Genomic DNA, 279,453 nt, shown 5'->3' with positions numbered 1-279,453 from the left:
GGATTTTTCAAGGTACATTTAATGTCGCTATGCTATGGACCACAGCTGATCTTACTAGATTTTTTGCCAATTCATGGTTGAACCGACTATCGGAGGCTCATCACTCCGAGCAGTCTTTGGAAGATCTTCAAGACAAGCTTGATATACTTGTGCACGGGCTCCCTTCCCGATTTACAGCCGTCATCTCCAAGCTTCGCGAAGAACTTCCCGCAATCTTTGCTCCCACGTATCCGTTGGCTCTAACTCATGCTGACCTGTGTGAGATGAATCTTATCGTCGATGCCAAAGTAGGTGGCATCAATGGGATTGTTGATTGGGCTGAAGCAAAAATTTTGCCATTTGGAATGTCGCTATGGGGATTTCAGAACATGCTTGGAATTATGAACTCAAGCGGTTGGCATTACCATGAAAATTCTTCCAAACTGGAAGGCATTTTCTGGGATACGTTCCATAGCCAGGTGGGAAAGATCTCCGATGTTGAGAAAAGGGCCATGAAAATCGCGGAACGGACTGGATTGGTTCTTCGTTATGGTTTCACCTGGGAAGATGGGAATGTGGAAAGGCCTACGAATGAGCAAGATTCTTCGATTAGATATTTGGACGCATTTTTAGATCGCTTGGGGGATTAGGCACGCAAAACCCCTCCCTAGAGTTCCAACCTATACCAGCATTCTTAGTATTGGAAATGAGGGCCAGTGAGTAACCCGAAAACGAATGTATTTAGTTAATAGGTTGACGTTTGCGTGAAAAAGGCAAATAAAACAAGGACGTGCTGCAGAAAGGACTAGAAAACAACAGCTCATTCTAGCTACTGAATGATTTCCTCCTTTTTGAGGAAGCCTTTCAGCTCCCCAATATGAGAAAGAGGAATTTCATCCACGAAGACTCTGTGAGTACCCTTCGTGGTCTGAGCATGCTTCTCACCATCCTCCAAGCCTTTACTCTCGCTCCCATTACCAACGTACCATCCAGTTGTTCTGTAGACCTTTCCATATTGGGCTTGGGCCTCATCGAGCATCACTGTTCCAGAATTGCCAAGTACAAGCTCTATCATTGGCGAAGACGGCCCATGGTGTAGTGCTTGCAGCCCGAAGGTGTCCGTCAGGTTGTGGTCAAGGAGGTACGTGAAGACGTCCTTGAAAAAAGAAGTGTTAATTTCGCTAAGATCTTCCGGCGGACCTTCCCGGTACTCATAAGCCACCAGTTCTCCGTCCCTGGACAGCTTGAAAATATGGCCGTGTATATTAGAGGCATCAACTTCTTCAATAGGGACGGGCTTAGTCCAGCATCCAGTGGGGTTCTCAAAATAATGTCCTAGCATTACTTGATCACTCGGAATCTGGAAATGCCCATGGATTAGATGGATGCCGATTCTGTCCTGGACATTGTGGCGAAGCAAAATCTCTCGAATTTCTTGCGAATGATTGTGAAGAAGCGGTGGTTGTGCTTCGTCGGATGGAAGCTGATTGTACCTGGAGTTATTCTTAGTAGGGCTAATTGTTAAACGGGTAGCAGAACATACAAGACGGATGACTGCTTCAGATCAGCCTCAGTCGGGGCGACGTGTAAGCCAGGCACAACAGCTTGTTTGATGACTGAGGCGGAGGCCATTTCGATGGATACGCTAGGATATGAGATTGAAGATACAAAACCAACTATTGAAGTCGTTGAGGTGGTAAGTCCTGAGAGATAAACGGCCTCTTATATTTTCTAAATGGGAATCCAGGCAAGCCGCAATATACCAGTCACGTAGCCATATCTTGTAGACAGGGTTCCCCGCTCGATCTATGCAACTCCGTCCAAAACCACGTCCAAAGGGGGTTCCGGTGATTTGTTCGTCAAGGTTCCAGCCTCTATGGCACTTGTGATTGACTGAAGGCAGGAATATCTGTGACAGGAATAAGAGGCTCCCGGCGTGTAGGTGACCACCATGCATTAGCGAATGAGCTGCTCACGGCCAGCGCTTTATTAGCGCCTCGCGCACAATCTAGACCAGCGGGCTACATCGATGGAGGGGTGGACCGGGTACTTGTACAATCCGTGGGATTGGTGGGCCAGGCAGCGTGAGGCTGCATGGTCTGTTTGTTCGGGCAGGATATTGACTGACTGCCCCACTTTTTCGGGCCTCAGCATGCCCAGGCTGATATGGTAAAGAGCAAGAACCAATAACGAGCGCAGCTATGCATGCAACACTGTCTCCTAAGCGTGGTGGGGGCCGCACCCACTGGCCAGTGTCCTACCATCCGCAGGGGGGCAGCCCACTCGGTTAGGGAGGGCTGGTATAAAGGCCAGCCTTTCGACTAATTTTCGACTAATTTTCGATTAATTTTCGTCTTTGAAAGCTTGAGTTTTCTACTTCGATTTGTGGTATTCAGGCCATTTCATCGACGTTATCTCGGTTCCTTTTCAATAAAATCTTCACTTCAATGTTCTGAAGCATGACTCTGTCGCTTACTAGTGCTTTCGAGCAGCTTGTCCAGACTTCAAGAGATGTTGAGCGTCGGAATGGTGTGAAAGAAAAAGAAAAGAAAAGAATATTGGCGGCAGCCACCTTACTAAGGAATGGGTGTCCACCTCAGGACTCCAGAGGAGCCGGTCGACAGTCGACTTACCTCGACTTCCTTCGCAAAGTTCTACAGCTGAACGGCCAGTCGATGGTCGTTCTTTGTGCTATTGGGTTGGGGCTGTCGGCAATTGCCATCGCAAAAGAGAGCATACGACTTAATCTTCCATATGAGATCCAAAATCACCCTGGCCTAGACAACCCGGTGCTCCGACGTCTTGCACGTCAGTATTTCAGTTTTGGTGTCTACTCAGACTCTTCCCGCCCTCCCTTACCAGCCGGTGGTGGAACGGTTGACCAAGTCTCGGTGTCTCATGATCTCTCCGAGCGTCACGAGCAGGTTCAAGGGAGCCACCAAATCGTTGAACGGAATCCCGGTACGACCACCAAATCCCATGGGTCTTGCAGTATGCTAACATTGTGAAGGGCCACCTCCAGTAGTCGTATCGTCAGATTTGTCTCCTTTTCAGCCCGAGAAGCATCAAGACACAGGTATGGCTTCAGCCCAAAAGTGCATGTTAACTGGCTAACTTGACCTGAAGTCCCTCTGACCGGAGATGTCTACGAGCTCAACTTGCAAGATATTCGAGATATCATAGAATCAGGTCAGATATCTGGCGCAATGTGGCTCACAGACACGTATGGAGTGAATACAACATCTTTTGTCACAATTCCAGTCAGCAACGAACTGACGGATCGATTGATCTTACACCGTCCCTTGGCAAAATGGGGCCAACCGCCAAATTAACCTCCATCCATCGCTGTTATATATCCAACTTCAACGACGCCCGATGCTCTAAAGCGCCAAGTATCTCGCCATGGTATGATGACCCGGAAGCCTTGCTCCTCTGTTCCAACTCCGTCGACATATTCCCCGCTTTCTCTCTCGAAAATCCGTATTGCGCCTCTGTTCTGAACAAGATCCACGACAATGGCAACCGTTCTCGGTGGAGGGGTAGTCTGAACACCTTTTGATGGTGTTGTCCAGTTTATTCGATCGCATAAGTCACATTGTACCTGGGATAATTAGTACGTTTCTTACAGGTGATCATTTGACAGATGATTCTCACTTCTTTCTTGCATTCTTCTAGAACGTCGCTGTCGGTTGAGCTTTCGGTGCGAACTTTTTTGGCTACCTTATCCATGGTATCTGTCTCTCTGCGCGCTGCTCTGGTAGAGCACGCAAACTTGCCTAGAAGAAGTAAAGGTTTCGAGGGTTAGATTCCATCATAAGTACACAAAGCGAGAAGGAAAACAGGCATTACTTACCTCGCCGGTTAATCTGATGAGAAATTAAGGATCATTACCGACGACTTTGCTTTCGAGGTATTTCCTTAAGTGACGAAAATTTTAAGTCGGGGATGATGACCACACTCATTTGGGCCTGTACCACCTTCGAGTCAGGCAGCAGTTGCTGTAAACCGCTGGCAGATGGGTGAATGGGCAGATGAGGGGCAGGAAGAAAGTCCACGCTTATATCATCACGTGATACCACATTTTGGCCCGAGGGATTTGGGCGCTGGTCTTCCCAATCAAGCAGACCTTAATAAGCAAAGATGTGAATGACCTTGACAGCCTAAAAATTTCGCACATACTCAAGGTCAATATAATAAAAACAATAACGGTAGAACACTTAGGCTAATTTCCCCATGCACCTGTATTACTCTATGACTCCACCCAAGTCCAAATGATATCAATAAAGGATACTTATCGGGGGAGGTCCGTTCCACTGTGTAAATTCACCGAAATTTCATCGAGATTTCATCGAAAAATTGATGAGAATTCGACATTGTTTCGCAATTCTTTTCTTGGTATACCACAATTTGCAAGTCAAAGTCAGAGAGGCTGGACTATCCCTAAATTGCCTGCGGACCTTAGATGGCTCAATACGTCTTAGACGGCAAAGATAGGCTTGCTCCTCAGAGCAAAAGTCAATCCTTCTGGACCGTGCATTCAAGATCATCTCATCTGTACATCTGTAGTGTACTTTTGTTTTGAGACTAGGGGGTCAAGGGTGGGCGACGAAGTTATAAATGGGAGCAACCTCTCTAGTTCTTGGAGTTCTTTAATCGTACTAACATCAGTATTTGACCTTGCTGATTCAGGTTTCTTCTCCATTGTACCCAGAATTCCATCGACTGGACCAAGCAACATGGCACCTACTCAGAGTAGCTCATATTCGCCTTCTGTCGAACACAGCATGGCATTGGAGACTTCCTCTGCTTGTTACCAAGGCCTGACGCCCCCGGACAGCCCGACGAAGGGGACAACTACCTCTCAAGCTATCGTGAAGGATCTCAAGCATCTGTTTGGTGTGTTTCTCGAGAAGACGCTGCTCGATCTTACCAACAAAGAACCTCCAAATACCCCTGTCTCCCAGGATCAGTCCCCATCAAGCCCTGACATGGTTCAGCTGAAGCAGATGCTGGTGAAATTCACCCTCGATGAATGTGCTTCAGCTGAACTGTCTATGGCAACCAAGCCTGCTCAGTCTTGTCCAGCGAGCAATAACCAGGAGAAGGGCGTTCAGGTAGCAGATGGAATTGATCTCGACAGTCCGATCTGTACTACCCCGGATGATTATAAATCGTTTGAAAAGTGGGCCTCGACACCCCAATTCAAGACTGTTGTGGAAACGTATGAGCCACCAACTCCCCTTCCCATTCCTTTTAGAAACTGGCTGACATGGGTGTAGTTGGGATAAAGAAGCATGCAAATACAAGATAGCAGAGCCGGTGGAGACACGCGGTGGTCTGGACGACTATGCTGAATATGCATTTATTGTCCGTGAACGTGTTGGTCCGTAACGTCGTCACGCAGGGGACCGAACCAATACTAATCGCATCATTAGATCGGAATTCCGAGGAGGTGACGCCCTACATAGACCTCAAATCGGATGGCCTACGTGACATCCTGCGTGTGGTGCTGCACGACATCAAAGCTATTAGCATAATGGAGGGCAAGCCATCGGTAACTGAGACTCAACAGAATCTGGAAGAGAACGCTGACGTGAATTTAGATCGAGCAAAACGTCCTTTTCCAATTCCTCCCAGAGCTCGACAGATGTGCGGAGAACATAGAAAACAGTTCGGACGATGACTCGGCACATGCGGAGCATCTCCGCCTGCTCATCGACCACCTCAAGCACGCATATACTTCTATCTCGCAGCGTCTCGAATCAATGTTGCAGCACGGTCATATTACATATGACCTTCTTTACGCGCTTTTCAAGCCTGGTTGCCATGTTTATACCACATGCCTTGGCACAAAAGAGCCGCGATGTGTCAGGTTCGACGCGGGGGAAGAGGTGACACAAAATGACGAGACGTGGTGGAATCTCGAGTGCCGATTCATTGATTATGACGGAGTCAAGTTCGGCGAGGCCGGAATATTTCTGCGTGTGGCAAAGTTCCGGGGGTCAAAGCCGATCGAGAGCCTTGAGGCGTTCCCTCTCCGCTACCATCCAAGGTACGAGCAAGTCCGGAAAGACTTGGTCGAAAGAGGCCAAAAGTTTCGGGATTTGACCGGCTCGCATATTCGGCACTGTAAAGGCAGTGCGTTCTTCATGAATAAGGGGAAGGCTATCAAAGTCAAGGTCAACAGTCGAGTGGCAGTGGATGCCGCATTTTTTCATGAAATGCAGCCAAACTACTCCCGACCGTCACTCCGTGACCTAGGGGTCAAGGACAAGGATGGAATTGCATTTATCGACATAGGTGCGATGCTTATGGAGGACCGCGAGAGAGAGAAGGAGAGGATGCAAGGAGACGGCGTGGACGCACAAAAACTGAGCGAGACCGATTTCTTGGTCGGCTGCCCAACAGTATGCTGTTTTAGTTTCAAGGAGAAAATGTTCTGTATGTGAGACGACTGAAAATTGCTTGGCGTCCGACTAATTTCATTCCAGTGGAGTGCGCAGTCAGTGCTCTTGGGGACGTGGATTGGTCACCCGAATCATTCGACTGCCTGCAGATCCCTTCAGAGACCAAGACAATGCTCCTATCATTGACGAAAACCCGCCTGGGTCTGATACCGACGGTACCGTTCGACGACGTAATTGATGGAAAAGGTCAAGGGCTCAACATCCTTCTAAAGTATGTCGGCAAAGTGTCTGTGTACTCTATCAAGACTTCCACCCTAACCCATGCTAGTGGTCCACCAGGAGTTGGAAAGACATTCACCGTTGAGGCAACCTCGGAATATTTCAAGCTCCCTCTCTATTCGGTAGGAACACTTCGTCGCGCTGATTGTGGCCTTACTAACCTTGCCAGATATCCGCAGGCGAACTTGTTGTTGACCACGGAGATTCTCATGCGCTTGAAGCACAGCTTGAAGTTATCTTCAAAATCGCGAAGCACTTCAATGCTATACTGCTCTTAGATGAAGCGGACGCGTTTATGGCAAGCCGCACAGCGCTCCATGACAACCACAATCGACTGGTAACTATATTCCTGCGCAAGCTAGAATATTATCAAGGAGTTCTCTTCTTGACTTCGAATCGGGGTATTCAATTTGACGATGCAATCCTGAGCCGGATCCATTTGATCATCGAGTATGAAGACCTGAGCAGGGAATTTCGCAGAGGTCTCTGGTCAACTTTTCTGGACAGGGCACGTACAATGCAAGGGCCTGCCCTTGTTGAGGAGCACGACCTCCGACGATTGGAGTCTTTAGCCCTGAATGGACGAGAGGTGGGTTCCAGAGCGCTGCTGTGTACTTCTCACTTGCTGACTGCCATAAAGATCAAAAACATCGCGGCAATCGCACATGCTCTTGCTGAGGCGGACACCAATCAAGTGAGCTATAAATACTTGGAGTTAGCGGCGGAATCAAATAAGAAGTTTTCGAAGGAGTTTGGCAGAGAGAAGCCGGTTGATGGAATGTATGTCTAGCAGCATGCCTGGGAAGGTCATGGGGGTGATATCGTTGCTCAAGAAGTGAGGCTCTTGTTGCACCATACCTAGTTGGTACACGGGCTTGGAGAGGTCTCAAAGTTTTGTGACGTAATGTTTTGCATTGTCTTCAAATGAACAGCCAGAACCTTAATGTACCGCTATATCGCAGTTTTCCACTCTTTTCAAGCCGCTCTTATATTCCTTTGCTCGGACGCAATGATTGCGTCGCGTATTGCCAGATGTGGGTTCAAGGGCCCGAGGGCGCTTCAACCATTTCACATCCTCCAAGTCAATGACGACCAGACGGCCACTCGGGTCATCCCACAGCATATTACGCCACTCACTGTCGCCGTGGATAACTCCGCGCGACCGAAGCACAGCCAGAGCTTTGTCGCGCTCTTGGTTGAAGAAGCTAGAATTCCCATCATTGATGATATGTTGAAGCCGCGTTCCAGACCAGCTCAAGATCATCATCCGGGCCATTAATTCGCCGTGGTACCAATATGCAACGCGAGGCTTAAAGTCCCCAAGACAGACAGGGATGTGTTGTCCCTGCAAGCTCCTGAGATGGTGATAATTATCCACTTCCGCTTGGAGGCGATGCTGCTTCTCCACAGTCGTAGCTTTAATGATCACAGTGTATCCGCGCGAAAGGAGGGTGGCTTTCACGAGGTAGCCTGTCCGACCACAGACGTGCAGCTGTTCGAATCCAAGATCTCGATCTCGGGCAAGTTGACGATGAAGCTGGCGAGTAAACTCCTGCGGTCCCATGGAGTGTCTCTGACCACCGTGGAGTTTCCAGTTAGGGCATTTTGTATCCAGAGGTTCTCGGTTGACCATACCACGGATGCAGGCGATGGTGCAGTATGGTCGTGTAGAATGCCTGTCTGTTCGAGAAGTCTGTTTGTTGTCCCGGTCGGCTCGTGTCCTTTCGCTTCCTGTAGTTGATTGGCAGTTCTTGCCTCGGCCGCGGCTCGATCGGCTGCGCGATGCTGCCGCGGTAGACGGCGAGTGCGATTCTTGATCACTGCCGCTGCCTTCAATCGACGAGTGCTTCGGTGTAGATGCGCCTGGTTGGCAACGAGCGCGAGCACGAGAGCGTGTATTGTGTTTTTTCCGATCTCGTTTCCGCTCTCGTTTCCAGTGCGAGGGCCGATAATTAGAGGCCCGCGGGTCTTTACGGAGAGTTTCAGGAATTTCCCTCAACACGTCGAGATATTCGACCTTCCAGGTCGTTAGCTTATCGTGTGCCGCATCGTGCCATTCTTGAGTCGGAGGTTCGACGGCCAGCGCTTGAAGGGTGAAAGCAAGCACCTGACTGATGGCTGTCCGGTGGAGGCGCAATTCATCGTCCGCTTGCACATCTTGATTCGGGATACACAAGAAATATTGAACAACGGTAGGATCATCCTTTGGAATATGGAGGAAAACGAAAGCCTCTCCGGTGCAGATGTAGCCATATCGAACTCCAATGTCGATCATGTACGAGAATATCTGAGTGACCACGGCGGCGACGAGGCGGGTGGCATAAAATTCAAATGTGTCACCTTCCTGGTTAATGACATCGCGAGCCAGATCAGTCTGGTGTAGACCCGCCACCAGTTCGGGGACTGTCACTTTGTGTGGCGCTTTGAACTCCACTGCATAAACTGGTATGTGTTGTTCGTCAGCCACAAGGTGTACGCAGAACTGGTCGGCGCCTCGGTTGCATCGCCGTGCAGTCCCATCCCTCTTCTGTCTCTGCGCCGCTCCTCTCCCCCTTCCATGCCTAGTGTCCCCCGGCCGCCGGGGTGTACGCGCGTCGTGAAGATTCATTCGCTCCAGGCTGTTCTCCAGCGAGGTTTCCGATGGGTTTGCGCAATCATAGAAGGCGACTCGGCCTTGGATTCCAAACTCCTGTCGAAGAGGTTCATCGTCTCGCAAAGCCTTCATGACTTTTTCGACAAAGTTATCCACCGTGTCTCGCTCAAAATTCCGAAGAGACGCTTCCGAATAGATCGGCTTGTTCTGGATATTCGTAACGACATAATCGATTTGGGCATCAGAAGGGAATAGTGGGCGCGAGGTAAAGGCAGCGGTGCGGTCGAATTTCTCCCAGACTTGTTCCTGTAGCGTGGGGAAGTCAAGCCAAGGGACGATATGCTTGGGGTAGAGTCGGTTCACTGGGTCGGCCGCGTCGCCCTGAGTCGTGAGGGTCGCATCTGCCTCAATTTGGATCGCTTGGGACAGAGAATTGTGGCAGCGATCGAGGAGGCGAAATAGTGAGTTGGGTTGCACTCGCCGTTCTGCCGCTTCTCGTGCTATTCTCTCTTCCTCCTCGCGGCGCTCTGCCTCTTCTCGCGCCTGTTTCTCTTCCTCTTCACGGCGCTCTGCCTCTTCTCGTGCTTGCCTCTCGATTTCTCGCGCCTGTCTCTCTTCCTCTTCACGGCGCTCTGCCTCTTCTCGCGCCTGTTTCTCTTCCTCTTCACGGCGCTCTGCCTCTTCTCGTGCTTGCCTCTCGATTTCTCGCGCCTGTCTCTCTTCCTCTTCACGGCGCTCTGCCTCTTCTCGCGCCTGTTTCTCTTCCTCTTCACGGCGCTCTGCCTCTTCTCGTGCTTGCCTCTCGATTTCTCGCGCCTGTCTCTCTTCCTCTTCACGGCGCTCTGCCTCTTCTCGCGCCTGTTTCTCTTCCTCTTCACGGCGCTCTGCCTCTTCTCGCGCCTGTCTCTCTTCTTCTTCACGGCGCTCTGCCTCGTCCTGGCGTCGCTCTGCCGCTTCTCGGAGCCTTTGTTGCTCTTCAACCTGACGTCGTAATTCGGCGATTGTTTCCTCCATCCCTGGTTGAAATAATTATTCAGTAGATAATCGAACGAAACAAATTGAAGTCAACAGGGTAGGGGACCCAGTTGGCGCGGGGAATGGGCTGTCGCGGCAGGATACGTGTCTGGTTGTTTACCAGCTTACCTTTTTGGCTAGAGTCAATTTATGCCTCAGGCATTAACGCACGTTGCACTTTCGGTTGGTTTCAGCCATTGTCTCCAAAACATGCGCCGACTCGATGGTATCTGGATTTGCCTCGTCAGAACATAGATAAATTCGGTCCTCCGTCCGATCCTCAAAGTACAGTCACCGTAGCGAGACGACTATTTCAATGGCATCACTCGCGAGGCCCACTTCCGTCCTCCAATAACATTTGCTTCGAAGGATAACTGCGTTGTATGATCTCGCTGTGAGGAATGAATGCACAGCGAATCCTAGTAGTCAGCAAAAGCTCTTTCTAAATAGTTAGAGAGAATATGCTTACCTCTCTCGTTGTCCGTCTGCTTTGCGAAACACGCTATTGTATGTTCTAGGTTTGGGGGTTAGACATCACGCAGTTATTATCCAACGGAATCGACAAGGAAAGACGTACCTGCACTATCCCTGCCAGGAACAGGCTTGCTTACTTTGTTGATGGTCCCTGATTAAGCTATCGGGTCATGAATACACCTCGGCCACTTCGGGGATGATTGGCTCTTGGATGTTGCGTAAGATGCTGAGTGGAGGCGAGGTCTTACAATTCAGAACCGCGAACTCCCAACCATGAACTTCAAACCGCGAACTTCAAACCGCGAACTTCAAACCGCGAACTTCAAACCGCGAACTTCAAACCGCGAACTTCAAACCGCGAACTTCAAACCGCGAACTTCAAACCGCGAACTTCAAACCGCGAACTTCAAACCGCGAACTCCAAGCCGCGGACCTCCACTCTTGCTTAACTCTCCAGGCTAGCTGGCGATCCAATATTGTACTGTACTTGGCAGCGGTATGGACGCTGTGTATGGCTGGCGACTCGCCCACGAACCCCACTTGCAGGCCATTTTTGGAATGAGTTGGCGGGTCTCCATCCAGGTCTCACGACCCATACCCAGTTCCTTCGTGCATCTTCTATGGATGCAATTTCCGGCTCGCCTGATCTCGAAAGCATCAACTAAACTATGTCGGGCGCTAACCCGGATGGGAAGGGAGAATCCTAACAATTTTAGCATCTCAAAGTATGACAATATCCCCTTCGTCAACAAAAAGACCCCAACCCCCCAGGCCACAGGACAGCACTCACCAAAATTGGATTTTCTCAGGACTCAAGGGGCTGCGCTGGGGGTAAAGTCGGCCCACTGAGATCAGTTGCCTCACACTGAGAATCGCATCCGTCTCGACTCGAATCGTTTGAGACAGAGATGTAGCAGCGATCGAAAAGGGGAATCAGAATGTGGGGCTGGGTTCGCCATTCTGTTTCTCCATGGCGGCGTTCTGCCGCTTCTGATAGCCTTCGTTGTTCTTCAAACCTCACCTCGTAATTCGGAGATTGTTTGCTCCATTCCTAGTCAAAAGAAGTAGTCAGTATATAGTTGAATGATGCAAATTGAAGTCAACATAGTAGGCCCGCTAGCAGACGAGGGGAATAAACCGTCACGGAGGGGATCCAGCTTACTCCTTGACTCCAGAGCGGATTGGTGCCTCCTGCATAGACAACCTTTGGCCACGATTGATTTTAATTACACTTCCAAGACACACACCGATTCGATGGTACTTAATGTGCCTCGTCAGTACATAGGTAAGTTCGGCCCACCTTCGAAATCCTCTGCAAGTGCTGTACAGTCACCATACTGAAATCAATATTTCAATTGCATCGCTCGCGAGGCCCGCATGCCGTGCTCCGCTAACAGCCGTCTACTTCGAAGGATAACTATGTTCGCTGTGACGAAGGTGCACAGTAAAGCTAGTAGTCAGCGAAGTTCTTTTAAATAGAGAGAATATGCTTACCTTTCTCGCTGCCCCTCTGTTTGACGAAACACTTCAGTATGCTCTAGGTTTTGCAGTTAGACATCATGTAATCATTCCAAGGGACTTCATAGGAAATAGAAAAGACGTACCTGACCTGCTTAAGTCCCTTGTAAGGAATAGATATGTGCACGAGGCAATCGCTTACACAGTGGTCATTAGCTAGAGAATGTTTGGTGGGCCGACTACGAGGTATTTATAGGTGTAAGCATTGCTTGGTCCCGGTGGTCTCTGACAGCGTCAGCAGTTTTGAGCAGGTTTGGGCGGGTTGATGGCAGATTATACTGGGTTGCCCGCAGAAATATATCAAAAATGCAGAGGAAATAATAACTCACATCAAAAAACGACCTTCATTACCATCACCTGAAGCTTGTGTAGGTCCCCCGGGTTATATCCACCGCATTAGATGCCTCGTATTTTAATATTCATGCCCTCACTCTTCATTCCCGATTCCCGCAAAAAGATACTTCATTCCGGATCAAGGGAACGCCAGCTAAATGTACTCGCATACCTTATTCTTGCCCACTCTTTAGGCGCATTTTATCAGTATTGCAGAAATATCAGCACGTGTGCGTAATATTCTGAACGGGGTATGTCTTATTTGGTAGATCAGCCCATCTCCTCATCTTCCCTAAAATCCGTTATCCTCAAAAGAATTTAGCTAACTAGATTCTCATCATGTGCCTCAAAATTTCCCAGATGCGTTGAATATCGTTTAACCGTTGACTACCGTTCACTAATGCTCAGTTAAAGGCCAGATGGGTACCCTAGCTACAATGGATTGAATGCCTCATCATTTGACTGCCGACTGAGGAAATGATGCGAACTCTTCCGGAAAACGCGGCAGACATAAACTGGCAAGATGACCAAAAGCAGACCCCTCTACTCCACTCTCTGCGGAGGGGGTACCGGTCCATGGTGCGCATTTTATTGCGACATTTCAATCCATCAGTGCAGTGTACCGATTTCGAGGATCGAAATGCTATCTGGTATGCTGTTGCCAATTGCGATGAAGATTTGGTCCGACTTCTCCTGGAACTCCAAAGCGACATTTGGATGATGGACTACCGACAGACCACACCTCTCAACCTGGCAATTTCTCAACGGAATTTGCCGATCGCCCAAATGCTGCTTCATCATGCAGAAGCTTATCCTTCGCAACCTCGACTGGTGGACGTGAATGCCAGAGACCACCCGCTTTGCTTAGCTGTCAACGCTGGTCTGAAAGAAATCGCTCAAGCTCTGATTATCTATGGTACAGATCTCCATGTCACGGACAGATACGGCCAGCCCTTGTTGCACCAAGCCGCCAGCAACGGGCATGATGGTGGCATCCGACTGTTACTGGGCCATGGAGTCGATATCAATAGTACCGACCCAGGGGGCCACACCGCACTGCATTTCGCTGCATTTTATGGGCACAAGTCAACCACAAAGCTACTTTCGAGCACGCCTGGAATTGACATTGCTGCTTGTGACGGCCAAGGAGCTACAGCTCTCTGTGCGGCCGCCCGTGGAAACCACCGATCCGTCGCATTGCAGATCTTGGCCGAGGAGCCAGCCAATGTCAAGGCACGCTGCCTTGGCCAAAAGACTGCTCTTCACTTTGCGGTTCAAAATAGAAACTTTCTCCTCGCTTGTCTGCTTGTGGACTTGGATTCACTGGACCCAAACATCTGCGATGACCAGGGGTGGACAGCCCTCAGCTACGCGGCGAGCCAGGGCGATCTGCGGATGTTGGAGCTCCTCCTTACTCGCACCGATCTGGATTTGAATGTATCACGAGCATCTCCCATTTATCTTGCTGCCGAAAGGGGACATCTGGAAGTGGTCCGCCGACTTGTCTCCCTTGAAGCAGTTGATATCAATCAGACTGTCTGGCACAAGTCTCCTCTATTTATTGCGATCGAAAACGGCTACCGTGGTGTTGCAAAGTTGCTTCTTGAACAAGGGTCTCGACTGGATGTTAATGCAAAGACCTCTCTTGGGGACACCGCGCTGCACATGGCTGTCTCTTATGGGAATCTGGATATTGTGGAGCTATTGCTCAAAGACGATCGACTAGATGTCACGGGTGTTAATCGATATAGAGAGTCAGCCCTAGAGCTAGCAGCCCGGAATGGGAAGGAGCACGTTGTCAGGCGTCTTTGCCGCGACCGCCGAGCAAGAAATGTTTGCCGCTTCCAGAGTGCCATGGAAGCTACATCGAATATCCGGATTCTTTATTTTCTTCAGGGGTAGTTGCTGAGACATGGCGTGGAGCACGGTGTCCGTCGGTCAGCTCGACTTGCCAGAGGATCATACCAGATCGCGGAGTCTAGCACTTCGCCATCGCTTCGCCGGTCAACATGCATGTCGCAATCGCGCCTTGACAGATCTTAGATGATAAGTTCCGGTCGGCGTGGAGTTTGGATAATTTGACGAAGTTTTGGAGAGAATGTTCCATAGCTCACTCGTGACCCTGCTGCAAATGGGTCGCATGGAAAGGGTAGAATGCGATCGCCCAGAAATTTCGAATGAGAATCCAGTCGAGAACACTGTTCGGGGATCAAGATCCTGCAATTAAGTATGCGAAGTGAGATCAAGCGGTGGTCTGGATGGATTGGATGTTAGAAAATTAGCATGATATCCGCCCTCCCGACTGCAGCGACTATTCCACCAGCATCAGCGCCATTCCAAACAAGCGGATCCCCGATGCAGATCGCAAATGGCCTCTCAATGCGGAGCGCGGTCGCCCCGGAGACGGAGACGGAGACGGAGGTTCCCGGAGTAGCTTGTGGGGCTCCATCTCCACTTGATTTCCGGCGCTGATCACCCACTTCGCGCGCAAGCTGGGGGTGTCTTCAATGTGCAACGTGCAAAAGGTAATTCAAATTGAGCTCGAGTGTATCTTAGAGACAATTCCATCGCATTTTAAAAGGTTGAGGGCTCACTAGTAAGCATCCAAATCTTCGATGCACCTCTAAAGAAATTGACAAACCCTCTATTTCCTCCAACAATTCCTCCTTCAATTTCCGCAGCTTGAGAAAATATCCTGCTTGAGAATTGGCGCAATTATACGTCTAAAGACACGTGAGCTAGTTAAAAAGTAATGAACATTTAAACACAATCCCAGCGTTTCACCTGTGCGACTTGAACGATAGAGGAGCTTCCTGAAATTGAGGATACGTAGAATGGTTCTGTACTGCGCAAATTCTTTCTGGGTATGCTATAGACAATAATTGTGGGCTACACACATTCTGAATTTAAAATTCTTCATGAAAACTTTTTATAAATGTGATTGCCCTCCGTCTGACCGGGTCGGAAGCAAAGTGTGGAGATACAGTACCAAGTCCACCAGCTGTAATGATAGAATCTAGAAATGATTAGAAACATGCACAAGAAGTTTGAAGGGAGGCCATAAGGAGCATTTACCGTTATCAATGATGCTTTTATCACCGTTGAACATTTTTGGTGTCCATAAAGTTGACTTCGTGGCTTTGGATAGAGGCCCCTTCACCATGCCCATAGATAAATCTTGTGATTCCCTGACCGCCCACCTCAGATATTAGATCCCCTCAAGGGCTCCTCCAACTTCCAGGAGCTCATTATCCTCAGAAACTGCTACGTTTTATTGACTTTCTGCCTCTGGCCCCTCTGTCTTTTGCTTTTCTCGAGCCCAGGACAGCTGAATATGGGGTTTCCCGAGAATGGTACGTACTCTACCCTATCTTCAAACGTAAGGTACTAAGCTCACTAGAGTGTAGACTATGTTGACATTCATGAATTTGGGTGCAACTCGTCCGACATACCATCCATGCCCCCCTGCCTCGCCTCCGACCGTGATGGATTTTTACTAGATCCAACTACCGAGGACCAGCCTGTTGGGTCTATCGCTCCGACACCACTTCCGATCGAGTGTATTCTCTTTCCTGACCCCCAGAATCTTCAAGCGGGCTTCGTGTGGCCGGGTCCAGATCCTCTATCGCACCACATTGAAACCGACGACATATTGCTCTATATGTCGGTATTTGTTCCGGTCAGGCTACTGCATTGGGTGGAGATTCATCTTACAGGGCTAGATCGGATCACGGGCGACACAATTGAGGAGCATTTGTTCCATCTGTCTCCGACCAAATCTGCCAGAGGTGATCTTTGCTGGGTGCGCAGACAGATGCTGAGCATCATCTCTGGGCCTAGGGATGACGAGCCGAGACTCTTCTTCCGATTATTTTTACGGCCGGGTACGGAACCACTTACGTATATACCGGACTCGGCCCTGTCTTCACAGGCCAATCTTCCCTACATGCCTGAATCCAGATCTCTTTGTACATAGCTTGATAGAGAATTACAGGTGACCTCTTTGTAGCTGGAAAGACGGGTCTTTCATTGCTACTTACCCAGATCTCTGCTGCCTTTATTTGCCCAGTGTTGGAGCAAAGTTCTTGTCAAAACAAGAAGTATAGACTAAGGATGTCACCCATGGTGCCTTTTTGGTCTAGCGGTATGATGGCCCATATTTCGTTCGACAGTTTTTCATAATACCAAACGTCTGCACAACAACATATGCGGAACAACGATAGACGAAATACAGGCTGCTTAAGATCATCTCGAGAGCATTCGAGCAAAGCAATCAGCATGCATTTTACTCCTTTCCCTTCATAAACACAAACTTGTGATAGGTAGGAGGATGGTTAGCGTTCTCATCATTTTCAAATTCACTCTGCCTGCAGTTCTTTGTTCGCTTGACTATGGTTATGATCTCAATGGAGAGAACCGATTTAGTACTTACTTCTATGCTATCGACAAGACAACCTGGAAAAAGTGAAGAACGCGGGCCGGAAATTAAAAACTGGTATAGTGTTCTCTAATAACCTGATAAACCAGGCATAAAGAAAAAGTGTCACGATTTTTACACAGGGCTGCACTGCTGGAATTCATCCTGCAAATGGGTGGCAGGTGAGGTATCCTGTGATGGATGCTCTACAGAGCGGACATCCCTCTGACTTGTCGAGATTTTCAACGCACGACCGGCAAAACATGTGCTCACATACAAGTGCCGCCCATTTCCCTGTCTGCTCGTATTTTTTGCCTAACTGCGAGAATTTGGCTTGTAGCTTTTGATGCTTGTCCCTCGCCACACAAAGTTCATCTTGGAGCTTTCGGTTTGTATCTCGCAATGTTGTAATTTCATGGTCAAGTGCGGTCAAGTGCGGTTCGGAGCTTCTTGAAAGCATGGTCCTAGTCTTGATCAGCCACGGAAGATGAAGTCTAATCACGCGATCAGGCCATACCAAGGTAGGTAGACACTTCGCTCGATTTCGTTCGTTTTCTTTTCCGTGATGTTGTTGTCTCACGTGTATCTGCGCTTAATTCAACGAGTACGCCGGCAACTTCCACATATCTCGAATCTGTCTGAGGGTGGCTCTGAGGTCGTGAATTACCTGGGTCGGTTCTTGGAAATCTTTCTTCATTCTCATCTGATATTCTAATTGTGTCGGGATGGCTTTCCCCTGCACCACTAGTCGTCATATTGAGAGTGAAATGGGTAGTGTGCGATCTCTGAATAGAATATGATGAATTAGAACTGGCCACCTCAGGGCAAAGGGTGGGCAGGCCATTAATGTATTTGTGAACGACGCTAACAAAGTCAGCCCACTAACATTCCCAGACGGTGCCACTACAGTGTTCTAGGCCGCTTGGAACAGCTGAAAGTCAGCCTCTAGCGGAGTGAACTAGACGACTGTATGCCAAGCAATTTTCCATGGAACGATCTAACAAGATTAGACTAAATTAGATGTTCCTAGAGCGGGAGAGGCTCCTAGAAACTTGTGTGACGAATCCTGGTGTTTCAGTTTCTGCTCCTAAGGCCCGTATGTTTGTTCCTAGGGCCGATCAGCCAGTTCCTGGAAGGGGCATCGAGTTTCTAGGGCCTATGCTGACCCTGGGAACCGATAACCTTGCACGTAAGATTGGGGAGATTAGATTTGTTTTGTGGCTCTCATGTATAGCGAGGACGGTGAGCGTCACCACAAAAAACCGTCCACTATGCACCATGACCAACGTGACGAATCTCAAAAAAGGTATCACGACCGCTTTGGTATTTTACGTGTCGCTTTACTTTGCGGCAGCTTAAAGAATGGAAGATAGAACGTATATGTGCAGTTTGGCTAGTGAGGTCCGATAAGAGGCATCTCAAGAGCGTCCCAGGGTGATACCCATGTTCAACATACTTCTCAGGCTATTCAACCCTAAACAGTCGACTGAAAAGAGCGATACCAAACTTTCTGGAGGCTACCTTGGTCTCGCAGCATCATCATCACCTTGCGAAACTAGAACCGATCTATCTCTCTTACACTGGGAATGCAATCACTTCCCTAAAAGACAGTCCATAGCGAGGATCGAAGCATGTGACGCTTCAACGCAACATAAATGATGATCATGATGATGACCAGACATCCGTAGGCAGCTGTTGGTATCATCAGCTAGGTTCTGTGTACACAGTTAAGTGGACAGCATGTATGCTCCAAAAGTAGAAAGTAAATTGATTGATGTAGATAGATGTGGTGTCTTCCGTCAGGTCAGGTTCCAAGATACCCTTTAATCCCACGCGTCGATACTGGGCAGTCATAACACCGGAACCGTAGCTCCGCGCAAGAATGCGTACACCAAGCAAGGGATGTTGTCTCTCGGCTGACACAAGGATATATCCTGACAGCAGCAAAACCAATACCTCCATAGTACATCTGTAATATCGAAAGCGGCTCACTTTATCGTTGAACCCTGCAAACAGGCCTTGATATCTATGAACACGGTTCGCAAAATACCCTCCGACAGAGAGGACTGCCAGGCTCAAAATGAAGTGAAAGCAGCCAAAAGAATAGTGGGCATTGCTATTCTCCTGTAAGAGTCGCGGGTGGATCAGGAGCACGCCCCCAAAAGTTGAGAATAAAGCCGAAGGGAGAGCCAAAATTACCATGCTCTTGAAGACATCGGTCATCACATTTTCAAACGTAATGGAAAGCATGGAGCCCTTGGTACGGTCTGATCTCGCGCGATCTCGCAGAACGACCGCAAGGTGAGCGAGCGCTGAACTGAGGCTAGCTATAGACAGTCAAGTGAGGGCGAGAAAGAAGATGAGGAGACGAATGCGAATCTGAGATGCAACTGCGACGAAAGACATGATGTAGCTGGATCTGCAACTCGCCGCTTTTGTGTATCTTGAAGAATCGAGCCTGTGTTGTCTGTGAACAAGGTCAGATTGAGCGAAGATTGAGAAAAAAAAAGTTGAACAGGCCATACATTTAGATACGTGCTACACGGATTATATACAGGCTCGCGGCGTCTGGTATAAATAGCATATTGAGGCTCTTTCTTTGCCAAGATACATGGCTCTCCTGGGCTATTTGGCAATCTCGGCTTTCATTTGCGTCGTTCCGCTGCTGCCACTAAATCCCCCCAGAAAGAAGTATCAGAAGTCTCAAAAATATTTAATTGCGTTCGGAGATTGACTTGGAAACTGGTACCATTGTTGGAGAGTTTGAGCGTCCAACACCACCCTCGGGTATCAGTCGATATGTCGCACTGCTTAATATCTTGGATGGTGGATGTGGGATAGAATGAATATTGTATCACCGGATCTTTTTCTCGAAGCACTAAGGCGTCTTTCGGGTTTGAAAGCTGGACAGTCGGCACAGAGCTGCGATCCAATAGATCTTGAACGTTCAGTGTAACGCCGGAGGTGAGATCCATTTCGGCACCAGGCATAACAGTGTGGTCTTGGAGACACTCTCGGAACAGTCTCCACGAGGGTGAAAATTGTCGACCCTTATTGCAAATATACAAGATGACACAGCTTTTCCCGGGAAGCGTGCGAAGATGCGACCCGACCAGTACCGGCTTTGCGTTCTGTTCGTCTACTATTTTTCTAAGCCACTGATCGCTTTTGAAAATGGAAAACCAAAGCCACATGCAGGGTTGATCCGAACCCCACGCTTCATGGCCTAGAGACGATAGGAGTTTTTGCTGAGCAAAAATTGAAGTATAGGAAGCGATATGGTCAATTAGCTCCCTGGGAAGCTTTTTGATCCATGAAATAGTGCTGATTCTCGCTTTTGCCTTTTTGGACGATCTGGGTTCATTGTCAAAGTGCAGTGACCTTTTCATAAGGTTGGTTGCTCTGGTTCGTTAAAGTTAAGTGGCGGAGCACCGTCAAAGTCGTAGCTTCTGGACAGAAGAAAGAAAGATTTCACACATCAAATGCATATAAATTCAGGTTAAGGGTGATGAGAGGAAGATATATATGGGATTCTCAGTACGTTTCTTACGTTTCCTGCCAGTGCCTGAAAGAAGTGGTACGACCAACAGCGTACGACTTGAAGTCGACCCTATTGCATCTTCAATGATCGGTGAGGCACTTTTTCTGAGTAAAGTCCAGCGTGTTCTCCCATTTTCTTTAGAACTACATTGAAAAATGAAGCCGTTACTGTAACAGTTCCACTGGTCCGTCTTTCTGTGATTCCCACAAGCAAAGCCATGGAGAAACGCTAGGAATACTAATGTACTGTATAAAATTGTGACTTTTGGATATGATCCAGCAATTTTCCATCCTGATATTTTCAAACGCTGGACCTCTGTCAACGATGGCGGTACAAATAAGGAGGTTCCTTCTCCTGGGACTGATCAGCCTCATCTATCAGCTCTTTCTGCGGGTGTGGTGGGACAATCACCACGAGTTGAGGTCAACATGCCTGCAGGAAAATAGCGAATAAGCTTAGAATAAATTTTGAGTGGACAACAGTAATGCACCGTTGGAACGCCTCCATCAACGATTCCCAGTGCACTGCTTTCAAAGAGCGCCGCGTACGTGATTCAACGTTGAAGGCCAAGTTCATAGCACCAACGATCACACAGCATTCACTGGCCGATCCCAATAATAATGCGGGACTCAATCTGCAAGCCCCAAGTAAGAAAATCTATACACCTGCTCACCACCTCGGATTGCTGTCTCAATCGCATGGCAATTGATCACCGTTGTGGCAATTAATCACCGTTGCTCAACTTCTCAACCACGGCAGCTATGGGTGTGAAGGGGCTTTACAGGCAATATTTAAATATTTTGGGCTTGTTCCGAGTCAGTACTCTCTTCATACATGACTCTCACAACTGGATTCTCACACCTGACATCAAGGAAAATGCACCATCCCGGCGCCGACTGTTGCGATGATAACAACCTCATGGCCCAAGCGAATCAGCAGCTGGCATGCGAGCTGCTCTAGAGTCAGGCAAGCACACTCACTGAATGCCTGGCCTCCTGACGTGTCGTCTCCCTCGGCAGCTCCTCCGGCTATGTGAAAGATTGGGCGGCAGCAGATGCTTTTCGACAGTTATACCAAAACTGGTGGGTACTGATCTCCTTTGCGGGACCGGCGCTGATTTACGCAGGGAAGACGCTATTGTGGAGAGGTTTCACCTTGACCGCCAGGTCTTCCAGCCATTTTTGAGGACCACCGTGATCATTTCTCGATCATTGTTCCCGACCGATCCATCCCCGACTGGGCAGCCGAAAGCGAGCGTTGACGCGCGCTGGGCCTCAATAAGTATGAGGAAAAGACAGGTCGAGTCACCATCGCAAATGCGTGCACGCAACTCCCCGTCGATGCCCTTGGCATGGGCTTCACCACCAAGGACGCTCACCACCATCTCGTGGGACATCACGGCGAGGGTCTCAAGCTGGCTGCGTTTGGTCCTCTCTCTCGACGGCTACCAAGTGAGCATTGCGGCGAGCGGGTGCAACTCCAGGTTTGAAATGCCCACAGGGTCCAGATCGATTTCTTGCGTTGTGACACTATCCCAGAAGTGTGACGTGGTCGCTTGGACCAATCCTTCCACCGATATGGGAAGGATGCGTTCCCACATTGAGAGAGATGTCACGGTGGTGATTAGCGCGCGACGGGCCAACTCAGGCTCGACCGGTCGCGTCCGACGCTCGGCTAGCAGGCCGTCTCTTAGAGCCGTCGACGACCATTCGAGTCTGGCAATACCTGCTGCGCGAATCAGCATATAAGCAGTTCTTTTACAGCGAGAATAGCAATGATCAGGTAGGTCTTCGGACGCAGACTCTTTGGCATTCTGATGACTGATGCAGACAGACTGTAAACACAATCCGGGACTGCCTCGGCAAGCGCCCGACGCGCCTGCCCGAGACGCTATAGAACTTGCTGCCTGCCCACTGGCTCAATCCGAACCGTCGAAAAAGAGCAGCAAGAGCCATTCAAGGTTGCGAAGCCCTATACCGTCCCGAACACGGCATTTGCGAGAATAGTCGATCAAGCTTTGCAGGCCTATTTTGCTCTGCTGAAATTCACCGATCACATTCCGGTGGTTTACGTCAAAGGCTTGACTAACAAGGCCGATGTATACTTTGGCAAAGGACAGGGTACGTTGAAGATTCATCACCGAAGGTTGAACTACGCTTCCACACACCACCAGTCGTTCTGTCGGTCCTAGTCTCCAAGCAGCCTCGCTGACACGATCGCCCCGTTCTTCTGTGGTCATGTAGTAGAAGAGCTCTTGGTTCGATCGATCGCCTCCATGTTCAAAGCACATCCGAAATCTCGGCCGGCAGAGATAAAGTTCATGCGTCAAATTGGACTGCGATTGCGATACCTGCCGCACAGCATCAAGTTGAAGCCATACCCCAGGGGTATGCTGGTCAGCTGGGAAGATAACGAGACGGAGGCATTTCGCACGCTCGGGCCTGGCGGCCCAGACTATCATGTTGTGCTTCATGAAGGCAATTGCGCAAGTGTCGAGATGGCGCTTCTCCACGACAACGCAGGTAAGTGGTCATCGGCCATCCACGGAAGTAAAGGCTAACTTGCCATCTAGCCCTCCCCAACGAAGTGGTGCCCTGTGGCTGCCGTCAGCAATTCGCTCGTCAGACACACCGAATGTGCCTCTTTACCGGTCTATCGCACACAACGACATATTTGCTATGATTACGCTGAACGAGGATCGGGCATTCTATGGAGATTCATCTAATCGAATCTCGCCGGGGTCGTACGAGAAATGTCAAAACTACTCTCTAGTAACTTTCGGACAATGTCTGCACTCTCTGCAGCATATCCGGCTTTGATGGGAAGGCCCAGTGCGGGACTAACTCATGCAACAAGAGCACAAACAGTAACTTCATTGTATTCAGATCAAGCATGATCTCTACTAACATACTACGTGTTCCGCAGGCGTCCGAAGTTGACTGATTCTTATTCTTCAAAAGCTATTGCACGCCGTCATACTGTCACACACCCAGATCTCACGATCTCGGCATCTATGATCACCAAGGTTCGATGAATTTCGAGGGTGCATGTTACTAGTCTTCTCGCACATATGCAGCGCAATTTGATTCGCGGCCGTGACCAGACTGGATTGTCATCTAACTGTCTGGGCATGTGCGGAAACATTGCGAATGAATATTGACCCCTGGCCTCGCATATTCTATCCATTTGCTCACCGCCGACGGGCTGAACCGGCCCGCCGAGGGTTTTCGATGGCATCCGTCTCTTCCGTCACTGGAGATGCACGTAGTCTCGCGTTTTCAACTGCTGTGTCGGGATTTGTCGGGATCGTCCTCGGCGAGCGGAGCAAGGCATCCAGAGCTTCGTCATTTCGGCTGCAGCGTATGAGCATTTGAAGTAACTGGGAAGGCTAATCGAGACTTACCAGGCACAGCAGGACACGTTAGATGCCACCTCGCGCTTCTCCAGCCACTCCTCCACACAGCCTAGATGAGCTAATCCCCGGCATTGTTTACAGCGGAGTATTACGCTCTCATCCGCCTGGTCTTCCTCATCAGCCAGACAAAATGGACAATGTATATGAGACACCTCTTCGCTACGAGTGAGACTGTGCAGTTCCAGGTTTTGCATCCCCGCCCCGATATTGAACCCGGACACAGTGGCTGGTTCAGCCGGCGAGATACTCCACGGAACACTGTCGGTGCGCAGCATCGATGCCGTGACGTATCGAACTGTCCTGTCCAGTGGCTCGGCAGCAACGGAGTCACGGACCGGTGGTATTCTCTCCTCGTTCTGACGTGTAACCCTGCGGGGAATCTCTGACTCGGAGGGACTCGTGAGCGTGGATCGCCGGCGCTGACTGGCTTCCATATCAAATGCTACAGAAGCAGCCTCGGAGATGTGATCGGCTCGTTCCAGGTTGCGAGCCGCAGCCTCATACCACTGCTGGCCAACTTGGCTTGCCTGTCGCTGTCGGTGCCATCTCGCACAGAGAAAGTTCCTCGCGATATCACATAATGTGGGTTGTAAAGTCGAGAAGTCGTGTGGTCGTGATGCGAGATTTGCCAGTTGCTGTTGGCCGGTCTTGATGTCTTGGATTTTGATGGAGTTCTTGCAGGGTGCACCCGTCTTGGTGGTCCCGCAGCAGATTCGAGCTTCCGCGTGCGCCCTGATACCCATCTCGTAAACAATGAAACGGTCCGACTCTTGGTAAGATGCCATGGCTTAGTGATATGCTAGGAATGAGAAACGATCAAAATGATTGAGATGATTGAGATGCCAACCAAGGGGCGAAGCTACTTTTTTATACAGTACCGTAACTCTGGCTTCGTCTGAAATAATACGAAGCCAGTTCATCGGCAACATCTCACATATGTAGCTGCCTACCGCGGTGAAGGAATGTGTCTTTTCTGTAGCTGAGGTCTCTTTGTTTTGGTGGTCATGAACTGAGTGAAGGCTACTGCCTCTCTAAGCAGCCCTGTGGTATTCCGAGCAGTCATGCATCCGCAACAAGTCACCAGTCATGCTTCTAGATCTCCTTAGGAAGCTCCTAGGGTCTTCAAAGCTCCCTGGAGCTCACAAGTATGATCTCCGCGACAGACGCACTGTCTCCAGGATCTTTTGATGCGTTTCTAGGAGCCATTTAGTGAGAATGGCACGACTTCTCAGTCGTGACCAACATATAAAGGTCAATTTCCCTCACCAGACTGACAATATTACAAATTCATCCAATCCACAAGCATCCAGTATTAGTGCCTCTCGCGCATTCCGTTTTACTCTAATCGGTTAACGGCCCCCACTTCCACGACCTACGAGTTCCGTTCTACTCTGTCCTCTCAAGAAACAAACAATGGGCCAATACTGGCTAGTGGTTTGCCCATCCAAACGGAAGAAGAGGAGGGAGCAGCGACTATCTCGGCCGTGGAAGCATCTGTCAATCCCAAAAATCGAATCCTGAGGAATTTGACTGCCAAGCAATATGTCTGGGAGGACAAGTTGCCATCTGGAATCACCATTGGCGATATAGTAGTGATGAGAATTTGTTGGTCGTCTGATGAAAGTTCAACCGGCATTGAGGGAGGAGAATATCTGGCCAAGGGAGACTGGGCTGGCCATAAGTTCGACATTGTTGACGCCGACATGCTGGAAAATACAAATGGAGAATGGGAAGATGTCACCGGGGACACCCGCGACGAGGTTCAGGATTTGTGGTCGAGCCATTTCGGAGAGAACTGGGAAACCGAATGGAGAGCACGATACGTCATGAGCAAGAAGCTATGAAATCACTCGATGTAAAGTATACCGGAGAGGTAATTCTAGACTATCAAAGAAAGCATGAATGAGAATACCTTTGGAGACGCCGTTGCTGTGATCCTTCTCTCGAATAACCGTGGCTTGTGCGATCAAATATCTGGGTGTTGGTATCACCAGCTAGGTACTGTGTTCACAGTTAAATGGACAGCATATATGCTCGAAAAGCAAAGTCAATTGATTCATGTAGATAGTTGTGTTCCAGGTCATGTCCTAATACCCCTGAATCCCATACGGCGGGAGCCGCAGCTTAGCAGGATTACGTACACCAAGCAAAGACAGGTAATAAAGACATGTTGTTTTGATTATTCTGACGGGAGGATATGTCCCGACAGCTATAATTTATTTCAAATATATTCCTAGTAGAAGAATAGTCGTCGCCATTACCGATTCACCGTAAAAGAAGACCCAAGGAGCTGAGGTTTTTCTGCACTATATCGTCGTGTATCGATTCCATGGTTGCTTTTAGTAACTTCATATCAGTAGCATTTGTGTAATGTGTTTAGTTTCGTCGACCTCGTGTGCTGTTGATATCTCGAAAGCGATCGGCAAAGTAGTCGACGGCAGGAGTCACCCTCGTACCGTGAAAATCTGGGAAATGCGTAGATATCGGGGAGTAAGCCAGCTTTCTCTTGAATATATCAATCTTATTCAAGAAAAGAATGGCAGACTTATGCTTGTACCATACGCCGTTGATCAACGAGTCGAAAAGCGCCATTGCTTTGTGTTTGGTTCTGGGTAAAAGTTGTCATTTGTGAGATATTATGCAACTATGATGTACATGGATGGATTGGCCTATCAGAGCAACGGAATCAGAAAGGAGAAATGATATGATGAGATTGATATTGACTGTGATTCTGAAGAAAGAAGAAAGGAAATCAAGGAATGAAAGATCTCGGGCTGTTGAAATACCCCTCAGATGACATGATAACATATCCGACTCGGATGTTGCAATTCTGAGTGGCGTGATAAGAACAAAAGTGCACTCAGATTCCATACAAAATTGTTGCAGAGCTGACATACACCATTGATATGACAAGACACAATTGTATAGATACCAAATCCTGCGTATTTGGTTGACATAATCATAGTAGTTCGGGTCTGGATTAGGAAGAGAGCTAAAAAGCAGCCTCCAGCAGCGATTGCATAAATTGATGGCACATTCATCCTCAGCGGGATCTTCACTTACTATGGACCTTGGAGGACTGCATACGGAGGGAGAGCGAAGCCTCTTGTAAATGAAAACCATTGGCCATGGCATCGTTATGTCCCTACTGGAGATACCTTGCAGCGAAGGCGGGTAGCATCAGGAAAACAGAGCAGCATATTGCAGAGACCCTCCACTAAGTGCTGTCACTTTCATAATTTCCGAGATAACTGTAGAGATCAAGTTTAATGATCTGCCTTTGAGAGTGCCCGGGGTAAGTGCGCCAGAAAATGAAGGCTATTCACGAGTTAAAAATTTCTTTTTCCTCGCTCCGAATCAACAGATTTGCGGACCCAAGAACCGAGTATGGACTGAAAAAGGCTAAAAAGTGAGGCTATTTTCTCTTTCCATCAAATATATTGTGAGCACAAGTTTCCTGGCGATTATTAGCGATTCTGAGCGACCGAGACTTTATTCAATATGATAAGCCCAAGTACATATACAGCCCGAACCGAAAAGGCGCTGTATGGACGCAATCTCTTAAATGTGGCAGGCTATGACAACTAGTCTGAAAAGAGTGACAAATTCCTAGGGTGGGGTCAGTAAAATCAGTGAACGTGCAAGGAGAGTCCGTATTATATGTGCTAAAATGGAGGCTGGGGTTCGACTTGGTATTCTAAAACGTAAGACTTGAGTAGCGAGATCTGCGCCCCTTACTTCATAATCTAATTTTAAGTACCCGACTAGCTTGACGCTTGGCAGAGTAAGTTACTGCTATGACTCTCCACCGAGCAAGTTGTCTGGCGAATATGCAGTTTCCCTCTAGACCTTTTGGTCTCGGCATATACGATACTGTGAATTTCACATCATCCAGCTTTGCAGGAGAGCTGCTGATAGTTTAGTACTTATAGCGGACAAAATGATAAGAGCACCAGAAGGTGAGATATTTCTCCTCCTATTGTACGTTATTTACTGTAACTTAATAGCACGGCTTTTTGATCGTGTATACCTACAGGGACGCACTCGGGTTCTAGGAAGCGCGACTTCACTCCGGGGGTAGGCTTGGAAGCATGCTAAATCATGATATCCTGTGACTCCTCGGCTAGGGTATAAATATTCAAGGTGCAGTCGAATACGTGATAGGCCCAACCTATTTGGCTCCTGGCTGGCATACACTCGGAAAGGAAATCTTCACAATGACTACCAACAGATACGCGTTATCCACAGCACTCGCCTCTGATCTCCTTTATGGGCGCTACCGTGAGTCTACTGTGCACTATTATAATATTCCAACTAGGTCTGAATAGCTTTGCTTGACGATCTGAGAGGGCACTAGGGAAGAATACGTTTCTATCATTTATTTTGCTAAATCAAGGAGCAGGTATCGCTGCTTGAACACGATCGACAAATTCTCATTTCTGAACTCGAAAGTCTGCGGAGTTATTCATGGACCTTGTACCATGCGTATAACAAAGCATGGCAGAGCTGGAGCATGCTAAAATGTAGCAGTGATCTGAACTCTGATGGCGAAGGAACTATTCTTTGCGCAGTAAATAACACTATTTGATGTCTATGAGGCACTGGCAACACGAATCCCTGATCTTCTCTCAAATTTCACCTTCCTCCGTAATTGATATAAGTTTTTTGGACTATGAGTTCTGGCAGCCTTGGCTCTTAGAAAAGACTGTGTCCGACTATTTTTACTGTACTCTGATTGATTCCTCCACCAATCATCATAATCAAATCCAAAACATCCTCTCAAGATCTCAAGAGTAAATAATAAAAAGCGCGGAGGCCAGCACGAGCAAACATGACTCGAGAGCATCAAGAATTTGAAGTTACTCTATGAATATTACCGATAGAATTGTGAGAAAAACAATTCATATGCTGAATCATCAGGGAAAAATACAATGCCTCGGAGTGCTGCATTAAATCATCAATGATTAAATGTTGAACTAGCTGGAATTGGAGAGTCATCTGTGTTTGTGCCCTCACAATTCACAATGATCATCGCATCGTCACAAGCAGAATTTCTGGCTGAAATGCTATAAATACCCGGTCGTTCGCAAGCATTCCTTTGTCATTACGGTTCAAAGAAAATCGAACGCTTTTCTTCTCCGCCGGCTACTCGTTGGTATGTATTGACCCGAATTGTCATGCAATTGTGATTAAACTAACCTGTTCTATCTCACTAGCCCGTCATTGCTCGATACCGAAGTCTTCAAACATCAAGTGAGTGTAGCTGGCCCGTTATTTGAAATCACGCCGACACGGAATACGCTCAAGATCAGTCCGCCTCCGCTACTCCTCTAGGAAACCATTCGACGGACCTTGAACGACCTCAAAAACGATAAAAGCTGCGAGCACGGTGAGTTACGAAGTGCCTCTATAAGCTACCTACCGACGATTAATAATAGATCGAAGTCGTCCCTTACGCAGCCGCTTTGACCTTGCCAGAATGCAGCGGACAGCAGCAGCTGACAACGTAAGTTTTATTATTGCGGCAGTTCTGAGAGTAGTTATCCCATGCTGACAGGTCTTTGTATAGGAAGGCAAATGTCTGATCACGAGCGGCTCGATCTCCTCTTAGTCACCCTGGTACGTTGCCTCTACCTATTTCCATGGCCGGGGCTACATTTTGGATCTCGGTGGGGAGGCTATTTACCCGAGTTTTTATCTTAGCGTGCTCTCTGTTCATCAGAAACGATCGCTGATACCTCTTTCTAATCATAAGACAGATGCCAACATGGCACTCGCCACGACCGAGCCGCCCCTTTCCATCGTCCTCAACACCAAAGATGCACGACAGGCCGGGCCACTGACTCTACTGTGTTTCTGCTTCGCTCATTCAAGACACATACTTAAAACGTCCATCTCGCTCGCATTGACGGAATAAATCTAGGAAGGCCCAGTACTCTTCGATTAGCCATATAGTAGAGTTCCAAAATGTTTTGTTCTCTTCTAGCTTCATCCTGTTCGACCAAAGGTTAACTGTCACTGCATTAGAAACCTTGCGTATTCCGACAGACACGATCTGGTCCTATGCTAGACCGACTGACCTATCGCAGCATCCGGCGGCAACAAAGAGAAGCTGAGCATCGAAGACCACCGACAAAGACCACGGTTTTTATAAAAGCAGAATCAGCCAGTGATGCATCAAATTACAGACCACAATCTGAGGGCCGGCGCTGTCAAGCCCTGATTGTAGCCGAGCAAGCAACAAGCCAGGCTGCAGTACTGGATCTACTGGGTCTCTCGCCGCAAGAGCAGTCGTTTCAGGTCAGTTCCTAGTTTGCCCTAGACTAAATACCATGAATCATTCCTCCAGTGGTACTTTGTCCTGACACGGTTGAATATTTGCCGGGCACACGAACAGCAAATACGAAATAGCTCTGCATTGGACGATATTGCCCACATCCATTCCCCGCGGTACGGAGTGATCCCGCGCCCTCATGCACGTGTGATCGAGCTGACGCCTGCTACCTCGTCTCTGGTTTGCCTATGCTGATGCCAGGCTACATGGCGGCAAGTCTGTACCACTTTCAGTTACGAGAAACCACACTGACATGGGGACGCAGTGAAACACAGCTCTGGTTCGACCGTGCTGACGAGTCCGATCGGGATGGTCTATTGTGGCTGGTGTTGGGGGGGCACATCTAGGCCGCGAGCACGGTGAGTGGCGAACACGCATTTTGCGCCAGCTGCTGACAATTAGTGCTAGATCAAGTATATCCAACGGCATACTGCTTTGGCCGTGTCCCAATGCGGACGGCGATTTAAAGCTGCCACCATGACCTATTTGATGAAGGAAGCTGGCAAGTACGTTCTCATCACTAAAATACTTTGGCAGCTTACTAACCATGTCTCTCTGAGCAGTCAATTTGCGAATTGAAGGAGTATGAAAGCTCCTTCGATCAAACTCGCAAGTGGAAGAAACCGAACATTGTATCTTGAGTGATGAAGCATAGCGTTTGTGCCGTCCTACTTTCAGATAGTCAGCCAAGCACTGGAAACTCCTGTCCCTTCCGCTGTCTCTAGGATGATCTATGATGACGAATATCAACCTGTGGCCTTTGTACTCCGTACCTATGACGAAGCTGGAGGTGTTTTGTGTTGTGGTGATACAAGGCAAGTGTACATCAGGAACAAAGCCGCAACATCGGAGATCATTCTTGCATTTCTATATGAAGAACCAAATTTCCAATCAATATGGGCTTCACGTTGTGTATATAAGCCTCTTGTATCTTATCAGAAGATACAGGAATAACCGAATCAACTTTCCACTGAACTACAACATGTTATGAGCCTCTGACAGGAAGCGAAAACTACGCTACCTGGAAACGCCTGATGACCTCCTACCTGAAAACTAGGCAGGTTTGGGACGTTGTGTCGGGCGACCTTCAGCGCCCCGACTGTCTGTTCAAGTATGCCAAGCCCATCTCGGCAGATATCAACCCCCTGGTGGAACCGCACCTGAATGAGGCGGTGAGGCAGCGAGCCATCGATGCACGCCTCGAAGTGGAGGTCCAAGCTTTCGAGCGCCACCATGAGTGGAAGCCGAAGCCTACCACATACTCCTCCGGTACCTGTCCCCCCACATCAGTGTGCACGTCGCGGGACTAGACTCATCCCGCGAGCTGTGGAATGAACCCAAGGAACGGTACCGGCGGACGGAACTCGCCACGTTTTGCGAGCTGTTTGCCCACCTTCGTGAAACGACGGGCGACCGGTGTACCAGTGCGCGCGAGTACTCGTCAGCGTGTCGGGATGGTCCGCGCAGGGGACCTGCTGTTGTGTTTATCTCTCTCGTGCCTCGGCCTACCTGTGCTGATCAGGCTGCCTTGAGCTTTTCCCACTTTAGTATGTATATTACTAGGCCAATGGGACAAGGCGCATTTGCAGTGATCCGCTTCGAGTCATTAAGAGTCGTCTTATGGAAGGGCACCTGGATCGATACAAACTCCGAGGACGCCTTGCCATGCCCGCTTTCTTCTGGATGTTCTGTTGTGAAGAGATAACTAAGCCATCGAGATTTTTGACGTATTAGCTAAGCAAGGTAATGACGTCACATTAGAGGGAATGATTTACTATGTACTCCTGCTTTGCCGATCAGGAATAATTGAAATGAGATGGCGAAAGTTACCAACCACCTCAGTGCTTCTTTTTTGTGCCCCTCATGTGCTTGACCGTACCAGCCGCCACACCATAAGACCTGCGATCGCTCCTTCAGGCAGCTATACTCATGACAACAGCAACAGCATCTGACAAATGTGGACCGTTCTGACGTTTTTGTTACAGTACTCAGCTCTTCCAAGAATCGTACGTAGTTGGCTCCCCTGTGCCGTGCTTAGCTTGCATGTATGACCCGGTAGTTCGGTAAGGCATTTTTCTTTTGACTGTACCTACCTCTTTGTGGTCTACCAAAGTATTTAATTCATTACTCCCCCAACTTGGACAATGATAACTTTATATTCTCTCCAACAATTTATTTCTTATATCTTCTGATAAATGTGAAGCATTATCAACCATCCTTACCACTTCACATTTCTTTCTAATTCTCCTTGTGGATGGGACCAATTTCTCGGTGTCTTAGAGGATCCATGGAATGCTCGAGAGTGACTTGAAGGGGTTGTCTCGGAACCCCGTAATTACATACAAATCACAAAGAAAGGCGGGGGACGAAGGAAACCAATAGGAGGCAGTGCACCATGTTCTGATAAACGTTGCTCGCCGCTGGATGGCGCTGGCCTTTGGATGGTGCTGGCTGGTAGCCAATCATACATAAGCCTGGGCAATGTTATTTGGGGGGCCTGACATGAGCCTTGCCAAGAGCGCAGTGTATGTCCTATCCAGGGACGCGCTGGGGCGGAAAAGGGAGGCGGAGACCTAATGTCAAGAAGGCTTGGTTTAAACCCCTCATCTCCAACAGCTGAACTCGCTATCCAACAGTCTGAGCTGACCTCCTCAAACATGAGCCGTAATATAATTCGGTAAAGCTCAAAGAACCTGCTGTGCCTTCTGACTGTGCACGGCAACTGCGCCACTTCTTTCTAAGAGGTATCCCTACAAACAATAAGTTGATGTTTGAAAACCAGCCTTCTGAAAGTTATTAAAAAATTACCACCATGAAAGGTATAAATATGGGCCAAGAGTCATGTCAAATGCTTTTTTAGTCAGAGACTGGAAATATTTTTACCTGCTAGCTAGTTAGCAGTAAATGATTCTTTATCAAGTCCTTGAAGACCTTATATAAGAATTACCTTGATAGGCAAACAAGCCTGTCCTGACCTCCCAACAAGAAATTCTAAACAATATCACCGACTAAATTCCAGGTCAGAAGCCTTCACCCCCAGCAACTTCCAGCTGCCTTATTCTAATCTTGAACAGCTATAGCAGCCAACATGCGACCCTTCGCCGCCGTCCTTGCTATCTCACTCCTCGCTGCCCCGGCCGCCGCAGATTGGGAGCTATACACTTCCACCTGCTACGGGTTCTCGGGTTCGTACATGATCAGTGGCGGCGCGTTTAACGGCGACCCTTGCTCAACAGATAAGGGTGCCCATTGGGATAACAATTACCGCGAGAGGCGGATGGACTCGTATAACCCGTGCAACCGAGAGGGCAAGAAACTGCGCTACGTTCGTGACGGGTCCGACTATAATGTGTACTGGGAGGACAGCCCGAACAACAAGATTGGACGGTGTTATGAGAAGATCGATCCCGACCGAACAGCGGTTTGCCATGACATCAGGTTGTCTTGCAGTTATTCCCTGATGTATGAGTGCAAGTCTCCTGTTTGCACTTCTGAAATGTAGCGTCGCACAACAGCCTTACTACTATTTTTCATTTGATATAAATAAATATACCTTCTGATCTTGGGATATCTGGGCCCTGAGTTGCCTGATCCCCTGCATATGCTTAGGTGGCCCCATTCGATTCAGCTGTAATGAATCTAGCAGGCAACCGGGAGACACAGGTTCGCCTGAGCTCAAGTCATGAAGGCGGATGCCGTTTTTATATAGGCTCGGACAACTACAGGAAGGAGAAATAAAGTTCATGCGTCAGATTGGACAGCGACTGCGATACCTGCCACACAGCATCAATTTGAAGCCATACCCCGGGGACATTCTGGTCAGTTGGGAAGACAATGAGACGGAATCCGTTCGCACGCTCGGCCCAAGTCGCCCGGACTACCATGTCGTGCTTCATGATGACAATTGTGCAAGCGCTGAGACGGTGCTTCTCCACGATAAAGCACGTAAGTGGTCATTAATCATCCAGGGAACAACAGCTGACCCTCTGGCACATCCCTCCCCAGCGAAGTGGTGCCCTGTGGCTGCCGCCAGTAGTTCGCTCGCCAGACACATCGAACGTGCCTCTTTATCGGTCTGTTGCTCACATCGACATGTTATGCCATGACTGCACTGTACGAAGATCGAGCTTTTTATGGAGTGCCGTCTGATGGAGTGGCTTCACTCCGCAACATATGCTTTGACAGGAAGGTGCAGTGCGGGTGACCCCCACATATGAAGAAGACAAGCGGTATGAGTATTATATTGAAGCCAACACTTTGTCACACATATGGCACCTTCGATCCTGCAAGTCCGTCTCTCAAAAGTGTCGTAGAGTTGACTTGTATTCGCTATATTTTTGCGACAGGCAATGAATGGAAAGTTGAGCGTTTCCATAATATTAAACATCACTGAGGCTTCTTTGTCTTTCTGATGTAATTTTTGGCTTTCTCAAGAACAATATCTTGCAGGAAAGGCTCTGGGGGGCTGCATCTGTTCTTGGCTGGCTCTGGTAACATGTTGGACCATCCATCGTCGAACCCGTCACTTCGTGCTGTCCGTTTATGTCACCCACGTAACAGCCCAAGAATGGGAAGCGATGCCTCAGTACAGGGACAGAACGATTCATGTCATACGAATCGTTTTTCCAGTGATACTGTATCAGTCGTCACGTGACATCTCAATCCCCCGCTTTGTGGTCTGTAAGAGTGCATGCCAGCCCCTCCTTTTGATATGCCATCAACGATTTTACCATAATTTCATCTTTGCGAGCGAGAAGATAGCCAACATGACTGAGCAAAAAGACAAAGCTTCCTCTGAATCAAAACGAATAGAGCAGAATCAGCTCATCAGTATGTCCATGTCTTCTGGCGAAGAAGCTCGAAGAGCTCGAGGGAAGAAAGACATTGAGCTGCCCTCTGAGCGGATCGCCAATAATCCAAACATCGATCAGGTTATATCTTCGGGATCAGAGGCACAGAGAAAAAGAAAATTGAACAAAAAAGATTAAGTGGTAGGTACTCGCCTGAAGGAACCTCAACGAGTCTCTAAATGGAGTACCAGGGTGGGTTAGAATTGTTCAACCCGAGACGCTTCTGCAGGAATCAATGACCAATCTCATCAAACCGAGTCCTCAACCGATCCTTATAGTCAGCATCTTCCTCCACCTTTGCTCGAATGAAATTCCCCGCGTCCACGGACCAATAAGGGCTCACCGTCCGATCGAAAATTCGCTGGGTGCAGTGCTCCTCACAGAAAATTCGCTGGATATGCTCGTTGAACACTCGCAGAAGGCCCTTGGGGCTATGGACAGCTTGGAAATACCAGAAGCTCCCTCTATCCCAGCATTTTCCCATGATCTCGGCTTGAGATGTAACAACTGTGCGGGCAGATTTTTCCTGCTGCTCAAAAGCCTCTATGAATTCAGAAATGACAGATTGGAAATTTTGGAGGTGTTCTCCATGTTCAATATCATCGATAGGTCGACCAGTCAACCAGTACGGCGGTGTCTGTAGCTCAATGGGAAAAGTGCATGCCCATTCCAAGTCTATCAAACACGTAATATGCCAATCTTCATCCACAAAGATATTACTTGGATGGAGATCAGTAAGTGTGAGTAGAAACGGACCGTCGCGATATTGACGAGAAGTGAATCGAGGCAAGAGACTTCGCATCATAGTCAAAGCAGCAAGCTGTTCCTGGCCGTCCTGAAGATCATGAATGGCATTTGGCTGGTAGTGGAGGCGGTTGTCGTGACATTGCAACAGATCCAAGATGTAAGGCTCCACACACTGATACGTAGAGTTCCTTGGTATAGTGGGAATGCCTTCATTTTCGAAAGTTTGGAGTCGCAGCGTAAGGGGTCGATTTTTCAAATGAATCAAGCCATCATCATCCAAAGTCAGAGATCCAATACGTGAAAATTCATTCTGGTTAAGAGTGAGCATGATCTTTGCAAGATCGCTGAAAAGAGCTTGTCTTCGAGTCTTGTCCGTCAGAAGGAATTTTGACAACGTGTTAGACAGCATGCTGCCACTCTCAACAAAGCTAATAATCATATATCCGATGCGAAAGGCACCGCTACCCTTGGTGCCGATAAATGGACATGTCTTGGGATACCCAAGCAGTGATAGCAGTGTTCGTTTCATACGGTGGAACCATCGAGTACAGACATCCATAGATTGCTCATGGATAAACTATAGTACATTCAGCACTTTCAATCCAATAAAAGGAGACAGGACATTAACTCACAGTTTGCCCATTGAGGAACGCGAACCCATGAAGGAAAGGTATCGGAATAGTTGGACAATTCTCGCGAATCCAAATATATGTAGCGACTTCGCAGCGCAGCTTCTCGTCTGAATTCCCAGGATGCGCCTCTTCTCCAACTTTGAAAGGCAGTGGGATTCGAAATAGGACACGTTTGCCAGATGGCCGATTCACGTAGACTGGAATGCACACGTTGTAACTCCCAAATAACCAATCAACCTGGTCGGCAATTTCACATAGATTCACGCCAAGATGGAATGAAACCAATGATTCGATGTCCGCTTTGTGGTCAAGTAAATATGAACAGAAGGCTTGCTGCTTCTGTGGGTAGTCCAGGCGGTGTAAGATATTATCGTCGTCGGTCAGGGCATCTTCTAACGAAATTTCGTTCCCCCTGAGCAAAGAAAGAGTAGCCATATAGACTGTCTGCGTGCATTTGTGCTGGCCGTCCCAGCAAGTGAGCTCAACTGAGGTACTATGCACCTCCGTCTGAAACAGATGTTCGGGAAATAAGGGATTGAGGTCACATGACCAGTTCTTGTAGTATGGAGGTGATGGAACAGCAGTGCTGGTGGATACCCGGAGAAAGGAAATACTTTACCTCCGCCAAGATTAGTCATTATTATGCCCACGGCAGTACTGCGTATTTGAGACCAGATATGTTTCCCCACTCAGACGCACTATCTCCAGATTTTTATTAAGAAGTGCACCAACCTGGATCTGGAATAGCCGCAAGCCATCCGGCTCTCCTGACTGGGTATCGATTTGACGCTAAACTACTTCGGGACCCCGGCACTATTTTCATAAATCATAAAGAACAATTTTCAGCGCCGTACCAATCATTTTCGCGATTTAGCCGACATGCAAAAACTGCGAAGTCCCCTGATAAATCATCACACCATTGGCACATACTTTAACCTACCCACCTTTTTGCCTCTTTTCACATCGCTCAAGGCACTCCATCACACATCAAAGCAAGATGGCCACTTTGACGCCTGTTCCTGTCACTTTTTCCAAAGACGAAGTACCAACTAAAAAGAACGTCAGGGACATTATAGGCACATTCCTGACGGAAGAATGGCGATCTGTGGATCCAGAAACCCTGACTATGTCATACCATGCGTCGTTTGTCAACGCCCACTGTCACGTGGAGCGACCGAAGCCCGCTACTGGCACCCCTACTGAGACCTTGAAGGTGTTCATTAAATTTCACAATGACACCGGGAGCTGCCTCGAAATCTTCAAGCCTTTGGCACCAACCAAGCATGAGGAAGCACTTCTCTGCTACGAATACGGTCGAACCGGGCTGGGAGCCAAAGTCTATGGATTCTTCAAGACACAAGATGGCACACTCGGGAGAGTCGAGGAGTTCTTGGATGCACGTAACATGGAACCGGAGGATGTTGAGAATTCGGTCATCCGAGCGGATGTTGCCAGAGGACTGGCGACGTTTCATGTCTTGAAGATGTCACTGGAGAAAAAGGCGGTGGATTTATATTATGAAGCCGTCATCAATGGACTCAGGGATTACCTCAAAATGGACAAGTTGAAGGCACTTGGAAAAGAAGCAGGTATCAGTATCGACAAACTGGTCGACTATGACTATGGGAGGAGACTGAGAAATGTGGTGGACAAGCTGGAAACCACAGGAGGAAAGACTGGATGGTGTATTCATGACATCCAATTCATGAACGTGATGGTGAAAAGTCATGTGAAGGAAGGGGAGAGCAAAGTCATCCTAATTGACTTTGAGTTCGTAATGCAGAACTACCGAGCATTTGACATTGGTGGGCACTTCATGCAAAAGATGTTCAAGTGGTTTGATGAGGAGAGCAGGATAGCAGGCTGCAGGAAATATACCGAGGACGAGAAGAGACATTTCTGTGACGAGTATGCCAGACAGTGGAACAAACTGACCCGGTGATTCAGATACCGGGGATCAGGTGTTTCTGGAATCTGAATACGGATACCTGTTGGCCATCACTTTTGACATCCATAACATGCTTTGCTTCATGGATGCACAAGGTGATAAGGATCCCTTGAACCTGCTCGGACTAAACAAGCTGTTCGATGGGTTTGTCGATCAGTATGCCAAGCTTAATTTAGAAGATTCATGATTAGGAAGAGTGCATATGCTCTCTTCTATTCCTTTTTTGCATGTGCTCTTCTTACACGTGGTCAAGTGGTAAGTATTTCACTCGCAATTCCAGTGTATTGAGACGTGAGTGATGTAGTCATTGTCGGTTTTTCGTCCTCTTCCCTCGAAGATTACTGAAGCAGTGGCATAGTATTTGGCGGGGTGGCGAGCACCACGGAAATGAAGGAGCTAAGTTGTGTCGCGTAGCGTAATGGCTGCAGGAATCCTCTAACAAAATTAGTACATACCTCTAAGCCACCAAGATCACAGCCTCACGCGCATTCTCCAGAGCTTTGGCGAATCAGACGCAAGAGATGGAATTACTGTAATTACGCTGACTCACGGAAAAATGTAAGGCTGCGGAGATATTCAAATACGGACTAGTGCGATTTTGGTGGGGCTTTGGGAAACAGAGAGAGATTGGAGGTAAAACTGATTTCGAATATCACTGTACCGATCGCCCCCAGTGAGCTCACACTGGGCAGCAGTCCTCGCCAGGCTGCTGGGACAATGGATTCATACCTTCTCGTGGTGTCCGGTGTTAATCCCCGTTGGGAGACCAAAGTGAATCCGCCGTGGTTGTGCGGTCCGACCCGGTGTGGGAGGCGCGGGGCACGATCGCACAACCACAACAAAATCAGGGGATAATGGGATACAAAAATCACCCGACTTCTTTTTACCCGACTCGCACTCGGGCCCAGAAGCTGGCCTTGCATTACCTGTGAAAGTGGTGTCGCCCTAAAAGGAAGACAGGACACCCCTGAGCATACGGTCTGGGATCGCATCGTGCGAGATGCGGCGAGGCGGTAGTGAACCGGTGACACAGGCAGTCAAGCTAACGTCGGACAGACCTCGTTCAAGGCCCAGAGACCTCGTTAAGGCTCGGACCTCGTTAAGACTCAGAGACGTCGTTCGCTGGAGACCTCGTTAAGGCCCAGCCACGGGCACCCTCCAGGCCGGCTGTTCTTTGAGACACGGGCACCACCGAGACACGGGCATCCTCTTTGGGAGACACATGGGCAATCTGGAAAATGTCGGTATTTAGCTGGTGGCAGCCGTCGGAACTCGTTAAGGCTTGGCCACGGCAACCCGTCGACCCTGTTCACATACCGGGGACCAAGCTTGGTTAGTGGAGAGCAACCAATATACACTGCCGGAGGGAGCGTATAGAGAACTTTCTGCAAGACACGGTCGGCCTGAGGGAGGGAGACCTCCTCAGGTAACGCGAAACGAGAGTGTAAGCTCTCGCGGGGCGTGGTGTGCAATGGCAGCCACTGCGACAGGGTCGGGGCCTGTCAAGAGACTGTCTGTATAGCCCGAGAGGACGGATGCGCGTGTCGGTGTACAAAAACCCGGGAGTCAACTACCTCACTCGCACTGGGGGCCTGAGACCGACCTTGGTCGGTTGAAGCGGTGTCGTCCTAGTTGGCCTGCCCGTGATGTATGCTTATGGAGCAAACTGAGAGACACCCAGGGTGAGAGGCGTGGTGAACCTCAAAGGACCAGAAGCCTCAATTATCGGGTGAAAAACTGGGGTAGTGGTCTATGCAAGTAGGCCTGTCGAAGCTACTTAATGTCTTTCGGCCCCTAACTAACATACACCAACCACCTTGTGCCAAAGATGGTAAACGCGCTTCAACTGCCGAGGATAGGATGTTGAACACTTGAAGAAGCGCCTTCAAGCCAGTCTACTAATAAAATTACTAACCCACAAGGATCCGTATGATATCGACAGCTGAGAGGACATATACTGAAAGGATCCATGTATGGGCTCGAAGGAGATACGGCATATGTACATTAGGACCTGTGTTGATAGATCAGTGATAGTTGCCCTTTCGGGTTAGCCGCCGGGCGTTAATAAATTGTGTGTGTACAAAAGGCTTAAAGAAAAGAAGTTTTCCCCCGCACGTTCGCCGTGTCAACGTGCCAAGGTCTCGTGGCAGACGCGGCAAATATCGGGTATTGATTGGCCCGTGACACAAGAGAGCAGTGACAAGTCCAAAAGCCCTAAATTCATCAATGCATTTCCTTCATTTTCTCGCAGAATTATTATAATTGCAGCTCTTGAGACTCAATGAGAGACCGATCGCTCAATGGAGCGGTGCCGCTAAGGGGATCTAGTATAGGGAGTACAAATAGTCAGGCCTACGTGCTAAAGATGGTCTTTATTACTCTGCTCTCTATCTCCAACCATGATAATACCAGCCAAAAAATAAACCAAATCCTCAGTCTGGATGATCTTCATAGTAGCTCTAGCTAAGCTCGAACGAAGCCCTTGAGCTTGGCAAAAATTCCTTCGCCCGGGTTTATATCTAGCGAATAAGGAGGTAGATACAGTAAACCAACTTGAATCCGATATTGATATATAATTACGCAGTCCGTTCGGAGTGGTGGAAGGATGCATTATCTATGACTAGGACGGACGTCGGCTGCGGCTATCCTTGGTCTATGTCAAGGTTGCCATGTATCCCATGGAATAATTTCCGCACCTGCTTTGCGGAGCTTCTCTTCAACCTCCCGCTCAATCTCCTCTGCCTTCCTACTTCCCATATCATAAGTCGAATGGGCTCCCTGCAGCAACACAACTTTGAAGCCAGCAGCTAATGCCCCCTCACAGGTTGATTGAACGCAACATTCACTCTGAATTCCAAAAGCCACAATCTCTTCAATCCCTTCGGCTTTTAGCTGATCTGCGAGTTGCTGGTTGGACTCGAACGTGTCCCCTATATAAGTACAGTAAGTGGCCCGGACACCATTTTCTATTGTAAAACAAGAGATCGTGATTGTATTGAAGCAATCGGTCAAGTTTTAACTCACTGGTAGTCTTCTCCACAATCCTCTCTGTTTCATTACGTGGTTTGAAAACTAACTCCCACGGCTTGCTGCCTCTAACCAAAGAGCCATTTTCAGGGGTTTCGTGGTGTTGGACGATGATTATGCTAAGATTGGCACCTAGGCCGCGACCAAGTTCATTGTCGATGGCTATTCGTGCCTTTGAAAGAACGGCGGCCCCAACATCTCGGATTCGAGCGGCGTGAGGAATTTCAGTTCGAGGATCCTGGGCTAGATCGGCTTGAATATCGATCACAAATAGGGCGGTGCGAGCCATGGTTGGGAAAGGGAGGATGGGAGGGCAGGATGATGAATAGGTCAGCGAAGCGAAGGATAGTCTTCATGTTGGTGGAAGAAAGTCAATGTCAGATTGCATAGGAAAAAGGCAGCAGGAGGAAAGTGAGTCATGGGTCAGTGTCAGAGCAGACAACGACAATATCCACCACCGGTGGCACTGACCACCATGTCGAGGATAGTGGAGCAGTTACTTACAGCTGCCTCCTATTGGCTTCCTTCGTCCCCCGCCTTTCTTTGTGCTTTGTATGTAAATTACGGGGTCCGAGACAACACTTTCGAGTCACTCTCGAGTATCCCATGGGTCCTCTAAGACACGGAGGAATTGGTCCCATCCACATATCAACTATGGACCAAATCTGCAGATGTGTATTTAACATACCCGCCTGCCACTCATTTTATCTACAATCAATCAATTCAATCTGTCAACCCTACTGATTGGTTCCCCTTCCACTAGAATCCCCACTCATTGCAATACTAGCCATTACTGATTTAGCTTGCTCGATCAATTGGTTTGCATTCTTCACTGTCATTGGATTTTGGGTTCTGCATTATCGGATCTGCCTTACCCTCACGTGTCCCAGGTCACGTGCCCTGAAGCGCGGAACGAGTGGAAGGTGTCGGAACAGCAGCATAGGTGGATACCCGGAAGAAAGGAGATACTATAGATCCGAGAGATTAGTCATTATTATGCCCACACAAATTGCCAGCAACGGGCAGCATAGCAATTCAGACTTGTTGATATCCGATTGGTGCACCAGCATGATCCACAAAGAAGGATTCCGATAGAGGGGAAACCTCCTGCACGTGACAGAACCTGATCCTGATTTTCGTAAATATTCGTGAGACTGCCAAAAGCCATACAAAAATTGTGGCGAAATTTGGACCAAAATCGCAATGGTTGGCTTGTCGTGCTTCAGTGGTATTGGACGAATGCTTTCAGTGCCATTGGACAAAGGCTTATTAGAGCGGATCCTAGTCTCCGTTCTTTGTCCGATCAGCACCTCTTTTAGTGTTTTGTACGGAGTTGGCTTTTCCGTTTTTGCTACTCATTCTGACTCCAGTAAGCGGAGGCCACTGCCCAGCGCAGCTCGTAAGAGATATGATATTATATAACCACACCCTCCGGATCTGATTGGGGAACACCCTGCCTAGGATAACGGCAAACCCCCGCATGGCTGTCCCCTATATAATACCTATGTTTTATCCGTATAAAAAATTTATTATTTGGGCGTGCTAGCCGTGACGAGCACTCTGTCCGTGTTATGATTGGTCAAGTGTCACCACAATGGCCCCTCGTTTTGGTTAATTTTATCACATCAGTCTGCACATTCGTCCTCCACTTTTGATATTCTCCTCGCACAACTGCTCTCTCGACGGCTGAAAGTCGAACCTCCCTCTCACTCGACACTAGGGACGATACTTCTTCTCACTAGAAAATATTGTCTGATGCGATACGGGGCCTTAACTTGATTCTCAAGAATATCTCCCGCACTCACTAGGAGATTTGCCTGCTTCATAAACGATGGCTAGTGAACACAAGGTCACACAAAGGTACGCCACGCAATTGAGCTCATCACCGCATTATCTCACTCCTGACCACACCATATTATCGTGGTCTATAATACAGCTCTTGCTTGTTGAGAGCCAAATAACGTCTTTCAAATGATCTTTGTGTTATCCACCCACCTCAACATTCGACGCTGACATCGAATATAGGAAGTTGACCCTAGTCGGGGATTCCTGTTGCGGCAAGACTTCTTTACTACGGGCTGCGCTATACGGTAATTCTCCGGAAAAGGTAAGCGTCCTTTGTCCCGCCTCGCAGTAATTGCTTTTCTTAAAATTCTAAGTATAATTGAATCGCAATTATCTAGGTTCAATGCACCTTTGATCTCAGGCACAATGTGCCTTTCGAACACTGTCCCGGTATTTACGAGTGCAATGTGTCAAATGAAAAAGGGCATAGTATTAAGATACGGCTCGCCTTGTGGGACACAGCAGGGGTATATGACTTTGGCCGGTAAGAGCCACTTAAATATCCCGGCGCACACGTTGTCCTCATCAGCTTCGCCATTGACTCTCCAGATTCTATGGATAATGTAGAGCAAAAGGTCATTTTGCCCTATGCTCTTGGATTTGTTCTCGCAATAGGAAGCGGTACTCCGATAACAAATTGTTTGCTGATCGCTATTTGAAATTGATAGTGGATATCTGAAGCCGCCCATTTCTGCCCTGGCATCCCGATCATCCTAGTCGGTTTGAAGAAAGACTTACGCGATGACACAGTCACTACTGAAGAACTTCGCAAAAATGGGCTGAAGCCTACACCTAAATCGTTTGGCGACGCTTTGGCGCATAAGATTGGCGCCTATAGATACCTTGAATGTTCTAGTCTGACTGGGGAGGGTGTCAAAGATGTCTTCGAGACCGGATCGGCGGCCTCACTTCTCGAACCTAAAGATAAAGCAGAGAGGTGCTGTGCTATCTTGTAGTGTAAGTTATAGTGATGCGAGTCTTTGATCGAATTCTGTCTTAACTGGACGAAAATTATACTTAGAAAACCTATGTAGAGAACCTGCGACGTATGTTTTGGATCCACGCAGTCGCTTGGCGGAAACCACCCCTAAGAGCATGATAGGTTTTTCTTGAGCAACGTTAGCCAATCTCTTTAGGTCAACTAAAAGCCACGGAGCGAATCTTATTATCTTAGTAGCTTTTCTTTACTGAACCACCTTCATACATATTCCACGTACAGAGTGTTCATCCTACATAAACGAATGTGATGGCTTCAATAAGGCGGATAGTAGTTATTCATTCTCAGTTCGAGGTCTCGCTTGATGTTTCCTTTCACCAGCCCTGTTCATACCAATTTCTGTTGATGGTTTCTTGGCTCCAGTACGAGAAGCACTTGCTTGTCTTTCCAAATTTGCGACTACGGTCGGGGCGTCTTGAAGATTCATTTGCTACAGTTTCCGATGGGTTTGCACCATCATAGAATGTGACTCAGCCTTGGATTCCAAATTCATGTCGAAGGGGTTCATCTGTTATGACCTTTTCGACAAAGTTAACCACCGTATCTCGCTCAAAATTCCGAAGAGACGCTACCGAATAGATCTGTCTGTTCTGGATATTCGTAAAGACATAATCGATTTGGTATCAGAAGAGAACAGTGGGCGCAAGGGAAAGGCAGCGGTACAGTCGAACTTCCACAGACTTGTTCCTGGAGTTAAGGGAAATCAAGCCACGGGATATGCTTGGGGTAGGGTCGGTTCATTGGGTCGGCCGCGTCGCCCTGAGTCGTGAGGGTCGCATCCGCCTCAACTTGGATCGCTTGGGACAGAGAATTGTGGCGGCAATGGAGGAGGCCAAACCGTATGTTGGGTTGCACTCGCCGTTCGGAGATACCCTTGTGGTCAAATTTGTTGCTTGTACCTTCTCAGATGAATTCAAAGCGAACTGAAGGTGTAGCCATTTCTTGAACTCAGTGGGTATATTTCGATATTGACCCACTTCAGCAGGCAATGAACACAGTGAGCCAATGGAATCCCTCCTTACTGGAAGCGGAGACTCCTATCGCTACGGCTTCTCCGCCGTGGACCCGCCTCTCCAGACTGGAAGCCCGTCTGGACGCAGTTCGACAGATCTTTTACATGACTGGCCTCGTGGCTCTCGATATGTGTCTAGTACGGATTTCGAGCCACACGGGCTAGGTGTCTGCATGGACAAGCACTACCGAATAGGAGGCCACTGCGGTCGTTGTGTCCCACTTCATCACGCAATGAACACCATTGGCCAATGGTATCAATTCTTCGCCTCACCCTTTGCTTCAGAATATCTGTCAGTGTGGTACTCAGCCGAATCCAAAGAGAAAGAGCTTACATCTGTAAACCTTGGTGAATTGTAATAAAAGCGACGCATAAACCGCCGGCACAAATATGCCAGTGAGCGCGTTAGCGATGTCGTGGCGTGTTCTCGAGCCTCTGATTTGCGGAATACATGTCTAGGGCGATCGAGATTAGTAATCGAGTAAACTGCCACCCCCCAAAGCGCCACCACAGAAACTAGATTTAGGAGTTTAAAGGGCTACCTATCTGTACAAAGGAAAACTGGGCGCCATGAACAGAACCACCAAACAAGAACCTTCGCCTCCACTCTCGAAACCCCAACTACAAACACAAACGCAAACCTCCTCCTACTTACCCGAACAATCTCTCGCCACCCGACTAATTCACGCCTGTAAAGCCGGCCAACTCTCTCTCGTCCACACACTCCTCACGAAAGAAGGTGTAAATCCCAACAACGACGACCAACATGAATACGAACGAGGCCACACCGCGCTCACCATATCCTGCGACCAAGGCCACACGTCCATCGTGAAACTCCTTCTCTCACACGGAGCGAATATCGAAACAAAAAACCTCGACCGACGCACTTTCAACCCGGGCGGTCGAACACCGCTCTTTTGGGCCGCGGGGAGTGGCCATACAGACGTCATCAAAGTTTTACTGTCAGCCGGCGCCGATCCTAATAGCACGGAGGAAAATGGACGGTTGACGCCATTGGCTGTGGCTGCGGTTCGTGGACACGAGGAGGCTGTGTCGGCATTGCTGGAAAGTGAAGGAGTTGATTTGGATAGGAGGGGAACACCAGATGGACGGACGGTGCTGTCGCATTCGGCGGAGGATGGACAGGAAGAGATCGTGAGGAGATTGATAGAGAGAGGGGCAGATCCGGATTCGAGGGATTTATTAGAGAGGACGCCATTATCATGGGCGGCGCAGAGGGGACAGAGGCAGATTGTGGAGATCTTGTTGGATTGTGAAGACGGTTGTAAAGTGGATATGAATTCGAAGGATGGGAAATATAGTATCTTTTCGGATTCTTCGCCGGGGGAGAGGACGCCGCTTTCGTATGCGGCCGCAATGGGGCATGAAGAGGTGGTGGTACTTTTGATTAAGAGAGGGGCCGATGTTGATTACTGTGACCGCGGCGGGTGGAGTGCGCTGGCTCGTGCGGTATTTCGCGGTCATGTTTCGACAGTTCGGGTTTTGTTGGAAGTGGGAGGGGCGAAACCAGAGATTGGGTATATGCTGGGATATTTGTCGATAATGGAATATGCCCGGGGCAATGAATCGCATCGGCCTGGGTTTGTGGAAATTAATCAGTTGTTGAGGAAATGGTCCTCGACGAAGCCGGATCGTAATAGAGGGAGTGTGGATTGGTTTTGGAACATGTGGAAATGATGTCTAAATGGTATTCCGAATGGTATATCTCGGTTACAATAGCGTCCGGCTAGAACTAGCTCGAGCAGGTTGGATATGGACAGAATAACTCTACGTCGTCTAGTTGGTTGGTGATGTCAGATGAAGACTGGAGGTTGCGAAAGAAACACCCATTACTAGTCAAGAATGTTAAATAGTATGAAAAGAGTATATAATTCTAAAATAGAGCCAGCTCAACCTCAGTCAGACAAGGATACTAGCGGAGGGGAATACTCAGGCAACCGGAATAATACTGTAACAACGCTAAATTCATCTAGCGTTTTCTAAGAACATGACCCCTACGACATTTTCCTCTGTGGGAGCGGGGACTGGCTAGTAGTTCTCGGTTGTGGCTGGCAAGCAGTTTGCGTGCCCCACATCGTCACACTCCGGTACCCTAAAGCAAATCATGATATCTCCTAGATTCTAACCGTGTCCAAGTCGTTGTCTCTTCTGTATTATATTACCAACTATGCTACTAAGGATGACGTTTCGCCGTGCCAGATAGTCACAAAAGCGGCGCTGTTGAAACAAATGATTGTCACACGCCTCGTCTATGGCAACCAAGGACACTCCAGCAACACCCGCAACAGCATACCACGGCCGTTTCGGTGGCGGCAATTGAAATGCAGCGTTGCAAGGTGCAGCGGTCACTTTCGACATTTCAATGGCCTACAGCGTCATCTGTCCGGCCACCTGGCTGAAAGGTCATATGCCTGCTGGGTTCCGGAGTGCCAGCGCCGCTTCACGCGTCGCGATAACCTCAAAGCCCATTATGCCCCGCATAGAAGATGGGGAGGCCGCAATCGCTACGTGGTTAGTCTTAATCGGACTAGCTCTGCCTACGATCCTTGTTTCCGTGGACGGCTGACGTCCAATTGCTAGCCGGTCACAAAGGAAAACGCAGGCTCGTCCGATATATGAACGGGAACTGGTTTAAAGGGCGAACGGCAAAGAGCACGAAATGTGCACTATCCTTTTGTGGTAGCGCGTTCGTCAACGATGGACCCAAGAACGATCGCAAAAGAGAGTTACGAAGGATGCGGGAAGGGTGTGGAGACAACGCGCTGCATCCGCCTCTCTAGTTAGGCGAACTGCAATGACACGGTGCGGGAGTTGATGGACTAAATTTTGAACATCGTTTAGAAATAACGATGCCCGAAAGATTCGAACGCATGACCTGGAAGGTGGAGTTACTAGTAGGCCAAAAAAGAAAACGAGCATATACGCCACAAGTTTCAATGGATCTCCTCTTTGTTTCTCGCAAGAGTAATGACTTCCCCAAGTTTTCTGAGCTCCAGATAGGTTTGTCCTCTTCCGATCCCAATTCGGACAAAAAGTTGCTCTGAAAAGCAGAGGTTATTCTAAAGGGCGGCTCTGCTGAATCGCTATGCATCTGCGACCATTTCCATGTGTTGGTTCTGATTTTTTAAGCCACAAATTGACAAGATATATTTTGCCCGTCGAGCGCCAAAATGTACCCGTCATCATATATATGAATTCACCTATTACCCAGCACACAACAAGAGACATACAAGTATGTACAGTAATTAACAAAAACGGAGCCAGGAGCTCTCAAGTTGCTACAGTATAAGAAAAAGTAGATGCCCCGGTCCCGGTAAAGTTTTTATTGCGGTTCCCCAGTGCCAGGAGGAAGCGCGACCGCAATTGACAAGGGTCCAAATTAGCAGATTCGCGATTCGTACCAAGTGACTCAGTTCCTTGCCAAGTAGTGAATTGCTTGGTGTGGTAGCGGAGGCAAACCTGACGCCAGCATCATGTACATCACATAGCAGTTATGGCACATAAATGTAATGGTGATGTTGTGAGTGCGGCCGTTGAGTCAACGACGCGGTGAGAACAGAAAGCCGCGTTGAAGAAACGTTTGCAACCATAATCCATGGTTGAATTGACAGTCACCATCGACCCAAAGCCACAAGTTGATCTTGAAAATCCAGTCTAATCTGCCTGCTGTTGAAAAGGGTAGAAAGCACACTTGTAAGGAGTGAGCAAGGCTACGCTACGAGATGCTGAACATACTTCAACGTTGACACGGAACTACCAAGAATGGGGCGAGCGACATCTATAAATACAATCACCAGCCTGCAGACATCCCTGAACGATAAGAAGGAGGCCTACTTATACAACACTTCGATAGCCCCAGCCATCGTTCCGTCTTTCTAATACGAAGCGCGCAGATTGCAGCCTGCCTGTATGAAAGTCAACACCCATAAGGCTCACTGGTCCTATTGTACGCTCTGATTGATCTAAGATGTGCTGACCAGCCGCAGTTCCTCCTTCCAAGGCCCTTCTGACGATTGCCAAACTTGCATGTAAGTACGCCTCGTCGCTCTGCTTGCTTGATGTGGGGCTGATTGATACCAAGGGTGATACAAGCATGGGCCTTATCTACACTCCGCACCGTGACGATACATCATACGCTCTAACCATGTATCTCGTTGAGCACTTCTAAAATACTGTACCTTGTCCATATATAACAACGCGTCCGAAAGGCACGGCTAATCCTGAAAAACATAGTCGCTCACGAACACGCCCCTGTATAGAGTTTGGAGTTGTAAGTACTGATTGGCTAGATACCTTGATGACTGTGTGACTAACATTTTCTCTGCACGTCAAGTTGTCGATTGGCACCGGTCTCCTTTCATCTCGCCCCCGCCTTGAACAGTTTCCAACGGTCCCATCCCCTTTATGGTAGGCCCGTCTTGTCTCTATGCGCAGTCTGCACACCGTGTATCTCCATCTACTCATTGTCTCCGCTCCAATAGTTCGACTCATTTCCTACTTAACTGGCCCTGCACCAAGTATGCCCACTTGTGACAGGAACTTGCTGCTTATTCGACTGGTTTGATACCTCATCAGAGCCGACGGCCGTGTTTCCTGGATTTTTACTCCAATGCTGGCTTAAGGCCAAAGAAGCCGACGCGACTTCCATTCGATGAGAATGTGACAGCAAGAGATGTGAGTGATTGAATGCGGGCTTAGTGTTCTTGCTGATAAAAATAGCCCAGGGGCCCTCCAATGAGTAGAGTCATAATCATTCAGTACCACAGTTCGTGGAGTACCACAGTGGAAAATAGAAATGTGATCATTCAAAGAGGAAGCATTTCGAAGCCCTGACGGACCGAGAGCTTGTCGGAGCATGCCTAGCAGCGGCAGCGCATGACGAACACCGGCCTAGGACTCAGCTAAGTTCGTGAGTGATGCATGCTTGATCGACATCACAGGCCAAACCCAAGCAAAATCCGCCATCGCGCAATCCACGACCGTGACCGACCGCATCGTGTTCGGGACATCAGCCATGGCAGAGGGGATTGGATTCCTGGCATCGCCACCGCCTTTGATGGCACGCGGCTGACGCGACACGACGCAACGCGCCCCTGTCCACCTACAATATTCAGCGGCCCTAATCTCAGCCTCATTGAACACCCCGGAACACACAGCAATGGCCTCATCCAGAAAAGGAGCCTACAGCGCCGCCGTCGATTTTGCAGCTGATGCACCGCGATAAGCAATCATCGCATGGCCTTTGGTCATCCATCTTTCACCCTGCTCGGTCACCTTGCTCGGTCACATTCCACGTATGTTCTTCGAAATCTCACTTTGATTATTGTCATAATACTGGCAAGGCTTGTTGACTCATGCGGTGCTCAGTTTAGGGGCTCTTTCAAGCGACCCCATATTAATGCCAGAGCGTGCCCTCATGCCAACACCAATGTTCCTGGATAGTGTGCGCGAGTTCTCACCAAGCCGACGACTTCGAAACAACTGCGGTTCCACTCTTACCCTCCGTCCCTTTCCATTTGCACACAAGCCTAACATTGCTCGGTCGCATGCCACGTGTGCTCTTCGAACTCTCACTTCTCGAATCATGAAGGATGAGGGTGGGCCATTGCTTATGGTAGAGGAGTAGTGTGCATTGCAAACGCGATTCGCAACTCCCCAAGGCACGCTGATGATGTGATCAATGTTGTTATACTGGCAAGGCTTGTTGAATCATGCGGTGTTTAGTTTAGGGACACTTTCAAGCTACACCATATCTATGCGAGAGCGTACCTCCATCCATACCTGCACGGCCCTGCCGACACAGCTCCTTGCAATTCCCCGGGCATCTGACTCGGTGCTTATAAGAGTGACCCGATCTGTCGCTTCGTCCGGCTCCACTAGAGGGAAAGGTGGGAGTTGTTTGCTCCTGCTCACAAGTTGTTGGCCGAACCTGGGCCGGTTCCCCGTGTTTCTTGTCAGTACATCAGACCATCATGAGCTATTTTTGTGGATTCTTGTGCCCCTCGTAGACCACTGACGTCGCTGTCAGTGAGACTAACGGGGGTATATAATGTTGGTAGAAGTCAGTAATCAAGTGTAACCCCCTAAGTTCGTGGGACAGACGCAAGTGGAAGCCCACAATACGAAGACAGAAATCGCATACATATTCGCACAGCATCAATTTGGCGGGGTGATTCGAGGCTGCAGCAATCCAGCCGGATCGGAATAAAGTCGAGAGATCCCTGTGTCAAGCGTGATATCCTCAATTCATAACCCCCGACTGACCTTTCAACATTATACAAATCATGCTTTGTTTAACAGTTGACCATCGTTGTCCTTCAAAGAAGGGAGACCGTTGTATACTCAGCAGTAATTGAAATATGTTGGGATACAGGACAAGAGCGCATCAGGAACAACGGGGAAGCATTAGAATTAATTCCTGCACTAATTAGACGAAGAAGACAGTTGATTGGACATTAGTTAGTACTTTCACTCCTATCCACAGTCGGTTCTTTCTTATCAAAAAGAATAATTCAACCCATATTCCTCTGAATTCCAAGAAAATCTATTATGCCACTAGAGTGAATCTGAGGTTTTACCAGAGCTTGCCGTCTATGTAGTGCCGTACAATCTTCCAATCACAATGGAAGTTAGAGACGCTCTGCACTACGAAGGAAAAGCAAATAAGGTCTTGCAGGTAACTCGGATAAGGTGTGGGGCGGCAGGGGTGATTTATGTGGTTGACTCACCGCCCGTGATTCACTACTTCAACGTTTCCCCACTCTCCTGGTTATCAACGTAGCTTCAACACCATCTTCACCATCTTCACCATCTTCACCATCTTCACCATCTTCACCATCTTCACCATCTTCACCATCTTCACCATCTTCACCATCTTCATCATCTTCACCATCTTCACCATCTTCACCATCTTCACCATCTTCACCATCTTCACCATCTTCACCATCTTCACCATCTTCATCATCTTCATCATCTTCACCATCTTCACCATCTTCACCATCTTCACCACCTTCACCACCTTCACCACCTTCACCATCTTCACCATCTTCACCATTTTCACCAACACGGTCAACAGCGTCGACAAGCATCTCAGTATCCGCAAATTACATGGAAACACTGACGTGAAATCGATATGAACTATCGACTGGTTGTAATACTGACGTGTCGCCTGTGATCCAATTGTCTCTATTCGCTAGACAACACTGTATGTATGCTCTCGCTTCCCGTGTGGCTTGAGGGTTTCCACGTAGTGCCATGCTTATATTGGAATTTAGTGACAGGGCTTACAAGATCAGTCTCTACATTAGGACAAGTCAGAATCGAAAATTGTTTTCATTGCAACGCTATCGACTTCGCGCATGGACCGGGCTACATAGTTCGGGCTACATAATGTACCCAAAAATGGGGCGTGCAGGTCTTGGCTCCTTCAAGCGCCGGAGCGAGACTTGAATACTGGTCCCTAGCACCACGGAGAGGTACCTGCATGTCGCTAGAGGATCATGGTGTAGACCTTGGGCCCTAGGTCCTCTCCGATCGAGCACACGTTTACCATCACAGGGCTCATTGGCTGTGAGGGAGGATGTTGGTAAAGCAGACCTCAAGCTGCGAGGATTTTGTCATCACAGATCTTAGACTGCGGAGTTCACTTGTTATCGCAGCGCCCCCCTGCGGAGTTCACTTCGGGACGCAGCGCCCCCCTGCGAAGAACAGTTCATGACGCAGAGCTTATCCTGCGAAGCACACTTGTTAACGCAGAGCTTATCCTGCGAAGCGCAGGCTATCCTGCAAAAGAGCGCAATTCTTACTTCACTGGGCTCATACCAGCGAAAGCCAAGACTTAAAGCCACGGTCTGCAGTCAGACAACAAGACCACGCTGTCTTGGAGGATGAGGATCCAAGTCCCGATTTTCTAGACCGGTCATGGAGCGTCTTTTTATGTTTTTTCGTCTCCGGCTGCTCATAGATGCCAGGTATGCAAAATTCTGAGAAGACGTGATATATTGTGCTGTAAACATAGCATTTCTGCTGCCGGTGCAGTTGACTCAACAGCCGTTGAAGGATGCTTTTAGAGTTTGCGGCCAGTCTCACGAAGCGCCCCACCCTGAACCGTGGCTTGCAAGGATCTAGACGGGCCTACGGCGGTGCATAGATGCCATTCGCCAATGCATAATTCGATCAGCAATCCGGGTATCTAATTGGTCAGGAATCATGCATATTTTGACCGCCTTTAGGGCCGTCCCCCTTAATGCCTTACCCCTCAGGCAGAATCTCTGTCATGTGATTCGTCTCTTTCCTTAATACTAGGCCTTCCCCCCAATTTCCGCCGAGGATTATTTCACCCCTTTCTACCTCCCCAAAGCAGGCTACCACACGATCTCTTGATCTTGCCTAACAACTAAGCCCTCAGAAGCTAGATAAATTGTTGGAAATGTGAATCTGATAGGTGCTTCTGATCGATTTTATGGCTGCAGCAAATAGGCAGGTTTCGGTGGTGGAGAAAGTCCTTCGTGGCCCGTGCATGATGCGACAGTGAGGTTGGACTTGGTCATAATCAAAATTCTGCCGGGTAAATTTGCTTATTAATTATGCATTGGCGAATGGCGTCTATACACCGCCGTACGGGCCGCCCCCTTGGATCCGTATCTTGAAAATTGTCTCTCACATTGAGGTTGTTTACGGTGAACTACCTTTAACAGAGCGTTGAACGACGAGGAGTGCATTTAAAAATGCCTAGCGAGAGGGAAACTCTCCACGTCGTTACATGGCCGGCCTGGACGGCCCCACGGGGACTTGCGGGCGAATTGGGGGGTTCGACGCTTCCCCCTCTTCACAAATGTTACGACTATACCAAGTCTTCCGTCCCTCACAACCAGATGCTGGGCAGAAAGTCGAAGACAGGCCATTTACGACAAAGAATTCTCTTAACGTTGACGATTGACGCACCACAACAGTTGACCATCACCATTCAACGGTGAGACACTTATTATTTATAAAAGTTCTCCGGGTATATGATCCATGGTACACCAGGCGATCTGCAAATATCGATCCGCAGAGTAGTACTGTCACAGGGCCAAAAACTTAGGGTCACGTGCGTTTCCCAATAGTATGGCAGCCCCAGTTTGTCAATTAGGTAGAGTGAATACAAATTTGATCCCAAGGGCCTTGTTAGACCAAATAACTGCTGTTCACTGATTTTTCTATTCAGTACCTCCCAGAATCGTCCCGACGCCCGCATCATCTTATTCAGGACACGTGTGCGTTCTCAATTCGATCCAGGAGTCCTCAATGGCCCAGATGCATTCAGTCTTCATTAGATGGCATTCGGTATGTTGTTAATAGTACAATGCCACAGTCAGCGCAGAATTGGACAATTGGACTCGGATACGTCATTTGTGTGTTTCTTCTAAATGTCCCCTACATTCCCCTGGATGCGCACGGTTTCTAGGTCTAATAAGCATTCGGCTTTACCTTTAACATTGCGCTTTCACCAAGGACGGGCTCTTATATCGCGAGACTGTATTAATTTCTTGGAAAATGAGTCGTAGACCTGCTTTAAAATATTATCACCTACTTGTGATGATTTGGCGGCGAAAACGCGAGAGTGTCCTACTTATAGCGAGCACGAGCGATGCAGGGCTCGGCTGTTCTCATCCAAAGTCATTTCCAAGGTATTGTCGTATATCGTGGAAAGGTTCTTTCGATGGATCATGACAAGACAGCTATTGCCAGAACTTACAAGGGAGCAACCACTCCAGTCTTATGAGTTGCGCACGTCATTAATTGGGGACTGCTATAGAAACACTAGCAATCCACTGACAATCATTTTTTCAACCTTAGTCTTTAGGCAATAAGTGAATGAATGAATGGGTTTACTGGAGAATATGCATTGCGGAGATATTCACTGTTATATTTTAGAAGAAAAAAGCGGTTCATTGCATCGAAAATCCTCGACAGGGCTTATATTTATCTAGCTGAGTCCGTCTTGGAAAGCGACTCGCTTTCCCCTGCTTCGCTCAGACAGGAGGGGTTGAAGAGAGATGACCATTTGTTTAAGATCCTCCATCTCGCCCTTCAAAATTTCGATTTCGCCAGCCAGCTCTCGCTTGAGCAGTCGCTTAGCAGCGTTGCTTTCCCACTCTCTGCCTCGTTCCATCTGCTTCGCTCTTTCGGATAAAGCTTTGAAGGGACCTTGCTTCACTTGCTCCGAAGGTCTGAGCAAGATTAATCAGCATTGAGGAACAGAAATATATGGACGTTCGCCTCATTTACTAACCGGTTGTTCGCATGTGTTGTAGATTGGTGCAGTCTGTCTGGTGAAGAATCGACCAATTCCGTTTCTCGATCGGATTGGTGTATAACTTTGCTGCCATTATGGCTTTCAGGCCCCATTTGTATTGACCCAGACGACTTAGATTCGCATCCAGCCGCATCTTTATGACGAGAGCGGTTTTTTGCTTTAGCTTCATCTTCGAGAGCTTTGGCTAGCTTGGCGGCATAATGGCCTGGTCGAAAGGTAGGGGTCTTGGTAATGCGATTTGCCATTCTGAATGAAACTGAGTAAATGAGATGGGAAAGAGTGATTGTTTATAAACTTTCCTAGGCGTTAAGCTGGCAATGGTTATTTGTAAAAGGAAAACGCTTGAATCAAGGCTAAGGATTTTGTGCAGTTGATTTGCGGAACATTTAAAGACCCATGGAACTATGTTTTTGGGCTATGCAGTCTTTCACGATGGATTGCTGAAAATACTCACCGCAGAAAATGGAAAATTCGATAAAGGGTGGGTGCATCTTGACGAAAAAGGCGAACCACGGGTGCAATCGAGGTGTGACCGGGGTCGGTTGATTCTCTTCAACACTATTTCAACATCCGTTTAAACAATTCAACGTTGGTTTAAATATTTCAACACCCAAGAAGAACCAGCGACTATCATAGGTCATCTGCGCAAGAGATGGGTTATGTAGAGACGTAGTCGAGTGACCTGAGAATAGCCCGATTCTCATTCTAGGAATATCACGACTTGGCCCCACGCTCTGATATAGCAACCGCCCATGAGGTGTGAAGTTATGAGAGACCCTGCAATTGGGAGCTGTGATAACAGAATCATCGCAGCTTGAGGTCTGCATTACTAACATCCTTCCTCGCGGACGATAACCCCTGGGTGGGTAACGTTGTGCTCGGTCGGGTAGGCCCTGAGGTTCGACGTCTTTACAACGATCCTATACGAATGAAATGGTGTCTGCCTCTCTGCCAAGGCCCGAATTCGCTGTGGATCACGCAAGGCGGGTACGCGGTGCAAGAACTCCGTCAAGTTCCAAGACATCAAAATCAGGAAGTAATTGGCAACATCGCCACACGGCCTGTCGATTTCCGGACGCTACGACCTACTTCATGTGATGTCATGAGGAACTTTCTGCTCCAGATAGCACCGACCGTGACCAGCTGCCCAGCTAGATCAGTAGTGGTATGAGGCTGCTGTTCGGAGCAGGGAACAAGACAGGCATACCCCGAGGTCGCTGGCGCGGCACCCCAATGTTCACGCGAACTAGAGCCAGCAATCGATATGTAGCTGTCCTTCTAGGCCGGTAGAGTCACCCCAAAAAGAGGACAGTTCAACACTTCTAGTTCATACCCGCTTCCTCTCGGGCCGTCGGATAGATTCGTCCGATAGGTCACGGCATCGAGGCTACGAATCAATAGCGCTCCATGGTGTAGCTTGCCAGCTCAAACAAATACCTGTCGGGATTCAATATTGGGATGGGGATGCAAAAGAACTGCAGTCTCCCAGCGATGAGACAGCGGCTGTCCCTTGTTCGTTTTGTTTAGGAGACATTGAAAAGCAGGTGGGTGAGAGTGGTCCTGCGACGTAAACAGTGCCGGGGGTTGGCTCATCTGAGCCGTGTGGAAGATGGCTGAAGCATGATGTCAGACATGTTCTCCTATGAGAGCTCACTCGATGTAGCCGAAGTGACGATGCTCCGGATGTCCTGCTCCGCTCAACGAGAACAAGAGCAAATGCTAACCCAGCACGTGAAGACGCGGAAACAGCTCCAGTGATGGAACGTACGGATACCACGGATAGCCCTCAGAATAAAGGTTTAGATCGTCGACTGGTGCAGTCAGTGTCATCGCACCACAGACGAGCACTCTCTAGCACAGGATGCAGTGTCCGTCGGTCGGCTCGCCGGTCGTAGCTTCTGAACCGAACGTGAACGCAAGGTTATCCCGATGTGGGAGGGTCAAGTGGATAGAGTATCGGAGGTAGACTGGACATTAGATGAAATGACCCGGGTCATCACAGGCCCCTAACACTTGTTAGCTGACCATTTCCTCATATCATTGCTCAAGTCACAGACCATATTTCAACCGAGACCGCTAACACATAACGCCCGCCCAATAATCCCTCACACATTGCTCATCGCAGAAGCCTGGGAAGAGCCGGGTTTTTGACATTGTTCACATCCAAGATAAGATAACTGCCAATCCGAAGCAACCTCCGCAGCCTTGGTATGGAGTGTTAGCATAGAATGTGCTTGGTTTCATATCAATGATCATACCACTTGTCTTCTGGTAAGATGGGTCATTCCGTCCTTCCTGTCAGATCACCATCCATTGCCGAGCGCAGAGCGAAGGCGCTCTCCGAATAGTCTACTGGGAGATGTTTTCCACCTTCTCATACGACCCCGGCAATAGTCGATTAGACGGCACTCCATAAAAAGCTCGATCTTCATTCAACGCAATCATGGCATAATATGTCGATGTGTGAGACAGACCGGTAAAGAGGCACATTCGGTGTGTCTGGCGAGCGAACTGCTGGCGGCAGCCACAGGGCACCACTTCGCTGGGGAGGGCTGTACCAGAGGGTCAGCTGTTGTTCCCTGGATGATTAATGACCACTTACCTGCTTTATCGTGGAGAAGCGCCGTCTCAGCGTTTGCACAATTGTCATCATGAAGCACAACATGGTAGTCCGGGCCGCTTGGGCCGAGCGTGCGAACGGATTCCGTCTCATTGTCTTCCCAACTGACCAGAATGCCCCTGGGGTATGGCTCCAACTTGATGCTGTGCAGCAGGTATCGCAGTCGCCGTCCAATCTGACGCATGAATTTTATCTCCGCTGGCCGAGACGTCGGGTGCGCTTTGAACATGGATGCAATTGATTCGAACCAGGAGCTCTTCCACCACATGGCAACAGAAAAAGGGGGCGTTTGTGTCGGCAAGGTTGCTCGGATACCAGGGCCGGCAGAATGACCGGTGGTGCGTACAAGCAAAGTCCAACCATCGGCAATGTATCTTAAGTGTACCCTGTCCCTTGTCAAAGTATGCGTCGACTTTGCCGGCTGAGCCTCGGACGTAGAATACCTGAATATGGTCGGTGAAACTCAGCAGAGCGAAGCAGGCTCGCAACGCGCAGTCGACTGTTCTTGCGAATGTTGTGTCTGGGACGACGCAGGGCTTTGCATCCTTAAACAGCTTTTGCTGTTCCTCTTCGACGGTTCGGATGGGGCAGTGGGCACGCAGCATGTGCCATAGCGTGTCCGGCAGACGTGCCGGGCGCTTGCCGAGGTTGTCCCGGATCATGTTCGTGGTCTGTCTGCATCAGCTATCAAAATGCGACACTGTCTATACCCAAGTACATACCTGATCATTGCAGCTCTCGTTGTAAAAGAATTCCTTATCTGCTGATTCGCGCAGCAGGTATTGCCAGATCTGACGCGCCGCCGATGGCTCTAAATGAGGGCCTATCATCTCGGCGTCGGCAGAACGGGCATGGTTTCGCAACAGATCGACAAGTAGAGGCAAGATGGTGTCTACCTGCTTGCATAGAGCTTCCTCCCATATCTGTTGTACTTGGCGAGCCGCATCCCGCCAGGATGCCAGTCTGCGACGGTCGCGGCAGGTGGATGAATAGGCAAAATTATACGCGAAGAGGAATGCCCCGCCCACAGTGGAATTAGCCAAGGTGATCCCATTGTGATAGAGCTGACCTCGCAGCTGGGGATCAAGGATCAAGTCACCATGTGGTGAGGAAATGATGCCGGAAGGGCAGGTGAGCCCGCGAATGTCCATCGTCGTCAAGCGGAGCCAATCCACAAACGCGTCTAGCGCGACTGGTCGGCCTGACTTGGCCCGCGTCGCGCCGATCACCACTGCCTCCGCACATGGTAACGTAGGCTTGCCATGTCTAGGGCAGGATCGGTCCACTCGATCGACTTGGTTTTCTGAGATGGCGTCACAGTACAGGAATCGAAGCGGCGTCTGTGTGCATGTCAAACCTCCAATTGCAACCACTCGCGGCGATACTCACATTGTAGCTATCTCGAGAGAGAACCAAGGCCGCCAGCTTGAGACCCTCGCCGTGACGTCCCACAAGATGATGTGCGCATCTTTGGTTGAGAACCCCATAGCTAATGCACTAATGGATAGTTGCATGCTGCATTTGCGATCGTGATGCGACCGGTCTTTTGTTCGTACTGAATGAAACCCAGTGCGCGTCGATTCTCACGCTCCGCTGGCTGGTCGGCAAGTGTTTGATCGGGAACAATGATTGAGAGATGGTCACTGTAGTCTTCCAACAATGGCTGGAAGCTCTGACGGTCAAGATTGAATCTTTCGATGATGGCGTCCTTCATGCGTGGATTAGCGTTTGTCCAGCGGAGGAGGCCGGCACGTACCAATTTTGATACAATTCCCGAAAAGCGTCTGCTGGCATCCAGTCTTTGACGTAGCTGGGGGAGATGCCGAGAGACACCACGCGTCGAGGCGCTCGGTATGTAGTGAGAGTGAGTTTCTGGCTCTGGAGCAGCTCGCGTTTAAGCGGCTCGTTCGCCTGAGCCATCAGGCCATCATCCTCGCTCGTGTCGGTGTCGTGATTGGTTGTCATTCTTGAATGTCGCGTAGGCGAATCCGAATGAGTTGGTTTTGGGAAAGAAGTAGAGAAGGGTGACAGTATTTATATTCTAGCTTCCGTACTGAACCATGAGACCTATTACATGTTAGCAACGGTCACCTTTCTATCATACTCTAACAGTCATATGATGAGGGCAAGTGCCTCACTTACTTGAGCCTTGCATGTAGGATTGACAAGCGAACGTTCCAGGCGCTCGGTGGTTTCTAGTTGATGCTCAACGTTAACGGCGGGGCTCACGTTTTGCTGGTGATGCGTAAGCGTTCGCCCACTGCTTTCCTGGTGTCCGCTTAACAATGAGTCAACATGCGTGCAAAACATCTGCTCAGTTTCTATCTTGGCACCACATTTACAGGCAACCGAAATGAGCATGCAAAACGTGGTCGCACAAACGATTGTTCTCTTTTATAAAGAAATTGCTATGATTTAGGCATAACTCACCAGATAGGAAACTTGTTGACTCCATACAGTATGACCTAGGCACCATTCACAAGGAGTAATAACTATTTGGACGGACTCATTCTTCTTACTGAGCATGACGCGCAAGACGGAGGGTTGCTAGTGATGTGTTTGCCTTTAGGCCGTTCCAGAAAGCGTATGGACCTCAGGGAGCCAAGCCGATTTGGCACCTTTAACAATTGCTAAAGTCGGCAGTGGTCCCAGGAGCTTCATGCTGCTCTGAGAAGCAGGGTATATTGTCGCAAATAGCAGGCTTATTGGCCCCAGGAACGCAGAAGAGAGGCCAGGGTTCATCACACGTCCTTCTAGGTGCCTGGTCTATTCTAGGAAAATCTGGTCAGCTCCCCTAGTTCTACAATATATGAGTTGCTCGATAGCAAATAGGATTGACGAATAATCTCCAACCTTTTCTAGATCTGGCTCAGGAACGGGAGCCGGAGATAGAGACCCATTACTACCGGCCTTTTCCCACCTGTGAGTTGGCTTTTCGTTAGCTAGAATTGACGTCACTATAATGCTGTATAGCAGGTCCCCCTTATGCGATAATCTTCCCTAACGAGAACCTTACTTCAGATTAGGCCTAAAACGACCAAAAACTTATCAGCAGTGACAATGAGCCGTTTCATTGGCCTACCAGAGAGGCTACCTGTAATTATCTGTCAAGTTTTGTACAAATTCAACTGGATTCAGGCCTGTTGCCAAGGGTTTGTGTGCAAAGGGAAGGCCGCATCTGGGAAATATGTGGGCAGCTCCGTGCGCGGTCGTAAGGACAATCGGAAGTGTCTCGGCTGATCATCCCTAGGGCTAGAGATGATATCCATAATTTGTCTGCGCACCCAGTAGAGATCACATCTGCCATACGCGGTCGAAGACAGGTGGAACAGATGCTCCTCAATTGTCTGGCCCGTGAGCTGATCTAGCTCCGTGAGGCGTATCTCCACCCAATGCAGTAGCCTAGCTGGAACAAATGCCGACATATAGAGCATTATATCTTCGCATTGAGTCGTAGGGGAAAGAAGATCTGGGCCCGGCCAGTTGAAGGCTGCTTGTGGATTCTCCGGGTCAGGAAAAAGAAGGCAGTTCACTGAAGGTGGTATCGAACCGCTAGAGTCAATACGTTGGCCTCCGATAGTTGAATCTAGCAGAGTACCATCACATTCAGTGGCTAGGAGGGGTGGCGTTGCTGGGATGTCGGACGAGGTGGACCAAAACTCGTGAAGGCTAATATAGTCTAGACTGTGATGAGCTTAGAACATCACGTTGTGGTGCAGTGCTTTGGGCATACCTTTATCGTCAATCTTCATGTTCTGCTGTCGTGGTCTTTTGACAACCAAGTGATTGTCTTCCCGGAGATTAACAAGGAGGCGACTGGAGACTGGGGAAGCCCTTTATATAATTGAGAGCCTAGATCAGACGGTCAGGGATGATAGATTATTACTTTCGACATAGTAAAAGTGCCCTTACCTAGAGCCAGGAAGCCAATCTTCTTTCCTCTTGATGTCATACCACCTAGATTGGTATACAATGTTTTGATATCTGGGTCATTTCCATTGACCAACGATTCCCTGTTAACTAGCACTGGTGAGCGTTGGGATTGAATCTAAACAAAGTATGTGGTAAAGTCGAAAGTTATAATGTCAGAATGCCCAGGTTTAGCAAAGCATGTTGAAACGTTTAACACGAACATCGACATCAACATCGACATCAACATCGACATCAACATCGACATCAACATCGACATCAACATCGACATCAACATCGACATCAACATCGACATCGACATCGACATCAACACATCAACATCAACACATTAGCACATCAACGGATCACCGTTGATCTTTTACGTATCTAATTCATACGAACATTGACTAGTAATCTCATTCTGATATTTCTATACGAGCATTTTGCACGGGATCATGATTGACCTACAGAAGATCCTCTGAAAAGCCTGTTCAAATTATCGAAACTCCATATTGACTGTAACATGTTATCTAAGATCTGTCAAGGCGCGATTGTGACATGCGTGTTGACCGGCGAAGCGATGGCGACGTGCTAGACTCCGCGAACTGGGACGATCCTCCGGCAAGTCGAGCTGACCGACGGACACCGTGTTCCACGCCATGTATCAACAACTGCCCCTGAAGAAAATAAAGAATCCGGATATTCGATGTAGCTTCCATGGCACCCCGGAAGTGGCAAACATTTCTTGCTCGGCGGTCGCGGCAAAGACGCCTGACAACGTGCTCCTTCCCATTACGGGTTGCTAGCTCCAGGGCTGACTCTCCATATCGATTAGCACCTGTGACATCTAGTCGATCGTCTTTGAGTAATAACTCCACAATATCCAGGTTCCCATAAGAGACAGCCATGTGTAGTGCGGTGTCCCCAAGAGAGGTCTTTGCATTAACATCGAGTCGAGACCCTTGTTCAAGAAGCAGCTTTGCAACATCACGGTAGCCGTTTTCGATTGCAATAAATAGAGGAGACTTGTGCCAGACAGTCTGATTGATATCAACCTCTTCAAGGGAGACAAGTCGGCGGACCAATTCCAGATGTCCTCTTTCAGCAGCAAGATAAATGGGAGATGCTCGTGAAACATTCAAATCCAGATCGGTGCGAGTAAGGAGGAGCTCCAACATCCGCAGATCGCCCTGGCCCGCCGCGTAGCTGAGGGCTGTCCACCCCTGGTCATCGCAGATGTTTGGGTCCAGTGAATCCAAGTCCACAAGCAGACAAGCGAGGAGAAAGTTTCTATTTTCAACCGCAAAGTGAAGAGCAGTCTTTTGGCCTAGGCAGCGTGCGTTGACATTGGCTGGTTCCTCGGCCAAGATGTGCAATGCGACGGATCGGTGGTTCCCACGAGCGGCCGCACAGAGAGCCGTAGCTCCTTCGCCGTCACAAGCATCAATGTCAATTCCAGGCGTGCTCAAAAGTAGCTTTGTAGTTGACTTGTGCCCATAAAATGCAGCGAAATGCAGTGCTGTGTGGGCCCCTGGGTCGGTACTATTAACATCGACTCCGTGGCTCAGCAACAGTCGGATGACGTCATCATGCCCGTTGCTGGCGGCTTGGTGCAACAAGGGCTGGCCGTATCCGTCCGTGACATGGAGATCTGCACCATAGATAATCAGGGTTTGAGCGATTTCTTTCAGACCAGCGTCGACGGCTAAGCAAAGCGGGTGATCTCCGGCATTCACGTCCACCAGTCGAGGTTGTGAAGGATAAGCTTCTGCATGATGAAGCAGCATTTGGGTGATGGGCAAATTCCGTTTGGAAATGGCCAGGTTGAGAGGGGTGGTCCGTCGGCAGTCCATCATCCATATGTCGCTTTGCAGTTCCAGGAGAAGTCGCACCAAATCCTCATCGCAATTGGCGACAGCATACCAGATGGCATTTCGGTCCTTCAAATCCGTACAATCCACTGATGGATGGAAATGTCGCAATAAAATGCGCGCCATGGACAGGCGTCCCCGCTGCAGAGCGTACAGTAGGGGGGTCTGCTGCTGGTCATCTTGCCAGTTGATGTCTGCCGCGCTTTCCAAAAGAGTTCGAATCATTTCCTCGCTTCCGACTTCCTCGCTTCCGACTTCCTCGCTTCCGACTTGAATAGCGTGAAAAATAGGTGTGCGCAATCTATAATCGGTCGTGTTGGCATTTCCTCGATATTCGTTTAGCACACGATTTGCCAGAATGATTTTGTTGTTTCGAGCGGCCCAGATCAAGGCGGAGCTTTCCTGAAGGCGAACGTTGAAGGCGTAGAGACACGGGAGGAATATGTCTCTTGAAAGTCTGTTCACACGAGCCATCACAAGCAGATCTCGCGATGAATGCAAGAAGCCTGCAAGGTAGAGAAGGATTTCTGGAGGGAGCTGCAGCAGCATCTTCGAACTCTTGCATTCGAGAATTTGCGTCACTTGTTTGAATATTAAAATCGTACCATGTACAAACGTCAAGATTCCAAATGGTACTCAAATAGACCGCAAAACGTATCGGTTGAAGGAATAGTCGCTTTATATCTCTTGCTCAGTCTGAGGCATCAGCCTAGCTTTCTGATTCAGGCTAGCATGTAATTCTTAGATCTCTAGAGGCAAATGGGAGGCTCCCAGGAGCTTATAATTCCCAGGTTCAAAAGAACCACTCACAGGAACGCCCGTCGTGATTCTAGGAAACAAGTGTTAGGGGATAGGTTGAGGTCCAAAAGCCGCGTCGGAGCTCCTGGGGCCACATAGGCTATAAAATCGGTTCAAATTAGCGTATCTCATATAAGTAGCACTGTCGCATCCTGCTTGTCCTTTGCAGGTATTTCAATCTGTGAACAGATGCTTACCCCAGGAAGTCACTCTAAGCAAGCAACAGAAACTGCTTATACGTAAACAGTTGAGAGTATCACTAATTAAATCGCCATCGTGGTTATACTAGATTCTCATTCAAAAAACCTCGGGCTCATTTGAATATGCAACAGCAGAATTGTGACTAGTAGACGGCTGGCGAGACTAGCCCATCGTATATTCGACAGATTCTATCGCAAGAATGGAGTCTCAATCGCGAGCGGTGACCCTCATAGCTATATTCCCTTCCCAGGCGCAACTGTTTTGTTTTAAGTTTTCCATTACAGTACAATAGTGCACTCATCATGTCCACCCATTTTGCAGAGATTCTGGGAGGAAATACCGGTGGAGATACAAAAATGCATGATATTCGAGATACCGCTGGATTGACTGAAGAATCATATGCTGTGCGGGAAGCGGAACCCCCTCTGGTTCCGAGGAGAGAGCAAAATGCGTAAAGTATTTCTGGTCAACCAGTCAGTCAAAAGACGTTGGCATCATCCGAATTTGTGTTCTCACCGGACACTGGTTTTCCTTCGATCCTGACCCTCAACATGCGTCATCCATCCTCGATGCCCGCAATTCGCAACCCACCACAGACAAACAACTCCTGCCGCCACCGCTAGTCGGTCTCTGGACAAGCCTCCACACCAATGGAGACTACTCGAGTTGCAGACATCACCCAGATTGGCCCACGCTATCATGCACCGGATAATCATTGCCCTAATAATCCAATATACTTTCTACATGGCATCCTATGGAAGAGAATGCCCATCCTCGAAGCTCAGCGGGTGATTGAAGGCTACAAAATCCTTTACGCAAACAAGGAATACGAATAGGGAACTCTACGAGCAAGCAGAACCATATAACACACAAAGCTCTTGAGAAGATTCTAAATCTGTATGGATTCTTTGGAGCAGGTCTTGGCTTCTTCGAGTAACTCCCTCGAATACTAGTCTCTGACACCGCGAAGAGGTGCCTGCATGTGGTCAGAGGATCAGGACGAGCACCGCGGCGCCGCGGGTCACCTAAACGAGCACAAAATTGATAACGCAGGGCTCAAGGCTGCATGGAAGCTCAAAATTATACAATCACAGGGCTCAAGGCTGTGAGGGAGAACTTGTTGACGCAGCGGTCTCCTGCGGAGTTCAATTCGTGACGCAGCGTCCCCCTGCGGAGTCTCTTGGTAACGCAGTTGACACTGCGGAGTCTCTTGGTATCGCAGTTGTCACTGCGGAGTCTCTTGGTATCGCAGTTGTCACTGCGGAGTCTCTTGGTATCGCAGTTGTCACTGCGGAGCCTCTTGGTATCGCAGTTGTCACTGCGGAGTCTCTTGGTAACGCAGTTGTCACTGCGGAGTCTCTTGGTATCGCAGTTGTCACTGCGGAGTCTCTTGGTATCGCAGTTGTCACTGCGGAGTCTCTTGGTATCGCAGTTGTCACTGCGGAGCCTCTTGGTATCGCAGTTGTCACTGCGGAGTCTCTTGGTATCGCAGTTGTCACTGCGGAGTCTCTTGATTTCGCAGATGTCCCTGCGGAGTTCACTTGATAATGCAGAGCCCGTCCTGCGAGAGAGCGCATTTCTTACTTCAATGGGCTCATGCCAGCGAAAGCCAAGACTAATTATAAGTCAAGTCTGCGGTCAGACAAGATGACCGTGATTGTCTCGGAGGATGAGGATGGAAGTCCTGAATTTCCCAGACCGGTTGTGGAGCGTCCTTTTATGCATTTTCGCCTACGGATGCTCGTAGCTGCCAGGTATGCAAAATCTATGGGAGAAGTGGTGGACTGCACTGTAAATCTGTAGGAAACACTTTGTTTTTGCCGCCCGTTGAGGTGATTCAACAGCGTTGAAGCATGCTTTTTAGAGTTTGCGGCCAATCTCGCCAAAGCCAAGCCCCCAATTCGAACTGTGGCGTGCATGAATCTAGACTGGGCTATCCTTGGAACCATCTCTTGGCGGTTGCATCTCATATTCAAGATGTTTACGGTGATTCACCTTCAACAGTCGTTGAAACGAACGTTGAAAAGTGCAAATAAATTTTGAGAAAATTTTGGCAATCAGAGTTTTTCCAGACCATTTGCATGGCGTGGATGATGTGTGGATTGGACGTTTCCCCCTTGGAATTATTGTCAGTTTATACCACTCTCTTCCGCACGTCTTGGCTGACTGTCCGGCTGGTCAAAAGATCAAACCTGTGAACAGTCTAATAAACCAGGTCTTTTGTCTATCCACCCGTGACGCCTGAGCCACAGTCGCAACAGCAAACATACCATGGCACTTTCGGCGGCGACAATTCAAATGCAGTGTTGCGGCGTGTAGAAGTTGCCTTCGATATTTCATAGGCCTTCAGCGTCATCTATCCAGCCATTTACTGAAAAGCCGCATGCCTGCTGGTTCCGGACTGCCGGCGCGGCTTCTCGCGTCGCGATAACCTGAGAGCCCATCACAAGGAGGCGGCAATCGCTACGTGGTTGCCCTTGATCGGATCTCTTGTGAATGCAGATCAGAACCAGGTCGCATTGACCAGAAGATTCCGGCATATGCTTGCTATTTGAATTCTTTTGAATATTTACTAGGGACGTCGTGTCGGGCGACCTCCGGCGTCCTGACTGCCAATTCAAAACATAATTCGAATTCAATAGAGATTTCAGTACAGATATCACGATCAAAGAATGTAACAATGACTATGCGAAGCGTATAACAACACTCGGGAGCCGATGCCCGCCGGCCATGCAACTTGGCGCTGGTAGGACGGCCGCTGATCGCACCTTAGCCCAAGACGAGACGAAGAATCTCCACAATGGCTAGTACTAGCGTGGTTGGTGATTGACGAACTGGGAGCGCCGATTGAAATATCGTCATAAGAGCCATTTCAAAACTAGCCTTTTCATAATGTGTCTCAGTATGCCCTTTTTCAGATGTGATCTATTGACGCCGGTTCCTTCTAACACCCCTTTTCTCTTTTATGGGGCTTTCAACATCACCCAGAACTTATTTGATATGGCGAGGGTGGAACTGTTTACCACCGGTTTGCCGACGACGCTCGCGCCTTCTCGACACCGATCTATCTTGCGTCAGTCACATGATCATCCTGGCTTGATGCTCCCAAAATAATGGAAAAGACTTCAATATTGTACTCACTTCATTCGTCTAGTCGGGCAGCTCCTTTCCTTCTGCTCCCGTCTGATCGATCTGCCATTTCTGTCAGGAATTGGACTCGCCGAGAACGTGGTGTTGCAACGTATAGCGCAAAAAGGCACTCACTGACTGCTGGCAGACTGAGTCTGATCATTCCGACTGAATTGAGTCGGTTCCGGCGACCGGCTTCTTTCAATGGGCTCAAACCGAACCCTCCGATTGCGTCTGCTCTCAGGCTTTGCAGCTGGAGACGATGCGCGATCATGTTCTGTGGGGGTGGATCCCAGCTTCGTACGAGATGAGCGCGTAGGTTTCGAGGAACCCGCAGAGTCTGAGGAGCCCGCAGAGTCTGAGGAGTAGTTCTCTCCCTTCAAACTGTCATACCATTTTTTGTAATCCCTGACAATTTTGCGGCAGCGATGTTCAGCGGCTTTCCTGTCATACTGCGCCATTGTCAACGAAGGAACTCTGACGTGGTCGAGGATGAGGGGCTGTCAAAAAAGAAGATTTTCTGAAATAGATTAAAGGGAAGGTCCCATCTCCCACTTGAAAACGTGCCGGCAGGAAATTTATCAGTGGCCACTCACTGGAGTAGTGCTACATTTATTCATTCCTTGCGAATGGCTGGAGGTGGAGATTTGAGTTGAAAGTGGGGCTCTGCCAGCTGGGGAGGCTTGCAAATATCAACGTTGAGCCATCCCCGGTGAATATCCAATCTTCACAGCCGATGAATTGTACTGTACCTACGAAAAATTTTCATGCCTTCTCGCCTTCGGCCGCTCGTAGCTGCCAGGTATGCAGATTTATGGGAGAGATGATGGACTATGCTGTAATTCCGCAGAAAATATTTCAGTTTTGCCGCCAGTTGAGGTGATTCAATATCTGTTGAAGTATGCGATCTAGAATTTACGGCCAATCTCGCCAGGCGCCCCACTTCGAACCGTGGCGTGCATGAATCTCGACTGGGCCATCCTTGGAACCATCTCTTGGCGGTTGCATCTCATTTTCAAGATGTTTACGGTGAATCACCTTCAACGGTCGTTGAAAAGCGCGTTCAACCGAGCGTTGAGCAACATCGGTTGCGTTTGAAAAATGTCTGGCAAGAGGAAGATCCTCCCGGTTACGTGGCCGGCATAGACGACTATACAGGTACTTGCGGTCCAATTGTGGGTTTGGCGTCCTCTCCTTTTCATGACTGTTATCAGTATATGGTACTTTTCTCAGTGCATCTTGGCTGACTGACTGGCTTGCTAAAAGATCAAATTTTCAAACAGTCTACCAGACTAGGTCTTCGTCCCTTACACTACGGAACGCTGGAACAGCCCAATGCCGAAGATATCGCGGCGACTCCGAAAACGAGAATTGTCTGGTGGAAAATGCGTCAAGAGGATGTCGCGGCCTGGCCAGGACATGACTGGCCATCAGACATCTCCGCTCGCCCGCGTGCGTTCACGACCGGAAACCACAAGGTGAGTACGAACATGGCTTCTTCAACCTAGACGCTCTCTAATACACTTCGTATAGAACGCTCAGATGTTTCGTCCGTTCCCTGCAAGAAAAACCCGTGTCCGGTGAGAAAACAAATTCGGATGATGCCAACGTCTTTTAACTAACTATTGATCAGAAGTACTCTACGCATTATATTCTCTCGTCGGGATACCAGAGGGCCGGGTTCCGTTTCCGCACAGCATAGGATTCCGCAGTCAATCCAGCGGTATCTCGAGTATCATACATTTTAGTATGTCGAGCGGTATTTCCTCTCGGAATCGGTACAAAATAGGTAGACATACCCTAAAGCTTTGGAATTACACAAGCTGTTTCAATTTCTCAATCGACACCGACGCGCACCGCAAGCGGAATCTTCAGGTCCGGCTGTCTGCGATATTCAAGGCTGGCGACGTTTGATCTCGGCTATTCGCCACGCGGCGTCGACAATCGCTTCTGCGGATGACTCGAGCAGCCATCGGTTTTGTTCAATGTATGAGTGGTTCCTCTCATATCAAAAGGTTCCGGCGTCTTAGGAATACCTACGAGTCGCGCTTCTAAGGCCATCTCGACGGTCTGTCATTCCACGGCGACAGGCAATGTTCCAATCGTGCCAGGTAGAAAATGGGCTCAGCCATTTACCGCACACCTCCATCACATTGCCAGAACCCCTCCAAGGAATTCTTCACCTTATAGAGAACGACTTCTCCCACGAGGTACGACAATTTTTAGAGAAAGAGTTTGAATGAGAAGCGGCAACAAATCATGGTATGGTCGAGCTCTGGGTCGTTGAGCTCTGCTATTCAGTCAGACCCGGGCAGTGGTTATTGCCGTCATATCATCATGGACAGGTAGACTGGCGTACTCGTTGCACTTGGAAACTCAAGTACGCATCCAAGAAGTATGAAGTAGCTTAAAGAAATACGAGTGCCATTTCTCTGAGTCCGATTGCCATTGCGTATGCTCACTACATTACTGTTAGAAAGATGCCGAATGCAATTTAATGGAGGATCAATGCTCTCTGTGCCATTGAAGGCTCTGCATCCAATCGAGGACCCCGTATTAGCCGATGCATCATACAGATTTTGGAATAATGCCCCTGAATAGCGGAATGATACTACAGCAGTTCTTTGGTGCTGTTAAGCCCTGAAATCAATCTGTTCGCCCCACGTAATTAATCTGGGGGATGCCATACTATTGGGAACTGCACGAGACCCAAGTTTCTTTCACTGCGGATTTGACTTTGCAGACAGTTTTGCGTACCATGGATCGTCATCTGAGAAAACTATTTCGAACACGAAGTGAGCAAGTAGGGCTCACCGTTGAACGTTGACGGTTAGCCGTTAGGATGTTTAAACGATGCCATGTCCATAAACTCATCACGGCATTTCTACACTACATGAGCTTGGCTTCTCTGGTGACAGTCTCAAGTTGGCATTCTTAGTGCCACTCAAATTAACGAATATTGAACGTAAACATGATTTTCAACGGGCCGCAGATTTGGACAGCTACACACAATTATGATAACGGTTACCACTGCTAGTAGAAGTCAACCGGTGCCAATAACAATATGAGGGACAGGACAAGTCGAGATGTCTATAAATACCCTTTACTCCCCCGGCCCTTTGCTCTAGTCGTTCAGACTTCACAGCGCCAGACACTATCAGCCGACAGGTGATGAGTTCTCCTTCCACTATTAATCACCCCTTGACTGTTCCATTACAGTATATTGATACAGACAGAGCACCTCGTTGGCTCATAAGAGTCAGTCAGTACTTTTGACACTCCCGCCCGAAGATACGCTCATTCTCCTCACTGACCGTCCAGTTGTTATCTCGCATTGTCTTGTTTGAGCCGAGAAAGCCAACGAGAAGAAACTCGGGCTCTTTGATAAATCCCGTTTATTGGAATGGTATGGCAGCCAAATCAGGTTGACCCCTTCGCTGTCAAGACCTGCCCTACACTGTCAACGGTGCAAAACGTGACCATGTTGCGGGTATGTGCCTCGTTCCCCTTGCCATGGCTCACGCTAACCCCGAAGACTCTTGTGCTGCCTAGAATTGGGTGCATATGGCCTAAATACACAAGTGCATTGCATGTGGAACTCCCAATTCCCGATTGCCACTAAAAAAAGTCAGTCAACCCCTCCTGTCCTCCAAGACACTGGTTAATGACTGGCAGCAAATCATGAGTTGTGGGTCAGAATTCGCAAGCGTTCGAGTGTACCACGATGAATGATCCTATCGCAAAGCTGAAGTTTACACGCCATTTTCCGGCCGGCGGCACCGGTAGTATTAGTAACCATCGCACTACCCATTCTGCTATTTGTGAACCCTGCGACCGGGAATGTGCTCCAAGAACGGGACCGGGATCGAGCTCGCCACGGTTTGTGAATTGTTTGAAGCCACAAAGCCCCGTGATCTGAAACCACGCTGCAGTCGGCTGACCGACCGAAATAGGGAAACAACCAAGAAATGCGGTCGTCGTCGAATCAGAGACGTGGCAGTTGATCTAATCTGTTATCTTCCGAGTTGCCCCAACAGCGTACGTACGGCGGACCAATGGCGGATCCCAATGTGAGTTCCTGAGCGCTCCCACACACTCCAACGCAACGACACACTTTCAATGAACTTCGAACCGTCAATCGTTTCTCGCACCATTCGCAAAAGGAGGATCCCGCGCCATGGAGACAATAGTGTGCAGATCACCACCAAGCAGCTGCGACGGCTCGTCGACGACACACTCGAAGCCCCGTCAGAGAACCCACGAACTCAGAACTGGGGTCAAACACGAATAGCACGCCTTCAAAACTGTCAATGACAAGTGGAAGAAGTGTGAGCGCATCGGAAGCAGATCGACGCGCTTCCCCTCCTTCTTCCTTGTCGCGATCGCTGGCCGCTGCGGGAGTTCGCTCTGCGAATCTCGGACTGCGGTGAGCCACCAGCGACTTGGTAAAGACCGCGACTGCGTTCGATTTCCTCCGTTTATCTTCAAAACAGTGAAGACGAGGATAAGAATGCCTTCGGCCGGTACCTCCATTTGTCCTTGGTCTAGCAAACAGTCGCATCCGAGCGGCCACATCGAATGCGGCTGCTACGCAGGATGTGCAATGGCTTCCACTGGCACCACCAAGACCAAGTATGGCATCTGGTTCGAATACTCGGGGTCGACTGAACTCGCGTCAACACGAGTAGTTACACGAATCGGGTAACAACACCAAGCGGCCAAAACAAAGTCGGAATCATTGTCTTTGATCGAGAAAGCGTTCAGGCGCAATCCATCGAGAAGATCCTTGATAAGAACGAGCTACTGGAACGAGACATGGAGGCCCTCATTATCGATCACCAGACTCAGAAGCTGGATGAGCCGGCTTATCCAAGGAACCATCGATCCCCGCGTACCGAAGGCATGTCCACCACAGTGCGTGATAGGTGTCATAACAGACTGTGCAAAGCGGCTCGGTCCGATTTCGAAGCCTAATCCATGCCAACAGAGGGATCTCGACCTTGTCCCACCGACAGATCCTATGGACCTGACGGCAGTCGAGATCTGTGCAGCCGACTTCCAGATCCTTCTGGTTGAGTCTACCTTCTGTCAGTGTCGCTTCACGCTTCGGACGGGCGTCAGCGGATTGGCGTGGCTACCCTTTGGGACACCATTCTCAGCCCCAATTGCTCGCCAGGATCATTTCTTACCACCCAGAACATGTCAGTCGTGAATCAACTCTTTCAATCCCCTAGCCAATGGCTGGCAGGGAGGAATGAATTGGAAGAACGGTACCAACACATGGAGCTGGCAACGTTCTGCGAGCTGTTCGCCTAGCTTCGCGTGACCGCGATTACATCCGCACGCCATCAAGGCAGAGCGGAGTGTTTCCGGCTCACCAAGACAAGATGAACAGCAGAGCCCGCTGACTTCCAAGAGACCGGGGATCGATATCGTGATGGCAAGGGGGACGCCCCTTTACTCCCACCCCAAACCAACACCACAAACGCCGTAGATGCCGGATTCCATCGCCACTAGCCACGCCTGTTAGGGCCGGAACTGCTTCAGCAGCCTGCAGTCCCACAACGGGATATAGGACCATGCGGGAGGTCCAGTGACAATATCGAAATGACGCAGCTTACACTCCAGTGGAAGTTCAACCGACCTACGGTCTGGAACAATGTATATTTCGCTCCACGCGCCGCGGGTAGTGTGTGAGAAAAATCTTTCGAACAACCAACAATGAGCAAATAGCTGCCGTTGATATTGCAGCTGCCACTCCCCAGCATCTAAAAGCACTACTCAACGTCCAATACCTGTGCGTATTGTTCGTGAGAGAGTACTCTCAGAAACAATGTGGTGCTCCGAGACAGCGACACACCATGTCAATTACCAATCAGCTTCAAGTTGGTGCTTCTGCTTGTCAATTGCGGCGAAAGCAAAAACCATTACGGTCTGGACGTCCGCCGCAACCGCCGGTGCTAGCCGCAATGCGTCGACCGATCGCCTTGGATGAGAAGCCAGCACAAATTTCGATGTCTGGTTCCTCGACAACCATTCCCGACTTAATGGGACGACCTCCGGTGCCACCGTCCTTCGCCGTGAGCAGCCATTTGCGATCCGCATTGGTAAGTCGCTCGATTGGAATGACGCTGATGCCGGTCTGATAGTCGCTGCAGTCACGCGGGCCGAAACCAACGCCCCACCCGGTGCGGAGTTGCAGCTCGCCTGAACGGAATGATTCTCTTTCATCGCGAGCTCTCACCGCATCCTGGCAGCTAATCATCTTAATGAACGCATGACGCTTCTTAATGTTGACAATACAGGTCTGAACGATGCCGAACTTGTTGAAAAGGGAACGGAGGTGAGCCTCAGAGGAGATACCACTGACGAAGAGGGTGCGGCTCAGAACCTTGATGTTACCCGGGCCGATGGAAGAGTCCCACTCAACGAGCTTAGGACCAGACGAGGGGAGATTATGGTCTTTCCGCAGCGGGGAATGAGACAAGCGTTTCCAGTGCGGAGGACTACGTATACGGTATTCGTTACTCCGACGACCTCTAGCATCGCGAGGATCACCCTGGCGCCCAGTGGAATAACTGTAATACTGGTAGTGCACCGGCCTATCGTGGCGGCGAGGCGGCGAGGCAGTTGACGTCGGTCCCAACCGGGCAGGTGAGAAGGACAGCCGTACCCAGCGGGAGGAGAGCGAGAGTGGTCACGATCTCTCCCGCGAGCACTGTCGACACGGTTCTGCACGTCCGGGTGGCCCCCGCCACCAGAGCCCTGGCAGGGTATCGCGCCAAATCCAGGAAGCTGAGCGGGGTTGGCAGCACCCATGGTATCGGCTATAGTGACGAGTTGCAGGGCCGCAACCCACTGGTCCTGCGAGATGCCCTGTTGCGACAGTAATTGCAGCGGGGGAATCTGCCGTGACATCGCCTTTCCATCCATCGCCGGAGCGGCGGCTGGCCACTGCGGAAGCATTGCTACCAATGGGCTCAGGGTCTGGCTATGGCCGCGGGGCTGCGGTATGGCAAGGTTCTCGCCAACAGCACCAAGAGTGGCAAATGGATTGACCATGGCGCCAGCACCAGCAGCAACACCTGTGTATGGGTTAGCCGTTGAGGGTGGCAGGGGAGATGAATCGACAGATGAGACAAGATGCAGAGCCGCGGCTGATGGGGTCAGGGTAGCGAGCGGGTTGGGAGAAGCAGACGTCACCGCGCTCTGTTTAGCCATATCGGCCAGCGGCTTGAGTTCGCCGATGGTATCTGTTGCCGCGGGCGAGCCATTGGCAGGCTTGAAGCTGCGCGGTGAGCCTTTGGACGTGGTGGACTGAACATCTATGAACCATGCCAGAAGCGATGGAATCAGAAGAGGATGAGGGTAAGATCCGACGGACGGTGGATACTACTATGTGGTGGAGCGTTCAGTTTCTCGCGGAATGAGTTAAACAGGAGGGCGGGAAGGAGCAGCAGCACTCCCAGATGTCGACAAGGTTCTTGATCTTTTCCTACAGAGTCCAGAAAGGCATACGTGAGTGATAAGACCTGCAAAGCAATGAAAACGCAAAAAACTGCCAGCACCATGTCCAAGGTTGAACGTGCGCGGGAGAATAAGGTCATTGGCGCGATTGGCACCCAGAGGCCCAGCCCCAGCCTGAACATTCACGCCTAGTGGATGCGTACCTTTTGATCTTGCGGGGCATTGTCGATGATGTCGGTCATCAACACGGGCAACAACTTGGTCAATCGATCGACACCACCAGCGTAGGTCCCATCCGGCGCGGCGCTTCGTGGAGACCGGCCAGCCTTTGCGAGTGGCGTCCACCCATGCCGGGCTATAGAGTCGACCACATAGAGATCGCCCAGCTTGTGGGTGGCGGGAACCTTCTTGAAGTGGGTGTAGACTTTTTGGATGAGAACGGGTTCATCCTGGGGTGCAGGGTTAGCATCTCATCAACTTCATCTCGGCCATCTTAACAGTCTCAACCATCCCAACAATTAAATATCTCAGGAGTAGGGAACGTGTCCTACTTGAACATTGGCGGTGCACAGTCTGGTGATACTGTGAACCTTGGAGCCTGTAATCCCGGGAGGCTTCAAAGCCAGCATGGACCGAAGGTAGCTATCCAGTTCCGCTACAGCCAACATGATGGGCTCGCGCGAGTCTCCGCGAGACAGTAACGTTTCAAACAGCGAGGATCCTGGGTACGTGTTCTTTGCCGGGCGGTGTTATGTGACTCTTAAGGCGGTCTGCAGCGACCAAAAACAGAAGACAGCCGGCGGCGGTTCTACTTGCGAAGCGAGCAGAAGAAAGAAAAGCTGTCCAGGGGAAAGAAAAACTGTAAGCCATTCGGGTGTTTATTTGTGACCATGTTCCATCGAGCACGAAATATCTTGTCGATCGTTGCAAGTCCTTCAAGTTACAGCACGTGTATTCACTGTCGAACCAGAGAATCTGCCGCCTTCAGCTGGAATAAAGCCCAAGCGAGGAGAGAAGGGACTGCCAGTGGTTGCTGAAACAAATACGCCGGTCGCGTGAATTACGAGGACAAGGAGTGTATGAGTGTAGAGGTACGACTTACCGTTTACAGTAGAGATCTCATGAGGTCCGTCCTGCCTGAGAGGGGCGAATCGCCGACGTATTTACGTTGTACGCAACCCGTGGACGGGGCGACAAGAGAAAAATAATGGAAATGAGAGGAGGGGGACGGCGGACTAGGGGGACTCCGCCATAACCCCAAATTCTACCATGTACTTATCACGTGACATATGAGCACAACGTCGCTCCTGCTGAAGACAAGTTGATTCTGAGCTTCAAAAAATGCACACCTGTTTTATTGCCGAGCAGAAAAGCGTAGAGAATTTTGGGTTCAGTGATATCGATTTCACCCGAAAAATGGTTCTGGGTGGCTGTGGGAAACTATGAAGAGGAAGCCATGATGGTGCAAAAGCTGGGTGTCCTGAGGGAAGCGAACACAGACTGTTTGCTGGTAATATATACAGCTAACATGGATGCTGGGCCAAGGCTCATGAACACCAAAAAAGATTCTCCGGCCTTTTTTAGCCGTTCCAAACCTGACATTGGTCCCAGGAACCCAATGCTGCTTCTAGGAGTATAGTGAGTTGTCGCGAGGAACAATCCTGCTGGGCTGTAGGAACGCACCGGAGACCAGGATTCGTCGCGCAGACTCCAGGGAGCCTCGCCTACCATGGGAACATCTAGTCTATTCCCTCCTGTTACCAAAATGAGGGTTGATCCGTGGCAAATACGTTTTATAAATAACCTCCGACCTTTCATAGATTTAGCTTAGGTATGGAAAGGCGACCTGAATATTTATCTACTCTTGAGGATTTTCTACCGAATAAGTTACAGCTGGTTACCTAGATTGCTCTAAATTGATACTGTATTGGCAGGTATTGTGAAATTTAATTCACCCAAGCTTCTTTGTTTTTTAGCTAGCACCGGTAAAATGTTGGAATTGAGGGCAATCCAAATATGTGGTATAGTCGGAAAACCCAAGGCCGGATGTTCACGTTGGCTAAAGCATGTGGAACCGTTCAACATCAACACATCAACACCATCAACACGTCAACACCATCAACACCATCAACACCATCAACACCATCAACACCATCAACACGTCAACACCATCAACACTTCAACGCCATCAGTACCAGTATCAACACATGACCAATCTTTCCCCCTATTCATAATTGCGTGTGAAATAAATTAGACTGCAGTAGTCGGGTTTCTCACCTACTACTGCAAACGGAGGCTGTTGACCGAATTCACTTGACACTTGACAAACCGGAAAAAAGTCATTCCTGCTGGCTACTTTATTATTCTGTTCACGTAGTCCGATGGATCAGAGCGGTAAATGGGATGATAATGGCCGTAAGCAATTAGAGAAGTAAAGCAGTGTACCCTGCATAGTTCAAATTAATATACAGCAACTTCAGACACTCGCCATTAAAACATATTGAGCATAGTAAAATTACGTGAATTGACACAATAGGTGCGATCTAAACGGATGGCGGAGCCCCAAGCATTTCATGGTTTGTTGTAATTGTCACGTTGTTGACCGGACATCGTGGACATCATGACTCCCTCCACTTACGCGTCTTAAACCATTTTGTTCCGGTAAAGTTTACAACCTTTGCATTTGTACCCAATTAAGTATCAACTAATCCTTATTCTGTTCCACTAAATTCCCTTAGAGCCTTTCTCGCCTTGTGACTTGTACAGCCCCTACGCTTTTTCTTCACATGCCTTCCTTACTTATTACGTATGATCACGTCTCTCCTCGTGACTACGAAATAATAATAGGATACTACAGCCCTTCACTCGTCCAAAACCTTGTACTAAATTAATGTCCCAGCTAGTGATGCTCTCGACGTATAACGTATATATTTCCTCTAAGAACATCTTGCATTAAACCTCCTCTATATCGTTTTACAAACCCTTACTATTCATTGACACCATCTCTATTCAATTGGCCGTCCCTATGCCATCTCAGGTTAACTCACCCGCTATTCTTCACTTGAGGGACTTCATAGATAGCGTGGGACCCGACCCATCTCGACCGGACTAGGGACTTGCTCTAAAAATTGAGGCTTCTTTACATCTTCCTTTTCAAACGAATCTCTACTCCGACGATGTTGAATTGAATGAGCTTCCGACTACCATCCATTTCTTTGCGTCGCCGGGTAATCCTCAATCCTACGAAGCCAACAAATTCATCTATGCTTGGGGGTCATTCTTGACCTGTGCCGACCCGGACGGATCTTTACATCTCATTTTACACGCCCATGAAGTCGACTGGTGAGATACGAATCTCAACGCCACCCTTGTCTCCTACCACTGAAGGTTTACTTAGTCATTCTGGAGACCAATTTGATTCTCATACGTACAATATGCACTGCCCAGAGGCCGCTCTTCCTATAGTTAGCCTACTCGGAATAGTCCGAAGTGAGGGAGGCCAGTTGAACAACGGGTCTACTCTGTTGCATTACGACCTCGAGACAAATGTCTATGACCTCTCTAACAAGGCGTCTGTGACATTTACTGTTTCCATCTACTTCAGGAACGGAAACCGTTGGACGAATTTTCCCGTTCTTGCTAGGCAGTCACGCATATTTATCGCGGGACGCATTTTCGGTATCACTACCAGCACGCCTCGGCTCGCTATTGGCGTGGATGACGTTTATTTTATTCCAACTATCGGCTCCACTTTGACAGCTCCAGTGACACCAACCTCGTCAGCAGGAAAGCAGAAACAAGCAGATAGATGGAACAGTCGTGCCAACCCAGTAACTCCAATAAAGAGACCTCGAATGTTGAACGCCAGCTCTGACTCCCAACCACAAGACGAGACCTGTCCCTCTACTGAGACGCACCTTCCAATAGAATCTGGAACCTGTGACGAAACTTTCCTTAACGATACAACTACCAACAAACTAACTCACCTGGATGACGGGTCGTCGGCTGACACAATCCTCCGCGGTCGTCCACCCAAGAGAAGTCGTAAATTTTCGAAGGTAGATTAACTTGTATAACGAGCTCATGTATCGCGTGAACTATCCCCTTAATATACATACGCCGCTCTTCTCAATTCATTTTGACTTTAAGGATATATTTTTGCACACATACTCCTCCAATCATCACAACCTACGCCACACTTTGCCACATCACTCAGTATGTATATGATTGGCTGGTCCCTATCAGATACTCGTGTGTACCTTTCCGGTACGTTATCAAAACTAATCGTTCAACTATCAACCTACGTTTCACCTTTCCTACTTGTTTCGTTTCAGGGCCACAGCGTGCGACAGCGCGCGTCACCAGTGTTACCATACAATCCTGGAACAAATCCTTGTTCACAGGATTAACCATATTAGGTTTAGCGTGTCCCGTGACTAGGATTTGAAAGAGTAATTCTATGTTTCTGGATACGGAAGGCAATAACGGTCTGCACTGTATATTAAAGACTACTGTATCTACATGATCCCCTTGCGAACGGACTGTATCCGGTTGACAGGGACTACGGGGACTGTACCTAACCGACTGTAGTTATCGAGTACTGATCGGCTCGGAGTGTGGCGTTGATATTGACTCTGAATTGCGATTGTGTACCGAGCGGAAGCTAACCGCGGATCGATGGCGGACCCACCCGCAAGGGCTGCCGAACTCCTTCCCACAAACGGACGAGGATCGGCGGCGACCCCTGCACTGGAGGACCAGGGATGGTCGACGGCACCCCGCACGAGGAGGCAGACTCGCCATGGAGATGATCATAGCAGTACCGTCAACCTTGGGGACAACAACGGACGTGTCACGACCAAGGAAATCCGACAACTCATCGAGAACCTGAAGCAAATCATACACCACCAAACCACCCTTATCGAATCAACCAAAGCGGAGCTGCAGGAGGTCAAGCACGATCAGAATGTCCTCCGAACCCAGAACGAGAAGCTCCATGAAGAAATTCGAGCCCTGCGAGCGCAAGTTGAAGCGCTACCATCAACACCCCCGGCCAGATCTTGGGCCACGGTAGCGGCCAGCGGCGGCGGCCAGCAGCATTCTCCAATGAACCACCTACGCACCAACAAAGATCAGAACTGCGTCCGAATCACCACTCAGCGCTCGTTCGTAGACCCGAGAGACAATGACAGCGACGAAAATGCCTTTGGCCGATACCTCCCAACGGAGGCTGCGAACGCCCACATCCGCACTGCGTTGTTGAGCGCGCCGTCAACACAGGACGCCCAGGTTGCCGGTGTTGGCACCACCAAAACAGGATATGTGATCCGATTCAAGAATGTGGAGTCGGCGGAAACGGCCCTCAACAACATCGAATGGCTGAACGAGCTCGGAAATAACACGAAACTCGTCAAGCCACGGTTCGGCGTCGTCGTGCACCGTACTCCGACAGAAGACTTTGATCTGGAGACCGCAAGCGCACAAGCGATCGAGAAAATCATGGAAGAAAACGAGCTGACCGAGCGGGGCTTCCAAATCGAAGAACTGGCATGGCTAAAAGCCAGAGATAAGCCACTAGGGAAATTTGCATCCCTAGGAACCTGGTTCGACTCGGCAGAGGGGGCAGAGCGGATCCTGGACCGCGGACTCCTAGTCGGCCAAAGATATATCGATAGCGTGGAACGACGTGAGATCAAGAAGAAGAGATGCTTCCGGTGCCAACGGTTTGGACACCTGGCGTGGTCGTGCAGGGAAACACCACGCTGCGGCCACTGCGCCGGCCACCACCTCCGTGAGCATTGCCCACCTGGCGTGCGGCCACGATGCCTCGACTGCAGTGGTGAACACCAGACCGGTGACCGTCAGTGTCCGACCCCCGCGACATCCAACCCCTCTCAATGTTAGGGACCAACCTACGCGTATTACAGTTGAACATCATGAAATCAGGGCCGCGGATGGAAGCGCTCATCAACGACCACCAGAGCCAGAACCTGGATATACTCTTGATCCAAGAACCATCCATCACCACCTATCAAACGCACGTCAACCATAGCGCCTGGCGGCTGTACCGACCGACTATCGAAACCGACGCAGTTCGGTATCGTAGTCTGATCTATGTTAACCGAAGCATCTCGACCTCCTCACATCGGCAGATCACCTGCGACCATGCAGACCTTACCGCAATCAAGATATGGACAGCAGACTCTCAAATAATCATCTTTTCAGTTTACATCCCACCCGTCCCGCTGTTCACGCCCAACGAGGCGTCAGCGGAACCAGCACTCACAGCAATCCAGAACACAATAACCACCGCTCTCCGAGACGATCCAAAGCCAGCAAGCGTGATCCTCTCGGGCGACTTTAACCGCCACCACCCGGCCTGGGGCGGCAACCACATCCAACCGCAGTTCATAGAGGACGCAAGCGAGCTAATCAACTTCTTCCAGGCCAATGGCCTACACGGCTGTCTCCCCCGAGGAACAGCAACATTCTGGTCTCTCAGCGACCCAGGGAAAAACTCCACCATTGACCAGACTGTAACGAACCGGCCAGATCTGCTCATCAAATGTCATCTGTACCACGATAACTATGGTTCGGACCACCGTGCCACATACTCGGAATGGAGCCTGAGAGCCCAGCGCAAACCCACCGCCAAAGCGAAGAAATCGTACGAACGAGCGGATTGGGGCAAGATTGGGACCGAAGTGCTCCTGCTGGTTGGCCCATGGAAAGAGATCAAAACGAGACCAGCGCTGGATGAGATGGTTGATAAGCTCACGGAAGCGACCGCAGCGGCAGTGGACAAACACACCCCTGACCTACGACCAACACCATATTCCAAAGGCTGGTTCACGCCAGATCTCAAAATCCAGCAGACTGAGGTTAATCGCTTACGCCGGAAGTGGCAAGAGAGTTGTGCGGAGCTCGGACGAGACCATACACGTTCGGTGACTCTCTTCCAAGAGATGCAACAAAAACGACGTGCATGGACTCGAACGATCGAGAAAGTTAAGGCGACGCATTGGAAGCAGTTCCTGGACAAAGCCGGTGAAGGGAAGCTCTGGAAAGCGGCTACATACATGAAACCGAGAGAGACCTGGGGCTGTGTCCCGGCCTTACATATCGACGCAAATGAGATCACGCAGAACGAAGACAAAGCGCAGGCCTTACTAGACGCTTTCTTCCCCGAGATGAACGAACCCCACGAGGATCCGCTAAGCCATCTACCTCTGGAACTACCGTGGCAACCTATCACCGAGTTGGAGATTCAACGGTCTCTTAAAACCGCAAAAGGCTCCACAGCCCCTGGCGAGGATGGCTTGCCGACGCTCGTGTGGAAACACCTTTGGAAGTCCCTGAAGGAGATCATCACCGGAATTTTCACTGCGTCAATCAACCTGGGATATCATCCAAAGCGTTGGAGGAGTGCGAAGATCGTGGTGCTACGGAAACCTGGAAAATCGGATTATTCGATTCCCGGAGCCTACCGCCCGATTTCACTCCTTAACACGTTGGGCAAGTTACTCGAAGCGGTTATGGCTCGACGACTATCGTACTTCGCCGAAAAGAACGGGTTGCTACCAGACACGCAATTCGGAGGACGACCGGGCAGGACAACCGAGCAGGCCCTGCTAGTCCTTGCTAGCGCAATCGACCGCGCGTGGCTTAAGTATAAGGTGGTGACCCTCATCGCGTTCGACCTGAAGGGTGCCTTCAACGGGGTCAATAAAGTGAGCCTAGACGCCCGCCTCCGGGCAAAGGGGATCCCAGCAATAGCACGCAGGTGGATCGCAAGCTTCATGAGCGATCGCCACGCGAGTATAGGATTCGACGACTTCCGCACAGAGGTGAACCCACTGGCGAATGCGGGATTAGCACAAGGCTCGCCTCTCTCCCCGATTCTATTCGCGTTTTTCAACTCCGACCTGGTCGACCAACCTGTCACCTTTCGCGGGGGCGCATCAGCCTTCATCGCCGACTACTTCCGATGGCGAGTAGGCCGTTCGGCCGAGGAAAACGTAGCCAAGATCCAATCGGAAGACATCCCACGTATCGAAGCATGGGCCCGACGAACGGGATCCTGCTTTGCAGCGGAGAAGACCGAACTTATCCACCTCACTAGGAAAAGAGGTGAACAGCACCAGGGGCAGGTAGTCATGGGTGGTATGATTATCGAAGCTTCGCCTAAAGCTAAGCTGCTAGGCGTGACCTTCGACCAGGAGCTTCGGTGGAAAGAGCACGTCCAGCAGGCTATAAAACGAGCAACCAAAGTGACTATCGCACTAAGCGGGTTACGGCACCTGCGGCCGGAGCAGATGCGGCAAATCTACCAGGCCTGCGTGACGCCGGTCGTAGACTACGCGTCGACAGTCTGGCACAACCCACTCCGGGATAAAACCCACCTCCGCCACCTAAACACGGTCCAAAGGACCGCATTGATTCGCATCTTGTCAGCGTTCAGGACGGTAGCCACCACAACCTTGGAGGTCGAGGCCTACGTCCTCCCCACCCACCTCCGTCTCCGCCAACGAGCTCAAAACACCATCGCAAGGCTCCACACCCTTCCTCGGAGCCACCCCATCTGGAGCGCGCTGTCACGAGCCCAGAAACGGCGGAACAACGTCCCATCGTATGCTCGCTTCCCGCTGGCGGAAGCGTTGAAGACGATGGACCTGGAAAGGTTGGACGAACTAGAGACGATTGACCCAAGACCACTGCCACCGTGGCGAGCCGAGTCCTTCACTGAGATTGAGGTCGAACCGGACCGGGAGACAGCGAGAGAACGTGCCGAAGCAGTACGGGCCACATCCGACTTAGTTATCTACTCGGACGCTTCTGGACGAGACGGTCACCTGGGGGCTGCCGTCGTAGCGCTCAACGACAACCTCGAGGTTATAGAATCGCAACAGGTCCAGGTGGGGCCAATGGACAGATGGTCCGTCCACGTAGCGGAATTAATAGGCATTTTTCAAGCAATCAGCATGGTGTTTAAGATCGCTCACGACCGTCCTAGGCCAAGCGGAGGAACGACCACAGCCACGATTCTCTGCGACAGCAAATCCGCCCTGCAAGCAACCCGAAACCCCGGGACCAAATCAGGACAACGAATCATTCACGCAATCCTCCAGGCAGCGACAGAGGTTCAAGCGGAAGGAATTGCGCTCCGCTTGCAATGGCTTCCGGGGCACTGTGAGAATGCGGGAAACGATGCAGCAGATCGACTAGCGAAGGATGCCGCGCACCCAGGAAAAGCACACCCCTTCCGCCCTCTGCTCACGAGGAAGAAAGCATTGATCCAAAGCAGGATTTCCGCGCAGTGGGCGCACGAATGGAAGTCTACCCCCAAAGGTAGCCATCTGCGAAAAATCGACAACGCACTACCGGCCATATACACGAGGAAATTGTATGGCAGTCTGCCTAGGAACCGGGCGTACCTGCTCACGCAGCTGCGTACTGGCCATAACTGGTTATCCACTTACGCTAAGGCGCACAAATTTCGCGACGATGATCACTGGGTTTGCGGCGCGCAAGAAACAGTCACTCATGTGCTGGTGGACTGTCCGATTTTGAGGGAACTGAGACGGGAGCTGAGGAAAGAAGTTGGGGACGCATTCAGTTGCATATCGAACCTGCTGGGAGGTTCAGCTGAAGGTAGGAAAGGTAAACCAGACACCGTCTCGCGGTCCAGGACGGTCAATGCCGTCTTGGACTTCGCAGAGGCGTCACAGCGATTTCGCAGTCGCGCGCCACGTGGGCAGCCTAACAACGGGAACGGCAATTAGGCCACGGCAGGCCTTGACGAGGCTCTAAGTTCGTTTTCAGGAAGTGGAACACTCTACATTTACGTACGCGGATGTGTATATAGTTGAGGTAGCCTGCATATCGCTTTTCAAGTTGGTTTACCCAACTAGGCCAAAATACGAATCCGTACCTAGCCTAGCGGGCTATGGTTTATAATCCAACTCTCCCCCGTAAACCATAAACGCTTGGCTTGGGGGTGGGGCATGGAGCTCTGTTGCCTGGCTGTGCGGCCAATCATAGGCCTTATTCTGGTGGCTCTGGTTGCTCGAACATGCTGACTGTGGGAATTGAACCAACGTGCACAAAGGTTACGCTAATTCGGGCTCATAACCAGTTGGTTTACCCAACTAGGCCAAAATACGAATCCGTACCTAGCCTAGCGGGCTATGGTTTATAATCCAACTTTTCATTGCGAGGGGTCAGGGTAAATGATATCAACCAACCAACCAGTCTGTATGTGTGGAGAAATGTCGACGATTCTCATTCTTCTTCTAGCCTTGTAATGAATCTCGGCTCTATCGCTTGACTGGAATAGTGTGCGATGGGAATCCCACTGGATCTTGTCCGATTACGAACCCTCTTGCACGTGCGATCCACCTTCCAGTTCAAGGCATGCAAGTTCCCCCCCCGCTTCGAGGGTTACGCCTCGCCCAGACCTCTACGGGACAGATAACTGCTCTGCAGTTCAAATACGGTGATAAGTGGGACCACACATGGAATGGAGAGCCCCAGCATGCCTGCGATGATGTACAAATTGATTGGAATTGGTCAGGACAGGATCTTGTGTTCCATTACGACGTGAGTCACCACGCCTCCTCCCGTCTTGATCCACACTAACTAGTATAGACACTTCGAAAAGAGATCAAAAAAATCGTCCCAAGGCTACGGTTGAATTGACGTCCCCAGTAAGCCAAACGTAACACACATGCTGTACAACGGCAAGCATTATTGACCGCGGATTTCGCATGTTGCTAAGTACCATGTCCCTCACAAGGGTGATGTCTGACTTTGAAGTCAAGCCAGGTGTCGTATTTTTGAAAATCCCCGGAACATCAATCACACTGAGATGATTTTCGTGAGGTCCATGAATCTCCAAACGAAGAAAATCAGAGGAAAACGTGGACTGTCTTCCACAGTGGTTGATAGGCCCATATAGGTGAACCTTGCGCAGCTTAGTTTTTGCATTCATTGCTAGGGCTAGACGAATAGACCAACGACAGTCATCATGTTCTCGAACTCCATCTCATTCTATCATCGTGGGTTGTTGAGATTATGGACTCTGTGACTTTCCGCATTTTAAGTTCGGATCTTTCCGAAATATGATCTGCGTTGCAAATCAGATGTATAAGTCAGCGTTTCGAGGGAATTTCAATTTTGTCAGGTAGTTCATTGTAAGCAAATAAGACAAATAATTTAGCGCGTCCCCGGCCAAAAATGGTGAAAAATGACGAAAATATTGAGTGTGTGGTATCATATCGGTGAACTCTTGACAAGCTATGGCCGCACAGCTGTCTCGAAATATCCTCCGAGCACCATTAACGCGGAATCGTAGCGCGACTAGCTAATCCAGGTTGGTTGATTATTCGGGAGGCGAATTCTGACATAGGGTCGAAAAGCGAAGATCGCATTCGTTTCAACTCGTCACCATTGCGTTTCGCAAAGTGGGACATATAACAAAAGCATTTAGGCCACCGTGCCTGATATCACTCCGTCATAGGTATGTGGAAATTTGAATCGGGTCACAAAGTTGATGAATTCGCGTCACCTTCAACCTCCTTCAAACCGGAGAATTCTGCCTTGGCTCTTCCTTTGCTGTCCCACATCCGGAGGATACTGACGCCATCTCGGTGGCGAAAGTCATATCCCAAGAAGCCTTGTAACGATCACTCTCCACTTCTTTGAATTTCCCAGCGAGAATATTGAGGCGGTACAAGAGGAGAGCAGAAGAGATGTGCTTTAAAAATCCATGCTGACGAATAGGTCTTTCAATGTCATCTATCGATAGGAATTTCGGCTGAGGGTCTTGAGATTGCTCGAATTCAAATCGCGAATCAACAGAATTCCATCGAAGATCGTCATCGTACCAGCGAGTTGTTTCCCTTACGTTTCGGAGTGCGTGTCTTGCTTTGGGCTCAGGAAGTGGTGTCTTGGATAAGCGCCATTTCTTCTTGATGAGTTCTTGCAGAGAATACGCCGCCTCTCTCTCAACGGCAGTTAGGCGGTTATTGGCTTCATAATGTTCGAAAACCATCTTGTCAATACGGGGGCATGAGGTATCGAAGTCCTTCCAGATGCGAGAAACTCCAGCCATTCTACTGAAGTATTCTTCTTGGTCGGAATCTCCGAGACACTTGAAATTTCCGTAAGAGAGCAGTGGATCTTCCATAGGCTCTGAATCAAGACGGTAAAATTGATGACTTCTCTTCGGGTTCGATCCTAAAACTCTCGCTATGTTAGTTTAACTACTATGAAAACGCACCGATTAATAGCGAAGTTAATTAACCTGATTCAACGCCGTTCGTCTCAATTTTCCTCTTTGCCAGCTGACCACACGTCATTTCTGGGTTTTGAAAAAGGTGGGTACAGTCGAAGCTCTGGCAGCCGGGATAATTCGCAAACGTTGAATCACGAGTAGATTCCTTAGGCATTAGGCTGTTTGGTATAATAGGGAGATTCTCCACATTTGCTCCGTTCCAGAACCCAGTTGAGCTCATCAGAATGGTGTCTGCATCCCAATCATTTTCATCCACCATGCTAGAATCGTGACCTTCGTTGCCTCTAATACTCGAAGTTCGAGGGTTATCTGAACCTAACGGCTGGGGATCAGCCATTATAAGCTGAAGTTTCAGAGAACTGTGTCGTGTTAGTGGCCAATACTTAGTAATACAAATCTGAAAGGGGATTGGGAAACTGACACCTGTTTGACTGAATCAAGTTTTATAGTACCTGGGAATTGATGCATATACACCGGAACATCAGGAAGGGACCCAGCTATTTATATCTTGGTTAATTACATTTGTCTTAGTGCAAAGCAGCTGACAGATTACAGCGATTTGAGAATGTACGCTCCCAGGAGCCCTAACCAGATTGGAATGATCTTGACTTCCTGGGAGCTATAACAGGTAACTTTGAAAGGTCTATATACACGATGAATATGGGACATATGGTGTAAAGGACAACATAGCTTACCCAGCTTACCCAGCTCTCTTGGGCACTAGAATGTCCATTTCTACGCTTGGGAACGACCAAGCCAGCACAATAATGAGGCTAACACAACTCCAGGGTAATCCGGTTTTGAGCAGTAAGGCTAACACATCTTATTTTTTTACTATGTCTGTTCAATTTTACACAGACAACCAGGCTTTTCTGAAGCAAAGAAACTATAAAATTGCCGTTTAAACGGCGATTAGAGGCCCTCTAATGGTTGTTAACAGCCACGACGAACATATGGTGTGGTCTGAGGGTAATTATGGGTGCAGAGGTTTATTCGGCACCTTTCGCTAGTCTCGATGGAAGAAATTGTCCAAGTACGTTTGATTATGCTTTTTGTTATGATCGCCAAGAATTTAGTATTGGCCAGGCTTCACTGTAAGTGCGTGAAATACATGGCATGGACGGGCGGTAACTAGCATGTGTAAACGTCTTTCCATCCGAAGAACTATCAGCGAGAGAAATATGATTTGATTAGCATTACACTCACTTTCACTATTAGATAAGTTCATTGTTTGAAGGGCATCGGTGTACGGAGCCTTGTTCAGATCTATGTTCATTGAGTCAAGGCAGCATTGGTCAGACTTAAGCTCCCAGGAGCCTATGATAAGATCTCGCCCAAACAGACAGAGTATTTGATTCAGCTATCTTGAATATGTAAAATAGTGACGCTCCTAGGAGCAAGTGTTTGGTCATGCGAATAGCAGGTCTTCCTCCCGTGTATTGCTACCTAATCTGGCGAGAATAGTCTGGCATCAAAGCCGCGAAAGGTGTTCATCTTAGTAGTAGGTGATCACAGAAGGGTATCTGAATTTTTAGAGAGAGATCTGAAAGTATCCAATCAAAATCAAAGAAAATGCGAAGTTCGTCTAGAAAATCCAATTTGCCTCTAGAGCTCCCCAGATGTGGCCAAGTATCGGGCACGGGAAAATGCTCTTAGGAGCATTAGATCTACAATAATCGTATTCTCCTTCAGGTATCACCACGCAGGATCACTGGTAAAGGCCAGTACCAGGGTGCTCCCGAGCCCCCTCGCAAAACCATGCGAGGAACGACAACGGCCGACGCGTTGGAGATACGCGGCTTACGAGACTTCAGAAAATTTGTTTCCTGAGCCATGTGAAGATCTACGGCCAGTAGCCCCGGTCAGAGTCTTCCGAATCGGCGCAATAAAACCGAATGATGTCTGTTTCAGACGGGGTTGCTACGGCTGGATGGCCACGCCAGGCTCAGATCCCGGATAGGCCGGGACAGAGTCAAAAGGGCGTTGCACAAGAACTTCAAGCGTACAGACCAAAAAAGTGAAAATTAATGAAAAGGTTTCCAAAAATTGATTCTCATACTTGAGTCAGTCGCAATAATGGGGGAACCCGTTCCATCCGGCCGAGCTTAAACCCAGTGGGGGAACTCCATACAACGGATAGAACTCTCATAATCCATCTCTGCGTCCGTCATCCAATTTGGCATCACTGCATAATCAGTCAATAGTAGTCTGCTAGAGACCCGCATATCGCCAGCCAATGTTATAGGCAAACTTACTTCCTACAACATAATCAGTACCTATGAAATCGACTGACCAGCATTTCAAGCAAGGGCATTAGGTCCACTTACACACTACACAACCAGCGGTTATCAAAGTGCCAAATCAGCCTCTCAAGCGAGAGTATTGCAACCACTTACAGTCTGCACCACAACCAGCAGTTAGCCATTTGCCTAGTCAGTCTGTCAAGCAAGGGCATTGGATCTACTTACACACTACACAACCAGCAGTTAGCAAGGTGCCAAATCAGCCTCTCAAGCGAGAGTATTGCAACCACTTACAGTCTGCACCACAACCAGCAGTTAGCAATTTGCCCAAATCAGCGTGTCAAGCAGGGGCAATTGCATCCACTTACACACTACACAAATATCAATTATCAACTCGCCCAATCAGCTATCAAGCAAGGGTATTGCATTCACTTGCCTTCTGCAACGCGACCAGCAGTTAGCAACTTGCTTTATCAGCCAGACAAGCAAAGTTATTTCATCCACTTACAGCCTCCAACGCGACCAGAAGTTAGCAATTGGACCAATCAGCCTGTCAAGCAAAGGTATTGCATCAACATACAGTCTGCACCACAATCAGCGGTTAGCAGTTTGCGTAATCACCCTATCAAGCAAGGTATTGGATCCACTTGCCTTCTGCAACGTGACCAGCAGTTAGCAATTGGACTAATCAGCCAGTCAAGCAAAGGTATTGCATCCACTCACAGGCTGCAACGTGACCAGCAGTTAACAATCAGACTAAACAGCCGGTCAAGCAAAGGTATTGCATCCACTCACAGGCTGCAACGTGACCAGCAGTTAACAATCAGACTAAACAGCCGGTCAAGCAAAGGTATTGCATCCACTTACTCCCTGCAACGCGACCAGTAGTTAGCAACTTGCCTAATCAGCCTGTCCAGTAAAAGCATTGCATCCACTTACAGCCTGCAACGCGACCAGCAGTTAGCAATTGGACTAATCAGCCTGTTAAGCAAAGGTGCTGCATCCACTTACCCACTGCACCGCAACCAGCAATCAGAAATTTGCTTAATAAGCCAGTCAAGCAAGGGTGTTTCATCCACTCACAGGCTGCAACGCCACCAGCATTCAGCAATTTGACTAATCAGCCTGTTACGCAAAGGTTTTGAATTCACTTACATACTATAACGCGACCAGCAGTTAGCAATTTGTCTAATCAGCTTGTCAAGCAATTGCATCCACTTACACACTACACAAATATCAGTTAGCAACTTGCCCAATCAGCTTATCAAGCAAGGGTATTGCATCACTTACAGCCTGCGTCGTGATTAGCAGTTAGCAGTTTGCCTAATCAGCTGAGGAGGTAAAGGTATTCTATCTACTTACAGGCTGCAACACGAGCAGCAGTTAGCGACTTGCCTAATAAGCCTCTCAAGCACAAAATATTGCATCCACTTACACTCTGCCACATGACCAGAAGTTAGCAGGTTGCCAAATCAGCCTCTCAAGCAATTGCAACCACTTACATCCTGCAACGCGATTGGCAGTCAATAACTTGCCTAATAAGCCTGTCAAACAAGGATATTGTATCCACTTACACACTACACAAATATCAATTAGCAACTCGCCTAATCAGCCTGTCCAGTAAAAGCATTGCATCCACTTACAGGCTTCAACGCGACTAGCAGTTAGCAATTTCCCTAATCACTCTGTCCAGCAAAGGTATTGAATCCACTTACAGGCTATAACGCGACCAGCGGTTAGCAACTTGGCTAATCTGCCTGTCACGCAAAGGTATTTTATCCACTTACAACCTGCAACGCGACCAGCATTTAGCAATTTTCTAATCACCCTGTCAAGCAATTGCATCCACTTACATCCTGCAACGCGATCATCAGTCAATAACTTGCCTAATCAGTCTGCCAGGCAAGGGTGTTATATCCACTTACACTCTGCGCCACGACCAGAAGTTAGAAATTCAATTCGCCTAATCAGCTTGTCAAGCAAAGGTATTTCTTCCACTTACCCACTGCAACACGACCAGCAGTTAGCAATTTGCCTAATCAGCTTGTCAAGGAAAGGTATTGCATCCACTTACCCACTGCACCGCGACCAGCAGTTAACAATTCAATTTGCCTAATCAGCCTGTCAAACAAAGGTCTCTCATCAACTTACCCACTGCAACGTGATCAGCAGTTAGCACTTTGCCTGATCAGGCTATCAAGCAAGGATATTTCATCCACTTACACGCTATACAAATATCAGCTAGCTAGCAACTTGCCTAATCAGCATATCAAACAAGGGTAGATCATCCACTTACAGCCTGCAACCCAACAAGCAGTTAGCAACTTGGCTGATCAGCCTGTCAAAGTAAGGATATTTATTCCACTTACTCCCTGCAAGGCGACCAACAGTTAACAACTTGCCTAATCAGCCTGTCACGCAAAGGTGCTGAATTCACTTACAGCCTGCAACGCGACAAGCAGTTAGTAATTTGCCTAATCAGCCAGTCAAGGAAAGGTATTGTATCCACTTACGGGCTGCAACCCAACCAGCGGTTAGCAACTTGGCTAATCTGCCTGGCACGCAAAGGTATTTTATCCACTTACAACCTGCAACGTGACCAGCATTTAGCAATTTGTCTAATCACCCTGTCAAGCAATTGCATCCACTTACATCCTGCAACGCGATCATCAGTCAATAACTTGCCGAATCAGCCTGCCGAGCAAGGGTGTTGTATCCACTTACAACCTGCGCCGCCACCAGCAGTTAGCAATTTGCTTAATCAACCTGTCAAGCAAAAATATTTCATCCACTTACAGGCTGCAACACGACCAGCAGTTAGCAATTTGCTTAATCAACCTGTCAAGCAAAAATATTTCATCCACTTACAGGCTGCAACACGACCAGCAGTTAGCAATTTGCTTAATCAACCTGTCAAGCAAAAATATTTCATCCACTTACAGGCTGCAAGCCAACCAGCATTCAGCATTTTGCGTAATCAGCCTGCCAAGCAAAGTATTGCATCCACTCACTTCCTGAAACGAAACCAGCAATTAGCAACTCGCCTAATCAGCCTGTCAAGCAAGGGTATTACATCCACTCACAGGCTGCAACGCGACCAGCGGTTAGCAGTTTGCGTAATCACCCTATCAAGCAAAGGTATTGGATCCACTTGCCTTCTGCACCACGACCAGCAGTTAGTAATTTGCCCAATAAGCCAGTCAAGCAAGGGTATTGCATCCACTTACAGGCTGCAACGTGACCAGCAGTTAACAATCAGACTAAACAGCCGGTCAAGCAAAGGTATTGCATCCACTTACTCCCTGCAACGCGACCAGTAGTTAGCAACTTGCCCAAGCAGCATATCAGCATTGGTATTTCATCCACTTACAGGCTGCAACGCGACCAGCAGTTAGCAATTGGACTAATCAGCCTGTCAAGCAAAGGTATTGCATCCACTTACTCCCTGCAACGCGACCAGCAGTTAGCAATTTGCCCAATAAGCCAGTCAAGCAAGGGTATTGCATCCACTTACAGGCTGCAACGCGATGAGTAGTTAGTAAGCTCACAGTATACAAGTGGAAACTCTTTTGTGCGCTCACGATTTTTATTTCCACAGGCAAGCTAAATTCGAAACGTCCCTGCCCTTGAGGACTTGAAGCTGCAAAGGCCAGAGAAGGCACTAGCATGCCAAAGAGCATCATGGATCTCATATTGATAAAAGTATGAATTGGCGATGTAGGTAGACTCGAAAGTTATTTGAAGTAATTGAATATTTTGTGGGATGCCTATTAAAATATTCTGCTTAATAGTACCCTGTACCGAATAATAAGTGCCACATCGTAATGGATCTGAAATAGGTCATTCGAAAACTATGATCAGCTGAATGAATTTCCAAGTTTTATTGAAACCTATTCGAACATTGTGGCTTCCGGTGGCGATTCCAATTTTCGCCTTAGATAAGCTAGATGGCGTCAATAATGCTGTAGAAATTGAGGCTGTGGCCACCACTTAAAGTTCGCTTGCTAGAATAATGGGGAAGGAGCAGGTCGGGGGATGGGCTAGGCCAGATAGGCGGAGAGTCTAATCATAATAATTCGTGACAGGCAACCCAAAACCCGGCCCGTTTATGGGTTGAGTAGAACTTGTTACGACGGCTACCCGCGATTCGTATAATACGTAATGGCAGTCATAAGACGCAATCACACATCGCATCAATGATAATAGGAGTGGAACGGAAGGGAGAATTTACGTTTCGGCACCATGCAGAAGCAACATTATCTAACCTACTTGAGCTCCAGTGGCGGCAGAAGTAAGGTTTAAAGTTTAGACCTTTAGACCCAAAAATACGCTTATCACAAATAGAGATTCTACTCTCTGTCGCCGTTCTGAACATTTGCAAAGTGCTTGGGACCAACTGATCGCCCATAATTCTCCTTGGCATAACTCAACCACGGCTATTTACATTCGTTTCCGCAAGCGGAATATCAAAACTCGAAGACATCCCATTGGTAATTTCAATTAGCCTACCAAGCTTAATTAGCATGCCCATTGCGGCATCGAGAACAGGAAAACTGAGTCTTAACCTTAAGCCAACAACACGTCTCCGAGAAAATTGTGGGTAGAATTTCATAAGTCAAGCGGGGAAAGAAGCGAGCGATAAAAGACCAATCAATTAGGGCAAATAGCGCCTTAGAACGGATGTTTGTCTAACAAGTCTATACCGTTTGATCATAATGTTGTGGTCAGGGCATCTAGGCCTTGTAATGGAACCGCGGTGCAGTTCTAATATTTTTGGAACCGAACCGCGGAGCGGTCGAACCGGAGGTTCCACAAACAGGACAAACCCTATTCTGTGATATGCGTATTTTGTGCATATTTGACTGTCTTTTTGGGTATTTCGCTTACAGAATAGTTCAAAGGTCAGATAAAAGCCTAGATGGAAGGTATATTGTATGTAAAAGTCTGGCGTTTCTTACACAAAATCCTCATCTCGCCTTGAACGCTTTGGAAGTCGTCCTGATGAACGCCTCTGAGTATTTCTCTCTCCCTGTATATGGGTACAGGTAAAGGAGCATCCACTCCATCTAGTTCAATCACATGCTCTTGGCCTTCTGTACTGTTTTCTTCCCCTGGTGTTTTACCAAGCACATGCTCACTGACCGGTTGGACGGTTTGAGATATGGCTGCTGAAGGCTCATCCTCGCTGTCACCGATGAGGTTAAATTCAATCTCTGCCTTCCGAGCATCATTTTCCTCCCTTTCTGCTTGCGTCTATTGGGTGGCGAGGTAATCATCCATCAGGGAAAGCTGTGCAGATTCCAACTCGGTTATGTATTGCCTAAAACAGTGTTTAATAAGAATGAAGATTTAAGCTGAGTCATCAATTTAGCAATCGCGGTTCCATGAGGTTCGAACCGTGACAGAACCGTGTAGAACTGCGGTTCGGTGCAGTTCCTTATATCTTAGAACCGCAGAACCGCACCATTTCGAGGGCTACAGGCATCACGGTCTAGAAAATGCCAAGAATAACATTGACAAAACAACCACATGTATGGACGGCTTCTAAACTAGCCTAGCTTTCGGCCTTTGAATCCATGGTGTGAAACGGTTATGACGTATTATCCCCCCAACCAAAAACAGCAGATAATAGATAACAATGATGTAATTGATAAAAATGAGTTCCATTTACGACCAATATATCCATCAGCCTACATCTCATCCAGCTCAGAATTCCCACGGTCATCCAGAAAATTGAGACCTTAGCATGGGGTCACTTCTTACTCTGCGCCGGTTCGGGTTACTCAATGACCTACAATGACCCAAGATGGTTCTTATTTCAAGGTTCAGTATCACGAAGTTTAGATCTATGGTTATTCCTTCAGTCCCGTGCTATCACTAGACCCTTCATGAGATGTGATCCTAGGCCTAGGCCTTCAGTGGCAAAAATTATGCTTTGAGGTAGAATATCTGTCCGAAAACGGAAATCTGGAAAAAGAGAAACGTCTCTTAAGGACGTTAATCTATAAAACCCATCTGAAGTCGTATCCGCACACTTGCAGTTTAGAGAACTTAAGCACACAAGATTTCAAATCTGATACGTACAGTATCTCAATCTATTTGTGTGCATTTACAATCTATTCAAATCGACGATGAGTGACGCGAAGTCTTTTCAAGTCGGTAAGAACGCTTCTAACTTCATTGGTTTTCAATACCATGGCTAAGCAGCTCAGCGGAAATATTCGCAATCTCGAAGGTTGGGGAGGGGGACTATATATTTGAAGATGTTCCGCAGGCAAGGGCAGATGCCCCAGCATTTCTGGGGAAGGAAAATATTGATTACGACAACGATGTTATAAAGGTAGGCCTTCGTCCTCCCCTAACTTCCATCTTCCCGGAAGACCGCGGAAACAAATAATGAAATTTTCCAACAGGTCAAAGGCTGGATTGATACAGAGACATTTGACTACTATTTCACCGTTTGGGTTGTTGGTAAAAATGCTGGAACCTGGCAGGGCAAACTTGACATAGCATTGAAATTTGGTTTCTCTGCTGGACAGTTGAAAGGATCCGTCACATTTTACGTAAAGGATGGACATCAATTGAGAGTTGCCGTTGATCTGAAAATCAAGTTTGACGGAAGCATCAAGAATGATTGGCTGATCATCAAGTGGTGAACTTTTCACAGTTGAGGCTTTTTGTGGATTAAAAAGTGTTTTTCTTGAAATTGGCTTGTGAATTCACGACTGGTATTGTTGGCTGCGGACGGGGACAACTGAATGTATTTGTCGCTGAGAGGTTTTGATTTTCCATGTTTCCAAAATAGCTCATCAATCATACTTTATCTCATCCATCATACTTTTGTATTTCTCGGCTTGCGTGGTGTTGCAAACTTTCCTTCAGATCGACTGACAGTTCAGGCAGAATTCTGAGGATATCTGAAGCGTACCTGCCATTTTCGAGCGTTGACTCATTGATTTAACGAAGAACCTTTTCCTGTCATTGTTTTAAGGCATTTTGCTGGTCATGGTCCATAACTACTGATGACCAACCTCACGAGAGAATGTGACCCTAATGACTTCCTAGAAATGCCTATCCTTTTCTAGGCAAGGAGCAAATGAGCTTTTTAGGGGTGGGGGTTCTGTAGTGGCTAGCACATGACTTTGGGTACTTCGAATCATGGCCTCGCTGTTCTATGGTGTCAAGATGAGAAACGCGAGCAATATAGTTTAAAATGTGGGCCGGAAAAAATGATAGGTGATCGTTGAGCCGCTGAACCATTTTCAATACGTCATAGAGTTCTTTGGGGTCCTTTGATCCACCGAAATTCCTTAACACCAAGTCCGGGATCACCGCGGCCCGAAGAACCTTGTTCAAAATGTAAACTTCGCGCCCCTCCAAGACGATGATTCGTTAAAAGATGTCGAAAGCCAGGCATACTGTATATGGTTCAATTTGCCTGGATCCCTGCCAGATTGTCATCAGTCAGATTCAAGCTCCAATAGCGAGAAATAAATGATATTGAGGACAACGTATCTAATAAGTGACTGATCATATTAGTGGAAACAAATGGGCCAAAAATCCAATTACACAATTTTATTTTATGGTGATTAAGGATAAGTCAAAGCCCTACCTTATCTAAAAACAATGTTTGGTGACAGTTTGAACATATTAGCTTTGAGAAAGACAATTAGGTTGAGGGCACTATTTTACTAAACAGGCAGTTGAGTGGTGGTAGGGAGAGTGGAGCGTAGATTCGACGCCGAGGTTTGAAGTAAACAGTTGTTTGTATTTACTCGTTTTGCACACCATCACAATGCTCTAAGATCTCAATATCCGTTTTACCAGACCCACCTTGGCCGGATGGGGCAAGCAGGACACTTCCTGCCGAGGTGGATAAGGTAAGCCGGATATGACCAGAAAAATCAGATTCAATGACTGAAAAATAATTGACGAGATTAACTCCCGCATCGAATCACCACTTTCCTCTCTCTTCCGTGCAATTTGGTTAACAAACAGATTTGATTACCACCCCCAAGCGTTTTCTGTGCGCAAATCTTACTTTTCCGCTTCCCAGCCATATTGAAATGTTTACTCTTGGCTGAAGCGCATTTTCCAAGTAGAGGCTAGAGCTGCCCACTCATTTTTAGCCATCGCTGCGCACGTAGAACTCGCCTTTTCACGATTGGATCTTTCATCTGACACTCAGCCCCATGCTTAACCAAGTATCTTTTAACCGAACCGTTGGATGCATCTAGCTGAAAAGCTATTTCTAGCGCGGTCACTGTACAGTGGTTGGTTGGTTGGTTGATATCATTTACCCTGACCCCTCGCAATGAAAGGTTGAAACCCTGGATTGACGTACAAGTGTGATGATCATTCTCAAACTATGTGAGTAGGTGCAGCTATTTGTAGCTGCCTTCTGCTTGGAGTAGTGGTGGCAGCCTACTAGGCTGCCACTACAGTATAACTATACATCACGTGACCTGGGATCCTACTTGAAAAGCGATATGCAGGCCACCTCGACTATACTGGTGACGCGCGCTGCGCACGCTGTGGCCCTGAAACGATGAAAAAGGGCAGGGACAAAGTAGGTGGAGGAAAAAATGTACGTTGTTTTGCTTAATTGACAGTTGATCATGCAGATGAGCAGTGACAAATGAGAAGGCAGCCAGTATTACTGATAGCCGAAACGCCTCAACCTAGAAAAAAGGAACCCAATAATCTGATAATCAACCATCACTCTTTGATTGTGTATGATGTTTTACGTTTTCTTCGAGAACGCCTCTCTGGGGGTGGTGTTGCAGCAGGTGGCGAGTGTTCGTTTTCGTCAGTGGTTTCTGGCCATGTAATTTGTGTGGATTCTTCATCCTCCTCATCTAGCGCAACCACTTCAGGTGAACGTAGTTGCGGATGGGTAGGGAGCGATTCAGTCCGCGAACTTGGCGCCGATTTGCTCGGGGTTTGAGGGCCAGCCCTTTGAGACCAACGGTCTACACGTTTCCGTTTACCAGTCGAAGAAGGGGTGGCGGGTAAAGGATGACTCGGTCTTGGGAGGAAATGTATATCGTCAGTGACGACCGCTAATTGGCGACGTTCTTTTGTGAGGCCGAAAATGCGACCTGTCAAGAAAACATAGGAATTGGGGTTCAGTGGTGGAAAGTTCGCCCATCGCTGAACATTTTTGAAGTACGCGGTGACTGGAAAGGTGTGGTAGGTTCGAGCAGAACTGTTGTACACAGTAGTTTGGAGACGTTAATGCAGAAGAGTTGGCCCGTCGTTTAGTTGACCACCGCGTTCAAGTACAATACCAAGGAATGTCACCGTAGGTTGAGCGGCTTCGGGACAGTGCATGAAATATATATCAGTGTTGTCTTCATCACCCGGATGACTAGATCATGTTAGCTTAGTTGTGTGGCAGTTAAGGCAAACTCACCGGTCTAAAGTGTGAGCGTGGATGATAACATGAAAATCATCGTCATCGGATGAGGTGGTTAGGAAAGATCCCGAGGAGTAGATGAAGGTGTTTGACTTATAAAGGTCGGACTGGTTACCCTCGTTAAAAAATCTAAGCAATGTAGGAATTTCGTCTTGTTCCACGTCGTCTGATTGAATGTCCTTTAAAGGTATGTTGAGTGATATACGGAGCTGCATCGAAAACCCTTTACCGGGACGCGTAGGGTCCGGCTCGACCTGCTCGACGAAGTCCCGAATATGAATAATAGCTGGACAAGTCGAATTTGAAGCCATATCGAAATCTAGCGTACATGAAATCTAGATAGAAAATGTGACTCAAACATCTAGAGAGGGTATAGAGGGCATGAAATGAGTAGAGGGTAAGAGGGGTTCTTGTGGGAATGCCCACGGTGTACCGTGGAGGAAGATCCCTGTTGTCGGTACGAATCTGCATATGATACGTCCCGTGTACATGTCACTACAAGTTCGAGGAAGAAAGCTAGTGGATGATTTTAGGTTTTGCTAATCGCCATCTACGTAGATAAGACGTGGTGATAAATGATTCGTGGAGGTGCTAGTTAACGAAGTCTGGGTTACGCGTTCTACCATTAGCAGTTTAGGGTATCCTCTATCCGCGCACATCGTAGACATGCACATGGACAAATACATGTTAGAAGTGATCGTCCCGGTCACATAGAGTGCCCGGCTTTTACGGTTACAACCGTCGGAAATGTTAGTGTGTAGCAGAACCTGAATTCCCGTGGTTGAGTGCTTCGTTGAGGGTTAAAAGGCTTCTTATATATATATTCTGGGCTAGGCGAGAAAGGAACAGAGATGTGCAGCCTGGATGGATATAGAGGGAATGACCTTTTGACGAGAATCACGATGTTGATAAGTGGCTAAATAATCTAGGAAATGAAGTAGCTAACGCTCCCATTCATCTAGTGTCATTCTTTGCAACTCGTGAAGTCTCTGCATTTCGGCGATTATCCGTGGATCGGGTTCAAATTGGAGGTCGTTTATTTCGATTTGCTGCAGAAGATGAAGCCCTTCGCGCGTTCGCAATCACGATAATTGTACGTAGTTCGAGCAGAACTTCTGGTGACGGTCTCGACCACGCATCGTCGGGTCATCCTTGAGGTCAAGGATCGCAGAGTCAAGAGTAGACCCCTGCACTTTATAATCGGTAATGCAGAACGCAGGGCACATAGGGACTTGGGCATTTTTGTTCTACATCGAGCACATGTACCGATACGCAAGCTTGGTCAAACCCCAATTTCCAATTTCCATGGATTTCAATATTTCAGAATAGATTACTCCGTACTCCTGGGAGCTTTCCGGATGATTCAAAAACTGTGGCAGGCGGCGTCTCCGCCTGGATGATCCTGGGAACGTCCGACTTTGCGCCATTTTGTTGACATGTGTAAATCTCCTTCACAAAATCGCGACTATCTAGATTCCTAGGAACTTCAAGCGTAAGTAGAACTTGTGATCATGTCCTAGAGTCAAGTGGTGTGAATTTCACAATTTCACTGAGGGTTCTATATTTAAGCCTCCTCTGCAAAGTAATCGCCCTCCGTCGGATTATATCACCAGGAAGGTGAACCACTTCTGTCACTGTTCAATATCCACTTTATCACGCGAATAGTCTGAAATGGTCTTGTGCGATTCTATGGCTGTCCCTGAGTCAGGGACGTTCGCCAATCCCATATTGATCGAAGATGAGTCCGCTCTGCCAGACTCGACTTCTAAATCCAACATGACCCAGGTTGAGGAGGATTGGCTTCGCGATGAGCCAGACCATCTCGATTCTGATGCCGACACTGAGATAATGACTACACCAGAATTTTATGGATCTTTGACTGGTGGAAATGTTGCCTACCCAGGGAAGCATGAAGCAGCCATCGATTCGTCCTCTTTACATGTGTCCAACAGATCGATAGACTCTGAGGATCCAAAAGGTCTTCAGTCAGTCGAACAGCTTCAGTCAGGCCACCAAACATTGAAAGTCACTCAGAATCTATGTGACGACCCCTTAGGTGCTGCAGGGAGTGAGGGCTTTGCGATCAAAGGTTCGCTTAGTTGATAACAATCACGTTCTTGCATCTCGCCAACGGTCTCATGGGATTTTTAATACTCGAATCTGTCGGGCCACAGCGCGAACAGGGGGCCAATTGGCGGCATGGCTCCACAGGGCGAATTCATATTGAACTTTATAAGGACTGGCCAATTTTAGCCTCGGATTATGAGGAACGACAAGAGTTCTTTGAGAGTGTTGTTCTGAACTTCCATTCGGACACGGTAGACCCAAAAGTCTTCCTCACCTGCTCCGCACTGTCTTCAGCCGAGCACAGTCCACATTCTCCCGCGCGAAGTAACAGTGAACGTGCACCTTCGGTGACTAGCGAAACTATTACCCTGGAAGTAACGGAAAAGGCTGGTTTCTCTGAGGAAAAACTGCCACTTATCTCCTCTGCGGGATTTCTGAAACGCAAACTTTTATACGACGATCAAACTGAACCGAGGCGGTCGGCGAGATTGGCCCAAAAAGATAAAATTCAGCAATGATAGTTATGTATTGTGGAGGACATCAAGCATCTGTTTGGTATGTTTCTCGAGAAGACGCTGCTCGATCTTACCAACAAAGAACCTCCAAACACTCCTGTCTCCCAGGACCAGTTCCCACCCGGCCCCAACATGGTTCGACTGAAGCAGTTGCTGGTCAAGCTCACCCGCCATGAATGTGCTTCAGCTGAACTGTCTGTGGCAGCCAAGCCTGCTCAGTCTTGTCCAGCAAGATAAACAGGAGGTCACTCAGGTGGCAGATGAACTTGATCTCGACAGTCCGATCTGTACTACCCCGGACGATTTCAAATCGTTTAAAGTGGGCCTCGACACCCCAATTCAAGGCGGTCGTGGAAACGTATAAGCCGCCAACTCCCTTTTCCATTCCTTTCAGAAACTGGCTGATATGGGTGTAGTTGGGACAAAGAAGCATGCAAATACAAGATAGCAGAGCCAGTGGAGACCAGCAGTGGTCTGGACGACTACGCGGAAAATGCATTCATTGTGGGTGAACGTGTCGGTACGTATGTCTTTGTGCAAGCGACCGAACCAATACTAATCACATGATTAGATCGGAATTTTGAGGTGACGCCTTACAAAGACATCAAATCGGAAGGCCTACGCGACATCCTGCATGAGGTGCTTCATGACATCAAAGCTATTAGCCTCATGGAGGACAAGCCATCGGTAATTGAGACTGAGTAGATCTCGAAGAGAACGCTGACGTGGATTTAGATCGAGCAAAACGTCCTCTTCCATTTCCTCCCAGAGCTTAATAGAAGTGCAGAAAACATAGACAATAGTTCGGACCAGGACTCGGCACATGGGGAACATCTGCGCCTGCTTATCGACCACCTCAAGCACGCATATGCTTCTATCTCGAAGCGTCTCGAACCAATGTTGCAGCACGGTCATGTTACATATGACCTTCTTTGGGCGCTTTTCAAGCCTGGTTGCCATGTTTATACCACATGCCTTGGCACAAAAGAGCCGCGATGTGTCAGATTTGACGCGGGGGAAGAGATCACACAAAACGACGAGACGAGGCGGAATCTCGAATGCCGATTCATTGATTATGACGGAGTCAAGGCCGGCGAGGCCGGAAATTTCATGCTCGTGGCAAAGTTCCAAGGGGTCAAAGCCGATCGAGAGCCTGGAGGCCTCCCCTCTCCAACATCACCCAAATCACGAGCAAGTCCGGAAGGACTTAGTCAAGCGAGGGCAAAAGTTTCGGGATTTGGCTGGTTCGCACACTCGGCACTGTAAAGGCAAAGGATTCTTCATGAACAAGGGAAAGGTTGTCGAAGTCAACGTGAACAGTCGAGTGGCAGTGGACGCCGCATTTTTCCATGAAAAGCAGCCGAACTACTCCCGACCGTCACTCCGCGACCTAGGGGTCAAAGACAAGAATGGAATTGCAGTTTTTGACATAGGTGCGATACTCATGGAGGACGCGAGCGAGAGAAGGAGAAGATGCAAGGAGACGGTGTGGACGCACAGAAACTGAGCGAGACCGATTTCTTGGTCGCCTGCCCAACAGTATGCTGTTTTAGTTTCAAGGAGAAAATGTTCTGTATGTGAGACGACCCACAATTGCTCGGAGTCTGGCTAATTTGATTCTAGTGGAGTGCGCAGTCAGTGCTCTGAGGGACGTGAATTGGTCACCCGAATCGTTCGACTGCCTGCAAATCCCTTCAGAGAACAAGACACTCCTCTTGTCAATGGTGAAGTCCCGCCTAGGTCTGATAACGACGGTACCATTCGACGACGTAATTGATGAAAAGGGCCAAGGACCCAACATCCTTTTGAGGTATGTCAGCAAGTGTCTATACCATCCCGTGACTTGGAGCCTAACTTGTGTTAGTGGCCCACCGGGTGTCGGAAAGACATTCACGGTTGAGGCAACCTCGGAGTATTTCAAACGCCCCCTCTAGTCACGCTGACTGTGCGGTCCTACTTACTTCCCCAGATATCCGCAGGCGAACTTCTTGTTGAGTTGTTGACCATGGAGATTCTCATGCACTTGACTCACAGCTTGAGGTCATCTTTAAGATCGCAAAGCACTTTAAGGCTATACTTCTTTTGGATGAAGCCGATGCGTTCATGGCAAGTCGCACAGCGCTCCATGATAACCACAATCGACTGGTAACCATATTCTTGCGAAAGCTGGAATAATATCAGGGAACACTGTTCTTGACTTCGAACCGGGGTATCCAATTTGATGATGCAATCTTGAACCGGATCCATTTAACCATGGAGTATGAAAATTTGGACGAAAGAATTTCGCAGAGATCTCTGGTCGACTTTTCTGTCCAAAGCATGTACAATGCAAGGACCTGCGCTAGTTGAGGAGCACGACCTTCGACGATTGGAGTTTCTAGCTCTGAATGGACAAGAGGTAGGTGACTGAGCGCTGCCCTGGACGGCTCCCTTGCGGACAAATCGTGAACTAGATCAAAAACATCGCAGCAATTGCACGCTCTCGCTGAGGCTGACCTCAACCAGGCGAACTATACAAATACTTGGAGTTAGCTGCGGAATCGAATAAGAAATTTTCGAAGGAGTTTGGTCGGCAAGGCATGGTTGACGGAATGTATCTCTAGCAGCGTACCCAGGAAAGTCATGTTGATAATTCAATTGCTCAATTCTGCGGAGCCCAGATCCAGACAAAGAAGTATCGAGGATTTGTGGCGTAATGTCTTGCATTGTCTTCAAATGAACAGCCAGAATCTTAAGGTACTGCCATATCGCAAAATTCCATCCTTTTCAAGCCCTGCTTATATTTCCTTGCACCGACGCAATGATTGCGCCATGTATTACCAGACGTGGGTTCAAGGGCCCGAGGGCGTTTCAACCATTTCATATCCTCCAAGTCAACGACAAACAAACGGCCGCCCAGGTCATCCCATAACATGTTACGCCACTCACTGTCGCCGTGGATGACTCCGCGCGACCGGAGCACAGCCAGTGCTTTCTCGCGCTCTTGGTGAAAGAAGCTGGAATTCCGATCATTGATGACATGCTGAAGCCGCGTCCCAGACCAGCTCAAGACCATCATCTGGGCCATCAATTCGCCGTGGTACCAATATGCAATGCGAGGCTTAAATTCCCCAAGGCAGACAGGGATGTGTTGTCCTTGCAAGCTCCCGAGACGGTGATAATTGTCCACTTCCGCTTGGAGGCGATGCTGCTTCTCCACAGTCGTAGCTTTTATGACCACAGTGTATCCGCGTGAAAGAAGGGTGGCTTTCATGAGGTAGCCTGTCCGACCACAGATGTGCAATTGTTCGAAGCCCAGGTCTCGATTTCGGACAAGTTGACGGTGAAGCTGGCGTGTGAACTCTTGCGGTCTCATAGAGTGTCTCTGACCACCGTGAAGTTTCCAGTTGGGGCATTTTTTATCTAGGGGTTCACGGTTGACCATGCCACGGATGCAGGCAATGGTGCAGTATGGTCGTGTAGAATGCCCGTCTTTCCGAGAAGTCTGTTTTTTATCCCGGCCCGCTCGTGTCCTTTCGCTTCCCTTAGTTGATTGACGGCTGTTACCTCGGCTGCGGCCTAGTCGGCTACGCGACGCTGCGGCAGCAGATGGCGATTGCGATTCTTGATCGCTGCCGCTGCCTTCGGGCGACGAGTACCTTGGTGAAGATGCGTCTGGCTGACAGCGGGCGCGAGAGCGTGTGTTGTGTACTTTCCGATCTCGTTTCCAATGCGATGGCCGATAATTAGAGGACCTCGGATCTTTACGGAGAGTTTCGGGTATTTCCTTCAACACGTCGAGATATTCGACTTCCCAGGTCGTTAGCTTGTCGTGTGCCACATCGTGCCACTCTTGAGGAGGAGCTTCTGCGGCTAGCGCTTGAAGGGTGAACGCAAGCACCTGCCCGATAGCAGTCCGGTGGAGGCGTAATTCATCGTCCGGCTGCACGTCTTGATTCGGGATACACAAGAAATATTGAACAATCGTGGGGTCGTCTTCCGGGATATGCAGGAAAACAAAGGCCTCCCCGGTGCAAATATAGCCGTATCGAACTCCGCTGTCGATCATGTATGAGAATATTTGTGTGACCACGGCGGCGACAAGACGGGTGGCATAAAATTCAAATGTGTCACCTTCTTGGTCGATGACATCGCGAGCCAGATCCATTTGGTGTAGACCCGCCACTAATTCGGGTTTTGTCACCTTGTGCGGCGCTTTGAACTCCACCGCATACACCGGTATTTGTCGTTCATCAGCGACGAGGTGCACGCAGAACTGGTCGGCACGCCGATTGCGTCTTCGTGCAGTGCCATCCCTCTTCTGTCTCTGCGTCGCTCCTCTCCCCTCTCCTCTGCCTCTTCCATGCGTATTATTCGCCGGTCGTTGGGGTGTCCGCGCGTCCTGAAGGTTCATTTGCTCCAGGCTGTTCTCCAGCGAGGTTTCCGATGGGTTTGCGCGATCGTAAAAGGTGACTCGGCCTTGGATTCTGAACTCATGTCGAAGGGTTTCGTCCTCTCGCAAAGCCTTGATGACCTTTTCGACAAAGTTATCCACCGTGTCTCGCTCAAAATTCCGAAGTGATGCTTCCGAATAGATCGGCCCGTTCTGGATATTCGTAACGACATAATCGATTTGGGTATCAGAAGGGAATAGTGGGCGGGAGATAAAGGCGGTGCGGTCGAATTTCCCCCAGACTTGTTCCTGTAGTTGGGGGAAGTCAAGCCAAGGGATGATGTGCTTCGGGTAGAGTCGGTTTACAGGGTCGGTCGCGTCGCCCTGGGTCGTGAGGGTCGCATCCGTCTCAACTCGGATTGCTTGGGACAGAGAGTTGTGGCAGCGATCAAGGAGGCGCAATAGTGTGTTGGGTTGCAGTTGCTCTTCTGCCTCTTCTCGCGCCTGTCTCTCTTCCTCTTCTCGGCGCTCTGCCTCTTCTCGCGCCTGTCTCTCTTCCTCTTCTCGGCGCTCTGCTTCTTCTCGCGCTTGTCTCTCTTCTTCTCGTGCTTGTCTCTCTTCTTCTCGCGCCAGCCTCTCTTCTGCAAGTTGACGTCGTAACTCGGCGATTGTTTCTTCCATCCCTTGTCGAAAGAAGTTTCATCAGATAATCGCATCAGATAATCGAATGACCCGAACTCGAAGTCGACGGAGCAAAGCGGCCGCCGTCAGATATGTGGAACGATTTGTTGCAGGAGAATGCGCACCTTGGGGTTTACCAGCTTACTCATCCTCCTGGGTCGAGTTGTTGTCGAACACAGATGGGGCATAATACCACTAGACCAAAAATGTGCCATAGTTAGGTGACATTCTTAGTCATACCGGCTGCTTCTTGTTGTGACAGTTGTTTGCTGCCTCAGGCACTAACGCGCTTTGACCTTTCGTGCTGATTTTCAGTCCCTAGTTGCAGACTGTCCTCCGTACGTCGATTCAATTGTGGTGCCTAGACTGGCCTCGTCAGTGAAGTGGAGTTCTTCTTTGGGCAATTCATTAAGTACAGCCACCGTGCAGAGGATCATTATCTCAATTGCTACAGTCGCAAGGCCCTGCTTTCCGTTAAACCAGTCAAAACCGCGCCGCGCATAAGATATGTTGCGTGATGCCGCTGTGAGTACAGTGTGTGTGTGTGTGTGTGTGTGATATCATTTACACTGACCCCTCGCCAAAGCGATATGCAGTATACGACAACTATATATCCGAGTATGTACACATAGAGTGATCCACTTTTTGACATGAACTTAGAGCCTCGTCACGGCCTATCGTGGCCCATTACCGCTCCCGTTGTTAGGCTGCCCTCGTGGCGCGGCTATAGTAGAATCGCGGATGAGACGGATAACAATTATCCGATTTTGGTTGCATCTCTCTTAAGAACCGCGAGAAAGCGGGCAAAGCAGAAGCTAAGAATTTGGATAGTGACTGTGTGGCTGATACGTTCTTGTTCCGAGTTCGGTGACGGCTCGTCTTCTTCCCAATTTGGAACGGGGACGGTTTATTGTGGAAACGGCGGTGAAGATCTTCAATTGTGAGTACGGGTTTAGCGGGAATGATAGGTTCTTGCGTTGGAGAAGTTGATTCTGATGGGGATGCGGGAGATTGTTGGAGGACGGAAGCATAGGTCGTTTGTTGGTTTCGGGGTGAGGAGGTGATGGTTGTTATTGGTTGAGGAGAATCGGGAGAATGGTTTGGTGGGGTTGTTGATTGCTCTTGATCGGTTGTGGCTGGGGGCGGCTTGGCGCACGAGTCGATGCTAGTGTTCGCGGGTTCCTCTCTGGCGGCAGGCGTTGTTCGTGTTGGACGGGTCGGTGTCTGTGTGCTGGCGTCGGTGGTTGTCTGCTTGAGAAGTTCGACATCTGAGGTAGGGCGGTGGTTTGGTGTTGATTGTATAGGCGGAGGGGGTGCGGTGGCCGGAGGAGGGAGTTTGTCGGTAGGTTCGAGGATTAGTTTCAGCTCGTTATATATGACCTCCCATACGCAGTCGTTAACATGTAGTCGCTGTCTTTCTTGGAGGGGTTCGTGCTGGAGGCTTCCCAGGCGTACGAATGCTTGACAAGCAAAGCAGCAGGCTATGTCGCTGAAAGGTGCGTTCGGTTCATAGTAGAAGCCGGCGCGGGCCAGTTCGAGCGGAGTGACGCCATTGAGCACTTGTCCTTGGAATGACCGAGCTCGCGCTTCGATGGTGGAAAAGGGGGTCGAGATGAAGTGTTTTTCCCGGGGGACACGGGGTGGGGTGGGTGTTTTGAGTGGAGCAGCGGGGTTTGAGGGATTCGAGGTGGAGGAAAGGTGGCGGCGAGTAGACTGAGGGGTTTTGATGTTTCTTCTGGAGTCCCCCATTTCGATCCCAGCCTTTCCTGTGAGTACAGTGGTTGGTTGGTTGGTTGATGTCATTTACGCTGACCCCTCGCTCGAGAGCGATATGCAGCATACGACTACTATATATATATATATATGTTTACGTACATGTAGAGTGTTCCACTTCCTGAAAAACGAACTTAGAGCCTCGTCAAGGCCTGCCGTGGCCTAACTGCCATTCCCATTGTTAGGCTGCCCTCGTGGCGCGCGACTCCAAAACCGATGTGACGCCTCGGCGAAGTCTAAAACGGCCTTGACCGTTTTTGCCCTTGAGACGGTGTCTGGTTTACCTCTCTTACCTTCGGCTGAGCCTCCCAGCAGGCTCGAGACGCTTCTGAACGCGTCCCCCACTTCCCTCCGTAACTCCATTCGAATATCCCTCAAAAGTGGACAATCCACTAGTACATGAGTGACAGTTTCTTGTGCTCCGCACACGCAGTAGTCGTCGTCACGGAAGCCAAATTTCTTGGCGTAGGTAGATAGCCAGTTGTGGCCAGTACGAAGCTGCGTTAACAGGTACGCCCGGTTTCTGGGTAGGTTCCCATATAGCGTCCTCGTGTAAGTCGCTGGTAGAGTGCCGTCAATCTTTCGTAGGTGACTGCCTTTGCTGGACGATCTCCATTCCTGCTCCCACTGGCTGAGAATATTGACGCGCAGGCGTGCATTCTCTCGAGAGAGTAGCGGGCGGAACGAGTGGGTTTTACCTGGGCACGCGGCGTTTTTGGCTAGTCGATCCGCAGCGTCGTTTCCAGGGTTGTTGCAGTGCCCTGGCACCCATTGGAGACGGAGCGCAACTCCCTCGGCTTGAACCTCTGTGGCAGCTTGTAGGATCGCATGCACGATCCGTTGGCCCGATTTGTTCCTTGGGGTTTGAGTTGCCTGCAGGGCTGACCTACTGTCGCACAGGATCGTTGCCGTTCTTTGTCTGCTGTCCAAGATTGACTGTTGATAGGCGATCTTGATCACCGTGCTGATCGCGTAGAAGATGCCGATGAGCTCCGCTACGTGAACCGACCATCGGTCCGTTGGTCCCACCTGGACCTGTTGTGATTCGACAACCTGCAGGTTGTCGTCGAGTGCCACTACGGCCGCCCCCAGATGACCCTCGCGTCCAGAGGCATCTGAGTAGACAACAATGTCCGACGCAGATCGTGCGGTATCGGCTCGCTCAACGGCCGTTTCTCGGTCCGACCCAACCTCAATCTCCGTAAAGGGTTCGTCTCGCCACGGAGCCAGTGGGCTTGGGTCAATCGTTTCCAGCTCAACCAATCTCTGCACGTCCATGGTCTTTAGGGCTTCCGCTAATGGGAACCGGGCGTAGTTTCCGATATTGTTCCTCCGTCTCTGGGCTCGGAGGAGCGCGTTCCAAATAGGATGCTTGCGAGGAAGAGTGTGGAGTCTCGCGATAGTGTGTTGTGCTCGGCGGCGGAGGCGGAGGTGTGTTGGGAGGACGTGCGCTTCTACTTCTAGGGTGGTGGTCGCTACCGTTCTAAACGCCGATAGGATTCGAACCAGAGGGGCTCTCTGCACTGTGCTTAGGTGGCGCAGGTGTGTTTTATCACGCAGCGGGTCATGCCAGACTGTTGACGCATAGTCTACTACTGGTGTGACGCATGCTTGATAAATATGTCGCATCTGTTCTGGGCGCAGATGTCGTAGTCCAGCTAGAGCGATAGCCACCTTGGTGGCACGTTTAATGGCTTGTTGTACGTGCTCTTTCCAGCGTAACTCATGGTCGAAAATCACGCCTAGTAACTTGGCTGTGGGGGATGGTTTGACTGTCTTCCCGTTTATGACTACTTGGCCTTGCAATTGCTCGCGTTTTTTCCTGGTGAAGTGGATAAGCTCGGTCTTTTCGGCCGCGAAGCAGGACCCTGTCCGTTGCGCCCATGCTTCGATGCGAGGGATGTCCTCGGACTGAATTTTGGCCACGTTCTCCTCTGCCGAGCGGCCTACTCGCCAGCGGAAGTAGTCATCTATAAAGGCTGATGCACCACCACGAAACGTGACCGGTTGATCGACGAGATCGGAGTTAAAGAATGTGAACAGAATTGGTGAGAGTGGCGAGCCTTGCGCGAGTCCCGCGTTGACAAGTAGCGTGATCTCGGTACGGAAGTCATCAAATCCTATGCTGGCATAGCGATCGCTCATAAAGCTCGTAATCCATTTCCTAGCAGCGGCTGGGATCCCCTTTGCTCGGAGGCGGGCGTCGAGGCCAAGAGACATGACTACACAGCCAAGATTGCCCGTGGCCAAGCCTTAACGAGTTCTTGGAACTGATGTAAAGCAGCTTCACCAGGCCCGCTTGTTCAGGCCACTGCCCTGGTTTTCGGCACGCGCATCTTTCGATGGACGCCCTCCAGATATTGAGGCCCCGCCAAAAACCACTCACCCCAGGTGTCTCCAGGTTTGCTCCTTAAGCATGCATCATCAGCATTTCAGCTAGAACGACATCACATCCATCGCCCAGCCGCAGGTTCTCAGTGCGAGTGAGATAGTAAGACAGGTCGGACCTGCACCACTAGGACGACACCACTTTGGCTGGTTAATTTCAGGTCCTCAGTGCGAGTGAGGTAGCTGTTTCTGTCTATTTGCACACCGACACGCGCGTCCGTCCTCTCGGGCCACATAGACAGTCTCGTCGGGTCCTCTCGACTCGTCCGTCACTGCCATTATGTGCCACGCCCCACAAGGAGAAGTCTCCCTGCTTCGCGTTACCAGCCGAGATCTCTCTCTGCCGGCCGACCGTGTCTCGCAAAGGCTGCTAGTAGTATCCCCATTGGCCTTGCAGGATACCCTCGCTGTCCTTCACTAACCAAGCTTGTGTCCCTGGCTTTGCAGCCCTCTCGAACACCCGTGGCTGTGCCTTAACGAGTCCGTCGAGGGTCGTCGCCAGACTGTGCATCCCGCTTGGATGAGGCCACAGGCTGTCCAGATCAGAGTTGCCCGTAGCTTCGCTTTAACGAGGTTCCGACCCAGGCCATTCCATGGAGCTCCCGAACGGTCTATTCAGTCTGCTGCGCCGCCAGTTGTATTCCCCCTCGCCGCTCAACGCCATATTGTGTGTTTCCATTTGTTCGTCTCGTCTTTCGTGTGCTGTCTTCGTTGTTTTCCTCGTTCAAGTTCGTAGGGCGTCTCGCGATCTCAGAGGGTGTTCAAGCTCAGAGGTGTCCTGTCTCCTGCCTAGGCGATACCACAACCACTGGAGAACAAGTCCAGCTTCGGTCTCGAGTACGAGTCGAGTAGGCAGTCGTCGGATGGTTTTCATAACCCGTTTTCCTCTGGTTTGTGTGGGGTGGATGGGGTGTCGTCAACCACGGAAAACTCTGCGGCCCGACCCCTATTCACCCCACGCGGATTCTTTTGGCTTCCCCTCCACGAAATGAGAGGGTACTGACACCGGACACCACGAGAAGGTAGAAATCCATCGTCCTAACTGCTTGACGAGAGCAATTACCTGGCGTGCTCGCCAGGGGCCCTGTGAGTACAGTGCCGACCGTTATTGCCTTCCATATCCAGGAACACAGGCATACTTTTTCAAACCCTAATCACATGACATGCTAACCCAATATGAATTTAGAGTAAATTACCAGTCTGGTACATACATGGTAATAATACGTAGTGTTATGTAATTGTGACGGTTAGTCGCAGGCCATTTCCAGCCGCCTTCCTGAATGTTCCACTCAGGGCAACTTAACCGGTAAAGAAGTCACGTGATAAAAAGCCATGAGGATGCCCCTCATTCAGCAGAGAGACCTGGAATCTTAGGAGCAATATTAGGCATGCTGTGTTACATTGACCATGTCATCGACTATTTTTTCTGGCACAAATGATGGGCTCCAAATTGGACACAACCAGGGTCCGATTGAAGCAAAGTTCTGCGGTAGGTAGATGGTTGAATATTCGATAAACTGAATATCTCAAGCTTACACTGCTCATAGCGTATAACGCTGAAGATATCGATCGGTTTTGTCTCCGCGAGCTACGCTGTCCCGACTCCTTGGTTGTTAAAAATCGGTTGAAAGAAACCAAGGACAAGTTACTCCCCAAATCGCTTGAATGGATTTTTCAAGATCCGCAGTATGCGAGTTGGCGAAGTAGCGACCGTGTCTGTCTGCTTTGGATCAAGGGCGGCGCTGGCAAAGGGAAGACAATGATGTCGATCGGTCTTATTGAGGAGCTCACACGAGCACGCCATGAGTCTACGGTGGTGTCTTATTTCTTCTGCCAAAATGCCGACAATGAACTTAACACCCTTCAAGCGATTATCAAGGGTTTGCTTCTGCAATTAGTAAACCAGCGGATCGAGCTTAAAGATTCTCTACGATGCCGCTGGGACACTGTGCACAATCGGTTTAATGAGGACGTTAACTCATGGCGTAATCTATGGAATATCCTGATGGAAATGCTGGATCGATGCCAGTGCTCGAAGGTATATATCATTGTGGATGCTCTCGATGAGTGTCAAGATAACGGTTTGGCCGACTTCTTTAAGTGTATCGTCCGAAATGGATTGGACCATCCCGCCAAAATCAAATGGCTCATAACAAGCCGACCATTGGATAGCGCAGAGCGGGCATTACTAGCTGGACTTGACCAGGTGCAAGTTAGCCTAGAGCTCAACTCGGAGTATATCTCGGAAACTGTTGAGGCTTATATCACTCACAAAGTGAATGAGCTCGGTAAATTCCAGAGATACGATGAAACTCTGAGGACAAAAGTGAAGATGGAGCTTACTGCGAAGGCTGAGGGGACCTTTCTGTGGGTAAGCCTAGTATGCAAGAAACTCGAGAGTGTCTACAGAGATGATGCTTTGGCCACAATTCGAAACTTACCGCCTGGCCTACATCCTTTCTATGATCGGATTTTGAATCAACTCAGCAAAGGCGAGGCAGATGATGTCCAGAAGTGTATGCGGCTGCTTAAGGTTATGATGCTAGCCTACCGACCTTTGAAAGTGGAGGAAATTCCTAGTCTGACTGGCCTGACTGACGAGAACGCTATTGAAACATTGGTCAATCGCTGTGCTTCATTGATCAGGATGCAGGCAAACAACATTGAATTTGTTCATCAGTCTGCTCGAGACTACTTGGCCGGGAAGAACGGACAATCTATCCTCGACTCCTGTGAACACTTCGGCCATGATAATATTCTACTATGCTGTCTATCTTATTTATCTAAATCGCTCAAGGTCAATCTCCTTGGATTATCGCAACCTGACTCAACTAGGGAATCCTTGAGAACGCCGAAACACAAGAGAGAAAATGACTTTCTGGCCGGTGTGGACTATGCAGCTACGTTCTGGGTGCGACATCTCCAGAACACTAAGCGAGCAAGGAGCGGAATTACTGAGAAGGGCGTGGTTGCCAATTTCCTCTACACAAAGCTGTTGGAATGGCTGGAATGCCTGAGTTTGTTAAATCAGCTACCACGGGCTATCGAAGGTCTCAAAACGCTGGCAAACATAGCAAAGGTTGGATCTCAATATTCCTACAATTGAAGTGTGGCTTTTCTGACAAAACTGCTAAAGAACCACGTTAAAGCATTGGCACTTGTGCAGGATGCCACACGATTTCTGTTGCGACATTACCACACTCTAGCAAATTGGCCGTTGCAAATCTACAGCTCTGCGATTATCTTTAGTCCTGAATCAAGTTTTGTGAAGAGGAGGAACAGAGACAAGATTCCAGCGTGGTTTCGAAAATTTCCTGTTACAGAGGACACTTGGACTTCTTTGCTACAGACACTAGCAGGGCACTCAGACTGGGTCACAACCATAGCCTTCTCGCCAAACGGCAAGCTGATCGCATCTGGCTCTAAGGACAAGAGCATCAGGCTTTGGGATGCAGTGACAGGTGAACTTCAGAAGACAATACTAGGCCATTCTGGCTCAGTCAATACTCTGACCTTCTCACCGGATGGCACGCAGATCGCATCTGGCTCCGATGATAATAACGTCAAGCTTTGGGATTCTGCGACGGGTGAGCTTTGGAAGACCCTCGTGGGCCATTCAGGCTTCATCAATATTGTGGCCTATTCACCTGATGGCACGCGGATCGCATCTGGCTCTGATGATAACAACGTCAAGATTTGGCATGCTGCAACAGGTGGCCTTCTCAAGACACTAGCAGGGCACTCAGACTGGGTCACAACCATAGCCTTCTCGCCAAACGGCAAGCTGATCGCATCTGGCTCTAAGGACAAGAGCATCAGGCTTTGGGATGCAGTGACAGGTGAACTTCAGAAGACAATACTAGGCCATTCTGGCTCAGTCAATACTCTGACCTTCTCACTGGATGGCACGCAGATCGCATCTGGCTCCGACGACAGAGATGTCAAGCTTTGGAGTACCGCAAGAGGCGTCCTTCAGAAGACCCTAGTGGGACACTCAAACTGGATAACGACAATGGAATTTTCACCGGATGGAAAGCTGGTCGCATCTGGATCCGCTGATCGAACTATCAAAGTATGGGATGCAGTAAGCGGCAAACCTAAGCAGACACTAGTAGGACACTCAGACTGGATAACGACAATAAAGTTTTCACCGGACGGAGAGCTGATCGCGTCTGGCTCCGATGATAATACAATTAAGCTTTGGGGTACCGCAACCGGTAGCCTTCGGAAGACACTGGCAGGCCACTTAGGACCAGTCAATAGTGTGGCCTTCTCACCAGATAGCAGGCAGATCGCATCTACCTCTGATGATAGCACCATCAAGCTTTGGGATACTATGATAGAAGAGGTTCAGAAGAAAGCGCCAGGTCACTCAGGCCGTGTCAATACTGTGGCAATCTCCCCGGATGGCAAGCTGATTGCATCTGGCTCTGATGACGATACTATTCAACTTTGGGATACTACAACAGGTGACCTCTGGAAAAAACTATCAGGCCACCAGGGTAAAGTTAATACCGTGGCATTTTCACCAGATAGCAAGCTGTTCGCATCTAGCTCTGCCGATAGAACTATCAAGCTTTGGGATACCGCAAGTGGTGAACATAAGAAGACGCTATCACGACTCTTAGACTGGGTAGCGACAATAGTCTTCTCACCGGACGGCAAGCAGATCGTAATTGGCTCCGATGATGGTACCGTTAGCTTTTGGGATGCTGCAACAGGTAACCCTTTGAATGTTACAACAGGACGATTTTTGAAGGGACTATCATTTCACTGGAGTCGAGTCAATAGCGTGGCCTTCTCACCGGACGGTAAGCTGCTCGCATCTGGCTCCAATGACCAGGACATCAAACTTTGGGATACTGCAACAGGTGCGCTTCAGAAGACATTAAGAGGCCATTCAGGCCGAGTCACTATTGTGGCCTTCTCATCCGACGGCAAGAAGGTCGCATCCGGGTCTAATGACAACACTATCAAGCTCTGGGACGTTGCAAACTCACTCGACGCCTCAAAATATTTTGGAAGCACTCTGAGTAGCTTGTGGAAGTTCCGATCATGGCAAGAAATCAGTACATCAGAGCAGGTATATACCTTGAAATTCTCAGCAGACGACCGATACCTTGCAACGAATATTGGTCCAATATGTCTAGAATGCGCCCCCACAGACAGAAAAGACGTGGGCTTGGATATTCTACAGAACCTCTACATCAAAGATCGGTGGATATGCTACGGGGATATGCCCTTCTTTCGGCTACCGTCAGATTTCCAGCCAGCATGTGATGACGTGCGAGGCAATCAAGTGACTATCGGCTTCCAAAACGGTCAAGTTTTAAGCTTCGACATCGACCGAAGTATCCTACATTCAATGCTAAGACAGCGTCGGGGTATGACAACCTGACAGGCTCTATCGGTGGAGATTCGGTGGGGATGGGAGTTGTGGCGAAATCTACGGTCAAGTGTTTTTCTCGGCTTGACTTGAGACATCACTAGTTCAGATTCAGTCAAGATGTGAATAGTCCTTTTCTATGAATACAGAATGATCAATTCCAGGACGACTGAGTCTTGTACAAGATTGTAGATCACACGAAACCTTTAAATACAAGTGCTAGCTCGAAGTCCAACGGCGCCTACATGGCGGCTTGGGTACTTCTGGGCTCTAGAGCGGCACACTTTGAACAACTCCCCGCGCTTACAATGGACGATCATTTTTTTCATTCACCGTCGAGGATTCGGCTTGTCGTTGTACACATGCGCTCTCAACGTTGGGTCCTTTTTAGGGCCTGTAGCATCTGGATTCGTGACGGAGAGCATGGGGTGGAGATGTAAGACATGCCACCGGATATCGGTCGGTGCTATTGTTGCTAACTCGCTCATCTAGGGGTGCATTGATGGTATTCTATCCTCATTGGACTTGCCGTTGTCCTCAACTTCCTGTTTCTAGAAGAGACAGGACTTCCTGGCCATATCCAAAACACCCATCCTAACGTTAAGAGTGAGGAGCACGCCTATAAACTACGAAAGACCTACCTCCAGCGCATGAAACTCTTTACTAGCCTCGACAGTCGCCTTTCCTTTCTCCAGCTCATATTATGCCCCTTCAAGATGCTTCGTGAACCGATCGTCTGGTGGCGTGGGATTACATATAGCTTCGGCGTTGCTTGGCTCACCATTATGGCCTATAAATCTACAACAGTTTTCGCGACCTACTGCTTCTCCTCTGCTGCCACCGGCCTTGCTAATATCGCCCCCCTAGTAGGGGCCTGCTTGTCGCTTTATGTTCATGGTTCAGGAACAGATCACTTCATGATATGGAAAGCGCGCCACAATAGCGGAGTCATGGAAGCTGAATCACGAATCTACTCTGTACTCATCGCAGGCCCCATTATATGTTGCGGGTTGATGCTATACGGCGTCGGTGCCGCGCACCATGTACACTGGATGGGACCTGTCGTTGGTATGGCGATGATCGAGGTGGGCTCCCTATTGCGGCGGAGGTCACGCTCCGTTATGCGAGTGAGAGTTATCCGTCGCTGGCCGGAGAGGCAACAACGGCGCTTGTCTGTATACGGAACGTAATTGGGGCCGGGATAACTTTTGGCATTGGGCCGTGGATCGATCGTTGTGGGCTGCAAAATACAATTGTGACAGTTGGTGTACTTGCGTTTATCGTGTTCTATTCAGGGATTTTCTTTATTTGGAAAGGAAAGGCCTGCCGGAGAATGGGAGCAAAGCGGTATTACCAGATGGTTGCGAAGAAGCAGTAATTGGACCTCGAGTAGCTGAAAACATCACGTTGCCTTAGTGGTACAGAATGCGTCGAAGATGGCTGAGATATGTAAGCGGAAATGACCAGTGCTTGTAAGTACTGTAGAATAAACCAAATTTACCCTCATAAATATTCGGGCCCCGTAGTTTTGGGGGAGGGGTTATTTTTGGAAATGTAACAGTACATGACTATACAGTTTCATACTTTCATCCATGCCCTGAAACGAGGAACGAGTGAAGGGGTTACTACCGTGCGCGAGCTGCCCGCAAAGTTTGGCTGCGTTTCGTACTGCAAAATCGGTCCAAATTGTCGCCGCTGATTCGTCGGTTTTCGCCGCCAAGACGTGTTCTGCTTTGTTATCTCCCTTCCCATTCTGCCGACTCAGTATTGATTCCCCATAGACAGTGTCCGACCTTACATACCTATATTACATTCTTTGTTATTTTCAATTTTTGAGATACCATCTTTCAATAACTAACACCTTCTTAACCTCTTCCAACAATTGAATGTTTACCCACATATCCCGAGGAAGCAGTTCAAACCCCAACAAACAACATACCCCTATATGAAGTAGACCTTTATGACAAACCATCCACTTCTCCGACTACCCTATCAATATCAACATTACACAATTATGTAGTGTTTCACTCTTATCAGAACCACAAACACGCAATCAGCATTTCCAATTCACCTCGAAGCCCCTGAACCAATTTATCCTTCACTATCAGACCAACGACACCCAACCCGCGATCACATTTACAACCCCGATCCATCACCGAAACCCATCGAGAGAGCTACAGAGTACCGTACATCAAAGATTTGACACAAACCCACGACCCTCACCATCACAACTTCACTCTAAACAATACTCTATATCGTCTTTAATTACATTCACGATGCTCTTCTAACATTTTGTTTAACAACAACATCCTCCGAACTCCTACTCTAGATTCACACAATCTGACCCATCAACATCCTTACACGCCCGAATCCTCAAATCCCTTAGAAATACAAACATACCAACGGACAAAATTATAATCCTACTTTACACAAACCAAAAGCTATAATCTTTTCTTCTTAATTACACATTAATTCCACCAACCATATACATCCTGCCCTTATCAGTCGATATTACATATTTTTTATCTTACCTTAATCACATTCATCAAGACACTAACATTTTTTCCAATAACATTCAACCTAGACATCAACAATTATCCTATCTATCACCAGGAAAAAAATCTCCCCCCGAAGACACCACATCAATTCTAAACCAAATTTAAAATATTTCATATACCAAAACATATTTAGAACCCTACCATTTAAGACGTATTTTCCAACACCAATTATTCCTTGTACAAAATTTCAATAACATATATACCTCACCATTCATTTCTTCTCAAACTCTCTGGGGAAGGTGTGCAAGAGCTAAAACCGCCAATTCCTCACCACTTTTGTCTGCATTCCAAACCCCCCACCTACCTTGCCCGCCCCCCCTGCATCCCCTCCCTACCCTCCCCGCGTACACCCATTCAGGCCCGGAGCGCCCCCCCGACCCCCCCCCCCCCCCGGCCCCCCCGGGCCCCCCCGCTCGAGTCTATCGCGGCTACGTTGTCTTATTGCTCGTCGACTTCTCTATCCATCTTAGCTCTTAGGGTTCTAGGGCTTCGTTCCGCACTTCTGTCTACATTTCCCTTCTATGACTGGCTCGTGCTCCTTTCTTGAGTTAAGTTTTCTCAAGGCTTTGATATTAACTTCCACACTTGGTGTTACTGATTCGCTGGCCTGGCCTTCACTGCTCCACGAGGCTCTACAGCTTCACTGACATGTGAAAGTACACAGAGTGCTGTCGGAACTTTTGGTTGCAGTTACTTAGCTTTATAGTTTGACTCGATTGTTTGGTCTATTCATGATTCAAATAGATCCAATCGGCTTCGGCTGCTCTCTTCCGTAACTTTATCTACGCTTTGACCGTGCAGCATAACTCTTTACACTCTAGTTTAGCTCTTTTGTGGGATTTCATTTCTATTTATCTTTTTGCTTAGAACCACTTTTGTCCTATGTTAAGTGTCACTTGACGTAATGACTCATCTATCACCGATTCTCGGTTTGCTACCTACTCTTGACAATCTCTACTTCTACTACATAAGGCTATATAAATCCCTACGTGTGTTACCGCTTCAGCATGTTAGCTCATCGGTCTTGTCATGATTGTGGTCGTCGGGTTCGTCTATCTATAACTATCGAACCACCGCGATGTCCTGCTTGTCGATTTGCCTCTTTGCCGCCTCTAGTCGAAACGCGTCTCTGCTTGGGTTGCCATGTTCCGATTCCTGCACTTTCGCACGATCTTCGCTGTGCGCCTTGCCAAACTCGACTATCTTCCCAGCATCTTCTTTGCGATGTTCTTCCTTGTTATGACTGTGGGACCCCTTTTCCTGCTCGGACTGGGGTGATGCGTTGTTTCGATTGCCGATCTAGAAGATCAACCGTTATACAAGCACCCGTCGATGATGGGCACTTACGTATAACTATGTTTGACCCATTCCTGAACTCGTTTCAGCGCCCTCGCGATGCTGCAAAGTCCGTACTAGAAAGGGGATCGATTTTTACGCCTTTAGCACCAGTTCCGCAGCCACTTCCGACTCCACTTCCGGCTCTTCTACCGTCATTCGATCCCCCAAACAGTAACCATCATTTAGCCGCTCCGCTATTACACGAGAGAGCCGGACTAAGACCGCAAATATTTATACTTCCTAGCGATCCTTTACGAGTACCCACCTTACCACAACCGCCACTCTCGCAATCGTCCCAACTTGCCGTTCAGAAAAGACGGAATCCGGCCGTATTGCGGCCTGTGGTCAAAAAGCAAAGAGCGCTAGACTCGCAGAGGTTACAGGACAATTTAGATCGAGCGTTCGCTCTTCTGCGCGACGAGCTAGAGGCCCGGGCCGTCGCTTCTGACGCATTTCCCCCGGAGATATCCACCTTACATATTCGAGAGTCCGTAGCTAGATATGAGGATGTTATTTCTGAAGCTGCCAAGAGATGTGTCTGTTCCTCATGCGGGAAACTTGTGCCCAGCTCTAATATCCATCGGTTAGATTACGAGGATCCTTTGCTCCTGCCATTACAGGGGGCTCTTGATACCTGTGGCCGACATAATAACCTTTGGGATCTCTGTTCGTTATGTCATACTTCACTGAATCGACAAATGATCCCGAAGTTCTCGGCCAAGAATATGGTGAATGTGACTCTATGCCACGATTATCCATCTGCCCTAGAAGGTCTCACACTGACGGAGGAATGCCTTATTGCAAAGTGCCATCCTCTTGGTGTTGTTCTGAAACTGCGACCGGGAGGCCACCTATCTCCCGTCAACTATCACGCTCTCCGGGGTCATTTCATTGTTATTCCACAAGATCCCGGGCCACTGCTGGACATCCTGCCGAGTCCGGAGTTAACGCTACATAGCCTGATCAAAGTGTTCTGGTTGGGTGCTCGACCCCCTAAAGATTCGGACCTTAGTGCATTTCTTCTCGTTCGGAAAGCGAAAGTTCTGGCCGCCTTGCAATGGCTTGTTCAACACAATCCGCTCTACCGTGACCTCACTATTAACCAGCCTATGATCGACGACTGGAGCGATGACTTCATTCCACCAGAGCTACGAGATAGCATCATCTCTCTCGACGAACCAGATCACCATGAGCGTGAAGGGTATACGGTAGAGCTGCAGATGGGAAACTACGAGAACGACCTTCAGGCTGCCCAAGATAGCGCGTCTGATGTGAACATCGGCGAGCCTTTTATCACTGGTTCTGTCTCCACTGACATTAATGGAGAACGTCAAGACCCTAACCTTCGTGTTCTGGCTGCGTTGTTCGGCACTATTACGAACAGACCGCCAGCTTTGAGTGAGGTCACATTGGCGGAAAAAGAGTTAGGAAAGATGCCTGCTATCTCTTACACAATCCATGGACAAGCCATACTAGTGGATCACTGGTCAGATCCCTATTATTTTACCGCCGCTTTCCCCACCTTATTCCCTACGGGGATCGGCGGCCATCTCGACGAGCGAGCTATCCCGTTATCCCTTGGAGCGTTTGCCGAGTGGGCTTTGAGCCACCATAGTAGAAGGTGCCTTCCCTCTATTAATGATGGTACGTCTTTACTAATCCACGTAGATTCGCTCGCCATAAAACCTTTATGTACTTGTTATATGATGTGATCCAACTCCGGAAGTCGTCCATAAGCAACGCGTTCCTCATCAAACGCCAGAATTGGCGCTCCGTAACTAAGGATATCGCATCTTTGACAGTGACCCAGCTCCAAAATGCTACAAAGGCAGTCGCAATGGGCCAGAAAATCGAAGATCTGATTATCCGACGACTGCTACGAAATATTGTGACGATCGGCATGCAGGTCCCAGGATCGTTTGCTCAGAAACTCAGATTGCGCTCTGAAATTCGAGGGCTAATTACCTGGTATGGTATGCCTGCCTTTTGGATCACTATCAACCCCTCCGACCTACGGAACCCCCTCGTCCTTATCCTGGCCGGTATAGAGTACTCTGGGGACAACCTCGCCCCGGCCAATGCCGTTATACGTGAAGCTGCTGCTACTTCTAACCCAGCAGCTGTTGCAGAATTCTTCCATCACGTCTGCAAAGCCGTCCTGGAAGGTCTTTTTGCTACCAATACCGCCCAGATAGGCATCCTTGGTGAACTCTCAAATCATTTTGCTGTTGTCGAGACAAACGGCCGAGGTATGCTACATGTCCACGGATTAGCGTGGGCGAGAGGTAACTTAGCTTTCACTACATTGCGTGATCGGCTTCTGCACGATACCAACTTTGCAACTCGTATGGTTCGCTACTTAGAGTCGATCATCATGCAAGGTATTGATGAGAGTATTCTACATGACCCTGAAGTGAATATTGCCAGCACGCCACCGTCGGCCAAAGATTTCGAATCCGATGACGACTTTCATCTTCAACTATCATATGACAGCAATTGTGTCGCTCGTAAAACGCAGGTCCATTCGAAACATCATCTCGCCACATGCTTCAAATACCGTCTAAGGGGGGCCGGAAAGAATACTTGTCGCTTTGGCATGCCTCGAGCTCTGGTTCCTGTCTCTAAGGTCGATGAGTGTGGACTGATTCACCTCGCTCGAAACCATGCCTGGATAAACCCGTGGAACCCGGCTATTGCTAGTTGTGTCCGTTCTAATCACGACATCTCTTGGATTCCAACAGTCTCAAAGTCTTTGTCGCTGATCTATTACATCACCAACTATGCCACGAAAGATGACGTCTCTCCATGGCAGATAGTGGCCAAGGCGGCCTTGTTGAAGCATTCCATTGAGAAGGCAAAGGTTGCTGAGCCACCGACAGCGACAGACCTCCGGCTTCGACAAAAGGGTGTCAATAATTTTGCACTCCGCTGCTTTAATGCGCTCTCTCATGACCGAGAAATCAGTGGTGTGCAGGTCGCAAGCGTCTTACTACAACTACCAACCTATTACACGATCAACTACAACTTCACCCGCATCAATCTCTGGTGGCTCAGGCGCTATATCCGGGCGATAATTCAGCCAGCTAGTGTTCAAAGCAGTGCCTCTCCGGACCCTATAGCAGAAGAACCTTGCGCGTACGAAACTGGCGACACCGCCCCCGTAAGCATCTTTGATAATTACAAATGGCGTGGACCGCACCTAGCTCCTCTGGCATTATTTGAATACTGCATGCTTGTCAAGACAAAGCATGTACGCGATACTATTACTGATGACGTGGACTTCGACCCAGACCACCCGAGATATGCCACGCATGTACAGCGCCTAGCGCGCACTCCAACCCAACTAGCCACCGTGACTTTCAGCGGACAACTCACCGAATTCCAGGTTGCAGAAGATGCGGTCCCGGGAGGTCATCCAAAAACAACCGCGATTATGAACGACGTCGCAGAGATATTATTAGGGCTCTTTGTTCCCTGGCATCAATTGATTGACCTCTTCCGGCGATATGCGACAACGACGGACGCTTATGTTCCAGTATGGGCGGCTGTTGAACCAACCCTCGCATTTCACAATAGAGCTTTTGCAATAAATATCGAATTACTGCGAAAGTCCAAGGAAGACTGCCAGGCTGATGCAAAAATGTGGAAGTCTGCAAACAGCGCCGCTGACTCATTTCATGATGCTAACGAGGATGAGCCCGCAAATTTTGATTCTGATAGCGAGGAGACCGGAGAATTCTTCTACCTCCAGGATGAGAGTTTTAATGCGGAGACATTAATCGCTGCCTACCACTCCATCAGCAAAGCGTGGTATCAGGAGACGTTAGTCACTGGCCGGCGGATCCCTCTCTTACTGCGCGCACTAGACCGAACACGAAACTTATCACTACAGAGCCTCCAGCCGCTCGATATTTTCAGTACTCCTGCATACGAATCTTCTGGGCTGAGGTTCCTCCCACTACATACTTTACAGACGTGGGAGTGTCAACTTAGAAGTTGCATCAATCCTAGTTCTGAAGAGAACACGGATGATGATGCTGGCACTTTTGGCTTTGCATTTGACGATTTTGACATCCACGTTGAAGATGGGATCCTGCATCCTATACTAGCTAATTCGGACACAATCCCTACGATGGATGATCTTGAATCCCGCAACGTCCAGAATCTTACTGGCGCCTCTCTTGCGTTCTTGATCAACCAAGACATTCCCCTAAATCGGAAACAACGAATGATAGTGGAGAAAGTGCTGTCTGAAGCTTTGACCTGGGCGGACTATCCTTATGATTCATCGCGGCGCAAGCAGACTCTCCTCTATGTCGGAGGAGAAGGAGGCACCGGCAAGAGCCAGATTATCAAGGCAGTTGTCGCTGGTATGAACCTTATCGGACGGAAAGACGAAGTGGTCCTCATGGCGCCGACGGGTGCGGCCGCAGATAACATCGGCGGCAATACGTACCATACATCCTTAGGGATATCTATCGATCGTTCACGTAAGACCGGGATGAATTCCAGGGTGAGACGGCTTTGGTCTCGCAAGACTATCATGATCGTGGACGAAGTCAGCATGATGGATCTACGCATGATTAGCGTGATTGATAATCAATGCAAGATCGCCAAAGCCCTCGACCGATCCTCTCCTGATCTTTTCGGTGGCCTTCCTGTCGTCATCTTTATCGGCGATTTCTTCCAGTTTCCGCCTGTTCTGGGCCCGGCACTGTGGAGGGAACCAAGAAGGGGCTTGGATGAGGATGAAAACGGTCGCCTACTCTGGCATCAATTCAAAGAGGTAATCATCCTGGATGAGCAAATGAGACAGGCAGAAGGAGACACTCCATTTCGCGATCTGCTATCACGAGCTAGGACAGGGACTTTAACTGAAGCCGATCGATCGTTTCTTAACAGCAAAACCATCACCTCCCTAGTCAGCCCTCAACTAGAAGATGCCACCACCGTAGTTAAGTTGAACTCTCTGCGACATCAGGTGAACCGCGTTAGATTAGAAGAATTCGCCCGGACCCGATGCCAGAGCATCTACATTTTCCCCGCGCTTCATACGCGGACCAAGTCCACTAGCCCAATGAACCTGCGACTGCGTGCAGACGACTTGCTGCAGCAGCCAGACCAAGGCACCAAAATCCCTTTCCCGGGACTCTTCTTATATACCCCAAATATGCCTGCCGTTATACTGACCAATATCTGCACCCCCCTTGGCCTGGTCAATGGCGCATCAGGAACTGCGATCGGTATCGTGGTCGATCCCATAGGTGGGTTTATCTTTCTATAAAGACAATGACTCACGTAACAAACTCATACTTTATAACCAGCCGAATTCTTTCAGGTCGACGACCTCTATATTATGTGCACTAAGCCACCATCTTGCGTTATATTTAAACCGAACAGATCAAAGGCTACCGGATTTCAAGACCTTGAACCTGCAGCCATGCCAATCTTCCCATTAGAACGATCTATTACCCTGAAAGGCTATTCGGTCCGAAGGAAACAGGTCCCTATGTGCCCAGCTTTCTGCCTCACCGACTATAAAGTACAAGGGTCGACGCTTTCAGCTGCCATTCTCGACCTCAAAGATGACCCCACTATCCGGGGCCAAGACCATCACCGGAAGTATTGCTCGATGTATGTGCAACTATCCCGGCTTCGATCCTCTAAAGGACTTCATCTCCTGCAAAAACTCGATATGCATGACCTCCGATTCGGACCCGACCCTCGACTGCTAATTGAAATGGAAAGACTTCATGAACACGAAAAAGAAACGATTGCCATGTGGCAGGAAGCTTCAAACTTGAGAATCAGCTCTGTATAGTAATAGAATAAGACAATCACATAACATTATTTATCACTTCTGACTGCTAAATCACGCCTAATATTATGACGAATGACGCCTCTATTAGATTTTAATACTCAAAGTAGAGTGTTTTGGATGCTACGCATAGGCTTGGATAAGGTTTTGACTACTTGACTCAAGTCGCGCTCCTATCGGATTCGGTTTGTTGACTTCCGTAACCTTAACTACGCAATGGCCTATCCCGCCGTAGCTGTCGCGAATGCCGCTACTCCCGACATCGTTGACTATTACCTCATGAAAGAAAGAACCTAGCATCGTCGACATCATGACTTCCTTCCACTTACGTATCTTAAACCTATTTTGTTCCGGTAAGTTTACTACTTATGCATTTCTACCTAAATAGGTCTAATCTAAAAGGATCGAAATTTTCTTTACATATGCTTTCCTTACCTATGACGTATGATTATATCGGTCCTCGGGATTAGGAAGTAATACTAAAATACTATAGTTTTTCGCATGTCCAGATATATTCCTCTCTCCAGGTATATATTAGACGTCCCTATTGTTCCTTGACCTTTAGTTTTCGTTGACACCGTCTTTATTCAATTTTGTTATCCACATGCCGTCTCAGGTAAACTCGCCGGCTATTCTTCACTTGAGGGATTTCATAGACACCGTGGGACCCGACCCATCTCGACCAGAACAGGGCCTTGCTCTACAAATTGGGTCTGCCTTACATCTTCCTTTTCAAACGAATCTCTACTCGGACGACGTAGAATTGAATGAGCTTCCGACTACTATACAATTCTTCGCCTCGCCGAGCAATCCACAATCCTACGAACCGAACAAGTTCATCTATGCTTGGGGCCCATTCTTCACTTCTGTCGACCCAGATGGGGTTCTACATTTAATTTTACACGCCCATGAAGTTGACTGGTAAGGTACAAATCACAAACCTACCTATATTTCCCTACCACTAAAGATTTTCTTAGTCATCCAGGCGACCATTCTAATTCGCATACGTACAATATGCACTGCCCAGAGGCCGCTCTCCCTTCAGTTGCCTTACTAGGAATAGTTCGAAGTGGAGGGGGACAGTTAAACAACGGGTCTACTCTGTTACATTACGACCTCGAGACTAATGTCTACGACGTCCCCAACAAGGCGTCAGTGACATTTACTGTTTCTATTTACTTCAGAAACGGAAACCGTTGGACAAAATTTCCCGCTCTTGCTAGGCAGTCTCGCATATTTATCACCGGGAGGATTTTCGGTGTCACTAATAACACGCCCCGGCTCGCAATTGGCGTGGATGATGTTTATTTTATTCCAAATCTCAGTTCCATTACAACCGCTCCAGTGACTCCTAGCTCATCGGCGGGGAAGCAAAAGCAAGCAGACAGATGGAACAGCCGTGCCAACCCAATAACTCCAGTAAAGAGACCTCTGATGCTGACCTCCAACTCTGATTCTCAACCACAAGACGACGATGTCCAAGCCTGTCCCTCTAGTGAGGCACATCTTCCAATAGCATCGGAACTTTGTGACGAACCCATCAGCAAGGAGACAACTACTGACAATCTGACTCGCTTGGAAGACGGTTCGTCGGCTGACACAATCATCAGGGGCCGTCGACCTAAGAAAAGTCGTAAATTCTCCAAAGGGGATTCACCTTTATAACTAATTCATATATCGCGTTAACCGTTAAGCTGTCTAAGGTGTTTTCCATTGTGGTCACTGCGCAATATCCTGTGTTATCCAAAAGTGCTTAGTTACTTATGTAAAAGTGCTTGCTTATCTCCTTTATATGTCTTCTCTGTTCAATACTTTTAACTTTCCGAATATATTTTCTCGCTTATGCTCGTCCAATCGTTATATCTTACCCCGCATTTTGTTACGAGACTGAGTGAGCATATAATTGGCTGATCCCAGCGGGCATGCATATAGACCCTTCCGGTATTTCCGGTACCTATCAAGACTAATCATTCGACTTTCATGTTATCAGTCAACTACACTTCTCTTTTCGATTGTAATCTTCTACTGGATAGGCATTTGCATACAAAAAGAACGACCAAAATGGCCATAAAACAACTAGTAAAACACCCTAATGCCGAAGAATTCCTTTCGCAACCACCCTGCTCTTAGGCCTCATCATCCCCGAGCTGTTGATGACGCTCCCGATAAGGCTGTAGAATCTCCGACAACCTCTCACGGATCTGCTGATCAGAGAAGGCGTGATTACCATACAGCAAATACCATATTTCCGGACGAAGAACCATTGGGATTGTCTGGCACCGTAGGTGATACTGGACGCATTCGCTGCACGGATAAGGGTGACCAGACGCGACGTCGCAGATATTGAAGGAGGCCTGATAAAGGAAGATATTCGGTTGCGCAATCTCCAGAAGGCACTGCCAGCACGGCAGGGGGTCGTTTGCATCGTCCCACGAGAAGATAAAGTCGTCCACCGTATATGTCAGAGACATCTGTGGCTCATCTTTAGCGTCTGATACTAAGCCTCGAGCCGTACCATACCTCGGCGACCGCTAAGTCTGAACGGGTGAGAGATCTGTAAACGATGATTAAATGGGAGGATCGCGCGCAGAAGTGGGTGAGATGTTGTCGTGAAAGAGGCCTTTAGCTCCGGTGAGAGAATTGTAGACGGGAAGGAGAGTAAAGGTGAAAACTATCTAGCTGCAAGGCTTTCTGATAACTCCATCCGGTATCTTCATTTTCCTAAATTGGCAGTCTGCCCTTATGCCTAATTTCCTGCCTACTCACAACTCTACTATTGTATCCCAAGGACATGGCATTCTCCGGCATTCACTTACTGCTTACGACAAGTCAAAAGTAGGAAGTCTTCGACAGCCCTGTTCTCAGTTTTTGACCTCTTAACAGTTTATCCTTGACTCGTCTCGTATATATATCTTCTACGTTCATCAGGCACACATCGGCTGCGCCTCACTCGGTAGAGTGGTGTGGCGTAATCGAGCATTCTCAAACCCAGGATTCTTTTAGATTTTCACGTCTCACATCGTTTCCTCGTCGATGGGAAAGCAGAAACAAGCAGATAGATGGAACAGTCCTGCCAACCCAACAACTCCAATAAAGAGACCTCGGACGCTGACCTCGAGCTCTGATTCTTAACCACAAGACGACGATATCCAGGCCTGTCTCTCTAGTGAGGCTCGCCTTCCAATAGAATCTGAACTCTGCGACGAATCCATCGGTAAGGATGTAACTGCTGATTAACTGACTCGCCTGGAAGACGGCTCGTCGGCTGATACAATCCTCCCGGGCCGTTGACCCAAGGGAACTCGTAAATTCTCTAAGGCGTATTCACCTTATAACAAGGTGTGACGAATGTGACGATTTGATGATCGAGGGCGGAAGAATCAGGCAAGAAATCAGGCAGCAGGACAAACTGCCGATGTTGGAAATGGTAGATTCCGGGAGCAATGGTATATTAAAAGCCTTCCAGTCAGACAGTTTCCCTCTCCTCCTTCTACACCTCTCCAGCCTTGACGTCTTCGTTGGAATACACAAGTTGATTTGATCTTCTTTCTGCCACATAACACCCAAGAAGATGGCTTCCCAAGCCCCGTCTACCCCTTCTGACTCCCACTCTGAGAGGCCCTCCACCACTGGCAATCTACAGGGGGGTCTTACTGTTGACACTCGCAGCGATGATGACATGTCGCACGCCGCCCCGCCCTCTCATATCCCGCCTACGGAGATGGTCACTTGCCTTGAATGTCTTACGTGGATTGCCGGTGGACGACGCCCAGCTGAGATTTGTAGCATTAGCTCCTGTGCTATGGAGCAGGATCTCAATATCCCGTACTTTCAGTGCACCCGCTGCGTCCGCAAGCATCATATTTGCCACCAGGTCCGCTCCGCTCGCCTCCGTGGCTTACTCCGGATGCTAGAGCTACTCTGGGCCCAGCGCTCTCACCTAATGCGCCGTGTTGACTATGCGAGACAGATATGGGAGATCTACCAGCAACTCGACCCAGCGGAGAAGAAGTTTTGGGATCTGCTCAACGAGGGCGACTCATCAGATGAGGAGCACCCTGAGTACTCGGAGGAGAATCCTAATGGGGAGTCCTAAGACCTCGGCCTGGCTACAAGGGAACACAAGCGATATCTCAGTGATGGATTTTCTCCGTTACTATTGACATTAACATGGTTCAATGATAATTTCTTGCGCTTCTGGAATTCTTTGATCTTTGAGTGACAACAGAGGAGTAATTGGCTGGTACAATCTTAAACGTAGAAGTCGTAAATTTTCGAGCTCATCTATCGTGTCAACTGTTAGACTATGTTTCCGTTGCTTCCATTGTGGCCACAGTCAAATATCCAGTAATATGCAGAACTGTTTAGCTTACTTATGTAAAAATGCTTGTTTATAGATACTCCCTTCCGTTTACTTCCTTTTTTTTGACTTATGGATATATTTTTACGTGCTTACTCGTCCAATCATTACATCTTACGTTTCCCTTCTACGACTAGCTCGTGCTGACTCGTCTTTGGTTGTATAACTCTGTTCTTGACTTAAGTTTCTTAACATGCGTATATACCTGCATTAGATTCTATCATCACCTTTTCTACAGTACTGCGTGATATTGTGATATCTATATGATCCCCCACTAGTGTATCTTTAGCACATACGACCATAGGGTGTGGAGAACAGGGCTTCCCGTCCGCTCAGCCGTACTTAAGCCACACGCCGGCCAGTTAGTAGTATGGTGGGTGACCACATGCGAATCCTGGCTGTTGTATGTTTTTCTTTAACTTTTTGGCCCTTTGGAAGGTAGAGCTAATATGGCTTCGTCTTCATGACGGATGTCGTTCGTGATCAATACTGCCACGATCTTCAACCTGTGGTTTACGTTTCTTCAGGCTTACCCTACGTAAAAATGCTTGTTTAACCAGTTAACTATCTCATTTTCCCCTCCGTTCAAATCGTTTTGACTTTTATGGGCACGCTCGTCCAATCATCATACACTAACTTTGCTACGTCACTCGGCATATATATAATTGGCTAGTCCTAGCGGACATACGTGTGTACCTTTCCGGTGCGTTATCAAGACTAATTGTTCGACTTCCACATTATCATTCAACTTACGACTCAAGTTTCGTACCTGTTTCGTTTCAGGGCCACGGCGTGCGACAGCGCGCGTCACCAGTTCGCACTGTAAAATCTGCCCAAATTCTCGCCGCTAATTGGTCAATTTTTGCCGCCAAGACCGTCTCGATCTGTCCTAGCTGTTAAAAGTTCTAGGGTTCTAGGGCTTCATTCTTCGCCTCTGTTTACGTTTCCCTTCTATGACTGGCTCGTCCTTGCTTGTAAAGCTCGGTTGTATAGTTCTCTCATTACAGTAAACTCCCGTTTTCGGCACGGGCCTCCGTGCATCAGAATTCCGATGTGCCTAATGAAAGTGTGCCACTAATATCGCGCTAACCCTAATCTAGTAAGAACTAGTCTGTTTTTGGTCTAAAGTAGTCATCCACCCTCCTCTGCTTCCTCCCATTGATCTCGAATCGAGAAAATAGATGAGCGATCCTCTCTATATCACGTAGATCTCTCTCAGTAATTCCCTCTTGGTGCTGGGCAAATTGAAGAGCTTTATGTATATATTCAGTAGCTTTAATACGCGAGAGGATATCCAGCGGTGGTCCGAATATATATTCGTCCTGGTCGTCCTCGCTATCCTAAACCCCATTATCCCTACCTGTATTTTCTTCTGAAAAATGAACGATAATATCAGATAAATCAGGCTCTTCTACGTCGATATTTTCTCCTAGAGGGTCTAGAAATTCATCTAATGCCATAACCTCTGTACCAGGAAGCCGGTCGGTCACCTATGCGTATAAATCACCCAGTTGAAGGTCCTCAGACGGAGACGTATTCATCTCATTAGTGCTAGGGCTAATAAGCGTGCTCTTAATAAAGCACTTCTGAATAGTCTTATCTAGAACGTCACGTCTCTAAGCCTGGGTGATCCAATGTAGTGTGTAATAGAGGCTCATTCTCTACGTAGGATCGACGCCGCGGTCTATCATATTAACCATCTATGTCAACCATTTCTTCCGATAATGGTGCTTAAGGTTTCTGATGATACCCTAGTCTAATGGCTGGTAAACCGAGGTCGCGTTTAGTGGCAAAAAAACGACTTTAATATTAGACGGCGGCGGCGTATGTTCAAGCGCAGAGAGATGCGCGCTAAAGTTATCGAGTAATAGCACGACTCGTCTTTGTGTGCCAATATGCCTATAAAACGAGCGGAACCATTCTTGTATAACATTACCGCGTATCCATGCGTTCTTGTTCTATCGCCAGATACATCCAAGTGCTGGGATATTAAGTTTTCGTAGAGCACGAGGCATCTTCGCAGTGCCTATTAACTATAGAGGCATTCGATCTGAACCAGTAGCATTGGTCGTTACTGCGAGAGTAATCCTAGTCTTGTCTTTTTTATAACTAGGACTACCCTTACTCGATAGACCCCTATTTGGCATTCGACGCCAGAATAGACCTGTTTCATCCATATTATAGACATCGTTTGGCTGATATTGGTCGCAGATAGCCCGAATAGCTTCCATATCGGAATATATCGAAGCCGGAACCGATGCAGATTCGCCATAGGAGGTATAATATCGGATCGAATGGCGCTGTTTGAACCGTGATAGCCACCCTTCAGAGAAAAGTGGCGGGTCGAGATCTTTATACTACGGTATTTTCTTCCAATATTCGACGGCTTTGCTCTGAATCAATGGGCCTGTTATAGGAAAGCCGGCATTCTCGTGACGCTACTACCAGATATATAGGGCCTCATCTAATAGAGGCCACCGAGATGCTAACGGGCGTTTGTTCTGACCAGCTAAACCAGTATCAAGGTACTTATATTTGGATGAAAGAATCTTGGAGACGGTCGCACGGTTGATATGACGATTGAATTGAGATGAAAACCACTCAGCGCATTCTCTCTGAGTAGGCTTAGGGCGTGTCTCCGATGCATAGATACGTAGTGCTTTTTTCTGAGCATCGGATATGCCTTTATTGGGTTGTTTTGGTATAGCCAGTTTAGCTGAAAGGGCGACCGAAGAAGGGGTGGAAGGGTTGGAAGGGGTAGAATCCTGCATTCTGATTGGTCGGTTGATATGACTAAGCAAAAATTGAAAAGAGTTTTGTGTGCCAGACAAAAAGGTGTGCCGGTTGGCCTCTTATATATGGGAAAACTCTAAGAAGTGGGTCCATCCAACAAATTTTGGTGCCTAATAAAAATGTGTGCCTAACCTGGGAGTGCCGAAAACGGGAGTTTACTGTAGTTTAACACGCTGCTATTCGCTTTCACTCTTTGCCTCCGTGATCTGCTCGCTGATGAAGTCCTCACTGGACTTAGCCTTCCCTTCTCCGCGCTTTTTATGACTTAGCTTTTACGCCTCTAGGACTTTGTCTGCTCTTACTCGCACGTTTACAATCAGTACTTGTGTCTTTCCTATTTTATAGCTGTATTTTTAACTATAGTCTACTATAGCCTATTCCTATGCCTGGCTTCATTGGCCTACGAGACACGCCCCCGAGCATTGTCAGAACATTGGTTGTAGTTACGTAGCTTTATAGTTTTATTCCACTGTTTACGTTGCCGTGATTCAAACCCTGCCAATCGGCTTCGGCTACTGTCTTCCGTAACCTTATTGTTATGATATATCCTGGCATGAGGTTATTCCCAAGTGTTGGTGCCTCAGGCTTCCCGGGGACGATAAGCCGGCAGGCTTTCTGTGGAGGTTCGCTGGGGCTTCGGCATCAGTACGTGTACGAACTCCTGCAGGGAACACCCTTGACAGAGGTTACACAAACCTCGTGTTTCACCCCGCTCCCATTTCCCTACCAAGGATACATCTCCTTCCTGTTTGAACGATGAGACTGTATATAAATTGACCCATGTTGAAGAGGTTTTACAATCCTCAAGAAACAGTCTTTGACCTTTCTACACTATTGACTTGGCTCCATTTCTCCTACCTGATTGACAGGCCTCTATCCTGACTTATAGAGTATATACTTACACTTATTGACGCTATGACCGTGTTGCCATAGCTCTCTGCCTTCCCGTTAGGCTTAGTATCGTCGACTATTACCTCATAGAGGAAAAATTACTTACGCTATCTATTTGTTGGATTTTATTCCTATGTATTCTTCTGCTAAGTACTTCTTTTGTTTTATGCAAAGCCGCCCCTTCACGTACTAACTATCTCTTAACGATTCTCAGTCTACTACCCGCGCTTAACCAGCTTCGTTTATTTTGGCCAGGCTATCTAACTACTCACGGTATGTTAGCTCGCCGATCTTGTCATGACTGTGGTCGCCAGGTTCGTTTATCTACAACTATCGAACCACCGCGATGCCCTGCCTGTCGATTAGCATCTTTGCCGCCTCTTGTCGAAACCCGTCCCTGCTTAGGCTGCAGCGTTCCGATTCCTGTAAATTCGCACGATCTTCACTGCGGCCATTGTCGAACCCGGCCATCTCCTCCACCTGTCCTCAATAATCGTCCTTGTTATGACTGTGGAACCCCATTTCCGGCTCGGACTCGCATAATTCGCTGTTTCTATTGTCGGTCTAGAAGATCAACAGCTATGCAGGCGCCAGTTGATTATGACCGCTTACGTACAACTACGTTTAACCCCTTCGTGAACACCTTTCAGTGTCCTCACAATACTGGAGAATCCGTAATTGAAAGTTGACTCTCCCACAATCATTCGATCTTCTAAATGCTGACCGTCGTGTAGCCACTGCTCCTCCTATGCCACTGCCAACCCTGCAACAGTCGCTCCTCTCCCAACCATCCCTACCTGCTATAAAGAAAAGACGGCATTCGACTTTATTGCGCCCGGTGGTCAAAAAGCAAAGAACGCTAGACGTAGGGACGTTCCGGCAGTTCAACAATTTCCGCCATCTGGGCAACCGAGGGCAATTCAGGGCCAATTTGGTTTTCGTATGTATGACTTGCACTGTCGCTGTGCACGCTAGATTCAGCACTCTTCGACACCATCGAATGCTGATCCTCCGTGGTGTTGCCGATGGATATCTCAGAGGCGCTGTGAGTTTCGTCGCTCTCAAATGAGGACAGACTCAGCGCACGTTGTAGTTGTTTCCGAAAGTCGGGCCGTCGAGAGGAATACATGGAAGACTTTCGAATGGCACCCATACTAGTGTCTAGTGTCGTGCAACGAAGGGCGAATTTTGTGGTCTTTTGGTTCACCGAGCAATGGCAATATATGTTTCCGAGTAGACGACGGCTACTTATATTATTTGTGTTCCTTTCACAATCTCCGCCAATTGAATTGGAGCCCACGCCCCCAGCTATGCATTTCCGTACTTTCTATTTCCGGCGCCGAATATAGAGATCAATTTCTGACGATCTGATTTTTTTCCCTTGAGTCAGCGTTGATGGTTCCATCAGCTCAAATGGCACCCCATGTTATTGAATGAGATCTACATTTTCGCACGAGGCACAGAACACGCGTGAATTGAAAAAAGGGTTGTACCTGTTCCAAACTCTGTCTTTCACCGTTGAGGCGTGGAATTATCAACATGATAAATGCAGCACTTTCAGTTCCATGGTTTGATCTTAAAAGTTTATTTAATGTCACATCCTTTATCTATGGGGCCGACGCTTGTGTGCCTCGACTTGGTTCGGTTCGGCCAACGTTGACAACCGTCGTTGTTGGTGGATAGGATATGTGTTGAGGCGGGTCTTGTTAGTTGATTCATTTAGTTTAATCAATTCAATCAACTATTCAGAGGAATTACTTGATGACCCGTGGTTCGTTGGGAAAGGATATGAACCTTCGATCACGTAAAACCAGAAGGATTAAAGCTCAACAAAGTCACCCTACTAGCCCTCTGTTTTCGCCGTGCGCAAAAAATATTCTTCCCATTGCGAGTGAGTTTATCACCATGCACTCGCGTAGTGCAACAGGATGGTCGGAATGGGAAGAAGATAACCTTCTTCCCTGGCTAGAAGAGAATAACGGACTGCCGTGGACCGACCGTGCCCAAGCTTATTCGAAGCAATTCGGGGTCAGCCGATCTGTTGAATCCTTACGAGGGAAGGAATATCATATCCTACGAAAACGTCGGCTTGGTCGTGCGAGGCGGACACGGCGGACGACGACCTCAAAGACTTGCAGGAAAAACCGACTTCTGAAAATCACCGACGACAACACACGAGGCAGTCTCTCAAGCAATGATTCTATCGATCGCGGCATGGTTGGACGATGGCTCCAGGGTATTCCAGAGGTTGCACAAAACTCCGCAAAGTCTCAAGCGCTGCCGTCGGCAAAATTATCAACATGTGGTATGAGAAGGCTATTGCTTTTGGTTCGATCAAACGCTTACCTGCTTTTGCAGCTTATGAATTATACTCACCGGACTACATCCAACAAGGGAGTCGATCAAGTTCCAAGCTTTGGAACTATGTACACTGGGTCTGTGAGAAAAGGCAGCATAGATGACGCGGTCGGCATGTTGGTCAGCGACTGAACTTTGCTTCACAATTCAAATAGAACTCTGTGTTGGAATTTCTCGCAATATTACAGGACTGAGCACTATACTGAAAGCACATCAAGTGATATTCACGGCTTGATCCAGACACTGAGTATGAGAGAGGCCATAAATTGCAGATGACACTTGGTCTTCCCATCTCAAACCAATATAACCAAATCAAATGTTTTTGTCCAATTTTGGCTTTAAAAATATGGGGTTGAAACAGTAAAAGACTAAACTAATTAATTAAAAGGGAAATTCTTTCGGTTTCTAAAGTGACGTAGTTTAATGGCACCTCGAAAGAGTCAAGAAAACTGACTGTTGTAGTCAAGTTAATGAACGCCTAATCGTGGATTAGGGGGAATGTTGACGTTGATGTTGACGTTGATGTTGATGTTGATGTTGATGTTGATGTTGATGTTGATGTTGATGTTGATGTTGATGTTGATGTTGATGTTGATGTTGATGTTGATGTTGATGTTGATGTTGATGTTGTTGTTGTTGACCTGCGTTGGCAGACGGAAAGACCTAAGTCATTCCACCGGTCTGGCTCACACCCTTTGAGCACATTTTGGTCTGCATTCAGAAAAAGCACTGCGTTGATCTCAATCATCTTGGTCTTCTCGTCGTATATCCAGCCTCGTGTCTCCCTCGGAATACAAATATTACTTTGACAGCAAACTCGTATGTATGGTCATGAATCACTCCAGTGGTTACACAGTGTTATGACCACTAAAGAAACTACACCAATCTATCTCTTGGAAATATCACAGTGGTACTTCATATGGTTTAGAGAAATACATTTCCCTAGACACGCCTACTGGCGGACTAGACCCAGATCGTCATCAGATTGCTGTAATGTCAAGTTTGAGTTGGGCACTGGGAAATAGGTATATGTCTCTGGGGACAATCTATTTTAACTACAGTCCCTTTACAGTATATAACGGATACTGATTAAATAATTTCAAGTGCCAGGACATTCAATACACAATACTCTAACATAGACTACGAGGATAAATAAGTATTCAGCAACTAGATTGATCACAGAGGTGATTTACATATAGCAAATCAATGATGCGGGATCAGCCTGAAACGAGCATAGCTTAGTCCCGAACAAGTGCGTGGTCGAGGTCGCTTTCCACATGGGCGGGGCCGACGGTCTCAGAAGGCCAACCTCGGTTCCCGACTCCCAAGACCGTAATACACAGGCGGCTATCTCATCGGCAGCGCAGTCAGCAGTCTACGTAGGTCTAAGTTACCGAAGATTAGCTTGTAAAAGCGACTACATAGATAGTTAAAGGAATTGACCTCAAGACGGAGGTACAATGAGCCCTTGCTACCACGCTCCATAGCTCTGTCCAGTATCATGGCTTCCTCTTCATAGCTTCCAAGGTAGACGGAAGAAAGTCACGTCATGTGGCATCATTCAAGGTCATAACGATGATTTTCTCGAGGTCAAAGCCAGAAGAGCCTGCTGAGGTCGGTAGAATTGGTCAAAAATGAACGACCCGGGGATGCCATTGAATTAGAAACCTTGGAAATCATACACCAATAGACACACGGACTGACACGAAAGTGTCGCAGGAACTGGCTGAAGGAGACACAACCTCCGCAATAGCAGCGAATTTTGCACATCCACGCCATGCTTCCCTGCGCCAACGACCACTCATTCAATTTGGAGCCCATCGGGCAAGGTGGATGAACGTGATGGATGTGTAACATAGTCTCTGACGCATCCAGCGCGATATGGCTATAAGCATTAGATGTCTCTCGAGTATGTCCAGTGTTCGCCTCTCTCACCACAGGCTTCTCCACCATCATTGCTTCCTCTTCATAGCTTCCCACACCTACCCAGAACCATTTTCTCGGATGGAATGGGCATCACTCAACACAGAATTTTCTGCGCTTTTCTGCTCAGCAATAAAATAGGCATGCATTCTTGAAGCTCAAGATCAATTTGTCTCAAGCAGGTTTGAGGCTAGTGCTGTATGGTCACGTGATAGAAGAGAAGCGAGATAGTCCCAATGAGGAAATAAGCTGCACCGGTGCTTCAAAATCAGTAATCACGTGGAAAGATGCTTCTCTCCGTATTTTGGCAGCTCTATTAAGATCCTGATTGGCTCGACAGCGCTAGAGACGGCGCTCTATTGGGAAAGGATAGCAAGGGAGTGGCAACTTTCAGAGCACTCTTCCCCGTGACTTCAGAGCTCGGGAAATGATTGAGCAGTGATGCAGGCCAATTACCTCGAAAGACGAAGCCTCATCGGAACTGGAGAGGCCGATTTCGCCGCCGATGGCTGATTGGTAGATGGCTCTGCAAAACAGTCGGCTCACGCTTTACTTGTGCGTCAAGTAAAGCGTGACGCAGCTTGCACTGCCTGGCTGTTCCACAGATTCCTGCCTTCGTGTCAACCATGATTGAGTTGAATTGCTCAACCGGTACGCCTTGAGGTGCCAGCGGTTCTAATTGCGTATGGGCCGCTTGCTGGACGAGTCTCTATGGCCCATTGAGTTCGGCGGGATCATCGGCTTTTTCGTTGGGAAGAGTAGTGTTGTTTTTCATCGGATTCTTCCTGGAACCCCGGATTCGTCTCGATTCGTTCGCAAAAGTTGCAGAAGTACAGCGATCCGCTAGCGTTTATATCCACGCATCACAAAGGCCGAGCGGATGACACGCTGAAATGCACATTCGCTAAGTTCTCAGAGCACAGGCCGATCGAGATCGGTGGGTATCGATCATCCGGCAGGTAGATATTGTTACTCGGAAAGAATTAGAAGGCTGGCCAATGTTGAGCGGTCTGTCATGAGCAGGAATGGAACAGGGTGTGGGTGCTGATTGCCCAGTCAAGCCGACCAGTTGGGTGGAAAGACAGCGCGGTCTCCGAGGACGTCAAAATGGGAATGGGCGGTAGGGAACGCGTCGCTAAGCAGTGCTTGGCACCTTAGTGGCCTCGGTAAAGATTCACCGCGAACGGTTGGGCGGTGAGGTCGTGCAAGACGCGTGCAAGTTTGCGCCGTGCTCTGCCAATCCCGCAGGATTGGTCTGTCGCCGCGCTTGAACTATAACCCTTCTTTCAGTACAGTATGCATTCTGTGAAAGAGAGCCTACTCACAAGTCTTCATGTTCAATATTGCCCACACTTTGATTTGCTCCAAAGATGCGCGGTGGACCGTTTGGACAACGCACAGCTGACTTGGGCATGGATCAGCCCGACTTCCTCCCACTTTCAACCCAACGCCTCGTCGTATTGGGCTGCCCTTCAACCAAGGTCATGTGTGACGATTGGTAGGCAAAAGCACGGAGCAGACGCACGAGATTCATTGCTTAACAGAGCTGGTGACTTCAAAGGTTGGGGTTTGGTGCTGTTCATATCAGTAAGTGAAGGGCTCGGACAGTATTAAAGGTGAAAAACTCATCATGAAAATCATGAGACTGCTAAATCAAAGGGGTGGCCATTTGGCAAAGTATGGCAAACGATCCGATGCTCAAGATGTGGGCTCAATGGCGCACGACAGTCACTTCAGTCCTCGTCTGTCCCTCGTTGATGACGAGGGGAGGGCTGCATTTGTGGATCCCCCAGCTATTGCATGCGATGCGACACGAGGGACGGTTTCGAATTACTACTCGATTTCTGCTGTAAAGGATGTATCTAGTCTTATAGACAACTTCTTATCGTCGCATGGTCAATTATCCATGCGACTGTGGCGGTTAAGAGCTGCCAAGCCACCGAAGGAGATTCCCCACGTATGCGTGAGGGTCAGCACGGCTTTTATCTTGTCCGCCAGCCTATCCGATCCTGAGAAGCCATTCAGGTTAATTTTGACGAGAACTTTCGGTTCAGGAGCCGGGGCGACAGTCGCTTCATCCACGTGGAACGGGACCACAGGAAGCTGGCGCTGTCGATATCGTTGGTTTCGCGTGAGGTGGATGAACCGATGTTTGGTGACTCGAAAGTCGTACCAGACTGCGACGCCCATCGAACGCTCGTGGACTGACCTGTTAAAAGACATTCATACTCGTCCAGTAATGGAATCCACTGGCCATGTTGTGTTGTCGTCGACCACAGCGATGTCTCCCTTTCAATGGCCACAGAGAAATCAGAATTCCATTCGGGAATGGGAGATGGCAGCAAACCTTTCAGGTAGTCCTGCATGCTCAATAGCCATCCCATCAGACTGGGAGATGTTCACGAGGGTCGACGCCCGTTGCAAGGAAGAAGAACTCTTGACTCCTCGGATGTGGACCTGCGGGATCGTCCGTGTATTTTTCCGCAGGTAATCGGTTTGATCCCACCGTCATAGGCATTTTTGACATCTTGCCATGATGTGATGCATGACTGCCTCCGACGAGGAGCTAGTGTTCATCGACTAGGATTGAAACTTTCTAAGCGACGACTGCTTCTAGTCAGAACGGGTTTAATCTCAGCAACCATGATTCCCGTTGACTTTGACACATACGAAAGACACCTAAGGCAAGAGAATCCTCGCTTCTTAATGAACGGGGCAATGGATGCGTATAATGCACGCTCAAGAATTTGCGTCGCATCCCGCAGATTTCTTGCAGAGTTGGTACGCCTTGTACCACTTGGCAGAAGGTAGTCAGCATGAATTCCGTGACATGAGAGGCTATCCACGGTCTTCCTATCCTGTCCGATGTCCCTTATCGCCCTTCGTAGGCTTCGACCAGGATCATGGAGATATTACGACGAAGGGACATACCTAGGTTCCATCAAATACTTTAATACGATCCAGTTGCAGCTCTAGCCGTGGCGGACTGCAGATGTAGCTATGCCGCGGGACACTCCCCCAGATTTCGAATCACTCGAGACGACGGCGACGTGTGCGTGAACCTAGCAAATTCCTCTCAAGATATTGCTGTACAAGTCGACGCATGCATCATTATCAGACGCTGATGATCCCTGAAGGTCTCGCTGGAGTCACTTTCTGCCGGACATAACTTAGCAAGTGGATCAGACAAGAGACTCATGGCTCATATAAAGAGCTGGGTCACACGTTCTGGACTGATCGGTGATTTGGCTTTCGTCTATGGCTGGCTGGTGGGTGCGGAATATTTGTGACACTAACTTGGAGCGGTTGAATTGGTCGTAATATTTGGTGTTTCAGCATAGTCTCCGGTTGATTGTGCCGCCACAAAACTAACCTGCACAGGAACCCTCACTTGTCTTTTTATCGTCAAAAGACTAGTGAAAATTGATATGGTTATCTCGACTCAACGAGACTGATGAACATGTGCGAATGTACGGACGGTTTGAGCCTAGTGTAGGCTGAGGGCCTGGCTAGCCGGCACGAACACGAGTCGAGTGGAGTGAACCGCCGAGGGCCTAACGAGAGCTAGATGGGTGTATACTGTTTGTATGAGTGACAGCAATGGCTTGGAGAATCAAAGGTGAAGAACTTACCATGGGCTGCAGAGCATCTAACGGCTTTTTAGTGCGAGGGAAACCATCCAATGCGACAAGGCAGAGGTTTGTTCCGACAAAAACCCCGGGGAGAAGGCCATATTTATAGGTTTTTGGCTTATCTTGTTGCCGCGTGCCTCATATTGCAATGCCGTGGACTTGTCTACATGTCGCCAATCTAAACAGCCTCATGCATATACAAAGTGATGCTTGTTGAACCTTTCTCTACTGCGGCGGTGGGGTGGCCAACAATGAAGGTGATTCAGTGAAAGGCTTTTCCGAGAGCCATGCCATGGCAACAGTTCTTTGTGCTACATCTGGTGAGGCAGCGGTGGTTTTTCCCAACACTCATTTTTGTTTGTTCAGGCTTCAACCTAGTATCAACAATCAACATTTATTAACGATGTGCGGTGGATCCCCGGCTCCCTGCGGCCTGCTAGATTATCCCCATCATTTCACTTTCAGTATTGGCTACGATCTGAAACCGAGCCTGGTGAACGTGTTGTGTTCTAGGTCTACGTCAGCGCGCCCTCATTTTTGAGTACGGTCGCGCGTGAACATAGTTACCATCCATGCAGACGCCTCCATTGAGTGTACCCATACTACCGTACATTGGCTGCGTAATTTTGAGAATTGAAAGCTACGTCCTAGATTTGCTCATTCGCCAGGAAGCTTCGTCTATCGAACACCAAGGGGATGTATGGTCAGAAACGAGACTCGCTGCGACGATGCCGTAGAGATATCATTTGATATATGTAGATGAGCCGGAGACCAAGACCTGCCCGGACAGTGCCCTATTGTACTCCCTTCCTCGTTACGCGCCAACAACGATGCCCACAAAGGCCTCTTCCTAGGTGCGATTGCCTCAAAATATCGACCGAGCTGCTGCTCGCTCCGGTATAGCCTCTCAGCGTTACCCACTGCGAATGTTTGATTGACCCCCCAAGCCTGGCGCCCAATCTCTGCATAGCCTACCGCTCGCTACAAAAATCTCTCCATAGAAGGCATAGGCTTAGAGATGAGGGCAGGCACTCATACTTGTGACTAACGCGGCTGTGCGGGATATGAAATGATGAAAAATCTCACAAAAACTAGGTTAACCTATTTACGGCACGGTCGGTTTTAGGATCATCTTAACTCATCCCGGAAGCTGTGGCGCTCCCAGAACGTTCAGTTAAGATCCCAGGACCAGACCTTTGGTTTTTGGAATCTTGGTGAGATGCCCTGGGGCAGGCACTTTGAATTTACGCGTAGGCTTCTGTCCGGAGCGGGTCACTAGACGAATGGTTCTGGGATCTCCATCGGCCGCGAATGACTGAATCGAATCTGGGAATGCAACCACTCGCCCCAAAAGCTACTTTGCTCTTAGGGCTCTCGAGCCTGATCCCAAAGCCTCTGTTCTTGGTCTCGGGGCCAGAAATGTGCTTTCAACGGTTCAAGTAGGATATCACTGGGATGGGTACTTTGGTTCCACGTGCTGGCTTCTGGTTCTCACTTCTGCGAGATATCTAACGAAAACCCTGTTAGGATCATACATGAAGCCGACAGGGCGGATAGTGACATAATACAGAGACCCACCTGCTGCTTATGGTGTAGGCCACTGAAAAGTCTTGCATCTCATATCTCTGTTCTTCCGTATAGTATCTAGGCGGGTGCCACCATTTTGCTCCAAATACGGGTTACCCTGGACGCGAGAAAGCCCTGCTACATTGATTCCTCGCTCTACGTATCGAGATCTAGGGACAACCCACTATAGGTTTCCTTCGTGTCTATTGCTGATTCCGCGACACTGTCAAACTCTATGTCTCCATGGAAAACTCTCATATATATGGATCTCGCTCGCGGAAGCCCGATCGGCTGCCCCTCGAGAACTAGATCATTTTGCCTCATGGGTATCGGCAATTATTGCTGATTCCCTCAAGTTCGAGAATATTGACTCCCCATAAATTAAAAACGGAATCAGCGCTTGTGGAGGCGTGTGAGTGGCTTCTTAACCACCCTAGCTACAGTAACAGTCATGGCTTCAGACAAGACAATCAACAGATAACCACAGGGCCGTACAAGCAACGGTTGAAACAAATTCGGACGGTGGAAAACGATAAGGGGTAGCGCTTTCGCATTCCCCGTTCCTGTTCTGATATTATAAATATGCTCCTATTGCCAATTACTGGATTTCTTAGTTGCCGATAATAACCTCTACTAATCCTAAGGAAGGGGACACCATCCTGAATCCTGAAAACTAGTCACCTAGAATTCACATTGGCTAGAATTCGCCATCTAAGATCTACTGACTCTTGACTCTAGCAAGCGCGCCGACCGTCGAAGTGACGGCCTAGTGCAAGATTCCAAGACCTGGTAACTTACTCGGGCAAGTCGAGCCGACCGACGCACACCAGGTTCCACTCCATGTCTCATCAACTGCCCCTGGAGGATATAAAGAATCCGAAGATTTGATGCGGCTTCCATGGCACTTCGCAAGTGGCAAACATCTCTTCCCCGGTGGTCGCGGCAAAGACGCCTGACAACGTGCTCCCTTCCGTTCCGGGCTGCCAGTCGCAGGGCTGACTCTCCATATCGATTAGTCCCCGCAACATCGAGTCGATCGTCTCGGAGCAACCGCTTCACAATATCCAGATTTCCATAAGAGGCAGCAATATGTAGTGCTGTGTCGCCAAGAGAGGTCTTTGCGTTAACGTCCAGTCGAGACCCTTGTTCAAGAAGCAGTTTTGCAACACCATGGTAGTCATTTTCGATCGCGATGAATAGTGGAGACTTGTGACAGTAGGTCTGATTGAGATCGACCTCTTCATGACAGACAAGTCGGCGGACAACTTCCAGATGTCCCCTGTCGGCGGCAAGATATATGGGAGGAGCGTGCGGTACATTCAAATCTAGATCGCTCCTAGTAAGGAGAAGCTCCAACATCCGCAGATCGCCCTGACCAGCCGCGTAGCTAACGGCCGTCCACCCCTGCTCATCGCAGATGTTTGGGTCTAGTGAGTCAAAGTCCACCAGCAGACAAGCGAGAAGGAGGTTTCTATTTACAACCGCAAAGTGAAGAGCAGTCTTTTGGCCCAGGCAGCGTGCATTGAGATTTGCTGGTTCCTCGGCCAAAATCTGCAATGCGACGGATCGGTGGTCTTCACGAGCAGCCACACAGAGAGGTGTAGCTCCTTCGTTATCAGAAGCAGCAATGTCAATTCCAGGCGTGCTCAAAAGAAGCTTTGTAGTTGATTTGTGCCCATAAAATGCAGCGAAATGCAGTGCTGTGTGGCCCCCTGGGTCCGTACTATTGACATCGACTCCATGGCCCAACAACAGTTTGATGACGTCATCATGCCCGTTGCTGGCGGCTTGGTGCAACAAGGGCTGGCCGTATCTGTCCGTGACATGGATATCTGCACCATATTTGATCAGAGTATGGGCAATTTCTTTCAGATCAGCCTGGACGGCCAAGCAAAGCGGGTGGTCTCCAGCATGGACGTCCACTAGTCGAGGCTGTGAAGGATGAGCTTGTGAATGATCAAGCAGCAACTGGATGATAGGCAAATTTCGATTGGAAATCGCCAGGCTGAGAGTGGTAGTCTGTCGGCAGTCCATCATCCATATATCGCTTCGCAGTTCTAAGAGAAAGAGTACCAATTCCTCATCGCAATTGGCGACAGCATACCAGATAGCATTTCGACCCTTGGTATCCATACAATTCACTGATGGATTGAAATGCTGCAATAAAACACGCGCCAGGGATAGGTGTCCCCGCTGCAGAGCATATAGCAGTGGGGTCTGCTTTTGGTCATCTTTCCAATTGATGTCTGCCGCACTTTCCAAAAGAGTTTGAATCATTTCCTCACTTCCAGATTGAATAGCGTGGAAAACAGGCGTGCGAGATCTATTATCTGTCGTGTTGGCATTTGCTCGATATTCCTTTAGCAAACGATTTGCCAGAGCGATTTTGTTATTTTGAGCGGCCCAGATCAACGCGGAGCTTTCTTGATGGCGAACATTGAAGGTGTAGAGACACGGCAGGAAAAAATCTTTTGAATTTCTGTTCACGCAGGCCATCGCAAACAGATCTCGTGATGAGTGAAAAAATTCCGACAGGTAGAGAAGAATTTCCGGAGGAAGCTGAATCAGCAACTCTGAACACTTACATCTGAGATTTTGCGACATGATTTGGATTAAAGATCGTACCAAGTTCGAACGTCAAGATGCCAAATGGTAGTCAAACTAGTCGCAAAACGTATCAGTGGAAGGAATGGTCGCTTTTAGATCCCTTGTTCGGACCCTGATGCATCATCCCAGCTTTCTGGTTTAGGCCGGCACGCCATTCTATAAATCTGCAGAGGCAAATTAGAGACTCCCAGGAGTCTATAAATTCCCGGGTCCAAGAAGAGCGTTCCCAGGAACCTCGGTCAAGATCCTGAAAGGAAATAATGGTTGGAGCGTAAGTTGGCCTCCAGAGCCACATAGACCGTCAAATCAGCGTGTCTCTAATAGATAGCATTCTCGTGCGCTGCTTGTCCTTTTAGATATTCAGTGAACGGATACTTGACTACTTTTATAAATCTATCTAAGCCAGTAACAAAGACCGCCCATAGCTATTGCGGCAGTTGCCATCTGGCACGGAGAAAGTGTCTTGCACTGTCAATTCGTCCCAATGTGGGTGAAAGAGCAACTTTGCAAGGTGGAAATTACGAACCATCCACTTGTAGAAACAGGATAGACGAGACCGCCGAGATGCCAACCTGGAGCCAAGTGTCGGTTTTCACCCTGTATCCGTCTCAAATGACTCGAACCAATCTCTAAGCCTCACCTTGAGTGAGTGGTGTTGACGCCTCGCGCCATGAAAGAATGCGAACCTTTGTCCAGCTGCGAAATGTCCCGACGGGTCTTGCCCACCAGAGAATATTTCATTGGTTCTACGGATTCATAAGGTACCTTTCTGTTGCCAAGCTTTTCACCAAAATTGGTATGCTCCCAGGCAATATGATTATGATAAGCTCAGAAATCCATTTTGGGCGGAAGGTAGACGAAAGGATGCAACATTACCTTTTTTACCCATCTCAAGCGTTTTGGACGTGATTTTGGCGTGATAATTGTCAACGGCGGACTCTCTAGCAGTGCCTCTCGGTCTGTATTTCGCCACGCTAACATTTTGTAATCCGTGTTCGAAAAGCTACCAAGAAAGCATTCAATGGTTGTTGTTTTTGCAACTTTCAGGCAATATTCAGGCTATGTATTGGAAGTGACGGGCCTCGAATGTGCAGGTACCTGGTGGGCGTTTCACCACATCGGGGATTTCATGTCACCGGAATGGGGGTTACTCCGAACGTAACCACCAAGAACGTCAGTTTTCGCTCCTCAGGCGCAAGGCTGACAGTATTTGCCACTTATCTACCAGGTCCGATGAATGCCCTATTTCTGAGACATAGTAGTTCCTAGGAGAACCATTACATAGCCACAGTCTTGACCTGAAATTGTCGTAAGGGCCCCCAGCACTGACATAGCTGGTCGGCTCACTACCTCATCCTTAGGGTCTCGGTGGCAATGCAGTTTGTGTGCATATACTATAAGATGTCCCTAGAGTATTACCTCCCCAATCACTTTCCATGCCACTCTTCGCCTGATCGGACTATCTTTTGGGGCAAGATCCTTGCATTCAGACGAAATTATCTGAAAGTACCCCATGTCAGAGCGAGTGGATATATGATTTACGTACAGTACATCTCTTGGAACTCTCCGTCACCAGAACTAGTTTATCTACGACCCATTTCAGCTCGCGGTCGAAATCCGTGCAATCGTCATGCGAGATCACGCGAGACCAAGCCACACCATATCCGATCACTCCATGCTAGCTATCATGTTCGATGATATGTTGACTAACGTACTTAAAAGCATGTTGGTTCTTGCTCTCCCTACGGCTTTGTTGTCTGCATTTGGGCTCATCCTCGCCGCCTACCTGCGACTTGTACGGGAGAGAAACGGGTTCCGGTATTCTTTCGTCTACATTCAGTTCGTTCGAAGCCTGGCAATTCTATTTTTGATGGGCTATATCGCAAGCAATATCTATGCACTCCGGATCTTGTTTGCAAGATTAGATGATATACCGAGCGGTTTTGTGTACTACAGCATGATATATTTCGGAGGTCTCGGTCTGGTTATCTACGGGTCCATGGCGGTCATTTACTATGCGGCACAGCGGCATTGATTTAGGATTGGGAGGTTCTCCTGATGAGCATGCAGATATGTGCGCGCGTGGAACAGAAATTTCCACTAAAATGCCCTCTCGCAGTTATTGAAGGCAGTAAATGAACGGCGAGCAAGCGTGGACCGGATTTTCTTTGTTTTTTCCTGGTGTGCGTCCTTCCAGAACTCACGATAGCTATGCTTAAGAATGACAACCTTGTGAGAAACAAAGTAAAAAGAGCTTCAAGAGTAGTTGTCTATGTCCCACATTATTTCGGCAAGAGATTCCCTCATGGCCAAATCTGGAGTCCTTTTTTCCAGGTGCTCACTCTATGGTATACATATATCAAGCGTCGTGACAAAATTTATCCGATAATAGGCTGTATTCACATTCCCTCAGAGAAACGAATGCCGTTTCGCTTGGCCTGACTAGAAAGATAAAGACAATTTTGTGATGTATTTCCGTAAGTCCTTTGTAAACAAATACTGGGAACAGATAGAAAATTTGTCAGTAAAAGGTTACAGCAGTAGCTTAGTAGGGACTTGAGTGCCATTGCCGAAGTTCAGCTTCCGACAGCTAGCTACACTCCTGCCAGATGGGGCTTTCTCTAGTTAAATGCCGATGGGAGTTCCGGGAAGATTTGAGTTATCGGAGGAGTACATCTTGTGTGCCTGGAAGATTAAGCCGTTTGAATAACTTCTGTACTAACCAAGACCCATTGAAAACAGCACAAAGACAATGAAATTACCGAGCCAGCAATCAAATCGGTGAGCAGATTCTCCTGGCCTTCTTGATACACGTGTCATCATACTTCAATAGTTGCACTAAACTGCAATCTTCGCAAAGCATTCAGTCAAACAATTAGAGAAACCTGAGGCCGGGCAATTGGGGACACAGGAGATACAGGACATAGCAAGAAATCCACAGGTCACATGTGTTCACGGTCACCGGGTAGACTCAGTTTCGACAGACAAAATTGCAAGTCAAGCAGCAAAGTGGCCTTGATAGATGAAGGCTTTCAAAACTCACAGCCCCCCGCAGAATTAATAAAGCTCGAGTTCGAAAGGGTCGTGGTCGATACTGTTGTCGCAAATGAGGCCTGGGAGGACATAGCGTCAGATGAAGTCGGCTGAGGATTTTCGCTTGGTATCACAGTCCTTGAAGTGCTTTCCGCAGTGCATAAGCTACCCTTTTGTAGAGCTTTATCGATCTTGCAGTTCACTGCGTCTCCTTGATCATTATGGAAGTACAGTAGACCACTCCGATACACCTCCACCCAGGCGAAATGCTCGTTAGAGATACATAAATTGACTTTGACTGTATCGGAGTCGGATTTGGTGTGGTTGCGCGCTGTAATCAGATCTGGAAGTTGTTAGTACTAGCTTTTTATCATGAATGGTTGCCTTACTGGAGCAAGAAGTGCCCTTCAGAGGGGCGAATGGCTCTGAAATCCCAGTGCAGTCGAAATTTCCCGTAGAGTACACGAAGCATTGCCCCTAATGGTCCATTATCTGAAGTGTCCCGGCAAGAACCACCGAGACGGAGGTAAAAAGTGCTAGTAAGAGTTGCATGTCTGATTCACCCCGGGCGATACAATACCTGTCTGGTAGGAGAAGGTGTTCCATCTTGCGAGAGTCACTGGGTGTCTTATACTTGCATTTATAGTTTCACTTAGGTTTTTGGAATCTACCAAAACTTGGCATATCATTCTTTGGCCATCAAGTTTTTGGTGATTCACAGACACTTGAAATATATTTGAGGAACAAATGCGATACAGGCCGATGAATTGCCTCATTCCTGGTCTACTATGCATTCAGTTTCTCGCCGCCTTCGCTGTAAACAATCGCTTGTTTCGGTGATTTCCAAATCGATGTTCCTGGGCTGTGCGCGCGAGGCCTCCCCCACGAAGAAGATAGCCTTAAAATCAATGCGGCTTTCCATCTCACCGTCCATCCCCTTCGTTTCCACTCAAATCCCAGTATAAAGGAAAATAGAATGGCTTCTTAGAATCAAGATCGATCGCATTCAAGGACCTAGTTGAAGATTGTGATGATTCTGATGCTTGCTCCACTACAATAACCGCTGTCCACACATAGATCTATCCCTGAGACTATGTCGAGGAGTCAGCAGTCGCCCTTTTCGTGTCATTGATGTCAAATTCACGGCCATATATCTCGGCAATAATAACGGCCATAAGCTTTGTTCCGCTGACGTCAATAAAAAGCATAAGTTGCCGCTTCAACGTAGAGCAAAAGTTGTATATTGCAGCTAGTGATGGTTCTCTGAACATTTGATTGTGCATATCACGGATGGACCAGGACCTCCTATTATGCCCTGTTAGCGTTGAATACCATCAGCAGGCAAAAAGGGCTCAGCAAGCCAGTAACATTGGGTGTTGAAGTAGGTTTAAGTAATAACTAGTCTCTTCTGTTTCTAAGACACGTATCGACATCGCCAGAATCTACCTAGTTCTCTGATCTACTTGAACAATTTCTCATTTTAACAATCATAACCTCCCCATATTGATCATTTGCCAATGCAAGCAGTGGTAGGGAATTGATAGTCTATTTCAGTACATATTAATGTCCTGCCCAAGTTTGAATCTTTCCCAACTTATCCGTCCAGGTTCAATCTCATTCATGGCTCAAGTATAGGCTCCGCAAACACTAGCTCTTCTTTTGCTGATCTGTTCAAGACTGAATTCGCCTTTTGTTATTTGTCGATGTAATGCCTTGACTTCAATCATCGCTTGAGATAGAATGTACTTTCGGTATTACAAATTCTGGGGCGATGTGATCAAATGGCGTGATTTCAGAAATGCTCGATCTACGAAATGCTTCTCGAAAATTTCGGAAGAATGACCACGAGCCACTTATATCCCAAAGACGTTCAGCACTCTGACAGTCTGTATTCTCTTAAACCTGGTCCACTGCTGCTAGACTGGATAAAAATAGGTACCATGTTTATTGTATTGTAGAGGCTCGGCGGAATTTGTTTGATACAGCTTAGAAGAGGCTGCCATCCTGAATTAGAGGGATAATGTTGCATGATGTAAGGAAGTGCGGGCAGTCACCTAGTTGGTTTGTATATTAAGTTAGACAACTTTTGATCTCATTTCTGTATATTTGTTTGTCTTGAATATCGCAGTAATAAGGTTGAGTGATGTCATGATTTCGTCTCTATCCCCAGGGTGTTTAGATACCTAACTTACGTGCTTAATAGATGGGTCAAAGAGGAGAGCGAACACCGACGAATCAACGGTGTACGTTGCCGAGCTCAACGGTATTGAAATGGCGGTGGCCAAGTTCGTCAACCAACATCAGAATCACACTAGGCCCACAAGGCTCATCATTTTCTCCGACTGCCAGGCCGCCATCCAGGCGGTGCAAAACCCAAAGCGATCGTCGGGCCAGTTCGTGCTTTCCAACATTTATAACCACGTTCGGGCCCTCCGATCGCAAACGCCCACGTTCGATCAGATTCCCATCGAGATCCGCTGGATCCCCGCACACGTGGGCGTTCCTGGCAATGAGACTGCCGACGTTGAAGCAAAGTTGGCGGCAACGGGAGGTGTGGGGAACGGAGCGGAACAACCCCACCCCGAGGGGTCCGCGGGTCGAGTCCTTCTAGCAGCGACCGCGAAGCGTCGAGTGCGGCGACGCATCAAAGAGAGATGGGCACAAGAGTGGGCAAAGGAGCGAACTGGCAAACCGAACCAGCGGTTAGTTAAAGCTCCAGACAAGAAGGTGCTTCGGCTGTTCGAATCCCTTTCGAAGCCATACACCTCAGTGCTGATTCAGATGCGATCGATGCGCATCGCACTGAATCACTTTCTGTTCAAAATCAAGGCGGTCGAATCAGATGAGTGTTACTGCAGTGAAGGGTCTCAAACACCGAGACACATCTTAATGCAGTGCCCGTTGTACGCTGATTTGAGGAAGACCTTCCTTGACAAGATCCGGATGACCGATCTTGGGGATTCGACGGATTACGATGCGATTATATCGCACTCGCAGGCCACCCGCTACGTGGCCGAATTCATGTTACAAACAGGCCTCCTGGGACAGTCCCGGCACGTCGAAATCGAGCCGGAGCCCCCGCAGGGCGAAGGAAACGATCCACCAGGATAGACTGGCAGGCACAGGGGGTGAAGACGCTGGGTAGGAGGAACGCCAAACCCACGGCTTACCGAGAGGTCGTGGACGAATACATCCAACATCAACAACGAACGCCACCAATCGAGAACGAAGCAGGAGAGATACCGGGGATGGAGGTGCAGAGGAAGCGGCAGGCCAATGTGAGGGCAAGATGAGAGATATATCGTGGGATTGAGGGCATTGCGGGCGTTTTGATACTGTTTTTGGGCTGATTTTCTATGGCATGACGCCGTTTTCCTTTGTATTTACTGCTTCATGCGCGAGGGCTGGCGTTCGGATCACTCTTGCTTCCGCCGGAGGGAGCGCCTGCATAGCCATTACGCCACTAGTTAGGCTGCAACAGGTTAATAGAGTGTTGATTGATTGATTGATTGATTGAAAGAGGAGAGCGAATCTCAAATTAGTTCTGAATAAAGTGCATGTGTCATCTGTATTTTCCTCGATTTATCAAAAAGGTCTCGGGGGCCGTCATAAAAGGAGACAGAAGCTGGGAACACACGGAGCCGTAGATTTTCCTTCATTCGCTTCTCGGAGGACATTTGACTACCTTTAGAAACTGTTTTGGAAGGCCCTGGAGCAACAAAGCTCCTCGGGTCGACATATATGTTTCTGTACCTCATATAAGTGCTATGCAACCTGACTTATATCCCCTAAATGCAATCAAAGGGAAACTAGGCGTTCAAGAGACGTTTCGGTTGACCCAGAGACCAGCCGTTATCCTCCAAGAGCCGCGTGAGGTTTAGGAGCGGTACGTTCCTACGTTTCTTAACTACAGTAGATGGGGCTGTGAAATGAATGAGTAAATCGCCACATGAAACTGCCGCAAAGCTTTTCCAACCATACTAGAAAAATTCTAAGCCCGGTGGCACTTTCTTCTATACTGGGATGGCCTATGGCGGTTTCCAGGATAGTATTGCTCGCTCCAGGAGCAATACTGTTCCCAGAAGCGTATGTCACATTCCTAGGAAGCTAGAAACCCGCTATAGGAATATTCTTGCCTATTCTGGGATGGAAAGCTTTCAGGAAATCGGATAAATATTCTTAGTAAACCCGGCTTTGAGCCTAGAGGAGCATTGACAGGTTATGTACATGGAAGTCATCGAATAAGAACAGCTCTAGCAATATGGAATACGGTCTTTGGCGGGCGCATTTGATCGCGTGCATGTACGAGAATAGGAATCACGGACATGGATGGCGTAGTCAAAAACAATAGTGAATCGGAGCGAGATATTTCTTTTCCTCGTTCAGAAAGGTACCGATCCGCACTGGATGAATGAAAACGAACAAACGTTAGCACATCTTATCATGCATCACCGGGGAGCAGATACCACGATCCTTGAATTTTTGTTCGCCGTGGATATAGATCCAGCTGCCAGAGATCGTGATGGGAGAACATTAATGCATCACGGAGCTCTTCATGGTGCTTTTACTGAGGATCTGATGAATTTTCTCAATTGCCAAGGTGTCCTAGACCATTATCTCACGGCCACTGACTTCAACTGCAAGACTCCTCTCGACTATGCGAAGGAGATGGTTGATCGAGAGACACACGAAGATGTGTATGATGACCCAAGATGGAAAAACTCGTTGAAGATCCTGAACGCAACATTGCCATCGTGGTATGGATTCGTTTCGGAATTTGTGCAAAAAAGCTAATATAAAGCAGTACTAATTGAGGTGCGAAGTGATCAACGTTCTGTGTATTTAACATGATTTCTCGCTTGTCTCGCCATCGTATGTGTTGAAGTAGATGGCTTTAGCTCATTTTTGCTTCCTTTAAATGCAGGGCTCATAGCAAATGGGCCCCACTTTTGCACGTTTCCCGCGATGATTAGTAGAATAGTGGACCAGGTGCGACCAATTATGAGAAACTTCACGTAGGCAAGATGGATACATTTATCGACTTCTGGAACCTGATGGCCTATGATTACGCCGGTAGTTGGGGCACCCTTGCCGGGCACAACGCCAATGTCTATGCTTCGAAAGCGAGCCCATCCAGCACTCTATTCAATACTGACCAAGCAGTAGACTACTACACATCTAACTAAGTGGCTGCTGACAAGATCGTCCTGGGCATGCCTCTTTACGGCCGCTCTTTCATGGGAACAGCGGGACCGGGCACGTCTTTCACCGGAGTAGGGGGAGGTAGCTGGGAAAACGGTGTTTGGGACTACAAGGCACTACCCCTGACTGGAGGCACCGTCCGCTACTTATCCCAACCGCTGGCTAGCTATAGCTACAATGAGGCGCAGCGAATGATGGTCAGCTTTGATGATCCCCAAGCCGCACATGATAAAGCCCAGTATGTCAAGTCCAAAGGGCTTGTGGGGGGGCGGGAAATGTGGTGGGAGAGCAGTGGCGACAAGAAGGGCTCCGACAGCCTGATCACGACGGTATGTGCGCGAATCTACCCAGCAACATTGCTGCATTGGGGGTCGAATTAACAGGAGGCTGTATAGGTTGTTGACACATTCGGGACCCTGATGCAAGCTGCAAATCAGCTTAATTACCCAAGTAACATAGTAGATAGCCGCTCATGATTTGTACTAATAGGGGTAGGGCAATGATAATTCCGTAACAGCTGACTTTCTGCATGATGCAAAGCGCTTTGTTCTGAAAAATCGCCAGATAGCCGATGAAGCACCACTTCAGATTTTGCGCAGGATTGCTATTTGCACCTCGAACGGCAATAATTCGTACAGACTTCAAGACAGACCTTCCTAATTGGATATGCCAGTTATCACGAGTTAACGAAACGTGGAGTGCAGAATTACAAGCTCTTGAGGGCCATTCGGGCTGAGTTGAGTCGGTGGCCTTCTCGCCCGACGGCCGGCTGCTGGCGTCCGGCTCTGAGGATACGACCGTGCGGCTCTGGGACACAGCGACGGGCGGCCTGCAGCAGACTCTCGAGGGCCATTCGGGCTGGGTTGAGTCTGTGGCCTTCTCGCCCGACGGCCGGCTGCTGGCGTCCGGCTCTGAGGATACGACCGTGCGGCTCTGGGACACGGCGACGGGCGACCTGCAGCAGACTCTAGATACAGAGGATACTGTCTTCAAACTCTAATTTTCTCGAAATGGGTCATATGTAATCACCGACTTAGGTATCCTTGATATTCGATCCGCGCACGTAAAGCGTGCTTCTAACGCAATCTATAAGGATCCTGCGATCTTCATTGAGCGACGACAGTGGATAAACATGAACGGCAAAAATATGCTACGGCTTCCTCCTGAGTTTCGGCCTAGCTGTTCCGCGATTAACGGGGATTCACTTGCCTTGGGACACGCATCAGGGCGGGTTTCTTTCATACGAATTCGACTATAGCAGTCGTCAATGATTTCGATTTTCAACCCTTCCTCTAATTTCTACTCTCTTTGTAAAAGAAGGCTTGGGAGAGAAACACAATTCATGTCGCCCTCAGTTCGAGTAAAATGTGCCACCAAGTTTCACGAGACTCTTTCAAACACTGAAGTAAACTGCTCTATGCCGACCAGTGATAATACCAATGCCTTTACTAGATCATAAGACAGATAACTACATAGACTTTAAAGCCTGTGTTTCAGCGACAGTTATAGGTTACAAATCAGATATAACCAGAGCTCAATTCACAAACCCATACAGCGCCCTCGAAAATATTTTTCTATGCTATTTTAAATTTTTCCCCTTGAAGTTTAGAGTCTCGCAGTTTTCTTCGGACTTCCTTGAAACCTTCCGCTGCCGGGTTACACGAATTGCACAATAATTTTGGCATTGCCAACTATTACAGTCCAGAATCAGGTTTCACAAAATAAAAGATAACTTTCAGAGCTGCAGGAATCATGAGCGTGGATTCAATGATAGGCCACTGAGGAGGCTAGTGTTATGCTCGGCAAAGTTTCCTGCCAACTTAACAACACCGTGGATGTGCGGGTCGTCACAGGACCCACATCCCGCATGTAAAGATGCCTGACCAGCATCATGAATAGCTCCCTTTCCCTCCCATAGCAGACATTGTTGGTTACTCAGCACTCATACGCAGTATTCATTCGTATTTATCGGCGTCCTAACAGCTATGATCTACGCTTGAGCCAAGCTGTGTGGATTTTGAGACTTGGATTCATCCAAGCGAAATTCAAGCCGGCAGGAGCGAGACCTTCCTGTGCATGGTAACGTCCATTCGCGAGAAATGCCGCAAAGTGAATCGCGAGTGTTCAGCCAGCCACATGGAACAGTCGATAATATTCCAACCTCTTCATCGATATTGACTAAACACGAGTGTTCCTTGTGACTGAATGCCTGACTTCATTACTGGGGACCAATCTGCCGCCGGATGGTGCCACCTTTTGCGGGTGATGGGAAAATCTTTTCTCTTCTACAGAAGCCTTCGGTACAAATGAATAAGCAAACTTGAAGAGAGCTAAGGTAGTCTCAGTTCGCTGATGTGCATTGCCGATCAGTAAGAATTGTTGGCACGAGTGGTAATACGTATCTAGTACTATGTAGCGTTTGGAGTGCACGGTGCAAGCGAACAATATGCATCCAAAGTAGACACAGATGGTGACAGCTAATCACTTTATTCAGCTGAGTTGGGTTCTAAACCTGTCTTCGGGGTTAAATAGGATGATCATTTGGAGCCCGAGTAGCCGAATTCGTAGGACAGTACAGTAGTCCTTTCTGCGATTCAATGCCAACTCATACTAGGTGCGGGAGAAGCAGAGTCATCGACGGGGTGGAGTGAGGCAAATTAATTACATGTAAATACATAGCCACGAACTTAGCGACAGTCAATCTGTGATATGATCGAGTGCAATATAAAATCACTAGTACAGCAGAAGAGACCTTGGAGTACTTAAGGACATTTTCGCCATACAGGCCTAACAATTGAATATTGTTGATTGACCTTTACGGTACAGTTAGAGAGCTTCTATATTTTCAAGTAATATTCCAGCTCAATACATATATGTATTCACCGTTTTTATCAATTGCATAAAATGCCTTGGAATTAGGGATAATAATAAAAGATGGTGGGGTGGGCCCTGCGCCTAACATTGAAGGTGCATGCACAATGATATAAGAGAAGTGGGGGGTGTGTTAATTCACATTATATTAAATAATTTAGGTCGGGTAATTGATAGGACCCCCCGTGAAACTTGCACCGGGACCTGTGATCTATAGTAATCGACAGTTTTTGGTTGATAAAATTTGTTATGTATGTAGATTCGGGGGATGTGAGGATATTAGCAAATACACGGGCGTACTCTAATGGTGGAGAAAGTGTTGCTAGGTGCGAGCTGGGCGATGCTACATGTATGTCCTCTACACGGTGTGGTTGATCGGTAAAAGTTTTTGGGGTTACACAAGGTATGTGGGGTGACCATTTACCTATGAGAGCCTTAACTAAATTCGAGATGCAGATCTATGATTAGTAAATTAGAATGTATGTATTTTGCTATAAAAAGTCTGATATCACCTGGGCAAAGAAGTATCCTTCCTATATTCACTACCGATCAGATCGAATGACCAGATCGTAACAATGTCCTTCCAAGACCCATCCCGCGTCGATGACGGGTTCTGCCCCCCGGTTTTTTCAAACCGCCATCCTCTAAGTCTCCAAGTTATGCCGGTACGAGAAATGTATATATTGGAACCATGTTCGTGGGAGGTAAGTTTGGTGACGACATCGCAAAATACTTGGGACTTAGAGATGCTGTTGGCAAACTGGTAAAGGAAATCGGCGATCCCGGTTACCCTTTTCCGGATCCACTACACCACTGGTGTATAATTGTCATCGACTACGTGTATGAGCTAGTAGGAAAGCCAACCTTTGGCTGGCCCCCGTTTGTTACCATCAACTACGAGCGGACACGCGGCATTTCAGGGAGTTGGACCATGCACCGAATTGGAGTAACATCTAAAAGTGATGACCAGATTCACGAGGCTGGTGAGACCTTTCTCTAATATTTTAACCTCTAATCCAATATTGTTTTCTAGCGCAAAAATAATTTAACCTTAAGTCTAATGTATCCCTATAGCGCAAGAAACCATATTGAAGATGCCGCAAGCGTACCACGTGCTTGACAATAATTGCCAGCACTTTGTGGTAAACCTCGCCGATGCGATCTTGCGAGATCCTCGCCACAAATACTTGTCCGTTAAAGGCCAATTCATTTCTGCACATGAAATTGGAGTTCAGCCTGAGAGGAGCGAGCCAACACAAGATGAACAAAACTTCAAGGGCAAGGATGACTTTCGGGAAGACGAAGACATCGAGGAAGGAAACCCCGTCCCAATCACCGATCGAGATGCCGAGGGTGATGTTATTGAGAACGAGAAGGAACGCAGAAAGATGATGTTGAAGTCCATAGCTGACTTCATGGCTGATAACACTCCACCTATTCAGGAACGCGAGGTAATTTATCAGTAGCGTGCCGAGGTTAGACACTAGATCTTTTCGGGCTTTGCTCAATACTACTATAATGTAGTTATACATTCGTTCTACTTACAGTATGGATGGATGGATGGATGATCTCATTTACCCTGACCCCTCGCAATGAAAAGCGATATGCAGGCTACAACAACTATATATCCGCGTACTTACATGTAGAATATTCCACTTCCTGAAAACGAACTTAGAGCCTCGTCAAGGCCTGCCCTGGCCTAATTGCCGTTCCCAATGTTAGGCTGCCCTCGTGGCGCGCGACTCCAGAACCGTTGTGACGCCTCAGCGAAGTCTAGAACAGCCTGAACTGTCCTAGCCCGTGCGACGGTGTCTGGTTTACCTTTCTTACCGTCGGTTGAGCCTCCCAGCAGGCTCGAGACACTGCCAAATGCGTCTCCTACTTCACTCCGTAGTTTCCTGCGAATACCCCTTAATTCCGGACAGTCCACCAGCACGTGGCTGACCGTTTCCTGTGCGCCGCACACGCACTTATCATTGTCACGAAAGCCGAAGGTCTTGGCGTAGGTAGATAACCAATTGTGGCTTGTGCGTAGCTGTGTTAACAGGTACGCACGGTTCCTGGGCAGACTCCCGTAAAGCCTTCTCGTGTAGTTTGCTGGCAGGGTGCTGTCAATCTTCCGTAGGTGGCCGCCTTTGTTGGATGATCTCCATTCCTGCTCCCACTGATCTAGTATATTACCGCGGAGGCGCGCACTTTCCCTCGAGAGTAGCGGACGAAAGGGGTGGGTTTTGCCTGGGTACGCGGCGTCCTTGACCAGTCGGTCTGCAGCATCATTTCCTGGGTTATCGCAATGTCCTGGCACCCATTGAAGACGGAGCACGATGCCTGCTGCCTGGGCTTCTGTGGCGGCTTGAAGGATCGCGTGAACGATCCGCTGTCCAGATTTGTTCCTTGGGTTCTGAGTTGCGTGCAAGGCTGATCGACTGTCGCACAGGATTGTTGCTTGTTTTTGTCTGTTGGTTAAACCCTGATGGGCGAGCATGAAAACCATGCTAATCGCGTAGAAGATGCCAATGAGCTCCACAACGTGGACCGACCACCGGTCCATTGCTCCCACTTGGAATTGTTTAGATTCGACGACCTGTCGGTTGTCGTCAAGTGCTACGACCGCAGCACCAAGGCGGCTCTCGCGTCCGGAGGCATCTGAATAGACAACAATGTCTGACATGGACCGTGCAGCTTCGGATATCCGCGAAGGGTTCGGCTCGCCACGGTGGCAGCGGGCTTGGGTCGATCGTTTCTAGTTCGTCCAGTCTTTCCAGGTTCATGGTCTTCAACGCTTCCGCCAGTGAGAAGCGAGAGGATGTTCCGATATTGTTCCTTCGTCTCTGAGCTCGTGATAGTGCGTTCCAAATGGGGTGACTGCGTGGTAGAGTGTGGAGCTTTGCGATGGTCCTCTGGGCTCGGTGGCGGAGGCGGAGGCCAAGAGACATGACTACACAGCCAAGATTGCCCGTGGCAAAGTCTTAACGAGTTCTTGGAACTGATGTAAAGCAGCTTCACCAGGCCCGCTTGTTCAGGCCACTGCCCTGGTTTTCGGCACGCGCATCTTTCAATGGACGCCCTCCAGATATTAAGGCCCCGCCAAAAACCTCTCACCCCAGGTGTCTCCAGGTTTGCTCCTTAAGCATGCATCATCAGCATTTCAGCTAGAACGACATCACATCCATCGCCCAGCCGCAGGTTCTCAGTGCGAGTGAGATAGTATGACAGGTCGGACCTGCCCCACTAGGACGACACCACTTTGGCTGGTTAATTTCAGGTCCTCAGTGCGAGTGAGGTAGCTGTTCCTGTCTATTTGCACACCGACACGCGCGTCCGTCCTCTCGGGCCACATAGACAGTCTCGTCGGGTCCTCTCGACCCGTCCGTCACTGCCATTATGTGCCACGCCCCACAAGGAGAAGTCTCCCTGCTTCGCGTTACCAGCCGAGATCTCTCTCTGCTGGCCGACCGTGTCTCGCAAAGGCTGCTAAAAGTATCCCCGTTGGCCTAGCAGGATACCTCGGCCGTCCTTCACTAACCAAGCTTGTGTCCCTGGCTTTGCAGCCCTCTCGAACACCCGTGGCTGTGCCTTAACGAGTTCGTGGAGGGTCGTCGCCAGACTGTGTATGCCGCTTGGAAGATGCCATAGGATGTCCAGATCCGAGTTGCCCGTAGCTTCGCTTTAACGAGGTTCCGACCCAGGCCATTCCTTAGAGCTCCCAAACGATCTATTCAGTCTGCTGCGCCGCCAGTTGTATTCCCCCTCGCCGCTTAACGCCATATTGTGTGTTTCTATTTGTTCGTCTCGTCTTTCGTGTGCTGTCTTCGTTGATTTTCTTGTTCAAGTTCGTGGGCGTCTCGCGATCTCAGAGGGTGTTCAAGCTCAGAGGTGTCCTATCTCCTGCCTAGGCGATACCACAACCACTGGAGAACAAGTCCAGCTTCGGTCTCGAGTACGAGTCGAGTAGGCAGTCGTCGGATGGTTTTCATAACCCGTTTTCCTCTGGTTTGTGTGGGGTGGATGGGTGTCGTCAACCACGGAAAACTCTGCGGCCCGACCCCTATTCACCCCACGCGGATTCTTTTGGCTTCCCCTCCACGAAATGAGAGGGTACTGACACCGGACACCACGAGAAGGTAGAAATCCATCGTCCTAACTGCTTGACGAGAGCAGTTACCCAGCGTGCTCGCCAGGGGCAATTTATCTACAGTAGATTTCGAAAACAGTTTACCCCCACCGGACACACGTTTACTCTCCCAGAGACCCACTTTGGCGCCTAGTCCGGCTCGCCCGGGTTCTAGATTCTCCCGTAGCCAATGATATGGCGTCATATCTCGGGAAAGAGGCTTCATCTAGCCAGAATTAGCTTAGCGCAATCTTAGTGAGGCGCTGGGAAAGAAAGCGTGTGTGTCCCCGGGGTAATCTGTTTTCGAAATCCTCTGTAGAACTAGTTGAGTTGGATAGAAGAATGATACTTATCCAAATGACATACTTCTCAACAGGTGACATTCAGAGAAAACTTTCAATAGAACGTGACAAATACAGATAAATCAGGATCACCTTTGTTTTCACCCATTTTGAGCCTCCCCCAAACAATGCCTCTTTTTAATTGCCCTGTAGTGGAAACCAATTTCTCCTAGCCAGTATGTGGACCATTGAGTCTGCTATGGCTAATAAAATCATTGCTCAAGACATTCGCGACGCCATTTCATCGAACACCACCCTCGAATATGAAACGAGACTGAACACGAGAATCAAATGCATGATATGAAGACTTGGGTTCGAGTTTGGCGTAGCAATAATTCTCTCGAAAGGTTCCAAGAGGTAGACAGCAGCGCCCAACGTGTTACTGAGCACGAAACGCCCAAAAGCGGTGGCCAAAGACGAGCTCTCGGTGACGGGCTCTGCAAGCGCGTGCATTGTTGGAACTAATGCAAATAGAACGACGCAGACCATGTGAAACGGCAATCGATTTGGGGGGATTTCGGTGGCCATCTCCTCCGTGGCTGCGTACTCTGGCAAATTCCCGAGGGCCATTATGGTGAAAATAATCATATATCCCAACTGCAGAAGAGGCTGTGCGGGCAATAAAATCACAATGGTGGGAAGAGCTGCTGTCCAGACGAGAAATAATAGGCCACACCATGTGATGTTCTTTTGTTCTTGAGCTGTGCGGACGTCAAAGAGGTTAAACGCTCGGTGACAGAAAACACACAAGCTCCAGAGCATGACGCCACTGCCAAATGCAATCATTGATAGCGCCATTGGGATGGATTCTTGACCGGTAGGAAAGCGAAAAATAATGAATTGACACAGGAATATGGAAAAATAGCCCAAAGTGAAAATGCTCAGCATACAAGCTAAAGCAGAATCAAAGAGGTTCTGTACGTCGAAAGTTTTCATGGTGGCAAGAATAATGACAGGAAGGAGTGGCCTTTGATCGAGATCAGACGTTAAATCGCCCAGATCTATAGAAGAATTTGGTAGGCCTCTGGTACATTGCCAGAGGAAAAGATGAGACTGCGGACCGCAACTTTTGAATCTGCATCAACGTTGGATTGGTGAAATAAGCAATCTCTGAGATATGTAACCAGTTAAACAGTTTCATCACCTACACTGTTGCTCAACTACATGAGATATTGTTGTATGGCGCCTCTTCTGGGCGACAACTATGTATTCAGGGTCATCCATGGCACATTTGATATGTCAGGAATCCGTAAGACTGATTCTCCCCAGTTGATCAACCCGACACGATGGAAGATATTGAAGAAATCGTGCGGAGAATGGGACGGCAACAGACGGAAAACATATACTACCGTGAATGCTACGCGCTCTTCAAACATCTTCAAGATGCCACGCAACAGACCGTCAACAACTTGAAAGAACTCTACGACGGCCATCATCACTCTTCGTCAAATGTTCATGAGCGCCTGGCAGATTTGAGAAATACAGTTTGTGTTTTAGTGCGAGATGCCTGTCAAGCCCAACGAGAATGTGAAGATCTTTGCCGAAAGCGTCCATCTCTTTCCGCCTGTGATGCATTCGGATCAATGGCAAAAATGTGTGATCCGTCTGAATCTCAAACTGGGCGATCAGGAGACGACCGAGACCGCCGACAGAAACGTGCAAACTAGCGCGGTTGGACATCATTTACGCTTCTATGTACATTCTTCTCCTGTACCGTTGCCTCAAAAGAGCAACCGGTCGTGTAATGCTCGCGCTCGGTAGTACTGATCATTGGAATCGCAGGGCGACTTTTCTTGTTTGGGAACAAAGTGCAGAAAAACAACCGTTCTGTGACGTAAAAAAGATCAGATCCCACACATAGTATTCGACAGGGGCATTGGGTGCTCAAATACAACAGCAGTATGGCTGGATCAGCCAAATGACAAGTGCCCCAAGAGAGAAAGCAGTTGCTAGCCATGTGGCCACATAATTCTGTGTTCCAATAGATATCTGTACACCAATATCCGCCACCGTCATCTTAGCACACGCTACGATAAGAGCGTAAAGAATGGACGAGCCCACTGTGGCCGCTAAGATAAATAACGAAGAAACCTGAGACAATTAGTAGTGGTCAAACAAGTCATTAGAGGAACACCTACGAAGCTAATGACGGCAAGAAGTCTTCCTCCTTTCAAAGAATAAGCTTTGCGACAAGCAACGAGGGCCGTGAGTGCGTTTGTGACAAGTGCTGTGATATACAGCCAAACGATCGTTCGTGATAGTCGATGGTAGCCTGAAACCCGTCCCCAGTCGACTGTGGGCATGAGTCTGCGTGCATCCGTCATAAGAGGACCAAAAATAGTTGAAAAGTCGAACGTGAATGCTGTGCTTGGATGTGAACATTGTATTTTGGACCCTTCTCGCTTCATGCAATAGCCCCAAAGACCCACGGAGTAGTATTGGAACAACTGAGAGGACAACTTCTGAGCCTCTTCTTTCATCTTGTCATCTGCATCATGTATGGCAGCAGTCATGGTTGTGGATGCACCTTCGGCGGCGGCAGCTGCGCTGTTAACCGCGCCGCCCATGATATTGTTGTGACTGATAACCTCGTCTGGGATTTCGGCTTTTGATCTCACATCAACATCATGTCGGACGAAGTTTGTGGCGTGTTTCAATTGTGGAAATCCGGTCGTATTCACCTGGGCTAGTCAGCCTATTATAATCTTTGGCAGGAGGAAGTTGGCTTGCCTTCAAAAAGTATAGGGATTCCGGGGCAGATGGAGATGTGCACGCAATAAAGACGACAATTAGGCATATCAGAGAAGCAGTCGACAGGGACAGTGCCAGGGATGAGACCGCCTGGTCAAGTCTTTGACCAGGGAGCTTCATCGTTTACAGATCTCCCAGACTACTGTAGCGGCAGCTTATCACGTTAGGCTTTGCTGGTCGTTCTGATGTCTCCGGGCTTAACTTAGATAAGTTCTCAAGCAGGGGTGGTTACACAGATGATATTTAGATATTTATAGTCTTATGTGCGCTGGCTACGTTTGCTCAGCTCGCAGTAAATTTGAAGCAATTAGCTTCCTCAGTAAAAGGGGGTCGGCGTTTGGTGTGCATACAGTACAGACCGAGAGCTAGTTCCTGAATGCGAGGATATAACGAGTGAAAATTGACTGTTAGAAGCCCGTCAATTTGAGAATATGGTTCATTTATAGATTGCTTTAGAAAGCAGGATTGTCTCATGTTATGAAGATGGCCTCGTTTGACTTTGTCTACAACTGTGTAGTAATCAAAAGAGCTGTATCTGCTCAGCCCGACTCGAAGACCGCATCCCATTATTGATCTAAAGTGGATGGAATGGAGCGAGATATTATTATTATTATTATTAATCAAGTTTATTGTCCGTATCGAGCCCTAAAGCTATGACAGACCACGGGTCTGAGGTTGGGTCTGTTTTCGCTTGGTATAGCTGTTTCCAGACCCCCGCTGCTATGAGTTCCTGGGCGTGAGCCCCATGTATATACAGTCAGGTCCTTTTCCTCGCCCCAAGCCGCCTATTTGCGCAGGGCATTCGAGCCTTTTGTGGCTCTCCTCGGTGTCTCAACCGGGATGGGTGTCCCCTAGGCTGAGTGCCTAGGCTACCCTTCCTGCTATCCTTCCCCCATCCTCTCAGTTTCCTCCAAGTCCTCTAATCCCCATTCATCATCTCGTCGAGCTCGCTCTGCCAAGGCCAGGTGATGGTCTTGAGGCAGGGCTGCCTTCGTCGTGGCCAAAAATTGTAAGATGGCCTCTGTTGCCTTCGGTTCCCCAAGAAGCCTGCCTTCTGGGCACTCTTCGGCTGCTGACGGTCTGGTGACCCCAGCTCGATCCAGCGTGCGGTACAGCTTGATTCGCTGGTGCTGCCACGCTCGACATTCAAAGAGAACGTGATGCACGGTCTCTTTCGGTGCATCGCCTTTCTCACACGCAGGGCTTTCCCGTGCGTGAATCTGGTGGAGGTGAGCTCCGATAGCCGCATGGCCGCTCTTTAACTGGAAGAAGCGGGTGGCCAGCGGTTTCAGGGCTCGCGATGCGACTGGGTCCAGTGTCCAGCCTCGATACGGTCGATAGGTTCGCTGTTTATAGCGAGAACGCTTTGCTAAATCTCGGGCGAGCCAGACTTGTTTGCGGTTTTGGATGTTCTCCGTGCACGTCCGGTTGACAAACGCCAGTGAGAGTCCTGTGATTCCTTCTGGATGGCACCCCGGTCGACTAGCCGCGAGCTTTGCCGCTTCATCAGCTTTCTCATTTCCCTCGATTCCGGCATGGCCGGGCACCCATTGAATGATGGTTTCTCGGCCTCGCTCCTGTAGAGCTCTGGCTGCTGCGTGAGCTCGAAGCGTCAGTTCCTGACCGGGGCCTGCTTGCGTGTGTCGCAGCCTCGCAATCGCGGCTTGGGAATCCAGCAGAACTGTGATTGGACCACTGTCATCCACTTTCAGTGCGGCCTGGAGGGCCTGCACGACTCCCACAAGCTCCGCATCAAAGACTTCTCGTCCCGTTCCAAGGGGAAAGCTCCGGGTCCTCCACTCTCCGCAAGGCTCGTGCCAGGCAATCCCCGCTCCTGTCCGGCCGTTCTCGAGCCTCGACCCATCTGACCAGATCGCGCTGCCTGGTTGCACCGTCCGCGCTGCGGTGAGAGAGTCCTCAGTCCTTTGGACAATGATCCTCCCTAGAAATCCGCTGCCATTACCGCGCCGAGCGCTCTCGAAGCCCGCAGATGGATCGGCTGGGAGGATGTTTGCTAGTTGTCGCGCTAGGTGCTGTCCTAACGACCATGGTCCCCGGCCGTGCGGTTCGGCCCAGAGTCCATTTCCAGGGGTGTGCTCCCCAGGTTGCGCATGTTGGTCGCCCTCCCGAAAACTGACCGGGAGGATTGATCTGGCTGGACTATCGTCCGGTAGGCTAAGGAGCCGAGCCGTGTACCGCAGCTGACGGCCCTCAAGGAGGACCTCGGCCGGCGTTAGACCCGCTTCCCTATTCAAGAGACCCACGGGTGTGGTCTTAAGCATTCCTGTGATCGCACGGGCTTGTCTGTTGATCATCCGCTGCATTCCCGTGATACAGTCCTTTTGGCCGCGCCACCAGAGTTCCGCTCCGTACAGGGCTACCGACTGTACCGCAGCCACCTGGATCCGATGGACCAGGCCTGGCGCTAGGCCTTGTACGCGACATAAGGATTGAACCCGAGATTCTGCATTCCGGGCCTTGCGAAGGCGTGTCTGATAGTGCATCTTTAGTGTGAGGCCGGCGTCTAGCCAGATCCCCAGCCACCGGGTGGCCTCGTGGTTAAATGAGACTGAATGGCCTCCTACCATGATGCGGGCCCGCTGAATTTGATTCCGTAGCTCCTGTCCACGCTTGCGGGTGAACAAGACCGCCTCGGTCTTCTTCGCCTCGAACTGCACGAGGTTGCTCTCACCCCATTCGATTGCAACCTGGGCAGCTTCCTGTAGTTTCTGACATGCTTCCTGGACCGAGTACCCTGGCGCTAGAAAGCCCATATCGTCTGCGAACGACAGCAGCCGTACCCCCGGGATGGCCCTTTCAATTGCGTCGAAGATCCCGCTTAGGTAGATAAGGAACAAAATTGGGGACACCGGGGAACCTTGAGGCACGCCTGAGTCGATCCTGTGGGCTGGACATTGTATATTGTCGATGACGAGCTGGACCAGTCGACCGCTCAGGAACGACTGTACCCATCGGATCAAGTCACCGTCGAAGCCTAGCTCTTGCATGCGAATCACGAGTTTTCTATCGTTGACATGGTCGAACGCGCCCGCCACATCCATGAAAAGAGCCGCCATGAGCTGCTTTTGTTTCCACGCATCGTGAGTGCTCTGGATCAAGCATGCCACGGCATCCACTGCGCTACGTTGTTTGCGGCCACCCATCTGTCCGGGGTGAAGGCTTCCTGTCGTCTCACAGTGATCTGCAATAGCCTCTGCCGCGATCTTTTCCACCACCTTCCCTAGGCAGTTTAGCAGGCTGATGACCCGATATGCCCTGACGAGCGTATGGTCCGGCTTATCGAGTTTTCTCAGTAAGATTCCCTTAGCGGTCTTCCATGCTTGTGGGTGAATGCCTAGCCGGAAGCACTGCCGGGCTAGCGCTACGATCCGTGAGCTATCCCATTCCCACACGAGTCGAAGGGCTCGAAAATTCAGCCTGTCGATGCCGGGCGCCTTTTGAACCGCCTGATGGAACAGGGCTCTCTTGACCGTTGCTTCGTCTATGCACTTGTGGAAAGATCCTGGGAGAACTTCAACAGCCTCCCTGTCGCCCGGCGCTGGTGGAAAGGCGGTTTCTCGGACCAGTGCCTCTTGCTCGCTGATAGACACGGCTATCTCTCCTTGCGGCCCTTTGAGGGTGGGGGTGATGGCTGTTGCTTTGGGCTTGGTGAGCCTAAGCGCTTGCCAGCATCGGGCCGTTTCCTCACACGGGTGGTCTGGGGTGTCCGTCGGCCCTGCCAGGAAGGTTTCCCAGCACGTTCGTTTCGCCCTTCGAATAGTCCTGTAGTAATCGTTCCTTGTTTCTCGAAGGTCGATCGTGGTGATGTGCTGCCCCTGCCACGCTCTTCTCGCCTGGCAGTAGGCCTCGCGCGCCTCTTTGACTTCTCGATTCCACCAGCGTTTGGACCGTGGGGTCACTCGCACTGGCTTCGCATACTGGTTGAGCACTGCCGTAAGCGTTTCCTGCACCCATACTGCCTCTCCCTCGACCTCCTCCGCCGTACTTGCGTCGTCTAGGAGCCCTCTCTGTTCGGCTTCTGCTTGCCACATCTGTTTCGCTTGCTCCAGAGCTTGGCTGTCTGCCTGGAGAGCCTGGATCTGCCACCCCGTCACTTCGTCCGATGGGGGTTCCCATCCGTGCTCTATTGGGGCCCATTCCATCACCAGCAGCTCGTGATCTGACCCGGTTGTGTGGTCCTCATCCACCGTCCACACCTGCAAGGGCCCCATGTCCACTGTCGTCAAGCTCAGGTCGATAATTGAGATCCCCGGCGTTGTCTTCGGCCGTGTCGGGATCCCTAGCGTGTTGTTGATATAGAGACTTTCGCTCTCGATCAGATCCTCCAGTGGTCTCGCATTCGTGCGACTATTCGCTTGCGGGTTCCATAGCGGGCTATGTGCGTTGAAGTCTCCGAGAAGTAAACATCTACCCTCCAGAACATTGTCCCAGTACACATCCTCTATCGCTCTCCTGCGTTCCTCGATGTCCCCCTGCCAGTATAGACCCGGACCAAGCCAGTTATCATAGCAGTTAATCACGCGGGTCCTTCGCTTCTTTTCCTTCGCTCGGCCCAGCTCCCAGACGTCCACAGCCATGATATATGGGTGATCTATGAGATCTGTACGGGCTTCCACTACCACCTGGTTGAATAAGTCGCGCCGGATTGCCACGGCTACCCGGCGATTTCCCTGTGCTCCCGCCTCGGGCCAGTAGATCTGGTATCCGCCGTGTCGGAATTCATTGCCTATATAAGGTTCTTGAAGGCATACTAGGCCCACCCCTAGCTCTAGCCCAGCCTCGAGTGCCGCAATCGTAATTGCATAGGTCTTGCGGCAGTTGTGTTGTAGGATGCGCATTATTGATCAGATTGGTCATCCACCGTCGCGTTAGTCCCTTCCGAGGCGTCGTCACTGAGGTCCATCGCTTCCTCTGCTCTTGGCTGTCGGTCTGCGGGGGATTGCCGATTCGTCGGGGCTAAACCCTCCGAGGCTACGCTGCTACGCACTCCCGCGGTAGGCCTTTGCAAATCGATCGTGGGTGATCCCGGGCGATTCGGGGCCGACGGCACCGAGTCGCTTCGATAGGCTTCCCTGCTATCCCGTTGCTGCTTTCGAGCCGCACGCCTAGCTGGGCAATTTCCAGCGGTGGCGGAATGTGGCCCTCCACAGTTACCACATTTCGCGGGCGTGTGTTGGCAGGCGGTGCCTGCCTTAGCCGAGCATTCTACTACGCGACAAGTGTGCTCGTGTCCCTCATGTGGGCCCGCACAGATAAAGCAACATGGCGGATTGCTCCCACAGGCTTTGAAGCTGCGATGGCCAAGGCGGCAGCATCGAGGGCAGACCGTATCTACCCCCACTTCCCAGTAGTGTTCTGTCTTATACCGGTTTCCTCCAAACCGAATCCCATGGATCAGAAGCTCCCGGGCCTCCTCGAGGGACCCTACAGTGACGACGATAGTAGACCATTTCCTGCTGCCATCCTGCATATCCCTGTGTCGCCGAAGCCACGTAGGGTCTCTCTTCAGTCGGATCCGGCTTCCTAGTTCGATTTCCTCCCTGGCAAGGCCTAGTCCACAGCTTAGGTAGCGACGAGTCGGAACTCCGTGCACCTTGACTCGGTACCACTGCTCCGGTAGCTCGGCCGAAATGATTGCCGGATCTGCCTGTCGTGCTGCCGCAACCACCAAGTCCCAGTAGGCAGGTACTAGCATAGACCCTAGAGCTTCTTTCTCCAAGAGCACGGTGACCGCACCAGTGCTACTATATCCCGCATCAATTACCCGGACGAAGCCTGGGAATTCGGCTTGGGCAAGTCCGCGGTTGACCGCAAGGATGATGTCCTCTTTGTCCACACGGGGGGCCGTTTGGCTCTGCTCGCGTCGAAAGACAATTCGTCTGGCTTCTTTCGGGGCGTTTTTCGCCGGCGTAAGCGCACTAGGTTGGGCTTTCTTGCTTGGGTCGGTTCTTTTTGACTGTTTTCTCTTGTGTACAACTTCTTGCCAGCCGTGCCCTCCAGGCTTGGTGGCCAGCAGTGCGGCGATGTCCGCGAAGCTCGATGACGGTTGGTTGTGACGAGATACGGGCTTAGGTCCTGGTACGTAGTCTTGAGCGCGGGCTCGGAGATGGTCTTGATCGTGAGTGCGGAGTGTTTTTGGCACCGTTGGCCCACGCTCAGTGGACTGTGGCACTGCGGTTTGCTCTGGCGTCGCCTTTCGAACTTGTTCTAGTTCAGCCCGAAGCTGGGTGACTTCGCTTTCCAGTGTGGCGATGCGTTCTTTGAGCAGGTCTTCCTGAGCCTGCTGTTCAGCCTTCCAGCTCTCTAGGTCTTCGGCCAACTGTGTCTGTATCTGTTCCAGCCGGTCCTGGTACACCCTTTGCACTTGCGCTAGGAGGCCTGCGAGTGCTTTACCCGTGTCCTCAACATCCGTATCCAAAGTGGCTCGCCCCAGCACCCGGGACGCCTTCCGCTTGACATTTCGAGCCTCGAGGGCCCTATGAGGAGTCGTTTCACGTGCAGGTTCGGTCAGCGACTGCCCCAGTTCAATCAAAGGCGCTGGGACTGTATCAGAAAGCCAGCGATTTGGCGTTGGAGTTTCGAGCCCACCGCACAGTGATGAGCTGCGGTCGGGAAGATCAAGGAACGACGCGTTCATTCCACCACCACGTGGTTCTAGGACCTCCATGGTGGTTTAAAGTGGCCGTAAGGCCTCTCTCGATTGGTTGACGCGTAAAAATTACGTGTTTTCGATAGGTGCTGATTTTTGGTTTTCTCGCTCCTTATATCGTGTCCACGAGCCCCTGATTAGTCGTCCTGGAATATCCAATCGGATATGTACCTTAGCATAGTCGAAGGACAGAATTTTCGCATACGTGGATTCCCGACATTTTATTCCGCTTTTAGCTACCAATTGGATTATATCTCGCTTATATCGCTAAATAATTGACGTCCCACACACTAATCTCGCACGTATCGTGATGCTTTTCTCATCTTCTTCTGCATCATCATCACCAACGGCATTATGGCTTCATCTCGCCGCCCGCAGTGTGAGAATACGCAACACCTCAACTACGTGCCCTTGAATGATGGCTATGAGGACAATACACCTCTTAATGATCGACTTTCGGACTTCCCTACACAGTCTTCTTCTTTCTCTGATATTGATGAGGCTAATACTGCAATTGGCACAGATACAGGTATATCAGAGTCCGATATCCTACCATCAGAGTCCATTTCACAGCAAATATCTGATATACCTGCTTCTAATCAATCTTCTGTATCTCTTCAATCATCTATATCACTGCCGGTCTCCCAATCGGTCTCAAAATGACCTCGGAAAGGCCCAATAACCTGGATATGGGCACACTTCACAACAACTGAAATTGATAAGAAGTGGGAATCGAATCGTGCCAAAAAGGGGAAGACTAAGGACTATATTCACCAGTGTAACTACTGTAGTGAATATAGGATATTTGACTCAAAAAGAGCAGGATCAACGAGCCCGGACTGACTTACGATCGTTGCCAATAACTCCCTCATTTAGGACACCGCTCTGGCCTTGATGAGCCACATCAGCAATCCAGATTCCCCGAATGCGAAGCCCGATAGCTTTTGCGCGAATATATATATCTTCCCAAGTGGCTCATAGAGCTCCTATTCAACTTGAAGTTATTGCTGTCAGTTGCTGTGTCAGTAATAAAACAGATTCAAAATGTAAGATTGCGCCATCCAACAACTTGAATGGCATAACAGACCTTAGAAAACCCGCATGCATGTGCTGCAATTATCGTCACATCGCTGGGCTGCGGAAAAATATGATCGTTAGGGATGTATTGATTCACTACCAGATTAAGAATATCCTCCTGGCTCTGGGAAGTGGCAGCAGGATATTCTCGGATATGCTGGCTAGGAATTATATGTTTCACGATGTTAAACAAGGCGGATATCGTACTAGTAGGTGATTATCTAGGTAGTATATTTTCCCCATTTACTTGGATCAAAATTCAGCAGGTAAACTACAACGCTCCACGGGCTCCTACTAGTATATATGTATATTGTATTATCAAGCTCAGAAAGAGCGAAATACTAAATCCCGAAAAATACGCATTGCAGGAAAGATACAGACCGAAGAATATGTACGTCATAGTACATCTTGTGCTACTTCAGATGTTCAAGTTTTGTTCAAGGTTCTAAAATGATGCATTATTGTGCAGAAGCCGACGACCTCGGCAAAATATTTTCCAAGTTGTTGAGGTCGTTAAAGTGTCTAAACCTTTCAAGGTTCGCGCCTAGGTTAATCTAAGGGCCCACCAAATCAAATCAAGCTTAAACATATTTATGCAATCATCCGTGGCAAGATAATCCCGAGGAACGAAGAAGCCTAAAAGATGACAGATGTCGTATTACATTTTCCTTCTCAGCCTTAAGGATCAATATTTCAGTTTTCACTTTCAAATGATAGGTGCGAGGCCAGAGGTATAGGTTTGCCATCAAACCATATGAATGAAATGCCGGCCATTGCAAGGCATGTCATAGCTGAGGAGTTAGCGAGAGCGTAATCTTCAAGTACTAGTAAAGGACGATGCCTACCAAAAACGATGTTCATGTAATAAAACCCAACAGTCTCAAGGAGTAGACTGGAAACTAAAGGCCCAACCATCATTCCCAGACTACAGGCCACATCGATCATAGAAAAGACACGGGAACTGCCACCGTGTGGTCCGAAGATATAAGGATCTTGGGCCTGCTTGTCTCTAACCACATCTAGCAAACTAGTAAGCAAAGCACCAGATAGAGTAGTATAAATGAATGAGAGACTGCGTACAGGTTAATTGTATAAAGCCTGCGCCATGAACAAGCATAGATACAACCCCAAAGGCTATTACACAGCCAATGAATATAGGCTTCCCGTTGGTGTCGCTGCTGGCCCATGGAAAACTGTTATTTCCAGGAATTCCTAAGAACCAGAGCAAAGGTGCAGAGCAAAGCCAACCGACTGTGGTGGGCACCTTTAGCCCAAAACGATCCCGAAGCCAGCCAAACACACCGGCTAGCAGTATGGTAGGGATTTGCAAACAGAAAAACACCATTCCTGTTGGTAAACTTCCCCAACCAAACACCAGTCGGAGGTGCACAGGAAGACTGCTGTTAAATGTGGCCATGAGCAATGAATACCACAACGCGTTTGCGAATCCAGGGATGACCCGTGGCTCTTGAAGCATAATGCGATAGAATCCCCTACTGGAAGAGTTCTTTCTAGGCAACTGGTCACTAGATAACAGATTCGTAGTTTCATCCGGGTCTATATAGTGCCGGGATTCCGTACTGGACGCAGAGGATGAAGATGAAGAAGGCTTAAGATCCCGCGGCTCGAGCATAATGAGACGAGCGATAACGTCTATTATAAGAACCGTTAAAGGGACAGACCATGTCAGCCAATAGCCTAGAAGTTGCAGTAGCACACCGCTAATCATAGGACCGCTGATGACACCTGCGGTCACAAAGGACATAGCAACCCCCATAGTTGCCCCGAGGTCTTTCGCGGCGACACTTTCCATCAAAAGCGCGAAGCCGACAACCCATGAAGCTGATCCTGTAATCCCTTGTAGAATGCGACCCAGAAAAAGGGCCCATACTATTGACGGTCAGTAAAGCCGTAGATTATGGTCTTGAGAATTTTAATAATCATCAGGTCGTCATTTCTAGGAAAGCATCTTACAGGAATGAGTCAATGCAATCAGGAGAGTGCCAGTGAAGCACCCCGCCAGCGCAATTAGGAGTGGGACTTTGCGATTAGGCGACTTATCAGCAAAATGGGCAATAATCGGAGCGGAGATGAGTGCGAAAAATCCATGGACGGCAAGTAATGCCGCGGACAAGGGTTGTGTGCGGGACTGATCAAGAGATAGACGTTTCTCAATCATATATGGCAATATAGGCACGATAAAGCCATAAAGAAAGGTTTCTTTTGGCAGAGAAAGTCAGGAAATAAATCCAAATGATATTTGTGAACACAGTGCTGACTCAAACAGGAAAGGCTCACCAGAAAACAAAGCGATAGTAATCGAAGTCGCAATCAGCCATCGAGACGAGCGCCATCCACAGCCCTGTGACATCTTGTCAACGCTGGCTGCCATAATAAACCAAAATGCTATATTGCCAACGTAAAAAGCATTACGAGAAAACCATGCGAGATAGTATCTGAATATAGTGCCTATTAGAAGAAGATCTCAATTTGGAATATGCGAGGAGTCTTCAATGGACACAGAAGTATTGGCACATTCAATGTTTGAAGATAGGGGTATATATGTACTAGGGGTTGCGTGGTTCACTTCTGACATGGGTCCTACTACAAGTTCAAGTTATTGCATATGCAGTCCTACGGCTTGGCAAAACATATCCACCAGAAGGTCTTTCTACATCCACATCAGCCAGCCACAGTGTCGATCATAATGGCCATACGTCTCTCATCGCCGCGGGGCCGAACTTTGGTTTCTTTCAATGTTGAAATGTTACTACGCGAATGCACTGATGGATACATATATGTATACTAGTAGTAATCTCACTGCATGAGATATATGTAGTACTGCATATTATACGTATTATATAACAAATAAACTCCATAACAAATGGGAAATCACCTGCAGAATTGAGGGATTTCGGAATTTCGGCATAACTGCTTTCCCATTTAGTCATCCAATCGTCGATCCCCGCTTCAATACATACATAATAACTTTGGTTCGGGCCAAGTTCGGGCCAATCATGTTGTCCTTGAGAATTCCCTTTCCATATAATGCCAGATCTTGCACTTAAAACCAATATAGCCACAAGCGAATGCATGAACCGGAGGATAGGAGGAATCTGGAATTACCTTTCCATCTCCAATCTTCACCTAACAGTGCTATTTCCAAACTTCACCCGAAACCAATGAATCAAAGGAAGTAGTTTTGCATCTGGACCCAAGTTTTCCTTAGCCTCTGATGCCGCTTTCTTTAATACGGCGGAATTCTTCGTTGTCGTTGGGATATCTCCGTAGTATCGCCCACCCGTGGCCAGCGTAAATGCGAAGAGGAGCCGATGCTCACCGAGTTCAGGAATGCCACGGCCAAAGTCCTCCCAGGAATCCATTGGAACATACCGGGACTTTATGCCGGTTACCCAGTACCATCCATTAATGTCAAGGATCACCTAGTAGATGGATAAGAGCAAAAACGCTTACCGGTCCCAAAAGATTCGGTCAGCTGGTCAAATGTCACAACATCGGCTGCGACGGCCTTGCCATGCTATTGCTCAGGGCTCAACAGAATCCCATAGACCAATTTCCCAAAGTCTCTTGTCATACTTACAAACGATGGGTTTTCATCGGCACCCCAGACAGGGGCGTGAAAGGTCATATATCCGTCAGACTCCAGTCAATAGGGAAACCCTCCAAAGACAGAGCTTGGTTCATCAAGGAACTGCTCGTAATCCAGGCCGCGTAGATGCGGCAAATACTGATAAAATGACTTTTCGCTGCGGCGTATTTGATGATGCGAGTCCTCACTGTGGGAGGGTCAGTGGGATCAGTAATTTAGTGAGTTTTGTGACTGGCCTACTTTCCAAAGGCTGGATGAAAAGTTTGCCCTTTGTCTGCTCTAAAGATGACGCAAACGAGCTATAAACGAGATATCGAACGACCACTGCCACCAAACTATCAACGATCGATTCGCCCAGATTGGGATCAGTCGGGGTGTGGTTGCGAAAGAGCTTCCCCCATTATTAGCGTGTCGACCGGGGTATTGGAGAAGGTGTGCTCACCGGATCATCCGATTTGTTATTCACAAAAGCGGCCTAAAACGTCCTCTCCATTTCCGCTTGGTTCCATCCATCGGCACGGACTACCTGGGGCCCAGTGCAGCCAGCTGCTAGCTGGCTCGACTGGCTGGATCCCTTGTGATGGCGCGCACTTAAAACCTGCCGGTTTCGTTCTCTAAAAGAGAGTAGACAACCGACCGTCCTTGGGTACCGGTGGCCCCAAATACGGCTAGGACTTTGTACTTGACAGTCATAGTGAGACAAGGAGCAAGGAAGCTAGGCGGCTGAGATAAAGGCCATGGGTGACGGAGAGTGGGAGGGAATAGAAATAAGCACGACACCCTTTTCACGGCTGCTGGAAGAGGTAATCATTCTGGAAAATGACTGCCTTTACCAGACTTTCTTTGAGCGGTCTATATGCAAACGCTTTAGCATATGTACGTGTATGTGGAAGTGTTCGATTCCCTGTACTGATGGTATTGTCCTGTCACCTCAATACACACCACTCATGCATTACATCTGGTTACATTGTGTAGACAAAACTATGAAAACACCACGTGACTCCAATGGGTCCAATTTTGGATTCTGCCAGCCTAAAACCTCATGAATTTTAATATTGGATATACCACCCCCATGAAGGCATTTCTTTGCTATAGGAATGGTAAAAATGCTTTAAAGGATAGAGAAAGGAAATCAGATATAGAATCACCCTAGTATATCAACATGTTGTTCTGATCTACAGTATATCCAACGCGTACGGGCGCGTCGTGAAGGCGGTAGGAATTGCAGAGTACTCATGATTGGATAGTTGGAATTGACGTTGGACCCGTCATCACGTGGGGTTTCCAGATTTTTTGTCTACGCACTCTACATGACCGGGAGGCCCACAGATCTCTTCACAATATGTACAACCCTCATGCACAGCTACAAGAGGAAGGAAGGTCTGAGCTTGCTTAGGAAATGATCGTCTCTTCTGTCACGATACAACGTACATCTAATACCTGGGCAGTAGCCGAGCCTTCGAGCGGGGAAAACCTGACCTTGATGCTGAGGATGCATATGTGACTTGACACGGACAGTTAGCCTGGGGTTGTTTACCAACAGGGGGTGAATGAAAGAGCGGTCAAAGACTCGAGACCCCAGGGGGAAGACAATCTACACATCACACACTCGGTTTGGGATCGTCACACAGGCGCCACAATATTCGAGGCCATGCATGTAGGTGCATATGCAGGACGGGCTACCTGCGGTTTAAAATAAATCGACTGGGACCTCTAGAGCCTTCATCAAGATAATATCATCGACCCCCTGGGACCACGACCCCTAGAGTTATTTTCGTTAACACAGCAAGGGGCCAAGATTATGGCTGCATCATTCACTACCCACAAAACGGTCTACCCGTCGATTTCAGCCTCCGCTCCAGAGTTATCTCAGAGTGGTCGCACGGTTTTGATTACCGGAGGCTCCAAGGGAATCGGATTTGCCATTGCCAGAGCCTTTGCCCAGGCGGGTGCGTTGAGAGTAATTGTGGTGGCCCGAAACTCGGGAGAGCTTCTCGCCGTCGAGAAGCGCATCAGAGAAGCTGTGTCGTTTCAGGGACAGGTTCTCCCCATCACCTGCAACCTCGATGATATCGGAGCAGTGCAATCTATGTGGGATGGCCTGCATGCTCAGCAGATCAATGTGGATGTTCTAGTGTTGAACGCGGCGACTTCGGGTACTGAGGGTCGCATGCTGCAAGAATCGGAGCAACGGTGGAAACAGACTTGGGGACTATTCGAGATGAATGTTAGAGCAAACCTGGTTTGTGCAGATCGGCTTATCAACCAGTCGATTGAAGGAAAACCCCCATCCCCGCGAGTGCGTATCCCTCTTGTCCAACCGGAGTCTAGGTGCATCCATTCTGATCAGGAAAACTAGGCCATTCTCAACGTCTCCAGTTGCTTTCTGCACGATAGCTCAGATACAGTTGGGCATGGAGCTTACGCAAGCACCAAGACCGCTCTGGCGTGTCTGTTGCAGCATTTGGCCGCAGAGATTCCGCGTGAGGAGGTCCAAATTCTCAGCTTTCACCCCGGATTCGTCTATACTGAGGGGCTACACGAGATCTGCGGACCGGATGATTATGATTGGGATAGCGGTAAGCGGCCTCCTATTATTCCCCCATCCTGCTTTGTTTCTCTAGAGAATTCTTGAACATCCGCTCATACAAGATCGGTAGATAAATTGCCGGGTAACTTCGCCGTCTGGGCCGCCTCTGCCCAGGCTAAGTTTCTCCATGGGCGGTTCGTCTGGGCCAGTTGGGATGTGAAGGAAGTAGCGGACTCGATGACGGATATTCTGGACCGTGATAGGGACTATTGGAAACTGGGAGTGAAGGGACTATGAGAGGTGGCTTTGGCCATAATTATTTTCCATTGGGGCTTGTAATTTGATAGCTATCGGTAGCTGTCAAATGAAGGTTTCAGCATCGGTCTGCCTTTCCGCGGTCGTCATGCTCCCCTTCTCGGTGTGCACATGTCAATATTTACAATATCCTTTGGTTTTCACAATTTGCTAGAAGTGTTAAACTAATGTAGAAAATAGTTCAAATTATAAAACTATTTCAAGACCGTTAGGATGAACAGCTTACTAAAGTACAAATTAAGGAAGTACCGACAACCAATCCAACATTGTCGATCGATTCTGGCCATTTTCAAAAGTCAAGAGGCCTTGGCTCGGCTTTGCGTACGGTAGCAGCTTTACTTATCGGGGACGTCTCCGGCGGGATAGACCAAACCAATATCTCTTTAAGTTCAAGTTTTATTCGCGGGCAAGGTCGGTAGTGAATGTGCAGGCCGAACAGCTGTAATGCTCTACTAACATGGATCTCATCCAAATATTAGACTATATCATAGTGTGATCTCTTAGGATCTTTATCATTTAATATTTTAGTGGTAAAAATACTCTTATTCTATAAAATATCTATCTCTATCTCTAGAGAAATGAAATAAAAATAAAATAGAGTATAATTATAATTAATAATTATATCTGTCCTCTAAAGTATAGGAATCTTTTCGTAGAGTGATCTTAAAATAATTAAAAATCGCTAAGGAAGTCGTTTTTACCATCGTATAGAAACAGATACAATGATAGTAGATCGTGTTTTTTGTCCTACTCTAGTAGCCACCGTTGATCTATCTTCGATTGATCTCTATCCTTATCAATATCATGATGATTCAATGCTATCATGAATGGTGATATAAACAACTTGAATGTGACAGTGTATATTCGCATAGCTGCCAGTGTCCTTCCAAGGAACTTTTCTTATCAGATTTCGACAAAGTTTCAGGTATAACGGCTCATTATATCAAGATATTTGACTTGATTTTTATCTAACGTTAGTCAAGCTTCAAATATACATTATACTACATAACTAGTACCTAGGCGCTAAATTGAGCGATTCAGCCCAACCGAAGCTTCCTAACGATTTATCTATATTTAAGTATCATATATCACGCCATAGGGGCTTTTAGAAGCCGTTGAATTTAATGTAGCCAGGTATATGTATGTGGTTCATTGAAAGTGTGCATGCTCCGGAAGGAGCCTGACGAATTGCAACGGGCGCGCCGAGTCATAATACTCAGTCGTGAAAGAGGGCATAGGCTATTGACCCTTCGTGAGAACAAATGTGTTTAAAATTATTGTGTGCGAACCGCTTGCCCAGTTCCACAGAAGCAAAGCTCAAATGTTGGAAACCTGAAGAGCGATCTCTACGAGACCTGTTTAAGTTTGAGGTCCTACTGATTGTTAAGTTTTGATCATTGGCTAAGATTGCACGGCGAGAGTTCTGTCCAACACTCGCTTACAAGCATTGGATGTAATTTCGTCCGTAATTGGGGCCGCTCATCTCTCCTGAGGTGGAGACCGAAGGGTTCCATTTGATAAAAACTCTGATTTAGACTTTGCTACAAGAAGCCTTTCATTTCTTTGTGAGCCTCCACTTTGCTCCAAAACGAGACCAACAGATCTGTACCTAAGAATACATTGATGGACAGCCTCCTGCCAGGAAAGAGGTCTGGGAAATACCTGAAGAAGTGGTTTTAGGTCTTGCGGCATGGTGATGAGATGGCCGCGGAAGCTCAAGCTCAGTCAAGGAAAGTTGTGCTGGCGTAGAGTTTTGTTGCTAAACTGCCCTTTCCAATCGAACCATATAGCCCACCTCCTTACAACCCTTCTGCTCATCATGGAAATAAAGACCATATTCATTGCAGGCGAATCGCCACCCAACAGGGACTCTGAAATTTTTCCATGTCTTGAGGTGATTGTTCCATAACATGAGGGCATCATCTGGATCTGTATCCGGGGATACATCGGAAAAATCTCCCACGTCAAACGTGATCGATTTCCTTGCGACCATAAACATGCGCATTAACACAGCGATGAAATCAGGCTCGGGTAGATAACCTAACGCGCCAAAACAGGCAACATGGTCAAACTCAATAGACTTCATGATTGTCGTCTGCAATGGCCCAACAGTAACCGGAGACACATAGTAGCTTAGGACTGCTGGAGACTGGGTCATCTCTGGTGAGAGGTCCACGCCCATGATACTAAACGGGGCGCCTTTCTCGTGGAGGAGTGTACCGAGCACACCCGTTCCGCATCCTAGATCAAGGACCGTACCGGTCCAATCAAAGTCCAGAGTCAACTTTTGCATGAATCGGAAATAGGGCGTAGGTGTCATTGATTCGTCATACTGCGGCTGGAAGGTTGCATAGCTGTCGATGACCTTTTGCTGGATACCTGATGCTTTGTCCTCTGTCATCATCACTGCTATCATAAGATCAAGCAATGCGGTGTGGCCCCCGGGCACTGTACTCTGGACTAATTTATCATCGATAGTCCGGCTAATTGGAGAGAAAAGATCAAGACTATAGGTTGCATCCAAGAACTCAACCCTTTCAGTCTCACAGTCAACCCAGAGATCCACACGAACCAGGGCGCCTCTGTATTTGGGCATTTCGTCAAGGACAGCCAAACGGGCAGTCTCCATGAGATCCTTCCGCAATTGTGTCCGCACGACTATGGATTCGATACCACCGTTGATCCTCTTGGCAGGTTCAAACACCATCGCTTCAGAGCCAACAACAAGGGCTAGCACAGAATACCCTGCCGCCCTCGATGAATGCAATTTTTGAAAGTTGTGCTTCTGTGTCGTATATCCTTGAGTGTGTCTTGACTGCGTCAGTAGGAACGGTACTCCTAAGACCTTCTCGCCTCCTGAGATAAGAAAATTGATAACCGCCAGTCTAACGCTCCAGTCCGCAGGCACAGCCTAGAGAGACATTAAATTTCGTCAGATTTATCGCGAGGCGTTTAGGGAGCACTAACCGTTGCAACAATAAATATATCGTAATCATCCTTCATGATTTGGGTAATGTCGTCCTGCATTGCTTTTATGTCGAACTTCCGCCTGTCTACGCGGTATCTTCCGCTGTCCACATAACACTCCGGGTCATTCAAACCTGCATTCTGCTTTGCCACGAAAAAAAGTTAGTGAATCCCTAGACTTAACTGGGTGGGAAACAAACTAATCCTGTAGTGCCCAGAGCAGGCACTTCTAAAATTGCAAGCTTCATTGGAAAAGGTAACTCAACAGCTAACGTATAATGAGGTGACGAGATACGAGTATTCCTTTGCACCCAATACTAGTAGTTATATAAGTGACCGTACATGATAGATCACAAAATCATCAACTAGATTTTCCCTTATCTCTCCTTTAACTGCTTCCACCCTTTGGATGCAATCGGTCCGTGGTGTCCTTTTAGACCTTGCCTGAAAGTTGCACAAGCGGCAAGACCGACTTAGTTGTGTGGCCCGCGCCGCATGATACGTATGTTTATAGTACCCACATAAGTGGGTTTCCTCTTCCGCACATGTGGGTCAACAATAAGCCGCCACTTTCAATAATACGTACGTACTATCCATTGTACCATGCACGCTACAAATTCATTGCCAGTACCATACGTATAACCGCGGGGCGATATTTCCACTTAAAATAAGCAAAAGATCAATGAGGGAACTGGTAATAGGCTGATATCCATGTCATGTGTATGTCTATGTATTGGTGGCTGTCGCCACAGTGGAACTCCCCCAAGCGTACATATGTGCATGAACATGTAAATACATACATGCTGTACAGAACAGGTATTTAGATACGTGTTTGGACTAGTAATGCTAGAGAGTTACTTTTTGGCATAAACCTATGGGCCCACCTGATGGACATCCCGGATTTCTTGCTAAAGGAAATGATACATATACTATAGGCGGGCCGCAGGGCGGCTCAGAGGACGGATCGGATGAGATATTCTCGATCTAGGATTTCCCCATTAAATGCGTACATCTAAATTTTATCTGACCCTTTTATACAAAGATCGAGCAGATACACAATATGGTAGATTCCTATCGTGGCCGCTCTATTTCACTTTTGAGTGTGTATCTTATCCGAACCTTCAAATCTTGGAACGGCTCTATATACTATAAGTCAAAACTAAGTATTGATTATAACTTGACACTTAAATACTACTAGTATTGATCAGTATATATAACATATACGGTATAACACTATTTCTACTTTAATCTACTTTAATGATTATTTGTATTTATATATCCTGTATATAAAATTTATACCTGAAAATACTATACATTCATTACGTTACTAATTGAATAACTTTTCATTTTTGACCTCTCTTTTGGGGCAAGTGTTTACCTATTTCACTCAAAAATTTCTAGTGTCCGAGGCCGATCTGCAGAGTACATTCAGCTCCTCGACCCATCTCCACTTTGGATCCATCGGCACTACATACTAGTACGTACATTGTAGCCTGAATCCTTCAAGGTGGGGAAGTCATGTATGTACTTCCAGCATATGATGTAATAAATAGACCAAGCACAAGATACTGAATACAACCTTGTTACATGCCAAATCTCTCATGTTGGGATGTATAGCCGAGGAAATGCCATCTGCTGTAGAAAGCACCCACTGCATGCCGGAAGGGGTGAGGTAATGGTAACAGAAGTACTATGTATATTTAATTCAACTTTCACCAGTAATCATCTCTCTTACCATCTACCCACCCCTGATTCTACGTGTTTAGCAATTTTTTACCACACCATGCAGTCACAGCAAGCTCGTCAGTTTTACCTGATCACTGCTCCGAGAACAGGATCTCACCTTCTTCTTAAGATCCTGGCACTGGAAGATCAACCCAATGTCTTATTTCGTGAGACTGGAGGGTACTTCTTTCTGCCACTAATAGTCCTAAGGGAAGAGCTGCAAACCTCTTGGAAACATCTCGACAGCCTGACCGCGGAGCAAAAGACCAAGGAACAGGAGTGTATGGAGAGTTGTCTCCGTGATTTTGAACTGCATGCCGAGAGAGCAAATATAGAAGGAAAACTTGTCATTGTGAAAGAGCATTCTTATTTCCTGACGGACCCGGTTGCACAGTCACGATTTCTATTTGGCGAAGAAAGTTTCAATGTAGAGACACCTCTAAAGTTGCAAACTTCAAATAGTTCCATCCCGGAAACATCTCACTCGGTCCACAACGAAACATTTCTGTCAGACGAAATCCTGAAAGCATGGCATCCGATATTTCTCATTAAACACCCGGCGTTGGCCTTTCCTTCGTATTATAGGGCCTTTTTGAAGGGCTACGGAGAGGAATTTACGAAGTCGATTGCAGGACAGAGGGAGTTCCAGATGGTCATGACAATGCGATGGACACGCAAGTTGTATGACTTTTACAGCGAATGTAAGGCACCCCCTGTATTCGCAAAGAATCAGGCCACATGGCCTATTGTCCTGGATGCAGATGACATCCTCTGCAATCCATCCGTCGTCACCAAACTCTGCGATATTGTTGGGATCGACAGTGATAGACTGCGCTACACTTGGGACATGAATCAGATTCAACAGGATCTCTCGGTAGAAGCATTCACAACGACACTCAATAATTCTACCACCATCGATACGACGAAGGTTGCGGGGGATATTGATCTCAGTGACGAAGCAAAAAAATGGAGGGCTGAATTTGGAGATGCAGAGGGAGAAATGATAGAGGGGCACACCCGTGCTGCCATTCCCGACTATCTATTCTTGAGGTCCCAGAGACTGAGGGCATGAGTTCATGCTGGCTGTTAGGGAAGGGCATAGAAACTTTTTCATCTTCTCAGAAGAAGGAAATTTGTCAATTATTTTGAAAACTTGGTGGATGTTCGGCATGCGTACTAGCACATCTGCGAGCATGAATGTGCAAATTAAGGAGTTAATGGGAAAAAAATACCTCGGTGAAAAAGGCTCGTCACATAATACAGGCTCCATATTTCACTGACTTGATGGATGCACTGTCCGATCCACTGGATAGGGTTTAGCGGGATCCCATGGACTAGATCCCCGAAATCGTCCTGAATCTCGATCCAGGGAGCTGTCATCATGGCCCCAATGTGGCAGATGAAGGCTGTAGAAGTCAGGCCTCATAGGAGCTCTGAACTTTCTAGTGCGGATTCTGAACATCTAGTAACCAATTTCTAGAATATAAAGCAACATACTTACGTTGGTGACTCCATGTACTAGCGTATACAATAGTTTGGTTTCTTCGGACTGTGGGGCCGCAGATTTCATATGCATGCGATGAACTGAAGTTAATATTACTAATGTAGACTCTACATAGTACAAGCTGTAGTACATACATGAAGTTATTGTATCTAGTATATCAAGATCTCTTCAGATAGTTCAGATATTTTCGCATCAGTGAAGAATCGAGGGGAGGGAACTCCAAGCCGCCAGGGTAGTCTGCCATAGCCTTTCTTGTGTTATTGGTTTGATAAAGGGGCATGTTCTCATAAAGTTCCCACCGAGTAAGTCCATCTTGCACATGTTCGGCAAGCATAGGTACCAGTGGCTGTAATCTCTCCGGTGTGTTTGCAGAGAGACGTGCGATCCAGGCTGAATATGACATGCCTTTGATGGGAGAGCCAGAAACCTCCCCGATAAGCTCCATAGTGGAGTCCATATCAACAGAAGCATGTCTGCTAGGGGGTACGATGTGGAAGGCACGACCAAGAGAATCACTAGATGCAGCGATATGTAGGATAGTAGAGTTCACATAGTCAACCGGAACAAACTCCTTGCGCTGGTTCGGTAACCTTGGATAGCAACCCATCTCCAGGGAAGCTAGTATAAGACGACTGAAGAAGTCGTCTGGGTTACATGCGCCAGTCTCGCTATGTCCAGTAATAAATCCGGGACGATAAATCACGATTGGAAACCCGCGGTCCATCAGTCGACGTAGAAGCTGCTCTGCAACCCATTGACTCTGCGCATATCCATGATCGTACGGCAGAGCAGGAAGATGCGTCATGAGACTTTCGTCCTCTTCCACTGATGTAGCACCAGTTATAAATCCCGTGGGCCCGAAACAAGAGATGCTAGAAACGTAATGGACCGCCTTGGATCTTCCCGCACAAGCAAAGCGCACAACGTTAACGGTACCAAGAGTGTTTGCCGGGCGATGAAGGGAGTAAGGCTGGGTGTAGTTAACCCTTGCACCTAGATGAAAAACGACACTTGCCCAAGCTGCAAGCTGCTTAAAGCGTATTTGTCCTAGACCAAGATATTTATCCTCTAACAAGCCAGGGAATGCCAGCAATTTGTACTCAAAGCCATCATCCCAGAGATTGTATTTGATCAAAGCAGCACGCAGCCGATTTTTACCAATCGCGGCATTTTCGGCGCGAACTAGGCAGCCAACTTGGTGGATGTTCGGCATGCGTAGCAGATCTGCGAGCATGAATGCACCCACAAAGCCCGTAGCCCCAGTAAAGAAGATCCGGCCCTCAGTTTCATCAAGCCAATTCACTGAGCTACCGGGAGTGGGTAAATCATCAGCAAGCATTGTATCACCCACCCAGATATCACTCTCGTTGCGGATGGTCTCAAAAATGCCCCCCTGGCGCTGATCAATGAGGTTAGCTAGGGCTTCAAAGGTCGAATTGTCGTAAAGACTCAGAAGAGATATCTCAGATGAGAAGGCCTTTCGCATTTGGCCAATCAAAAGTGATGCTTGAAGGGAAGTGCCGCCTAGCTGGAAGAAGTCATCGTCATTCCGATAGGATGCCACGGGATTAGCTAAGATATTTGCCCAAAGACCCGCCAAGGTTGACCGAGTATCCTTGCACAGTGAATGAGAAATGACATGCAACTGGTGTTGGGATTTCCATCGCTCGCAAAACTTGTCCTCCAAGGCTTTTCTATCCACTTTGACATGACTGTTGAGAGGTAGTGTAGAAACTAGCTCCAACTGTGGAATCATATAGTCTGGAAGAGTTGTTGCTCGTAGTGAGTCCAATGCCTCAGTGATATCCGGAGGGGATTCTGGATCAGCGGGAGTCACGTATGCAACCAGAATGGACCCAGCGCCCTCCTGTGGGATTTTGATCTTAAGGGCCACGGCTTCCGAAAACTGGCCGGTTTGTAGCAAAGCATTCTCAATAGCCCCAAGCTCGATACGAAACCCTCGAACCTTTACCTGATGATCACGACGACCAATGTAGTGAATTTGGCCATCAGAGTGACGGCGCACAATATCACCGGTACGATAGAATCGAGTTGGCTGACCAGATGCATCGAGAATAGTATCGATAATAACAAATGAGGCCGCGTTCTTCTCGGATTGGTTAACATAGCCAGAAGAGACACCAGCACCCCCAACCCACAACTCGCCTTCATCGCACATCATGCCTGACTCATCTGCAATATACGCGATAGTCTGCCCAATAGGCATACCGATGCTCACAGAGCCATTTTCCACATCCTCTTTAGTGACACGATGAGCCAAACAAAAAATGCAGCATTCTGTCGGGCCGTACGCGTTAATCAGCGTCTTTGGGGGACCTTCACTAAAAATGGTCTTGATTGCAGCCACATTAGCTGCTTCGCCTCCGATGAAGCAAAGTCGCAACCCAGAAAATGCACGAGGGTATGTGGATGCAGCTAGGTTGAGAAGCGCAGTAGTGGTGGCCATAACGGTAATCCCAAGCATATCGATATGCTTGGCCATAAGAGGCAAGTCCAGCAAAACAGGTTTGCTCAGCACCGCAATAGAGGCTCCTCGAAGTAATGGAGCCCAAACGTCAAACAAGGCAACATCAAAACTGCTATTATTGACGTGGGCGACAACGTCATCCTCGTGCACGGGCTCAAATGGAGCGTGGAAAACGACCTGAAGAATAGACTTCGCGTTAATCTGAACAGCCTTGGGCTCGCTGGTTGTGCCTGATGTGTGGATGATATGGGTGCGATGAGAGAGTTCAGTCACAATAGGAGATTGTTCACTTTCGGAGGATTCAAGTGCGGCCGTAGAGGGAAAGTCATCAATACAGATTTGAGGCTCTGGTAGGTCCCGGGTCTTGTTTGCGTGATCCACGATGATGGATCTTGAATGGAGTTTGTCCAGTCGACTGCGAATCTGCTTGTCTGGGAGGTTTGGATCCAAGGGCACACAAGTGCCTCCAGCATATATAATGGCCATCTGAGCGACGACATCGGCAAATCCATGCTGAACAACAATACCAATAGTCTCTTCGGTATTCATTGTACCAAGTTGTCGCAGCTTTTGGGCGATTTGGCAGGCTTTGACATGTAGCTCGTTGTATGTGAAGGAGACCTGGCCATCAAAAACAGCGAGGGATGTGGAATTTCGGTGGACTTGATCGTAGAAGAGTTGACCAAGTCCTCGATTGCTCTCACACACGACCTCATATTCCGTCAAATCAATTTCATTTGAAGGCATGTTGTTATGTGTCATGGGCAAAATCGGAAGCGGATGATAAGGAATATGCAAAGAAATCTTTTCTGAAATTCTGCAAAGCAAATTCTAGCATCGAGCTTTGAAACCATAAGGAATTACCTTGGGATATAAGTACTATGCAAGCTCTGCCCTATACTTTGAGCCCGTCTTGACATCTGTACTACGGTATTCGTTTACCTCTCCGCTCTAGCTCCACATCCATAGTGCGTATTTATTTCATAGTAACTTGAATATGACCAAAAATATACCTTTTTTGTTCTTTCAAAGTTACAAAGGGTTTAGCTAATGAAAATACCTACCGAAACGGTGGGGTGGTAGCCAGCTCACCGACATAGACGGGCTAATCCGGATTTCCAAAATGCTTCTTGAAATTATCTTCTTAGGTTGATGATTCAAATGTTCTTGTGGGTAGAAATATACCGAATAAAAAATTCTAGGTGTCTATAATATGCAGCCCAGCCACTTCAGTTACCAATCACTGGTCAGATGCGTAAATTGTATTTTCTTCCAAGTTTTGGTTTCCAGCATTTTAAGCAGAGGTGATACATAGTGCATATGACATACTACACATTTTCTTCATGTAATTCCATATCTACTAGCGGTAACTTAGAACAATAATTGAACAAGTTAGTATACAAGTATCATACATGTACAAGATATCTGGATGTAGTAAACTACATACGGAGTAATAACATTCAAATGGGTAAAAACAAACTTTAAGGTTCATAGTGGATCCCACATACGTATCTAAGTGATTTAATGTTGTTGGGAAGTGTGGCTAGCTGAGCGATGATCGTAAATGTCGATCTTGAGGGAAGATACGCCGTACATACATTTCCTTGCGTCCAGTGGTATTATCCTATCACAACCTAAGTGGGACCCATAGTCCGTCCGCTATCGTCTGAAGATCAATTGAGGAGTTGGATGAGGCTGCATGTGTAGATCTACCATTGTATCGGATTTGCCTTAAAAATATGGTATAAAAATTTTTGAAAGCTAAGAAAAGTCGAATATGTTCCAGATTACAAGGTAATGAAGCTCTACTGGTCGTGAAGCTAAATAGGCACGGAATTTTAATGAATTAATTGAATGATCTCCAACATAAACTTAGCAGGAAACCCTCTCCTGTCCCTCCCCATACAAAATTGCATGGGGAAAGGATCGTTAAAATGGTCCCGAAGACTTTTATGATCCCAGTGACTCTTACCCTTTTGAGCTGATGAGGCAGGGGAACCTTGGAAACTGCATGTTAATGAGCAAGTTGCATATAGACGACAACGATCTGTAGACCGTCACTTCGAATGTTCCGGTGCATGTTTACTTCTGTACAAGCCGGGCCATACTAAACCGGATTTCCTTACTATCACTGCAGTGGCAAGTATGCAGTACATATATCACATATTATATGTATGTGTCAACTCTGGTGATATCCGTATTGGCTCGTACTAGTCATGGCCTATCGAGGGTCCCAATGGTTGATTGATTGTCTAAAAAGAGTGTCTGTCCCACGACCCTGTTGAATAGGTGATCGTGGTGACTATGTGATCTATCAGATCTACACTGCATGTTACGATACAGTTCTTTCCGATATGGCCCGATTTACCATACAAACACTATGGCAATGTGGACAGGGGCTGAAAGCACACTAACACTGAGATAGTGGTAAATTACCCCATCTCAGGTTGACAGTATGTACTAGTAGTGGGTCTGCCGAGCAACATGCAACATCATGATCATTAGTATTCCTTTTTATATAACAGTACTCAAGTGCTATAAACGTAGTGGAGAGACATTGATGTATCCATAGATATATCCATGGATGTACTCGCATACACATGCGTGCTAGTGGTATCAATTGATTCAAAATGTTCGGAGTGGTGTGGGTAACGTCCAACTTAAAGCGACGGATATTAGATTAATATTGATATCAATTAATTTAGTCGGTATAAGTCACCACATTACTATGTAGTATTAAGGCCGCGATGCTTCTTAGTAGATGTGATGTGCTCAATATCAACGGTTTGTATGGAAGAAGATAGTAAGATTTAACGAAAATATCATACTTGGGGGAAGGAAAGAACAGGAATGAGGGACTTAAACTATTTATGTATAGGTGGACACGTCCTGATTAGTTAGGACGTGATACGGACGAATGAGTCATTCATCTAAGTATATAATAGGATGAATAGTATATGACCAGATGAATAGCCTTACTAGTAGGGTTCGTGTATTATAGGGTTGTCACAGTAGACACCATGTATATTGAGTGTGATTTGACCCGGACTTGGAAAAGGCAAGGAAAGAATATCACTAAGGGTGCTCTTACTGAATATAAATCTTGATCTAAATGATGAAAAAGATACTGAAGAAATAAAAAAAGTTTTAATCTTCCGTTATTGTAGTGGATCTGTCATGACTCGCACTCCTATGGCATCTTCACGACACAAAGTGGATCTTAAAAAATTCTTCGACGGGCATCAATCCAGCCCGAGATCCAACTTTTCCTTGTGCCTCAGCTGCGGCTTTCTTCAGCTCGTTTGCTGTGTCCGTTTCAGTAGGGACATCTCCGAAGTACCGTCCTCCGGTGGATTGAGTGAACGCAAACAGAAGCCTATGATCGTCCATTTCGGGGATCCCACGGCCAAAGTCCTCCCAGCTGGATAATGGCACATATCGAGACTTCTTGCCGGTCACTAAAATCATTCAATTAGAAGTGTTTTGTTGTTTTTTTTCATATGTTACTACGTACCCTTCTGAAAGACATTTGTAAGTTGTTCAAAAGTCATCACGTCGCTGACGGCTGGGATGGACTTTCCATTCCACTTCCCTGGGTCAAGCAGGATACCGTGAACAAGGTCTCCAAAGTCATTCCCAATACTCAAGAAAGACGGATTCTCGTCGCTGCCCCATACCGGAACACGTAGGGTCAAATAACCTTCGTCGTCTGGGATACTTGGGAATCCTCCCCCTACTTCAGCAGTGGGCAAATCAAGGAATTGCTCGTAGTACCAAGCAGCATAAATGCCACAATGGAATTCGAAATGGCCACAGGACTTCGCGTACTCTAACGCTTGATATTTCACTTTTTTGCACAATTAGATTCTCTTTTCTAGTGACACGATAGGTTATGAAAAGAAATGCTTACTCTCTTGTGGCTTAATGAACAGCTTCCCATTGGTCTGCTTCATGGACGAAGAGAAAGAGCTGTAGACCAGATTTTTGACATTTGCGGCAATCAAGCTGTCCACAATATTTTTACCTAGATCAAATTCTGTCGGTCCGTTTCCGGGCGCGAGAAATTGCTATGATTTACCAAATAAGATACACGAAAACAGTATCGATGAATGATGGAGATTCTCACCGGATCATCAGAGTTTGTGTTGACAAAAGCGGCCCAGCTTCCAGTAAAGGCTTTAGTGAGCTCATCCTGATTCCAGCCATCGGCGTGGATGATCTCGGCACCTTCAATGACGAGTTGCTTGCTAGATTTGGAGTCGGGATGGCGACTGATGGCACGAACTCGAAAGCGACCTGCCTTGTCGGCCAGGAGCGCCCGTGCAACGGCACCTGCTTGATTTCCAGTGCCAAAGACAGTTACTATTTGAGGGCTCACAGTCATCTTGAATTTTGAAATCGAGCTGGCGGGTTTGCTGAAAATTTGGGATTGAAATGATGAATGTGTAGGTTATTGTGGCTTGCGCATGACTTATAAATCAGATCTGACCAGTGCACCGAAAAAGAAAGGAAAAGAAAAGAATTGTCTGATTACCTGATCTATCCAGTATTACCACACATCTTCCAGCTTTTCATATATAATTCTGCGGTATAAACATCAAGGTGTCCAATTTTCGCGTATTTACACATGTGCATGCAGGTGGGTCACAAAATCAAATACATGGGCTATACAGCCTTGTATTACTACTAGTATTCACATACTCCACCCGTCCCCACCCACTGCGACTTAGGAGCTAAACTACAATAGGAAAAAGTTGGTGCCTGGGTGCCTTCAATGTCGCACTGAGCTCTTTTCAATGTCTGGCTGACCTGCATCCTGGGCTTTCTGCCAACTTACACTTAGCTTCCAAGTTTGCTATTAAAGCTCAAACCTTTCCAGCCCAAGTCAAATTTGACTACCAAACGTGGATCTCTGAAAACACTTCCAAGTATTGGTACATGTCATATTAATTTCGAAACAAGACTCGATAACCCGAAGTTTATCTTGATACTATTTATACCACGAAGGTAAAATGGCTATTGAGCAAAAGGTTGTCACTGTCTTCGGAGCGACTGGACTGCAAGGCAATTCTGTTGTCCGTGCACTACTAAGAGATCAAGTTTCCAACTTTCGAGTTCGAGCGATAACCCGAGATCCTGGATCTGAGAAGAGCCAAACGCTGCAGAAGCTCGGTGTCGAAGTCATCAAAGGAGATGGATGGAGCAAGGATGATATGTGCAAAGCATTCTCTGGTTCGTGGGGGGCGTTCGTGAATACCAACTCTGACGATCCAGTAAATGGCGACTTACTATCTTATATTGTTGATTGTTCCTTGTGAATATGCTAATTTTCATTCCAGATATTTAGCAACCCGAACGTGCCTACTGAATTCGATCTCGGGAAGACCATTGTTGATGGCATGGTTGCCGCAGGAGTCAAGAGCCTCGTCATCAGTTCAATGAGACCAGCCGGGGAGGCAACCGCAGGGAAGATGAAAATCAAAACGATGGACAGTAAGTAAATCCATCCTCGATAATACAATAGCAGGAGTTGACAAAGCGATATATGAAACAGTGAAAGCTGCTATTGCTGAATATGCCCAAAAGACGGATCATTTTGAAACAATTTCTTTCATCCACGCAGGCTGGTATTTTGAGTTATTTCTGTCAGAGATAATGGCTAAGGTCCACCAAGGATTCCCATACTTTCCTGATGCAGATGGGTATCTAAATCTCGTTATGCCAAAGTGGGGAAATGACAGCGGTGCGCCCTTCATCGCGATTGAGGATGATTTTGGCGACCTTGTCCATGGAATCATGCTTGATCCAATGCGCTGGAATGGGAAGATAATTCAGGCAGTAAGCGATATTCAATCTCTTCCTCGGTTTGTCCAAATATTCTCCGAATGTAAGTGACTTCGGTTTTATTAAGAAACCCGAAACAGTTCAGCAGGCGTGCTGACAACTTATTTCGACCTAGACACTGGCAAGAAGGCACGATATGTCCCACTTCCATCCTGGAAGAATCTCGGCGAAGGTATTCCTGAAATGGAGGATGGTAGGTTGCTCTTCGCCTTTGGCGAGGCGACCAACGGCCGGTACTTCGGAGAGGACTCCTGCACGGATATACCCATGGAATTGAAAAAGCTGGCATTTGCAGCACAAGGAAAAGCTACATCCGGCGCAAAATTGGCATCCCTAGGCCCATGGTTTTCTAAAAACTTTGGAACACAGTAGAATTGAGACGATTTGCTGTAATCCCTGTTAAGACAGTCAATATCACTCACCCATGCAAACGTATTTCGAATACATTAGTCTTTCTTTACGTAGTTTCGAATGTGCGTTTGCTTACATGGCTAAGAAACTCAATGTTTCCACTGTGTCATTTCTTTCAAGTCCCGGCTCAACATTCAAGCAGTACGCCCCAACCTTTCTCAGTGGTCATATAAGTGGGTCAGGTATTTTGCTAATCTGAAGATTCGCAAGACGGGACGGGACGCCACGGCCCTTGTGGAGGCCCACTAAGCACCGAGCCGTGTCAGCTGGCCTTCCCAGAGTCCCAGTCCTTTATTCAAATGTTCCTTACATATAGCTTGAGTAAATACATGCGTCTATACTCCGTAGATTCGAACCAATGGGACCTTGACGAATGAGAAGATTGGTCATTCGCACGCTGCCGAACTTTTCCGCTGTGCGGGAAAGATGTGTCCGTATTTTACACGTATTTTACGATCAACTCCTTGTACACTTAGACATAAACAGTGTTTTCCTTTACTTACGATCTTGAGCGGGGCAAATGCAGATATACCGATGCATCTCGCGATCAGGGCAGTGTAACCCGATCCATAGCTTCACCGCCAGTCTTCACGTGAAAAAGCGATATCGCGATTTCAAGGGGGCTTTTTCAGTTGACTCGATTGGACAAACCCCTTTCGCCCCTTGTATCCACAATGCAGATTTTATGTAACCACAATACGATTGATAAGCTGGGCGAGTATACACTACCTTCGGGAACACTTGGTACTGATCATGACATAGTATACAAATCCCTCTCAATATTACAACCAATAGCGAAAACAGCCACTACCCTTCTGATTACTTTTCTTTTCCTGGTCTCCACTGCCAAGGCGTTAGCGCCGATCTCTTCTTGACTGGACCCGCCCCATGTTGAGGACCACCGTAGACTACTTTTTTGTAATACTACGTCAATCAACATTTCATCGTCTGATATTCAGCTGTGAAACTAATATTACGGGGGGAGTATACGTTATCATACACTGTGCATCCTTCGACAGCCCTCAGATTACTTTCGGTCAATCAATTGAAGATCCGCGCTAACGCCTTGGTAGTGGGGCCCGAGAAAAGAAAACAGGAGAAGCAGATTTGGTTACACAGCATATACAGATGGACATGTACAGTACTCCGTAGACAGTAGATTAGTGGTGTTTGCCCTTTCAGCTCAGCCGCCGGGCGTTACATAATGAATTGTTTGTATGTTTGTTTGTACCGTACATACTACGCATCTGCATTAAATTACCAGGACTCGGTCACTAATACTTAATCCAAGATTCGAAAGCGGAGAGACAAATGACATATTCAAGTTGGAGCAGAAATCAACACGGAAAAGCGCAAGAGCGAAAACGCCAGCAACTCAGACCATTAAGCCCCGAACTGATACCGAGGTAAATTCCTGTCTGGCCATCTCCAAGGGCATATATACTGAGGATTCCATATGCATATACTAGTATTCGACATCATGATGGTTCCGACTCAATTATTTGGAAGTATACTAGTCTCAGTAAGGTCACTTGAGTTTCCCAAATGCCAGTGGGAAGCAGACACTATTTGAACACTGCTAATGCAGATTTCTGTTCAGTGGGTGTTGTTTCATTTATCACGCGCTTTGTATAATATCTTCTTCCACCCCCTTCGACACTACCCCGGTCCCAAACTACTTGCCGCGTCCCAACTTCTGAATGTCTATCACATAGTCAAAGGAGATGGCTCCAAGTACACAGCTGAACTTCATGAAGCCTACGGAGATGTTGTCCGTGTCGGTCCAAACGAATTGTCATTCATTTCCCCATCTGCGAATAAAACAATATACGGCGGAAGACCTCAAGAGGGAGAGGTTTTTGAGAAAAACCCAATTGCAAACTTGCAAGGCACGCGCGAGATTCAGAATATCTTTTTCGCTCCATCTAAGCCCCATGCACGATACAAGAAACTGATGGCACCTGCATTTTCGGAAATGGCCATTAGGGAGCAAGAGACCATGCTTCAACACTATACAACCCGTTTAATTCAAGCCCTTCGGGGAGAACGTGCCAATGCGGCGGGGGAAGCATCGAAAGAAAATGAAATTAGCGGGTACAAGGGGAGGCAGATGTACCCCGATCAGCAACAGATTGTAGATCTTTCCGCTTGGTACAATTTTATCATCTTCGATGTCTTGAGCAGCTTGGCTTTCGGGCAGTCTGTCGGCTGTCTTGATCAAGGCTGCTGGCATCCTTGGGTCTCATCCATTTTCAACGCTATTATTAACGCCACGTTCCTCGAGGCTGCTCATCGTTTATGGCCTTATCATCTCGTCTTCGACTGGCTAATCACTCCTCGTGAGCTGAAAGATGACTACGCATCCCACCTCCACTATACTCAGGGGGCACTGAAGAATCGAAACCAGGAAGACAGTGCTCGCAAGGCAAATTTCTCTTCGTTCATTCAGAAAGGCATGACAGAGGAAGAACTGTTCGATAATGCGAATATTGTGGTGACAGCTGGTGGAGAGACCACGGCAGCAACTTTGTCAGCTACAACCTACTATCTCATGCATAACCGCCCCAGCTATGAAAAGCTTGTCAAGGAAATTCGAGAAAGATTCCAATGTGAGGGCGATATCAAGCTGTCCGCTCTAGGGGATCTCAAATACCTACGGGCGGTGATAAAGGAATCCCTTCGAATTCACCCGGCGATTGCAATTGGTCTGCACAGACTGACTCCAGCAAAGGGGAAATTTATTGATGAACACTGGGTTCCTGGTGGTGTATGTTTTAATACCCTGTTCACAGTTTCTGAACATTGATAATCTGATTGATCTCTAGACGTGGGTAGCAGTGGCAAACTTGGCTGCATGCCGCAACACTCGGTACTGGAAGAATCCGGACAAATTTGTCCCGGAGAGGTGGCTTGGTGACCCTGAATACGCGTCTGATAACCTGGATGCTGCATCACCCTTTTCTATAGGGACAAGAGCATGTATAGGTATCAAGTATGTATTCTTCCCTACATCTTGGGAGCCACATCTGTACTAATAACTTGAAAAATAGCCTTGCGAACGCAAACATGCGTCTCATTCTCGCCCGTCTGCTGTGGAATTTTGACCTGGAAGGCCAGTCAGACAACGTCGACCCACAACTTTTTAAAGAGCATGGGATCTGGAAAGGTACCCCGTTGAAAACGAAGCTGGTTGACATACGACCTAAGAGTTCATTATGAATGAGGCAGGTGACCGAAACTATGAACAGGACAAAATTTGAATCTTTCTCAGCAAGCACACTACCCCGGAAAAAAAGATTGAAGTCCGAAGAAGGCAATATTTATCGGGAAATAAGAACAAAACTTCTCGTCCCATAAGATGATGAAATGCAAATATGGCTGTAGGGTGGAAATTGAACAAAAGAAATGGATAGCAATTCAATGGCGTAGTCTTTAAGATACAATAATCACTTAGTCTCGCCAGCCTTGAGTTCAGTCGGAAGGCCCAAAGCCGTCCGAGGGTCGTTCAAGTCCACCCATCCCAGGAATGGCTCAGATGGTGCAAATCCTAGTCTGCGACAAGCTTCGACTGAAAGTCCCTGGAGCTTCTCTTTCGGTACTGTCAAGTACTGATTTTCCTCCTATGATGGACGTCAGTCGGAGGGCAGACGTATTAAGAGGTCAAGTCTCACCTGTCGCAAAAAGCCTTTCGTCATAAAGGCAGAGAATATCATCCTTTGCTCTGACATGGTGGTATTGGCGGACCCTCCGTGGTAACATGACGCGAGCATGAAAAAAACATCGCCTGGATTCAGCTCCACGGGAACAGTCAAACTCTCATCAGGCGCATTCTCAGGCCCCCACAGGTGCGAGCCGGGGATGAAACGAGTTGCTCCATTTTCCTTGCTGGTGTGAGTGGCAGCGACGAAAATGCCCACCCCCGTGTCTCGGCCAATAGCATATTCCTCGGGTGCAATCCTAGGCAAATGATTGTGATGGCCCATGTCATCTCGATGGAGCTTTTGTGCCTCGCCCCCTGGTTGGTTACGGATTGAAACAGCGGCATTAAGCTGTGGCTGGGCATCGAATGTAACCTGTTCACTCCCGTACCAGCTGGTAAATCGAGATGTGAGAAGATAGTCACAAATGGAACCGTAGAGAGGATCGCAGATGATGTTCTCTACGAATGATGGAGATTTGGCTGCGAGGCCGGAAACCACCTGTGACTGTTTGGCAAAGATCTCACCCCTCTCACCGAGATGATCACCAAAATGAGGTTTGACCTCTTCTATGACCGCACCGAGTATTTCGGGAGACATGAAGTTGCGGATGACGACACCACCATTGTGTTTTAGGATAGGAATGATAGTGTCCAGAGTTGCAGATTCCCTTTCCAGCACACGAAGCTCAAATTTAGGTGTCATGGTTGAACAGCATGTATCGATATGTATAAATATTGGTAGGGCAAAATGTAGTCGCTTAACTGAACTTCTACTATAGATGTACTTCCCATTTACGGTGCCAAGAAGGCATATGGATTACAAGTGGCAGTGCGGAATTCACTCACTTCACACATGTGGGCATTGTCGTCACTGATTCTCAATTGCTTTTACGTAAAAGCCATTATCACTCTTGGTAACACAGCGCAATATGTATATAATACGAATTGATCCATTTTTCCGCAGATTATCGAAACTTTTAGAAAGTTCAATACCGAAGTTTGTTGTTGTTGTTGTTTATATGTTTTTTTTTTTTTTTTCGGGGATCTGGCATGCATGCTGTACAGTACACCTAGGCATAGCCCCACATAGATATAGTACAAGTGGACCCCTGTCCCACTGCATCGTTGTAATTCCAAGGTTTGCATACATTACATACAGATCTCAGCTCCTCGATCGATGGATCGATTGATCGCCACATTATTACCAGAAATCATTGATTCTCCCCACTCTGGCCTCTCGTACATATGTACATGAAGAGATATAGCCTCACCCAGGCCGTGCATGAGAAATGAATCAAAAGCGAGTGTGTAGGTCGCTGCGACAATAGATTGGACCCACTGCGACATTGTATGATTGGTTGGAGTGGGGCAAGTGGGGCATTATCGCAGTGAGCTCCTCATTTATTACAGTAATTTTAGCCGGGCTACAAACATGCGGTGAAGCGGCGAACGGCAGTACTTGGGTTCACAATGGCTCATGGTTGATCCGCCCCCGACCCACTTCGCGCGTCCACTCGCCATTGTCTGGGCCGCCCCAGGTATAAGTTAGAGTCCTTTGAATCCGCATCAACACACCCAGTCGCAAGGAAGAGCTTCACTACCAATTCGTGGCCATGCCAGGCAGCAACATACAGCGGCGTCCAACCGTTCGGGTCGTCCTTAGAATGCAAATCAACGAGTTCAGTTTCGAGTAAAAGTTTCACAACCGCCTCACGACCTTCCCACGCTGCCCGGAATAGCGGTGTCTCGTATCCGACTTTGGAATTAACATCGACACGACGAGTCTCAAGTAAGAGTTTCACCACCGCTGCGTGACCATGTTGAGCAGCAGCGAGCAGAGGTGTCTCGCCCTTAGAGTCCTTGATATCTGCATCAACAGATTCTGTATCAAGTAGAATTTTCACCACAGCCTCGTGACCATTGTATGCGGCCCAGAACAGCGGTGTTCGGCCGTGAATATCAGTAATCTCAATATGACTTCCATTGCTGATACTGATAACAGCTGTTGCCTCGATCCCCCGTTCGGCCGCCCATAGCAGAGCGGAGCTTTTTTGGTTCAAGGCATTCTGCTCTGTAGGAATTTATACCATACCGAATGCAATTTCCTCCCAAGTCATTTATATAAAGAGAAAATGCTTCGCCGCCATATACAGTACCACTCTGTCTATACTTTCCAAGCCTAATTCCGACAGAAGTTTATTATCATATCCTTAACTGAATGGCTTGGCACTCCTATTGTACTGAGTACAAGTCATTGGCTTGACATCACGTGCTGTGATTCAATCAACTATCAGATCTGGTTTAGCTCGGAGCTAGCCACTTTTGAGTTAGCTCTTATTGACAAGAGGTTTACGTGAGCCTCCCTCCAGGGCGATCCGAAAAAAAAAATTCGTTCTTCAACTTCCTGTTCCTTGGGGGATCCAGTAGACCCCGAACTCCACGTGACCGATGACCCAAGGCAGCAAGATGTGGGGGTTAACTAAACCACCAGAACCACCGTTTAATTCAGATCTGGTCAAACGGTGTTGGTGAAAACTGCTAAATTAAATAGTGAAATTTGTCTGTACAAGCGCACGTAAATTTGCTCAAGCGTTGACGGTCAATCAAGCATCGCGTTTTCTTTTCCAGGACCGCCCTTGCTCCACTGACAATATTTACTATTCCGCTTATTTTTCAACAGGTGGAAGGTGCGCTATCTAAGGTTGATTGGAAGGCTCAACTTATTTACTCATGCTGTAGTTTAAACTCTGTTGATAAAAGTCATATTCATCTGTTTTCATCACTGCATTATGCGCCGTCATTTGCCCTCAAATAACAGTGTGTTCAAATCAACACTTATTTTTCAACGGTTACACCCACGTGTTATTTTGGCAAATTATGGATACCCCATCACCATTAGTGGTGGGGGTAGCAGGAATGAACAGTGATTGTTGAACACGTGACGATTGATTCAGTCTCGCAAATACATCAACAGTTATCAAGAATCCACCAGGCGGGTACAGTAAGTTCACCAACCTCAGATATCGTTATTCATAGGGTGGTGACGTTTCGTATAGAGATGCAATAACTTTTGGCCTTCTAAAGATTTTGATTGAATTCACCGAGTCCGACCGGTGAAAGATGTTTCAAAATCATCTCATTTAAGCTACAGTACGAGGTGAAAATAATAGAGTAACTTACTATATCTTACGGCTGGCAGGCCAAATCACGAGAGATTATGACGCGGGTATTCCCAGATGGCAACTACGAAAGCTGGACACAATGTCGATCGCTTCTTCCACACGTCAAAATAGTGCTGGCATCTAGAAATGACACGGATGGTGACGATCGACTAAATGCTGCCACCCTCTCATCTAATTGTGGATTGTTCCTAGATCTTCAGGGTGCATATGAAGAGGCAGGATCGATGCATGGATGGGCGTTGAAAGCACGAGAGAAGGTGCTTGGATGCGAGCATCCTCACACGCTCATCAGTGTCATTCACCTTGGCAATGTGCTTGACAGCCAGGGGAGATATGAGGAGGCGGAAGCGATGCATCGACGAGCACTAGAAGGATTTGAAAAGGTGCTTGGACAAGAGCATCCATACACGCTCAGTAGTGTTGGTAACCTTGGTAATGTGCTTGACAGCCAAGGGAAATATGAAGAGGCAGAATTGCTGCATCGACGAGCACTAGAAGGAGTTGAAGAGGTGTTTGGACGCGAGCATCGTAACACGCTCACCAGTGTTAGTAACCTTGGCAATGTGCTCTCCAGGCAAGGGAAATATGAGGAGGCGGAATCGATGCATCGACGCGCCCTGGAAGGCAGTGAGAAGATGCTTGGACGCGAGCATCCTGACACGCTCACTAGTGTCAGTAGCCTTGGAAAAGTGCTCTCTCAACAAGGGAGATATGAAGAGGCGGAAGCGATACATCGACGAGCACTAGAAGGACTTGAAGAGGTGCTTGGACAAGAACATCCACACACGCTCAATAGTGTTGGTCACCTTGGTTTAGTGCTTGACAACCAAGGGAAATATGAAGAGGCAGAAGCGATGCATCGACGAGACCTAGAAGGGAGTGAGAAGGTGCTTGGACGCGAGCATCCTAACACGCTCACCAGTGCTAATAACCTCGGCCTAGTGCTCTTCAAGCAAGGGAAATATGAAGAGGAGGAAGCGATGCATCGACGGGCGTTGGAAGTACGAGAGAAAGTGCTTGGACGCGAGCATCCCGACACGCTCACCAGTGTCAGTAATCTTGGCCTAGTGCTTGACAGGCACCGGAAACATGAAGAGGCAGAAGCGATGCAGCGACGGGCGTTGGAAGCACGAGAGAGGGTGCTCGGATACGAGCATCCTGAAACACTCATCACTGTCAGTAACCTTGCTTTGCTCTTGACAACCAACGAAAAAATTGACAGGCAGAAACGATGCATCGACGGGCGCTTGAAGGATACGAGGTGCTTGGAGACGAGCATCCTCACACGCTCACCAGGGTCAACGGCTTTGGCTCAGTGCTTGACAGGCAAGGGAAACCTGCACAGGCACGGGCGCTAGAAGCATGACATAAGATGTTTGTACGTGAGCAATTTTACACTGCGATCAGTCTTTTGATTTTGTCGATCAACATAGGAACATGCAGAGACTTCTTAATTCTGGATTGTACCGGATTGTACCTATAGCATTTAGTGTAGAGGCAGCATATATATCGATCCTTGATATCTATACTTCCTGAAATTCGTTTGTTACTGTTTATCCTGATAGGTCGACGCGGTCCTGAGCTTAAGTTACTTCCACCAGAATCATGTTCCATTGTAGGGTAGCAGGCCATCTCTCATGTGCGGCCGCGTTTAGGTGAGACTGTTCGCTTAGCGGCGCTAGTATCTTTCATACAACACGTTACAAGCTTGTTTTCTTCTTGTGTATTAGCATTACTAGTATTTTTACTTCATGTACCTTTCTAGTGCCAAGCCTTTCACCACATTTGTTATGCCCCAAGGCAATATGATCATGATAAGTTCAGAAACCATTTGGGGGCGAAATGTAGGCGAAAGGATGCAACATCACCTTTCTTACTCATCTCAGGCGTTTTGGTTGATGATCTTGGCGTGATAGTAGCTAACAGCAGACTTTCTACCACTGCGTCTCGGTCTGTAATTCGCCACGCTAGCATTTTGTAATCCGTTTCTGGAAAGAGCTATAAAAAAAGGGTTCGATGACTGTTGCTTCTGCAGCTTTCAGGCAATATTCAAGATGTGTATTGGGGATGACGGGCCTCGGATATGCAGGTACCTGGTGGGCGTGCCACCACACAGGGCATTTCATGTCACCGGGATGGGGGTTAGATTTACTTGTGCACAATGATTGGCGAACAGGGGAATTCTATCGTTTCGAATGAGACTATAAATCTAAAACTGAACAATAATCACTTATATTCCACGCTTGGATCTCCTGCTCCGCCTTGCGCTTCTCTTCCATTTTTGTCAGCAGCTTGTCTCCGGCTTTCGACCTCTTTTTCCGCGTCGGACCTTTTTTCGCCACGGTCATGTCGCGTTTCTTCTGCGCTTCAACGATATCTTCGTAGCTCATTACTTTTGCATGTCCTACAACCGTCTGGCCAGTGGATTGTCGACAGGACTTTTCATTGTTCTGCTCAAATAGGATCCGGTTCTCCTCCAGCAACAAGGCGCGCTCCGCAAAGACCTTTTCGGCCGCGCGGCTCAGTGTCTGTAGACGGTGTTTACACACGCTGTCCAGATTCTGGGTGTCTTGCTCGACCTCGCGCCGAAGCAAGGCGAAATAATCAGAGGTGTTTGGAGTGCAACAGAGATTAGAGGACACGGTTGCAGGGTCCACAGGGACCACGATCTGTTTCTCGGGCTGGGTTGCTTCAAACTCTCGAAGGACACGAGACGGATCGAATGGAAAGAGGCCGCTTTTTGACCACGCGGATCGGATATTCCGGGGCGTAAGTGCCTCCTTTCGGGCGCGATCATAAAGATAGGTGAAGTGTGGCTTACCGATAGTACCCACCCCAGCGCGACATGCCTGTTCCACCTGTGCCCGGTATGCCGTTTTCAGGGGGCCAAAAACACCCACATCGCACGGCTGCAGTTTATGAGACGTATGAGAGGGGAGACGACACAGGATGATGCGGTTGGCAAAGCAGAATTTCATGACCTCCAGAGACTCATGGGTGCCGAAACCATCGCAGATTAAGAGTCGTGGCCGATCGCCCGCTCGCTCTCGAGTCTGCGGATTGAACACATGTTCTATCCAGTAGAGACTGATTTCTGTATTCGTATAGCCTGTTTTGGAGCAGGCGAAATGCCATCCAGGGGTGGCATGAGTGGTCCACGAACCACGATGAGTGGAGGCCGGCCAGATAATGAGAGGATGAAGGGAGCGACCATCGGCGGAAATGCATTCAACCGCTGTGACTAGCGTCCGCTTCACCGTGGTTCCTCGATGCTTTCTCAGATCGTCTTTGCCGACGAGCACCTTGAGGGAGTTGAGAACGCTAAGAAGAACTCCCGTCTCGTCCATATTATACACATTCTCCCGGAGAATGGCAGGATCAGCCAGTTCACAGCCAATAACGGCAAACCAGTGTTGGACTTTCTCTTCGATCTGCCGATCATCTCGCTTCCAATCGATCGCTCGTAGCCGTCGCGCTTTCAACTGCGGGTGGCGCAGGTAAAAACCCTGCGGCCAATTCTTTCCCGGAGGCCGAATCTCGAGGCTGGGATCTATGATTTGGAAAGTCGAGGATCGTTGGCGCGCGATGACCAGAGCGAGCGATCGTAGAAACTTGACTGGGAGCGGATAGCCGTTGTTCGCCAACCGCAACACATATTCTACCAGCGCTTGCTCCTCTTGTGGAGTGAGGTACTGCTGATTGGCGGCTTTATCAACGATAGAAGGCTTGTTATTGGCCCGGCGCCACAAGGTTGATGCGGGGATCCCGGTCGATCTCGACCGGGTTGCGTACGATGTCCGCCTCTGATGTTGATGGGTGGGAGACATCGAGGGTAATTTTAAGCACAGTATGCTGTAAGACGTTTGCTGGTAGGAATCTGCTGGTTGAAATGAAGCCATTCGAATTCTGAGAGGGCATAGGAGTAAATACTGCAAATTATACGGATAACAGCAAGGATGGGGATACCAGCACAGGTTACAATATCTTATATTGTTACTAAAAAATATTCTTAACTTCTAACTTAAATGAGGCCATGTTTGAAGCAGCTGGTTCCATCAAAATCTTGGAGAAGGCCAAAACCTACAGAATGTCTACACGAAGTTTCACCACACTATGAATAACGATATCCGGGAATGTTGAACCTAACTTACTCGTGGATTCTTGATGACTGTTGATGTATTTGCCAGACTTACACTAAACAATCGCCATGTCTTTAACAGTGACAGTTGAATTGTGCAAGCGTGTCGACAATGGTGATGTTGTATCCGTAATCTGCCCTAGTCACCCGCGGTTTTGACCGTTGAAAGACAAGGGACCATTTAAACACTGTTATTTGAGCAAATTTGCTGGCGCATACTGTAATGATGGAACAAGACATACATGAATATTTACATCGACGGATTTTAAACTACAGCACGGGCAAAAAAGCTGCAGGATTTGAATTGACCTCGAATAGCGCCATTTTTGACGGTTGAACACCAAAAGGAAAATTGAATATTGCCAGATAAGCAAAAGCAAACAGTCTAAAGCAGAAGTTCATGGGGCGGGTTAGTTGATGAAACTAAACGTGAAATTTGGCCGTTGACCGTCAACGGCTGAGCAAATACGGGAACGTTTATGTGGGCAAATCTCACCATTTGACGGTTTTCACCAGGACCGTTTGACGAGATGCAAATTAAACAGTGCTTTTGGTGGAACCCCACATCTTGCTGGCTCAGGCCATCGGTCACGTGGAGTACGGGGTCTACGGGATCCCCCGAGGAACAGGAAATTGAAGAACGGAAATTTTTTCGGATTGCCCTGGAGGCAGGCTCACGTAAAACTTTTCTCACGGCGAGCTAACTCAAAAGTGGCTAGCTCCGAGCTAAACCAGATCTGACTTAAAAGTTGTTTGAATTACAGCACGTGATGTCAAGCCAATGACTTGTCCGTAGGAGTGCCAAGCCATTCAGTTAAGGATATGATGATAAGCTTTCTGTCGGAAATAGGCTTTCGAAAGTATAGACAGAGTGGTACTGTATTTAGCGGCGAAGCATTTTCTATATACATAAATGACCTGGGAGGAAATTGCATTCGGTATGGTATAAATTCCTACAGAGTGATGGGAGTAATCAGTGGCCTGCAGGCTGCAGGCGCAGGCTCGATACCCCGCACCTGTTAGGGATTCAGCCTCACCGGAAGGCTGAGCTGACCGTCAATCAACAAAGGGGCGACGGTCTACTACATGCTCATCCGATGTACCACTCTAACAAAGGCAATCGCGATGGCTACCGTTAGTCAGAGAAAGTTGCACGTTTTTCGGGTGACAGGCCTGTTGAGGGAGTTACCTGATGAGGATCTCAAGACCGCAGTCCAAGAGGCCCTGAACGACAACTTTACCCACGACGAGAGTAAATCAAGGTCGAGATCACAATCGTGCCTTCATGCTATGAAAGTGACACGCAGAGGGTGGCGCTGGTGCAGTTCGGGGGTGGGGTGCCTCAGTTCCTTCATGAGCTGAGAGTCAACCCTCTCGGGGACTCGCAGATCGAGATGGGAGACGAAGATATCAACTTTGACTGCCACTTCTTTGGATTTACCCAGCTCTACACGACGGACGATAAGGAGCCTGTGGTTGCAGAGTAAGGACTGTGCCTTTATCTATATCTAGAAGATCAACGCTGACCGAACGAACATAGCATTATCGCCATCGCCGGGCTAGACGGTCATGCGTAGGGATCGTGGCAGGGCAGGGGAAACCTCGGTCGGATGTGGCTGCGGGACTTCCTATCGAAGGATTTGCCGCAGTGCCGCACGATGATCTACGGGTATAACTCTAAGCTGTCAAGCTACGGAGTCGATACGATCCTCGACGACAGACGGGAGCTGATGGAGGAGATCAAGAAAATCCGAAACACGAAGGAGGTAGGAGGCTGAGTGGCCTGCCTGTTAATAGAATTTTGGGCTGATTCTGTGACCGACCAGCTCCAGCAGAGACCTCTGATTTTCATTGCACACAGCTTTGGAGGCATTATATTAGCTCATGTGGGACCACCATCCGATGTGGAATATCTGATGCTGATATCAACTTATGGTGCCTTGTTAAGGCAATCCAGACGATGGAGGAAGACCACCCGGCGATCACGTCGCTATATCGAGCTACGTACGGCATGATCCTCTTCGCCATCCCCCACAAGGGATTAGTGATGGACGACATCCAGCAGATGCTAGCCGGTGACAAAAGCCACCCGCGAGAGCAACTACTGCAACAGATCTCCAGTAAATCGGACCTACTGATCCACCAGCTGGCGGATTTCAAGAATTTGATCAGAGATCGAAAAGTGGTCAGCTTCTACGAGACGGAGCAGACAAGACGGTTGGTATTGGTACGTGTTGCTCTTTGTCTGAACAGACTATGCCATACTGATCATCACATAGGACTCGGAAAGCGGATGATGGAAACGCACTGGAGACTTTATGACGACAGTGGGCGCAAACTCGGCTCTTCTCCAGCTCCCCGACCATGTAGAGGACAAGGTGCCGCTGCATGCAGACCACTCGACGGTGATCAAATTCGACACGCGTAACGCGGCCGGGTATCGAACGGCGCTCGATAAATTGCGACAGTTCTTAAAGAACGCGCCGTCGGTGGTGGCAGCTCGGTTTGGTAAGTGATATGCTGCAGGGTGTTTTCGCAATCTAACGGAACTCTTTCAGCACAGACGCGTCCGAAGCCTCAGCCGTGCTCCACGGTCCCTTTTAAGAAGGACCCGATGTTTGTGGGCCGTGAATCTGTCATCAGTGCGATCAAGGAAAGACACAAGGAGATCGGCCAGACTCATGAGCGGGTAGCATTGGTGGGGTTGGCCGGCGTCGGGTGAGCGGTCGCCATCAGAAAGCATATTGAATTATGAATGACTATCTGACTGCCATCAGAAAAACGCAGACGGCCATCGAGTATTCCCATCGCCTGCGAGAATCCACACCGGACACGTGGGTTTTTTGGATCCACGCAAGTAATGCGGCGCGGTTAGAACAGGGCTACCAGCAGATTGCCGCAGTCGCGGAGATTTCGGGACGGGACGATCCGAAGATGAACATTCTCCAGCTCGTGTGTCAGTGGTTGTGTGATGCACGCAATGGGCGCTGGCTGATGGTGTTGGATAACGCGGGTGACGATGGGATCTTCTTCGGCAGCAGTACATCCGATGAACGAGGGCCACTGGTGAGGTTCCTGCCGCAGGCCGCGTATGGATCAATGCTGATCACATCGCGAAATGGACGTGCAGCACGGAACCTGGTGGGGCGAGACGGTCATGTGATTGAAGTTCGGCCAATGAACGAGGAAGAGTCCCTCGCTCTTTTACAGGCAAGGATTCCGGCACCCCAATCTGGAGATTCTGGAGAGCCCGGAGAGGACGAGAAAGCGCTAGTCGAGGCACTGGAATATATTCCACTGGCAATCACTCAGGCCGGGTCCTATATTGCCAACCGGTTGCCCCTGGTCACGGTCGCCGTATACCTCCGACTTTTCCAGGAGAGTGAGTCGAAGCGGACGCGGCTGCTTCAGAATGAAGATTCGGCGGATCTCCGGCGCGACCCCAGCATTCGGTATGCGGTGATCACAACGTGGCAGATATCGTTTGAGCAGATCCGGCAGGAGCGGCCGGCGGCGGCAGATCTCCTTGCGTTAATGAGTATGGTCGACCGGTAGGGAATCCCCGAAGATCTGGTGCGCGACTCCGATGAAGATGAACTGGACTTTCACGATGAATTGGCGCCGCTGCTCAGCTATTCTCTGATCCGACTGGAGAGGAACGAACGGTTGGTCGACATGCACCGGCTGGTACAATTGTCGGTCCGGGCGTGGCTAGACATGCACCAGCAGCTCCACGGCTGGCAGGCCAAGTCACGAGCGATTATGGCACGGGTGTTTCCAGATGGGAACTACGAGAGCTGGACACAATGTCGAACGCTCCTTGCGCATGCCAAGAGCGTGCTGAAGTCTGTGTGTGACATCGATGATGAAGACGTATTGAATGCGGCCACGCTCTCATCTAATTGTGGGTGGTTTCTAAATCTTCAAGGAGTTCACACGGAGGCAGAATCAATGCATCGATGGGGGTTGGCGACACGAGAGAAGGTGCTCGGACGCGAGCATCCCGACACGCTCACCAGTGTCAGTTATCTTGGCTTAGTGCTTCGCAGACAAGGGAAATATGAAGAGGCGGAAGCGATGCATCGACGGGCGCTCGAAGCACGAGAGAAGGTGCTCGGACGCGAGCATCCCGACACGCTCACCAGTGTCAGCAATCTTGGCTTGGTGCTTGACAGCCAAGGGAAATATGAAGAGGCGGAAGCGATGCATCGACGGGCGCTCGAAGCACGAGAGAAGGTGCTCGGACGCGAGCATCCCGACACGCTCACCAGTGTCAGCAATCTTGGCTTGGTGCTTGACAGCCAAGGGAAATATGAAGAGGCGGAAGCGATGCATCGACGGGCGTTAGAAGCGCGAGAGAAGGTGCTTGGCCGCGAGCATCCTGACACGCTCATTAGTCTCAGTAATCTAGGCTCAGTGCTTGACAGCCAACGGAAATCTGCACACGCGGAAGCGATGTATTGACGGGCGCTAGAAGCACGACATACGATGTTGTACAGTACGTGAGCAATCTTACACTGCGATCTGTCTCGATGTTTAGATATCTTCGATCAACACAGGAACATAAAGAGGCTTCTGCATTCTAGACTGTACCCATAGCATGTGCTGTAGAGCATCACATATATTGATCAGTATCTAAACTTCATGAATTCGTTTATTACTCTTTATCCTCATAGGTCGATGCGGTCCTAAGTCTAAGTTACTCGACCAGACTCATGTTCCACACCAGGCTAACAGGCCATCTCCCACATGCCGACATGTTTACGTGTGGCTGTTCGCTTAGCGGCGCTAGTATTTTTCAGACAATACGTTACCCGTTTGTTTTCTTTGCTGTGTAATCGCATTATCGGTATTTTTACTTCTTGTACATTTCTAGTGCCAAGACTTTCACCAAAATTGGTATGCTCCCAGGCAATATGATTATGATAGGCTCAGATATCATTTTTTGGCCAAAGGTAGACGAAAAGATGCAGCATTCCATTTCTTACCCTTCTCAGACGTTTTGGTTGATGGTCTTGGCGTGATCGTCGTCAACAGCGGACTTTTTAGCAATCGCTTTCGACCTGTAATTCGCCAAAAAAACATTTTGTAATTCGTGTTTCAATATTGAACTATCAAAAAAGCATTTGAAGATTGTTGTCTCTGCAGCTTTCAAGCAATATTCCAGATGTGTATTGGGAGTGATGGGCCTCGAACGTGCAGGTACCTGGTGGGCGTTTCATCACACAGGGCATTTCATGTCACCGGGATGGGGGTTACTAAATCCCTCCGCATTCATATTCCGGTAGCTTAAGACAAGACGTCTTCTGGGCGTGGTGATGTTCGCGAAGTATATAGTTGTCTTGGATATGATACATGGTGTACCTTAGCATGGAGATCATTTAGCTGCCATAGACTGCATGTCAACTTGGCAGTTATTTATCCTCTTTTGACTTGAGGCTCGGCTGATCCAGATCCAAGCCCTATCACCGGAATCAATTCCCGCATCGTTTAATAGCATGACGCTGGAAAACCGCGTGTATATGAAGGCTACTTGGGTTTTGAGCAATCTAGTTGGTGGAGCACTGGAGACTAAATGAGGGCAAGCATCGGATCCCCCAGCCCTTTTTCCTTTTGATTCCCCTCTCCAGTCTCGCTGTTCCAGAACTCGCTGCAGAGTGTACTGTTTCCTCGAAAAATAGATTTTCATCACACATTAGGTCGATTTACAATCAGCTTCATTCTTTTCAAGTATACATATCTTCAACGCGGCCCATGTGGGACAAGCAATCAAGCTTCATTTGATTTTACAACACAGTTAACTAAGTCAAGTCATGTGCGCAATATTCCCGGGGGCCCATAAAAGACAAAATCGGCTCTCAAAAGGTATTTGCAGGACCCTCCCGCCAGCTACGTTGCATGTTTTCAATCAACTCAAATCCAGCAGGCCTCTGTGAGAGAGGACGGTTGCAAATATCGCTCCATTTCATCCACTTTAGATCAATGATGAGATGTGTACTCCGAATCGGGCCGAGCAGAGACTAAGGTCTGCAAAATAAACAAGGCCCTCTCCATAATATGAGACATTCTTGACTCCGAAAGTAATTTATCAATAAATCATATTCTCACATTGATGAAGGTCTGACAGTCAACTTTCACTGCTTATATTCTCGTATTTCAAAACAGACTCTCGGTAGGTACTGTATGCTCAACAAACGCCGTGCCCCTTTTTTTTGAGAAAGCCAGGGGCTTCAAATTATGCAAACAGGGCAAAATTAAATACCACGTAAGCTTCTATGGATATCCCTATTCGGCCTCTCGATAAATATCCGAACATCATATGTCCAACGACCCCTGCATGAGAACATATTTACGCTAAAGCCAGAGGACATCAAAGCGACTAGCAAAGCTTAACATGATAAGTTGCTGCTATGCCAGTCTGAGAAGTCCGCAAACGATGAAACTCCCTGGTCAAAGCCTTGACCAAGCGGTCTCGTCCCTGGGGTTGTTCCTTTCGACTGCGTCGCTCATATGTCTGATTGTCGTCTTCGTCGCATGTACATCTCCATCTGCGCCGGAATCGCTATACTTTTTGAAGGCAAGCAAACTTCTTCCTGCAAAAGATTACGATAGGCTGACTGGTCCAGGTGAATATGACGGGATTTCCACAGTTGACACACGCTATAAACCTTGTCCGACATGATTTTCACGAGAGATCAAAAGTTGGAATCCCAGACGAGGTTATCAGTCATAACAATGTCATGGGTAGTGTAGCTAACGACGCAGCTACCGCCGCTGAAGGTGTATCCACGACCGCGACTGCTGCCATACATGATGCAGATGACAAGATGAAGGAAGAGGCGCAGAGGTTGACTTCCCAGTTGTTCCAGTATTACACTGTAGGTCTTTGGGGCTATTGCATGAAGCGAGAAGGGTCCGAAATACAGTGTTCACGTCCCAACAAGACCTTTGTGTTTGACTTTTCAACCATTTTTGGTTCTCTCATGACCGATGTACGCAGACTCATGCCCACGGTCGACTGGCAACGGATCTCAGACTACCATCGGCTCGCCCGAACGATCGTTTGGCTGTACATCGCAGCGATTGTCACAAACGTCCTTACAGCCCTTGCTGCTTGTCGCAAAGCGTATTATCTGAAAGGAGGAAGGCTTCTTGTAGGTATCAGTCTAGTATGTGTTTCTCTAATGGCTTATTTGACCTCTACTAACCGTCTCAGATTTCTTCGTTATTACTCTTAGCGGCCACAGTGGGCTCGTCCGTTCTTTATGCGCTGGTCGTAGCTTGTGTTAAGGGGATTGCAGGAGATATTGGTGTACAGGTGTCTCTTGGAACACAAAATTATGTGGCTACATGGCTTGCAACTGCTTTCTCTATCGGGGCGCTTGTCATTTGGCTGATCCAGCTATACTGTTGTTGTATTTGAGCATCGAATGCCCATGTTGAACACTATCCCTGAGATTTGATGTTTTGTTATGCTATAAAAACATTGTTTATCTGCACCTTGCGATTGAACTTATTCTCCGACAAGAAAGGCGACCTGCGATTCCCAGCGCCACCCAGCGCGAGCATTACACGATTGCTTGCTCTTGAGGTAACGACCAGGGACAGTAATGTATATAGCAGCGTAAGAAGGCCAACTGCGTTAGTTGTTTGGAAATTTCTCTCGACAACGGTGGTCTCCTAATCGCCTCGTCTGAGATTCAGACGGATTACACATTTTTGCCATTGATCCGAATGCATCACGGGGGGAAAGAGATGGACGCTTACGGCAAAGATCTTCACATTCTAGCTGGGCTTGGCAGGCATTTCGAACCAAAACACGAACAGTATTTCTCAGATCTGCCAGGGTTTCATGAACATTTGACAAGGGCTGATGATGGCTGTCGTAGATTTCTGTCAAGTTATTGACGGTCTCTTGCGTGGCATCTTGAAGATGTTTGAAGAGCGCGTAGCATTCGCGGTAGTACATGTTTTCTGTCTGTTGCTGTCCCATTCGACGCACGATTTCTTCAATATTTCCCATCGCGTTGGGTTGATAAATTGGGGGAATCAGTCTCATGGATGCTTGAAATACATTGTCTGCGACCAGAAAAGGACCAGACAACAGCATCTCATGCATTCAAGGAACAGTGAAGGAAGAATAAACTGTCCAACAGGTTATGAATGTTGAATCACCAAATCCAACGTTGACGTAAATTCGAAAGTTGCGGTCCGCGGGGTCATTTTTTCACATATCAGTGTCCAGAAGCCCACCGGCTTTCTCTATAAATCTATGCCATTGAACCCTCGATTTCGACCAAAGGCCAGTCCTTCCTGCCATTATCCCCGCCACCATGAAAACCTTTGACGTACAGAACCTCTTTGATTCTGCGCTGGCTTGTATGCTGAGCATTTTCACGTTGGGTTATTTTTCCATTTTCCTGTGTCAATTCATTCTTTTTCGTTTACCTAGTGCACAAGAATCCATCCCAATGGCACTATCAATGATTGCATTCGGCAGCGGCGTCATCCTTTGGAGTTTGTCTGTTTTCTGCCACCGAGCATTTAACATATTTGAGGTCCGTACACCTCAAGAGCAGAAAAACATCGCTTGGTGCGGCCTATTATTTCTCGTGTGGACAGCGGCTCTTCCCACGATTGCGATTCTCTTTCCCGCGCAGCCTCTTCTGCAGTTGGGATACATGACCATTTTCACCGTAATGGCCCTCGGGAATTTGCCGGAGTACGCAGGTGCGAATGAGACGGCCACCGAAACTCCCCCCGTCGATTGCCAATTCATATGATCTGTGTCGTTCTATTTGCGTTAGTCCCAACCATGCATGCGCTTGCAGAACCTGTCACCACCAGCTCACCTTTGGCGACTGCTTTTGGGCGCTTCGTGCTCTGCAACGTAATGGGCGCCGCTGTCTACCTGTTGGAACCTTTCGAGAAAATCATCGCCATGCCAAACTGGAACCCAAGTCTTCACATCATGCATTCGATCCTTGTGTTGAGTCTCATTTCTTATTCTCGTGTTGTATTCGATGAAGTGACTTCGCGAATGTCTTGAACGACGATTTTCCTGGCCAAAGCAAGCCCAATGCCCTGCGGATTGTTTAGAAAAAGCGGTTTGGACTACAGGCCATAAATAGAAGCCTTGTTTAGCGAAAAGGTCAAAATCGGGGAGAACAAAGACACAAAGACCCTGTTTGGTCTATATTATCCTGCGACGTGGCTATTCATGTATGTGATGTCTGATGCGTCGGGCATCCACCGACCAATCAAACACCACGTCCGTTCTCTCACTTCTTTCATTTTCCCGTTACCCATGCTTAAGTATTTCTGTTCCAATGCTACAATACGATTTTGGTTGTTCATCTCTCTCTCGTACCTGAGCGGATAGTAAGGTTCTCTCCGAAAGTCGCATATTCAGGGATGTACTCATTGGAAACGTTCTTTTCCTATGCACCTCAACCTAGCCTAGGGTAGTCCACCTTCATGTCTAAGTGGTTTCGTGCATTTTTTTTGCAACGAATGGCCGGTATCTCAGCAAATGGACTGCTTATTACGTACAGCACGAGAGAAGAAGATATATATGTGCGCGATTTTACATTGGAGACTTGGTCAATAAATCGGTAAGGCATAGCACTAATGAACTTTAAACCATGAATGATATTGGATGAGAATAGGAATAGTGCCTCAAACTTTCTCGCATAATGGCTTGTCTCCCCTGGGGGTATACTGTACGCCATTCCCAACTCTGATTATGCAGATTCTTTATGATGGCGACTTGGCGATCTATCCCTCCCAGCCTGTCCTTCCTCGGACCAGCCATGGGTCGAATCCGTGTCTAGATCAAAAACCTGGGCTGATCTCTGAAAATGCACTTGGACTGCACTTCGAACGGCCACGTTAGTATCTGGACCTCCGCAGACTATTCAGTTGTCAGCTGACTGAGCAAATCACGAAACATAGAGCATTACACACCGATGACTGCCATCTTTCCCCGCTGTTGGTCAGCATACCGCCTCATTTCGATCTCAAAGTCCACCGCACCATCATATATCCACAGTCGTTTTCCTAATCGTCGAGGACGGTCAGGCGGGCTCCCCGAGCTGGGCATTCCGCGAAAAATTCGAAACTGAAGAATCTTCATGGTTTTCCATTAGTTGTGACCCCAATGTCTGTGCCTGAGCCAGCTTACGTCAAAATGATCCCGGTCGGTATCAAACATCCGCTGCCTCCACCGCTTGAACCATTCGGGATTTTCTATTGAAATCTTTTTAGTTCTCCCATAAAACGATCATCAACTTTGTCAGACTTACTAAATGGTCTTTCACGTTTCCAAAGCACTTCAACCCGACGCACCATGGCTGTCCTTTGGCAACTAGCGCGAAGAAGCATCTCAATATAAGGAAGCGCCCGAAAAACACCAATGTCTTCCAAAGCGAAGATGATTGTTCCATAACATGAAAGCTCAGGTGTTCGACCATAAGGCCCAAAGACCACGACAGGTTGCCTCCAAACAGCCTTCTCTGTCCGCTGCAAGCAGGAAAGTCGGTAAAGTGCGCGGTTAAGCTTGCAGTGGGGTCGAGCGACCATGTGAATGTTCCACGTTTCTTTTGAGCGCTCAAATTCGCAAACAGAGACATAACACAGGATATGCTGGCTGAACGCTCGCCATCCGGCCCAAGGAAACCATAAATAGATGTATTGACCGGGACTGAATTGTCGACTCGATATCATTGATAAATCCATCCATAGAATGCCGTCGGCCGCTGAGAGGTAGACTGTCGTGCTAGGGGATCTCCAGGGTAGATATGCAACCAGGGCTCGTAGACCGAGAAATGCCGTGCAAACGAACCACCAACAAAGGGCCCCAAGCAGTATCCAACGGTAAGGAGACTTTGTCTGTATAAGATGATGACCCAGTCCCGCGACTATGAAGCAAATCAAAAGATAGTGGCATTTCAAGGCAAATTGTGGATGATACCGTCGGACAAGCCTAGACGTGACGATTCCGACTAGAATGAAGCTGACGGCAGCCTACTTGAGGTTAGCAAACGCTGTCAAGGGTTTGTACAGGACAATCACTCACAAGTATCGTCACTACCTGGCTCGGCCGTGTCATTGTCATGGTGTTAGGGGCTGCGAATAGGACAGATGTATGGATGATCGCATGAACCATTGAAAGAAAGCCGATCCAACGATGAAAGCAAGCAAATGTGTTTCTCTCAATGCGGAAAACTTCCGCCGGTAGACCAAAATGCATTCCAAAGCATAGTGGGACTAGGTGGAGTACCACAAGCTGGCCAGCTCTCCTCGTGATGGCGTGCCAAGAGCTAGCACGAAAGACCAAAACTAGAATGTTTGTAGCCAGCAACATGGCCACAAATAAGCCCTGTGCCGTGGTGTCGATGTCAATCCACCGCATGCATATGCAACTGATAGCATGCCCTCTCTGACGCCATGGATCGGAGACACGAGAGAGAAAACGGGTCCAGAGGACATATTTCCCGCTCCCCGAGCACCATGCCACGAGATGGGTCCCGTATGCACAGGATAGCCATATCAGACAGATTACGGCAATAACCGCACCGTAAAGCTGTGGAATCGATAATGCTAGAATCGATTCTTTGATCTTTGAAAGAGTCAGCATCATGACTACAAATATCTTAGCAGCCGGATCATTGGTCCATATATATGGATGGGAATCTCCAGGGAGCAGCGCGTTTCAAATAACCTCATCTTAGAGATATGCTCAGATTATTTTTATCGGCCAATTCTGCGGTATGAAGTTAAATTGATCTCCTGTGGCTTCTATTTTGGATAATGCGTCAGCTAGCTTCCTGAGGAATGCGCAAATCGGACACTCGTGAAAGGCCCAGCAGTTTTTAAAAATGCATCTCTTGGATCCGTGGATGGGGACTATCGACCTCCTAGGAGGATTTCAAGCTCCTTTGGATAAATATCACGGCTTTGCAGTCATGCATCCGGTTTCCCCGTACCGTAAGTTCCCATTGGAATTATTAGATCTGCGATCACGACGCCATGATATCGCAGTCCATTACCGCGTCGAGCCTGGTGACTTTCCTGGCTTTAATTCATTTGATCAGGTTGTACCTTCTATTTCATTTCAAATCTGATTGGACACGGTTTAAGGCGGATGTCATACTAAGCAATTTGTCATGTATTATGTTTGGGACTTTAGCAGGGCTCTTTTGGGCCAACAAAGCGCCAGTGGGGCGGGAAGTCCTTCTTCAGTTAAGCGCTATACCCACAACCCTTCAAGTGGTAAGTCCAACCGTTCTATCAACCATTGAATGTGGGCTGAGTGAGTCATAGTTCCTTCGAATCGATTTCCAACAACGACGACACCCAACTCTGCCCGGATGGGTTCTCATCCTGTGCCCGATGTTCGCCGCATTGTCTAGTATTGCGAAGGTAGTTGTGGCTATTACTGGAACATTTTACTGGGACCGCTTACACTGGGGTATTCTTTTTATTCTGTGTCTGGACTACCTGGGGGTAGCCTTGTGGTATTGGTGGTTGGTTGGCCAAGTGCTAGCCCGAAGAAGGCTACAAATGATTGCGCTGTATGCCTCTGTCTTGGCTCTGCTTTTGCTTGCTAGTGCAAGCGTTGGGACGGTCTGGAAATTGTGGGTTATTGCACTGGAGGTAAGTCACGAGATTTTGATGCTTCATCTACATGATTCTAATGGTTTTACCAGGTTCAACTTGTCTTAATTGTCATATGGACAATTTTTCAGCAGCTCCTCTTCGGATAATGGGCGTGAGTGTTCTTCTACTGTGACAAGTGCAGTGATTTTTAGGGTAGAGTGACGGCGGCGTTGTGGGGGAGGGGGGAAGGTTGATAGATCATTCAATTTAACACGCTCTCGCGACAATTAAAACTTTCTCTTGATTGCAGGTCGTCTCAATTACTGGAAAGGATGTTTATATTCCCAATACCAGTGATTAGCTCCCCTTTAATATAAATTCTGATCACACTTTCATATCGAGCTACGAATTTGACAATGCTATCCAATATTTGAAATGATGCGATGGACAGAGTGCAACATCTTGCCGCTCATCTTATGAAAATTTAGTCACAAACAGTTTTTCAAGTTAAACAAAAGGTTCGCATGGCACAAGCCAATGATGCCAACAAGGCTAGCGTCATAACATGACCTACTGTAAACAAATAATAATTTCTCTAAGATTTCAGAAAAAGCTATCTAATCATCTAGGTATTGAACGGGCCAAACTGACCATTCCAAACTATCTCCCGTAATCCATCCAAACTTAAAGAGAAGATGGACTATATGCTGAGGGAGACGTTGGTCGCTAGCCTACGCGGCGATGAGCCATTGGGCGCAGTCGCCTCATCCAATCGCGTCGTTTTTCTTCGTAATGCGCATTCTCAACGTGGTTGCGGATCTTTTGAAACCCACTTTTCTTCTTAATTCCTTCTTCGAGGACGGTAATGAAAGAGAGACGGGGCCAATTCGGCCCTGGACGAAGGCGCATTCGAATCATCATCTGAGAATTCGGCTCAGAATCGCGTTCACTGTTCTGATACCGATTCCGACAGTTTTCATTTCTCGCCTCTTGAACTTTCTTCACATTGTTGGATGGGTCCAGCAGCGGGGTTTTGTCCAAGTCACAGATCTTATTTGCGTTTCTTCGGAACACCCGGCGAGTATAAGGAGACATCGCGGCTTAAGTGGAGAGCGAAGAGAGGAAGATCAAATTGCCCTGATATATATAGCCCGGAGCATCGAAAGAGCCAACCAGTATAATCGTGGAATGGTTGGTCCAATCCCTCTCAAATATGATTTCTGACACCGACATGCACTATAATGTGTATTCCAGCGATGAAATAATCTTCCTCAGATACAGATGGCCACCATGATTCATGGCGGTAAGCAGTCCTCATACATTCGAGGTATGTTACTTAGAGATAGGGTTCACCACGTCGGAGTGGATTCAGCTCGGGAATCAGGAAAGCACGGGTATTCAATGTTGAAACGTTGACTGGGTCAAAAGTGATGGTAGACGTTCCGATTCCAGGCCCTTTATTATGTCTGCAGCTATGCGATTTATTTCAAAGCTTCTATAAAACAATAGTGTTTTCCCTGCAGCTGCTCTTCCCTGCCACCCATCGACAGCATCGATTATCGCAAGCCACAATGACTCGAGCCAGTAGTTCTAAGCGGGCACTCATGAGAATCAAGTGCCGCGAGGCCTTGTCCGCTCACATCTGTAAGCTTCAGTCACATCATGTGTCTCAATTCACTGCTAACCTCTTCGTGGATGAACGACTGGGTCTCACCATCGCACCTGCCCAGGTCCAGCTGCAACCTTTCCCAAGTGACGGCTACTCTTGGTCGGCTACGGGCACGAGTGCTACACTCTTGGAAAAAAACATCAGCAGCGGAAATATATGGTTCTATAAATCCATATGTCAGGAATTGGGGCGTTCCCTTGAAGCGGTGCCCGTGCAGGTATTGAAAGGCACCGGAAAGGACAAAGTGAATCAGGCATGTCCAGTTTCTTCCAGCCTGGTTAGCGCGGCTTCTAACACGTTAAGATCCAGGATTGTGTCACAAGGTCGGGCTCCAGTTCTTTCACAGAAACCATTCTCCAGCTTGAGATCGCAATATCCAGGTTGAACGAAGAATTGAGCTACGCTCGTGAGCAACTGAGCCAGTCACAGGCCGAAAATTGCCGGTTAGATCAAGCCCTCACTCGCAGTGGCAACGAGCTAGAAAGCTCGACATTCGAGAACAGCAATTTGAGAAATGAGCTACTGAGGTCAGAAACCAGTATTATCAAGGCAATGCAAGCATTGGAAGGGACGGCAGTGAAGACAGCAACCGAAAGTCAAGAGGATCTGCAGATGGAAGACTAATCCGAGCCGCATCTTTGTAATTAGTCTCCCAAGAACTATTTTCGTCTTTTCACCTTGATCCAGAAAAGTTGTAGTTATACAAAAGTGCAAATGCAACGGGGAGAAGGATGGTTATCCCGTACTTGGCCTTCCATTGGGCGGGAGGCCGCTTGTGCACTCCGTTGGCTTTGAGCATCTCAAATCACCTCTTCAATAAATTAATTCGGATTGAGGCCATACTTGTCTTCTTGTCTATTGGTGTTCATTCTTCCCGTAACTCTAACAGTGACAAACGTTTATATCCTCCATGGCGCCAATTTTGGGTTGAGGGATGCAATAAACGATCGCTTAACACACACAGAATACCATACCCACACAAAACTCCCAGAGCTTAAATAGAGATAATTCCGATTAAACCTGCTTTAAAGTTTCATGACACACAAGGTCCGCCAAGCAATCTATCAATTCTGTTCTATCCGATCAACGAGAATGGGCTCTGAAAACCCTTTCCTCCCGTGGACCACTCATGTCGCATTTCTCCAATCACGCCTTGGATTCGGCGAATTACCATTGCAGCCCATTAATTGCTCACAATCTCCTGTTCTTGGAACAAACAGATACAGGTAAGTCTCTAAGTTGCCGGATATCTGAATCTCATATTGATCTCCTGAAGCTTCGGAGTTCCCCTTACCGTTTCTCAATCACAAAACTGGATTCATTATTCGATTCCTGCCAGAGTCCAAATGATGATCCTCTTGGCGTCATTGACGAGCGAAAAACCTCCAGGCAGTCACATTTCAGGACTGGTACACTGCTCTAAATACTCATTTCCGTCCGTTGACCAAGTCATGCATCAGGAGAAGATTGCATATCTCGACTGCCTATCAATCCGATCAGCTATCCTCAACCTGGAGAAATATCCTCTGGGCTGGATGAACAGTAATCCCATCAAGCCATCGTCAATCCGAAACCATTCAACAATGTTGCCCAGAAGAAGTCTTTGGTCGAACATAGCTACCGGAAGACATCGGGTGCTTGAAGACCATTTTCGAGGTAAGCCACTATAATTGCATCTCAATTCTTTCAGCACAAATAATGACGGCTGCAACATCTATTCCCAACCTGAAGTCCGCCTTATGCACGTTCCCGGGTGCTTTGAGGTGCTGTACCGAGATCAGCTATTGTCAATGCGGTCACTTTCGAACCAAAGGGCCAAAGGGGTATCAATCCGAAGATACGCCTTTCATCGATGCATTACACATCGAATACGCTCCAAGGATGTGTTTTTAGCGGTGAGATTTCAATTTCTACCCATGATCTTCTAGTCTCTATTAGTCAACTCATTGCATCGTGACAGGAACCATCCTTATGTTATATTGCTCTTAAGCGAGTTCCCAGAATCTCTCGTGGGCTTAGTCAGATCTCAACAACCATGACACCTAGGAAGCCAACGACACATGTCGACGTATCAACAGATCCCCAGAACGTGTCCACTCGACAAATACTTTTGGTTTTACATAACACAGTGGCTCTCACTGGTTTGGCACCTAGTATTGAGGTCCGGGTGGAGAGGATGGGTTTGGTGCCAATAAGTTACAATCCGAACAGTAACATCCTCTACGTTGACCCGATCTGGCAGAACCCTGATATTATGCATTGCATTTTCCCTTGCACTGAATCAAAATTGGCGCAGGGGAATTGTGCTCCATCGAGTGGCCTATGTGATCATCTTCTGGAAGAGCTTTGCCGAAAGGCACTGCGTGTGATCTACACCGAAGCCCCTCTCCCAATTTCCAATCAGAATTGGGTTATTCGGTGTGTAAGAAACCGCCTTCGCTATATGCCTCGTCATGTAAAAATCTGCAAATCGGGGCCAGCTCAACTGTCAATTATCTGGGAGACCAAGGGGTCCGAGTTCCCGTTCATTGCGCACCGTTCTAAGCCAGAGTACCATATCGTGCTTCATGCAGAGAGCTGCAACGAAGTTGAGTCACCTCTATTTCATGGACACTCGGGTATGTACCGCATAGACAAATGTTTACACCTGACCAGGGATTAACCCCATGGCTGATCACTCTGCTCTTAGTTTGCTTTCCGGGTCAGCAGGCGCTCTGTGGCTGTTCACAGCAATTGGTTTCGAATAGCCGGGCATCTGTCGTGTTTGCCAATCTCGACTGTTCTCAAAGATATTACGCTATGGTCTCCGTCAATCAGGATATGGCATTTTGGGGGGTGTCTACCCTTTCTGCCTGTCCGGATACAGGCATTAGTTTCGAAGAGCCGTGGGGATCGCAGACGGTCTCCGTCGAGAACGCTTCACACTCGAGTATCAGCCACGGTCAATCTTTGTCACCATTCCACTTGAGAGTTCTACAAAACAGGCAACGATCGCAAATAGCTGGAATGATCCGAGCGTATTCCTGCCTACCAGAGAAAACCCCTCAACTGTAGGACAAGCAGTCTGTTATTCGACTTTCCCAGCTATGACCTTTATTGTCTTTACTGGTTATCTCAGGCTGTAATTCTTTGATGATTTCAGATACGACTCCAAGGCTTCTGGATATTTGATGTATAACTTGATCCTGATAAAAGAACGGGGCAACACTTGCCAAACGCCGCTGCTACCTATATCTTTCGTGAATCCAGCATGTCGGCGGTTCTGAGAACCCCCATTTGGACAGTGACTCATAATATAATATCTCATTCAAATAAATCAATGACATACGGATTTATACGATGTAGCATCAAAGCCCATAAGGAGCCTCGTCCAACCAAAATTCCAACACGATGCCATTAGCTATAGAGTCGCTACCTTGAGAAAATATATTTCGGCTTTATTCCACGACCTCCACGTCAAACTTTGGCGTAAAGTTTGTAAGACTCAACTCCAGGGAAGACAAGGACGAGACCAAGTGACCTGAGGCGGTAGCTGAGGGAGTTGTCAACTCATTTGACGACGGGAGGCTCGTATCGTCCCTATCAGTCTCGTATTTGGCCTCACGATTCGCCTGAAGGCTGGGTCGTTGGAAGGCACGAGGTGGCACATTAATCCCACACACCGTGTGCACAGATTCGCAGTTTGACTCTTGGCGTGAGTGGAGACGTGATCGTCCCACCAGATTGGCATTGCTGTCTTGCCTGGCATATTCGGGCATCTGGCAAGCCAAGGCAGGAGGTGGCGTATATCCCAGCTTTCTCAGACGATTCAAGACCGTGAATTCCAGCTTCAGCTTGATGCTATAAACCACGGTTTTGAGGCTGACTTCGATGTAGTGAAGCTTGTACTCGGCCACGAGCAGCAGAATGTTCATCAGGACCACAAGAATATTGATCCAGAGTAGGTGAAGGATGACTTTTCGGTCCTGTTGGTGATGTAGATCTCGCTTATCCCTCCTTCTTTCCACTGCCTGATGTATATAGACACCCGAGAGAACCAATTCCTGCATACAGAATCCGGTCACCTGGATCCGATCGTAGATAGCTGCCGGTCCGGCAAATTCGCTGTGACCACTATTCAGACCGTAGAAGAGTACCGTCGTCGGAATATGTAGGATGAAGAAATTTGTAATAATCATCCATAGCACCCAGCGAAGCTTCAGGGGGTTTGTCGCAAGCACATTCAGGCGGGAATAGAGCACCACGGCTTGTCCAGTCACCATGGCATACCACCCCAGAATGAATGGGATTGACATGGCCAGGTTGGATGACTGAGATACAAATCGTATCATAGCCGGGATTGTATGGACCAGGATGCCCCACGATGCTACCTGCATGCTCCAGAAATAGAGCCCTCGGTAACGTCGGAATGAGTCGAACACGGCGATTCCCGTCTCCAAGGCGTTGTAGGCGCCGATCGAAAACATGGATATAATTTGAATGATGGAGATGTTCTCGATGAGGATGGCTCCTACGTTAGGCGGCAAGTTGGTGATGGTTGTGTCCATGACAACGTAAGGCAGGCGTAAATGGAAAGATCACGACTGTGAACTGAGACAAACGAGGTCCAGTGAAATATCACTTCCGGGCCTAGCTATTAGTTATTATATCGGCCTGAGTGACATAATCACACATGAATAGAACCAATCCTTAGGCCATTGTACGAGAGTTCACCTTCAAAAGTCATGATGTATTCTATCCGCACGATTTCACCATACGACAAGGGGAATGAGACTAAGTACGAGTAGAGTTGTACTTCGAGTCGTATCAATCCTCTGGGAATCAGTACTTCTGAAAACCCCTTGTGGGGTAAGGGTTTTCTGGTTTGGATCAAAGGCGCGACTGGCGGTGATAAGGAATGGCCCGAGTAAAGCCACAAAGGTTATTTCTCCCGGATATCCATGGGTAGGAAAATATTGGAATTATATTTGTCAATGGTCGTGTTCGCACGCTGACGGAAATGCCCCTGTTCCAACAAACTACGCGTCAACAATGCAATGGACATATAAGGCGCAAAAGAATCCATACAGCTGATCCATGGAACCGAATGTTTGACATCACAACTGCCATGAATCATCGGCTTTGAATTTGGAATTATGCCCCTTGGTTGATGCCGGTGGGCCCTGAAAGTCTAACATACAAGACTATTACTTATTCCGGCCTTGCGGGTCGGTAACTCCTATCACGGTTATGGCCGTTCCAAACTTCTCGAAACAAATTATTTTGTCAAAAAATCCCGTCACTGAAAGAATCCCATGCAGGTCAAGTTGGTTCCCTTGGGCATCTTGACTTTGGGGTACGTTTCTCGGGAGGGAACTTCTAGAACAGGTCCAGTTCATTTTTGACCCACTCCGGTACTTTACTGCCAGCAAAATCCAGGCTACGAGCGATCTCCTTGTGGAGTAGCTTTGTTCTTGCTGGCCAGAAGGGAGCGTGCCAGCTTTTTGCCCAGAGTCGGAAGCGTTGCGTGTGGAGCTACACGGGATCAGCAAGTGTTGCTGTAGTCTCTCCCTTCGACTTGGACTTGGCACGTTGAATTGAGTAGATTTTACTACGTGACAACTATTCCTCGTGAATGGAATCTTCATCCTAATCTCCGTGTGTAATGGAAGATGATGTTGTAAATTTAAGATGTCCATGATCTGTCTCGCAACGCCAGCTTCCTCGATCATCACATTGTGATCAGTTGCAAAAGCTTGAGCAGCCCCATACCTTTGACTATCTTACCTCCATCCAGAAATAAAACACTGCCGGTGCTCTAGATGCGTCTGCAGGCGTTTACGGTTTGAGTTTTAGCATTGACCTGAAACAGTCTCCATTGTAACGCTACAACAAAGAGTTATGGTAGATTCAACAAAAGGATCCACGTTGCGAATGTTTCAGACAGAGATACACAATTTAGGAGAATCATTTGCTGTAACCTGATCAATTTAGTAAGGCATTTTGCTAATGTTGTGTGCTCATTTTGAGCACCATGAAAGTGGAGTGCAGGGATTTCCTTATCAAATTCAGAATGATGGTGTGCTCTTTTGGGTGCTTTGTGATCCGAATGTGAATATGCTTGCAATGAAATTCAGTTTCTCTTCACATTAGGTCAACTTTAATTTCTGCACTAACATTTTCCGAGCCATCGGTGAGTTACTCTAGAAAGTAACAGGGCGCACCATTCTGATGCTAGTTCAGTATCCAGCATTTCTATGCCCTAAATTTTAGCTGAGATTGCCTCATGTTTCATATTCCGTATTATGATCATCTATATATAATCCATCGGTTTCCCATGAAGGGTAACCACCACCATCTCTGGTTCTCCTGCACGCGAGGGTTCAACTGTCTCCGAGCTGAAATTTTACGATGCGGCCCAGCATCAAGTCTACGCAGAGTGAGAGAGGTTGCTCAAGGCCAAAGTCAGACGCCCACATAGGTGAATTGGACAGAATTCATTCTCGATCATCAGCTACCTCTGACACCTTTGAACACCGTGTACTGCGATCAGCCAAGCGCTCAGCTACGGATCAGGTAAGGTTTTCCGGCTTTGTGGATCTTCCATCTCTAGCCAGCCCTCCACAGAGCCTTTTCCCAACGCTTGTTCCCATATTGACCTTGAATACAAGTTGCCATTTCCGCACAAAAGACGACGAGAAGACGACAATCACGACAGTCTGTCTGTTCACAAAGCCTGTTTCAAACACATAGGCAGGGCCCAAGAAAAGCTTTTCAGAGCCCGGGAGGACCAGGATCAAGAGCGAGCAGAGAGTGCCCAAGTCATACAGCGGCTGCAGATGGAGAAGGCGGAAGAGATGGCAAAATTGAGAAAGGTACTGGCGGAGAATGAGAATCTCTCATGCGAAGCCAAAAGATTGCAAATGGAAGCCAGTCAGTTGCAGCAGCAGCTTGAATCTTTCAATTCCGCCATGCAAGGCCAAGTGGCATGGAATGATATCCAACCAGCTCTGTATCAAGCTCACGGTGACCTGGTAGCAGCGGCCACGCAATTCTGGAGAAATGTGGAAGCCATTCAGAACCGACAGCTAGCTACCTATTTGCCAGGGTCCGGAGTGGTGGATACAGCATGGACCAGTCAAATCAGCGCACAAGATCCCATCGTTTCTACCTCATTGCCGGAGATTTCTGAACTGGGTGAATACTCTGTCCTGCCTCAGCAAGCGCCGACATCTGCAAATTAGAACCCCGAGGATTGCATTAGAGTGGAGGGCCTGGGCCGTCATGCGATTGTTTCATGCGGTATATTTTTGTGCAAAGTGAATGCCATCTTCCTATTATTATGTCGCGTATTATGATATCAGAAATTCATGTAGACCACGGCCCATTCAAATCGTACCTCATAGTTGCGACGCATGAGGCATAGTATTCCGTTGCGGGGACACCGCCTCACATTTGGGCAAAGCCCCATTGATCTACGAGCTGTCCGGAGAGAAACGGGGAGCAGGGGCCCACTAGGCATGTATTTCTGTCAAGAAAATAGGTCCACTGGTATTATCCAGCCAACTACTAGCCAGATTTGGTTAGCTTCCTCTCGTTTCACACACTTTCACATGCCCCTTTTCCTATGTTAGATAACCACCACCAATACACACATCTTCGATCCTATTCGCTCTGCCGCATACTAGTCCATACTGTTTTAGCTTGCTCTGACAATTTCTAGGTTTAAGAAATATTATGTAAAGAGAGGCCTTCGAAACTTACACCAGTCAGCCCCACTATAGTCCGCCGTACCCACTACCGATCGTGGTCTAGCCTTCTCCCAGCGGAGTCGAAAACTCAATTAACCATGATCGGCCGGGATCTACGATCCCACGAAAGTTAAATGGTACGCATGGTCTCCACTCGTTGCCGTTTTCTCGCCCTTTTCTCATACCCCACCCGGTCCATGCTATGTGGGGGATTACATTCTAGGTAGAGCGCACTTAACGTCCTTCGCTAGACCAGACTTCGGATAACGCTATGCGAAGTTTGCCAATCCTTCAGATATTTTCTTTTCAAAAATTCTTCACCAAATGAACACTATTCCTCCGTAATTATTCATTTCATCCTGATGATCAATTTGAATGCCAACGACATCTGTGTAGGAAGACTTGAACGATTGGAAAGATCTCGCTCATCGCCTCAAAGACCGTCTCCGCCCGGTTGGCAGACTCACCCGCGGAACCTGCTGTCCCACTTGCGAAGCCATGCTGACTTTCTCTTCCATGATAGCCAGTCGACCGAGTATATCCGCCAAATCGGCGCGGACCACCTCATTCACATTCTCTTGGTCGTGCATAGAATCTTCCACCATCCTGTGTCATTGATTAGCCCACGCGTCCCTCTAGATAATACGATACACCGGGGTTCAGTTTACTTCATTCTCACGTCTAGCCTTGGCAAAAAAGGACATTTAGCTTTAGAGGTTCAGGGACAATAGAGGTGGCACTTACTCTGCGACGCATTCCAGAGCTATCATGTCACGATCTCTTGGCAAGCCCGTCACTTGTTCAATATTGTCCGCCGTGTGAGCAGTCGGGAACAATTCAGGATCGATTTGTTTTTCGTATGTAGGACCAACACTGTCACGGGGCACGCTAGATCTATCGCTCTTCGAGAGAACTGACTGCTGATCCTCAGTAGTATCACCGGTGGATGACTCAAGTGCACCCTGAGTATCCTCGCTCTCAGATGAGGATAGACCCAGCGCACGTTGTAGTTGTTTTCGGAAGTCAGGTCGTCGAGAGGAATACGTCGAAGACTTTCGAATGGCACCCATACTGGTGTCTAGTGTCGTGAAACAGACGGCGTATTTTGTGGCTTTTTGGTTCACAGAGCCATCATTATATATTTTTCGACTAAACAACGGTCAATCGTCTGTTTGGTTTTTAATTCACAACTTCCGCCATTTGAATCCTAGCCCACGTGCCCAGCTATCCATTTCCGTACTTTCCATTTCCGGCGCCGAATACAGACATCAATTTCTGACGATCTGATGTTTCCCTTAAGTCAACGTTGATGGTTCCATCAACTCAAATGGCACCCCATCTTATTGGATAGTACCTACATTTTAACACAAGGCACGGAGCATGCGTGAACCAGGAAGCGTTGTACCTGTTCAAAACTCTGTGTTTCGCCGTTGAGGCGTGGAACTATCAACATGACAAATGGAGCGCTTTCAGTTCCACGGTTTGATCTCAAAAGTATATTTAATGTTACATCCTTTATCTATGTGGCAAAGGCCTGTGTGCCTCGACTTGGTTCGTTTCAGCCAACGTTAACAACCGTCGTTGATGGATGGGATATGTGTTGAGACGGGGCTTGTTAGTTGATTCATTTAATCCAATCAATTCAATCAATTATTCAGAGCAATGACTTGATTGACCTGTGGTTCGTTGAGAAAAGGATACGAACCTTGGATCGCATAAAACCAGAAGTATTAATGCTCAACAACGTCGACCTACCTGCCCTCTATTTTCGCCGTGCACAAACATTCTTCTTCCCATTGTGAGTGAGGTTATCACCATGTACTCGCGCAGTGCAACAGGATGGTCGGAATGGGAAGAGGATAACCTTCTTCCTTGGCTGGAAGAGAACAGCGAACTGCCGTGGACCGATCGCGCCCAAGCTTATTCGAAGCAATTCGGGGTGAGCCGATCTGTTGAATCCTTACGAGGGAAGAAATATCATATCCTACGAAAACGTCGGCTTGGTCGTGCGAGGCGGACACCGCGGACGCCGACCTCGGTGACCCGCGGGAAAAACCGACTTCTGAAAGTCACCGACGACAACACGCAAGGCAGTCTCTCGAGCAATGACTCTATCGATCGCAGCATGGTTGGACATTGGCTCCAGGGTATTCCAGAGGTTGCACAAAACTCCGCTAAGACTCAAGCGCTGCCGTCGGCAGAATTATCAACATGTGGTAAGAATGCCTTCGCTTTTGGTTCGGTCAAACGCTTACCTGCTCTTGCAGCTCATGAACTATACTCAGCGGACTACAACCAACAAGGGAGTCGATCACTCTCCAAGCTTTGCAACTATGTCCACTGGGTCTGTGAGAAAAGGCGGCTTAGATGATACGTGTTGGTCAGCGACTGAACCTTGCTTTACACTTCGAATAGAACTATTGTGTTGGAATTTCTCGCAATATTACAGGACTTAGCACTATATTGACAGACGCATAGTAATATTTACAGTGTAGTTCAGGCACCGAATATTAAAGAGACCACATATTGGAGATGATACGCGATCTTCCGATCTCATGCCCGTGTAACTAAATCAAACGTGTTTTGTCCGAGTTCGACTCTAATCTACGGAGTTACAAGAATTGGAGAAAACTAGCTGGTGGAATGGAAAGTCTTTCTGTTTTGAAGAAGAGTCGTCTAACTGGCATCTTTGAAGCGATGAGAAAATCCACTGTTTTAGTCAAGTTTGTTGACCGCGCAATCATGGCCTGAGGGGAACGTTGATAGTGAAGTTGATAGTGAAGTTGATAGTGAAGTTGATAGTGAAGTTGATAGTGAAGTTGATGGTGATGTTGATGGTGATGTTGATGTTGATGGTGATAGTGAAGTTGATAGTGATGTTGATGGTGATGTTGATGTTGATGTTGATTTTGACCCTGCGTTGGCGGACAGAAGGTTAGTCGTTCAACGGGCGCAGCGGGGTCACACTCGTTGAGCAGATTTTTGTCCGACTTGAGGGAAAGGCCCACCCACCCGCACTGTTATCAATCAACTTGGTCTTCTCGTCGTATATTCGGCCTCTTGTCTCCCTTTGAATACCAGTATTATTTGGACAGCAAACTCGTATCTATGGTCCAAAATCTCTCCAGTGGTCACACAGTGTTATGACCAGTGAGGAATCTACACCAGTTTCCTTCTAGGAAATATGACCGAGGTACATCATATAGTTGGGAGTAATACAGTTTCCCAGACACACCTACTGCCGGACTAGACCCAGATCATCATCAGATTGCTGTAGTGTCAAGTTTAAGTGGGGCACTGGGAAAGTAGGTACGTGTGTCTGAGGACAATCTTTTTTATTGCCTTTCCTGTACGTAACGGGTACTGATTTAAATAATTTGAAGTGCCAGGACATTCAATACACAATAAGATAGACTGAGAGGATGAAGTATTCAGCAACTACATCGATCACAGAGGTGATTTGCATGTGGAAAACCAACGATGCGGGATCAGCCTGAAACGAGCACAACTTGGCACCGAATAAGTGCGTGGTCGAGGTCCTCATTGTGAGCTTCCACCTGGGCATGGCCGACGGACTCGGAAGGCGACCCTCTATTCCCGACTTTCAAGACCGTGATACACCGGCGGCTGTCTCATCAGTAGCACAGTCAGCAGTCTACGTAGGCCTAAGTTTACCGAAGACCAGCCTGTAAAAGCGACTACGTAGATAGTTGAAGGAATTGACCGCAGGATGGAGGCACAATAAGCCCCTGCCGCCAGCCTCCAGAGCTCTGTCCAGCATCATGGCTTCCTCTTCATAGCTTCCAAGGTAGACGGAAGAACGTCACGTCATGTCGCATCATCCACGATCAGAACGATGATGTTCTCAAGATCAAGGCCAGAAAAGCCTGCTGAGGTCGGTAGAAGTGGTCAAAAATGAACGACCTGGGGATGCCATGGAATTAAGAACCGTGGAAATCATACACCCATAGACACACGGAATGACACGAAGGTGTCGCAGGAACTGGTTGAAGGAGACACAACCTCCGCAATAACAGCGAATTTTCCACGTCCACGCCATGCTTCCTTAGCGCGAACGACCACTCATCCTTGGACGGCCCATCGAACAAAGAGGCTGAACGTGATGGATCTGTAAAATAGTCGCTGACGCATCTAGCGTGATGTGGCTATAAGCATTAGATGCCTCTCAAGCCTGTCCCGTGTTCGCTTCTCTCACAACAGGCTTCTCCCCCATCATTGCTTCCTCTTCATAGCGTCCCACACCTACCCAGAAGCATTTCTCGGATGGAATCGACATCATTCAACACAAAATTTTCTGCGCTTTTCTACTCAGCAAGAAAATAGGCATCCATTTTTTGAAGCTCAAAATCAACTTGTCTTCAGCAGGTTCGAGGCTGGTGCTCTATAGTCACGTGATAGAGGAGAAACGAGGTGGTCCCCAATGAGGAAATAAGCTGCACCGGTGCTTCAAAATCAGTAATCACGTGGAAAGATGCATCTTTCCGTATTTTGAAGGCACTATTTAGGGCCCTGATATGCTCGACAGCGCTAGAGACGGCGCTCTATTGGGGAAGGATAGCAAGGGAGTGGCAACTTTCAGAGCACTCGACCCCGAGACTCCAGAGCTCGGGGAATGATTGAGCAGTGATGCAGGCCAATTACCTGAGACGAAGCCTCCTCGGAACTGGAGAGGCCGATTTTGGCCCGCCGATGGCTGCTTTGGAAATGGCTCGGCAAGACAGTCGGTTCACGCTTTACTTGTACGTGGCCTGCACTGCCTGTTGTCCCACAGATTGTGGCCCTCGTGTCAACCACAGTTGAGTTGAATCGCTCAACCGGTACACCTTGAAGTGCCAGCGGTTGCAATCGCGTATGGGCCGCTTGCCGGACGAGTCGGTATGGCCCATTGAGTTCGGTGAGATCGGCTTTTTCGTTGGGGAAAGTGTGCTTGTTTTTCATCGGAATCTTCCTGAAACCCCGGATTCGTCTCGATTCGTTCGCAAATGTTGTGGAAGTACAGCGATTCGCTAGCATTTATATCCATGCATCACAAAGGCCGAGCGGATGACACGCTGAAATGCACATTCGCTGAATTCTCCAGGGCACGGGCCGATCGAAATCGGTAGGTATCGATCAGCCGGCAGGTAGATATCGTACTCGGAAAGAATTAGAAGGTTGGCCAGTGTTGAGCGGCCTGTCGTGAGCAAGAATGGCACAGGGTGTGGGTGATTGCCAAGCCGACCATTTGGGTGGAAAGACAGCGCGGTGTCTCCGAGGACGCATTGGGTGGGAGGGAACGCGTCGCTAAGCAGTGCTTGGCACCTGGGTGGCCTCGGTAAAGATCCACCGCGAACGGTTAGGCGGTGAGGTCGTGCAAGACGCGTGCAAGACGAGTGCAAGTTTGTGCCGTGCTCTGCCAATCCCGCAGGATTGGTCTGGTCGCCGCGCTTGAACAATACCCCTTTCCGTCAGTACAGTATGCATTCCGTCAAAGAAGAGCCCACTCACAAGTCTTCATCTTCACTATTGCCCACGCTTTGCTTCGCTCTAAAGATGCTCGGTGGACCGTTTGGACAACGCACAGCTGACTTTGGCACGGATCAGCCCGACTTCCTCCTACTTTCAACCCAACGCCTCGTCGTATTGGGCTGCCCTTCAGCCAAGGTCATGTGTGACGATTGATAGGCGATAGCACGTTGCAGATGCTCGAGATGTGTTGCGTAACGGAGCTGGTGGCTTCAAAGGTTCGGGGTGTGTGCTGTTCATATCAGTAAGCGAAGGGCTCGGACAGTATCAAAGGTGAGAAACTCACCATGAGAATCATAAGACTGTTAAACCAAAGCGGTGACCCTTTGGCAAAGTATGGCAAATGATCCGATGTTCAAGATGCGGGCTCAATGGCGCACGACAGTCGCTACAGTCCTCGTCTGTCCCTCGTTGATGACGAGGGCTGCATTTGGGGATCCCCCAGCTATCGCATGCGATGCGACACGAGGGACGGTTTCGAATTGATATTCGATTTCTGCTGCAAGGGATGTATCTAGTCTTATAGACAACATCTAAACGCCGCATAGTCAATTTTCGATGCGACTGTGATGGTGAAGACCTGCCAAGCCAACGAAGGAGATTCCCTGCGTAGTCGTAAGGGCCAGCACTGCTTGTATCTTGTCCGCCAGCTTTACCGATCCGTGAATTGAGAAGCCATTCAGGTTGGTTTTGACGAAAACCTCCGCTTCAGGACCCGCGGCGACAGTCGCTTCATCCACGTGGAGTTGGACCACAGAAAGCTGGCGCTGTCGATGTCGTTGGTTTCGCGTGAGGTGGATGAACCGATGTTTAGTGACTCAAGAGTCATACCAGACTGCGACGCCCATCGAAAGCTCGTGGACTGACCAGTTGCAAGACATTCGTACTCGTCTTAGCAATGGATTCCACTGTCCATGTTGTGTAGTTGTCGACGACAGCGATGTCTCCCTTTTCAACGGCCACAGAGAATTCAGATTTTATTCAGGAATCGGAGATGGCAGCAAGCTTTGCAGGCAGTCCTGCATGCTCAATAGCCATCCAATCAGACTGGTAGATGTTCACGAGGTTTGGACGCCTGTTGCAAGGAAGAGGACTCTTACATCATCGGATGTGGACCTGCGAGATTCTTCGTTCTCGTTTTTTTCCGCAGAGAAACGGTTCAATCCCACCGTCATAGGCGCCTTTGACATCTCGCCATATTGTGATTCATGACTGCCTCAGACGAACTGCAAATGTTTTTGGTTTTTGGGAGCTAGTGTTCATCGACTAGGATTGGAAGTTTCCTAGCGATGACTGCTTCTAACGAGAACGGGTTGGATCTCGGCAACCAGGAGTCCTGTTGACTTTGACACATCCGAAAGACACGCAAGGCAAGAGATTCCTCGCTTTGTAGTGAACGGGGCAATGGCTTGCATGCGTATAATGCACGCTCAAGAATTTGCGTCGCATCCCGCAGATTTCTTGCAGAGTTGATGGCAGAAGATATTCAGCATGAATTTCGTAATATGAGAGTCCCTCCTCGTCTTCCCATCCTGTCTGATGTCCTTTATCGCCCTTCGCAGGCTTCGACCAAGATCATGGGGATATTACGACGAGGGGACGTACTCAGAGTCCAACAAACTTCAATACGAGCCAGTGCAGCTCCAGCCGTGGCGGACTGCAGATGTAGCCATGCTCCGGGACACTCCCCCAGCTTTCGAACTACCCGAGATAACGGCGACGTGTGCGTGAACCTCGTAAATTCCTTTCGAGATATCGCCGTCGAAGTCGACGCGTGCATCATTATCAGATGCTGATCATTCCTGAAGGTCTCGCCGGAGTCACTTTCTGTCGGACATATATTAGCAAGCGGATCAGACAAGAGACTCATGACTCACATAAGAGCTGGCTCACACGTCCTGGACTGATCGGTGGTTTGGCTTTCGTCTATGGCTGGCTGGTGGGTGTGGCATATTTGTGACGCTAACCTTGAGCGGTTGAATCTGAATCGAGGGCTGGTCGTAATATTGGTGTTTCAGCACAGTGTCCGGTTGTATTGTGCTGACAAAATTATAACCTGCACAGGAAGCCTCACCTGTCTTCCCACCGCCAAGGGGCCAGTGAAAACTGACATTGCTACCTCGACCCAACGAGACTGATGAATATGTGCGAATGTACAGACGCTTTGAGCCTAGTCTGGACTGAGGGTCTGGCTAGTCGGCACGAACACAAGTCGATTGGAGTGAACCGTCGAGGGACTAGGGAGAGCTGGGTGGCTTCATGGCCTGGGCATGTAATATTTGTGTAAGTAAGTGACATACTCGGAGGGAATCAAAGGTGAAAAACATATCGTGGGTTGGCTGCTGTAGAGCATCTAACAGCTTTTTGGTACGAGGAGTCTATCCAATGCGACAAAGCAGAGATTGATTTCGACAGAAACCCCGGGGAGAAGGCCATATTTATAGATTTTTGGCGTATCTTGTTGCCGCGTGCTTCATATTGCAATGCCGTGGACTTGTCTGTATGTAGCCAATCTAAACAGCCTCATGATATACAAAGTGATGCCTGTTGAACCTTTCTCTACTGCGGCGGCGGGGCGGCCAACAATGAAGTTGATTCAGTGAAAGACTTTTTCTGAGAGCCATGTCATGGCATCGGTTCTTTATGCTTCATTTGGTGAGGTAGCGATGGCTTTTCCCAACATTCACCTTTGTTTGTTCAGGCTTCACCCTTGTATCAACGATCAACACTTAAAAAGGTTGTGCGGTGGATCCCCAGTTCACTGCGGCCTGCTATATTATCACCATCATTTGACTTTCAACGTTGGCTAAGCCTTGAAACTGAGGCTGGTGGAGGTGTTGTGTTCTGAGTAAGTCTACGTCAATGCGCCCTAATCTGTTGAGTACGCTCGAACAGAACCTAGTTACCATCCCTGCATACACCTTTATTGAGTGCAACCATACTACAGTGCATCGGCTGTGCAATTTTGAGAATTGAAAGCTGCGTCCCTGATTTGCTCATACTCACAATCTAGTTTAACCTATTACGGCACGGTCGGTTTAAGGGTCATATTAAAGCGTGTCAGCAGTTGGAGCGCTCCCAGAACGCTCACTTCCGATCCCAGGGCCAGACCTTTGGTTTCGGGGATCTGTGTGAGAAGCCCCTGGACCGGGAACTTTGGTTTTACGTGCAGGCCTCTCCTCCGAGCTGATTAAGAGACAAATGGTCCATTCTGGGATCCCTATCGGCGATCCTACGAATGACTGAGCCAGATCTGGGAATGCAACCACTCGCTCCAGGAGCCTTTTTGCTCTTGGGACTCTCGTGCCAGATCCTGGAGCCATTCTTCTCGGCAAAATCTGCTTTCTAGGGTTCACGTAGGATATCACTAGGACAGGTAGTTCCATGTGTATGCTTCTGGTCCTTACTTCTACAAGATACGTCATGCCGCCGTCAGCATCATTCCTGAAGCCTACAGGGCGGATGGTGACATGGTATCACGCGAGACTAATATGCTGCAAATGATGTAGACCACTGTACAGTCCTGCACCTTATATCTCTGTTCGACCGTTCAGTATCTAGGGGGGTTGCTGGGGGTGCTACCATTTTACCGGTCACCCTCGACGTGACAAAGGCCCACTGCAATGATCCCTCGCTCTACGTCTTGTATTCAGGACCAACCCACTATATATTCCCATGATGTCCATTTCGGATGCTGAAACAATGTCAAACTCTGTGTAACCATGGAAAAACCCTCAAATATGTGGATCTCGCTCCTGGAAGCCCGATCAGTTGCCTCCGAAAATAGCAATGCCTTCACTAATAATGAGGCATCAGAAGTAGAGAGTGTCACCAATTAGATGACAATCATGGTACGGTAGTAACTCCCCTTTCTGCTGAGCTTTTCTGCAGTCAATCGTCGACACGTTCATGTCTAGACAATCAATTCAGAAACTGCAGTGGGGCTCGGGGTCCGCAGCCCCTACAATCGAATAGCTCTTCCTGGTACGCTGAACTTCCTTATCTCTAATGATAATATGCTCTCGCCGTTGCCCACACTCGGGAAATAGATCATTCTTATCCTATGGATATCGGCGGTTTTTACTGATATCCTCAGGTTCGAGAATGTCAACTCCCATAAATTCAACCCGGAAGCAGCGCTTGTGGAGGCGTGTAAGTGGCTTCTTAACCACCCCAGCTCACAGTCATGGCTTCAGACAGTACCATCAACAGATACCCGCGGAGGGATACAAGCGACGGTTGAAACAAATTTCGGACGGTGGAAAACGATATATAACAGCGCTGTCGGGTTGTTTGTCCATATTCCAATACCCTGAACATGCTTCATATTGCCAATTACTGAATTTTAAGTCGCCGATAACAACTTCTACTAATCTTAAGAAAGCATAAATAGGTCTGAAAACTACTAATTTAGAGTTCACACTGACCTGAATCCGTCATCTACGCTCTCCTGACTCTTGACTGTGACAAGCGCGCCGACCTTCGAAGTGACGGCCTGGTGCGAGATTCTATGATCTGGTAACTTCCTCCGGCAAGTCGAGCTGACCGACGAACGCCGTGTTCCACGCCATGTCTCATCAACTGCCCCTGAAGCAAATACAGAATCCGAAGATTTGATGTTGCTTCCATGGCACTCCGGAAGTGCCTTGCATTTCTTGCTCGGCGGTCGTGGCAAAAAAGCCTGACAACGTGCTCCTTCCCGTTCCGGGCTGCCAGCTCCAGGGCTGACTCCCCATATCTATTGGTCCCCGTAACATCGAGTCGATCGTCTCTGAGCAATAGCTCCACAATTTCCGAATTTCCATAAGAGACAGCAATATGGAGTGCGGTATCCCCAAGAGAAGTCTTGGCGTTAACGTTCAGTCGAGACCCTTGTTTAAGCAGCAGTTTTGCAATACGACGATAGCCGTTTTCGATCGCGATGAATAGAGGAGACTTCTGCCAGTAGGTCTGATTGATATCGACGTGTTGAAGAGAGACGAGTCGGCGAACAACTTCCAGATGCCCCCTCTCAGCAGCAAGATAAATGGGGGGTGCGCGCGACACATTCAATTCTAGATCACTCCTAGTAAGAAGGAGCTCCATAATCCGCAGATCGCCTTGGCCCGCTGCGTAGCTGAGGGCCGTCCAGCCCTGGTCATCACAGGTGTTTGGGTCCAGTGAATCCAGCTTGACAAGCAGAGACGCGAGGTGGGTGTCTCTATTTTCGACCGCAAAGTGAAGAGCAGTCTTTTCGCCAAGGCCGCGTGCATTGATGTTGGTTGGTTCCTTAGCCAAGATCTGTAATGCCACAGATCGGTGATTTCCACGCGCGGCCGCGCAGAGAGGTGTAGCCCCTTCGTTGTCACAAGCCGCAATATCAATTCCGGGGGTACTCAACAATAGCTTAGTAGTTGACCCATGGCCAAAAAATGCAGCAAAGTGCAATGCTGTGCGGCCCCCTAGGTCAGCGCTATTGACATCTACTCCATGGCCTAGCAACAGCTGGGTGACGTCATAATGCCCGTTGCTGGCGGCTTGGTGCAACAAGGGCTGGTTGTACCTGTCTCTGACATGGAGTTCTGCACCATATTTAATCAGAGTATGGGCAATTTCTTTCAGACCAGCCTGGACGGCCAAGCAAAGCGGGTGATCTCCAGCATTGACGTCCACCAGTCGAGGCTGTGAAGGATGAGCTTGTGAATGATCAAGCAGCAGCTGGATGATAGGCAGATTCCGTTTGGAAATCGCCAAGTTGAGAGGGGTGGTTTGTCGGTAGTCCATCATCCATATGTCACTTTGCCGTTCTAGGAGAAGTTGTACCAATTGCTCATCGCAACTGGCGACAGCATACCAGATAGCATTTCGACGCATGGAGTCCGTACAATCCACTGATGGATTGCAATGTCGCAATAAAACGCGCGCCATGGACAGGTGTCCCCGCTGCAGAGCATAAAGCAGCGGAGTCTGATTTCGGTCGTCTTGCCAGTTGATGTCTGCTGTGCTTTCCAGAAGAGTTCGAATCATTTCCTCACTTCCAAATTGAATAGCGTGGAAAACAGGCGTGCGAGATCTATTATCTGTCGTGTTGGCATTTGCTCGATATTCATTTAGCAAACGATTTGCCAGAGCAATTGTGTTATTTTGAGCGGCCCAGATCAACGCGGAGCTTTCTTGACGGCGAACATTGAAGGTATAGAGACACGGCAGGAAAATATCGTTTGAAATCCTGTTCACACAAGCCATCGCAAATAGATCTCGCGATGAATCGAAGAATTCCCAAAGATAGAGAAGAATCTCTGGAGGAAGCTCAAACAGCCTATTCGAAGTGTCACATCTGAGATTTTGCGACATTATGTGGATTCAGGATGGTACCAAGCTCGAATGTCAAGATGCCAAATGGTAGGCAAACTAATCGCAAAACGTATCGGTGGAAGGAATGGTCGTTTTTATATCGCTTGTTCAGATCCTGATGCATCATCCGAGCATTCTGGTTTAGGGCTAGCACGGTATTCTATGGATCTGCAGAGGCAAATTAGAGGCTCCCAGGAGTCTATAAATTCCCAGGCTCAAGAGGAGCGTTCACAGGAACCTTGGTCGCGATCCTGGAAGGAAATAATGGTTAGGGCGTAAGTTGGCCTCCAGAGCCACATAGACCGTCAAATCAGCATGTCTCTAATAGATAGCACTCTCGTGTCCTGCTTGTCCTTTGAAATATATAGTGAACGGATACTTGACTATTTCGAGAAATCTATCTAAGCCAGTAACAGACACCGCTCATAGCTGTTGCGGCAGGTGCCATCTGGCACGGAGAACGTGTTTCGTACTGTCACTTTATCTCAATGTGGGTGAAAGAGCAACTTTGCAAGGTGGAAATTACGAACTATCCACTTGTAGAAACAGGATAGGCGAGAGCCCTGAGATGCCAACCAGGCGTCAAGTGCCGGTTCTCACCTCGGGTCTGTCTTGAAGACTCGAAACGATCTCTCAGTCTCAGCTCAAGAGAGTGGTGTTGCCGCCTCCCGCCTTGAAAGAATGCGAACCTGACCACATAGCCCCGAAATATCCCGGCGGGTCTTGCCCACCAGCAAATCATTCATCTGGTTCTCTGGATTCGTACTATGTTCCAGGAACCGACAAGGCTCCCTGGAGCTCATAAGCGTGGTCCTCGACTGGCCACATGGCCTTCAACATCATTCACTTGGACCCAGGGGTTGTCTACGATCAGTTTTGTCGAATATAAAGATATCAGGACAATCATTGAAAACAGCTACAAGCTCGTCTCATTCACGAACTTACTGCCATTTGCTTGATTCTCACTGTCTATAAACCCTCGTTCTCCGCGATGGTCAGTTTAATGTCACCTCTGCACACCCTCCACTCTTTCCTGTGGACGTCCACTGAATCCCTATAGGAAATACTCCAAGCCCTTCCAGGCCATATCATCTCACTTATTGTCTTTCAGCTAGACTTTCATGATCTGGGCTCGCTGGGCATATCATGTCGAGATCTCTACTGCAGCCTGCAGCCCCACATCCTCAAGTGGAACATTCAACGTCAGAACAGTAGTCTCCTGCACCTGGCAGCCAGAGACAACGACTATGCTCGGGCGGAGCTCATGCTTCTTCATGGCGCTGATGCCAACACATTCTTGCATGGGAAGACTGCTTTAATGAGAGCTATTCAATATGGGGCGTCAGATGTTCTTGAACTCTTGCTCAGTCATAAGAAGATTGATCTTCGCATGCAAAATTGGGAAAAAGAAAGTGCCTTGACATACGCCATGAAATACAGACGCTGTGGAGACAGAAAGGTGGTCCAGCCCGAGAGGCACATTACAATTCGCGACGAACGCTATCAAGGACTGCTTCCCGTGGCCACTTACAAAACTCAGAGCGGATGTCTGCGGAGGCTATGGATTATATGCAACAATCTGAGAGCGAAATCGGCCGAGGTCATTGGTTAAAGGGCACGGTACGACGAGGCCAGTTTTGAACGTTGAATCATCTTGAATGTGAGGGTATTGGGAGGTCAATAAACCGTGAACGCCAACGTTGAAAGTTACAAATATTACGCTGATAGACACGCCACACGCTATATAATGCAGATTTCACAATGGATTTAATAGACTTATGACAGCCAGGTTACCATCTAGCAACCAAATGGCCACCATGAGTTCTCCCAAACGATCTTTGTCCTCTCCCACGTCGCAGTCCAAAAGACAGCACGTTACGCAAATGCGGATGATGAGATGCAGGAGCAACCAAGCAATCGGGCACCTAGAAAAGGCACTTCGGTTAGCGAAAACCAGGTCTAAGAGCCACGCAAACATGGAAATAGCAATGCTGATCAGAGTGATACAGGGTCCCACGATTTCAGCAAGCCTCTCGACGGAGTTTGAATATATTCTACGTCATCACATCTCCCTCGCGGCTCCCATCGTCAGCCTTCTCGACTGGTACCTCCGCTTATGGACTTTTTTATCGTCGATTCTGCATTGAAGATACGGCTCGAAGAAGAGCAGGGTCAGCTTCAGCGGTCAATTGCATGGCTGACCGCTGAATACGATATATTACTCCAGTGCTGCAATGATCAGGCTCTGGAACTATTTGGCCGCCGTCAAGCCGCGGCTGCCCTCAATGATAGGAATGTCGAGGTTTTGAAGGCAAGCGAGAAACGCGCTTATAGGATGATCGAGATGAACTAGTCATGGGATCCCAGCCGAGTTGAATGCTAAATTCCTGATCCACTGTGTATGCATCTGCTTTACTACCTTTGTTTCGTAGGACTGATCATTTTGTCATTGTCAACATCACCGCGCCTGGTTATGTGCGCCAGTTCTCACCTAACAAGGCGATAGCGTCAGAACAAATGCGGCTCAGCTCTCACCCTCCAGCTTTTGATTGCACTCAAAGTCCAACGGAAAGAGAACAGGAACGGCCGTTAGAGTGATATTCATTCGACTTAGGAATTGGAATCATTGTATAATTGTGATTCTTTCCCCCCTGCGGTACAGGATGGCTGACCACACTTGGCTTCATCCTCGCGACACTATACAGACGAGTCCCAGTCGCTTTTTCGTCTTCTTGGCAAAAATAATGATGGCTACTTTTTTCTGCGCCTGTCAACCGAGCACAAAGTGCTGCCTTGCATGGAGGAGAAGCAGGAATATAGTTAACATTGAATCCTGGCCATCTCATCCAGTTTCCCCAAATACCTTCGACCATCGAATGTCTATTGTACTACCGCCATCTATCCACGAGCTCTTCTTTATTCATTGAGCTTTGACCCGAGACCGTCAGAATAGCGATTCCATTCCTTGAGTATTTCAGTCAACCGGTGTCGAGATGACTCCAGCGCCTGGTCAAAGAAATGCAACCGAGCGAGCTGATCATCATGGCTTGACTGCATTTTGTTCTTCTCGTTCATCAGCTTTTGTTGGGTCTCCCTCAGGCCATCATTTGCTTTGGCCACTTTCTTCCCCTCCATGTGCTTTGCCATGCATGACTCCCACAGGCGCCGATACAGTCCGACGAGTCTTGCGGCTTGGAACGCAAGCTTCGGGTCCTCACGTTCGAGCCGCGCGAGGGCCTCCATCGCAGGTGCAAATGGCTGGTCCGTCAAGGAAGGTCTCTCTGTATCATCGGGCTGTTGGTCACGAGTCAGCTAATCCTATATATGCTTGTTCTGGTCCTACTCACGTTTACTGGGCCGGATGGTAGATCGACTTCAATCTGCGGGCGCTGTTCCATGTGAATGAGAGGTTCGCCGGCTGGAGGACGGCTATCTGCGGGCTGAATCTCGGGTTGCTCTTCGGCTGCATTGATATTAGAGGTGTCCATGCTGAGTCGTGTGTGTGGTTTCTGGTCGAGAATGGTGCTTGGGAAGCTTCATGATGTTGCAGGATTTATAACTTTTCGATGTACGTTCCGATAAATCAATATGAACAACTTAAAAACGGTGATTGCGGTTTGCCAACGTTCAATCACCGGACCAGAGCCCCAGAGAAACCATTTTCCCTCTTAGACGATGCAGCTACTAAACGGTTAGTTGATTCAACGTTTCCCGGTTCAAGCCTCTTAGAATGCGGATTGCTTGCAGTATTTAAACGGTACGTCATTGTCTAATCTGGTCATAGCTACGTTCAGGGCCTTATCTTGCTGGCTTGCCTTCATATCTCCCAACCTTCCCAGGGTCCCGACATTTGTTCCTGCGGAGGCTTCTCAATCTTTCCATCAGCTAAATGAACCTACAACTTGACAAAACATGCTTGTGGATGCAAAGCGGTGGAAACTACAGCAGTGGTAAGTCATTATGATCTCCTCTGCTCAGATGGTTGGTTGAAGCAAATAACTGAATAAGCTACACAGAGTGGCACCTTCCTGGCACTCCACGAGACTCCTTCCGTCAGTGGCCTGGTTTCCAAGCCGATTATAGGCAATTTCCACTAGACTGGAGTTAGGTTCAAAACACTTGCTGGGCCGACATGGAATCTTCTTCCTATGCGCCTGTCCAGCAAGATCATGTTCATAGTTTGGACTGGTTTCAATATGGATCTGACCTCGAGTCTGAGGTCAAGTTCATCGCGAGGAATCCCACTGTCGAACCATTCAGTGTTACTAAGTTGATGATAAGTGAAAACACGCCTGCCGGAACACCCAATGGCGGTTGGAGGAAGACGTCCTGGCCAGACTTTGAGGAGCTCACACGCCTCGTCTGCGGCGACCGCGAGCACTTCAGCCACACCCGCGGCGGCATACCACGGCCATTCCCCCGGCGGCAATTCAAATGCACCGTTGCAAGGTGCAGTAGTCGCTTTCGATATCTCAAAGGCCTACAGCTTCATCTGTCCAGCCACCTGTCTGAGAGGTCATACGTCTGCTGGGTTCCGGAGTGCCAGTGCCGCTTCACCCGTAGCGACAACCTCAAAGCCCATTATGCAACGCATGGTAGACCGGGAGGCCGCAATCGCTACGTGGCTACTCTAGATCGGACTAGCTCAGCCTACGATCCTTGTTTTCGTGGATGGCTGACGTCCGATGGGTGGCCAGTCACGGAGGGAAACGCAGGCTCGTCCGATATGTAAATTAGAACTGGCTCGAAGAGCGCGGTGACCACAAAAGAGAGTTAGAGAAAAGGCGGAAAGCTGTGGAGACAACGCGCTCCATGCGCGACGCGTACCTCTCCTGGGCGAACTTTGTTTATGCCGACATGAGTGATGGGACGGGCGAAAGCTAATAGACTGAGTTTGGGACAGCGTTTGGAAAGAACGGTGCCCGGAGGATTCGAACACCTGGTCTCGGGAACGCAGCTACCGAATTACCACTGGGCCAAAAAGCAAGCCACAATAGTCTTCATTTATTTCTTGGCAAAACAAGGTTGTTCATTATTGAAACATGACTTCCCTAAGTTTTCCGCAGCTTCAGATATTTTTGGGCCCTTCTCCGCTCTCAATCCGGATAGAAAGTTGCTCCAATAAGCAAATTTGATACACGGGATGGCTTTGCTAAATAATATTCCACTTGCGATCATTCCATGTGCTGTGACTTGTTTTTAAGTAGCGATTGATCATTATATATTTTGCCCGTCCAGCGCTAAAAAAGTTCCTATCGTCTGGCGTAGGAAAAACCACTACACCACAAATGACCTGCAAATAAGGCAACAATCGGAAAAGACTCAGGATCTGTCGAGTTGCCATGAGAAAAATAATGGATACCTCGGTCTGAGTAAACGTTCTTTCATGCCTCAATTATAGGAGGAAGTGCGACCGCATTTTGATACCTACGCGCCCGCATGGGCAGATTCGTGACTCGCGATGCGTTTAGTAAGTCCGTTCCTTGCGAGTGGTCGATTATCTGGTGTGGTAGCGGAGGCAAGGATGATGTGGGCATCATGTATATTGAACATTGAATATCAGTAATATCACATAACTGCAACAGTGATGTTGTGGGTGCGGTCGTTGAGTCAACGCCGCGGTCAGAACAGAAGCTCTGTGGAAGAACGGTTGCCAGAATTGGTTCCGACCATAGCTCATGGTTGAACTCACGGTCACCGTTGATTCAAGGAAAATACGAATGACCTCACAGACTGTCAACATCAATCTGTCTTAATCTGCCTGCGTTGAAAAGCGTGTACTACACATTCGGGTACTGAAAAGAGCATATCACCCTAGAGCACGCGGCGACTTGAGCCATGTAGAAAAGTGATGGCAGAAAAAGCAGAATGTACCATCGAGAATGCACAGCTTCACGTATTTTTTCAATTGGAAACCTACATTGAATGCGTCACAGATTTCGTAGCTCTTACCATTTCGCACTGTTTATTTTGTTGAATCCGCGAGTGAACGACGACTAGGGCGGCGATAGATGATTACCGTTAGCATCCACTTCACCGCTCGGGAGTTGCGCCGCACCACATCAACAACGGGACTCACTGGTGCGGCCTGGTCATCATCAGTGTCCACCCTCGATACTCACTCACCTCTAGCCCTCACCACATCATACTGTACTGCCAATTAGCATCAAGCCTCCCCTTCGATCCTCACCCTCAACACGTGCCATCCATCCTCGATGCCCGCAATTCTCGCAACCCACCACAGACAAACAACTCCTGCCGTCACCGCTAGTCAGTCTCTGGACAAGCCTCCACACCAATGGAGACTACTCGAGTTGCATCACCCAGATCGGCCCACGCTATCATGCACCGGATAATAATCGCCCAATAATCCAATATACTTTCTACATGGCATTCCATGGCAGAGAATGCCCATCCTCGAAGCACCGGGCGTGTTTGAAGGCGACCAAGTACCCTACGCGAAGAAGGAATACGAATAGTGAACTCTACGAACAAGCACAACTATATAACACACAACGCTCTTGAGCAGATTCTTCATTTATATGGATTCTTTGGAGCAGGTCTTGGCTTCTTCGAGACCATCTCCATCACTGCAAGAGCTATCTTCTAGCGTGGAAAATAGCCCTCCTAATACGATTGAAGCGCTCGAGAGGAATCACGCGAAGATATTAAGGGATATCGCTATCAATTCAGAGAAAACTTTTACGCTCGAGGCCGGCCTACGCTACATGATTCAAGGCTTCATCAGAAGCGTACATGCCCAGTAAACTCTCAGCCTTAGACCGTAACACAGAGCAGAGGTCTACAGCACGAATAACTGGCCTGCTCACCCATCTGATCTGAGGACCATCTCGCAAAGCGATCGTACTATTCAGGAGGATGGCAGATCAGCGCATCATCTGCACCTAATGAGTTGCCTGACGCCCTTGCAAGTCTTTCCACACCCTAAGAATGTAAACAAAACGCTCCCTCCTTATGTCTGTGCAGCTATAACAGAATTAAAACAGGTTTTCTCATACGTCTAACTTAGACTCTAAGCCAGTCAGTGATGAAGCCAATGAGGGCCGGGGCGAAAATGTGCACTCAGTCATATCTAGGCCTTTTCTCCTCGCAGCTTTTCAGACTTTTTGGCACCCAGTGTGGGAGTGGAAGTAGCGGCTTTGTCCGGGTTCCTCCTTGGCTGGCATGGTATGAAGCCATGTGATAAGTCAACGGCCGGTGCTGCAAAGTCGCTGTAGGCAGGTGTCACGGCATGTTCTCTAAGGCCATGCATAGAAATACGAGATAGCGGCAGTAGACTGGTTAGCTGCGGATGTGGGAGGGACTCCGCATGGTGCACATCTTGCCCGCTAGAATATGATCTCCCACAGTCCTTATCGTCGGTGGTGCATGCTTTGAAGTTTTGTGGGTGGTAGGAGGATGATGTGGTTGGGCATTTGACTGGCGTTAAGAATTGGCGCTTTCGTATCAATGGGTCTGACCGAACCTTTCGGTTTGCCAGCACTCGAGGAGTCTGAAGTTGGAATTGGCTATCCCCGAACTCTAGTTGATTCGCCAGAGGCTCTCGGGGTAGTTGCGATGATAGCAAAAAGTCAAATGAGCGTATAAAAACACCAAAAGGGACTAGTTGGCACATCTTCTGGTATCTGACATGAAGCGTTTTCCACACTTCCATATTGAGCGGGCTTCGGAGGAATGCGACGAGTGCTGTGGAAGGTTCGCGAGGTGAGGCATTGAAATGGGACGTGACGGGCCCGGGGGAAGGATTGCAAGACGGAGGATCGAAATGCCAAACTATAATGGATAGTTTAAGGCGAGTGGCATAACTGAGGCCTAGCACGATTTCTCTCGAATAATGCTCTATGAGCTCAGTGTAAAGATAAAGAGCGTAACCTTCCATCTCGATGCAGCTCGGTGGCTGTTGTAGCCCGCTCTGTAGATCCTGGCACCTGTCCAGGATCACACTAGCATCTTGACTAAGAGAGTTCTGGCGAATGATAGCGAGAGTTGGAAGATGGTTCCTTAGTTCTAATAACACTTTAACAGCTATCTTTGCTGCCTCGTATAGAATCTCATCAGGTAGGGGGGAGGGCTTTGTTATATCAGAATCTGGTCACAATTAATCGGATTTTGCACTAACCATGCCGGGTCGTGTTAACCACATCTGTTGTTTTCCTTCAAGCCCAGAATCTTGCTTCGTCGACTCCTGAAGGACGTGCTGGCCCTTATCCTCAATTTGTGATTGCCGCCCACCATGATGAGTGTACTCGCCGCGCTGATAACCCAAAGGATACATCACGTAGTCCTGGTACAGCGAGGCGACTTGGAATAAGATTACAGTGGACCGTTTACAAGAATCAGAGAGGAGAAGAAAATATAGGAGTTAGTGCCGTCCGGAAAGTGAAAGTTTGGAACAAATTGTACAGGAGATAGGATCGGAAGTTCACAGAAAGGGGAAGGGGTCTCTTTATTACCATGAGTGTTGAAGGCCATGAACTTCGTTCCGGAAGCGGAATAGCGTAGGATACATACCCTACGAAGCCTGTTCCAATTTATGATTTGTCACCTTATGCCGATACTCTTATTACTACTATACGAATGACACCAGTGATGCGCAGCCGAATCCCAAAGATCCACGAGGTAGGGAAGTGTGTTCTGGATATTTCAGTCCTAATGTGGCGATGATGAGGGCCAGACATATACTTCGTCCCCGGAGATAGAAGGTAAGTCAATAAGTGTGGTTTGTGGGTTACTGTAAGCTATTCCTTGTGTCAAAGAAAAAAGATGGGCAATGAAAAGGAGAGGGGTTTTTACAGCAAGGCAGCCAAAGACACAGTCGGAGCCATGCATGAATCCCAATGTGATAAGAATGTAGCCCCTGTAGTCGACCAAATGATCTGTACAAAACTGACTCAGATCGGCTGATTCGCCTGTTCTAGGCTAGTGGGCGTAGTAGGTCAGTGCCTGACCATCGGGGAGTAATCACGCCAAGGGAACTGAGAAACGACAGATGTGCATACGGCGAGGGCCCGACCTTGACTTCCTGAACAGGAATGGTTGAGATCACCTACCCTCCTCTACACATAAAAAAGAAAGACTGTTTATTGAGAAAGTCTGCTTTACATTCTATCGTCCGGGTATTTTATCTTAATTCCGGCCTTAGAGCCAGATGTTTCGTTGGCTGAGCTATTAATATTTTACAGGCGTTCAGAGAAGGGAATAAACCTTTCATAGTGCGTTGGCATTGTATCTACATTTTTACTCGTCAAACGATCCAGTCGTGGCTCGGTTCTGTTATGTCGTCACCTGCTATGTTTTGGGCTGCGTAATCAACTTAGCACGTATTTTGAACTGGTGAGCACAATGAACACAAATTGCTAAATAAGTTTCGTGAACTGAGGGGCCGAGTAGTAAATTCACAGGAAAACTAAATACCGAAAGACGCAATGAAGAAGTGTTTTGACGTATATTAGAAACTTTGGCTAGAGTACTCGGCCATATTTTCAATCTTATGGTGGCAGAATATCACTCTGCATGGTCAGGCGCGTACAAAAGAGGACTCGAGTGACTTGCTGTTAAGCCCACCAAAACTCTCCGCAATTAGCGCGTAGTTAGATGCGTACTTGGTAATTTCGAACTTGCGGTTGTTGTATGCTATCCAATCACCGACCTGAAGACCAGATCCGTTAGCTTCGTTGATCCTGAGAAGTACCATACATGGACAGGGGACCTGGAAACATTTGCTACTAACCGTTGCAATTTGCACCCCCAGCCAGAGGCACCTGTGCCTGCGAAGGATAGTAATCGACCGCTGTTCAATACCGTATCTCTCAGCCTCAGGGGGGGCATCGTTGAAAAAGTTGCTGGGGAAATAGTGTTGGCTCCACGATTGACCACGAATTATAAAGTCCTCGGGTAGTTGGCACGCGACCCCATCGTGCAGTGGGAAAGCTCTATCTTCCACCTTGCCGAACTTGGTCTCGGGACCAACAAGGGAGTTCAGGAACCTCACAATCTTGGCCCAAGGAATGACTTTGTAAACTTGCTGCATAGTGGCCGGATGTGCTGCTAGGCTCCATACGAACGACATTGAGATATGTGCACCTGCGTAGGTCTTAGGATTATGGTTGTCGAGCAAAACAGAGAGTGTGTGAAAGGTGAGAGCACTGCCTCGTGCCATCATGGGCGGGAGATGGACGCTTAGGTCTGTTGGTTCTCCGTCCTTCTTGGTGCGGTTCTTCCTGTCCAAGGTTGGCCTCAAGTTGGGTGAAATTTTGCAGGGGGCCACAACCGAAACATACTCTTTTTTCCCAAACTTTATCGCCATGATAGCTTTCGGGTCGCCGTACTGAAGCAGAGACGCAAAATTGCACGACATAATGTACACTCCTGTTTGACCGTCATAGCCCTCGCTGCGAAGTTCCTCTCTCAAGAGGGACAAGAAATGATTCGCCAAAGTAATGAATTGATCGGAAGGCGTTTCGTTGAGCAAGGCAGCATGAGTGGCGATAAAGGCAGCAGGTATTGTATCTTGATCCAAGGCGTCCTGTGCATTATACGGGCTCAAAAGGCGAATCATACTCTCCCGTGATTTGGCAAAAGGACGTACACTCACAAGCGCCTTAGTGTGGTGAAAAAGCTGCTGAAGTAGGCCAGGCCGCGCCAACACAGCGAGATGATGCTGAATACGGCCTTCTTCGGGGCTACGATCAGCGACTACGTTGTACCAATGTCGCGAGACTCCAGCCCAAACATCCCGGACTCTCTTGTCGGACTCTTCGATAGCCATGCGATATCGCGCTAGATCTCCTAGGCACTCGATCCAGATCTCACAATATTTCTCGACGCGTTCAAGCAATTGCGTCATCATCGTGTAGACGAGGTAGAAGAACGCAAGCATATATTCCTGGGAACCTGGGAGCTGTTTTCGAAGAAGCTCCAAGAGTGAGTGAATGCCATGAAACCACAATCGCGCGGGCAGATCATTACTCTTAGGAAGCTCTTTCAACTCGTTATCGGCAGAAGGGTGTTGCGATGCAAGATAGAGGTCGACATGCTTATAGACCAAAGTTCGATGCAAGGATATCATCTCTTGCCACTGCTTGTTCGACGGGTCGGATCCGATGTATTTATTGACCAGCTCAATGCATTTTGCCTCGATCTTGGTCAGACTGGCAAAAATCCTGTTCACTTCAAGAATGAGCCCATCACCGAGGACGGGCTTGGTCTCCGGTTGCTTGAACAATGTCGTTGATTCCAAGTATTGTGGTTCAGCTGAATAAATATCAGAGTCGGATACACATCCCCCATCTTCATCTTCTGAGATATGTGGGGTTAGTGGTTTATCAATCTCTATGTCTTGAGCATCCATTTCCGTCCAGGTAGAATTCGGGATTTGTGCGGAGGTCTTGATTTGATAATGGGTATGTCTTTCGGCTTTCTGTACTGCCCTGTATTAGCTGGATATACGCGCTCAAAAATCTTACGGCAACGCAAAGGATTTCTTTCGAAGCAGAATGTCGAGTCCATAGCCAGCCAAGGATGGGCATTGAGTGAACTAATAAGAAATGTCCGAAGCGGGCAAAAGGGCTCAACGGGGCGTGAACTGACTGGAGTGGTTGTATATTCTGTCTCAGTGGTATGAGTAACTCGGAAGCTGTGAAAGGATGATGGTGGCTTATCTTCTGGCCTGGGATGGTTTTTCGGCTGGTGGATATTGGGGCGAACACTGGGGCGGACATTGAGGGAAATAGTGGGTAATATATACAAAGGTGAGATGGGAAAGCGGTGAGGAACAATTAATGCGCTACGAGAGTTCAAAAAATAGAACGTAAAGCGGATATGAAGGCATGGGTTGGGAGGCTGAACAGCGGTTAGCCGACGCTCCCAGGAAGCAGGCCCTGCTCCGCATTAGTAGCTCCAACCGCAGAGACACCAAATCAGAGTCTTTTTACAGTACGATGACCGAGCACGGGCTTACTATTATGTAGTATCTCAATATTACCTATAGAGATCGTGGGTTAACGGACACCAGGTCTCATTGCCGCCAACCAACAGGATTCCAATGGGTTACAAGTTTGATTTTTGTTTCTCCTTTCCTGTGGAATATAGCCCTGAGTAGCGTTCTGCGCCAATACAATGGTAGCATCGGACTGTTCAACAGAAAACCTCGGACGAATGCAACTTAATTCTAAAGTCGGAACACTCCAAGTCTGAACCATTCCGTATGACCAAATAGACTTTAGGTCACTCTGTCTAAGCAGCGTTGGAGAGAAGATAATCGTGACCCCTTTGTCTGACAACTAGAGAGAGATAAAACGAAAAAAAAATGAAAAATGGAAATGTGCACATAGCGAGGGCCGGACCTTGACTTCCTAAATAGGAATGGTTGAGATCGCCTACCCTCCTCTACACATAAAAAGGAAAGACGGTTTATTGAGAAAGTCTGCTTCACGTTCTATGTATTGGTATACTACTACTTTCTTCCGGTCATTTTATCTTAATTCCAGCCTTAGAGCCGGACGTTGCGTTGGTTGAGCTATCAAAATTTTACGGGCGGGAAAAGAAGGGAATAACACCTTTCATAGTAATTGACGCGTGAGAAATAAAGACTATTCCAGCTTGCAGGGGTCACGGTCCTTCCTTGAATAATATGGTTCAGATCAACCACCCTCTATGATCACTGAGAGGGTTTTTGGCATCACAACTAGCTCTACCTGCTCAGCAGGGGAAAATTAAGACATGAGCCCAAAGTCTGCTATTGCATCCTCACCTCCATCCATCTCCCTCACCTTGGCGTACTTTAAGGTCTTCATCTCTCTGTCCTTTGATCCTTTCCATCCGATTTCAACCGATAGGTCATCAATAACTGGCGAATTCTCTTCCTCATCGTAAAGGTAATAAGCCATCCAAACTTTGATCACTTTGGGCTGGCCAATTTTTCCACTGTTGATACTGGAAAAATCCATTCTTGGTATCACTTCTGGCAGGGCATGGGCTATAATGTCGTTTGTCTCCACGCAGGATCGCTCTTGCGTTGTGCGGTTCCCCTGGCAGGAGGGCTCACTTCCATCTGGCACGGCACTCTATTCCGTCTTTAACGTGGGTCGATTCCGAATAGACAATTGCATATACCTTAGATATACCGAAGCACTGGAGAAAAGACCAAAGGTCCATCGTAAGTGGAGACAATTGAGAAATAGACTGTCCGCTGCAACTTGTAAGAACCCTAGAACCATAACTGAGCCAGATGGGAGGTCGGGCCTTAAGTACATCGCTTGGATAAGGGGCCGTCTCATGCGTGCCCAGGATGATGCCGATCCAGTGCACAATCCGAAGTTCGGAGACCACTGGGTGTCTAGACCTTAGGGCCGCCCTTCGATGCAATCTGATCTATACCGTTTCGGGGATGTTACGCGACAGCCCCCCTCAACATCCTGATTCGTGAGTTTGACACACCACTCCCAACCACCATTATGCCCCCTATCACAGCAGAAATTCTATTAGCTGATTTATCAGCACAACTGAATACCCTTCTTTCCTTTCTCAAACTTGATCTCTCTCCCGTTATCTTAGCAGGTCCAGCGGAGTTGGGATGCCATCGCCCTGCCGTGCGGATAGGAAAGGGAACGAACACCTATGCCTGGATACAGCGGCTCCAGGAAATCCACTATTGGACCAACTTGGCCTTATGGGAGCAAGACTGGCTCAAACGGACCGGACGGAATGCGCCCACACCATGTCCAGGTTCTCATCGTCTAGGGACCATGGCTACGTTCATTCAACAGGAAGGATTATCCGACAATCATAACACCAACAAAGCACTCCAGTATGGACGCAGGTTGATGCGATTTGAATCGACGTTAGGAAGCGGATTCTCCCTCCTTCTTATCCCAGTGCTACCAGCCGTTCGCCGCCTCTCCTTGGCTGAAGAGGCTAGGACAGTGGAGATGATACGAGGCAGTGACTTCACCCGCATCAAACATCAGGCGCAAGCTCTGTCTAGGCTGAGGCGCAAGTATCAATGCATCCATGGAAAATCTCCCAGTAAGCTAATACGCATTATTTGTCCATATTCCTGCCTAATTTTTTATCGATAGTAATCTATCCGGCACTCGCAGATCCAGCACGCCATGGGGTGGGCTTGGAGTAGATCCTCATGAAGGCAAATGCTTCGGATGATGATGGTAGATCCGACCCCCATGGGTCTTCCGAAAACCCTTTCCAGACCAGGGAACCTCCAGCTGGCAGTGATATCTCCATTTTAACTGCACCTCGCACAAACAATATCTCCTTCGATCGCAAATCAAAGGACTTCATTGCGCCTCCTAGTCGCGCGAATTCAGTGCTCGACAAGTGGTGGGACGTAGGATAGAGCTTCAAAGTTGCTGATATATCCTCCGGGTTGCTTGAAAGGGCTCGGAAGACTGATATTCCATGTCGAGATGGGTGGGCGGCACCGATCCCCAAATCTGTTGGGTGGTCGGACGAGTGGATAATGATCGGGCCTTGATGGACAAAGAAAGCAGGCTCCCCGATCACTTCTTCGATCATCCTGTATAACTGCCACGAGTGTCAGCTCTGCCTGTACATGTCGCTGTATTGGCAGACATACATCACTCTCCTGGATCCCAAATTTCAAAAGGCTTTCACATGCGTCATGATCCCCTCCCCCATACACCAGATGCCCGTCTACTTGATTTTGTTCCGATCGGAGAGATCTTTCCACTTCCTTAACCATAGCCTCGGGTGGCGAGTCGGCTTGGAGTTTGCTGTATCCCAGAACCTCCATCCTTGACCCTGTTGTTATGTCCCCATATGGCCTTTTTTGTGCCGATGTCATGATTGTGGAACAATGAGACTAACCAAATGAAGTCTAGCTCTAATTTGGCAGCAGGTGTGGTTCTTCTTCCCTTAGGAAGGAGACAAAAACCCAGTGGTAAACCAAGGGCGAATGGAGCCTCTTATACTACCTGGACCGGGCACTGCACTCCGGTATGGGTGCTTATAGTCTCGAATAGGGAAAACAGAGGAGATGGAATGTGGCTTACATATGTAGAAATAAATCGTCCTTTAAGATTAGCAAGCAAACATTTTACTGAATCTGAGCTATCTGCTAACTCGAAACAAGCCCCCTCCTCCTTTATTACAATGCCCAATGGTGGTGGTGGGGAGGGTAAAATTCAACCAGTATATAATTAAATAAGCTGAACTATGTAAAGTCCACTTGGGAATTAAAAAAGTTATAGGCAAGGAATAGCTAAAGACACAGGCGAGTTCTTCAAACGAGCGCCATCGTTCTTCGTGTCTCGCTGTTGTGAATCTGTAAAAAGTCCGCTAAATTGGGCAGATTCGCCTCTCTTGCGTCAGATAGCAACGAGTCGGGGAAAAGGAGGGAATCTTCCACAAAAGCATTGATACATCCAACCTTCTGGATAGCACGACGCTCGACGATATCGACCCCCTCGAGTTTGCACTCCCTGGCGTGGTTGCAAGTTCCCTGGACAACATTATGGGCAATTTTCAGTACCCAGCCCATTTCTGAGTGGTGGGCTGGAACCGATAGACATATGCGCTTCATGACAATTTCAAGAACATAAACACTTTTGTCTGTCTGGCGGGTGGCAGCCTCCATAGCGCAGATCCACCGCTCTCTTTCATCGCAGCTGTGGTACAACAGCCAATTTGTCTCCTTTACTCGATCATGCCGAGCAGTAATTATGAGGGGCGTGTCTAGCCCATCCTGACTTGGTGGCGGCCGGCATTCATGTCGCGAAAGCCAGTTGAATAGAGGTTCCGGATCGGGGTGATGTAAGGCGATCCCATTCCAAGCTGTCAAAGCGTACTCTTTGACTGTAGATGCTAGATTGATCCCCCGACCCAGCATACTGATGGCCAACTCGGCAGTCGCAAATTGACATATAGAGGCACGGCGACAATGATCAAGAGTATCAGACAGTGTAAGCCTTGGGTCCGACTCGACCTTACCCCAGCAAGTATTGAAAAGGTCTTTGTGACTGGCCGCCAATTGAAAGATCGTTTCTGGGCAATACCCAGGCACAATATCGGCAGGTTTAAGAATCTGCTCAGGACTCATCATATGCAGTAGCTCCCGGGCGATATCCATTTTGTTTGCACGGAATGCGAGGGAGAAAAGGCTCTGCCCTGCACAGTTGTAGTAACTCGCATATATGGCTCCGGTACGAATGAGCTCCATGAAACAATCCGAACATTCGCATATGCAAAATGAAACGAGGTCTGTGGGTGGTTGCGCATACTGTAGGTCGTGACGCGAGGGAAAAGCGTGTTCGTAATCAGTATACAACCCCCAATGTATCAATAGGAGCTCGCGCGACCACTGCAAAAATTTCGTAATTCCGTGCCTCAATTCATCCGCTATCAGATTTTGTTGTTGCAGGGATCTCAGGAGATGTAATGCCTTGTGTGACTCAAAAGGCTGTTGAACGAGGAGTTTCTGGTATATTCCACTGAGCAAGTCGTAGTCCAAGACATTGAACTCTTGGAAGGAACCGTCTTGAACAGCCAGGAGGAATTTATCAATATCGCGGTTGTCCATGTTGCCAAATGCCTCAATCAACAATACTTGCTGAGAAATGAGAACATGTATACCCGAGAACGCAGGGTTATTATAGTCTCCATTGATCTCCGGCCCAGCTTTTGTCATCTTCGGTCATCCAATATTATTTGAAACTCTTGTGCCAGGCCATTTTCTGATGCGACTGGCCTTCCCCCTCCTTCCTTGTGACAGCCTACGGCAGTCTACCCGATTCGGAAAAGGCATTTACGAGCCGGGGTAAGATCCGGCTAACTACTAGGCTGACTAGTTTATAGCTGATGAATCAGTTGGGGTAGAGTAACTGAGGGTCCAAAGTATCCTCTACGTTCAAAGCTGTCCTGAGACGTTGAAAAATTCTTAGGTAGAGAGCTCGTCACCTTCACTAAACTACCGAGTAATGAAGACCTGGGTACTGCTAGAACTGATCATAGCCGGATTAATGTATTTCAAGTAGGCGTACACATGAATTATGACACTATATCAACAAAAAGATGAAGGCGCGTGAAGGGAATAACCCAGACCATTCCACGAGAACAGCGCGCTTGGAAAGAGTCGGATAGTAATGATTACTGCACGTCAATCAGAGCCTGCAAAATGCAAGAGAAAAGACATGCACCCTTGGGCGTTATCTTCATACCGACATGTCCTCCTCCTACGGGTGCTTCTGTAGAGCTATCGCCGTTTTGTGATCCTCGCGCATCCATGGATATGAGAGTTGAATCCACTTCATAAAGCTCTTCGGGCCCCTCTTGACGCGTTTGGCACCCTTATCCTTAATGAAGCGATAGAACTTGTGCTTCATGCCCTGGGTTCCGAGGCGCTGGCGGTAAGGGAATTGGCGGTTGAAACCCTCCAGGACCGTTTCCCAGTCCTGGGACAGATCAATGTAGTGATACCAGACGAAGTGCATCTCCTCGTTATTGTAATTGCACCCTGGAACATGGCGTGGGTCGGTACCGTTATTACCAGAGTCCTGGACAAAACGGTACGGCTTTGGTGATGATCCCATGGATGTGGGGTGATGCGACTGCCTCGGACCGTCTTGACACTGTTGCTGGCTACCACTTGCACTGTGAAAGCCAGTCCATTTATTGTCAATAGACACTGGCCTAGGGCTGGTGTTATAGTAGATCTGATGCTTCCCGTAGGAGTACTGGTTTGAGGATACCTGGGAGTCTGAATGTGCGTTACCGATACTGTAATCGATGCCGCCGGGGTTCAGCAATGAGTCGATTTTCATGCGGCTTTTTTCTGTTCGAGTGTCCATTTTTGGTGGTAGTTGAAGGAGCTGTTGGGTTGGAATAGGCTCTACCGATTTTCCTAATGGATGATAGAGTATGAAACAGGAGTAAAATTGGTCTGAAGCAGAATAGTCGGGGATCCGAGGGAGTAGGTCATAAAGCCTAGGTGATTTCGTCGGACCTTATCGCTTTCCTTAGGAGTCCGCACCATGCAGTCTGTGAGACACTTTATAGCCAATATCAGAGCCTCATGCGTCAAAAGCTCTTTCGAATTTTGCAAGGCCGTCATACTGCCGATTGAAAATCTGGGCGTCCTTTGACCAAGTCAAGAGGGTGACTTTCCCATTCGTGATTGCCGTTCGGGTACTTCATGCACACCCAGATAGTACGCCTCTCTCCTTTGTCCTGGCACTTGCCAATGTAAACAATTTCGCTTACCGGATGCACTGACTCGTTCGTTGTCGCCGACGTGTCGAGGCCGCCACGATAGCAACTTTGGTTTTCTGCTAACTGTGAAACCCTCTGGATGCGCAAAAATGAACGTAACTTTTGAACAGGCATTCGGCTTATACACATGGTTCGTGATAACTAGCTGTTGTGGGCCCCTTTTCATGATTGTTCGACTGTGTACAGGCAGATGCAGGCACTATTTATATTCTGGGGGAACCTATCATTCTGTTTACATCGTGGAATGCTTCGTTACCTATCTGAATTGGTACGTTATTGACTAGTTAAACTTACTCAAATCTCGCTGCAAAAAGGTTTGGTCTGGAGTGCCGTGACCAACCATCCCAAACCAAATCCTGGCACAAGGACGGGAGAGTCAGAACGTCAAAATGTTGTCTCCATCAACTCCAGGCTCTTCGCTCCTGATTATTCTTCGGGGAGATGGTTATAAGATAGGCGCACCGGTAGGGCTAGACAGCTTAGCGATAAGTATCAGCACATCGATAGCTACGGACAGGTCACATACTCAACGACCAAAGCGTCGCAATATCCAGTGAACGAGGGTGTAGGCTACGTCGAAATGAATAGTTAGGTTAATACCAAGGCTTGTGATAGGATTCTCCCACCTTGTCTCCACAAGAGCACACCGTACATTGCATACACAATGAGAGAAGCCCAGAGGATCAGCAACACCATAAACAATGTGCCCACATTTTCAATATATAGTGCGGTTGACTGAGGCTGGGATACAATCATCATTCCGTTTTCAAGTAGAATATTGTGCCTCGGGATGAGTAGATACTGGCTGATATTAAGATGGCATGGCTAGTTATGTAGTAGTCTCTAGGGGCCTAGACTTCGGATGATAATGGGTAGTATGCCTCGTATATGCGACCTAGGTCGATCTATGCTGCCGCTTTCTTGCTGTTCCTGCAGAGGCTAATCAAATCTCTGTCTGTGTTGAAACTAACCAAAAGTTCATGAAATCTAGCCCGTAGATTTTTGGTAACTTGAATCCCTCTGCTGATAATCTACCGCCACATCATATAGTCAGATAATAGAAGCAGGGTGATAGTATAACCCTCTTCATCGTAAGTCTTTTGTTGGCTGTCATATCATCTTGCTGAGTATTACAAATTGCGTATCTTGATTTGTATTCGGGAGCGAGCGGTCCTATTGCTTTTAGCCTAGGCCCTAACTCTCACTTCGAAGTAAAATTTGTCTGTTTCAACTCCAAGTTTACGCTCCAGATACTACCATTCCTGACCCCTTGGAAGAGCCTTTGCAATTTATCTAAGCTCCTTCTTCCTTGTTGATCTCCTCCCTTTTTCCCTCCTCAACCTTAGTAGCTTTCTTGCATATAAATCGTTCTAACAATTCAGCATTGGCCTCGACGGCGGCGGACTGCATGCTCCGGCCCTGTAATCTTTCAGGAAGGTAGTAAGGGTCATCGCTTGCTGGAGTTCGTTCAAAGCGATTCAAGCTGGCTAGGCTGACACGGGGAAGTTGGTTGACCCTCTTCGCAATCAGATCATGAGATTGAGCGCTATCCATACTGCAGGAGCGACTAAGCTCGTAATGTTAGCCCTTGAGTACATGGTCTCTTGAAGATTAGTTACCAGGAAGGAATAGCCCAGCGCTATACACAGCAGAAGTATCTTTGGTATGCTGAGTCTGGACGTAAACATGTGCAAAGAAAGGTGTGATCATTCTCAAGAGGTTGGACAGATGGGGCCGCGACATTTATGATGTTTGAATCAGAGAGAGTGTACCGTAAGCGGGCGCCAGTATACATGTGACTACAGCTTTGTCAATAATTGTCGTTATGTATGACAACTCTAGTTATTATTCGCTGGTAGATGACAGAAGATATCTCTGGGAACACCTGCAGGAGTACAACATCTTTGGCATAGGACGTTTCTGAAGGAGACCTGAGATCAAGGTGCTAGCTATCTCTTAGAACTAATGTCCTATCTTTGTTAACTTGATATTTCCCTTCCAAATAACGCCACTCATCTTCCCCTATTAAAAGATCCTTTGCATCGTTAACCTTATCTCGAGCTTCTTGCAGTTCCGCATCCGATAGATATTTTCCAGAAATGAATGACCCTCCATGAACATAGCCCCCTGAGCCGTCCTTGTATTTGACATGGAAAACGATACAGCCTGTGTGATCACCCCAAATTACGCCCATGTATTTCTCGAACCGGTCAATCTTATTGAGACGATACCCAGTCAATTCTGTGCTAGAACCATATGCCATGATCTTTATTCTCAGCATTTCCGGAGTTTAGCGCCAGATGATGACCACTTATATGCTTACCAGGTTTCAGTCTTCGAATATTTTCACTTGATTTCGGAGGCGTGGCTATTCTTGAGGGAGCCCTCAAGAGGGGTTTGGCCCAGGATGGATCCGGAAGTTCAACAATGGTATCGCTCAAGGGGGAGCTGTCTGGCGTACAAGTGGCAGACTGATTGGCAATATCTAAAGGAAAAGGTCTTTAGTATACCATGCCGCTCATGCCAATAGAATGATTGTAGAATTTGGAAGTTACCATGAGGTGATGCGAGGTCAGGAATATAAGCTCTTTCATTCTCTTGCCGAAGCCCGGACAAAGCTGCAGGACTTTTCGCAATTGGAGGCATCATACTGTATGTTGCATTATCGGAACAGGTGTATAGAGTCGTAGTATGAGACGCCACAGGATCAGGAGGCCTCTCCGTCTCTTCTACGCCTTCTTCTTCCCCTCCCCAAATGGATGAAGGATTGTGTGGCAGGCGTAATACGGACTGGATACAGCCTGGAAGCAGCGATAGGAGCGAAACGGCAGAAAAGCAGTTCATGGAGGGCTTTCGACAGAGAGCTCTAGAACTAAACGAGAATGGAATAGAGCTCGGGATAAAGCATTTCTGAATGCCAACATGTTTATCATATATGTTTAATCAATAATTTCTTTGCAGGTTTCATTATCATGTAGTTCTCACAGGTTAGCCACCACCGGTACTAACCACGCCTGAGGATGTCTCTGACAGACCAGTTAGTCGATGTGAGAGTGAAGGGAGGGGTGAAAGGACAGATAGCACCGCAAGGAACGCGTGACCTTGGTGATCATGTGGTCGAGCTATCATGGATGTTTAGCATTTCGATGAATATGCGCTATGCTGTTGTAGGATAATCTCTTTGGCACCAAAGGGATTTGCCAAATTTGGGATAGTCAGGTGGATCGGCGGCTGTGGGCAGGTTGTCAACAAGCCGCTTTGACGCGTCTTCCGTCCCATACCTTGCGATTCTAGTTGATTGCACTTGGGCCGCGTAAGCTATTTAAAGGCGGCAACCCCTATCTTTGGTTCCGACAGACCGAAGTCATCCAACGTCACAGTGAATTGAAGCATCAAAGCAACTGGGTATTAACCTCATACTTCACAATTCAGAGAATTTGCTAACGATGAAATAGCAAGATGTGCTGGCAGAGATGGAGAACCCCCGCCAGATATCCAGATGGCAAAGGAAAGAGCGAGGGGACTTGTACCCAGTTCGATCCCACACACGATCATATCAAGCGGTGTAAGCCGGCCTAGGAGAGAGGCATCATTTGCAATCCCGTGACTCCAACATCACAAGCGAGTTCCACCAAGCGCGGTCAGGACTGCCCAGCACATCGTAAGGACTGATCCAATGATAATGGTGATGGCATCGTGAACCAAGCTGCGGGAGGATAAGGCTCCCAGAAAAAAAGGGGAAGAGGTGGATGGGATCACGTGATCGGGAGAATGTACTTAAAAATCCGTACCGGCTCCTTAATTCTTGATCAGTGTGATCCAGTCCGAGTGGGATTTTTTTTCCTTTCACTATGTCTTCCCCCTTTCTCACTATCCGAGGAGATCAGATTCCCCAGGAGCAAGTTCTTGGAAGCGGAGGCACTGCAGTAGTTCTGCTTGAAAATGAAGTGGCCGTCAAAGTTCCGTTAAAATATTTTTGGAGCTCAGATTCCGACGTCAGAGCGAACACCAAAAGCCTTAGACGTGAGCAAGACGTGTACCGTCGCTTGCAATGCCCTGATGATGAACGTTCAGGGGGTGTTGTCCGCTGTATTGGGTTTTCAAGCGAAGCTACACAACTTGCTTATATGACCAACGGGGACCTTCGGACTTATCTGGCAAAATGCCGGCCTTCTCAGCAGCTGCAGCTCACATGGTTCCGCGAGATGGCTAGCACACTTAGTTTTATCCATGACAGGCGCGTGCTCGTCGCAGACATCGCCTGCCGAAATTTCCTCCTTGATTCAGATTTATCTCTTAAAATCTGCGATTTCTCAGAAGCCTCCCTCTTTCCATTGGACTCTGATATGGACGCTGCGGATGATAATGGCTTCACTACACGAGTTGACATTGGTCTTCTTGGAGCGGTCATGTATGAAGTCGTGACTGGCAACAAGTGCGAGGTCGACCTTTTCAAGGACAACTCTCATACTGACGGCCGAGCTCATTGGCCAGAAAGAGAGTCCCTTCCAAGTACACAGGATATCTGGCTTGGTGAAATTATTGAAGGATGCTGGGATGGAAGGTTTCGCAGCGCGCGCAGTCTCCTGCGAGCGTTGAGTTCCGTCGCTTTACCCTTCTCATCTGCGGTCGCTCAGCCTCGCATCACTCAGCTCCTGGTCAATATCAGGAACGTGATGAACTGTTGGCCCTTTGCGGCTATTATCGGTGGCCTGGGTTTGGCAGCCTTTGCTCTGGTCGTACGTAAAAAAGCACTCTTGATGTCACGGGATTGCCGTCTTTTATTATGATATCCTGTATTTCTATTTCTCAAACCTCGCCCTTGTCCCGCTTCCCACGATCTACACAGTCACGGAGCGTTTGAAAGTACACTGATTCGTTGAGCATTGTTTGACAGGCTCTGGTCATGATAATATCCACAGCTCACTGACTGGAATCCCCTCCATATTTGCCGAGCCAGAAGATAAGTCGGATGGTGAGTAGAATATCAGGCAAGGATTGTGGCAAATCTAATTCCGATGTTGATGATATTGAAGCGAAATTGTCCGGAAAAAGGTGGGGTGATGGCACGTGATTTAATGCCCAATGTCGTTGACACCTTAACGCGCTACCTCTTGCCCCCTCCCTCATCGCATTTGTCGTCAACTTGCCAACGGCTTGGATGGAACACCGTACCCCATATATCTCTTACTTTGTGTGGCAAAGGTATGTCGGTTGCTATTGATTCGAGGAGTGATTATTATGTTGTTGACTCATTAGGCAACTCCTTCCTTATATGAGCGCGATAAACCCCAGCGCCTGCCAGAATGAATCCGCAGGAACTTCCACCCCTCGCCAACGATATTCGCCTCGAAATAAAAGCCATGATTCCGGAATTATCAGGTCAAACAGTTAGAAATCCTGCGGAGCTCCTCAAGACAGAGAAGAACGGGAACAAGACATATGGAGGGGCCTTACTTGCGAAGTCAATCTCTCTTCTTTCAGGACAATTGCCTATCCCAGATCCAGAAGTACGTATACGAGCCTTCTTACATGCAGATGTGAGGTTAATTGTCAAGTAGAACTGGGGTTGGCGTTTGCTATACTTCGCAGTCCCCACGACCGTTGGGAATGAACGAAAAAGAGGGTTTTTGATTCCACTATCTGCGAACACATTACGCGAAGGAACGTTGACGGAAGGGTTTTATATCGAAACTACGACTGATCCGGAGGTTAACTCGGAAACAGCGGCTATATTTTTTGTACCCAAGTGACATCACAGGGGATATTCATGTATCAAATTTGAACATCAGTGGATGACAACCATGCATACTAAATAGACTGCTCTCACGCTGCGGATACAGGTTGAGTCAAAGCCCCGTGAGACGGATTCTGGTAAGGCATGAACTGGCTTCGTATCGTCTGTGGCGCGAATAAGTGACCCCTCTGGGTCAGCAGCTGTCTTCCCCCTGCCCTGGGCGCTTGCATCGATGGCGATGATTGTGTCATGCCAGCGCATTCCACATTGAGGCTTCTGGTTTGCCCACCTGGTGTAGTAAAGTCTCGCACCGGTAAAATTTGTTGACCGATGTTGTGAACATCTACCGTGTTGGCAACGCTTGTTTGGGGCTCCACTTCTAGTAGGCCACAAATTTGCGCCGGCAATATGGGTTGAAGCATGTCGTGTACGTTGATCAAGTTCGTTAAGTCAGGCATATCGCCACACGTCTGCTCATCAAACGAAGCAAAGACATGGGCTGGCAATATGGGTTGAATCATGTCGTGGACATTTACCGTGTTGACCATATTTATTGGGGGTTGTTCATGACCCAGGCCATAATTTTGCAGCGACAAAATTGGCTGGAGCATATCGTGCACATTAAGTATGTTCCTTAAGCTGGAAGACGTTTGTCCATTATGAGTGCCATCTTCATCAAAAATATTATCTGTGTTGCTGTTGTATGAATGGCTTGGAGCCTCCTGCCGCCTCCCTGGAGTAAGTGTTGGCGACATAATGGTGGGAATTGCAGGATTGCCAGCCACACCCAGCTGAGACCGCGGCTCCGAACGATTGTTCTGAACATTATCGGAGGTACTGGAGGGTCCGTCACTTGACACCGATATGTCTTGCTGCAGCACTTCTCTCGAGTGTTGCTCTCCTGCCCGGAAGTATCGCGTATGTTGAAGGTTGAGCCCTATTGAAGGACTGGTTATTTGAGATCCAAACAACAAAAAGCAATATTTTCTCACCTAAAGTTGACTCTGGGGATTGAATAAAGGTATTACCAATCGATGGCTCAACCTTGGACCATAGAACATCGAATACTTTGGCTGCTAGACTGTCCAGGATATTCCTACCCTCTAGGTTTAAGATCCCGAGGTTTTTGAAAAGCTGGATTTGTTGATCCCGATCTGGTCCTGAGAGGTTCAAGACTCTTATTCTTGGAATTTGTCAGCGACATCCCCAAGGTAGATAGATCCTGGAACGTACGACTCATCATGGTAATTTTCGGGCAAACAAAAAAGATTGCCCAAATGATAGTTCTCATAGGACGCGGAGGCCCCAATACCTCGACAAAATCCATCAATTCTGTGGCCTAAGTCTATCCATCGACTGATCTTAGCCTTCATGGTATCCAAGTCACAATTGATGAAGCCTGAGTCTGATACAATCATTGCCACAGAATCGATATCATTTGAGCGTAAGTAGTGCTGGCCCAATTCTTCCTTTAACCGATGAAATACGACTTTTAAAAAGCGAGATCGGATTTTGTCGACAACCCCCCGGCAGTTCAACTGCTCCACGTATCGATATAGCTGGGCGACTGGCGATATTTGTAGATCCAGCTTAATGCCATCATCCTCTCGAAAGAGCGACAGAGGGTCCTGTGTCCACTTCGGTATATGATGCATCAAAGTCTGCGAGGGCACTATCTTCTGCATATCTGGTTTTGGAGGTATAACTCGGGAGCGCTTATGGCTTGTCTTCTGTGACCGCCGTGCGATGCTTCGTCTAGTTTTCCCGGGAATATGTGCCCATAGTTCCCGGAGAGAGCGTACAAACTGTCTGATGTTAGCTTACGCAGCGATGCTACTGGGCCAACACACCTCTGGCTTGGAAAGTAAGGCATCGACGTCGACTTTTCCGGTTCCTTCAGCATTGCGGCCGGCTTCAGAAAGGGCGTCGACTATCACTTTGCTGTCAGATAAACGCATGGTAGTAAGTGAACACGTAAATAGGAATCGTTCGCATTGCGAGGAAGAGGTCTCCAGGATTTGCTGGGAGAAGTCAGGAGGCGATCACGTGTATCAATACGACATGCGGCAGCCACTCAGGCCAAAACCCTTTGTTTCGAGCCGACACCTCGTAATTCGTAATATGCATACCTCCTGCATGTGCGACACTTCACCAAGTTGTGATGGGGGCCACTTACCAATCATCCACAAGGCACGGGCCGTAATTGAAGAGCTTCTAGACTGGGCTGCAAGCTTGGTCGACTGTGATTGGTGGATACCAAGCCTAGTGGGATCAAATGATGCACTATGGTCCAGTCCAGACACGCAGATCTTGACTCCACGTCTCCACATCGAGCGGAAATCGCGCATTTGTGATTCTCTGTGCATTCGCTGTGTGCTCGTACATGCCACTAGCGGTTCCGTATATCCAATGACATCCGTGCCCGCCGGCCTACCGGCCACCGCTTCATGTGGATATGTTCCTTGGACAGCCTGGAAACTGTGCGGCAGTGAGGATCCAGCCTCTTAGTTGTGCGATGCGCTACGGAGATCAGCCTTAATTGGTCTTACGATGTGTATGATGCCATTAGCCTACTACATAAATGTATATAGGTGCCAACCATTTTTCTCGCTTCATTCTAGTTAGCACACTGCCAACGAGTCATCCGCCGGACAGATGGCCTGCCGGCCTCTGCGGCGCTCCTCCGCAATAACGTTTCAGCCACACCATCATGCTTTGATAACTGACCTGGCTCACTCTACGTCCAAACATTCAGTTCTGGATCAAGCACCTGGAGGCTCACAATGTCGCTGGACAATGTGGGAGGCATTTTCTTGGCTTTCATCGACCCCCATTGTGTCGTCCAACCAGCCAGAGGGTTTTGTATATAAGCGCCCATGACTCACGGCCTTCAACGTGCATGTCACTGGCGACAGTCTGTTATTGTGGGCTGAGCCTTGTCCATTTCATCTTGCCGCCTTCTTCTACACTGGGACGTAATAAGTATGAATCCAGCTGGCGGTCATTAGGTGATAGCTGTCTGGTAACCAACATGGTTGCATCCTTTCACTGGCGGCAGTAACAATTCCGCAGTCACATAACCTCCATCTGTCTACCTGTGAGAACTCTAGTTCCTCGTCGGCGGAGGCGAATTGCACAAACATATCTTTCCACCCGCCTGTCTGACAGCTTCCTGCAATCTTTGACCTTCGTGCTTCCCACAGGTTCGTAGAGAGAACCAATGGAACGTCGGCAAGACTTACCTCGCAGGAGGCTGAGTCAGTTCGAGGAACTTCTGGTGTTTTTCTCATACGGAGAATCAGCCTAGCGCTAATGCATAAACTTTCACATCATTATCTAGATCGGCGGTTATGTTGGCTGTCGAGTCACACCCAGTTGCAGCTCCGCTTGGTTCGACCCTGGCTAACCATATCAGTCTCTGTGCCCTAGCACAAGTAAGATCCAGTAGCTTGGCAGCGCGTGTTGCAATTCTAATAGAACGTGGGGTACTGGATTTGCGAAGCAAGCTTCTAGCCAGTTATTAGCTGTCAAATCTATTACGGGCGATGGTAAACAAAAGCGAGCAATGACCGGCACGGCCTCATTGAGCAAAGAAAGTTTCATGAAAAGCGCTTGACAGTATGGTGTGCGACACGTGCAAAATTGAGTGAATGGACGAAACGACATGACAAGACTTGGCTCAAAAACCACTCCCAGTAGTTACCAACAAGCATTTACGATCAAACAGAATCTATTCAATATGACCGAATGAGTGCACTATTGTAACGGAAAACTTAAAAACAAAATAGTTGCGCTTGGGAAGGGAATATAGCTACGAGCGTCACCGCTACGGATTGAGACTCCATTCATGCGATAGAATCTGTCGAATATATGATGGGCTAGTCTGGCCAGCTGTCTACTAGTTACAATACTGCTGTTGCATATCTAACTGAGCCCGAGATTCTTTGAATGAGAATCCAGTGTAACCACGATGGCGAATTATTAGTTATACCCTTAACTGCTTATAAGCGGTTTCTGTTGCTTGCTTAGATTGACTTCTTGGAGTAAATATCTGTTCACAAATTGAAATATATGTAAAGAACAACCAGGATGCGACTGTCTACTTATATGAATACGCTAATTTGAACCGATGTTATGGCCTATGCGGCCCCGGGAGCTCCTACATGGCTTTTGGACCTCAACCTATCCCCTGAGACATATTTCCTAGAATCGCCACTGACGTTCCCGCGAGTGGTTCTCTCGGGCCCTGGGAATTCATAAGCTCCTGGGAGCCTCCCGTTCGCCTCTAGAGATGCATAGAATAGCACGTTAGTCTGAATCAGAGAGCTAGGCTGATGCATCAAAAACTGAACATGCGATATAAAAACGACCATTCCTTCCACCGATACGTTTTCAGGTCTATTTGAGTCCATTTAAAATCTTGACGTTTGTCCTTGATATGCGATTGATATCTAAGCAAACGACGCTCAGTCTCGGATCCAGGACCCCAAGATGCTGTTTCGGCTTCCCTCAGAAATCCTTCTCTACCTTGCAGATTTCTTGCATTCATCACGGGATTTGCTTGGGATGGCACTTGTGAATAGATTTTCGAGAGACGTCTTCCTCCCGTGTCTCTACGCCTTCAATGTTCGCCATCAGCGTAGCTCTGCCTTGACCTGGTCCGCTCAACACAACCAAATCGGTCTGGCGAACCGAATGCTAAAGGAACGTCGAGGCAATGCCAACACGACAGATGATAGATCCCGCACCCCTATTTTTCACGCCATTCAAATCGGAAGTGAAGAAATGATCCGAACTCTTCTGGAAAGCGCGGCAGATATCAACTGGCAAGATGACCAAAAGCAAACCCCTCTGCTGTACGCTCTACAGCGAGGACACCTATCCATGGCGCGCATTTTATTGCGATATTTCAATCCATCAGTGGATTGTGAAGATTACAAGGGTCGAAATGCCATCTGGTATGCGGTCGCCAATTGCGATGAGGATTTGGTACGACTGCTCCTGGAACTCCAAAGCGACATATGGATGATGGACTGCCGACAGACCACCCCTCTCAACCTGGCGATTTCCAAACGGAATTTGCCGATCACCCAAATGCTGCTTCATCATTCAAAAGTTCATCCTTCACAACCTCGACTGGTGGATATGAATGCCAGAGACAACCCGCTTTGCTTAGCCGTCGACGCTGGTCTGAAAGAAATCGCTCAAGCTCTGATTAACTATGGTGCAGATCTCCATGTCACGGACAGATACGGCCAGCCCTTGTTGCACCAAGCCGCCAGCAACGGGCATGACGACGTCATCCAACTGTTGCTGAGCCATGGAGTCGATGTCAATAGTACCGACCCAGGGGGCCACACAGCACTGCATTTTGCTGCATTTCATGGGCACAAGTCAACCACAAAGCTACTTTTGAGCACGCCTGGAATTGATATTGCTGCTTCTGACGGCGAAGGAGCTACAGCTCTCTGTGCGGCCGCTCGTGGGAACCACCGATCCGTCGCATTGCAGATCTTGGCCGAGGAGCCAGCCAATGTCAACGCACGCTGCCTTGGCCAAAAGACTGCTCTTCACTTTGCGGTTGAAAATAGAAACTTTCTCCTCGCTTGTCTGCTTGTGGACTTGGATTCACTGGACCCGAACATCTGCGATGACCAGGGGTGGACAGCCCTCAGCTACGCGGCAGGTCAGGGCGATCTGCGGATGTTGGAGCTCCTCCTGACTAGGACCGACCTAGATTTGAATGTGTCGCGAGCATCTCCCATTTATCTTGCTGCCGAAAGGGGACATCTGGAAGTTGTCCGCCGACTTGTCTCCTTTGAAGAGGTTGACATCAATCAGACTGTCTGGCACAAGTCTCCTCTATTTATCGCGATCGAAAACGGCTACCGTGGTGTTGCAAAGCTGCTTCTTGAACAAGGGTCTCGACTGGATGTTAATGCAAAGACCTCTCTTGGGGACACCGCACTGCACATGGCCGTCTCTTATGGGAATCTGGACATTGTGGAGCTACTGCTCAAAGACGATCGACTAGATGTCACGGGCATTAATCGATATGGAGAGTCAGCCCTGGAGCTGGCAGCCCGTAATGGGAAGGAGCACGTTGTCAGGCGTCTTTGCCGCGACCGCCGAGCAAGAAATGTTCGCCACTTCCGGAGTGCCATGGAAGCAGCATCGAATATCCGGATTCTTTATTTTCTTCAGGGGCAGTTGATGAGACATGGCGTGGAACACGGTGTCCGTCGGTCAGATCGACTTGCCAGAGGATCGTCCCAGCTCGCGGAGTCTAGCACATCGCCATCGCTTCGCCGGTCAACACGCATGTCACAATCGTATCTTAACAGCTCTTAGATAACATCTTACAGTCAATATGGAGTTTCGATAATTTGAACAGGTTTTGCAGAGGATCTTCCGTAGGTCAATCATGATCCCGTGCAAAATGCGATTACTAGGCAATGTTCGTATGAATTAGATACGTGAAAGATCAACCGTGATCCGTTGATGTGTTAATGTGTTAATGTGTTAATGTGTTGATGTGTTGATGTTGATGTTGATGTTGATGTTGATGTTGATGTTGATGTTGATGTTGATGTTGATGTTGATGTTCATGTTAAACGTTTCAACATGCTTTGCTAAACCTGGGCATTCTGACGTTATAACTTTCGACTTTACCACATACTTTGTTTAGATTCAATCCCAACGCTCACCAGTGCTAGTTAACAGGGAATCGTTGGTCAATGGAGATGACCCAGATATCAAAACATTGTATACCAATCTAGGTGTTATGACATCAAGAGGAAAAAAGAGTGGCTTCATGACTCTAGGTAAAGGCACTTTTACTACGTCGAAAGTAACAATCTATCATCCCTGACCGTCTGATCTAGACTCTCGATCATATAAAGGGCTTCCCCAGTCTCCAGTCGCTCATACTACGCCTCCTTGTTAATTTCTGGGAAGACTATCACTTGGTTGTCAAATACCATGACAGCAGAACATGAACATTGACGACAAAGGTATGCCCAAGCATTGCACCACAACGTGATGTTCCAAGCTCATCACAGTCTAGACTATATTGGCCTTCACGAGTTTTGGTCCACCTCATCCGACATCCCAGCAACGCCACCCCTCCTGGCCACTGAATGTGATGGTATTTTGCTAGATTCAACTATCGGAGGCCAACATATTGACTCTAGTGGCTCGATACCACCTTCAGTGGACTGCCTTCTTTTTCCTGATCCGGAGAATTTTCAAGCGGGCTTTAACTGGCCGGGCCCAGATCTTCTTTCCGCTACGACTCAATGTGAAGATGTGATGGTCTATATGTCAGCATTTATCCCAGCCAGGCTACTACATTCGGTGGAGATACGCCTCACGGAGATAGATCAGCTCACGGGTGAGACAATTAAGGAGCATCTCTTCCACCTGTCTTCGACCACATATGGCAGACACGATCTCTACTGGGTGCGCAGACAAATTCTAGATATCATCTCTACCCCTAGGGATGATCAGTCGAGACTCTTTCGATTGTCTTTACGACCGCGCACAGAGCTGCCCACATATTTCCCAGATGCGGCCTTCCCTTTGCACACAAACCCTTGGCAACATGTCTGAATCCAGATGTATTTGTACAAAACTTGATCGATAATGACAGATGGCCTCTCTGGTAAACCAATGAAATCGCCCATTGTCACTGCTGATATTTTTTTGGTCATTTTATGCCCGATCTGAAGCAAGGTGCTTTTCAGGGAGGATTGTCGCACACGGGAGACTTGCTATATAGCCGTATGGCGGCGTAGATTCTAGCTCACAAAAAACCCAATCCCACTTAGTGGGAAAAGGCCGGGAGTAATAGTTACTCATCCCCCGCTGCTCGTTCCTGAGCCAGATCTAGAAAAGTTTGGAGATTATTCGTCAATCTTATTTGCTATCGAGCAACCCATATATAGCAGGACTGGGGGAACGACCAGATTTTCCTAGAATAGACCAGGCACCTAGAAGAATATGTGATGAATCCTGGCCTCCCTTCTGCGTTCCTGGGGCCAACAGGCCTGCTAATTGCGACGATATGACCTGCTCCTCGAAACACCATGAAGTTCCTGGGACCACTGCCGAATTTAGCAATTGATAAAGGTGCCAAATCGGCTTGGCTCCCTGACGTCCATACGCTTTCTTGAACGGCCTAAAGGCAAACACATCACTAGCAACCCTCCGTCTTGCGCGTCATGCTCAGTAAGAAGAATGAGTCCGTTGAGTTAGTTATTTCTCCTTGTGAATGGTGCGTAGGTCATACTGTATGGAGTCAACAAGTTTCCTATCTGGTGAGTTATGCCTAAATCATGAGCAATTTCTTTATAAAAGAGAACAATCGTTTGTGCGACCATATTTTGCATGCTCATTGGTTGCCTGTAAATGTGGTGTCAAGATAAAAACTGAGCAGATGTTTTGCACGCATGTTGACTCATTGTTAAGCGGACACCAGGAACGCAGTGGGCGAACGTTTACCGCATCACCCGCAAAGCAAGACCCACGCCGTCAACGGTGAGTGTCAACTTCAAGCCGCTGAGCGCCTGCAACGTTCGCTTGTCAATCCTACATGCAAGGCTCAAGGAAGTGAGGCACTTGCCCTCATCATAAGACTGTTAGTGTATGATAGAAAGGTGACCGTTGCTCAACATTTGTAATAAGGTTCATGGTTCAGTACGAAGCCAAAATATAAATACTGTCACCCTTCTCCAGTCAATTCTCTTCCCAAAACCAACTCACTTTGAGTCACTTACGCGACATTCAAGAATTACAACCAATCACGACACCGACATGAGCGAGGATGCTAGCCTGATGGCTCAGGCGAATGAGCAGCTTAAACGCGAGCTGCTCCAGAGTCAGAAACTCACTCTCACTACATACCGAGCGCCCCGACGCGTGGTGTCTCTCGGCATCTCCCCCAGCTACGTTAAAGACTGGGTTCCAGCAGATGCTTTTCGGGAATTGTATCAAAATTGGTACGTGCTGGCCTCTTCCGCTGGACAAACGCTAATCAACGCAGGAAGGACGCCTTCATAGAAAGATTCAATCATGACCGTCAGAGCTTCCAGCCATTCTTGGAAGACTACAGTGACCATCTCTCAATCATTGTTCCCGATCAAACCCTTGCCGACCAGCCAGCGGAGCGTGAGAATCGACGCGCACTGGGCTTCATTCAGTACGAAAAAAGACCGGCAGAATCACGATCGCAAATCCATGCATGCAACTACCCATCAATGCTCTAGCTATGGGATTCTCAACCAAAGATGTCCACGGTGCCCACGACCATCTTGTCGGACGTCACGGCCAAGGTCTCAAGCTGGCGGCATGGGTTCTCTCTCGAGATGGCTACCAGGTGAGTATCGCCGCGAGTGGTTGCAATTGGAGGTTTGGCATGCACACAGACGCATCGGTTTCTTGTACTGTCGCACCGTCTCAGAAAACCAAGTCGATCGAGTGGACCGGTCCTGCCCTCGACATGGCAAGCCTACGATACCATGTGGGGAGGGACGTGGCAGTGGTGATCGGCGCGACGCGGGCTAAGTCAGGCCGACCAGTCGCGCTAGACGCGTTTGTGAATTGGCTCCGCTTGACGACGATGGACATTCGCGGGCTCACCTACCCTGCCGGTATCATTTCCACACCACATGGCGACTTAATTCTTGATCCCCAGCTGCGAGGTCAGCTGTATCACAATGGGATCACCTTGACCAATTCCACCGTGGGTGGCGCATTCCTCTTCGCGTACAATTTTGCCTCTTTGACCACCTGCCGCGACCGTTGCGGACTGGCATCCTGGCGGGATGCGGCTCGCCAAGTGCAACGGATATGGGAGGAAGCTCTACGCAAGCAGGAAGACACCATCTTGCCTCTACTTGTCGATCTCCTGAGGAGGCACGCCCGTTCCGCCGACGCCGAGATGATAGGCCCTCTCCTAAAGCCGTTGACGGCGCGTCAGATCTGGCAGTACCTGCTGCGAGAATCAGCAGATAAGGAATTCTTTTACAGCGAGAGGAGCAATGACCAGGTATGTTCACGGGTATAGACATTTCCGTATTTTGATAACTGATGCAGACAGACCGTGAACACCATCCGGGACAGCCTCGGCCAGCGCCCTGCCCGCCTGCCCGACACGCTGTGGCACATACTGCGTGCCCACTGCCCTATCCGAACCGTCGAAGAGGAGCAGCAAGAGCTGTTTAAGGATGCAAAGCCCTGCACCCTCCCGCCCACAACATTCGCGAGAGCAGTCGACCGAGCGTTGCGAGCCTGCTTTGCTCTGCTGAAATTTACCGACCATATTCAGGTTGCCTACGTCGAAGGCTCGACCGGAAAGTCGACGTATACTTTGATAAGGGAAAGGATATGCTTAATATACATTGCCGATGGTTGGACTTTGCTTGTACGCACCACCGGTCGTTCTACCGGCCCTGGTCTCCGAACAACCTCGCCGACCCGAACGCCCCGTTCTTCTGCTGTCATGTGGTGGAAATTTCGCACACTCGGCTCCAGCGGCCCGGACTACCATGCTGTGCTTCATGATGGCAATTGTGCGAACACTGAGACGGCGCTTCTCCATGAGAAAGCAGATAAGTGGTCATTAATCATCCATGGAACAACGCTGACCCCTTTGGTACAGCCCTCCCCAACGACGTGGTGCCCTGTGGCTGCCGCCTGCAGTTCGCTCGTCAGACACACCGAATGTGCCTCTTTACCGGTCTGTCGCACACATCGACATATTGTACCATGATTGCAGATCGACTTTTTTATGGAGTGCCGTCTGATTGACTATCGCCATGGTCGTATGCGAGTGTGGAAAATCTTTCCAGTAGACCATTCGGAAAGTGGTTCGCTCTGCATTCTGCAGTATATGATGATCTGACAGGAACGTACAGCGCAGGCGACCCCCAGGTTACCGGAAGACAAGCGGTATGATCATTGCTATGGAACCCAGCACGTTCTATGCTAACACTCCATGTATATGCAGGCGCCCGAGATTGCTTCGATTTGGTGTAGTCACCTTATCTTGGATGCGATCAAATGTGGAATACCTACCCCCGCGAGACTCCTCATCCACGGTGAACACGGTGAGGGTAATTTTTGGGGTATGTTACGCGTCTTAATTCTCGAGGATATGAGTAAATACTCATCTAAGAAGTGCTAGGGGCATGTGATATCCCGTATCTTTGCATCCAATGTACAGTCTCACCTCCCGCATTCTGTTCATACCGCAGTCGCCCACGTCGGGGTAATACCCTTGCGTTCACGTTCGGTTCAGACGCGGTAACCGGCGAGACGAACTATTGTTATCGGCCAGACGACCTGGCCGAAGGACACTGCATCTTGTGCTAGGGAGTGCTCGTCTGCGGAACGATGACACTGAATGCACCGGTAGACGACCTGAACTCATCTGCCGATTGCTATCAGTGGTATCCGTACGCTCCACCACTGGAGCTGCGTGCGTGTCTTCACGTGTTGGGTCAGGATTTGCCCTCGCTCTCGGTGAGCGGAGCAGGGCATCTAGATCTTCGTCCCTTCGGTTACATTGTGTGAGCACTTAAATCCACTGGGAAGCTAATTAGAACTAACCAGATACAGCAGGATACGTAAGATCCCCCATCGCGCTCCTCCTGCCATTCTTTCACACAGCTCAGTTGTACTAATCCCCAGCACTGGTTACATTGCAGGACCGCACTCTCGTCCACCTGCTCTTCATCGCCTTCAAAAAAAAACTGACAATAGATAGCAGGCACCTCGTCGCTGAGACCGAGGCTATGTAGTTCCAGGTCTTGAATCCCTTACCCGATATTATATCCCAATAGGGCAGCTGGTTGAGTCGGTGAGATGCAGCATGGAGAGCGCTGTTCCTTGTTCACCATGGCGCGGAGGTGTGACGCTGATTACTAATTTTCAAGGGCACCCAAATGTTGATAGCCAGCTATGGTCTGCTTCAATGTAAGGTGCTTCAGCAGCAACCTGGGAGGGAGGACTGGCATGTTGCCGGTCACGGAAGACGGCTCCATATCACGGCCGACCCAGCCGGTTGGCCCGTCGCCGCCGGTGTCATCGGGCACAAAGAAAGTTCCTCGCGATATCATGAAAGTTGGACTGTAATGTCAAGGATTGAAAGGCTGTTCATGTTAACAGACCTGTCCTATGGATCTTCAATATCTTCAATTTGCTGGCTATGGCCATTGCTCCTCCGATCCTGTCTCTTGTCTTAACAAAGCTCAAAGGGTCCTAGACTTGTCGTGGACAGACAAGATAAACCTCACAAAATAAACGATGACAATTTCAAGTACGGATATATGATTGAAGGTTTATGGATGACAATGCCTAGGCTCGCGTCACAATTTGGGGACGCTTGCGGGGCAACGCGACCGCCGGAATGCGCTGACCTCCTCTCCACAGCCAAAGAAACTCGCAGTCAGTCGACCCCCAGCACTAGCTTATTCTCGCTTGTTAGTGCCTCCTTCCCTCTGTCGGGATCGCATCGACGCCTGTGCCTTCTGGAGGCGCTTCATCTCTTTCTGGAGAATTTCGATATCTCTGATGGCTTTCTTCATGCTTCGAGAGTTTTCTTCGCGATGAATGTGTTGTTGTCCGCACACCGCGGCCTGCCTTTCCATCGACCTGCGCTATGATCAGCCAAACTTATATCTCTGGTTGTGAAGCTCCCAAGGCACATTGACAAGTTTCCAAATCAATGATTGATTCTGCTTAATACACATGTAACTTTAAGCCGAAAGAGGGCCTGAGAAGAGATAATATTGGGCACAAAGGGCGGAGGGAGGGAGCACTTACTGTTTTAGTATTGGTTGTAATCGCTCCTCATGATGCTGTTGCGTGGGATCCGCTGGTTTGTCTCCTGGCATAAGTTCGAATCGAACCTTACGAGAGCGTCTGCTCTCAAACAATGCGCGAGCGCGTTCCGATGGTAAAGCCACCGGCTTTGTACGAGATGACTTCGCATTTTCCGAGGAGCTTGTATGTTCTGAGGAACCGGAGCCTCCCTCCAAACTCTCATACCATTTTTTGTATTCTGTGAAGGCTTTGCTGGGACGATATTCGGGGGTTTTCTTGTCTTGCTGCGCCATTGGAGAATTTGGGAAAGGGAGACAGCGGAATTCGATGAGGTTGAGGGTGATGAATCGTCGAGGAGGAATTCCAGGGGCAAGAGTTCAATCGCTGAATGAAAATATGTGGGGAGAAGTTCTGGATTTCTCTCCGAAAAGTATTATTACCACTGTTACATTTCCTTGGATTGACCGAAGTGGAGATTTGAGTTATAAGTGGGCCAGCATGGTTATGGATAGTGGGAATGTCAACGTTAGGTCGTCCGCGCTGAATTACTAACGTTCTTCGACGTTCACCACCTGAGTATAACCGTAAACGTTTAACCTCAAGGTTCAGCTATCAATACAATAGTGATGGAGACAGCCATTCGTGTCATATGTTAATAAGACGCCCTCCCATGACACCCAGCAACATGCCTACGCAATCCTCGCCCGTCTAAGAATCGGGTGGGACCTTTGTGGGAACCTTCAATTACCCGTGTGAGATGGTAGGGTGGCGACAACAGACAGCCCGTTTCAAATAATACCGTAAAGGTGAATTGACTGCAAGATGTGTCCCAGGTGACTGCAAGCCTCGAGACACGCCTCAGCCAAATGGCTAAGTATTTTTTCTAGAAATTGTCGTACATCACAGGGAAAGTCATTCTGCAAGCAAAAGAATCTAAAGAATATTTTTGACAGATGCTGACAACGTATTGGAGGGGGAGTAACAAATAATTAGGCACGTTTTCCGTTCGACAGGGCCAAACAATTCCCTTGTTGACGAAAAATGACAGACTTTCGCGTTGGCTCTGGAAGCACGACCCGGAAGTTTTTCTAAGACGCCGGAGACTCTGGTGCAAGAGGGACGACACATACATTGAACAAAATAAATGGCTGTGTGGATCATCTCCAAAGCGATTATTGGTCTCATACGAGACGGTGACCTACAGTACCATGCGGCGGACAGCCCGTATGAAATGTCGCCAGCCCTAAATATTACTGGCAGCTGGACCTGAACACCCTGCGTGCTGTCTGCTTCAGAGTCGATTATCAGGATGATACAGCTCGTGCAGCTGCAATGGCTCTGGGGAAATACCGCTCGCCATACCAGAACGCATGATATTCGAGAAATCGCTGTATTGGTTGAGGAATGATTTGCTGTGCCTAAAATGGAACCCAGCCCTTTGGCATCCCGACAATAGAATAGTGCGTAGAGAACTCTTGGTCAACCAGTCAGTCGGAAGGATTTGGCATCATCCGAGTTTGTTCTCACCGGATACGGGTTTCTTGCAGGGACCGGGCGAGACATCGAAACATTCTATACGAAGTGTGTTAGAGAGCGTCTAGGTTGAAGTAGGAGCTGTGTCCGTACTCACCTTGTGGTTTCCGGTCGTGAACGCACGCGGGCGAGCGGAGATGTCTGATACAAAAGTCATGCCCTGGTCAGGCCGCGACATCCTCTTGACGCATTTGCCGCCTGGCAATTCTCGTCTTCGACGTCGCCTCGTTATCTTCGACATCGTTCTGTCCCAGCGCCCGTAGTGGAAGGGACGGATGACCTGCTCTGGTGGACTGTTTGAAAATTTGATCTTTTAGCAAGCCAGACAGTCAGGCAAGATGCGCTAAGAAACGTAGCATATACTAATAACAGTCACGAAGAGGAGAGGACGCCAAATCCACAGTTGGAGCGCAAGTAGCTGTATAGTCGTTAGGCTGGCCACGTAACCGGGAGAATCTTCCTCTTGCCAGTTCAAACGCAACCGATGTTGCTCAACACTCGGTTGAACGCGCTTTTCAACGACCGTTGAAGGTGGTTCACCGTAAACATCTTGAATATAAGATGCAACCGCCAAGATATGGTTCCATGGGTGGCCCCGTCTAGATTCATGCACGCCACGGTTCGAAGTGGGGCGCTTGGCGAGATTGGCCGCAAATTCTAGATCGCATACTTCAACGGATGTTGAACCACCTCAACTGGCCGCAAAAATGAAATATTTTCTGCGGAATTACAGCATAGTCCATCATCTCTCTCATAAAATCTGCATAGCTGGCAGATATGGGCAGCCGGAGGCGAAAAGACATAAAAGGACGCTCCACGACCGGTCTAGAAAGTCAGGACTTCGATCCTCATCCTCCGAGACGGCACGGTCTTGTCTGCCCGCAGAGTTCAAATCTTTTTGGTCTTGGCGTTCACTGTCATGAGCCCAGTGAAGTGGGGGATACGTCCTCTCGGAGGACACGCTCTGCGTTATCAGGGTAATCCGCAGGGACGTCTGCGAAACCAAGAGTCTCCGCAGGTACGTCTGCGAAATCAAGAGTCTCCGCAGGGAAGAGCTGCGCAACCAAGGGACTTCGCAGGGGAGCGCTGCGCAACCAAGGACCTCCGCAGGGAAGAGCTGCGCAACCAAGGGACTTCGCAGGGGAGCGCTGCGCAACCAAGGGACTTCGCAGGGAAGAGCTGCGCAACCAAGGACCTCCGCAGGGAAGAGCTGCGCAACCAAGGACCTCCGCAGGGGAAAAGCTGCGCAACCAAGGACTTCCGCAGGGGGGCGCTGCGATAACAAGTGAACTCCGCAGATAGGAACTGTGATGACAAAATCCTCGCAGGGGGGCGCTGCGTCACGAAGTGAACTCCGCAGTTTAGGATCTGTGATGACAAAATCCTCGCAGCTTGAGGTCTGCTTTACCAACATCCTCCCTCACAGACAATGAGCCCTGTGTTTGTAAAAGCGTGGTCGATCGGGTAGGACCTGGGGCCAGGGTCTACACCATGATCCTCTAGCTACATGCAGGCACCTCTCCGTGGTGCTAGGGACCAGTATTCAAGTGTTGCCGCGGCGCTTGAAGAAGCCAAGACCTGCACGACTCATCTCTGGGTACGTTTTGTAGGTCCGAACCATGGGGGAAGTCGATAGCATAGCAATGAAGATAAGTTCTCGATTCTGACTTGTCCTACTGTAATGTAGAGATAGATCTTGTAAGCTCCGTCACTGGAATTCTAATCTAAGGATGGCACTACGAGGAAACCCTCAAACCACACGGGAAGCAAGAGCATACATACAGTGTTGTCTTAGCGAATAGAGACAATTGTATCACAGGCGAGACGTCAGTATTAGAAGCAATCGTCTATTCACTCCGGTGTCCCCCATGTAATTCACGGATATTGGGATGCTTGTTGACGGTGAGGACGTAAGGATGGTAGGGATGGTGAGGACGGTGAGGACGGTGAGGACGGTGAGGACGGTGAGGACGGTGAGGACGGTGAGGATGGTGTTGATGGTGAGGATGGTGTTGACGGTGAGGATGGTGTTGACGGTGAGGATGCTGTTGACGGTGAGGATGGTGAGGATGGTGTTGACGCTGCGTTGATAAACGGAAGTGGTGA

The 279,453-nt window shown here is 48.4% G+C and overlaps 64 protein-coding genes across 64 annotated transcripts in view; 30 read left to right on the top strand and 34 right to left on the bottom strand.

The window, feature by feature from the left end:
* N7473_001719 (uncharacterized protein) overlaps window positions 1-673 on the top strand; it is a gene marked incomplete at its 5' end in the record, with an annotated part of 1,032 nt that extends 359 nt beyond the window's left edge. Inside the window, 2 exons of the mRNA XM_057147659.1 lie at window positions 1-12; window positions 59-673. The exon at window positions 1-12 is cut by the window's left edge and continues 359 nt beyond it. Coding sequence (XP_057011313.1) covers window positions 1-12; window positions 59-629 — 583 coding nt within the window. The remainder of the gene's footprint in view (window positions 13-58) is intronic.
* Window positions 674-808: 135 nt separating this feature from the next.
* N7473_001718 (uncharacterized protein) lies at window positions 809-1,611 on the bottom strand (the record flags this gene model as incomplete). The annotated part of the gene is made up of 2 exons (XM_057147658.1): window positions 809-1,472; window positions 1,523-1,611. The coding sequence occupies 2 exons, from the start codon at window positions 1,609-1,611 to the stop codon at window positions 809-811; spliced, it is 753 nt and encodes a 250-aa protein (XP_057011312.1).
* A 19,428-nt stretch (window positions 1,612-21,039) lies between these two features.
* Window positions 21,040-21,264, top strand: N7473_001717 (uncharacterized protein; the record flags this gene model as incomplete). Its single annotated transcript, XM_057147657.1, has 1 exon — window positions 21,040-21,264. One exon carries the CDS (start codon window positions 21,040-21,042, stop codon window positions 21,262-21,264), a length of 225 nt encoding a protein of 74 aa, XP_057011311.1.
* Window positions 21,265-33,392: 12,128 nt separating this feature from the next.
* Window positions 33,393-33,806, top strand: N7473_001716 (uncharacterized protein; the record flags this gene model as incomplete). The annotated part of the gene is made up of 1 exon (XM_057147656.1): window positions 33,393-33,806. One exon carries the CDS (start codon window positions 33,393-33,395, stop codon window positions 33,804-33,806), a length of 414 nt encoding a protein of 137 aa, XP_057011310.1.
* A 1,580-nt stretch (window positions 33,807-35,386) lies between these two features.
* N7473_001715 (uncharacterized protein) lies at window positions 35,387-36,968 on the bottom strand (the record flags this gene model as incomplete). The annotated part of the gene is made up of 2 exons (XM_057147655.1): window positions 35,387-36,478; window positions 36,534-36,968. The coding sequence occupies 2 exons, from the start codon at window positions 36,966-36,968 to the stop codon at window positions 35,387-35,389; spliced, it is 1,527 nt and encodes a 508-aa protein (XP_057011309.1).
* Window positions 36,969-37,530: 562 nt separating this feature from the next.
* N7473_001714 (uncharacterized protein) lies at window positions 37,531-38,475 on the top strand (the record flags this gene model as incomplete). Its single annotated transcript, XM_057147654.1, has 1 exon — window positions 37,531-38,475. The coding sequence occupies one exon, from the start codon at window positions 37,531-37,533 to the stop codon at window positions 38,473-38,475; it is 945 nt and encodes a 314-aa protein (XP_057011308.1).
* A 2,397-nt stretch (window positions 38,476-40,872) lies between these two features.
* Window positions 40,873-41,992, bottom strand: N7473_001713 (cysteine hydrolase family protein). Its single transcript, XM_057147653.1, has 2 exons — window positions 41,506-41,992; window positions 40,873-41,411 (listed from the first exon to the last, which is right to left on the bottom strand). Exons 1-2 carry the CDS (start codon window positions 41,795-41,797, stop codon window positions 41,140-41,142), a joined length of 564 nt encoding a protein of 187 aa, XP_057011307.1. The 5' UTR covers window positions 41,798-41,992; the 3' UTR covers window positions 40,873-41,139.
* A 1,347-nt stretch (window positions 41,993-43,339) lies between these two features.
* On the top strand, window positions 43,340-44,070 carry N7473_001712 (small GTPase-binding protein; the record flags this gene model as incomplete). The annotated part of the gene is made up of 4 exons (XM_057147652.1): window positions 43,340-43,368; window positions 43,534-43,615; window positions 43,692-43,837; window positions 44,022-44,070. 4 exons carry the CDS (start codon window positions 43,340-43,342, stop codon window positions 44,068-44,070), a joined length of 306 nt encoding a protein of 101 aa, XP_057011306.1.
* A 1,862-nt stretch (window positions 44,071-45,932) lies between these two features.
* Window positions 45,933-47,060, top strand: N7473_001711 (ankyrin repeat domain-containing protein; the record flags this gene model as incomplete). The annotated part of the gene is made up of 1 exon (XM_057147651.1): window positions 45,933-47,060. The coding sequence occupies one exon, from the start codon at window positions 45,933-45,935 to the stop codon at window positions 47,058-47,060; it is 1,128 nt and encodes a 375-aa protein (XP_057011305.1).
* Window positions 47,061-50,618: 3,558 nt separating this feature from the next.
* On the top strand, window positions 50,619-51,009 carry N7473_001710 (uncharacterized protein; the record flags this gene model as incomplete). Its single annotated transcript, XM_057147650.1, has 2 exons — window positions 50,619-50,677; window positions 50,751-51,009. 2 exons carry the CDS (start codon window positions 50,619-50,621, stop codon window positions 51,007-51,009), a joined length of 318 nt encoding a protein of 105 aa, XP_057011304.1.
* Window positions 51,010-51,957: 948 nt separating this feature from the next.
* Window positions 51,958-52,471, bottom strand: cgnA (collagen triple helix repeat protein; the record flags this gene model as incomplete). Its single annotated transcript, XM_057147649.1, has 2 exons — window positions 51,958-51,974; window positions 52,219-52,471. 2 exons carry the CDS (start codon window positions 52,469-52,471, stop codon window positions 51,958-51,960), a joined length of 270 nt encoding a protein of 89 aa, XP_057011303.1.
* Window positions 52,472-55,350: 2,879 nt separating this feature from the next.
* Window positions 55,351-55,925, bottom strand: N7473_001708 (uncharacterized protein; the record flags this gene model as incomplete). The annotated part of the gene is made up of 2 exons (XM_057147648.1): window positions 55,351-55,594; window positions 55,657-55,925. 2 exons carry the CDS (start codon window positions 55,923-55,925, stop codon window positions 55,351-55,353), a joined length of 513 nt encoding a protein of 170 aa, XP_057011302.1.
* Window positions 55,926-62,382: 6,457 nt separating this feature from the next.
* On the top strand, window positions 62,383-62,562 carry N7473_001707 (uncharacterized protein; the record flags this gene model as incomplete). The annotated part of the gene is made up of 1 exon (XM_057147647.1): window positions 62,383-62,562. One exon carries the CDS (start codon window positions 62,383-62,385, stop codon window positions 62,560-62,562), a length of 180 nt encoding a protein of 59 aa, XP_057011301.1.
* Window positions 62,563-74,110: 11,548 nt separating this feature from the next.
* N7473_001706 (CTD-interacting domain-containing protein) lies at window positions 74,111-76,343 on the bottom strand (the record flags this gene model as incomplete). The annotated part of the gene is made up of 5 exons (XM_057147646.1): window positions 74,111-74,747; window positions 74,807-75,533; window positions 75,646-75,703; window positions 75,879-76,124; window positions 76,227-76,343. 5 exons carry the CDS (start codon window positions 76,341-76,343, stop codon window positions 74,111-74,113), a joined length of 1,785 nt encoding a protein of 594 aa, XP_057011300.1.
* Window positions 76,344-79,109: 2,766 nt separating this feature from the next.
* Window positions 79,110-79,742, top strand: N7473_001705 (uncharacterized protein; the record flags this gene model as incomplete). The annotated part of the gene is made up of 1 exon (XM_057147645.1): window positions 79,110-79,742. One exon carries the CDS (start codon window positions 79,110-79,112, stop codon window positions 79,740-79,742), a length of 633 nt encoding a protein of 210 aa, XP_057011299.1.
* Window positions 79,743-87,253: 7,511 nt separating this feature from the next.
* N7473_001704 (uncharacterized protein) lies at window positions 87,254-87,862 on the bottom strand (the record flags this gene model as incomplete). Its single annotated transcript, XM_057147644.1, has 1 exon — window positions 87,254-87,862. One exon carries the CDS (start codon window positions 87,860-87,862, stop codon window positions 87,254-87,256), a length of 609 nt encoding a protein of 202 aa, XP_057011298.1.
* A 2,253-nt stretch (window positions 87,863-90,115) lies between these two features.
* N7473_001703 (uncharacterized protein) lies at window positions 90,116-93,905 on the bottom strand (the record flags this gene model as incomplete). Its single annotated transcript, XM_057147643.1, has 47 exons — window positions 90,116-90,155; window positions 90,226-90,228; window positions 90,298-90,300; window positions 90,367-90,369; window positions 90,439-90,441; window positions 90,508-90,510; window positions 90,582-90,584; window positions 90,722-90,796; window positions 90,937-90,939; window positions 91,009-91,011; window positions 91,081-91,083; window positions 91,153-91,155; window positions 91,225-91,227; window positions 91,297-91,299; window positions 91,369-91,371; window positions 91,436-91,438; window positions 91,504-91,506; window positions 91,576-91,578; window positions 91,649-91,651; window positions 91,716-91,718; window positions 91,788-91,790; window positions 91,857-91,859; window positions 91,929-91,931; window positions 92,001-92,003; window positions 92,067-92,069; window positions 92,139-92,141; window positions 92,216-92,218; window positions 92,288-92,290; window positions 92,365-92,367; window positions 92,437-92,439; window positions 92,510-92,512; window positions 92,583-92,585; window positions 92,655-92,657; window positions 92,727-92,729; window positions 92,799-92,801; window positions 92,866-92,868; window positions 92,938-92,940; window positions 93,010-93,012; window positions 93,082-93,084; window positions 93,154-93,227; window positions 93,297-93,299; window positions 93,441-93,443; window positions 93,513-93,515; window positions 93,584-93,586; window positions 93,656-93,658; window positions 93,728-93,730; window positions 93,795-93,905. 47 exons carry the CDS (start codon window positions 93,903-93,905, stop codon window positions 90,116-90,118), a joined length of 429 nt encoding a protein of 142 aa, XP_057011297.1.
* A 2,439-nt stretch (window positions 93,906-96,344) lies between these two features.
* On the top strand, window positions 96,345-96,869 carry N7473_001702 (uncharacterized protein; the record flags this gene model as incomplete). The annotated part of the gene is made up of 3 exons (XM_057147642.1): window positions 96,345-96,372; window positions 96,426-96,553; window positions 96,627-96,869. The coding sequence occupies 3 exons, from the start codon at window positions 96,345-96,347 to the stop codon at window positions 96,867-96,869; spliced, it is 399 nt and encodes a 132-aa protein (XP_057011296.1).
* Window positions 96,870-98,931: 2,062 nt separating this feature from the next.
* N7473_001701 (uncharacterized protein) lies at window positions 98,932-99,942 on the bottom strand (the record flags this gene model as incomplete). Its single annotated transcript, XM_057147641.1, has 3 exons — window positions 98,932-99,392; window positions 99,504-99,583; window positions 99,629-99,942. The coding sequence occupies 3 exons, from the start codon at window positions 99,940-99,942 to the stop codon at window positions 98,932-98,934; spliced, it is 855 nt and encodes a 284-aa protein (XP_057011295.1).
* Window positions 99,943-107,968: 8,026 nt separating this feature from the next.
* N7473_001700 (uncharacterized protein) lies at window positions 107,969-109,015 on the bottom strand (the record flags this gene model as incomplete). The annotated part of the gene is made up of 1 exon (XM_057147640.1): window positions 107,969-109,015. One exon carries the CDS (start codon window positions 109,013-109,015, stop codon window positions 107,969-107,971), a length of 1,047 nt encoding a protein of 348 aa, XP_057011294.1.
* Window positions 109,016-112,834: 3,819 nt separating this feature from the next.
* N7473_001699 (G-protein beta WD- 40 repeats containing protein) lies at window positions 112,835-114,533 on the top strand (the record flags this gene model as incomplete). Its single annotated transcript, XM_057147639.1, has 2 exons — window positions 112,835-112,916; window positions 112,975-114,533. The coding sequence occupies 2 exons, from the start codon at window positions 112,835-112,837 to the stop codon at window positions 114,531-114,533; spliced, it is 1,641 nt and encodes a 546-aa protein (XP_057011293.1).
* Window positions 114,534-127,131: 12,598 nt separating this feature from the next.
* Window positions 127,132-128,111, top strand: N7473_001698 (uncharacterized protein; the record flags this gene model as incomplete). The annotated part of the gene is made up of 2 exons (XM_057147638.1): window positions 127,132-127,448; window positions 127,505-128,111. Coding segments are annotated over 2 exons (924 nt in total), but the record flags the coding sequence as incomplete, so codon positions are not given.
* Window positions 128,112-128,653: 542 nt separating this feature from the next.
* Window positions 128,654-128,998, bottom strand: N7473_001697 (uncharacterized protein; the record flags this gene model as incomplete). The annotated part of the gene is made up of 1 exon (XM_057147637.1): window positions 128,654-128,998. One exon carries the CDS (start codon window positions 128,996-128,998, stop codon window positions 128,654-128,656), a length of 345 nt encoding a protein of 114 aa, XP_057011291.1.
* A 1,100-nt stretch (window positions 128,999-130,098) lies between these two features.
* N7473_001696 (uncharacterized protein) lies at window positions 130,099-130,623 on the top strand (the record flags this gene model as incomplete). The annotated part of the gene is made up of 1 exon (XM_057147636.1): window positions 130,099-130,623. The coding sequence occupies one exon, from the start codon at window positions 130,099-130,101 to the stop codon at window positions 130,621-130,623; it is 525 nt and encodes a 174-aa protein (XP_057011290.1).
* A 5,853-nt stretch (window positions 130,624-136,476) lies between these two features.
* Window positions 136,477-137,061, top strand: N7473_001695 (uncharacterized protein; the record flags this gene model as incomplete). The annotated part of the gene is made up of 1 exon (XM_057147635.1): window positions 136,477-137,061. One exon carries the CDS (start codon window positions 136,477-136,479, stop codon window positions 137,059-137,061), a length of 585 nt encoding a protein of 194 aa, XP_057011289.1.
* Window positions 137,062-137,396: 335 nt separating this feature from the next.
* N7473_001694 (uncharacterized protein) lies at window positions 137,397-137,677 on the bottom strand (the record flags this gene model as incomplete). Its single annotated transcript, XM_057147634.1, has 2 exons — window positions 137,397-137,592; window positions 137,622-137,677. 2 exons carry the CDS (start codon window positions 137,675-137,677, stop codon window positions 137,397-137,399), a joined length of 252 nt encoding a protein of 83 aa, XP_057011288.1.
* A 3,071-nt stretch (window positions 137,678-140,748) lies between these two features.
* Window positions 140,749-141,218, bottom strand: N7473_001693 (uncharacterized protein; the record flags this gene model as incomplete). Its single annotated transcript, XM_057147633.1, has 2 exons — window positions 140,749-141,061; window positions 141,082-141,218. 2 exons carry the CDS (start codon window positions 141,216-141,218, stop codon window positions 140,749-140,751), a joined length of 450 nt encoding a protein of 149 aa, XP_057011287.1.
* Window positions 141,219-158,454: 17,236 nt separating this feature from the next.
* On the top strand, window positions 158,455-159,229 carry N7473_001692 (uncharacterized protein; the record flags this gene model as incomplete). The annotated part of the gene is made up of 2 exons (XM_057147632.1): window positions 158,455-158,746; window positions 158,838-159,229. 2 exons carry the CDS (start codon window positions 158,455-158,457, stop codon window positions 159,227-159,229), a joined length of 684 nt encoding a protein of 227 aa, XP_057011286.1.
* A 6,621-nt stretch (window positions 159,230-165,850) lies between these two features.
* Window positions 165,851-169,567, bottom strand: N7473_001691 (uncharacterized protein; the record flags this gene model as incomplete). The annotated part of the gene is made up of 1 exon (XM_057147631.1): window positions 165,851-169,567. The coding sequence occupies one exon, from the start codon at window positions 169,565-169,567 to the stop codon at window positions 165,851-165,853; it is 3,717 nt and encodes a 1,238-aa protein (XP_057011285.1).
* A 260-nt stretch (window positions 169,568-169,827) lies between these two features.
* On the bottom strand, window positions 169,828-171,657 carry N7473_001690 (uncharacterized protein; the record flags this gene model as incomplete). Its single annotated transcript, XM_057147630.1, has 1 exon — window positions 169,828-171,657. The coding sequence occupies one exon, from the start codon at window positions 171,655-171,657 to the stop codon at window positions 169,828-169,830; it is 1,830 nt and encodes a 609-aa protein (XP_057011284.1).
* A 1,752-nt stretch (window positions 171,658-173,409) lies between these two features.
* On the bottom strand, window positions 173,410-175,087 carry N7473_001689 (MFS transporter; the record flags this gene model as incomplete). Its single annotated transcript, XM_057147629.1, has 5 exons — window positions 173,410-173,507; window positions 173,562-173,735; window positions 173,797-174,606; window positions 174,691-174,936; window positions 175,015-175,087. The coding sequence occupies 5 exons, from the start codon at window positions 175,085-175,087 to the stop codon at window positions 173,410-173,412; spliced, it is 1,401 nt and encodes a 466-aa protein (XP_057011283.1).
* Window positions 175,088-175,859: 772 nt separating this feature from the next.
* Window positions 175,860-176,365, bottom strand: N7473_001688 (uncharacterized protein; the record flags this gene model as incomplete). Its single annotated transcript, XM_057147628.1, has 2 exons — window positions 175,860-176,159; window positions 176,318-176,365. 2 exons carry the CDS (start codon window positions 176,363-176,365, stop codon window positions 175,860-175,862), a joined length of 348 nt encoding a protein of 115 aa, XP_057011282.1.
* A 1,612-nt stretch (window positions 176,366-177,977) lies between these two features.
* N7473_001687 (SDR family NAD(P)-dependent oxidoreductase) lies at window positions 177,978-179,153 on the top strand (the record flags this gene model as incomplete). Its single annotated transcript, XM_057147627.1, has 4 exons — window positions 177,978-177,983; window positions 178,044-178,625; window positions 178,686-178,905; window positions 178,987-179,153. 4 exons carry the CDS (start codon window positions 177,978-177,980, stop codon window positions 179,151-179,153), a joined length of 975 nt encoding a protein of 324 aa, XP_057011281.1.
* Window positions 179,154-180,930: 1,777 nt separating this feature from the next.
* On the bottom strand, window positions 180,931-182,386 carry N7473_001686 (class I SAM-dependent methyltransferase; the record flags this gene model as incomplete). The annotated part of the gene is made up of 3 exons (XM_057147626.1): window positions 180,931-182,082; window positions 182,139-182,282; window positions 182,339-182,386. 3 exons carry the CDS (start codon window positions 182,384-182,386, stop codon window positions 180,931-180,933), a joined length of 1,344 nt encoding a protein of 447 aa, XP_057011280.1.
* A 1,535-nt stretch (window positions 182,387-183,921) lies between these two features.
* On the top strand, window positions 183,922-184,935 carry N7473_001685 (uncharacterized protein; the record flags this gene model as incomplete). The annotated part of the gene is made up of 1 exon (XM_057147625.1): window positions 183,922-184,935. The coding sequence occupies one exon, from the start codon at window positions 183,922-183,924 to the stop codon at window positions 184,933-184,935; it is 1,014 nt and encodes a 337-aa protein (XP_057011279.1).
* A 589-nt stretch (window positions 184,936-185,524) lies between these two features.
* Window positions 185,525-188,602, bottom strand: N7473_001684 (uncharacterized protein; the record flags this gene model as incomplete). The annotated part of the gene is made up of 1 exon (XM_057147624.1): window positions 185,525-188,602. One exon carries the CDS (start codon window positions 188,600-188,602, stop codon window positions 185,525-185,527), a length of 3,078 nt encoding a protein of 1,025 aa, XP_057011278.1.
* Window positions 188,603-191,056: 2,454 nt separating this feature from the next.
* On the bottom strand, window positions 191,057-192,239 carry N7473_001683 (NmrA-like family protein; the record flags this gene model as incomplete). The annotated part of the gene is made up of 4 exons (XM_057147623.1): window positions 191,057-191,313; window positions 191,370-191,702; window positions 191,766-191,922; window positions 191,982-192,239. 4 exons carry the CDS (start codon window positions 192,237-192,239, stop codon window positions 191,057-191,059), a joined length of 1,005 nt encoding a protein of 334 aa, XP_057011277.1.
* Window positions 192,240-192,867: 628 nt separating this feature from the next.
* N7473_001682 (NmrA/HSCARG family protein) lies at window positions 192,868-194,071 on the top strand (the record flags this gene model as incomplete). The annotated part of the gene is made up of 4 exons (XM_057147622.1): window positions 192,868-193,128; window positions 193,195-193,348; window positions 193,410-193,742; window positions 193,815-194,071. The coding sequence occupies 4 exons, from the start codon at window positions 192,868-192,870 to the stop codon at window positions 194,069-194,071; spliced, it is 1,005 nt and encodes a 334-aa protein (XP_057011276.1).
* A 1,519-nt stretch (window positions 194,072-195,590) lies between these two features.
* Window positions 195,591-197,329, top strand: N7473_001681 (cytochrome P450; the record flags this gene model as incomplete). The annotated part of the gene is made up of 4 exons (XM_057147621.1): window positions 195,591-195,632; window positions 195,711-196,877; window positions 196,936-197,102; window positions 197,161-197,329. 4 exons carry the CDS (start codon window positions 195,591-195,593, stop codon window positions 197,327-197,329), a joined length of 1,545 nt encoding a protein of 514 aa, XP_057011275.1.
* A 167-nt stretch (window positions 197,330-197,496) lies between these two features.
* Window positions 197,497-198,555, bottom strand: N7473_001680 (phytanoyl-CoA dioxygenase family protein). The gene is made up of 2 exons (XM_057147620.1): window positions 197,782-198,555; window positions 197,497-197,730 (listed from the first exon to the last, which is right to left on the bottom strand). Exons 1-2 carry the CDS (start codon window positions 198,511-198,513, stop codon window positions 197,557-197,559), a joined length of 906 nt encoding a protein of 301 aa, XP_057011274.1. The 5' UTR covers window positions 198,514-198,555; the 3' UTR covers window positions 197,497-197,556.
* A 730-nt stretch (window positions 198,556-199,285) lies between these two features.
* N7473_001679 (ankyrin repeat domain-containing protein) lies at window positions 199,286-199,927 on the bottom strand (the record flags this gene model as incomplete). The annotated part of the gene is made up of 2 exons (XM_057147619.1): window positions 199,286-199,881; window positions 199,903-199,927. 2 exons carry the CDS (start codon window positions 199,925-199,927, stop codon window positions 199,286-199,288), a joined length of 621 nt encoding a protein of 206 aa, XP_057011273.1.
* Window positions 199,928-201,027: 1,100 nt separating this feature from the next.
* N7473_001678 (uncharacterized protein) lies at window positions 201,028-202,350 on the top strand (the record flags this gene model as incomplete). Its single annotated transcript, XM_057147618.1, has 1 exon — window positions 201,028-202,350. The coding sequence occupies one exon, from the start codon at window positions 201,028-201,030 to the stop codon at window positions 202,348-202,350; it is 1,323 nt and encodes a 440-aa protein (XP_057011272.1).
* Window positions 202,351-203,193: 843 nt separating this feature from the next.
* On the bottom strand, window positions 203,194-204,819 carry N7473_001677 (uncharacterized protein; the record flags this gene model as incomplete). The annotated part of the gene is made up of 1 exon (XM_057147617.1): window positions 203,194-204,819. The coding sequence occupies one exon, from the start codon at window positions 204,817-204,819 to the stop codon at window positions 203,194-203,196; it is 1,626 nt and encodes a 541-aa protein (XP_057011271.1).
* A 1,392-nt stretch (window positions 204,820-206,211) lies between these two features.
* Window positions 206,212-206,707, top strand: N7473_001676 (uncharacterized protein; the record flags this gene model as incomplete). The annotated part of the gene is made up of 2 exons (XM_057147616.1): window positions 206,212-206,613; window positions 206,671-206,707. Exons 1-2 carry the CDS (start codon window positions 206,525-206,527, stop codon window positions 206,705-206,707), a joined length of 126 nt encoding a protein of 41 aa, XP_057011270.1. The 5' UTR covers window positions 206,212-206,524.
* Window positions 206,708-206,740: 33 nt separating this feature from the next.
* N7473_001675 (uncharacterized protein) lies at window positions 206,741-207,427 on the top strand (the record flags this gene model as incomplete). The annotated part of the gene is made up of 4 exons (XM_057147615.1): window positions 206,741-206,896; window positions 206,957-207,016; window positions 207,079-207,357; window positions 207,410-207,427. The coding sequence occupies 4 exons, from the start codon at window positions 206,741-206,743 to the stop codon at window positions 207,425-207,427; spliced, it is 513 nt and encodes a 170-aa protein (XP_057011269.1).
* A 21-nt stretch (window positions 207,428-207,448) lies between these two features.
* Window positions 207,449-209,594, top strand: N7473_001674 (uncharacterized protein; the record flags this gene model as incomplete). Its single annotated transcript, XM_057147614.1, is given in 4 exon segments — window positions 207,449-207,638; window positions 207,689-207,848; window positions 207,908-208,673; window positions 208,686-209,594. The coding sequence occupies 4 exon segments, from the start codon at window positions 207,449-207,451 to the stop codon at window positions 209,592-209,594; spliced, it is 2,025 nt and encodes a 674-aa protein (XP_057011268.1).
* An 8,862-nt stretch (window positions 209,595-218,456) lies between these two features.
* N7473_001673 (uncharacterized protein) lies at window positions 218,457-218,825 on the bottom strand (the record flags this gene model as incomplete). Its single annotated transcript, XM_057147613.1, has 1 exon — window positions 218,457-218,825. The coding sequence occupies one exon, from the start codon at window positions 218,823-218,825 to the stop codon at window positions 218,457-218,459; it is 369 nt and encodes a 122-aa protein (XP_057011267.1).
* Window positions 218,826-219,301: 476 nt separating this feature from the next.
* Window positions 219,302-220,023, top strand: N7473_001672 (uncharacterized protein; the record flags this gene model as incomplete). Its single annotated transcript, XM_057147612.1, has 2 exons — window positions 219,302-219,643; window positions 219,760-220,023. The coding sequence occupies 2 exons, from the start codon at window positions 219,302-219,304 to the stop codon at window positions 220,021-220,023; spliced, it is 606 nt and encodes a 201-aa protein (XP_057011266.1).
* Window positions 220,024-222,836: 2,813 nt separating this feature from the next.
* Window positions 222,837-223,946, bottom strand: N7473_001671 (uncharacterized protein; the record flags this gene model as incomplete). The annotated part of the gene is made up of 1 exon (XM_057147611.1): window positions 222,837-223,946. The coding sequence occupies one exon, from the start codon at window positions 223,944-223,946 to the stop codon at window positions 222,837-222,839; it is 1,110 nt and encodes a 369-aa protein (XP_057011265.1).
* A 1,843-nt stretch (window positions 223,947-225,789) lies between these two features.
* N7473_001670 (uncharacterized protein) lies at window positions 225,790-226,622 on the top strand (the record flags this gene model as incomplete). Its single annotated transcript, XM_057147610.1, has 3 exons — window positions 225,790-225,817; window positions 225,893-225,954; window positions 225,996-226,622. The coding sequence occupies 3 exons, from the start codon at window positions 225,790-225,792 to the stop codon at window positions 226,620-226,622; spliced, it is 717 nt and encodes a 238-aa protein (XP_057011264.1).
* Window positions 226,623-227,554: 932 nt separating this feature from the next.
* On the bottom strand, window positions 227,555-228,199 carry N7473_001669 (uncharacterized protein; the record flags this gene model as incomplete). Its single annotated transcript, XM_057147609.1, has 2 exons — window positions 227,555-227,735; window positions 227,874-228,199. 2 exons carry the CDS (start codon window positions 228,197-228,199, stop codon window positions 227,555-227,557), a joined length of 507 nt encoding a protein of 168 aa, XP_057011263.1.
* A 746-nt stretch (window positions 228,200-228,945) lies between these two features.
* N7473_001668 (uncharacterized protein) lies at window positions 228,946-229,500 on the top strand (the record flags this gene model as incomplete). The annotated part of the gene is made up of 1 exon (XM_057147608.1): window positions 228,946-229,500. One exon carries the CDS (start codon window positions 228,946-228,948, stop codon window positions 229,498-229,500), a length of 555 nt encoding a protein of 184 aa, XP_057011262.1.
* A 16,581-nt stretch (window positions 229,501-246,081) lies between these two features.
* On the bottom strand, window positions 246,082-247,284 carry N7473_001667 (uncharacterized protein; the record flags this gene model as incomplete). The annotated part of the gene is made up of 2 exons (XM_057147607.1): window positions 246,082-247,080; window positions 247,129-247,284. The coding sequence occupies 2 exons, from the start codon at window positions 247,282-247,284 to the stop codon at window positions 246,082-246,084; spliced, it is 1,155 nt and encodes a 384-aa protein (XP_057011261.1).
* Window positions 247,285-248,526: 1,242 nt separating this feature from the next.
* Window positions 248,527-250,359, bottom strand: N7473_001666 (DNA/RNA-binding domain E.t1.c1-type; the record flags this gene model as incomplete). The annotated part of the gene is made up of 3 exons (XM_057147606.1): window positions 248,527-248,658; window positions 248,740-249,229; window positions 249,290-250,359. The coding sequence occupies 3 exons, from the start codon at window positions 250,357-250,359 to the stop codon at window positions 248,527-248,529; spliced, it is 1,692 nt and encodes a 563-aa protein (XP_057011260.1).
* Window positions 250,360-251,722: 1,363 nt separating this feature from the next.
* Window positions 251,723-251,956, bottom strand: N7473_001665 (uncharacterized protein; the record flags this gene model as incomplete). The annotated part of the gene is made up of 1 exon (XM_057147605.1): window positions 251,723-251,956. The coding sequence occupies one exon, from the start codon at window positions 251,954-251,956 to the stop codon at window positions 251,723-251,725; it is 234 nt and encodes a 77-aa protein (XP_057011259.1).
* Window positions 251,957-252,463: 507 nt separating this feature from the next.
* On the top strand, window positions 252,464-253,140 carry N7473_001664 (uncharacterized protein; the record flags this gene model as incomplete). The annotated part of the gene is made up of 2 exons (XM_057147604.1): window positions 252,464-253,034; window positions 253,088-253,140. 2 exons carry the CDS (start codon window positions 252,464-252,466, stop codon window positions 253,138-253,140), a joined length of 624 nt encoding a protein of 207 aa, XP_057011258.1.
* Window positions 253,092-253,779, bottom strand: N7473_001663 (uncharacterized protein; the record flags this gene model as incomplete). Its single annotated transcript, XM_057147603.1, has 2 exons — window positions 253,092-253,550; window positions 253,603-253,779. 2 exons carry the CDS (start codon window positions 253,777-253,779, stop codon window positions 253,092-253,094), a joined length of 636 nt encoding a protein of 211 aa, XP_057011257.1.
* Window positions 253,780-254,268: 489 nt separating this feature from the next.
* N7473_001662 (uncharacterized protein) lies at window positions 254,269-255,672 on the bottom strand (the record flags this gene model as incomplete). The annotated part of the gene is made up of 1 exon (XM_057147602.1): window positions 254,269-255,672. The coding sequence occupies one exon, from the start codon at window positions 255,670-255,672 to the stop codon at window positions 254,269-254,271; it is 1,404 nt and encodes a 467-aa protein (XP_057011256.1).
* Window positions 255,673-256,216: 544 nt separating this feature from the next.
* Window positions 256,217-256,831, bottom strand: N7473_001661 (uncharacterized protein; the record flags this gene model as incomplete). The annotated part of the gene is made up of 1 exon (XM_057147601.1): window positions 256,217-256,831. The coding sequence occupies one exon, from the start codon at window positions 256,829-256,831 to the stop codon at window positions 256,217-256,219; it is 615 nt and encodes a 204-aa protein (XP_057011255.1).
* A 1,714-nt stretch (window positions 256,832-258,545) lies between these two features.
* On the bottom strand, window positions 258,546-258,806 carry N7473_001660 (uncharacterized protein; the record flags this gene model as incomplete). The annotated part of the gene is made up of 1 exon (XM_057147600.1): window positions 258,546-258,806. The coding sequence occupies one exon, from the start codon at window positions 258,804-258,806 to the stop codon at window positions 258,546-258,548; it is 261 nt and encodes an 86-aa protein (XP_057011254.1).
* A 2,297-nt stretch (window positions 258,807-261,103) lies between these two features.
* Window positions 261,104-262,042, top strand: N7473_001659 (uncharacterized protein; the record flags this gene model as incomplete). The annotated part of the gene is made up of 1 exon (XM_057147599.1): window positions 261,104-262,042. The coding sequence occupies one exon, from the start codon at window positions 261,104-261,106 to the stop codon at window positions 262,040-262,042; it is 939 nt and encodes a 312-aa protein (XP_057011253.1).
* Window positions 262,043-262,413: 371 nt separating this feature from the next.
* On the top strand, window positions 262,414-262,866 carry N7473_001658 (uncharacterized protein; the record flags this gene model as incomplete). The annotated part of the gene is made up of 4 exons (XM_057147598.1): window positions 262,414-262,457; window positions 262,512-262,634; window positions 262,755-262,762; window positions 262,814-262,866. 4 exons carry the CDS (start codon window positions 262,414-262,416, stop codon window positions 262,864-262,866), a joined length of 228 nt encoding a protein of 75 aa, XP_057011252.1.
* A 212-nt stretch (window positions 262,867-263,078) lies between these two features.
* N7473_001657 (uncharacterized protein) lies at window positions 263,079-264,947 on the bottom strand (the record flags this gene model as incomplete). Its single annotated transcript, XM_057147597.1, has 4 exons — window positions 263,079-263,926; window positions 263,982-264,172; window positions 264,223-264,794; window positions 264,840-264,947. 4 exons carry the CDS (start codon window positions 264,945-264,947, stop codon window positions 263,079-263,081), a joined length of 1,719 nt encoding a protein of 572 aa, XP_057011251.1.
* A 12,011-nt stretch (window positions 264,948-276,958) lies between these two features.
* N7473_001656 (uncharacterized protein) lies at window positions 276,959-277,188 on the top strand (the record flags this gene model as incomplete). The annotated part of the gene is given in 2 exon segments (XM_057147596.1): window positions 276,959-277,038; window positions 277,056-277,188. 2 exon segments carry the CDS (start codon window positions 276,959-276,961, stop codon window positions 277,186-277,188), a joined length of 213 nt encoding a protein of 70 aa, XP_057011250.1.
* Window positions 277,189-279,453: the final 2,265 nt, after the last annotated feature.

The sequence above is a fragment of the Penicillium subrubescens genome (assembly GCF_028828155.1).
Source record: "Penicillium subrubescens strain IBT 31985 chromosome Unknown utg000002l_segment0_segment0, whole genome shotgun sequence".
NCBI classification, from domain to species: Eukaryota; Fungi; Ascomycota; class Eurotiomycetes; order Eurotiales; family Aspergillaceae; genus Penicillium; species Penicillium subrubescens.
This window is presented reverse-complemented; position numbering and strand designations above follow the sequence as displayed.

What these genes read in the sequence shown, in the direction of transcription:
- N7473_001713 (XM_057147653.1), bottom strand. Translation starts at nt 41,797, where the DNA reads ATGGCTCGCACCGCCCTATTTGTGATCGATATTCAAGCCGATCTAGCC. An exon ending in GATTGTGGAGAAGACTACCA is followed by an intron (nt 41,412 to 41,505) that starts GTGAGTTAAAAC and finishes GTACTTATATAG; the next exon opens with GGGACACGTTCGAGTCCAAC.
- N7473_001680 (XM_057147620.1), bottom strand. Translation starts at nt 198,513, where the DNA reads ATGACACCTAAATTTGAGCTTCGTGTGCTGGAAAGGGAATCTGCAACT. An exon ending in CGAAAGGCTTTTTGCGACAG is followed by an intron (nt 197,731 to 197,781) that starts GTGAGACTTGAC and finishes CGTCCATCATAG; the next exon opens with GAGGAAAATCAGTACTTGAC.